The 284,154-nt window shown below is 41.7% G+C and overlaps 4 protein-coding genes across 7 annotated transcripts; 2 read left to right on the top strand and 2 right to left on the bottom strand.

Moving 5' to 3' along the window:
- Nucleotides 1–11,663: 11,663 nt before the first annotated feature.
- On the bottom strand, nucleotides 11,664–81,948 carry LOC140715396 (regulator of G-protein signaling 22-like). Its single transcript, XM_073027942.1, has 17 exons — nucleotides 81,656–81,948; nucleotides 66,849–66,877; nucleotides 64,457–64,519; nucleotides 60,621–60,842; nucleotides 58,864–58,949; nucleotides 58,174–58,309; nucleotides 52,279–52,414; nucleotides 42,065–42,752; nucleotides 33,312–33,473; nucleotides 31,136–31,292; nucleotides 25,898–26,025; nucleotides 22,115–22,226; nucleotides 19,150–19,275; nucleotides 18,408–18,509; nucleotides 14,014–14,208; nucleotides 11,803–11,889; nucleotides 11,664–11,687 (listed from the first exon to the last, which is right to left on the bottom strand). Exons 1-17 carry the CDS (start codon nucleotides 81,690–81,692, stop codon nucleotides 11,664–11,666), a joined length of 2,490 nt encoding a protein of 829 aa, XP_072884043.1. The 5' UTR covers nucleotides 81,693–81,948.
- Nucleotides 81,949–89,729: 7,781 nt separating this feature from the next.
- Nucleotides 89,730–113,009, bottom strand: fbxo43 (F-box protein 43). The gene is made up of 5 exons (XM_073055936.1): nucleotides 112,887–113,009; nucleotides 97,939–99,408; nucleotides 95,067–95,169; nucleotides 93,806–93,988; nucleotides 89,730–90,647 (listed from the first exon to the last, which is right to left on the bottom strand). The coding sequence occupies exons 2-5, from the start codon at nucleotides 99,369–99,371 to the stop codon at nucleotides 90,399–90,401; spliced, it is 1,968 nt and encodes a 655-aa protein (XP_072912037.1). The 5' UTR covers nucleotides 99,372–99,408; nucleotides 112,887–113,009; the 3' UTR covers nucleotides 89,730–90,398.
- Nucleotides 113,010–113,105: 96 nt separating this feature from the next.
- On the top strand, nucleotides 113,106–130,426 carry polr2k (RNA polymerase II, I and III subunit K). The gene is made up of 4 exons (XM_073051559.1): nucleotides 113,106–113,229; nucleotides 117,385–117,468; nucleotides 125,455–125,547; nucleotides 130,166–130,426. Exons 2-4 carry the CDS (start codon nucleotides 117,402–117,404, stop codon nucleotides 130,186–130,188), a joined length of 183 nt encoding a protein of 60 aa, XP_072907660.1. The 5' UTR covers nucleotides 113,106–113,229; nucleotides 117,385–117,401; the 3' UTR covers nucleotides 130,189–130,426.
- Nucleotides 130,427–130,577: 151 nt separating this feature from the next.
- Nucleotides 130,578–277,767, top strand: LOC140730713 (sperm-associated antigen 1-like). 4 transcript variants are annotated; one of them, XM_073051538.1, is made up of 20 exons: nucleotides 130,578–134,909; nucleotides 144,318–144,439; nucleotides 149,051–149,192; nucleotides 151,002–151,161; nucleotides 159,230–159,355; nucleotides 162,685–162,755; nucleotides 164,984–165,096; nucleotides 166,113–166,218; nucleotides 170,426–170,556; nucleotides 188,248–188,354; nucleotides 189,439–189,580; nucleotides 210,702–211,154; nucleotides 215,984–216,083; nucleotides 219,553–219,705; nucleotides 239,097–239,299; nucleotides 243,360–243,501; nucleotides 244,813–244,939; nucleotides 253,905–254,078; nucleotides 259,374–259,787; nucleotides 276,829–277,767. In XM_073051538.1, the coding sequence occupies exons 3-20, from the start codon at nucleotides 149,053–149,055 to the stop codon at nucleotides 276,955–276,957; spliced, it is 2,991 nt and encodes a 996-aa protein (XP_072907639.1). In that variant the 5' UTR covers nucleotides 130,578–134,909; nucleotides 144,318–144,439; nucleotides 149,051–149,052; the 3' UTR covers nucleotides 276,958–277,767. The 4 variants fall into 4 exon arrangements, with proteins under 4 accessions (XP_072907639.1, XP_072907628.1, XP_072907647.1 ...); XM_073051527.1 differs by lacking the exon at nucleotides 144,318–144,439; XM_073051518.1 differs by lacking the exons at nucleotides 130,578–134,909; nucleotides 144,318–144,439 and adding an exon at nucleotides 148,149–148,544.
- Nucleotides 277,768–284,154: the final 6,387 nt, after the last annotated feature.

Genomic DNA, 284,154 nt, shown 5'->3' with positions numbered 1-284,154 from the left:
TTTCTCTTTTTAGGACCTTGAGTAGCTGCCTTCAAGATCATTTCTTTATCTTGGTACCTTAAGCATTTTATCAAAATTGATCTTGGATTTTGATCTTGTTGAGGTTTTGGTCTTAAAGCTCTGTGTGCTCTTTCAATTTCAATTACTTGACTTCCTTCTTTCATTTCGAAAATTTTCGGAATCCATTCTTGAAAGAATTTTATTGGATTTTCTCCCTCTGTACCTTCCATAAGACCAACAATTTTGATATTATTTCGTCTACTAGAGTTTTCAAACGCATCCATTTTTTCCAACATCCGTTTTCTTTCTATTGTCCAGGCAAGATTATTGTCTTCTACCTTACCTATTCTTTCAGTGTTTTCTTCCACTTTTACTTCCATCTCTTTAACTTTATTATCCTTTCTTTCTCAATCTTTTTATTATTGTTATTAATATCAACAAAATAAAATTAAAATGAATACAAAGATAATGGGATTACAAACATACACCACTTCGACTAAACATGAAAGAATACATAAGCAATGATTACAGTATAAATGAGTATTCCCAAATCATGAACGATACAATATACAAATAAACAAGGCAAACCTAGGTATATCATAGTATATATTAAAAAAAAAACAGAAAAAAGAAAAAGAAAGAAAAATTATGCAAAAGAAAACTAATCTAATAACTAATAAAGAAAAAAAGAAAAAAGAGAAAAAGAAAAAATTGAAAAAAAGGGCTGTTTATAATATCTCACAAAAATACAAAATCATCAGTGTCGTCAACTCCGATCCTCTCAACATATATAAAAACGAAACTGGAAAAACAAATAGGCTTGGAACAGGGTCATATTACATCATATGAAAATATTGAATAAATGGTCTCCATACCTTTTCAAATTTAATAGAAGTATCAAATACAACACTTCAAATTTTTTCTAAATTTAGACATAACATAGTTTGAGAAAACCAATGAAATATGGTGGGAGGATTAATTACTTTCCAATTCAACAAAATAGATCTTCTAGCCATTAATGTAAGAAATGCAATCATTCGACAAGCGGAAGAAGATAAATGGAGTGAATCCATCATTGGTAAACCAAAAATTGCAGTAATAGGATGTGGTTGTAAATCAATGTTCAATACCACAGAAATAATATCAAAAATATCTTTCCAATATTTTTTCAAAAGTGGACACGAACAGAACATATGAGTTAAAGACGCTATCTCAGAATGACATCTGTCACAAATAGGATTTATATAGGAATAAAAACGAGCCAATTTATCCTTGGACATATGAGCCCTGTGCACAACTTTAAACTGTATTAATGAATGTTAGCACATATAGATGATGTATTAACTAATTGAAGAATTTTATCCCAATTCTCAATAGGGATAGTAAGGTTAAGTTCTCTTTCCCAATCATTTTTAGTCTTATAAAAGGGCTCTGAACGTATCTTCATAATTATATTGTAAAGTTTTGACATTAGCCCTTTCTGAAAAGGATTTAGTTCAAACAAATTCTCCAAAATACCTGAAGACACAAAATTTGGAAAAGTAGGAAGTACAGTATTTAAGAAATTCCTAATCTGTAAATATCTAAAAAAATGAAATCTAGGCAAATTATATTTATTAGATAATTGCTCAAAAGACATAAAACAATTATCCAAAAATAAATCGGAAAATCATAGTAATCCTTTAGTCTTCCAAGCTGAATAAGCTTGGTCTATAATAGCAGGATAAAAAAAAGCAATTGGATACAATAGGGATATTTAAAACAAACTGAGTCAACCCAAAAAATTTTCGAATACGTAAAGTATGTTTAACTATCGGGTTATCAATTCGTTTCGGCAATTTAGAAAGAGCAAAGGGAAGAGAAGTCCCTAAAATAGAACCCAATGCAGATCCTTGTACAGATTTAATTTCCAGGTTCACCCAATGAGGGCTAAAAGATATATCCCAATCCTTTAACCAACATATCAAATATCGGATATTAACTGCCCAATAATAAAATCTAATATTAGGCAATGCCAATCCACCTTCCTTCCTTGCCTTCTGTAAATAAATTTTACCTAACCTAGGATTTTTATTCTGCCATATATATGAGGAAATTTTTGAATCAACATTAGCAAAGAAAGATTTCGGAATAAAAATAGGTACCGCTTGAACTATATATAAAAACTTGGGTAAAATAACCATCTTAATAGCATTAATCCGACCTATCAGAGATAAAGATAGTGGTGACCACTTAGTAAACAAACATTTAATCTGATCGATTAAGGGTAAAAAATTAACCTTAAATAAGTCTTTATAGTTTTTTGTGATTTTAATCCCTAAATAAATAAGAGTCATTAACTAATTTAAAAGGTAAATTTCCATAAATTGGAACCTGTCCATTTAAAGGAAACAATTCACTCTTATTAAGATTTAATTTATACCCGGAAAAATCACTAAATTGAGCCAACATTGATAAAACTGCAGGAATAGATTTCTCAGGATCAGAAATAAATAATAATAAATCATCTGCATATAATGATAACTTATGTATATCTGTCCCACGATTAATGCCAAAAATGTTCTGTGATTCTCTGATAGCAATTGCCAAGGGTTCTAAAGCAATATCAAATAATAATGGACTAAGAGGACAGCCTTGTCTAGTACCTCGAAATAAACGAAAAAAGGGAGATCTTCGATTGTTAGTAAGCACTGAGGCTACTGGAGTATGATATATCAGTTTAATCCAGGAAATGAATGTCGGACTAAAATTAAACTTCTCAAGCACATTAAATAAGTATGGCCATTCAACTCTATCAAATGCTTTCTCCACATCTAATGAAATGACACATTCTGAAGTGCTATGTGAAAGAGTATAAACAATATTCAATAATCTCCTAACATTGAAAAAAGAATAGCGATTTTTAATAAAACCGGTTTGATCTTCCAAAATAATTTGGGGTAATACCTTCTCCAGCCTGGATGCCAGTAACTTGGAAAAGATCTTGGAATCTACATTCAATAAAGATATTGGTCTATAGGATGCACAGTCAGTAGGGTCTTTATCTTTCTTCAATATTAAAGAAATGGAAGCTCTATAAAAAGATTGTGGCAAATTGCCCAATCTAATTGCTTCTTCAAAAACCCTGCATAACCAAGGAGAAAGAGTAGCGGAAAAACATTTTAAAAATTCTACTGTATACCCATCTGGACCTGGTGCTTTCCCAGAATTCATAGAGGAAATAACCCCTTTAATTTTTGCATCCATAATAGGAGTTTCTAATATTGAAAGATCATCTGATGATAATTTTGGAAAATTCAATTTCCCAAGAAAATCACACATGGTATTATGATCATGAGAGAATTTGGAATGATACAGGGAGGTATAAAAATCTTGAAATGATTTATTTATCTCATCATGGTTAACTGTCAGATCCCCATTCTGCTGACGGATCTTAGTAATTTGACATTTAACCAAAGCATTCTTCAATTGACTAGCTAACAGTTTACCCGATTTATTACTATGTATAAAAAAATCAGATCTGGTTTTCATTAATTGATTTTCAATCGAAGATGTAAGTAATAAACTATGTTCCGTTTGAAGTTCAACCCTTTGTTTGTAAAGCTCCTTACTAGGAGTAATCGAATATTTCTTGTCAATCTCTTTAATTTTATCAACAAACAAAAGAGTTTCCTTCTTGATGCGTTTTCTCAGACCAACAGAGTAGGAGATAATCTGTCCACGTATATATGCTTTAAAGTGTCCCAAAGTGTTCCGCAAGAAATATCATCCGTGGAATTAGTTAAAAAGAAGAAATCGATCTGTTCCTTCATAAATTTAATAAAATCCTGATCTTGCAGTAAAGTAGAATCAAATCACCATTGTCTAGCACTAGAAGCTGTATCCGTAAATTTAATAGAAAGTTTTAATGGAGTATGGTCAGAGATGGCTATAATATCATAATTACAACCAATTACCGATGGAATAAAACAAGAGTCAATAAAAAAAAAATCAATTCTCGAGTAGGAATGATAAACATGTGAGAAAAATAAAAACTCTTTGTCCTTAGAATGCTGAAATCTCCAAATATCAAAAATTCCATTATCAGTCAAAAAAGAGCTAATACAAGTGGCCGACTTATTAGGTAAAGTCTGAGTAGATATAGATTTGTCCATCAAAGGATTTAAACAACAATTAAAGTCACCACCCATTATTAACTTATATTCATTTAGATTAGGTAGAGAAGTAAATAAGGACTTTAAAAAATCGGGACAATCCACATTTGGAGCATAAACATTAACCATAACAACCTTTTTGTTAAAAAGTAAGCCAGTAATTAACAAAAATCTACCATTCGGATCCGAAAAGATATCATGTTGGACAAATGCAATAGAGGAGTCAATAAAAATTGAAACTCCCTTTACTTTGGTATTCGAATTCGAATGATACTGTTGACCCCTCCAAAACCTAAAAAAGCGATAATTATCCTCTTTCCTCACATGAGTTTCTTGTGCAAAAATAATATGAGCATTAAGTCTTTGGAATACTTTGAAAATCTTTTTCCATTTGGTTTAAGCCATTAATATTCCAAGAGACAAAATTAATGGTCTGAGCCATAGTTCTGAAATCAACCCTTTGGTATATAAAGGGTTAACCAACTTATAAACTCATGCACCCGGAAGTGACGACATCGCGGATATTTTTGTAGTTTAAAATCAGCCCAAATGAGAAAAACTAAAAAAAACTGATAAAAGAAACATAAGAATTAGAAAGAGATCTCCCACCCCTCACCCAAGAGGAAAAAACAAGACTACCCCAGCAAGGGATAGGCTGGGAAAAAGAAAAGATGAAACTAAATCTACCCCCATATCAGCAGAAGACAACTCTGTATATAAAGGATAAAAAAAAGATCCACCCAAACTCTTAAGAAATAATAATCACTATACAAAAACCAAACCACTTAATATAATTGGTAGTAAAAAAAACCAAAAAGAGTATAATCACTAGTAACTTATAAATCGGGTTAAAACCCAAACAAACTAAAAAAAATTTAAACTATGATAAGAGACGCATTATAGGAAGAAGACGAGAGAAAATAAAATGGCGAAATCAAAAAAAAGCCAAAAATATTTTAGAGAAGAAACCGCCATCTTAGTAAAAAAAAATCACCTTCGAAGGATTAACAATAATGACCAAAGATAAAGTACAGTGGTTGAAGTAAGTAAAATAAAAAGATTAGCATGTCGAGAAAAAAAAACTTTAACTAGAGTATAAAATATAGAGTAAATCTACACCAATAGCCAGAAACAAAATCTGGTTTTGGAAATAAAAACCATCTTGCACGATCAAAATCACTCATTTATTTGGAATGAGTGTCCGTAGCAGTAGGGAAGTTCTCATCCAGAAAGTTTCTCGCATCAGATGTAGAAAGGAAAACTCACCTTGGTGCATTCGGAGGCGATATTCTGAACTTCGCTGGGTATAAGAGCGCAGGTTTTAGATTTTTCTCATAACATTCAGACATCAGAGGTTTAAAAAGAAGCTTTGCCTTCATTACTTCTGGACTAAAGTCTTCTACTAAACGAAAATTGTGATCTTGAAATTTGACCATCCCTACACGCCGAGCCAAGTTGCTCTTTAACATGCACATAGTGAAATCGGACAATTACTACCGGTGGTTTAGCTGAAGCACTTGATGATCGACGCATAATTCTGTGAGCACGATTGAGTAACGGAGGACTGTCTGGGAATACAGAAGGGAACGCATCCTTTAAAAGTTGAGCAAAATACTTCGAGGGGTCCCCTTGTTCAATACCTTCCGGGAGACCAAGTATGCGTAGTTTCTGTCTTCTGGACCGATTCTCAAAGTCGACACTCTTGGCTTTAAGTGTTTCCACCTGTTTAATCGTCGAAAGTAAGTTCTGCTCCAATTTTTCAATTATCAAATCTCGCTTCCGAGCGTCTTCTTGCAGAGTTGCGATTAGAACTTGCTGCTGGTTAACTACTGAATCCGTCTTATCCATATAATCTTGAAAAGCCTTTATATCTTGTTTAAAAATTTGTCGTTGTTCTTCAAATTTTTGATTTAAAACCTCCAATAACATTGCATAAGTCAATTCAGTGCCCTTAGGATCAGTAGGTCTTTTTCTTCCCGTTACCGTTAAAATCCTTCCCGTGTTCTCGCCCTTTAGATCTAAGAGCCATTTCTGTATTCCTTTCTTCAAAAATTCACAATAAACTCTTAAAGATAAGTTGAAAAAAGTAACAAGAATCTTTTGGTGTAGGTAAAATAAGTTAAATAAGGGTGATCATAGGTTAAAAAAAGTAAAGGTTATGGAGCGAATCTGAAACAGTGCCCACTCCATGAGCGTCTCCTACTGACCCCCTTAACTTTATTATCCATCTTCTTTTGTTTTTCCACCACATTATCGAGTGTATTCTGCATCCTTCTTATATCTATTCTTATAGCTTTTAATTCATTCGTCATATATATCAGGATATCTTTAATGTCTCCTTTAATCTCCTCCTTTTCCTCTTCTTCTTCCTCTGAATTTCCCAAAGAGTCTAATTCTACTTCCGATTCACTTCCAATTTCACTTCCAGCCGTAGTTGGGATTTGTAGTTTTGTTAATATCTGTTCATGCATACTTGTTTCTTCGCGCATGCGTTGTTCTTGCCGTTTCTTCTTAGAGACCGCCGACATTGCTGCAACTTCCTGTCCCGCATCATCAGAAGTACCATGCACTTCGCTGGGAGGAGATCCAACTTGAGTCCGAGGCTTCGCCGAGACGGTTAGGCCTTTTTCCCCGTCAATTTGCGCAGTCTTTGAAGTAGTAGCTTTCTTCTGTTTCAGTTTAGGAGCCATATCAAAAGATAATCCTGAGTTGCTTATAAATAGTTTCTAGTAGGTATTTGTTAACTCTTCTTCATTTAAACCCTATTTCATTACTTCTTACGAGGGAGCTGGATTCCCAACGTCTCGATCCTACGTCATCACGTGACGCCCCCCCCCCCCCCCCCCAGCCCTCTGTTTTTCTAAGCTCCATGTAGCCATCCAGGAGTCTCTTAAAAGACCCTATCGTTTCCACCTCCACCACCACTGCCGGCAGCCCATTCCATGCACTCACCACTCTCTGCATAAAAAACTTACCCCTGACATATCGTCTGTACCTACTTCCAAGCACCTTAAAACAGTGCCCTCTCATGCTAGATTTGATGGATTGAATGGCCTAATTCTGCTTCTAGGTCTTATGATCTTATGACAACTACTTATGAACAATCAGGAAGAATCCTACTATCCCCAAAGAGAAAATTATTATAACATTTTCTCTTTTAATTAAATATTTTTATATATTGAAGAAGTAAGTTGAAGGAGACAGTAGGGATATTGGAGGAGCCCGGTGTGTTGGAGGAGCTGGCTTTGGTTACTGAGGAGCTGACCTGGCTGCACACCATGTTGCTGTCTGCTACTCAGAAGCATCGAAGTTGGTGCAGTATAACCGTGGGAGATCGTCTCGGACATCGCAAGACTCCACTGGACAGTGATAATGTAAGTTGCCGCAGGTCTGTTACCCTTGTCAGATGGAGAGGACAGACGACATGGGAGCTGTCCTTGGTTATAGTGAGGACCAGGCCTCAAGCCTTGGGCTTGATTGCTGCTGCAGACCAGGTGAGAGACATGGAAGCGCTACAGCGTAGTGTCCGTGCTCAGCTGGATCCTGACCTCTCCCATAGGTGCTGCCCTCCCGTGTTCAAGTGGTGGAATGACAGGCTGGATTGCATGAATCTACACACAGCCAGGAGACTATCATCAATTGCCAGACATTGCTGCTCAGGGTCTTGGACTACTGTATATATATGATTTTTTTCCCAAGTGAACATGATTCTCTGCTTGCTATTTTGAATTATGTTACTCGCTATTTTGAAGTTTGCTTGCTATTTTGAATGCTTTGCACCTTGGCCCCGAGGGAACGCTGTCTCATTCAGCTGTATCTATGTATGGTTTGAATGATAATTAAACTTGATTTGATTTGATTTAGCTTCTGGCATTATATAGTTTAAAAACCTACACATTAGCATTTAAAATAGTGTTTTGTGTTAGAAACAACTCAAAGCATTCATTGCTAATAATATCCCAGCTTTAGATGACACAAAAACACACATTACTCACCAGAAACTATTTGGGATTGAAAGATAATTACTTCAATTGTTTTTTGCATCTGTTTAGAAATAAGGAGCAAATTGCTTTCGCAGAAATGGTATAAATGCAGAGAATATAGTATGAATGGTAAGACTCTTGGCAGTGTGGAGGATCAGAGGGATCTTGGAGTCTGAGTCCATAGGACACTCAAAGCTGCTGAGCAGGTTGACTCTATGGTTAAGAAGGCACACGGTACATTGGCCTTCATCAACCATGAGATTGAGTTCAAGTGTGGGGTGGCTCTGTTGGTGAGGAATGATATTCAGTCCCTTGCGAGGGGGGACATAGAATCAGGAGATGTAGAGTCAGTATGGATAGAGCTGAGAAATTCTAAGGGTAGAAAGACCCTAATGGGAGTTATCTACAGGCCCCCAAACAGCAGTCTGGATGTAGGGTGTAAGTTGAATGAAGAGTTTAAATTGGCATGTCGCAAAAGTAATGATACAGTTGTCATGAGGGATTTCAACATGCAGGTAGACTGGGAGAAACAGAATGATACTGGACCCCAAGAAAGGGAGTTTGTGGAGTGCCTCCGAGATAGATTCTTAGAACAGCTTGTACTGGAGCCTACCAGGGAGAAGGCAATTCTAGATTTAGTGTTGTGCAATGAACCGGATTTGATCAGGGACCTCAAGGTAAAGGAACCATTAGGAGGTAGTGACCATAATATGATATGTTTTAACCTACAATTTGAGAAGGAGAAGGGAAAATCAGATGTGTCAGTATTACAGTTGAACAAAGGGAACTATGGAGCTATGAGGGAGGAGCTGGCCAAAGTTCAATGGAACAATACCCTAGCAGGGAAGACAGTGGAACAACAATGGCAGGTATTTCTGGGAATAATGCAGAAGGTGCAGGATCAGTTCATTCCAAAGAGGAAGAAAGATCCTAAGGGGAGTAAGGGGCGGCCATGGCTGATGAGGGAAGTAAAGGGCAGTATAAAATAAAAGAGATGAAGTATAACATAGCAAAGATGAGTGGGAAACCAGAGGACTGGGAAGCTTTTAAAGAGCAACAGAAGATAACAAAAAAGGCAATACACCAAGAAAAAATGAGGTACGAAGGTAAACTAGCCAAGAATATACAGGAGGATAGTAAAAGCTTCTTTAGGTATGTGAATAGCAAAAAAAATTAAGACCAAAATTGGGCCATTGAAGACAGAAACAGGTGAATTTATTATGGGGAACAAGGAAATGGCAGACGAGTTGAACAGGTACTTTGGATCTGTCTTCACTAGGGAAGACACAAACAATCTCCCAGATGTAATAGTGACTAAAGGAACTAGGGTAAAGGATGAACTGAAGGAAATTTATATTAGGCAAGAAATGGTGTTGGATAGACTGTTGAGTCTGAAGGCTGATAAGTCCCTGGGACCTGATGGTCTGCATCACAGGGGACTTAAAGAGGTGGTTCTAGAAATCGTGGACGCATTGGTAAACATTTTCCAATGTTCTTTAGATTCAGGAACAGTTCCTGCTGATTGAAGGGTGGCTAATGTTGTCCCACTTTTCAAGAAAGGAGGGAGAGAGAAAACAGGGAATTATAGACCGGTTAGCCTGACGTCAGTGGTGGGAAAGATGCTGGAGTCAATTATAAAAGAGGAAATTACGACACATTTGGATAGCAGTAGAAGGATCAGTCCGAGTCAGCATGGATTTATGAAGGGAAAATCATGCTTGACTAATCTTCTGGAGTTTTTTGAGGATGTAACTATGAAAATGGACAAGGGACAGCCAGTGGATGTAGTGTACCTGGACTTCCAGAAAGCTTTTGATAAAGTCTCACATAGGAGATTAGTGGGCAAAATTAGGGCACATGGTATTGGGGGCAGAGTACCAACATGGACTGAAAATTGGCTGGCTGACAGGAAACAAAGAGTAGCGATTAACGGGTCCCTTTCAGAATGGCAGGCTGTGACCAGTGGGGTACCGCAAGGTTCGGTGCTGGGACTGCAGCTGTTTACAATATACATTAATGATTTAGATGAAGGGATTAAAAGTAACATTAGCAAATTTGCTGATGACACAGCTGGGTGGCAGTGTGAAATGTCAGGAGGATGTTATGAGAATGCAGGGTGACTTGGACAGGTTGGGTGAGTGGCCAAATGTATGGCAGATGCAGTTTAATGTGGATAAATGTGAGGTTATCCACTTTGGTGGCAAGAACAGGAAGGCAGATTACTATCTAAATGGAGTCAAGTTAGGAAAAGGGGAAGTACAACGAGATCTAGGTGTTCTTGTACATCAGTCAATGAAAGCAAGCATGCAGGTACAGCAGGCAGTGAAGAAAGCTAATGGCATGCTAATGGCTTTAGCATACTATTAGGTTCTTCTGCGGCTGTACAGGGCCCTGGTGAGACCCCACCTGGAGTACTGTGTACAGTTTTGGCCTCCAAATTTGAGGAAGGACATTCTTGCTATTGAGGGAGTGCAGCGTAGGTTCACAAGGTTAATTCCCGGAATGGTGGGACTGTCATATGTTGAAAGATTGGAGCGACTGGGCTTGTATACACTGGAATTTAGAAGGATGAGAGGGGATCTGATTGAAACATATAAGATTATTAAGGGATTGGACACGCTGGAGGGAGGAAGCATGTTCCCGCTGATGGGTGAGTCCAGAACTAGAGGCCACAGTTTAAGAATAAGGGGTAGGCCATTTAGAACAGAGATGCAGAAAAACTTTTTCACTCAGAGAGTGGTGGATATGTGGAATGCTCTGCCCCAGAAGGCAGTGGAGGCCAAGTCTCTGGATGCATTCAAGAGAGAGTTAGATAGAGCTCTTATAGATAGTGGGGTCAAGGGATATGGGGAGAGGGCAGGAACGGGGTACTGATTGTGTATGATCAGCCATGATCACAGTGAATGGCGGTGCTGGCTAGAAGGGCTGATTGGCCTACTCCTGCACCTACTGTCTATTGTCTATTGTCTAAGAGCTGAGAGGTAATGTTACAGCTGTATAGAACCCTGGTCAGACCCCACTTGGAGTACTGTGCTCAATTCTGGTCACCTGACTACAGGAAGGATGTGGAAACCATAGAAAGGGTGCAGAAGAGATTTACAAGGATATTGCCTGGATTGGACAGCATGCCTTACAGAAATAGGTTGAGTGAACTTGGCCTTTTCTCCTTGGAGCGACAGAGGATGAGAGGTGACCCTGACAGAGGTGTATAAGATGATGAGAGGCATTGTTCGTGTGGATAGTCAGAGGCTTTTTTTTCCCAGGGCTGAAATGGCTAACATGAGAGGGCACAGTATTAAGGTGCTTAGAAGCAGGTACAGAGGAGATGTCAGGGGTAAATTTTTTGGTGAGTGCATGGAATGGGCTGCCAATGACTATGATGGAGGCAGATACAAATGGGTCTTTTAAAAGGCTCCTGGATAGGTACTCGGAGCTTAGAAAAATAGAGGGCTATGGGAAACCCTAGGTAATTTCTAAAGAATTGTGGGCCAAAGGGCCTGTTTTGTGCTGTAGGTTGTCTGTGTTGCTATGCTTCTAGGTCAGGAAGTATCTGTGAAGAATGAAAAGTTTCAAGTCATTAACTTCCATTGGTGAATATATCCGGAACTTTCCATATTTACTTCAGAATTCTAGCACCTTCAGGGTTTTGCTTATGATTTAATTACCTTGTGGGGGAAATGTTTTCTTTGCAGGTCCCGAAGTTTTTTGCAATATTTTGAATCTAAATGCCGAGTCTCTCTTATTATGTCCACCTATAAGATAAAAGAGTTTCACTTAATATCAATGATTACTGAAACAGTAACAGCAGATCTATAGGATGAGGGAGTCAATAAGATCCTGGCTGCTCTGAACTTGATCTTGAGCTCACTTTTCTGCCTATTCTTGGGGACCCTGATTCCTCATTGGCCAAATTCATCCACTGCATGTTGGACCTCAATATATTCAGCTCTCCAGGATGGAAAATTCCAAACAGTTATAGCCATAAAAAGGGAGATTGTCCTTACCTCCACCTTAAATGACTGATTCCATGTTCTAAATAAGAGACTCAAAGAAAGAATCAGAATTAGGTTTATTATCTCTGACATACAGTATGTTTCACAGAAGGTTGTAAATTCAGTAAACTCCATTACGGGCACTAACTTCCCCACTGTCGAGGACATCTTCAAAAGGCGATCCCTCACGAAGGCAGCATCCATCGTTAAGGACCCCAGCACCCAGGACACGTCCCCTTCTCATTACTATCATCAGGGAGGAGGTACAGGAACCATACACTCAACACTTCACTGGTGCTGCAAAGCAACAGATTTCATGACATATGTCAGTGGTAATTTGATTCTGAAATGCGTGGCTTTCTGGCAGCAGTACAGTGCAATACATAATGTATGATTAGTGAGGGCATCAAAGGTTCAGGGGAGAAGGCTGCAGAATGGGGTTGAGAGGGATAATAAATCAGCCAGGATTGAATGTCGAAGTGGTGGTCAGAGAAAGGGCAGTGTTCTGACCCTTGCACACATAGCACGCAGACCCACCGGTGTGTGGACATGCCGTGGTGCTCACCAACTAGATTGCCAGCGATGGGTAAATAGCCCCAATGCCTTGTGGACAGCCTTGGGAGAGATGCAGGCTATGGGTGTAAATCCAGATAGCAAATCCAGAGTGGAGACCCGAATCAATGGCTGGATGTCATTGAACATCTTTCCTATTGTTGGGAAGATACTGGAGTCAATTGTTAAGGATGAGGTTATGGAGTATTTGGTGACACAGGACAAGATAGGACAAAGTCAGCATGGTCTCCTTAAAGGAAAATATTTTCTGACAAACCTGTTGGAATTCTTTGGGGAGATTACACATAGGATAGATAAAGGGGATGCAGTGTTTGTTGTATATTTGGACTTTCAGAAGGCCTTTGACAAGGTGCCACACATGAGGCTGCTTACCAAGTTAAGGGCCCATGGTATTACAGGAAAATTACTGACATGGTTAGAGCATCGGCTGACTGGTAGGAGGCAGCGAGCAGGATCTTTTTCTGGTTGGCTGACAGTGACTATTGGTGTTTCGCAGGGGTCGGTGTTGGGACCGCTGTTTTAAATGCTGTCTGTCAATGATTTAGATGATGGAATGGCTGGGTTTGTTGCCAAGTTTGCAGATGATACGAAGATTGGTGGAGGGGCAGGGAGTGTTGAGGAAACAGGAAAGCTGCAGAAAAACTTAGACAGATTAGGAGAATGGGCAAGATAATGGCAAATGAAATACAAAGTTGGAAAATGCATGGTCATGCATTTTGGTAGTAGAAATAAATGTGTGGACTATTTTCTAAATGGGGAGAAAATCCAAAAAAATCTGAGAAGCAAAGGGACTTGGGAGTCCTCGTGCAGATATTTTGTCCTTCCTGTTCCTTCTCCAAGACCTGGGCCTCAATACCCCCTTGTGCAACTGGATCCTAGATTTCCTCTCTTGTGGACCCCAGTCAGTTCGGACTGGCAAAAACATCTCCTCCACTATCTTCTTCAGCCCAGGGAGAGGTCAGAGGAGAATGGCCAGATTGATTCAAGCTGACAGGAGGGCAACAGTTACTCAAATAATGTCTCATTACAACAGCCGTGTGCAGAAGAGCATCTCTGAACGCACAACACATCAAACCTTCAAGTGGATGGGCTACAACATGAGAAGACCACAAACATACTCACAGTGGCTACTTTATCGGGCACTGGAGTATTCAGTGGCCACTTTACAGATACATAAAGTGTTTACTGAATGTATTCCTTATAGAGTAGGAACAAGAAGTACTAATATATCTAAATATCAATAGATTATGCATGACTTTATGTACCATTTTCTGCAGTTTAATTTAAAATGATGATAATGTATTGCTTTACCTTTTGATATTTTGAGGTGTCCGTTTCAAGCATTTTGAGCCAAGGTACCAGTAACAAGATGAGTATATGCTCCTCCAGCTGATCAAACAGCTCTTCAAAGGGTGGCTCCAGTTTATTGTAGATGCTTTTCTGATTCTCGATATCTAATTTGACATCTGCTGGGGCCCCTTCAACCGTGTAGGTGGCAAAAATGAACTGAAACAGGAGGGCGAATCATAAAAAAGATTAGCTTGTAGCTGGAGATGTCCAAACAGTCAGAGTTTCATGTACAAAGTGCTGGAGAAACTCAACAGGTCAGGCAGTATCTATAGTAAAAAACATCGAGGTTTTGGACCCAGACTCTTCATCAGGACTGGGTCTTGGCCCAAAATGTTGACTTGATATTCCTCTCCGTAAATTATGCCTGACCTGCAGAATTCCTTCAGCATTCTGTGCGTGTTAGTCAGGATTTCCAGCATATGGAGATCTCTTGTGCTTATCAGTTACAATTTCCACTATTTCCTAAAATTACAAACTTTCTTCCCATTATACTCCAGGACTGAAGAAGAATAAACCTCATAAAGCCTGGCAGTGCACTTGAGTAAAATCATTCAAAACATGGAAGACTTCTAAACTTCTAGGGACATGGATAAATGGATGGTGTGTCACAATCTAGGGATATGGATACTATGAATGTTGTGCCACAGTCTGGGAGACCTTTCACTCTAATTAGGATTGAGTGGACATCTAATTGGACACAGCAGTGATGAGCGATCTGATGGTTTCCATAGCAACCATCAGGCTGACCAGAGTCAAGAGTAGCCTTCAGCTCACTTCAGCAGTCCTGTTTTCTGTGCTAGTGCAGGGCAGCAGAGGTGCTGAGACCCAAAGGAGACTGGCCACAGGATGGACTCTTGGTGTGCATCCTGTTGAAGAAGGTTACTTGTCTTGTAAAACCTCAGAATGAGAGTCAGGTTTAACATCACAGGTATATGTTGTGAACTGTGTTTTGTGGCAGGAGTACATCGCAATACATAAAGAATCTATAAAGTACAATAAAAAAATTTACAGTGTGTGTGTATAGTAAATTAAATAAGTAGTACAAAAGAGGGCAAAATAGTGAAGTAGTGGTCATAGACCATTTGGAAATCTAATGGAGGAGGGGAAGAAGCTGTTGCTAAAATGTTGAATGTGTGTCTTCAGGCTCCTGCATTTCCTCACTGATGGAAGCACGGGGGGGGGGGGGGGGGGTCCTTAATGATGGAACTTTGAAGGACGCACTCTATAATGGCCAGCTGTCAAAGAACCCCAGGAAATAACTCATGAAAATCCTATGATGAAGGCACTGTGGAAGAAGTGGCACAGATATATGACAACAAGATAATCACCATATAACCATATAACAATTACAGCACGTAAACAGGCCATCTCGGCCCTTCTAGTCCATGCCGAACGCTTACTCTCACCTAGTCTCACCGACCTGCACTCAGCACATAACCCTCCATTTCTTTCCTATCCATATAGCTATCCAATTTTACTTCAAATGACAATACCGAACCTGCCTCTACCACTTCTACTGGAAGCTCGTTCAACACAGCTACCACTCTCTGAGTAAAGAAATTCCCCCTTGTGTTACCCCTAAACTTTTACCCCCTAACTCTCAACTCATGTCCTCTTGTTTGAATCTCCCTTACTCTCAATGGAAAAAGCCTATCCACGTCAACTCTATCTATCCCCCTCATAATTTTAAATACCTCTATCAAGTCCCCCCTCAACCTTCTACACTCCAAAGAATAAAGACCTAACTTGTTCAACCTTTCTCTGTAACTTAGGTGCTGAAACCCAGGTAACATTCTAGTAACACACACAAAACACAAAGGGTCTCGGCCCGAAACGTCAACAGTGCTTCTCCTTATAGATGCTGCCTGGCCTGCTGTGTTCCACCAGCATTTTGTGTGTGTTGTTTGAATTTCCAGCATCTGCAGATTTCCTCATGTTAACATTCTAGTAAATCTTCTCTGTATTCTCTCTATTTTGTTGACATCTTTCCTATAATTCGATGACCAGAACTGTACACAATACTCCAAATTTGGCCTTACCAATGCCTTGTACAATTTTAACATTACATCCCAACTCCTATACTCAATGCTCTGATTTATAAAGGCCAGCATACCAAAAGCTTTCTTCACCACCCTATCCACATGAGATTCCATCTTCAGGGAACTATGTACCATTATTCCTAGATCTCTCTGTTCTACTGCATTTTTCAATGCCCTACCATTTACCATGTATGTCCTATTTTGATTATTCCTACCTAAATGTAGCACCTCACACTTATTAGCATTAAACTCCATCTGCCATCTTTCAGCCCACTCTTCTAACTGGCCTAAATCTCTCTGCAAGCTTTGAAAACCTACTTCGTTATCCACAACGCCACCTACCTTAGTGTTATCATGATAACATAATGCATCGGTTCTCTAGTAATATTGACCCCGTGTGTTCCAGCTTTCTCCCACACCCTATTGACATACGGGCTAGTGGGTTAGTTGGTGACATGGTATAATTGGGTGGCATGGGCTCATTGGGCCAGAAGGGACTGTTACAGTGCTGTATCTCAAAATAAATAGACAAACAGCTAAACCAGACCAAACTAAACCAAGCCAAGAGCCTGTAGAGATCTGCCGTTTTGCTTCAGTCCCCTGTTTTGGTGTATATCCTCAGTTAACAGTTCATCCCAAACACTTTATGAAATTTATCTATAAATTAATATATCTTGCTCTGTATAAAGTTCTTGAGGTTTTAGTTTCCTCTCAAGATACAAGATTCAAAATTTTGTTAATCATGGGTACATTGAAACATACAGTGAAACGCTAACAACCAACACACCCAAGGATATGCTGGGGGCAAGTCAAGTCAACTTTTATTGTCATTTTGACCATAACTGCTGGTACAGTGCATAGTAAAAATGAGACAACGTTTTTCAGGACCATGGTTTACATGACACAGTACAAAAAACTAGATTGAACTACGTAATAAAAAAAACAGAAATCTATACTAGACTACAGACCTACACTGGACTGCATAAAGTGCACAAAAAACAGTGCAGGCATTACAATAAATAATAAACAGGACAGTAGGGCAAGGTGTCAGTCCAGGGTTTGGGTATTGAGGAGTCTGATAGCTTGGGGGAAGAAACTGTTATATAGTCTGGTCGTGAGAGCCCGAATGCTTCGGAGCCTTTTCCCAGATGGCAGGAGGGAGAAGAGTTTGTATGAGGAGTGTATGGGGTCCTTCATAATGCTGTCTGCTTTGCGGATGCAGCGTGTAGTGTAAATGTCCGTGATGGCGGGAAGAGAGACCCCGATGATCTTCATACATTCCAGTACCAACGTAGCATGCCTACAATGTTCAGCAGAATAACACAGAGCACAACTAGCACCAAAACAACTGCAAAACAAGCCCCATTCCTCCCTCCCTCCCACCCACAACATACACGGTCCTCTAACCCCAGGACATGATGTCATGTTCGGCCTCAAGCTGACGATTACGTTGTTGGTGGTGTGGTGTTTGAGCTTGTTGTTTCAGCCCCTGCCCCCGATGAGATCTACTGAGGCCCTCATTCTAGCCACAGGTCTCCATCATTTTCCATTAGCATCACAGAGTACGGATTCAATCCTGTCTGACCCATCCCTAGCTGTCGCTGATGAAATATGCATGGTTGTATTGAAATTCATCTTGCTACAAGCATCCAAACTGGAATTGATCATACAACATTGTTTACTGACCTAGCCAAGATAACAAAAGAAATCTTGTCAACCCTGCATAGGTATAACATGTCTTCAAAGGTCAGGAGGGTGGAGCTGGGGAGAGGGGGAGGGGCTGTCATTACGTGGAATGTGATTGGCTGGAGAGTAATCACATGGGGCAGGTGTTTGATTGTAGAACTGGGTGAGGAGATGTCCATGTGACTTACCTATAAGAAAGTTTTAATATCTCACCTGACTATGACTTTACTATAGACTCACTTTCAAGGACACTACAATTCATGTTCCTACTATTGTTTATTTACTTATTATTATCACTTTTTTGTATTTGCCCAGTTTGTCTTATTTTGCACATTGGTTGTCAGTCTTTGTCTAGTTTTTCTTTGATTCTATTGTATTTTTTCGTTCTACTGTGAATGCCTGCAAGGAATTGAATCTCAGGATAGTACATGGCGACTTTGATAATAAATTTACTTCGAACTTGGAACTGACTCAGAATGGCCCATTTTCCGGGAATTTCAAACTACATATCATATCAAGTCTACTTATGCTTCCATTTATGATTCTAAGATATTCCTCAACACAAGCTCAAGCATGCAGAACAGTAATTGCAACGCCAACTATTGAAACAACAGATATTTCAATGCTTGCCTGTGCTTGCCTCTTGAGCTTAAATGGTTGAAAGATCTCTGCATAAAACAGTCGCTGATATTCCTTCAGCTCAAACCACAAGTCCACACCATTACACCATAGCTGTAAGACAGGTAGAAGCCAAATTAGTTCACAATCACACAGCAGTAGCGAGCCCCTGGACTGTGAATTCATTTTGAATGAATTTAAGGAGAAAATTGGACAGATAAGTGAGTGTGTGTGCAGGAGAGAGCTGGGGCGTGTGGAGATGACCTGAAATTGGTAAATTGGAAAATTCAATGCTTGTACCATTGTTACCCCAAGAGAATATGAGATTGCTTTTTGGCTTCTCTGTGGCATGGAGAATAGACATATCGCTGTGGGAGTGGGAAGGGGAATTAAAATGATATGTAACTGGAAGCTCAAGATGGCTGACGCGGACAGAGTGCGTGTGCTGTGGAAAACATTTGCCTTGTAAAGACAATACGCTGCAGGAACTTATTCTGACTTCTTCCCCCATTCTGATGAAGGGTCTCAGACCGAAATGCCGGCTGTTGATTCCCCTCCATAGATGCTGCCTGGCCCGCCGAAATCCTCCAGCATTTTGAGTTTGCTGTTCTAGATTTCCGGCATCTGCAGAATCTCTTGCATTTGCTTGGTCTCATTGACGAGGAGGAGGTTATGTTATGAGGCTGGAAGAGGTGCGGGTGGATGGGCGTTTGAGGTGCCTAACCTATCCAAAAAAAAAGTTTATTTCACTTACCTCATTTCCTGTTTCCTTGCAAAAATTTGTGAAGAAGTATCCTGTTCTGCTTTCATTATGAAGGGCATGCAGCAGGTCATTAATTTTATAGTCACACAGTGGATCGTGATACTTTGTGTCATGCATCTAAAAAAAATACAATCAGAATTAATTAATTAGTTATGTATAAAGCTCTAAATCTGCATGGAACTCCGTGGCTCTTGTTTCTCCTGCCCGTATGGAACTCCAGTCCTGGAACCCACCAACAATTCACTGGGTGGGAGGGCACCAGCTGGCCTGTAGGCCCAACATCCAACCACATATGGTCTCTGACTTTTGAACATGGAGCGAAGGCTTAGACTCTGGCCCGATATCTAATTCCCCCACAGCCCTGTCCCTAAACCCTAACCTGACCCCTAATTCCTCCTCTCCTTTCTGATGAATCTGAAAAAAAGCTAGTGAACCCCTAGGTACGTGAAGCAGAGACACCAGAGTTCGAGGCCTCATGTTCGGGGCCCCATCATCGGCGGGCCTGGAGCTCATTGCCATCATCAGTGAGTCCTGGGGCCGATGGAAAGTTTGAAGCCCCAAGGTTGATCAGAAGTCTGGAAGTTGAGGTCCTCCGGTCAGAGCCCCAAGGCTGGGAATCTCTGCAAGCCTACCGGAGAAGCTGAAGGCCCAACGTCTGTGGCTCTGAGTTCGCCGCAGGCTGAAGAGGGCCTGCCCTGTGGTGGGTGGGTGTAAGAGAGGAAAGGAGCTTGCCTTGCTGGTGTTGTTTTGTTGCTTGTTGTTATCTGCTCTGCCATGATGGAATACTGGCACAGACTCAAAGGGCCGAATAGCCCAATTCTGCTCCTGTGTTTAATGGTTTTATGGTGTTCTGTTTTGTTGTGTTCTATGTTGTTCCGCCGAGCAATGTAAGCTCTGCTGGTGCAGGAATGCGTGGTGACACTTGCAGGCTGCCCCCTACCTGCACCGCGCATCCTTGGGTGTGTTGGTTGTTAAAACAAACAACATACTTCACCGTAGGTTTTGGGGTTTAGTCAAGAATTTCCTTCAATTCCACAGCCCCAGAGGTTAAACCATGATGTCCAGCTCCCATCTAAAACTCTCGACCTCTTGTCATTGCTGTTTTCCTGCAATTCCCTCAGAATAAGGCTGGTATACCCCACGGGTTCTTCTAATTCAAATTCAGAGTCAAAGTCAGCAGCAAAATAAATTTATTATCAAGGTACGTATAATATCATCAGGCTTCTTTTTTTGCAGGCACTTAGAGGAAAAAAAATGCAATAGAACTTGTGAAAACTTATACATAAACAAGGACTGACAAACAATCAAGCTGCAAAAGAGGACAAGTTGTGCAAATAACAAAATAAATAAATAAATAATGCCAAGAACATGAGTTGTAGAGTCCTTGAAAGTGAGTCTGTAGGTTGTGGAATCAGTTCAGAGTTGAGTTGAGTGAAGTTATCCACGCTGATTCAGGAGCCTGATAGTTGAGGGGTAATAACTGTTCCTGAACCTGATGGTGTGGTACCCAAGGCCCCTGCACCTCCTGCCCGATGCCAGCAGTAAGAAGAGAGCATGGTGTGGATGGCTGGGATCCTTAATGATGGATGTTGTTCTCTTGTGCTTCAAACAATACAATAGAATCTGCCAGATGAAAATGAGGATGGATGCTGCTTTCTTGTGGCAGAACTCATTGTAACTGTGCTCAGTGGTGGTGGTGGTGGTGGGGGGGGGGGGGGTGCTTTGCCTGTGATGGACTGAGCTTTAAACACCACATTCTGTAATCCTGTCCATTGGCATTTCCATACCAGGCCATGATGCAGTCAGTTAGGATACCCTTCACCGTGCATCTATAGAAGTTTGTCAAAGTTCTGATCTGAAAGTAACTGACACCACCTACTTGCACAATCACGTCATCATCCACCTTACTGAAATTCAGTTCCCTGCTCCTGGGGCTGATATACACACTGAAACATTTCTCATACACACACTTGAGCAGCCCAATACCACACTCGTTGTTGTTCCTCTCCACGCATTGTGAGCCATTGGGTGGCAACCTTGCCGTTTCTTCAGTGTTTTGTCTGTTTGAAGTGAGGCCGAGTTGCTAGCTCGACACTCAACCCAGCACAGATGGAAAGCTTGCAGGGAGTTGGCTGGATTCGAGCTGGGGACCACTTGCCTCGAAGTCATGTGTAGATGCCCCTACACCACCGGCCAATACCATTCTTGAGTGCCTCCAAAATTATAACTTTATAAATCTGACTTAATTCCACCCAAAACCTCCTGACAACTATCACTTTTAATAAGAATCTATTCAGCTGTCTTTCTGAAACAGGCGAGAAACAGCCGTTAATGCTCTCTATTGTCCGAAATTACTACCTTGGAATAAAGCTATTGTCTGTCTAGCCTTTCTGAACCTTGCATGATTTCTTGTAAACTTCTCAGACTCCAATGCTCAAGTGAAAACAATCCATGTTTGCCCAAATTTGTCTGATAGTTAATAATCTGGGCAGCATTCTGGTAAATCTCTTCTGCACCCCTTCCAAAGACTCCACGTCCTCCCTCCTCTCCAGGGAGAATAGAGGTGCAACCTAGTGAAAGTTTTATACAACTACAACATAACTTCCTCATCCTTATACTCAATGCCCCAACCGATGAAGAAAAGCAGACCGTGGTCCTTCTTTACCACTCAATCTTCTTGAGTTGCCACTTTCAAGGAGCTTTTGACTTGAATGTCTTTGTAAATCAATATATATTTAAAATTATTTTGTTGGTGTTCTGTGAAACGATTAGTATAGATAGAGTGGGAGCTTAAACATGATTTCAAGTTGTTTTTGATTTATAAGTTGATTTTGCTCAGAATAAGTACCAGAAACTTCAACTAACAGAACAGGATTGAGAAATATCTTAGCAAAGTAACATCTGCCTTTGACCAGTAGAATGAACTGTGAAATGTAGTTTCTGGCCAAGTACTTACTGATGTCTTTAAATTGCGGATTTCCTTTGCTTTCCGTAATGCCAACTCTTCAAAAGCTTGCATAGATTCTGAGATTTGTGTTGAAATATCACATTTTGAAGTGTTAATGTGTCTGAAAAGAAAATAAGAGACAATCTAGAAAAAAAAGTATTAAAAATTTCAAGGAATCTTTAACACAGGCAGAACCCATAACTAGTCTGATGTATCATGAACTACTGGCAGATCAATTTGCTTCATTAGGGCAATCTTTTAAGAAAAAGTGGACAGTTATGAGAATACATGGAATTCTGATAATCTGACAAATTTGGGATTTTAGATTAGCAGATTAGCAGGACATTTATTCTAACACATTTTTAATTCACCTTTGCCCATGTTTAGTTATGTGAATATAGCAGATATTAAGTCCAGGAAGAACCAGTCTTCCATTCTTATTATAAATTGTAAGCAGTAAATTAAAGTTAAAAGCAGAAGCTGGTCCACAGACTAAGAGATATTGATAACAAAATAGTGACCATTATATATCTGCATATGCATTAGCCAAATGTTAAGACACTGGGGCTGTGTTAATAAGTCTGCATCAAACCAGACATCTATGGATTTAAGTAATTTGCACCACTGTAAATTAAATAAACTCAGGAAGCTTGCAATTAGTTTGTCCCAGCAGGGTTTTTTAAAATTTCAGAGGTGTCTCCCACTGTACAGATAGAAATCAAAGTTCAAATAAATTTATTACAGGTTTCCCTCGCTATTCAAAGGTAGAGCGTTCCTATGAAACCGTTCGAAAGCCGAAATGGCGTAAAGCGAAGAAGCAATTAACATGAATTTATATGGGAAATATTTTTGAGCATTCCCAGACCCAAAAAATAACCTACCAAATCATACCAAATAACACACAGAACCTAAAATAAACTAACATATAGTAAAAGCAGGAATGATATGATAAATAAACACCCTAAATAAAGTAGAAATATTGTATTACGATGTAGTTTCACTTATCAAACTCAGGAAGACAGCGAGCCAAAATCAATTCAGAGAAGAAAAAAAATTGGCACTGACACGCATGTGCACGTACACACCTATGCACGTACACGCATGTGCAAACAAATGCCCGCAAAGGCTTCACGGTCATTGTAGTCTTTCCCGGGGTAAATACACGTAAAAAGCGGGCTTCTTTTTTTCGTAAAAGCGAAAATCCTCTTTGGTTAGCGAAAACAGGTAACTAAAGTAGGTCTTTCATAACAGCGAGTTGACGTTAATCGAACATTCGAAAAACGGGGGCCACCCATACATATATGTCACCATATGTCACCCTGAGATTCATTTGCTTGTGGGCAGACTCAATAAATCCATAATTAATAACCATAACAGAACCAATGAAAGACTACACCAACTTGGTTGTTCAACCAGTGCAAAAGACAACAAATTGTGCAAATGCAAAAAGGAAGAAGAAAGAATAATAATAAATATCAAGAACATGAGATGAAGGGTCCTTGAAAGTAAATCTTTAGGTTGTGGGAACATTTCAATGATGGGGCAGGTGAAGTAGAGTGAAGTTATCCCCTTTGGTTCAAGAGCCTGATGGTTGACAGTTAATAACTCTTCCTTAACCTGGTGCTGTGAGTCTTGAGGTCCCTGTACGTTCTTCCTGATGGCAGCAGTAAGAAGAGAGTATGTCCTGGGTGGAGGAGTCCCTGATAATGGATGCTGTTTTCCTGCAACAATGTTTTATGTAGATATGCTCAGTGGTGGGGAGGGCTTTGCCCATGATGGACTGGGTTGTATCCACTACTTTTGCAATTCAAAGGAAGCATTGTCAACCGAAAGAATTGAAGTATACAATGTATTTGTAAATATTGAATTGTACTGTTACCATTGATCTTAAGGGTATAAAATGTGATGTGCTTTGGAGTTTGGGAGTCTCCAGAAGAATGTTTGCTTGCTGCGATGAATAAACATCTACATCACCAACTTCAGTGTCTCTCTGGTGACTTCGATCACAGTTACAACAGTTGGGGGCTCAACTGGGATAAGTTCCTGACCCACTGTGTGGGCAGTGACTTAAGCAGTCAAAGGGGTGAGTATTCTTAAGAGTAGCACCCACACTTAGATCTATTCAGGCCTATGACCACGGGATCACAAAGTATCAAAGAACACAACAGTCAGTTGAGATGCTGGATATAAAAGAGGTGTGTGTGTTTGTGTAAGGGACCAGCTATCAGACAGTTTTGGGTAGCTTGGTGACCCAGGACCACAAGTTGTGAACACTCTGGACGTTCAGGACACTGTATATAGTGGTATACTTGTTTGTGAGTGTATTTGTGTGTTTTTTAAGAATAAGTTTGAAGCTTTGGAGTTTTATACAGAAGGAGTGGTATAGGCACCATGAGTTCAGTGGACAGAAGTGGAAGATTGCAGAGTACATACACTGTGGTTTGATCTAAGTTTGTACTGATTAGTTTTTATCCATCCCAATGTTTTGCTTAGAATGGAATTTAGGTGGAAGTATTTGAGTGAATGGATATACCCAGGTGTATCTATTGGGATGGCATCTATTGAGGTTAGACAATGTCTGGTTAAGAATCCTGACGATCCCAGCCAGCCCTTGACCCTGATCACCACCAGTCACAGACCCTTCACGCCCAGGGAGAAGCAGGGCATTTTATCTGAGCTGCCCTCACTTAAAGTTACTTGTGGGAATTCAGAATTCTGGTGCAAGCTTGAAGAAATGATTGAACCTCACCAGATGATATCTTCAAAAGATGTACATGTCTTGGTAAAAGTGAAATGCCCAAAGAATATGTGGGATAGTATGATAATATGTGGGAGTGTGGATGGTACTTGGGCAACTAACAAGGAGAAATATCGCTTTTTTAAGAGGGGAGTGAAGCAGTGGCTGGGGGGAGGTGAGAGTGATTGGGGAATGATAACACTGGAGGTTCAGAGAGTCGGTGAGACCACCATGGGTCATGCAGAGCATAACTATCAAGCAGATGATGAGTATTCAGGGTAGGACAATCCTGGTAGGGATGATCCAGTCTTCCTGACCGATCAGGAAGTTTTAGATTTGAGGATAACAGTGGGATTGACCTACTCAGTGATAGTAGACCAGAGGAGGGGGAAGCGAGGTTGTAAAGTGTCTGTAGCGAATGTAGCTGCTGTGATGTCACAAAGGACTTGTTTTATGTGCCAGCAACCGGAAAACCAAGCAAGGAACTTTGGGAGCAGACTGGGAAGGGTAAAGGAGATGATATATTACAGCTGTGGCCTATTGGGCCATGGTCGGAGGTGGTGTCCTAAAAAGAGAGGAAGGTGTGGTGGTCGAGACCGCACCTCCTTTCTTTCCGAATACCTCGGCCTGCTGAATCAGAAAAGCGGAGAACAAATTTTAAAATATTTTTTGTTACACGTGCCTCGTACAAAACTTTACACCTTCTAGCAAACCAATCACAGACAAGAGAAAATCTGCACATGCTGGAAATCCAAGAGACACACAAAAGTGCTGGAGGAACTCAGCAGGCCAGGCAGCCCAAAACGTTGACTGGTCTTTTTTCTATAGATGCTGCCTGGCCTGCTGAGTTCCTCCAGCATTTTGTGTGTGTCACCTTCTAGCAAGCCTTGTCACCATTCAGCTTTTGGCCTGGATTTTATCCTTTAAGTATCGCTTCTATCAATAAAAATCACCTTGAAAACTCATTATGGCTAAAAAGCTATTTTGACTAGTGCCTCATTGGGCTTAAGCTACTGATAAGGTGTTCTCCACTGGAATATGATGAAGTAACTCACTCTTTCCCTTCCGGGTTACTGAGAGGGGTGTCGGCTGTGTTCTGAGTGCCACACGTCTTTGGCGACTGTCCTTTTACAGAAACTTTTCTATGGAATTGTTGAAGCTTGTGGTTCTTTGGTGGGTATTTCTGTTAATGATAGAAATAGATGTTAATAGATATCTAATTCATGCCTGAAAATGGTTCTGCTGCACAACAGACATCTTTAAACTCTCCCAAATGTGTTGGCTTCATTAGATTTTCTTGAACTTCCATGAATTTCTTCATTACCCCCAGTGCACATTTTAATTAGAAAAGCAACATTATACATTGGCAGCGACACGAAAGTGTCCTCTCCATAAATGCTGCCTGACCTGCTGTAGATCCTTCAGCATTTTGTGTATGTTGCTTACGATTTCCAGCATCTGCAAAACGTCTTGTGTTTAGACATTGGCAGGAATAGTGTGGAAATATGTTACACAGGTTATTTTATATATTAATTGACACTACTTGTGCCTTAAAGTACCAGTGTATCTGCCTCGACCACCACCCCTGGCGGTGTATTGTGTTCCATGTATTCACCACTCACTGTGTAAAAACTTACCTCTGACATACCCCCCCCCACCCCATACCTTCCTCCAATCACCTTAGAATTATGTCCCTCATATTAGCTATTTCCACCCTGGGAAAAAGTACATGACTGTCCACTACCTACATTTCTAATCATCTTGTACACCTCTATCAAGACACCTCTCATCCCTCTTCGCTCCAGAGAGAAAAGCCCTTGGCTTACTCAACCTGTCTTCATAAGTCATACAAAAATCCAGCCAGCATCCCAGTAAATCTCCTCTACACCCTCTCTAAACATTCTGCATCCTTTCTAACCAGGGTTTCATACAGCTGCAACATTGCGGCTTTTGAACTCAATCTCGGACTCATGAAGGCCAACACATCAAACGCCTTCTTGACAACCCTATCACATGTGGGGCAACTTTGAGGTGTGGATCCCAAGATCCTTTTGTTCCTGCACAAAGCCAAGAATCATACCGTTAACCCCCGCATTCTGCCTTCAAATTCAACCTTACCAAATGAATTACTTCACATTTCTCTGGATTGAACTCCATCTGCAACTTGTCAGCCCCGCTCTGCATCCTGTCAATGACCCATAAGACCATAAGACAAAGGAGCAGAAGTCGGCCATTCGGCCCATCGAGTCTGCTCCGCCATTTCATCATGAGCTGATCCAATCTCCCTTTTAGTCCCATTCCCCCGCTTTCTCACCATAACCTTTGATGCCCTGACTAGTCAGATACCTATCAATCTCTGCCTTAAATACACCCGGTGACTTTGCCTCCACTGCCGCCCGTGACAACAAATTCCATAGATTCACCAGCATCTGGCTAAACAAATTTCTTTGCATCTCTGTTCTAAATGGGTGCCCTGCAATCCTCAAGTCATGTACTCTCGTACTAGACTCCCTCACCATGGGAAACAACTTAGCCACATCCACTCTGTCCATGCCTTTCAACATTTGATATGTTTCTATGAGGTCCCCCTCATTCTTCTAAACTCCAAGGAGTACAGTCCAAAGGCGGTCAAACGTTCCTCATATGTTAATCCTCTCATTCCCGGAATCATTCTAGTGAATCTTCTCTGAACCCTCTCCAATGTCAGCACATCCTTTCTTAAATAAGGAGCCAAAAACTGCACACAGTATTCCAAGTGAGGTCTTACCAGTGCCTTATAGAGCCTCAACATCACATCCCTGCTCCTATACTCTATTCTTCTAAAAATGAATGCCAACATTGCATTTGCCTTCTTCACCACTGACTCAACCTGGAGGTTAACCTTAAGGGTATCCTGCATGAGGACTCCCAAATCCCATTGCATCTCAGAACTTTGAATACTCTAAATAATAGTCTGCCCATTTATTTCTTCTACCAAACTGCATGACCGTACACTTTCCAACATTGTAATTCATTTGCCACTTCTTTGCCCATTCCCCCAATCTATCCAAGTCTCTCTGCAGACTCTCTGTTTCCTCAGCACTACCAGCCCCTCCACCTATCTTTGTATCATCAGCAATCTTAGCCACAAAGCCATCTATTCCATAATCCAAATCGTTGATATACAATGTAAAAAGAAGAGGCCCCAACACGGACCCCTGTGGAACACCACTGGTAACCGGCAGCCAACCAGAATGGGATTCCTTTATTCCCACTCTCTGTTTCCTGCCAATCAACCAATGCTCTATCCACGTATGTAACTTTCCTGTAATTTCATGGGCTCTTATCTTGTTTAGCAGCCTCATGTGCGGCACCTTGTCAAAGGCCTTCTGAAAATCCAAATACACAACATCTACTGCATCTCCCTTGTCTAGCCTACTTGTAATTTCCTCAAAAAATTGTACTAGGTTTGTCAGGCAGGATTTTCCTTTAAGGAAACCATGCTGAGTTCTGCCTATATTGTCATATGCCTCCAGGTACTCTGTAACCTCATCCTTGACAATCGACTCCAACAACTTCCCAACCACCGATGTCAAGCTAACAGGTCTATAATTTCCTTTTTGCTTCCTTGCCCCCTTCTTAAATAGCGGAGTGACATTTGCAATCTTCCAGTCCTCTGGAACCAGGCCAGAATCTATTGACTTTTGAAAGATCATTGCTAATGCCTCCACAATCTCCACTGCTACTTCCTTCAGAACACGAGGGTGCATTCCATCTGGTCCAGGAGATCTATCTACCCTTAGACTATTCAGCTTCCTGAGTACTTTCTCTGTCATAATTCTGACTGCGCATATTTCTCTTCCCTGACACCCTTTGATGTCTGGTATATTGCTGATGTCTTCCTTAGTGAAGACTGATGAACAGTACTCGTTCAGTTTCTCCGCCATCTCCTTATCTCCCATTACAATTTCTCCAGCATCATTTTCTATCTGTCCTATATCCAAGGGATCTAGGACCCAAGGGATATTTGCAAGGGACAAGAGGATAGGTTCACCTGAAGGCAAAAAAAATGGCTTGCCTGCAGCTGTCCCCAACCAACCCCACACACCAGCTGGGCTTGATTATTTCTTTAGAATAATAGCAATATTGTACTACTATATCTCGAGCTGACCCAGGGATATGGAACAGCTGTCACTCGTTGTGATGTTGGGATTGGAAGAGGCCTCCAAATCTTGAGGTGCCCATCTGGCCATGATGATTGGCTGCAGCAATCACTCGGGATTGAAGTGCTTTGCTGGAAAAACGTTTAACAACCTAACCAAAGATCCAAAGGTTCAAACACTCAGTGACCTAGAAAAGAAGACCAAGGCCCTGAAGGAGAAGGCATGAAGAAGCACTGCCAAGGATGAGGAAGCATCATTAAACACCAATGAGTTATAAATCCGTTGGCGGCTGGAGTCCAAAGAAAACGGGCCGGTCCTGGCATTAGAGGACTGTGTATGTGGGTGTGTATGGAGGAACGGGGCTTGCTTTGCTGTTGTTGCTTTGCTGCTTGGTACGTTCTGTTCTGTTGAGGTCCATGTTGTTCTGCCGAGTATTGTAGGCATACTATGTTGGTGCTGAAACGTGTGGCAAGACTTGTGGGCTGTCTCCTTGGCTTGTGCTGGTTGTTAATGGAAATGACGCTTTTGTTTGTACATTTCTGCGGAAGTTGCCGTAAGGCAAGGGTTAACATAATATCCAGACAGCCCAGGCAAAAAAGGTCTTTGAAAAGCATAGCTTCCCTTTGCATAGCAGATTCTCAGAGCCACTTTCCCTCTTAGAGATGAGGTAAGAATCTAAAGGAAGGGTGCAAAGCACAGACCAACTGAGGGCCAATTGCTTTGCTAACTTTAAAATAGTTTCTATTGACTTTTAACACTTGGATGGTGAATGGAGATTTATCTTGCAAGTTAGCGATCAAACATACATAGTTTACCGTGTGGTCAATATCCGTAACTGCTAGTTAATTCAGTATAGAAAGTGCTATTTCTCTGTTCAATCTTCAGTACAATGTGGTGACAGGGCCCGTGCTGTTCTGCTTGTGCACAGGCCCATGGGGTCTTAGTCTAAAATAAGGTATGTTGAATGAGTATCACAACCACGTGGGGGCATTGTAGACGATCTCAGAGATGGACGGTATGTTTCAAGGCTCTAGGCAGCATGGTAGTGCAGTGGTTAGCACAACGCTTTACAGTACCAGTGACCCAGGTTCAGTTCCTGCCGCTGCCTGTGAGGAGCTTGTGTGCTTGCCCCATGACCATGTGGGCTTCCTCCCAGTGTTCCGGTTTACTCCAAAGACATACCAGTAGGTAGGTTAACTGGTCATTGTAAATTGCCCGATGATTATGCTGGGATTGCTGAGTGGTGTGGCTTGTAGGGCTGGAAGGGTCTTTTCTGTGCTGTATCTCACACAGCAATCTGAAATGGGTGTGCCTCCGAGAAATACCCATGAGATACACCCCCCACCATTACGTCAAAGATGGAAAAGCTAAGATTTCCTTTCATGAGTTTTTTGAAAGAAAACCTGCAGGATTTCTTCATAGTCAGCCAGTTGAGGAAGAGTTTTCTAATAGCTTAACTTGATGGTGATGTTTAAGAGAATGAATTGACGTTAACAAGTCAATGATCTTAACCAGCTTGATAGGCCAGGCAGCTGATTTATACTTTTCTGTAGCGCTAATTCAAATGAACCATGCAACTCAACAAGAGAATAACACCACTTGCCCTGATCATGATGTACGCTCACACAATTGTGGTTAGGCTTGTTTGTGTTCCATTTTGATTGGAGCTTAGTTCAGTTCAAGAAGGCACCAAGCTGCAGTCTCCATCAAGGTCACAGCTTACACTTAGTAGATTTTTAGGTTTTTAACCAGCAAGTCCTTGAGCGCATTGGTTGTTAATGCAAATAACGTATTTCACTGTAGGTTTTGATGTAATAAATCTGAATCTTGTTATGTTGTTTAGAATCTCTGCAGTTCTCCATTTTTAGCTAACATCTCAGATTCTTGTAATATTAAAACTAAATCACTATTGTGCCAAATACCTCTCAAAATTTTAGACCCAAAGACTCCAGGAAAGAGAAATTACAAGAGATAAAAATACATTTTACAGCCTGCAATGGCAACGTGCCAACATTGATTTATATACACAGTTTAAGGTGCAATGATAGGTTGTTGTCCATGGGAAATTGTTTTGCTCATATGTATAATACAGATTTTGAAAGCTTGACTTCAAGAAATCACTGAATTCTGCAAATACAAAGTGACACTAACCTCCTTAGGAATGCAAACGATTTTTATCTGATCTAAGGGTGTGACAGAAAATGGGCCTACAACTGGTTTAGGCCTGAGCTGGCGGTCTTGCCAATCCTTCAGTACAACGCCAGCTTGTCTTATCGGGTATCCTTGGTTGATGCAATACCTTGGACCCCTGAAATAGAAACAAAAATGAATACGTGGGGATTCTAGTGGCCATGCAGGCATTGAAGGAATTGCTACTGTGAGTCTTCACTGGAGTTGGAGCTGCAATACAAGATCAATATTCCATTAACCTCAACAATGCATTTTCACCTCAATATTACTGAAGTCAATGTTCATTTGTTTTCAATGCAAGTGATTCTGCAGATGCTGGAAATCTGTAGAACTGATGGAGGGTCTCAGCCCAAAACATTGACTGTTTATTCCTTCCCACAGGTGTTGCCTGACCTGCTGAATCCCTCCAGTATTTAGTGTGTGCTCATTTATTTTTGATGATTAGTTTCGCTTTCTGTCTTCCTTGTCCAAATTGTTGGAATTCTAGTCCTTTCACTATTTCACAATTGGAGCATTGAGATCTGGGAATTCTGGCCCAGAAACCTGACTCCTGGTGGGCTTATTTTGAGAAACTGATAACTGTGTTCACGCCGTAGTAATTGATTTTGTGTTTGGTCCTGTATGTTGGTTGCTGATGCAAATAATGCATTTTACTGTCTGTTTTGAGGTTCTTGATAAATAAAGTTTAAAGTTCAAAGTAAATTTATTATCAAAGTACATGCATTTATGGCACCATATTCATTCCCTGAGATTAATTTTCTTGTGGGCATTCACTGTAGAACAAAGAAATAGGCTAAGGTCAGAATCAGAATCAGGTTTACTATCACCGGCACATGTTGTGAAATTTGTTACTTTGCAGCAGCAATACAGTGCAATACATCATAGTTTTAAAAAACTATAAATTATAATAAGAAATATATATGTAAAAATAAATAAGTAGCGCAAAAAGGGAGCAAAGAAAAAGTGAAAGAAGTGAGGTAGGGTTCATGGAACACACACAAATGCTGGAGGAGGTCAGCAGGCCAGGCAGTATCTATGGAAAAGAGTACTGTCAACGTTTCGGGCCGAGTCCCTTCATCAGGACCGGAAAAAAGAAGACGAGCAGTCAGAGTAAGAAGGTGGGGGGAGGGGATGATGAAACACAAGATGATAGGTGAAACCGGGAGGGGGAGAGGTGTGAAGTAAAGAGCTGGGCAGTTGATTGTGAAAGTGATAAAGGGCTGGAGAAGTGGGAATCTGATAGGAGAGGACAGAAGGCCATGGAAGAAAGGGAAGGGGGAGGAGCATCAGAGGGAGGTGACGGGCAGGTAAGGAGATCAGGTGAGAGAGGTAAACTGAAATGGGAATGGTGAAGGAGAGGGGCGGGGGACATTACCGGAAGTTTGAGAAATCAATCCTCGTGCCATCAGGTTGGAGCTACCCAGACAGCTACCCAGAAGGTAGAAGGAGATGAGTTACACAGCTCTCGTTACATGCACATGCAGGTCAACTCTTTGAGTGATGAGGCAGAAAGTTTGAAGTTAATAACTCATCTCCTTATACCTTAGGCCACAATCTTATCAATCACCCCTGAGGAGTTATTAACTTCAAACTTACTGCATAATCACTCAAAGAGTTGAACTGCATGTGCATGTAACGAGAGCTGTATAACTCATCTCCTTCTACCGTAGGCCACAAACTTATCAATCGCTCCCTGCTGTGGACACTTCCTAGAGGTCCAAGATCCGTCTGCTCCATGACCACTGGACTAAGAGTGTAAATGTAGGAGGGGACTATGTTGAAAATTAAATGTGCTAGGTTTTCTAAAATTAACTCCTTCTACCCTAGGCCATGAACTTATCAATCACCTCTCGTATTTATTTATATTTGCACTTGCAGAGTTTGTTGTCTTCTGCACTCTGGTTGATCTTTCATTCAGTTATAGTTACTATTCTATAGATTTGCTGAGTATTCCCACAGGAAAGTGAATCTGAGTGTTGTACATGGTGACATATGTACTTTGATAATAAAATTCACTTTGGACATTGGACTTCGGGTTTCCAGATTGTTTCTGAATCTCTGTGCTAATGTTGGAACATAATTCTGTTTAAATACACATTTTATTCAAGAAATTCCGTGGGATTGTGTCTGTACTCACCAGTAGAGAAGCAGGGGTGCCACTATGTCTGCCTGGATTTTGCATAAATTTTCTACAGTCCACTGTGAAATAATTGACAGAGCCAGCCTTTCCCGTATCTCCGCATTCATACAGTATTCACCACCGCTAAACAGGTAGCGACTCCGTATCTTGTTGAGATAGCTTTAAACAAAAGAAGGAAGACACATTCAAAACTGAGTGCAGTAGGAAGCAAATTATTTATTTTTATTTTAGTTTAGAGATACAGGCCCTTCTAGCCCAACGAGCTGCACTGCCCAGCAGCCCAGCTATTTAACCCTAGCCTAGTCACAGGACAATTTACAGTGACCAATTAACCTACTAACCGATATGTCTTGGGACTGTGGGAGAAGACCAGGGCACCCATGGGAGAATGTACAAACTCCTTAGAGACGGTGCCAGAATTGAACTCTGAACTCTAGAATGCCCCAAATGCCCAAAAAGATGTAACCTTATAGCAGCAGAGGAGAAATTACCAACTTTAAATGGAGCAGAGTGTGGCACAGTAGCGGAGTGAGTAGCGGAATCACTTTACAGCACCAGTGACTCGGGTTCAATTCCTGCCACTGTCTGTATGGAGTTCGTACGTCCTCCCCTTGACTACATGGGTTTCTTCCAAATGCTCTGGTTTCCTCCCACATTCCAAAGACGTACAGGTTAGTAGGTTAATTGGTTACAGGGATGTAACTGGGCAGTGTGGGTTTGTTGGACCAGAAGGGTCTGTTACCATCCTGTAACTCTAAATATATTACAAAAATAAATACATTTCTAGATATTTACTGGGTAGCACAACAGTTATTTACATTTGCAGTAGAAGTTAAAACTAAAACATAATTTTACTAAAACATTATTACTTGCTATAAGGGATGATAATGGCATGATTGAATGGCGGAGCAGACTCAATGGGCCGAATGGCCTACTTCTGCTCCTATATCGTATGGCTGTATAAACACAGTGTCAGAGTAATTAATAATGGATTCTAATCAAATCCACTTTGAATGTTTTTCATTGTTATACTTACCAGAATAATATCACCAGAGACACAAGAGGAAATGCAGATGCTAGGAGCTGCTCGAGCACCTTTGTTCCATCCAGGATTTTCTGGTGGTCTGTTTCCAAAGAAAAATGCACTGCAAAAAGCTTGGCAGATGTGTACTCCCTGCCTGCGGCAGTTGGTAAAATCCTATCTTTCCCAGAACACACTGGTGCAATTCCACACTGCCATCATGGAGAACATCGTCACATCAGCCATTACTGTCTGGTTTGGAGCAGGGTCCTCTCACAATGTATAAAACCTACAGTGAACAGTGAGAACAACAGAAAAGGACATTGTCTGCAGTCTACCATCACCGCAGGACTTGTATGTGTCCAGGACAAAGAACTGGGCAGGAAAAATCACCCACCCTGCAAACCACCTTTTCCAAAAGCTCCCTTCTAGAAAGCACTATCAGGCTTTTAAAAAAAGAACTTCACCCTATTCTTCCCCCAGGCAGTTAATCTGATCAACAATCCTACTCCCCTCTATCTATTACCTCAGTAACTGCACTGTAAACAGTCTAAATCAAAAAAGTAGGATTTGTAGGATTCTCCATTCAAATGCATTGGTGTTGTCATAACAGGCTGTGATGCAGCCAGTCTATCCACTTTCCACGACACATCTATGGAAGTCTGTCAAGGTTTTCAATGTCATGCTAAATCTTCGCAAACTCCTAAGAAAGTAAAGGCCTTCCTGTGTTTTCTTTGTAATTGTACTTATGTGCTGGGCCCAAGACAGGTCCTCTGAAATGATGACACCAAGGAATTTAATGTTGCTGATCCTCCAATCAGGACTGGCTCATGGACCTCTGGTTTCCTTCTGCTGAAGTCAATAATCAGCTCTTTGGTCTTGCTGACATTGAGTAAGAGGATGTTGTTGTGGCACCACTAGGCCAGATTTTCAATCTCCCTCCTATATGCTGATTCGTCACCACTTTTGATTCAGCCAGTGACAGGTGGTGTCGTCAGCAAACTTGAAAATGGCATTGAAGCTGTGCTTAGCCTCACAACCATAAGTGCAAAGCAAGTAGAGCAGGAGGCTAGGCACACAGCCTTGTGGTGCACCTATGCAGATGGAGATCCTGGAGGAGATGTTGCCAATCTGAACTGAATGGGGTCTGCAAGTGAGGAAATCAATGATCCAAGGAAGGATTGAGGCCAAGATCTAGGAACTTATTGATTAGTTTTAAAGGGATGATGGTATTGAATGCTGAGCTGTAATTGATAAAAAGCATCCTGATGTATTCATCTTTGCTGTCCAGATGTTTCAGGGTTGAGTGAAGAGCCAATGAGTTGGCATCTACTGTGGATCTATTTCTCTGGTGGGCAAATTGGAGCAGATCCAAGTCATTTCTCAGAAAATAATTGATATTTCATCACCAACCTCTCAAAACACTTTGTCACTGTAGATGTAAGTGCTATTGATGATAGTCATTAAGGCAGATCACCACGTTCCTATTGGGACCGGTATAATTAAAGCCTTCTTGAAGTAGGTGGGTTCCTCAGACTGCCAAAACGAGAGGTTAAAGATCTCAGTGTACACACCAGACATTTGAACGGCACAGGTTTTTAATACCTGGCCAAGTACCCCATCTAGGCCAGGTACTTTTCATGTGTTCACCCTCCTGAAGGCTACTTGCACATCAGCCTCAGAGACTGAAACCATAGGATCCTCGGAGTCTGTGGGAGTTCATGATGGTTCCTCCATGCTTTGACATCCAAAACGAGCATAAAAGGCAGTGTGCAAACAATTCAGTGACAGGGCAAGTGAAGTTAAGTAAAGTTATTCCCTCTGGTTCAAGAGCCTGATGGTTGAAGTGTAACCTGGTGGTTTGGGTCCTGAGGCTCCTGTACCCTATTTCTGATGGCAGCAGCAAGAAGAGAGCATGATCTGGATGGTGGGGTTCTGGATGATGGACGCTGCTTTCCTGTGACATCACTCCAAGTAGATGTACTCAATGGTGTGGAGGTCCTTACCTATGATGAAATGGACTGTATCCACTACTTCTTGTAGGCTTTTCCATTCAAGGGCATTGGTGTTTCCATTCCAGGCTGTAATGCAACCAGCCACTATACTCTCCGCACATCTATAGAAGTCTGTCAAAGTTTTAGATGAGATGCTGAATCTTTGCAACTTCTAAGAAAGTAGAAGCGCTGCCGTGCTTTCTTCGTAATGGCACTTACGCACTGGACACAAGACAGATCCCCTGAAACGATAACGCCAAGGTAAAGTCACTGACCCTCTCCACTTCTAATCATCTGATGAGGACTGGATCATGGACCTCCAGTTTCCTAGTCCTTAGTCTTGTTGATATTGAGTAAGAAGTTGTTGCTGTGGAACCACTCAGCCAGATTTTTGATCTCCCTCCTCTATGCTGATTCATCACCACCTTTGATTTGGCTAATGACAGTGGTTTCATCAGCAATCTTCAATATGTCATTGGAGCTTAGCCACAGTCATAAGTGCAAAATGAGTAGAGCAGGGGGCTAAGCACACAGCCTTGTGGTGGATCTGTGTTGATGGAGATGCTGTTGCCAATCTGATCTGACTAGGGTCTGCAAGTGAGGAAATCCAGGATCCAGTTGCACAAGGAGGTGTTGAGACCATGGTCTTGAAGATTTTTATAATGCTGTTTACATTGTAAATACATGCTGGTATTTATCTACTTATGCACATTTTTCCATATCTGTACTTCCAACTTTATTTTTATATAATTCTTTATTTATAATTGTTGCATGTCACAGCAATATACCCTTGCAATTCCAAATACATGTAAATGTATATGGCAAATAAAGTTAATCCTTGGTCCTGAATTCCACTTCCCATTCCCACACTGATGTGTCTGTCCATGACCTCCTCTACTGCCAAGGGGAGGAACAACACTTCATATTCTATCTTGGCAGTCTCTAAGCTGATGGCAACAACATTGATGGTAACCATTCTCCTTTGCACCCCACAAACCTTTTGTTTCCGCTATCCCTCTGGCCCCTTTACCCTTTCCCCTACCTTGCCTTCCTGACCTGCCCATCATCCACACCCTTTCTCTGGTTCCCCACCACCTTCGGTTCATTAAATGGTCCACTCTCTGCTCCCATCAGATTCCCATCATGTTCAGCTTTTTTTCCTCTCCCGCCTACCATCTGCCAGCTTCTCACATCAGTCCCACGTTCCCCCCTCCCATCTACCTACCTTTCCCCCCTGACCAGCATCTACCAATCACTTACCAGCTCGCACTCCTCCCCCTTCTCCCAATTCTTTTATCCTGGCTTCAGCTCTCTTTCTTTGTTTCCAGTCCTGATGAAGGGTCTCGACCAGATGCTGCCTGACCTGCTGAGTTCCTCCAGCATATTGTGTGTGTTGGTTGTAATAAGAACAATCAATTTCTCAGCAACTGATGACTTTGGAATACTGGAGGAACTCAGAAGGTCAAATAGCATCTATGGCGAGGAATAAACAGTCAACGTTTTGGACCGAGACCCTTCATAAGGACTGGAAAGGAAGGGGGAAGAAGCCAGAATAAGAAGGTAGAGGGAGGGGATAAAGTTCAAGCTGGGAGGTGATAGGTGAGACCAGGTGAAGGGAAAGGTAGCAGCTGACAGGTGATAGGTGAGACCAGGTGAAGGGGAAGGTAGCAGCTGGCAGGTGATAGGTGAGACCAGGTGAAGGGGAAGGTAGCAGCTGGCATGTGATAGGTGAGACCAGGTGAAGGGGAAGGTAGCAGCTGGCAGGTGATAGGTGAGACCAGGTGAAGGGGAAGGTAGCAGCTGGCAGGTGATAGGTGAGACCAGGTGAAGGGGAAGGTAGCAGCTGGCAGGTGATAGGTGAGACCAGGTGAAGGGGAAGGTAGCAGCTGGCAGGTGATAGGTGAGACCAGGTGAAGGGGAAGGTAGCAGCTGGCACGTGATAGGTGAGACCAGGTGAAGGGGAAGGTAGCAGCTGGCAGGTGATAGGTGAGACCAGGTGAAGGGGAAGGTAGCAGCTGGCAGGTGATAGGTGAGACCAGGTGAAGGGGAAGGTAGCAGCTGGCAGGTGATAGGTGAGACCAGGTGAAGGGGAAGGTAGCAGCTGGCAGGTGATAGGTGAGACCAGGTGAAGGGGAAGGTAGCAGCTGGCAGGTGATAGGTGAGACCAGGTGAAGGGGAAGGTAGCAGCTGGCACGTGATAGGTGAGACCAGGTGAAGGGGAAGGTAGCAGCTGGCAGGTGATAGGTGAGACCAGGTGAAGGGGAAGGTAGCAGCTGGCAGGTGATAGGTGAGACCAGGTGAAGGGGAAGGTAGCAGCTGGCAGGTGATAGGTGCAAGAGGTAAAGGACTTGAGAAGAAAGAATCTGATAGGAGAGGAGAGTGAACCATGGGAGAAAGGGAAGGAAGAAAGTGATCAAAAGGAGGAGATGGATCAGTGAGGATAAGAGAGGGGAAGAGGAGATAAAGACTTTCGGAGATTTGCACTGCTGTATATCCAATGAGATGATACTTCATTTGACACTATCGGCCTGTCAAAAGTACCTCATAGAAACATAGAAAACCTACAGCACAATATAGGCCCCTTGGCCCACTAAGCTGTGCCAAACATGTCCTTACCTGAGAAATTACCTAGGATTACCAATAGCCCTCTATTTTTCTGAGCTCCATATACCTGTCCAGGAGTCTCTTAAAAGACCCTATCACATCCACCTCTACCACCGTCACCGGCAGCCCATTCCATGCACTCACCACTCTCTGTGTGAAAATACTTACCCCTGACATCTCCTCTGTACCTACTTCCAAGCACCTTAAAACTGTTCCTCTTGTGCTAGCCATTTCAGACCTGGTAAAAGCTTCCGGCTAGCCACACGATCAAATCCTCTCATCATCGTATACACTTCTATCAGGTCACCTTTAATCCTCCGTCGCTCCAAGGAAAAAAGGCCGAGTTCACTCAACCTATTTTCATAAAGGCATGCTCCCCAATCCAAGCAACATCCTTGTAAATCTCCTCTGCGCCCTTTCTATGGTTTCCGCATCCTTCCTGTAGTGAGGCGACCAGAACTGAGCACAGTACTCCAAGTGCTGACCAGGGTCCTATATTGCTGCAACATTACCTCTCAGCTCTTAAACTCAATCCCATGATTGATGAAGGCCAATGCACCGTATGCTTCTTAACCACAGAGTCAACCTGTGTAGCACTCCAATCCTCCACACTGCCAAAAGTCTTACCATTAATACTATATTCTGCCATCATATTTGACCTACCAAAATGAACCACCTCACACATCTGGGTTGAACTCCATCTGCCACTTCTCAGCCCAGTTTTGTATCCTATCAATGTCCCGCTGTAACCTCTGACAGCCCTCCACACTGTCCACAACACCCCGAACCTTTGTGTCATCAGCAAATTTACTAACCCATCCCTCCACTTCCTCATCCAGATCATTTATAAAAAAGAGTAGGGGTCCCAGAACAGATCCCTGAGGCACATCACTGGTGACCGACCTCCATGCAGAATATGACCCGTCTACAAACACTCTCTGCCTTCTGTGGGCAAGCCAGTTCTGGATCCACAAAGCAATGTCTCCTTGGATCCCATGCCTCCTTACTTTCTCAATAAGCCTTGCGTGGGGTAACTTGGGATTTCAGAGCCTACTGGTTAAAACACTGCAGAGATTTTTCCAACTCCATGAGCAGGGATTTGCCAAAATTCCCCAGAACTTGTTCTGGGATTCAATACAAAATTTAACCTGATGTAGCTTAACTGGAGGAAAGTATTGGGGTGATGTTAGTTTTTTTTACACAGAGAGTGATGGGTGCGCAGAAGGTCCTGCTAGGGGTAATGGTAGAGGAAGATACATTAGGAGCATTTAAGAAACTCTTAGTTAGGCACGTGGATGATAGAAAAATGGAGAACTAGGTAGCAGGGAAGGATTGGATTGATCTTAAAGGAGGTTAAAAGGTCAGTACAACATTGTGGGGTGAAGGACCTATATTGTGCTGTAGCGTTCTATCTTCCATGTTCTATGATCTAGCCCATTGATTTGGATGCAGGTCGTAGGACAATGGGGATAAGTTATATTTTGTTTTATCATTTGAATTTTGTTTGACTGCTTTAATTCTTTATAATAATGTATTTTTATATTTTTTAAGTTATGCAATATTTATAAGATTGTTTTAATTTAAAAAAAGTGCAGTAGATTACCATAGCAGTTAACTTAATGCTTTAAAGCAAGCGTCCTACAAGATTGGGATTCGATTCTTGCCGCTGACCGCAAGGAGTTTATACATTCTCCTCGTGATTGCATGGGTTTATTCCGGATGCTCCAGTTTCCTCACAAAGACCTACAGGTTAGGGTTAGTGAGTTGTGGTTGAAATCTCTATATAAGTCCAAAAGGCTTTTATTATTATTAAAATGATACCAGTTCTAGTTGAATTGAATTACAGCTATACAGAATAGAATTGGATCAGAGATTCAACAAAGTTGATTCAAGCTGATAATTAAAACCTAAAGCACCTGCTAATCTAGTCAAAGTTAGTGCCTCACACAACATTTACAAGACATAATATTTAGGGTTGAAGAATCAGAGCTATAATCACTGATATACAGTATGTCATGAAATTTGTTGTTTTGCAGCAGCAGTACAGTACAAAAAAAAAGGTACACATTACATATATATATATAAAAATTGTCACTTCTACATTGTGCTGTTGCTTTTGTATTGATATTTATTGTGTTTTATTTTCTGCTGCATCGGATCTGGAGTAAGAATCATTTTTTTCTCCGTTACACTCACGTACTGAAGAATGACGATAAACAATCCTGAATCTTAATCTTTAAACAGATCAGAAAGAGGCTACAGCAATAATCAATGGTGGCTCAGAATAGAGGCTCTATATGGCTCTTTGCTGCTCTGCCTTCTTACAGCATCAGAGAATTAAAAGAAATATGCAGCTATAAGAAATATATTAAAAAAGAGAGCCAAAAGTGAGGTAGGGGTTATGGTCCATCCAGAATTACAACACATGCAATGTACACACATTAGATACTTTATTAGATACACCAGCCATTAATGCAAATATCTAATCAGCCAATCGCACAGCAGCAACTCAATGGATAAAAGCATGCAGACATGGGCAAGAGGTTCAGGTGTTGTTCAAATCAAACATCAGAATGGGAGAAAATGTGATCTAAGTGACCATGGAATGACTTGGTGTCAGATGGGGTGGTTTGAGTATCGCAGAAACTGCTTATCTCCTGGGATTTTCAGACACAACAGTCTCTGGAGTTTACAGAGAAAGGTGTGAGAAACAAAAATCGTCCAGTGAGTGACGGAACTAGGGGCAAAAGCAACATGTTAATCAGAGAGGGCAGAGGAGAATGGCCAGACTGGTTCAAGCTGACAGGAAGGTGACAGCAACTCAAATAACCTTGCATTATGACTGTGGTGTGCAGAAGAGCATCTTTGAAAGCACAACACTTCAACAGAAGCTCACACTGGGTTGCATTCCTGTGTCCACTTCATCAGGTACACTACAGTGGCCACTGAGCATATAAAAACAATGTCTAAGCTGTGCCAAAGGACCGCAAAAAGTGTTCATGGTCCATTCAGAATTAAATCATATGTAATGTTATTCAGAGTTTTCCAAAGTATACAGGAATAATGTTTGTCTCCACTTTCAAGCAAAAAAAACCAAACAATCTCAGTAGTGAACTGAATCACGGACAAACCTTTGCTTTCTTTTACCATCCCTGGTTATCTTCAGTCGTTCAATGTCCATCCAGAGCCACCAGAACTTCTCTCCAGCCGTTCCCTGGAGAAAGCTTTTGAATTTTTCAATGCCGCTTCTGCTCTTGAAATTATAATTGTGATGAGGGGTCACATAACAGAAACTTTTGATACCATTTTCTTCGTCTGAAGAATCAGACTCTGTACTTTCAGCCCCCGTGCCTTCAGTCAAACCATGAGACTTAATATTACTCAATGCAGGTGACTGTTCCACGTTGACTTGCTCAGGTTGAGAAACATTAGGCATTGGAGCTATTTGTGTACTCCCATCCAAATGTTGCTTTGCCTCATGGATCACAGAGGACAGAGTGGTCTCAGTTGTTTTGCCAGTCCTGACCTGTTCTTTATGATCTGTCATACTGAAACCGGCATCAACTTTTTCTTTGTTCTTCGCTATTATGTCTTGCATTCGTTTAATTTCACTCTCTGACTTATGTTCAAAGGAAACTACCTCTGCTGCATCCAAAGCATATTCAGGAATGAATTCAAATAGTGTGTCATCCACAATTCTGGGTTTAGTTAAGTTGCTAGTGCAGCTGTCTTGTTCTAATTTGACCTTTGTTCTTCCCGATTTATCCAGAATTTTCTGACTTTGCAGGCTGTGCATAACTTCATCCAATATCGAAATATCTAAAGTGATTCAATAAATCAAGGAATCATTAATGAATCGTATCAGATTGATCGCAAGGATGTGGTGAGTGTGCATGTGGCTGATCATGCAGTAAATTGAATGGGCCTTCTACACACAGAGCGCTCTCTCTTTTAGGCATGGGCTTTCGAGCGCACTTTTTTTGCCTTGGCACCTCTAATTAGTTGCTCCCGCACTGTACGCTGCCTAGCATGTACCGTTAGTAAATGACTCAGTAAAAGTTTTTAATCATACTACTCCCTTGTCATTCCAGCTCCACACACACGTAACAATTGAGAAATCTGCCATTTTATTAGGTACACACGCAAATCTAATCAGCCAATCATGTGGCAGCAACTCAATGCAGAAAAGCATACAGACATGATCAAGAGGTTCAGCTGCTGTTCAGACCAAACACCAGAATGGGGAAGGAAATCTAAGTGATTTTGACCATGGAATGATTGGCCGTGCCAGATGAGGTGGTTTGAGTATCTCAGAAACTGCTTATGTCCCAAGATTTTCCCACACAGCAGGGTCTAGAGTTTGCAAAGAATGGTGCGAAAAGCAAAAAAAAATACAGTGAGTGTCAGTTCTGTGGCTGAAAATGCCTTAATATTAATGAGACAAGTCAGAGACTGGTCAGAGATTGGACAGACTGGTTCAAGCTGACAGGAAGGCGACAGTAATTCAGATAAACATGCATTACAACAGTGACATGCAGAAGAGCATCTCTGAATTCACAACACGTCAAACCTTGACATGCATGGGCTACAACAGCAGAAGACCATGAACATACACTCAGTGGCCACATGGTTAAGTACCTCCTCTTCCTATAATGTGGCCACTGAGTGTAAATATCATTGTGTACTGAGATTAATGGAGGATCATTAGCCAAATTGCAATGCTTTTTCCCAGCAGGTCCTACCAGCTTTTACAGGTATTCACCCATTTCCCTGTTGAAACGCATTATTGAATCTGCTTTCACTGCGTGTTAGGCAATGGATTCCAAATCATTGTATATTTTAAAATGTTCTTCTCCTGACATCGATTAAGTTAAGCCTGAGTCCTGTGATAACCAACTCTTCTGTCAATGGAAATTACCTCTCCTTGTTTACTCCATTGAGATTTTGAACACTTCTGTCAAACAGATCCTCAATCTTCAATGCCCTTAAGATATAAACCGCTTCTCGAGTCATTTCAAGTTTCTATTGAAAGGGCAAAGGATCAGCAAAATGTCAGAACACCTTAACAAAAGAAGTGCTGGAAACCCCTGCAGGGATGGATTTGTGTTCCCCATAAAAAGTCCGTTATCTTCATTTTCTATAACTTGAAGCAACATCATCAGAACATATGTCCTTCAATGCAAGTTGAAAATAAAATAAAAATTGACACATAAATTCAATGAAAGTGGATTTTATACATCTCAGTCTCTTAGTACTGATTTGTAAATTCAGAAAGGGTGAATTTCTGCTACACAAACACTGTAACATAGGGGTTACCTATATCAGTAATAGTGTTTTTGAATGCAAAACACAGGATGAGGTAACAGGACAGGCCACTACATATCTGGTCTCTTTTACAAAATACACATGTCAGTGAGTGCCCATGTTCAGATTTATTTATGCATGTACATTGAAAAATACAGTGAAATGCATTGCTTACATTAACAGCCAACACACCCAGGGACGTGATGGGGGCAGCCTGCAAGTGTTGCCACGCATTCTGGTCCCACCATGGCATCCTAACCATGCCCAGAAGAACAGCGCAGACCACATCAAAACAGAACATGTCAAGCAACAAAGCAAGAACAGCAATCAAGCCCCATTCTTCTCTCCCTCCCACCCACCCATATTAATAGTCCTCTAACCCCAGGACAGGCCGTCTTTGGCTTACAGCAGACTTGTGGATTTGCAGAAATTGGACTTTTAACTTCTCCACCAGACTCAGGGCTCCAGCAATTAGTCCTTGACTCCTGGACTTCCGATTGACCTTTGGGCTTAGAAATGGATTTCCAATTGATCTTCAGGCTTCTATCTTTGGCATTGACTCAAACTCACCTATGATGGTGAATGAGAACCTGAAGTCCATGCCTCGAGTTCTGGACTTGCCATCAGCCCCTATCTTCACAGGTCTGACAGCCCATCATCCATGTTGTTGGTCTTCAAGTGAGGATTGGAGGCAGACTCTGGCAAATCCCCTAATTCCCCCGCAACCCTGTCCCTTAACTTTAACCAGGCACCCAACTCTGTCCCCAAAACTCTCTCTAATAAAACTAAAAAATCCCTTAAAAACCAAGGTCTGAATTGTGACCTTGATGGAGACTGCAGCTCAGGCACCATCTAATCTACTCTGCATCCGAAATTTGACTCCATTATCTACAAAGGAAACAAATTTCAGAAGCAGATTACAATGTGCAACCACATCTGTCAGCGACAGGAGAAGATAGGTTTCTCCCCAGGGAATGGTTTGGAGTCTGAGACTTGCTACCCAATAGCGCAGTAGAGGAGAAACCCTTATCTTATTAAAAAGCACGTGGATGTACACTTGAGGAGCAGCAACTTGTAGGGTTTGAAAAAATAAAAATTTCGGATGATGGAACTGGGATGGGTTCAGTAGTTCGAATGGTCTACATTGACCAGTTTCTATGATAAATTTTTTCCCCATAATGGCGCCAAGCTGCAGTCTCTGTCAAGGACACCGCACAGACAGTTGACTTTTTTTTTTAAGGGTCATGGGGATGGTTCTGGGGACAAGGAGGTGAGTTAGGGTTTAGGAACAGGGATGTGGAGGGAGTTTGAAGGTCAGGGATGGGAATGTGTTCAGATGTTAACAGACCAGTGCGGAACAAGGGCCGGTGAGCCCCTGGTATGTGGATTGCGAGAGTGGAGTTTAAAGCCCCGTATTCAGGATTCCATTATTATAGAGTCTGGAGATCAAGGCCTGGAGAACCGGCCCTCATCCAGGATCCTCATTCGCTGTCACAGGTGAGTCCTGGGTGGATACCAAAGATCAATGCCAAAAGTCGATCACCATCATAGTGATGGCATGGTAGCCTAGTGGTTAGCACAAGACTTTGCAGTACAGGCGACCGGGTTCAATTCCCACTACTGGCTGTAAGGAGTTTGTACATTCTCCCTGTGACCACATTGGTTTCCTCCAGGTGCTCCGGTTTTCTCCCACTGTCCAAAGATGTACCATTTGGTAGGTTAATTGGTCACTGTAAATTGTCCCCTGATTATGCTAGGGTTAAATACGGGGACTGCCGGGCAGTGTGACTCAAACGGCTGGAAGGGCCTATTCCGCACTGCGTCTCAATAAATAAATAACAAGTCCAGAGCGAAACCTAAAGGCCGGAGCCCTAAGTCTGCAAATCTTGGTGAGTTCTCTGGGGAGGATGAAGGTACAATGAGTCCATTGGAGGCTGAATACCTAAGGCAGCCTGTCTCCCGGGGTTAGGGATCTGTGATTGTGCATTGGAACGCGTGTTTGGAGGAATGGGGCTTGATTTGCTGTTGGTTTTTCACTTGCTATGTTCTGTCTCATTGTGTTCTGCTGAGCATAGTGGGCATGCTACGTCAGTGCTGGAATGTGTGGTGGCACTTGCAGGCTGCCCCCAGCATATCCTTGGGTGTGTTTAGTTGTTAACATAAGTGAAGCATTTCACTGTATGTTTCGATATATATATATATACAATAAATAAATGAATCCCAATCTGAATCTGCTGCCGTGCGTGGGAACTCCAGGTACTCGCCTGGTAGGAGGTGGCGTCATCTCGAGACGCAGGCCTCGGACAGCAGTCTGTCCACAATGCCGAGTGCTTGTGGGCAGCGTGGTCAGACTGGAACGAAAGTGAATGCGGGTAGCTACCAGAGAGAAAGACTGTATGGGCAGCTAAGGAGACCACTGCCTACACCGGCAATAATACTGAGAACACAAGTTCTAGAAACTAATTCCACAACCCTTGGACTCATATTCAAAGATTTGTGTTCTCATATTATTTATTGACTTATTTTATTTGCATGGTTTGTCCTTTTTTTGCACGTTGGTTGCCTGACACTAACAAGAGGAATTCTGCAGATGCCAGAAATCCAAAGCAACACACACAAAGTGCTGGAAGAACTCAGCAGGTGAGGGAGCATCCGTGGAAATGAACAATCGACGTTTTGGACCAGGACCCTTCCTTGGGATGGGAAAGACAACAGAATGAAAAGTTGGGGGAAGGGGAAGGAGGATAGCTGGAAGTTGATAGGTGAAGCCATTAGGGTGGGAAAGGTAAAGGGCTGGAGAGGAAGGAATCTGATAGGAGAGGAATGTGTCATGAGTCAGGTGTTGAATCAGGACCCAACTGCAGAACACAAACACTGGAGTCCCAAAACCAGGACGAGACAGAACCCAAGGACAGGACAGGATGTAGTCTAGGCAGGGGAAGCAGGACCAGGACAAGGGATTGGGAACAAGGAGCCTGGGGTGGACTCCAAGCCCCAGACTGGACAAGGACCTAGAACCTGGGTCTTGCCTCAGGCTCAGACCCCCAAACACAGGCAAGGACGTGACAAGGCTAGGCTAGGGACTTGGGGTCTTGAGGCTTGAGGCTGCAGGCTTGGGTCTTGGAGCTTGGATACGCGCGGCTGGAGCTAGGGGCAGACTAGGAACTGTACATCAACATGGAGCCAGGACTTATCTTTAACAAGGCACTGACATGAGACAGGACAGTACACAGGCATAGAGCCAGGACTTATCCACCAACAAGCTGGGACTCATCTATAATTCCACACCAAGGTGAGGCAGGACCATTCATCAGGTAACAGCAGAATAGCCTGACCTACCCAACAGAGGCAAAGGCAAGACAAGACAGATTCCCCACACAGGGCAACAGCAGAACAGCCAGACTTACCCCACAGGGGCAAGGACAAGAGACAAACACCAAAGAACAACAAACAGTTCCATCTCTGCCTCAGGGTAGCTCCAAGTAGCCATTACAGCTGGCAGCCTTGGCTGGCTACAGAAGCAACCAGATCCCTAACTAGCTCAGAGTGGCTGACAGCCACCCAGCTGGCCCAGGAAACAACTGAATCCATACCACAATGACCACTCTGACTACCAGCAAGGCTCCCAGAAGCCATGGGTCTCCAACACAGCCCCAAGGATGGCAAGCATCCATTCTAGCCATCCATGACTTAACAACTCCCCCTCCCTCCAACCACACTCAATACCAGGGCCGCTTATATTCCCAGTTCCAATATGAGCCTCAGGTGTTTCTGGTTAAGTCCAACCACAGTAAGGGACCACTGGAAAACACGGAGTCCGCGGACCGGACCACGGACTTCGGACTGAACCACCACAGAATGTGAACCAAAGGGAAGGAGGAGGGGATCCAGGAGGTGGTAACAGGCAGGTGAGAAGATGTAAGAGGCCAGTGTGGGGAATACAAGAAGAGGGTAAGGGGAGGGAATAATTTTTTTACCAGAAGGAGCCCTTTCTCCACCATTGATGCTGCCCTCATCCACATCTCCTCCATTTCCTGAACATCTGTGCTCATCCAATCTTCTTCCCGCCTTAACGGTGTTAGTTCCTGGACCTTACCTTCTGCCTCATGAGCCACCAACACATCACTCTTCGCAATGTCCACCACCTCTAAAGGAACCCTATCACCAAACATATCTTTACCTCCCACTCTCTGCTTTCTCCAAGGATCATTCCACCCCCTCCCCCCGTGATTCCCTTGTCCACTCATCCCTCCCCACTAATCTCCCTCCCGGCAGTTATCCCTGTAGGTGGCCATAGAGCTACAGCTGCCCATTCCCCTCCTTCCTCACCTCCACTCAGGGCCACAAACAGTCCTTCCGGGTGAACACTTCACCTGCGAATCTTCTGGGGTAGTCTACTATCTCCATTGCACCCAATATGGCCTCCCCTACATTGCTGAAACTCGTCGTAAATTTGGGTACCACTTTGTTGAGCACCTCCATTCCATCTGCCAAAGCCAAAGGTTCTCAGCGGCCAAGCACTCTAAGTCCGACTCCCATTCCCATTCCAACATATTGGTCCATGGCCTCTTCTTGTGCCAAGATGAGGCCACCCTCAGGGTGGAGAAGCAATACCTTACATTCCACCTGGGTAACCTCCAACATGATGGCATGAATATTGACTTCCCCTTCTGGTAAAAAATATTTCTTTCCACCTCCCCTCTTCTATTCCCCACTCAGTCCCCTTCTTACCAGCCTATCACCTCCCCTTGGGTACCACCCTCCTTTCACTTTTCCTAGGGTCCACTCTCCTCTCCTATCAAATTCCTTCTTCTCCAGCCCTTTACTTTTCTCACCAACCTACCTTCACCTAGCACCTTCCAGCTGGCCTCCTTCCCCCCACCACCTTTTTATTCTGACACCTCCTTTCCAGTCCTGAGAAAGGATCTCAGCCTGAAACATCGACTGTTTATTCATTTCCATGGATGCTGCCTGGCCTGCTGAGTTCCTCCAGCATTTTGTGTGGTTGTTTGTCAGTGTTTGTTTTTGAGTAGCTTTTCATTGCTTCTATTGCATTTCTCTGCTCTACTGTGAATGCCTGCAAGAAAATGAATATCGAAGTAGTACATGGTGACGTATACGTATTATACTAACAAATTTACTTTGAACTTTGAGGCATATCCAACCATTATTGGGCTCTGCATACTAATGAGGGGGGAAGGGACTTCTTTGGGGAGTGTAACCATAGGCAAGTCTATAGTTGGTTCATAAGAGCAGGCAGGGAGAAGTTTCAGGGATTTTATGGTGAGGATGGCAGGCTACTGATCCTAATGTTACAGATGTAATTCCACAACAGGGAGTTGTTTGTCTGCTCTCGGCTCTATAGACCAGCAGAGAGCAGAGGTTCATGCCAGCCGGCAGCATGTAACAGTGTATACAGGAACTATGGGACAAAGAATACACCCGTGAATCAGAGCTCTGTGCAATGATGCTAAACAAAGCACCAAGTAGCCTCATTTCTTTCCTCAATTTCTTTAATCAATATTGCTAAGTCAATTTTAGCCTATTTTCTCTCTGAAGTAGGTAACTCTGGAATTAGGTACTCAGTGACAGTCAGAAATATCATTTTTCCTTATCTCTCAGTCTCTTTCACTCAGATGCCCTGTTCACTGTACTGGACATTAGATATCCACTATCAAGCAAATGAAATAATTATAGAACATAGAACATTACAGCACAATGCAGGCCCTTTGGCTCACCATGTTGTGCCAACCTTTTAACTATCCTAAGGTCAGTCTACCCTTCCCTGCCACATAGCCCTCTATTTTTCTACCACCTATGTGCCTATCTCAGAGTTTCTTAGAAGGCTCTGATGTACCTGCCTCTACCATCATCCCTGGCAGGGGATTCCATACACTCACTATTCTGTGGAAAACTTAACCTCTGACATCCTGCCCACGTTTCTCCAATCACCTTAAAATTATGCCCTTTGGTACTAGTTACTTCCACTCTGGGAAAATATCCACTGAATCTATGCCTCTTCAGATCTCTATCTTATAAACAACTCTATCAAGTCACCCCTCACCTTCCTTGACTCCAAAGAGAAAAGCCCTAGCTCACTCAACCTCTCCTCAAAAGATGTGCTCTCCAATCCAGGCAGCATCCAGGTAATTCTCCTCTACACCTTCTCTTAAGTTTCAACATCCTTCCTATAATGAGGTGACCAGAACTGAACACGATATTCCAGGTTTTTCCTGACCAAGGTTTTATAGATCAGCAACATTACCTCACACCTCTTGGACTCAATTTCCTGACTATTGAAGGCCAACACACCATACTCCTTCATAACAACTTTATCAACTTGCGTGCCAACTTTGAGGGATCTATTGAAGTGGACCTCAAAATCCCTCTGGTCCTCCACATGTCTAAGAATCCAACCATTAAACTTGTATTTTCCCTTGAAATTCAATCTTCCAAAATGAATCACGTCCCACTTTTCGGGATTGAAGTCCATCAGCTTCATCTCAACCCGGCTCTGTATCCTATCAATGTCCCGTTGAAACCTATGACAACCTTCTACATTATCCACAACACCATCAACTTTCATGTCATCTGCAAACTTACTAACCCACCCTTCCACTCCTTCATCCAAGTCATTTATAAAAATCACAAAGAGCATGGGTCTCAGAACAGATCCCTGTAAAACACCACTGGACCCAACCTCCAGGCAGAATCCATAACCATCCTCAGCCTCCTATAAGCAAGCCATTTCTGCATCCACACAACCAGGTCTCTATGACTCAGATGCCCCGTTCACTAAACTTGCATTTAGATTTGTACGGTCAAGCATAAATGGATGCTGCTATTCTACATTGAACAGCCAATGAAAATCAACCAGACCAGCTTCAGATTGTTACAAAAACTTCTCTTGTTCTCAGCATCAAGGGGCTTAGTTACACAAATCTCAACAAAACTGTTTTTGAACAATGACAAAATGTAATGGATGCATGAGTGACAAATTGAACTAATTCTGAACGCATGAGGAAAATCACTTGCAAGGTAAAATGGTTTAGTAAAATGCTGTTGACTGTTTGAACACTTTGCCATACAACACTGTTACCACTGGCAACTGCTTTTGTTTGGGTAAAGTAGTGTTTGGTCCATTTATAGTAACACACACAAAATGTTGGAGGAACTCAGCAGGTTAGACAGCATCTATGGAGAGGAATAAACTGTCAATGTTTTGGGCTGAGACCCCTCATCAGGACTGAAAAGGAAGGGGGTTAGAAGCCAGAATAAAAACGTGGGATGGGGGGGGGGAGAACAAGCTGGAAGGTAATAGGTGCAGCTGATTGAAGGGGAAGGTAGGTGAGTGGGAGAGGGAGGGGTGAAGTGAGAAGCTGAGAGATGATGGCAAGTGAAAGAGGCAAAGGGCTGAAGAAGAATGAATCTGTTAGGATTGGAGAGTAGAATCTGGTAGGAGAGTGAAACATGGGATTGGAGAATGGAACATGGGATTGGAGAGTGAGATCTGTTAGGATTGGAGAGTAGAATCTGGTAGGAGAGTGAAACATGGGATTGGAGAATGGAACATGGGATTGGAGAGTGAGATCTGTTAGGATTGGAGAGTAGAATCTGGTAGGAGAGTGAAACATGGGATTGGAGAATGGAACATGGGATTGGAGAGTTAGATCTGTTAGGATTGGAGAGTAGAATGTGGGATTGGAGAGTAGAATCTGGTAGGAGAGCGGAACATGGGATTGGAGAGTGGGATCTGGGAGGAGAGTGGAACATGGGAAGTGGGAAGGAGGTGGGGAACCCCAGAGGGGTAAGAAGGAACGTTTATGTTTTGAACACATCTGGAAGTACTTAGCTGGACTGCAGAATTTCTGCTTTCTAAATTGTGATTTTGTTGCTTAAGTTTTTACAACAACCTAAGCATAAAAATAAATTTGTGTTTTTCCTCTAGTTACGTCAGCCAGAATTCTGAACAATATTCAGTAACTCTGTGGTTCAATTCATTTTCATCAAAAGTAGAGAAGTTCACTCCATCATGTCTTACCAGAAGTCCCTCTCTCTGCAGGCCTCACTGTGGGACGTTGAGTCCCTGCAATAATTTTGCTGATAGTCTTGGTGCTACGCATTGGAAACTCATCCTCTTCTCCTGTGACCAACACCTCAGACAGGTCGCTGGAGGCCTACACAGACAAGTGATCATTTTAATCATTCCACTCTATTGCATGTTTATCAGCAGAGACACAAGTGACTGTAGATGCTGAAGTCTGGAGCCATACTCAAGATTATGGAAGAAGTCAGCCGGTCAGGCAGCATCTGTGGAGGAAGGCAAACAGTTGGTGCAGCTTTTGTGGAGGGAAGCAGAGAGTCCTCTGGACTGATGGATAGAGGAATGATGGTCAGTACAAAAAGGTGGTGGGAAGGGGTGGAGCGAGGGTTGGCAGAAAAATACAGTGGATTCCGGTTAATCGGGGAAGCCACTTGTTTGGGACAGGAGATCAAAAACAAATTGAGAAAATAGCCGAGATTGCCTTTGTTTATTTGGGACACTCTTCCACTTACTTGGGCCAGGAGGTGGTCAGTCATGTGCGTTTTTGTGACTGTTAGACACTACACCGTGCTTAGGGACAACAGTTGTTTCAGTTGCGTGTTATGATATCCATTTGGGCCAGTAGAAGCTGATTCAAAAAGCAGTGATTTCCGAATTTTTTAAAATTTGACTTTAAAAATTTTTTCCGCCCCTTGCCATGAAAAGATTTAACACCAGCCAAAATAATTACCCTTCTGGACCAAATTAAAAGCCATCTGCCTAGCACACCCATTGTCAGCTGGCAGAGATTACTGGAGTGCCAAAATCTACAACTGCGCGCTTGATAAATCAGCAAGATAAACTGCGAAAAGACTGGGAGTAGCACAAGGGACAACAGGGAACATCCCAAAAACAAAAGACTGAAGGTAAGGATCCAGATGTTGAAGAGGATTTCCATTGTAACTGGACAAGGTGTGATTGTGTGAGTGGACCAATGTTAAAAAAAAAAGTCAGAGGAGCTAGCTAAGAAGCTGAGTCATAAGATTTTAAAGCACCTGATGGTAGGTTGTCTCGATGGAAATGTAAGCACCACGTTAAGCTGAAGAAAGCACCCGGCGAGAAAGGTAGTGCTGATGCTGTAAGTGCAGATGAAAGCAGTCTTTCGTTATTATACCACACGAGGCATTTCCCTTTGCTACAAACACGCAGCACCACCAGGTTCAAAGAGAGCACTGGATCACAGGACTGTTCAAAAATGCCAGGAATTGATCAAAAGAAGTTGTTGGTTATTGATGCTTTAAGGGGCTAAGAATAGATAGTCCATCAGTCGAGTACTATGCCAGCATACACTGGATGAGCTCCTCCATCGGTAACCATTATGAACTAATACATAGTTTTACAGTAATGTAGTAATATTGGTAATGTTCTCATTTGTTCTGTATTTCATTTAAATGCATTTTTTGTTACTCAGTAAAATGGTAGTTTGTCTTTTTTAACAAAAAACACAAAAACTCAGCAGGCCAGGCAGCATCTATGGAAAAGATTTCAACATTTCAGGCCGAGACCCTTCATCAGAACTGAACTGAGTTATTTTCCACAGATACTGCCCGGCCTGCCGAGTTCCTCCAGCATTTTGTGTGTTGCTTGGATTTCCAGCATCTGCAGATTTTCTCTTGTTTGTGGTTTGTCTTTTTTATACCTTTTTTAATATTTCCATGAAACTTTGGATAATTAGGGCAGCTCTTTAATTGGGCCAAAACATATCGGTCCCAATTTGTCCCAATTAATGGGCAACCACACCTGTTGCATCTAAATGAGGAGGGGTAGTAGGTTCATGGGGGAGTTAGAAGCTGGGATGTGATAAGTGGAAATGTTAAAGGACTGAAGATGATGGAATTTGATTGTAGAAGAAGGTGGAGCGTGGTCTCAAGGGAGGGAGGAAGGAGAGGTGGCACAGCTGGAGGGAATAATACGGGAGAGGTAGGAGTGTGTGAGTGACAGGAAGATGGAGGGGATGGTTGCATGTTTAGTGCATGGAAAATACTCATTTTAGGACTATAGCAGGAAATCAGTGGAGCATTAAACAACACAATTATATTGTGAAGATCTGTATCTTTACTTTCTGCATGTGAATAATACACTCTGAAATCTGACCTTTACGTCAGTTGTCAGGCATCTCTTTACTTCCCTTCTCCCCTTTTATCTGTCAACATACTGTACATTCAAAGTCAAAGTCAAAGCAAATATATTATCAAAGTACATATATGTCATCATACACAAAGTTGAGATTCATTTTCTTGCAGGCATTTATAGGAAAATAAAGAAATACAATAGAATTTATGAAAAACCATACATAAACAAAGACTGACAACCAAAGTGTAAAAGAAGACAAAATGTACAAAAAAAATTAATAGTGAGCACATGAGTTGAAGAGTCCTTGAAAGTGAGTCTATAGCTTGTGAAATCAGTACAGAGTTGTGGTGAGTGAAGTTATCCACGTTGATTCAAGAGCCTGATGGTTAAAGGGTGATTAACTGTTCCTGAACCTGGTGGTTTGGAACTAAGGCTCCTGTACCTCCTGACCCATGGTGGTAGCGAGAAGAGAGCCTGGCCTGGAAAGTTGTTGGGGGGGGGGGGTCTGCTTCTTGAGGCACCCTTTGTAAATGTGTTCAAAGGTGGGGAGGGATTTGCCCGTGATGGAGTGCACTCATTCTACCACTTCCTGTAGACAATTCCATTCCTGGGCATTGGTGTTTCCATACCAGGCTGTGTGCAGCTGGTTAGGACATGCTCCACTATGCACCCGTAGAAGTTTGTCAAAGTTTTAGTGACATGCTAAATCTTTGCAAACTTCTAAGAAAGTGGAGGTGTTGTCCTGCCTGCTTTGTGATGGCACTTCTGTAATGGTCCCAGGACAGATTCTCCAATATGATAACACCAAGGAATTTAAAGTTACTGACCCTCTCCACCCCCAGTCCCCCATTGTGGACTGGCTCATGGACCTCCAGTTTTTTCTGCCTGAAGTTGATGATCGGCTCTTTGGTTTGGCTGACATTCAGTGAGAGATTGTTGTTGTGGCATCATTCAACCAGATTTTCAATCTCCCTCCTATATGCCGATTTGTCACCACCTTTGATTCGGCCAACAACAATGGTGCCATCAGCAAAGTTAAATATGGCGTTGGAGCTGTACTTAGCCACATAATCAAATGAATAAAATGAATAGAGCAGGGGACTAAGCAAACAGCCTTGTGGTGCACCTGTGCTGAGGGTGATTGTGGAGGAGATGTTGTTGCCAACTCGAACTGACCGGTGTCTGCACATGAGGAAATTGAGTATCCAGTTGCAAAGCTCTCTTTTTCAGCATCTGGAACATCTGCTTTTAGTTGGTGGGATAGGGCATTTGAGGGATCGTTTCTATACCATTACACTGGGCCAGATATGAATTGCGTTTTGCAGTAACAATGCTTTAATGTAACACTTTTCTCATTACTACCATCGAGGATGAGATACAGGAGTCTGAAGATGTACACTCAACATTTTAGGAACAGCTTCTTCCCTCTGCCATCAGGTTTCTGAAAGATCAATGAACCAATAAACCACTAACCTCACACTGCACTACTTACTTAATTATTTTACATATTTTTACTGTAACTTATCATACGTTTTTATGTATTCCACTGTACTGCTGTGCGAAACATCAAGTTTCACGACGTATGTCAGTGATAATAAACCCAATTCTGATTTGAATTCTGATTCTGAACTATACAGGAGATCTCAGCTCTTTGGCCAAAATTCCATAGTTTGATAGTGAGATTCTGTCACCAACATCCATGAAGGACTCAAATTTGCAACAACAATGGTGTTCAGGGTGTCTTTCTTGAGAAGAGGGTATGGCAATGGTTTGTTAAAAGAAGGGCACGGTGCCCAAGTAGAATAACTCAGCTAGCATGGAGGCCAGGAAGGTCATCAGAGTGATAAACAATTTAGAAGCAAAGGATCAATTGCACAGGAAGCAGTTCTTATGGATGACATAAGTTGGATGAGACCAGAACTGGAGATCACGGGTTAAGGATGAAAGGTGAAATATTTAAGGAGGATAAGAGGGTGGTGAGAGTGTGGAACGATGCTGCCAGTGGAAGTGGTGGGCGTGGGCCCATAGAGTATTAGAGCACAGAAATAGACCGCTTGTTCCATCTAGTTCATGCTGAACTATTACCCTGTCTAACCCATTGACCTACCCCTCTGAGCCATGCACCTATCCAAATTTCTCTTAAATGTCAAAATCTGGTTTGATCTCAACATTTAAGAAAAATTTGGGTAAGTACATTGCTCGGAGAGGTATGTAAGGCTACGGTCTAGGTGCAGATTGATGTAACTAAGCAGAGTAACCTTTCAGCATGTACTAGATGGGCTGAAGGGCCTGGTTCTGTGCTATGTTGCTCTATGACTCAAAGACTGAAAAGAAACTAGAGAAAGAAAGAGATTTGGAAGAAGCAAAAGAGTTCCAAAATGAGACTCATTTGGTGTTAAGCTGGAGGCGAGGTTTATTCAAGTACCAGGTGAGGGTACTTTGTACATATTTTTAGGGGATGTGAGTAGAAGTTGCAGAGAAGAGGAATTTAGAAAAATGGTTGGCACTGGAGGGAAAAATAACAGGGTTATATTTATCTTCCAGGATAATCCTGGAGAAGTGGGTTGTTTTGACAAAGATTGACTTCATTCACCATATATATTTCCATGTATATAGGAATTTACTGTGGGTGTGTTTATTAGAGCACAATGTGTAAAAAAAAACCAATATTCAACAATCATAAAGAATATAGAATTATATAAACATAAAGTTAGGTAAAATAATGAATATGGAATAAAATGTGCATAAATACAAAAATATCAACATGTATTAATGATGTAAGTAGCATTATAAAAAGAGGTTTACACTGCATGCAGTTACAAGGGTAACAGAGGGGGTGGGGGAGGCTAACTAGAATGGTTGATCAGATTAGTGCCTGGGGAGGAAACTTTTTAGATGGCGTAAAGATTTTGTTATAATAGCCCTATAGTGCTTTCCAGAAGGGAGCTTATCAAAAAGGCAGTTTGCTGGGTGGGTAGTGTCCGCAGTGATTACTCTTTGTCCAGGACACGTACAAACCCTGCAGTGATGGTAGACTGCAGACAGTTAACCTTTTTTGCTGACCTGACAGTTTGCTGTAATTTTTATATATTGTGGGAGGGTGCTGCACCAAACCAGACAGTAATGTCCGATGTGAGGATGCTCTCTATGATGACAGTGTAGAATTGCACCAGTGTGTTCTGGAGAAGATGGAAAGCAGGTGGTATCATTCAACTCATTTGGGTGATGAATTAGTAAAACAATTTTAGGTCATGGACCCAATTTCAGTGAGGCAATAATTTGCTTCTGTCTTACTCCAGTTCAATATTGGGGATGCTTCTTCTTAAAGTAAAAATTGGGTAAAATTCCAGCTGCCCATTCCACAATATTAACTGAGGAACAATATGGATGAATTCCTTTTACCAGAATTTTTCATTCTGAAAGTAAATCACTTGGTCATGGACCTAATATCTATTAGCAGAATTGTGTGGTGTACACATTAGCTATACTGTTTGCTGATCACAGAGCATAAGTATTATATAACTGCAACATCACTGAGGTTGATACATACAAGATGGTTTTTGTGCCTCGATCAAACAGTTTTCCAGTGTGATCTTTAGTTCCCTAGACAGAGTGTTCACAAGGTATATCAGTGCTAGTTGTTGCCAATTCAAATCCTAATCGTCATCATAAAATCTAACTGGTATGACAATTGTCAAAAAGGATTAGAGCTATTGAGCTATCATTAGATCTAGGAAAAGTTTAATAAAAGAGTAAGGGATAGATCACTGGCAAACATACTTCTTGGTGCAATGGTATCAGGTCTACAGCCAGGCTTTTCTCTTCCACCTCCATAGCCCAGGGGCGATACGTAGAATCTATATGTGGCATGCCAGATCTAGAGCTGCATTCTAGTTGAGACAGTAGTTTTGCAATCCTGTAAATGGCAACAGAAACAAAACCATAATACTTACAAGACAGAGACATTATTTTTTCCCCTTTTTGTTCAAAGTTCAAAACAAATATACTTATCAAAATATGTACAGTATATGTCACCATATACTACTCTGAGATTCATTTTCTTGCAGGCATCCATGGTAAAACAAAGAAATACAATTGAATTGCAATAGAAACCAGACACAAAGACTGACAAGCAAGCAATCTGCAAAAGATGACAAACCGTGCAAACACCAAACAATATTGACTATATAAAGGAGATGTTTATAAATCAGAGCCTAATTCATCACATTTCTAACAGTTTGACAGAGGCACTCCAGGGAGCTTTATTTGATGGAGCTCAACACGTTGGACATTGACGCTGTGATAAGCAATCAAGCATTGCAATCATGATCCTCATAGCTCTCGTGCCCACAGCAGGACCTAACAAAGGGTCTCGGCCCAAAGCGTCCACTCTTTATTCCTCTCCACAGATGCTGATTGATCTGAAGCTTACAGCCTTCGGCAAACACCGCTTTCATTCAGAACATTTACCTGTACTCAAAGTAACAGTCACTCCGAAGGAACGCTGGAAGCCTCTCAGATTTCATCCAAGCCATACCTTGCTCGTGATCGAGGCACTAAAATTAACAACAAAATCTATCAATCTGATGTCCTTTGAAAAGAGACAAATAACGAGGTCTGAAAGAATTATTAATTATTGTCCTGTATCAAGTCCCGGTCCTTCCGAGTATTATCAAATTTTTAAATTTCATCTTTTGGTTTAAATCCATTTAAGACCATACCACTGTCTACATCCGAAGCTTCCTTCAATATTAGAATACTCCTTCAACGTGGTGTTCTGAATCATCTCTTATGCATTGTAATAAGAGTCGTAGAGCAAAAAATAGGCCCTTTGACCCATGCTGAACTATTATTCTGCCTGTTCCTGTTGATCTGTAGCCTGAACCATAGCCCTCCAGATCCCTCCCATCAGTGAACTTCTCATTGTGCTCTTAATCACTTAGATCATTTAGGACATTGTTATTTTACTTAAGGACCCTAAAACCTTTTTCAAAATATACTTTCTGTATCTCATGTTAACATAAAATTTCCTGTAATCCTATATTTTGCTGGTGATGCCTAGCAGATTTTCTGGACTCTACTGGATGTTATTTCTAATAATATTCCAACACCCTTTTAATTCACTTCTTTTTAGTATTATAATAATTTTTCCAGTGGACAGAGTTGAAAGGGAGTGCAAGAACCAGGCCCCAGTCAGTGGGAAGGAGTGCAGGACTGAAGCCCTAGTTCAAAGATTCACAGTACATTTATTATCAAAGTACTTATGCCGTATGTAACTCTGAGATTCGTCTTCCCGCAGACAGCCATGAAACAAAGAAAACCATGGAACCCATTCAAAGAAAACATCAAACACCCAACATGCAAAAAAGAGAACAAATAGCATGAATGGATGACCCTTTAGAACAGAGGTAAGGAGGATTTTTCTTAGCCAGAGAGTAGTAAATGTGTGGAATGCTCTGCCACAGACTGCAGTAGAAGCCAAGTCCATGCATATATTTAAAGCAGAAGTTGTTCATTCCCTGATTGCTCGGGGCATCAAAAGATATGGCAAGAAGGCAGGTGTATGGGGTTGAGTGGGATCTGGGAGCTGCCATGATGGAATGACAGAGCAGACTCGATATGCTGAATGGTCTAATTCTGCTCCTATATCATATGGCAAAAAAATGAGTGGAAACCCCACATAATATAAAACATCAAACCATAGAGTCATTGAAGCAATCTAGAAATGTTCTGCTTAGTGCAGTTCAATTTGGTGCTGTGTCGTTCATTGACTGCAGACTGCACAGCCAGTCTGCCCTGATCACCATTGCACAAAATAGCAATTTTAAAAAAGTAACCAGAAACACGTACAACGTATTGACTGACTTACCTGATCCACAACATGTTTTTTCCCCAGTCACTTTGATGGAAGGGAAACTCCATGGTACTAACAATAAATGGCCAATGAGCTCTTCCTAGCTTTAAGCTTTCACAGACACCAAGTTTGATTGTATATAACTGCAAACTGATTCCAATTTCCAGTGAAGGGTTCACCCAAGATGTGTGCCTTTTTTTCTTTAAAAAGTCACATTTACAGCAATTTCAAATTTCACATGGAAATTTTTGATATATGTTATCTTATTTATATATTTGATATTATTTTTCTTAATCTTAATTATATTAATTAATCTCAATTCACGAAATTGAACATACAATAAATGTAATGAAACTATTCATTATATACCTACCATTACAATGTATGTATCATCAAATTTGACATCCAGATTGGTGACACTTTGTTTGGGCTGAGAATATTTTCTTTTAGACTTGATCGTCACATTATAGATGGAGTCCACAGGCGAAAGGGCTTGCACCAGACTTTTTAAATGTTTCCGAAGGTTTTTCTTGGCATTGTCAACAATCTCAAATGTCCCGGTAGCCTTATTAAACCAAATTGGCATTGGAAAATTCTGTGAAGCAAGTAAGTGGTTTCAGGTTTTATGCACAGGAAGAAATTATTTTTCGCCAGCAGGCTTGCCAACTCAGCAGAATCTAGAAATTAACAATGTTTCACTTCAACGTTCAAAGTTTAAAGTAGATTTATTATCAATGTAGGTATACGTCACCATATACTACCTTGAGATTCATTTGCTTGCAGGCATTCACAGTAGAACAAAAAAATAGAATAAAATCACTGCAAAAATACACACAATCAAACACAACTAATGTGTAAAGGACGAACTGCAAATAATATAAATAAATACATAAATATATAAATAAATATAAATAAATAGATAGACAGACAATGCTGAGAACATAAGTTGAGAGGTCTTTGAAAGCCAGCCCATAGGTTGTGGAATCAGTTCAGAGTTGAGGTGAGTGAAGTCATATATGCTGTATTGGATAATTTCACTTACTTCAAATTCTAGATTCCATCTCATGCTGGATTTTCTTCTGGACACACTTCAGGCCTTGGAGATCAACACTGGTTAGCAGAGAAAGTGGTGCTGGGGCAAAATATCCATTATTTAAAGGTCCAGCAGACTTAAGGGGCTGAATGGCCTACTCTTGCTTCTACTTCTTATGCATTTGCCATGCCATCTTTTTGCTTAAGACAACTGCACTGCTCCAAAGAGCGCTATATGAGGTCTTTCTTACCCTCAGCCATGAGTCTTTATAATGAGTCAACCTTTGGCTGGGGAAGTGATGACCACCCCCCTCCTGTTAGACTGTTTGAGGTAACTTATTTTTTATTCTTTCTTACTTCTCTTCTAATATTTCTATATCTGTGCACTTGTAATGCTACTGTGACACGGTAATTTCCTTTGGGATCAATAAAGTATCGATCGATATATCTACATATCTTTTCTATGAACAGATTTAGGGAATTAAAGCTTCCATACCAGCCTACGATGCAACCAGTCAAAATCCTGTTCATCGTACCTCTACAGAAATTTGCAGAAGGCTTTTTGGTGACATACCAAATCTCCTCAAACTCCTTTTCCCCGGGTGGAAATAGCTAGTAAAAGAGGGCGTAATTTCGAAGTGTTTGGAAGGACATATAGGGGGACGTCAAAGATAGTTTTGTTTTACACAGAGAGTGATGGGTCTGTGGAATGAACATACGTTGGGGATATTTAAGAAAAGAATGAGGAGAACCCAGTGAAATGAATAGGCCTCCTACTGGCAGAGGGCTCTCTCTGTTTTGAGTGTGCAAGTTTTAGTCTTGACGGGCCTGCTTTGTAACTCCCACACTGTAAGCTGCTGAGCATGCACCATTACTAACGTGACTCAGTAAAAACATTTAATAATATTACTCTGTTGTCATTCTTGCACTGGGCATATCTAACAGGCACATGGCTGAAAGAAAAATGGAGGACTATGTAGGAGAGAAGGGTTAGAATGATCTTGAAGTAGATTAAAAAGTTAGCACAACATTGTGGGCCAAAGGGCCTGCACTGTTCTATGAAACTTAAACTATACCAAGTGTAATTAAAATACCAAATTCATCTAACTTCTATTTCTACAGTTTACATCACAAAGGTCAGCCTTTCAGGGAATAGTTTTTATCCCCACAGTAGATATACAATAGAATTGGAATCCTTCTAATTGAGGAAAAGAACTTATAGTGAAATTAAATGATATTCTGTAGTACTGTTGTCACCACAATGTGCCACTTATGTAAACTTGTTGACTAGTAATTACACTCTGTGACCACTTTATTAGGTAGTGACACACCTGCTCGTTAATGCAAATAATCTAATCAGCCAATCATCTGGCAGCTACTCAATGCACAAAAGCATGCAGACATGGTCAAGAGGTTCAGTTGTTGTTCAGACCAAACATCAGAATGGGGAAGAAATGTGATCTAAGTGACTTTGACCATGGAATGATTGTTGGTGCCAGATGGGGTGGTTTGAGTTTCTCCAGGGATTTTCATACACAGAAGTCTCTAGAGTTTACAGAGAATGGTGCAATAAACGGAAAACATCTAGGGAACAGTGTTCCTATGAGCAAGAACGCTCTGTAATGAGAAGTCATTGAAGAATTGCCAGACAGGTTCAAGCTGACAGGAAAGCAACAGAAGCTCAGATAATCATGTGTTACAATATGGTGGGAAGAAGAGCCTCTCTGAATGCACAACACTTCAAACCTTGCAGTGAATGGGCTGCAGCAGCAAAAGACCACTCCTGTATCTAATAAAGTGGCCACTGAGTGCATCAAATAACCGTAAGATAATATACTTTTTGACTGATGGTGCTGAAGAAAAAGGAACCAGCTGTGCAAACTTCAATGTTGTCTGTGATCATGCCTGTGATGTTCTCAGCTGTGTCACTATTTTTTGTAGGCTTTTTTGTTCTTGAACATCAATGCCCAGGCATGGAAGAGCCTACAAAAAGTGATGGACACAGCTCAGTCCATCACATGAAAAGCTTTCTCCACCAGTGAGCTCATCTGCACATCTACAAGGAGAGCTGGCACAGGAAAACAGCAGCCATTACCAAGGACCCACACCATTCATGCCATGCTCTCTTCTCACTTCTACCACTGGGCAGGAGGTACAGGAGCCACAGGTAACACAGCACCAGGTTTAGGAAGTTAGTACCCTACAAACATCGGGCTCCTGAACCAGCACCAATAACTTCAACTCTGAACTGATTCTACGACCTATGGACTCACTTTCAAGGACTCTACAGCTTATGTTCTTAATATTATTTATTGATTTATTTGCACAGATTGCCTCTTTCGCACATTGGTTGCTTGCCCTTTGTTGTGTGTAGTTCTTAAAAAAAAACTTTTTTTTTACAGTGAATGCCAGGAAGAAAGTGAATCTCAAGGTTGTATATGGTGACATATATGTGCTTTGATAATAAATTTTATTTTAAACTTTCATCTTTGAATGTCACAATAAAAGCAGCACTTTAAAAGTACTTTGCAGCAACCTGGCAGGAATGTGGAAGATGGTAGCCGTCTATATGCGCCCAGTGTTACCTGGTGTGGTTGACTTTTGGTTGTCATTTGAAGTGGTCCAACAAGCCAATTGTAACAAATCGATTCCAGTGGAAAGGACTAGAAAATTAACACTGACCTCATCGGCAATGATTCATATCCCTAAGCTAAATTTGAAAAGTTATTCTTATTTTAGGTATTTAAATCTATTTGAATATTTATTTTCAGGTTTCTGATAAATTCTGAAGCGTTTCACGTCAAGGTACCTCAGGTAGAGTTTCAGTGATAGACCAACGGGGGCTTAAACCAACCACTTATATACCTTGCTGGAGCATCTCAGGTGCAGAGAGTCAGTTTGCTTGCTTCTCCACATTCGGAAAAGGCAGGTGAATACCATGGATACATGGGCAATAGCAAGCCATCCACATTGGACAAAAACTACTTCACTCCAAGGACAGAGATGCTCATTTTCAGTCCTATATTCACTATAAGCACTCGGCAAAGAGCTCCTCTTCTACAAATCTCTTTCCAAGCCTGCTATTAATTTGAAGACCTTTTTGTGTTTATTTGTGGAATGCCACTCGCCATAGTTTCAGAATGCCCGTAGTGCTGTTATAATTAATAAACCACTTACCAGCAAATCAAGAAATATATTGAAATAATCCACGAGTAGGTCATCAGTTAGTAAAAAGTCTTCCTGAAAGAAGAAAGGAAACAGGAATAGTAAACACAAAAGATTCTGCAGATGTTGGAGATCTTAAGCAACACATGCTGAAGGAACTCAGTAGGTCAGGCAGCATCTATGGAGACGAATAAACAGTCAGAGTTTTTTTTTTAACTCTCTTCATCTCCTTTCCTGTTTTCTTTAGTTATGGGAAATAGTGGTTTTGCAGCTTAAAAAGCACATCTATCTCATGCTAAATGTTCCTAACCCAAATTCAAAAAAACTGGGTCAATGTGCCATTTTCATTGACAATTCTGCACATCTCATTACCATCATAAATCAGGGCAATATTCAAAATTAAATGTAAATCTTTTCTGGAAGATACATTGTTTTTAATCAGTGACATTTCTTTGGATATAAAGCAAGCATATGATCATAGATTCTTATTAAACACAGAAGACACCAATTTAGTTCACTGTGCTATACCAGCTCCTTTAATTACCTATTCAATTAGTTCCACATTCCCAATTTTAACCAATTGCTCTGCAAACATGTTTTTTACTTTTAGAATTTCAGCTAATGAATGTTAGATTGCTTTAATATGTAACGTAGGGGCCATTGAAGGATCCTATCCCGGAACATCCTTTCTTGTCTCTTTACCCCTCATATCCTGCCTATCCTCTAGAATCAACATCCTATGCAGCCCAAACTCTCTACCTACCTCTCCTTCTTTAAGGCCAACATGATTTTTTCCATCATCCATGTGCATATCTAAGAGTATCTTAAATAATGTAGATACCTCACCCCCACCCCAGGCAGAATGTTTTATGCACTCACCATTCTCTGTGTAAAATACTTTCATCTGACATCCACCCCTTCCCCCTTATATCTTCCTCCAATCACCGTAAATTATGGCCCCTCATATCAGCCATTTCCATCCTGGGAAAGTCTCTGGCTGTCTACTCAATCTATGGCTCTTATCATCTTGTACATGTTGGCATGGTGGCGTAGTGGTTAGCACAGCACTATACAGTTCAGGCCACCCGGGTACAGATTACGTTGCTGCCTGTAAGGAGTTTGTATGTTTTTCCCATGACCTCCAGGTGTTCCAGTTTCCTCCCACAGTCCAAAGACCAGTTGGTAGGTTAATTGGTCATTGTAAATTGATTAGGCTAGGGTTAAATCAGGGGTTAGCTGGGCACCGTGGCTCGAAGTGCCACAAGAGCCTATTCAGTGCTGTATCTCAATTTTTAAAAAAGTCACCTCTTTTTGTCCTTTTTGCTAAACATCATTTGCCTTGGGCGGCCTATTTATTTTTTCACTGCACTTCTACAATGTTTGGAATGCTCCATAAATCTAAGAAAGCAACTTCCAAACAGATTGAACCATTTACCCTGTATATCTCCATCTTTGTCTTGACAAGCATTTTCATGCCGTGTAGTTTTATTTTACACTGAATAGTATAAAACTTCCACAAAGTACTTAACAAGAAAGGAATGAGTTTTACAATGAAAGTATTTTGCTACAGTAACTCTAGTGGAAAGAAACAAATTATTTTGATGGTCTCTTTATAGGTCCAGGGGTCCTTCTAGGGCAGGGGTTCCCAACCTGGGGTCCAAGGCATAAGAAAGGTTGGGAACCCCAGCCCTAGGGACAAATTCAAAGGATGTACAATTCTATACTGCCATCATATTAGTTTAATACATTAGTATTATTTTAATATAGTAGTTTTGCGATTATGTTAGTTTCTTTGTGTGGGGGGAGATTGGGGATTTGGGGTCTGATGTTCTTGTTGGTGTTTTTCTGGGTGGGCGATCAGTTAGTTTTTTTGTGTGTAAGAGAGGGGGCTGGAGGTTTGATGTCATTGTCGCTGTTTTTTCTCCTTGTGGGCTATATGTTAGATTTTATTGTGAGGAAGGGGGTTGGGGGTTTGAAGTTTGATTTTCTGGCTGCCATCTTCATACCATCTTAAAAGTTTTTGGCTGCAGATAGTTAATCTGATTAACCATTCTAGTTAGCCCCCCCACCCCCTCTATTATCCCCATCACTAAATTTCACTGTAAACACCTTAAATCACTTATTTATAATGCTGTTTACATTGTAAATACATGTTGTTGTTTATGTACTTATGCACATTTTATTCCACATCTGTACTTCTGCTTCTAGATATATTTTCAAATAATTCTTTATAATTGTTGAATGTACTTTTTTTTGTTACATGTCAAAATACCACAGAAAATTCCTATGACATATAAATCTGTATGGTGAATAATGGTGATTCTTGATCCTTGCTTGGAGACATTCCTTCAAAGGAAAAAAAAAACACCCTTACACATAATTCACCGCTTTTTGATATACTTACAAAGTCATCCAGTGTTATATTAGGAGGCTCTGAAAAACAAAACATTCCAAAGTTAGGGGAGCATAAACCAACTAGATCATTTCAAATCAACCAGATTAAATTTAATTTATAAACTTCTGATAGAACAGGGGACAAGGAGTTGACAGATGATCTAAATGAGTATTTTGCATCAATCTTCACTGTGGAAGACACGAGCAGTATGCCTGATGTTGTAGTGAATGAAGGAAGAGAAGTGGGTACGGTTACTGTTACAAAGGAGTAGGTGCCCAAACAGCTGAAAGAACTAAAGGTACACAAGTCACCTGGGCCAGATGAACTGCACCCTAGGGTTCTGAAAGAGGTAGCAGTAGAGATTGTGGAGGTGTTAGTAATGATCTTCAAAAATTATTGGACTCTGGCAAGGTGCCAGAGGACTGGAAAACTGCAAATTCACTCCACTCTTTAAGAAAGGAGGAACGCAGCAGAAAAGAAATTATCAACCAGTTAGCCTGACCTCAGTGGTTGGGAAGGTGTTGGCGTCAATTGTTAAGGATGAGATTATGGAGAATTTTGTGTAACAGGACAAGATAGGACAAAGTCAGCATGGTTTCCTTCAGGGAAAATCTTGCCTGACAAACTTGTTGGAATTCTTTGAGGAGATTACAAGAATAGACAAAAGGGATGCAGTGGATGTTGTATATTTGGATTTTCAGAAGGCCTTTGTCAAGGTGCCACACATGAGGCTGCTTACCAGGTTAAGAGCCCATGGTATTACAGGAAAGTTACTAACATGGTTAGAGCATTGGCTGATTGGTAGGAGGCAGCGAGTAGGCATAAAAGGATTCTTTTCTGGTTGGCTGACAGTGACTAGTGGTGTTCCGCAGGGGTCAGTGTTGGGACCGCTTCTTTTATGCTGTATATCAATAATTAGGTGATGGAATAGATGGCTTTGTTGCCAAGTTTTCAGATGATACAAAGACTGGAGGAGGGGCAGGTAGTGTTGAAGAAACAGAAAGGTTGCAGAAGGGCATAGACAGATTAGGAGAATGAGCAAGAAAGTGGCAAATGAAATACAATGTTGGAAAATGCATGGTCATGCACTTTGGTAGAAGAAATAAATGTGCAGATTATTTTCTAAACGGGAGAAAATCTAAAAGTCTGAGATGCAAAGGGACTTGGGAGTCCTTGTGCAGAACACTTTAAAGGTTAATTTGCAGGTTGAGTCAGTGGTGAGGAAGACAAATGCAATGTTAGCATTCATTTCAAGAGGTCTAGAATATAAGAGCAGGGATGTGATGCTGAGGCTTTATAAGGCACTGGTAAGGCCTCACCTCAAGTATGTGAAAAATTTTGGGCTCCTATCTAAGAAAAGATGTTCTGACATTGGAGAGGGTTCAGAGGAGGTTCACAAGGATAATTCCAGGAATGAAAGTGTTTTCATGCGAGGAACGTTTGATGGCTCTGGGTCTGTACTCACCGGAATTTAGGAGTGGGGGAGGGGTTGTGTCTCATTGAAACCTTTCAAATGTTGAAAGACCTAGACAGAGTAGATGTGGAAAGTATGTTTCCCATGGAGGTGGAATCTAGGACAAAAGGGCATAGACTCAGGATAGAGGGGCATCCATTTAAAACAGAGATACACAGAAATTTCTTTAGCCAGAGATAGTTTGTCTGGGAGACCACTGGTCTTGTCCAGAGGGTGGTGAATTAGTGGAATTTATTACCCTAGGCAGCTGTGGAGGCCAGGTCATTGGGTGTATTTAATGCAGAGCTTGATAGGTTCTTGATTGGACATGGCATCAAAGGTTACAGGGAGAAGGCCAGGGAGTGGGGTTGAGGAGGGGAAAAAAGGATCAGCCATGATTGAATGGTGGATCAGACTCAATGGACCAACTGACCTTATTCTGCTCCTGTGTCGTATGGTCTTATGGTCTATACAGGGGAATTTTTCACTTTGGTACCAGGACACCAGCACATGCAGGTATATTTTAATCTAACTGAAATGATGGCGCCTCAATGGTGCTTCAATGAGACAGTTATTTACTCAACGTCTTGGGAGACATCTAAGCAGAAATGAGTTTAAACCAGTCAAAAATCGAAGGAAGGGAGGGCTATTGGGATTAATGGGAGCAAGTTCTGCCTCAGGGGTAGCCACGGTTAATACCTCAGATACATAGTAGAATTAGCAAAACAGATACAGTCCCTTCAGCAAAAACATGTAGGCTATTACTGGAGAAAATGATCATGATCAGATACAGATTAATCAAATTGGTCAGTGTGCATCTAGGCAACTCTGGATGCGCTTAAATTTCTGAAGCCCTTTAAAGATGCAATGAATCTGATAGCATGGACCTCACAAAGAAACACATAAGAGAGAGAGATCTGTGCTACATATGCTAGTTAGATGCTTGCCATGATTGGCACAAATTCATTACAACTTAATGCACATCAAGTACCAATCTGGGTATCAAACCAGTTTGATACTTGATGAAAGAATGGGTTGGAGAAAAGGGACCCTCGTGTCACTTTCAAAGTCTTACTCTAACCAATAGATTATGGGTACCTGCGATGATGGTAAATGAAGGTCTTATATTGGTGCAGTTAACCTACCCTTTGAAAAGGATTCACAATGTGGACAAATATCATGAGAAGACTTTGATATCCTTCAGTAACCCACCAACACTTTCTATTGTTATGAATGGTACTGGGAAAGGGATCGACCTTTATCCAGAGGTAGTCTCTCTGGGAGACCACTAGCATCAAAGTTTACAGGGAGTCATCGAGGGGGAGACCACTGGTCTTGTCCAAAAGAAATAACAAGTTACGAATTGTGGTTTCAGTACTTAAGAAAATTATTTCATTCTCTATTTTGCAAGTGAATAATCAATCAGTCTTTCATGCAATATGCACTGGTGGGTTAGATATATTATATAGCAACAGTAGCTACAAGTTATACCAAGAGATGGAAACCGTGTCCTTTGGAAAGTTATAATGTCACCATTGGGAGTGTGACTTTAAATCGGACTATTGGAGGACAAACGTTGCCTCAGTTAACAGTGGACATGGTAACAAAGGAGAACCTCACAATCCAACAGTGATATGGATCAATATGTTGTTACCGATTTACCACTGGTTCCTCACTTGACTGAAGACTGGACATGAGTTGTAGAGGAGGCAAGGGAGATAATCCATCAATGGACTAGACGTACACAAGTTATTAAGACATATACTGATAAGGAAAATGAAGTATTGAGTGACACAGACTCTTAGGATTCAAAGTAGTTACTGGTTTGGTAACTGATTTAGAACAAAGAGCCATAAATTACCAGTTATTACTTGGAGAAGAGAGTAATAAATGGGTGCTGGATTGGCCCAGAGCCAATAGGAAGGTGACACAGGTCAGATGACCTTGAGCCATCAAGACTGAAATGCACCATTTGAACTGATAAGGAAAGGAGAGGCTTTGAATGTGAGGCAGGTACAACTCTCCAGAGATCAACGATCGCGGATACGGAGGACTCCACATTGGAGCATTGACCCCTTTCCCGGGTATAACCTTTTCTATTCTTTGACTGTTCATGGAAGGTCAGGGAAACTTACAAGGTGTGCACAGATTTAGTTGTGTAACTTCATGCAGTTTCTTGTTGAGATAATAAGGGTATTTCTCAGTGAATACAGATTCTCTCTGTGCCTAACTGATCATTATCACGAAGGAGTAATCCTTGTAATGCCAGAGAACTGGAAAATTGCAAATGTTACTCCACTCATTAAGAAGTGGGGAATGCAGAAGAAGGGAAATTATAGGCCAGTTAGCCTGACTTCAGTGATTGGGAAGATGTTGGTGTCCGTTATTAAGGGTGAGGTTTCGGGGTACTCGGAGGCACATGATAAAGTAGGCCTTAAGGGGAAATCTTGCCTGACAAATCTGTTGGAATTATTTGAGAAAATAACAGGCATAATAGACAAAGTCTATAACAGTCAGTAGATGTTGTTTACTTTGATTTTTAAAAAGCCTTTGACAAGGTGCCCCACATGAGGCTGCTTAACAAGATAGGAACCCATGGTATTACAGGAGAAATACTAGCATGGAGAGAAGGTTGGCTGATCGGCAGGACACAGAGAGTCAGAATAAAGGGGGCCTATTCTGGTTGGCTGCTGGTGACAATTGGTGATTTGCAGGGGTTGGTATTGGGACCACTTATTTTCACGTTGTATGTCAACTATTTGGTTGATGGAACTGATGGCTTTGTAGCTAAGTTTGCAAACAATATGAAGATAGGTGGAGGGGCAGGTAGTGTTGAGGAAACAGGGAGACTGCAGAAGGACTTGGATGAATTGGGAAAATGGGCAAAGAAGTGGCAGATGGAATATTATGTAGGGAAGTGTATGGTCATGCATTTTGGTAGAAAGAGTAATGGTGTAGACTATTTTCTAAATGGGGAGAAATATCAAAAATCAGAGGTGCAAAGAGACTTGGGAGTGCATGTGCAGGATTCCCTAAAGGTTAACGAAGGTTGAGTCCATTTCCAGAGGACTAGAATATAAGAGCAAGGATGTGATGCTGAGGCTTTATAATCATTGGTCAGACTGTGAGTAGTTTTAGGCCCCTTAATGAAGAAAAGAATTGCTGACGTTAGAGATGGTCCTGAGCAGCTTCACGAGATTGACTCCCAGAATAAATGGGTTAATGTATAAGAAACACACACAGCAGGCCAGGCAGCATCTATGCAAAAGAGTACTGTTGATTTTTCAGGCCAAGACCCTTTGGCAGAAAGGTCTTGGCCTGAAACGTTGACTTTACTCTTTTCCATAGATGCTGCCTGGCCTGCTGAGTTCCTCCAGCATTTTGTGTGTGTTGCTTGGATTTCCAGCATCTACAGATTTTGTCTTGTAACGAACTAATTCTAGAATATTAACATTGATTGATAAAATCAAAGCAATTGATAAGATTTATTCAGTGACCCCCAGCAAAGACCTTTATAAAGAAAGAGTGGAACTTCAAATGGACCATAGTTTGTTATTATCCTCTTCGATTGAAAATCAGTTAATTAAATCTAGAACCCAGTTTTATGTACATAGAGATAAGTCTGGCAAATTATTGGCTAATCAATTGAAAACTGCTTCGGTTAAACAACAGATTACTAGGATTCATAAACAAGATGGCACTCTGACGATCGACCATAAAGAGATAAATAAAGATTTTCCAGATTTTTATAATTCTTTATATCAATCAGAATTTGTTGAGGATTCTTCTATAATAGATGAATTTTTAAGAAAATTGAATATCCCAAAATTAACAGTAGAGGATAGTGTATTCCTAGATACACCTATTATGGAAACTGAAATAAAAAAGGCTATTTTTTCAATGAATTCCGGTAAAGCTCCTGGTTCGGATGGTTATACTGGAGAATTTTTAAAATCCTTTTCCTCTATACTTTCTCCTTGGCTTTGTAAAATTTTTAAAGATGCGTTAACTATAGGTAAATTGCCACAATCTTTTTATGAAGCCTCTATTTCTTTAATTCTTAAAAAAGATAAAGACCCTACTGAATGTGCATCCTATCGGCCTATATCCTTGCTGAGTACGGATTTTAAGATTTTTAGTAAAATTTTGGCCACTAGATTAGAAAATATATTACCTCGAATTATTTCTGAAGATCAGGCTGGATTTATTAAAAACCGCTACTCATCTTTTAACATTAGAAAATTAATTAATATTATTTATACTCCTTCACCCAAAATACCAGAATGTGTCATTTCCTTAGATGCTGAAAAAGCATTTGATAGAGTTGAATGGCCATATTTATTTAATACATTGCAGCATTTTAATTTTAGTTCAAAATTTATATCATGGATTAAATTAATATACTATAAACTCTTGGCCTCTGTCTTTACCAATAATCAAAGATCTCCTTTTTTTCAGTTATTCCGTGGTACAAGGCAAGGCTGTCCGTTAAGTCCTTTACTATTTGACATTGTTTTGGAACCTTTAGCTATAGCTATTTGTGAATCACCTAATATTTTGAGTATTACTCGTGGGGAAGGGACGTATAAGTTATCATTATATGTTGATGATTTGTTACTATACATATCCGACCCTGAGAGATCTATTCCTGCTATTTCGTCCTTGCTTGCTCAGTTTAGTAACTTTTCTGGTTATAAATTGAATTTTAATAAGAGCGAATTATTTCCATTAAATATGCAAGTTCCAATTTATAAACATTTACCATTTAAAGTTGTCACAGATTATTTTACTTATTTGGGTATTAAAATTACCAAAAAACATAAAGATTTATTTAAAGTTAATTTCTTACCTTTAATTGACCAAATTAAGCAACTTGTTACCAGGTGGTCTCCATAACCTCTGTCATTGGTTGGTCGAATTAATGCTATTAAGATGATGGTATTACCCAAATTCTTAAATTTATTTCAAGCATTACCAATTTTTATTCCTAAATCTTTTTTGGATATCATTGACTCCAAAATATCTTCCTATCTGTGGCAGAATAAAAATCCTAGACTAAGCAAAAAATATTTACAGAAGCCTAAGAAGGAGGGTGGTTTGGCTTTGCCAAACTTGAGATTTTACTATTGGGCAGTTAATATATGATATTTAATATTTTGAACGCAAGAATCGACTATAGCAGCTTGCCCACAATGGGTAAATTTGGAATGTAAATCTGTACAAGACTTTTCATTGTTTTCAATTTTAGGATTTTCACTTCCTTTTTCTTTATCTAAATTGAATAAACAAATAACTAATCCTATAGTTAAACATACATTGCGAATTTGGTTTCAATTTCATAAATTTTTTGGCTTGAATAAGTTCATCTTATCAAGCCCCATAATATCTAACTTTCTTTTTCAGCCCTCTTTTATGGATCAAGCCTTTGTTTTATGGAAAACAAAAGGTATAACATGTTTTCGTGATCTATTTTTAGATGATAGCTTTATGTCCTTTGAACAGTTATCTAATAATATAATTTACCTAAAACTCATTTTTTTAGATATTTGCAAGTTAAAAATTTTTTGAATAATGAGTTACAGTCTTTTCCGAAATTATGTCCATCGGACATTACGGAAATTTTTTTAGCTCTGAATCCTTGTCAGAAGGGTTTAGTAGCTGTCATTTATAATATGATCATGAAAATACAGCCAGAAGTATCAGAAAAAATTAAGAAGGAATGGGAAAAAGAACTTCATTGTCTTATACCCGCTGAGCAGTGGGAGAAAATTTTACAATTAGTCAATTCTTCTTCTATTTGTGCTAAACATGCCCTAATACAATTTAAGGTTGTACATAGAGCTCATATGTCTAAGGATAAACTTGCTCGATTTTACTCTCATGTTAATCCAACCTGTGACAGATGTCATTCTGATGTTGCTTCATTGACCCATATGTTTTGGTCTTGCCCTTGTTTGCAAAATAAGGGCAAGACCAAAACATATGGGTTATTTTCCAACCGCATCCTATTACTGCAATTTTCGGTTTACCAATGGTGGATAATAGTTGTTTATCCCCCTCATCTCGACGGATGATTACATTTGTTACATTAATGGCTAGAAGATCTATTTTATTGAATTGGAAAGAAATTAATCCTCCAACTATATTTCAGTGGTTTTCTCAAACTATCTCTTGTTCAAGCTTAGAAAAAATTAGAAGTGTTGTCTTTGATCCTTCAGTTAAATTTGAAGAAACTTGAAGACCATTTATTCAACATTTTCATATGAGTTAAATTGTCTTTTCCTAAACCTCACTTCTATTATCCTTAATTATTTGGATGGAGGTTCGGAGTTATTGGCACTACTGTATATATTTGACATTATGCAATGGCCCATGTTGGTTGGTGTTTTTTTCCCTCTTTTTTGGGTTTTTTTTTTTACTTCTTTTGTTCATAAATACCATGAGTTTGGGAGGTTATTATATATTGATTATCATCTATTTGAATGTTTATTTAAACTATTAACTATGTACTCTCAAACTCTCTGTATTCATGTTTCATTTATGTTTGCTTAAAAATTAATAAAAAGATTTAAAAAGAAAGAAAGATTTTGTCTTGTTTGTGATTGGGTTAACATATGAGGAGTGTTTGATCGTTCTGGTACTGTACTCATTGGCGTTTAGAAGAATTGGGGGGGGGGAATCTCATTAAAACCTCTTGAATATCAAAAGGCATAGATAGAGTGGATGTGGAGAGGATGTTTCCTATAGTCGGTGAGTCTAAGACCCGAGGGCACAGCCTCAGAATAGAGGGACATGCATTTAGAACAGAGGTGAGGAAGAATTTCTTTAGCCAGACGGTGGTGAATCTGTGGAATTCATTGCCACGGACAGCTGTGGAAGCCATGTCATTCAGTATATTTAAAGCAGAGGTTAATACGATTTTGGTTAGTTAGGGCGTTAAAGGGATTGAGAGGGATAATAAATCAGCCATGGTGGAGTGGCAGAGCAGGCACATTGGGTCAAGTGGCCAAATTTTGCTCCTATGTCTTTTGGTCTTATTCAACCTTTCCGTGTAACTCGGTTCCTCAAGTCCTACCAATATCTTGCACATTTTCTCTGTATTCTTTCAATCTTATTGATATCTTTCCCGTAGATAGATGACCAGAATAACAACGTAACATCCCAATTCCTGTACTCAATACATTGATTTATGAAGGCCAATGTGCCAAAAGCTTTCTTTATGACCCTATCTACCTGTGATGCCACTTTCAAGGTATTCTCAGATCCCTCTGTCCCACCACACCACCAGCAACTCCAGATTTAAACTTACCCTAGTCACAGAACAATTTAAAATGACCAATTAACCCATTAGCTGGTGTGTCTTTGGACTGTGGGAGGAAATCAGAGCACCTGGATAAAACACACACATTCTTAGGGGAAGACATACAGCCTCCTAACAGATGATGTCAGGATTGTAGCCCAAATTCCAACACCCTGAGCTGTAATAGCATCATTCTAACTGCTACCGCCCCAAAGAGCCAAACTTAAAAGCATAAATTTAAAGTCACTTGAAGTTGATATTTGAACTTGAAATCATAGTCATGCAAAGTATTGGTGACTTTGGACTCGATGAAATGTGTAGTGAGCCATGACAGTCAACAATTAGAGCTACTGATGGGCAGAGTTGATTTATTTTGAGTTGGCAGGAGTCAATACTGATAAGACTTTATCTATGAAATTCATTTGTTCATCTGAACGTGGATGGCGATAACAGTTCTCACTTCTGTGTTGAGGGCTTTATGAAATACAATATTTAGCACACATTTAGTTTATCACAGAGATCAGTGAGACTTGTCAAAGCACTGAAGAAAGGAATATTGCAAAAGTGTTCAAGACTATGTTATGAATGTGAAGCAACTCTGAGGGGCCGAAGGGTACAAAGTCGCCCCCTCCTTTTTGAGAATCGCAAGATCGCTATTAATTCGGGTCTGGGACCCAGGAAATGAGAGAGAGACACACAGAATACACAACCAGGTGGAATGTGTCCTTACCTCAGCGGAACGAAACCACTGATTACTGCCATTGTCTCGTGGAGAAGGAATTGTGTATTGAGTACTGTACTATTCATTGAAACCCCTCAGGGGACAACCAGAGTGGTCTGGTTGAGGGATTGCATCATCCCAACCTGATTGACATCTGAGACCCCGTGAGTAAGGATAAAAGAGGGTCTGGGGAACACCCCTTTAGACGCACCAGGAGAAACGCTAGAAATCCAGTGACAGCGTTTTATAGCAAAAGCCGGTGGGGGCCCGTGTGCGTCCTCCCTTGCCAGGGTGGCGAGCTCACCACGGAAGAACGGTTTAGCTAAAGGAGAGGTCACAAGTGAACGGCCACGACAACGCGACTCCTGACGAATCGAAATCATCAAGGAAAGCCGACAAGTTTTTCTCCAAATCTCTCTCTCTCTCCAACAATTGCAACACAGCGGTCCCCAACGGCTGCAGCCTGCATGAACTGAGTGAACTTTATATTTCCATCGGACAATACATTATCCCCTAGACAACGATAGAGCTTATTTCTTATTGATTATTATTATACCCGCACTTTTAGATTTAGTATTGACGACGTATATTATCTGTATATTTGCATTGATATTATTTTTGTGTAATTTTACTAATAAATACTGTTAAAAATAGTATCATCAGACTTCAACGGACCTCTCTATCTTTGCTGGAAAGTGACCCAGTTACGGGGTTCGTAACAACTAACACAAAGAAATCAAATCATAAACACAAGAGATCCTGCAGATGCTGGAAATGTAGAGTAACACACACAAAATGTCGGAGGAACTTAACAATGTATCCAGACGATCGCTGGTGATTCACCCACTCTAAAACTTTTTCTTCCAGTTCTGGCCACTGGTATGTTTTCTCTAGGTTTGCACATTTTGTCTTTGGCATTTCCCTCGGTGTGTCCTCTGTCTTTCTCCACTCTATCACACTCTCTCGTTTACACTGAACTTCTTAGCAGCTGCAGAATTATTCGTTCCTTTAGCAAAATCAACAACCTTCAGCTTGAAGCCAGCATCATATCGCATTTGTTTTAATCTTTTGTACATGGTGGTCACAAACTCAATACTGAGTACACATGCTGATCCCGCCATCCCGTGTTATGTTTTAACGAGATTATGATGGGTGCTAAATGGTTTCCCGGGGGTTACATTTCAGAGGATTCTTTTCCATTGGAAACCTAATCCAAAATCTCCTTCCCTGATTTATTTATTAAGAATTCGACTATAATGCTCTACAATGTGTAGGCCTGTTTTCTTAGCAAGTACTGGTTCACAGAATTTCCAGGGTCCCGATATGGCAAAGCTGAGTACCGGCATGAGAGATCTTGTGATCTTTTCTGGTTAAATCAAAAACCTCTACAAAAGGGGTCGGCTTATACAAAGGTAACATGAAAAAGTCACTTTTTTAACCCTGAAAATGGGGGGGGGGGGGGGGGAAATCGGCTTATACTCCAGAATATACGGCAATTTAGAGACAGGCCAATTTTGATGATATCAGAAAGGATCTGGCAAGTGTGGATTGGGACAGGTTGTTTTCTGGCAAAGGTGTACTTGGTAAGGGGGAGGCCCTTAAAAGTGACAGCTTGAGAGTACAGATTGTGTATGTTCAGAATAAAAAGCAAGGATAACATGGAACCTTAGCTTTTGAGAAATATTGAGGCTCTGCTTAAGAAAAAGAAAGGAGGTACTTTGCTGGTATAGGCAGGCAGGAACAAATGAGGTACATGAGAAATATAAGAAATGCAAGAGAACACTTAAGAAAGAAATCAAAAGGGCTGAAAGAAAATAACAAGCTTGCTCTAGCAGACAAGGTGAAGGAGAATCCTAAGGGCTTCTACAGATATAGTAAGAGCAAAAGGATAGCAAGGGACAAAATTGGTCCTCTGGAAGATCAGACTGGTAACATATGCTGAGAGCCGAAGAGATGGGGGAGATTTTAAATGGAATGTTTGCATCCGTGTTTACTCAGGAGGCGGACACAGAATCTAAAGATGTGACATCATGATCTTATACAGATTACAGTGAAGGAGGTGTTTGTTGTCTTGCAGGCAAACTAAGGCGGATAATTCCCAGGGCCTGACAAGGTGTTCGCTCGAACCCTGAGGGAGGCAAGTGCAGAAATTGCAGGGGCCTTAGCAGAAATATTTAAAGCATCCTTAGCTACAGGTGAGGTGCTGAAGGATAAGAGAATAGATAATGGTGTTCCATTGTTTAAGAAAGGCTCCATTAATAAGCCAGGAAATTACAGGCCGGTAAGCCTGACATGAGTAGTGGGAAAGCTATTGGAAGGTATTCTAAGGAACCAGATACAGTATATAAGTGTTTGAACAGACAGAGACTGATTAGGGACAGTCAACATGGCTTTCTGCGTGGTAACTCATGTTTAGCCTGTCTTATACTGCTTGTCGAGGAAGTTATCAAGAAAGTTGATGAAGGTAAGGCAGTAGATGTTGCCTACATAGACTTTCACAAGGCCTTTAACAAGGCCCCACATGGGAGGTTGGTCAAGAAAGTTCAATTGCTTGGCATTCACAGTGAGGTAGTAAATTGGATTAGACATTGGCTTCGAGGAAGAAGCCAGAGAGAGGTTGTAGATGGTCGCTTCTCTGACTGGAGGCCTGTGACTAGTGGAGAGTCGCAGAGATTGGTGCTGGGTCTGTTGTTTGTCATCTCTATCAACAATCTAGATGATAATGTAGTAAATTGGATCAGCTAATTTGCGGATGACACCAAGATTGAGGGTGTAGTTGACAGCAAAGAAGATTAGCAAAGCTTGCAGCAGGAAATGGACTAGCTGGAAAAATGGGCTGAAAAATGGCAGATGGAATTTAATTCAGACAAGTGTGAGGTGTTACACTTTGGGAAGACCAAGCAGGGTAGGTCGCTCGGTATGTGAACAGTACGGCACTCAGGAGTGCAATAGAGCAGAGGGATCTGGAAATACAGACCCATAATTCCTCGAAAATGGTGTCACAGGTAGATAGGGTCATAAAGGAAGCTTTTGGCAGATTGGCCTTCATAAGTCAATGTATTGAGTACAGGAGTTGGAATATTGTACAAGACATTGATGATGTCTAAGTATAGTGTGCCGTTTTGGTCACCTACGTAGAGGAAAGATATAAATAAGATTGAAAGAGTGCAGAGAATATCTACAAGGATGTTGCCAGGACTTGATGACCTGAGTTATGGGGAAAGGTTGAATAGGTTAGTACTTTATTCCCTAGATCATAGGGGACTGAGGGGAGATTTGATGAGGTAAACAAATCATGAGGGGTATAGATAAGGTGACTAGAGTACAAGCAGGCTTTTGGGCAAGACTACAAATGGAGGTCATGGGTTAAGGGTGAAAGGTGAAAAGTTTGAGGGGAACATGAGGGGGTTCTTCTTCACTCAAAGTGACGAATGTAAAACAAGCTGCCAACAGAAATGGTAGATGTGGAGTTGATTTCAAAATGTAAGAGAAATTTAGATATGTTCATGGATGAAAGGGTATGGGGCCACTATGGTCCAGGTACAGGTCGATAGAACTAGGCAGATTAAATGTTTGACACAGACTAGATGGACCGTAGGGCCTGTTTCTGTGCTGCTGTGTTCTATGACTCTACCCATGCAAAGAATGATAAAGCAAAATAAACAAGAAAATAGAATATGGCTTTAAACTGGAAAATAATAAATAGTAGCGAGAAATACGTGGTAAAAGTTGTTTCTACAGTTCTATAGAAAGGAGGAGTTCAAAGTTCAGAGCAAATTTATCATCGAAGTACATATACGTCACCAAATACTACCCTGAGATTCATTTTCTTGTGGACATCCACAGTAAAACAAAAAAATACAATAGAATCAATGGAAAACGACAAAGGCTGACAAATAACCAATATGCAAAAGAAGACAAAGTGTGCAAATACAAAAAAAATTAAATAAGTAGTACCTAGAACATGAGTTATAGAGTCCTTGAAAGTGAGCCCATAGGTTGTGGAGTTTAATTGAATGTTCAGTTGAGTGAAGTTATCCACTCTGGTTCAGGAGCCTGATGGTCATAGGGCTGTAGGCTTCCTGAACCTGGTGGTGTGGGACCTAAAATGCCTGTACCCCTTGCCTGGTGGTGGATGAGAGAAGAGAGCATGGCCTGGATTATGGGGGTCCTTGATGATGGATACTGCTTTCTTGTAGCAGCATTCCTTGTAAATGTGCTCATTGATGGGGAGGGCTTTGCTTGTGACGGACTGGGGCATATCCACCACTATTTTTTTTAAGACATACAATACAATGTTGTAAGGATTAATGGCAGGCAAGCAATATTTGGAATATTTTTTAGAAACAGGCAAAGAATGGTGAAGAAAACAGAATATGGCTATGAACTAGCAAAGAATAAAAAGTAGCAAATAATACAAAATAATTTATGGTAAAAGTTTCTAAAGTTCCATTGAAAGGGAGAGAGTAGCTAAATTCATTGCTCGTCACTTAGAGGGTGGGATTGGGAAATCAGTAATTGGAAATAATTAAATTACAGTGATTCTAAATATATTGTCAAATCTTTGACTTTCTTAAAATGTATCAAATGAATAAAAGAGCTTGTGATAAATTGCAAACAGCTTTAAAAAAACACGCCATTGAAATTAATGATATTTCCCATCTTAAAGTTACACATCAGTAATTACGCTCAGTGGCCACTTCACTAGATACAGCTGTACAACTGCTTTTAAATGTAAATATCTAACCAGCCAATCATGTGGCAGCAACTCATTGCATAAAAGCATGTAGACATAGTCAAGAGGTTCAGATGTTTTTTCAGACCAAATATCAGAATGGGGATGAAAGTGATTTTAACTTTGTTGGTGCCTGACAGGTGGTTTGAGTAGGGTAGAAATCTCCTGGGATTTTCAAGCACAACAGTCTCTAGAGTTTAGAGAATGGTGAGAAAAACAAAATAAAAATCCAGTGACTGGCAGTTCTGTGGGCGAAAACACCTTGTTAATGAGAGGTCAGAGGAGAATGGCCCGATTGGTTCAAGCTGACTGGAAGGAACAGTAACTCAAATAACCGGGCATTACAATAGTGGTGTGGAAAATACGTAGCATCTCTGAACGTTCAGCACGTCGAACCTCGAAGTGGATGGACTACAGCAGCAGAAAATCACGAACACATGCTCAATGGCCACTTCAGGTACCAGAGGCCACTGAGTGGAAACGTGCTGAACATTCATTTGGCACATCAGACTCTTCGCCGAAGTTCAAGTGAAAAGGGACAGGTGATCAAACGGTGGGACTGAGAAAACTAATTCCTTAGGAGTGTTGTTCCCTGCCATCACCTTACCTGCGCTCAATTTGCCTGAGACGTTTTCTTGCTCCATCGGCAACGTCTGGGTTCCGTGTAAACTCGATTACCGCGATCTCGGCACCGATTGTTAATGTTCCCGAGGGAGGAGAACGCAATTAGAAGAGGAAGAATTTCAGCTTTCAAATCTGCTTGAGGAGTACCGCACGTTGCAATTAATTTCTTTTGTAATTTTCAGCAGGAAATGGGCAAATGGGTGATGTTGAGCCCGCCCAATGAGAGCAGCAGTTTTGTGCCGATTTGTGTTGCTATGGAGGTAGACAGAGAAACTTTAATCGCGCCCTAAACAAACAAATGCTCTCGCAATCTTCGTTCTTTAACTGGGATACCAAAATTCTCTAACCTGTCTGCTCGGTTGACGATCTTAACATCTATATGACCAGGCAAATTTCAATGTCTGCGACCGCCAGCGAGATCTGTGTCTGCCCCGTAACCTAAACTGTAGCCCAGCCCTGCTAAACATCTGTTGCTGCCTTGGCCCTCACCGCTGATCTTTCCAACACTGCTTTCGCTTTATTTGAGAACACCAGCAAGTAATCAAACGTCACAAAGCAGCAAATCACAACCCCAATTCGTGAGCTAAGGAAGGCCGTTGCAGTTTAAAGAGTGAGGGGAAAGGGAAAGAAAATTTATATCATCTACATAATCATCACCGAATCTGATTTATACCGGATACATCTTGTTTTAGCAGTAACGCTATCATCCATTCCTTAATTAATCCTCACTGAATCAAATTTAGACTCGATACATCTTGTTTTAGAAGTAACTTTATCAATTTCCTTAATTAATTCTGAAACATTAATACAACTTTGACATAAAAGCAGAATTAGGCTATTCAGCCCATCGAGGGTGCTCCACCATCCCATCATAGTTGGTTTATTATCCCTCTCAACCCCATTCTCTTTCCTTCTCCCCATAAGCCAATTCCTAGAGGCAATCTACAACTTCATTTCATCTGCCTTACCTGTCAAGCTATGTGCATTGAAATAGATGTAAATTTAAGGCAGAGGCCCTGTCAGATCCTCTGTTGTAAACATGGCTATCCTGATTGCTAGATCTACACACTTTGGATGCTGTATGTAGCCATGTCTTCTCAGTGACTTCACCTGAGTGACACTGCTCTAATATAAACCCTCCTTAGTGTTGTCTATTTAATACTTCAGCAGTATTTGAATAGCATTGTAAATGTATTGTTTGATTAAGCATTCATTTGTTTAAATAATTCATTACAAGTTTTTTGTAAAAATAAGTGAATTGCATGTCACGATGCTACCACGTGATATCTGTACACCTCGCTTAAAGCATATTTGAAGTTAGATATATGCTGCCTCTTGCATGCACGCTGAGCTCGTCAACTTCATTAACTTTGCCTCCAACTTTCACCCTGCCCTCAAATTTACCTGGTCCATTTCCGACACCTCCCTCCCCTTTCTTGATCTTTCTGTCTCCATCTCTGGAGACGGCCTATCTACTGATATCTACTATAAGCCTACAGACTCTCACAGCTACCTGGACTATTCCTCTTCCCACCCTGTCTCTTGCAAAAAGGCTATCTCCTTCTCACAATTCCTCTGTCTCAGCCGCATCTGCTCTCAGGATGAGGCTTTTCATTCCAGGATGAAGGTGATGTCTTCCAGTTTTAAACAAATGGGCTTCCCTTCGTCCACCATCAACTCTGCTCTCAAACGCATCTCTCCCATTTCCCGCACATCTGCCCTCATCCCATCTACCCGCCACCCCACTCGGGATAGGGTTCTCCTTGTCCTTACCTACCACCCCATCAGCCTCCAGGTCCAACGTATAATTCTCTGTAACTTCCGCCACCTCCAACGGGATCCCACTACCAAACACATTTCCCCCCCCCTTTCTGCTTTTCGCAAGGATCGCTCCCTACACGACTCCCTTGTCCACTCGTTTCCCCCCCACCCCCCCATCCCTTCCCACCAATCTCCCTCCTGGCGCTTGTCCTTGTAAACAGAACAAGTGCTACACCTGCCCTTACACTTCCTCCCTCACCACCATTCAGGGCCCCAGACAGTCCTTCCAGGTGAGGCGACACTTCATCTGTGAGTCGGCTGGTGTGGTATACTGCGTCCGGTGCTCCCAGTGTGGCCTTTTATATATTGGTGAGACCCGACGCAGACTGGGAGACCGTTTTGCTGAACACCTACGCTCTGTCCACCAGAGAAAGCAGGATCTCCCAGTGGCCACACATTTTAATTCCATGTCCCATTCCCATTCTGATATGTCTATTCATGGCCTCCTCTACTGTCAAGATGAAGCCACACTCAGGTTGGAGGAACAACACCTTATATACCGGCTGGGTAGCCTCCAACCTGATGGCATGAACATTGACTTCTCTAACTTCCATTAATGCCCCTCCTCCCCTTCTTACCCCATCCCTGACATATTTAGTTGTTTGCCTGTTCTCCATCTCCCTCTGGTGCCCCCCCCCGCCGTCTTTCTCCCTAGGCCTCCCGTCCCATGATCCTTTCCCTTCTCCAGCTCTGTATCACTTTTGCCAATCACCTTTCCAGCTCTTAGCTTCATTCCACCCCCTCCAGTCTTCTATCATTTCGCATTTCCCACTCCCCCCACTACTTTCAAATCTCTTACTATCTTTCCTTTCGGTTAGTCCTGATGAAGGCTCTCGGCCCCAAAACGTCGACAGCGCTTCTCCCTATAGATGCTGCCTGGCCTGCTGTGTTCCACCAGCATTTTGTGTGTGTTGTTTGAATTTCCAGCATCTGCAGATTTCCTCGTGTTTGCTCTTAGATATATTATTCCTGACTCCCTTGTTTTTACTTCAATTAGTTTTTTATGTTTTGGAGTTACAAAACTCCAGTAGTGGCGCGGTATTTTTAAAAATGAACCTGAGACATCTGCCTACTTGTTGAAGTTCAGCTAAACATTTGAGTTAAAGAAAAGCTCAGTGAGAAATGGTAGGGTTTTTTAAAAAGCACAGCACTTTTTTTTTCTTCAGAGCAGCACGTTTTCTTTGCAAAAGGAAAGACAATTGAGTTCTCAAAAAGGCAGAAAACGGTAGAACTGACAGGTTCCTAAACAGTGAGTACCGGATGATAATAATAATAAACAAAAACAAACAGAAATGGTCAGCTACATTGGAAAGATTGACACATTCCATTGCACAATAGATATCTGGTTCATGTATTCTGAGCATATTGAGCAGTATCTTTGAAGCAAATGAAATAGCTAATGAGAATCGAGTGCCAATTTTGCTGAGTGCATTGCATTTAAAAGCATACAGTTTGATTAGGTGTTTGACTGTCACAACCAAACCAGCTAAAAATGAGCTTTGCTGATATTGTGAAAATAATGCTGGAACATTTAGAACCAAAACCATTGTTGATCGCAGAGGACTTTAGCGGAACCAAAAGGGGAATCCATTTCAGTATACATGGCTGAATTGAAGGTGTCTGAGTATTGTCAGTTCAGTGATGGGCTTGATGATGCACTGGGAGATTGTTTCATTTGTGGAATCTTACAAGAAAGTATTGAAAAATAGCTCCTAACTGAAGCACAAATTTCATTTAAAAGAGCAGCTGCAATAGCTGTATCAATGGAAATAGCAGACAGAGAAGCAATTGAGTTGCAGCCAGGAATGAAAGTATTGCAATGTCTAAACAGAAAATGGCTTAGTTGAACAAATTGTGTTACTGCTGTGGCAGGGCCTCACATACACCAGATCAATGCAGACTTAAAGGCAAAACTTGCTGAAAGTGCCGTCAATTAGGACACATGCAAAGAGCACATGACAGAAGTAAATGGACTGCATAGGGAAGAGGAAAAGGGAAAAAGTCAAGTTTCAGTTTCAAAAAGAACACTACTCTGCAGTGCTGTTGGTGTAAAATCTGATAATGAGGAGAATGACACAGGGTTGGATAGCCTTGAGATATATAAAGTGAAAATTAACAGGAGACAACAATATGGCTTTCACCAGAAGTGAACAGCAATTAAAAATGAAATTGCACACTGGCTCGGCTTTTTTAAGCCATTTCACAAAATAAGTTTGAACGGCGTTTCAAAGATACTGAACTGAAGCTTGCAGATATCCAAGTAAGAACTTATACTGGAGAAATGTTAACTCCTGTGGGAATGACATCCCTAGCAGTAAAATGCAACAATGAACAAAAACCACATTGGACTTGAATATGGTAAAAACAGGAGGACCAGCATTGTGGGACCATGAGTGGCATTTTCATGCCATGTCCCCTGTGATAGAGCCAACTAAAAGTGAATTAAGAAAGGTACTGGATGATACAACTCTCTCCATGCTGAACACCATGAGCCGTTGCCCAACAGAGGGCAAACAGGTGTTGGTGCCATCCTCTGTGCCTCTGGTTGGAAAGCATATTGAACCAAGGAAGGGCCATGCTGCTCAGAGAAAACATGAACGTGACAAAAGCAGGGATTCGACTACAACAGTTTTTGTAACCAACGTACCTGAGAAAGCTTCTGATATGTTAATCAGGCAGTTAGTTTTAAAATGTAGCTTGGTTTTAAGCTGGAGGAGAGTTCAAGGAGCTTCAGGAATGTTGCAAGCATGCGTTTTTTGTGAGTATAAAGAATCAGAATCTACTCCTCGTGCATTAAGGTTATTGTAGAACTCCATGTGGAAATACAAAAGCAGAGGATTCATCAGATGATGTTGTAGATGAGGAAACCAAGAGCAGAGATCAGATTGTAAAGGGAGTAATAGAAGGATTAATAAGAGAATACTCCAGTAAACCAAATGCTCCTTCCCAAGTTCAAGATGCACAAACTAGAAAGAAAAAACTAAAGGTGTGCGGAGCTGTCAGAACTACTTCCCACAGTCAGCTCCTACAACCACCACAGAGGCCCCAGTACATGAGATTCTTTCACAGCCACAAGTCTCACCTGCCAAGCAATGATCCCCCTAGTCCGGAAAGATGTTATCCCATGCCTTTTCCCCTTTACATTTTTATTAACAAGAACCTATCAACCTCTGCTTTAAATGTAGCCAATGACTTGGCCTCCACAATCATCTGTGGCAATGAATTCATAGATTCACTACCCTCTGGCTAAAATAATTCCTCATCTGTTCTAAAAGGACTTCCTTATATTCTGAAGTGTGTCCTTGGTTCTAGACTGCCCCACGAGAGGAAACAAAATCCTCTCCATGTCTACCTTATCTAGGCCTTTCAATAGTCGATAGGTTTCAACCAAGTTCAAGTTTAATTATCATTCCACCATACATGAATACAGCCAGATGTAACAGTGTTCCTCTGGGGCCAAGGTGCAAAACACATTACCAACAGCACAGTGGACATAGCACAAATGGTTACACAAGCAGAAAAACATACAGTCACAAAGAAAATCAAATACTGTATTGCCCAAGTCTGAGTGGCATGGCCTATAGATCGATGGTAAGTTGTTCTGGTCCAGCTTGTTTTTCCAGCAAGCAGACACCAGAGGGAGCACCGATGAAGGGGGCTGCCAGCCTGCAGCTCAGTACAGATTCCAGCATGCCCACAGGCCTCTGTTGTCTCACACATCTGTTCTGGCATCTTCTCCCAGGGCAGCAGAAAGATGCGACCCCCACAGTTTGAGGGCCTAGACCCTGCCACCACTGAGGCAACACAACTCCCCCGCCATTGGTCTTTCCAATGAACCGGTCTTGCAGTACACATTACTAATATTCAGTGTGTTGTGAGCACAATAAAAACATCCAAGACAATCACTCACACTGTATTGGCACAGCAACAGTATGCAATAAGTCCGAGCAACAAACACAACAATGGTGCACAATAGGTCCAGCTCCATTGCTATTGAGCAACTTGCTGATGGCATAGTTTTACAGTACTTGATGTTCTTAGTGGCCAGCAGTGTCTTGTGATCATTAAAAAAAGACATGAAGCTGAACAATTACAGCTTTGATTGGACCTGGAGTGGCCGTTGCATCGAAATGTGTTGCCATCTTACCAGCAGAATGACATCACCCCTCATTCTTCTAAACATCAATGCTGTAAATAGTTTTAGTTTCACATCGTAGGTGTTGGTTGTTAACGCACATAATGCATGTCACTGTATGTTTTGATGGACATGCAATAAATAAATCTAGATCAAGCTCAGAGAACAAATGATGCCAAGAAAAAGACAACAATGGGGAAAAGCCACAAGACTAAAGAAAATTGCATTCCAAATTGTATTGGTACTTTGATGGCATTTCAAGTTTATTGCACGTGCGTGTCCTAAATGTATTTGGCTTAGTGTGCAGCCTCAGCCCCAGGCTCAATTCTCAAAGCTTTCTCACAGTTATACATACACACAGTATACATAACATACAACAGTTCATCTCTTGTGCAACAGGAGAACATTCATCATAGTACAATAGTCTGTTTTATTATTTCACAACTTATTGTACAGTATTGCACATTGCTATTCTATACTTTATATTCATTATTATTGCCTCGTGTTTTTAAATGTTTCTGTAATGAAATAATTTCCCCACTCAGGATTAATACAATACTTATTATCTTTAAACCATTTGACAAGTGCTTAATAGTCCTCTAAATAAATGCCAAAATGTGCCATGCAATCTCAGTCCAGAAATTTGAGAGTAATCAAAGATTTCAAAAAAGAAACCTGAATGAAATCACAGGAATAATAATAGAATGTTAATAGAGTACTTGGAGTTTCAAAGGGCTTTCACCACATTATGGTGATATCTTAATTAAGGTCAGAACAGACAGGTTTTTTTTGGGAAAAAAGAGTAATCAGAATTGGAATGAGGTTTATTATCACTCACACATCACGCAATTTCTTTTGAGACAGCAGTATAGCACAATAGATACAATATATTACAATAAGAACTATACTATAGTATACAAGTAGTGCAATAAGAGCGAGAATATGGAGGTAGTATTTATGAAATCTGATGGCAGAGGGAAAGCTTTTCCTAAAACGTTGAGCAAACACGACGAAATCTGCAAATGCTGGAAATTCAAGCAACACACACAAAATGCTGGTGGAACGCAGCAGGCTGGTCAGCATCTATAGGGAGAAGCACTGTCGACGTTTCGGGCCAAGACCCTTCGTCAGGACTAACTGAAAGGAAAGATATTAAGAGATTACTATTTTTCCATCTCTTACTGTCTTCCCTTTCAGTTAGTCCTGACAAAGGGTCTCGGCCCGAAACGTCGACAGTGCTTCTCCTTATATATGCTGCCTGGCCTGCTGTGTTCCACCAGCATTTTGTTTGTGTTCCTAAAATGTTGAGTGTGCCTTCAGGCTCCTGTATCTCCTCCTTGATTGTAATGAGAAGAGGGCATATCCTGGGTGGTGGGGGTCTTAATGATGGATGCCACCTTTTAGAGGCATTGTCTTTTGAAGATGAAATCTACGCCCATGATTGCAGCTGGCTGAGTTTACAATCCTTTGCAGCTTTTTCTGATCCTGTGTATGGCTCCTCCACACTAGAGAGTGATGCAACAGTAAGAATGTTCTCCATGGTACAACTGTAGAAATTTGGTAGTCTTTGGAGACATAACAAATCTCCCCAGCCTCCTAATACAATACAACTGCTGGCTATATGGCTAAATATGTTATTATATGATGACTGACTGGGGTCAGCAAGTGCAGAAATCAAGGACCCAATTGCACAAGGAGGCATCGAGGCTTAGGCCCCAAGCTGTGGACGGACACAGACACAACTTCTGAGAATGAAAGTGTCACAGCAAACTTGCACGGGGAACTGGAGTAGCAGCATGTAGTGAGGATGGCTGCCCAAGGATACAGATTAGCTGGCTTGAAAATACTATGGAGATGGAGGATGTAGATTGCTTACTTTCACAAACAGAAGTATTGAGAATGAGCTGGGACATCATGTTACATTTGTATAAGATATTGATTAGGCCATACTTCAACTTCAAATTTATGAGTCACATTTAAGAACATTTAGTTTTGCCAAAGAATTAAAGTCACATCTGCAATGATGCAAAATGCCTGTGCATGCATTTGAAAGTTGGCAGAAAGTTCTTTTACAGCCAAAAAATTAAGAAAATGCATTCACTCTATTTCATGAAAACTTTTATTAAGCATGTAACATTAAAATTCACTTAAAAATGTCCACTGGCTTAACATGTACAAAACTATATACAAAATGTCTTAAGAATCTTGACACATTCCTGCTGCCTTGATTTTGCGCAGTCAACATTTCAGAAATTACAAAGGAGAGATGAATTTAAAGCAGTGAAGAAATTCATGGAGCCAATGCCTTTGAAAACATTAAGGGAGCTCAGAATAAGAGTATAGGTACAGTTTGCACATTTTGTACACCTAGAGTTTCTAATTCATCCATTACTAATCACTACAATGCAGTTTGTTTTAACTGTGCCCTTCAGAAACCTGAAAAACTGCAGTGATTTTGAAGCAGGCTTGCTGTCACGACAGCATTACTTATGATTATTCTGAAGACCCAACCCCCCCCCCAAAAAATTGTTTGCTAAAATCAGATGTATAAATTAGAGCAAATAAAATCAGAAAACTTGTAATCTTGGATATACATTTTCCCCCACTCTAACTGAAAAATGATTTGTACAAATTGAAAATAGTTTAAAAAGTCTTCAAAATGTTTATACATATGCACACAACTAAGAAACCTTGTTAGTATAGTGTTAGAAGGGATTAGGGAGTCTGCATGGTTCTATTTACATGTACAAGTTTACATTTTCCTTAAAGTTTATAATCTTCGCAAGTTCCTCTTGCTTTGAGCACTTCCTGGTGTTCCACCTTTGTTGCCAAAGTGTTTGACAGACTTACTGCTGCATTCCCTGGATCCATGGAAAACACAGAAGCATTGTGTACAAAAGTCAAAGGCGCAATCTTCTCGACTGCAGAGACCTCTTTTCTTCATTGGATTGTACCTGGCAGGTGACTGGCACTGTGGGCACGGCTTTAAAGCCTCATCATTAAACAACGTCTTGGCAACCTGGTAGCAACAATTTACAGTTTAGGTTCCAAATTTTCACCCTTTAATGTTACCAAATACATTTTGTTGGGGGAAGAGGGAGAAAAATAATCATAATTCTATCTATGAATAAGCATTGCAAAATATTGTGGTTAAAGCCAAAGCCAAGGACAAAACTAATTTCTAGCTAAAGGCTAACAAATCAAGCAATTAGAAATGTAAACAAGAGATTCTGTAGATGCTGGAAGTCTAGATTAACACATAAAATGCTGGAGGAACTCAGCAGGTTAGGCAGCATCTATTGAGGGGAATAAATAGTCAAAGTTTTAGGCTGAGTTTTGAAGGTTCTCAGCCCAAAATATCGACTGTTTATTCCTCTTCACTAATGCTGCCTGATCTGCTGAGTTCCTCCAGTATTTGCATTGTAATTAGGAACAAGCAAGTGATCGCAAATTTAACTGAACACCAAGTTCTAGGGATTGATCAAGTACTCATTTGGGAAGAAATTGACTCAGTTTACATTCAATTTACACAGTAAATACTACTTTTCAGCACACCCCCCTTTTACCCTTACCAATGTTTAATTCATACATCATAGAAAACATCCCATTGTGGTATACTACAGCTTATTATGGCAACCGCTCCCTCCATGACGAAAAGCAGATGCAGAGTGTTGTGGACACAGTTCAGCACATCACTGAAGCCAGTCCGCTCTCCATGAACTCTGTCCACATTTCTCACTGCTTCGGTAAAGCAACTAACACAATAACAGACCCAAACCACTGCGGACATTGTCATGTGGGAAAAGATATGGGGCAGAACATTAAGAAATCCTGATAGCACACAACCCAAGGGTCAATGATAGTTTTAGTACTGTTATAAAACTACTAAACAGTTCCCTAGCATGACAAGATTCACTCAACTTCATAACTTACCTTACACCTTTTGTCTCTGCACTACACTCTGTAGCTATAGCACTTACTGGAGGAACTCAGCAGGCCAGGCAGCGTCAATGGGGAAAAAGTACAGTCAGCGTTGAGCCAAAGAATCAGAAACTGATTGGAAAGCTGAGCCTACTGGGCCTGAACACCTCCCTCTGCAACTGGATCCTAGACTTCCTGACTGGGAGATCTCAGTCAGTCCGGATCGGGAGCAGCATCTCCAACACCATCACACTGAGCACGGGGGCCCCCAGGGTTGTGTGCTCAGTCCACTGCTGTTCACTCTGCTGACCTACGACTGTGCTGCAACACACAGCTCGAACCACATCATCAAGTTCGCCAATGACACGACCGTGGTGGATCTCATCAGCAAGAACGACGAGTCAGCTTACAGAGAGGAGGTGCAGCAGCTAATGGACTGGTGCAGAGCCAACAACCTGTCTCTTAATGTGAAGAAAACAAAAGAGATGGTTGTTGACTTAAGGAGGGCACGAAGCGACCACTCCCCGCTGAACATCAACGGCTCCTCGGTAGAGACCGTTAAGAGCACCAAATTTCTTGGTGTTCAACTGACGTAGAATCTCACCTGGTCCCTCAACACCAGCTCCGTAGCAAAGAAAGCCCAGCAGCATCTCTACTTTCTGAGAAGGCTGAGGAAAGTCCATCTCCCACCCCCCATCCTCATCACATTTTACAGCGGTTGTATTGAGAGCATCCTGAGCAGCTGCATCACTGCCTGGTTCGGAAATTGCACCATCTCAGATTGCAAGACCCTGCAGCGGATAGTGAGGTCAGCTGAGAAGATCTTCGGGGTCTCTCTTCCCACCATCACAGACATTTACACTACACGCTGCATCCACAAAGGAAATAGCATTGTGAAGGACCCCACGCACCCCCATACAAACTCTTCTCCCTCCTGCCGTCTGGGAAAAGGTACCAAAGCATTTGGGCTCTCACGACCAGACTATGTAACAGTTTCTTCCCCCAAGCTATCAGACTCCTCAATACCCGAAGCCTGGACTGACACCTCGCCCTACTGTCCTGTTTATTATTTATTGTAATGCCTGCACTGTTTTTGTGCACTTTATGCAGTCCAGTGCAGGTCTGTAGTCTAGTGTAGCTTTCTCTGTTTTTTTTTAACGTAGTAGAGTCTAATTTTTGTACTGTGTCATGTAACACCATAGTCCTGGAAAATGTCTCATTTTTACTATATACTGTACCAGCAGTTATAGTCGAAATGACAATAAAAAGTGACTTGACTTGAAAGCAATGGATGGGCAAGGAGACAACACGAAGGAGGTACAAGGGGATGGGAAATGGTGATGGGGTGTGGGTGGAGGCATTACTGGAAGTTTGAGAAATCAATGTTCATGTCATCAGGTTGGAGGCTACCCAAACAGAATACAAGGTGTTGCTCCTCCAACCCAAGTGTGGCCTTGGGAGACCGCTTCACAGAGCATCTATGCTCCGTCCGTCAGAACAAGCAGGATCTCCTAATGGCCATCCATTTTATTTCCACTTCCAATACGACCATCCATGGCCTCTTCCATGCCGGGATAAGGCCACACTTTGGGTGGAGGAACAGCACCTTATATTCCATTTGGATAGCCTCCAAACTGATGGCATGAACATGGATTTCTCAAATTTCCAGTAATGCCTCCCCCCCCCTCCAAAATCACTATTTCCCATCCCTTTATCCCTTTCTCATATTCTCTCCTTGCCCAGCCATTGCCTCCCTCTGGCGCATTCCCACCCCCCCCCCCCACTTCTTCCATGGCCTTCTGTCTCTTTCACCAATGAATTTCCTAGCTCTTTGCTTCATCCCTCACCCTCCAAGTTTCACCTATTGCTTGGTGTTTCTCTCACCTTGCCCCCACCTTTCAAAGCTATTCCTTCAGCATTTTTTCCCTCCAATCCTGCTGAAGGGTTTCGGCCCGAAACGTCAACTGTACTTTTTTCCATAGATGCTGTCTGGCCTAGTGAGTTCCTCCAGCATTTTGCATGTGTTGCATCTGTAGACTTTCTTTTGTTTGTGCACCAATATTTGTAGGCCAGATGGAAATACTGATGTGCAAACTGTTCGCATGTTTTGCTAATTCCATACCAGCTATACAAATACTACTAAAAGTATCTCTCAAAGAGACAAATCTAAATGAAAACAGTTTCTATCAAACCAGCTAACTCAGCAAATTTCAAATGTTGTCTATGAAAAACTCCAATAGGTTTTCTTACATTTACCTGTAAGAATTCTTCTCGCTTACTAATTGACTTGGAAGCACTACTGTATCCAGTAGTGGTTAGCTCATGTCGAGTAGAGAGAGTTGGTGTGAAGACCCTTGTCTGTGCCTGAACAGATTTCAAAGCAGGGCGATCTAGGTGATTACGTCTGTTTTCAACATCTGTGGCCCAAAATTGGTTATGCTGGTGAAAAAAAAAATATTTTCAGGTCTTATATTCCCAATTGGAGATATTAAAATTTGAACAAGCAATTTATCAGTTAACAAATCTAAAAATCAAACATTTCAAAACACTTACAGATAACTTTCTCCTGTAGAAACATCACAAATTAAATAACAAATTGATGCAGTAATAGAAAGAATTCATTTCTTGATATTCTCCCACATTGAATGCAGACAAGCTTGCCAAGTGACCTGGTGTCCGTTTACAAATTTAAAATCTTCAGCTATTCAGTCCAAGACTAGCTATGTCCGGAATAAGCATTTAGCTGGTCATTTCAATAAACCTCTGCCATTCCCTTTGCCCATTATACCCATGATTAAAAGTCCATTAGAGAACCCTCTTGTGCAAAACACATTCAAAAATTCACATCACCTTGAAACATTATTGGCTCAAAGCTTGTTTATCAGATTGTTGCATTATGTTTTAAACAGAACCTACATGCCCCTCCCATCAAATCAGTTCCAAGGATTGCCCCACAACACTGTTCAGAGACCTGTGAATTTCAACTAGTCATCAATATCTAATCCAATTGATTGAAATTAATTTATCATATGTTCAGATGCACTTTAACTTCCTGTGGAACAAAATAGCTTATTTTACAACTTGATATATCAGATTTCTGCAGATAGTTAATTGGATTCTTGAATAGTGGCAGCCTAATTTCATTTGTCATAATTATTGCTGTTACACTTCCCTTCCACCCTGAATGAACCATATATCAAGAATGTGATGGGAACATGCAGCCAACAATGTGGAAAGAGACTCAGTTAACGTTTCAGGCCAAAGACTGCTTCCGGCCAAAATCTCTTTCTACATGTTGCCTGACTAGCTGAGCATATCCAGAATTTTCAGTTTTCATTTTGGATTCGATATTTGTATGGAAATGCTCCCCCTGCTGGGAAGAATACAAGTTCACCACTCACTGCTTCACATCAAGGACAAAAGTGACACATTTACGGCAAATAGCTCATTGATTTTCTAAACTAAAAGAGATGATTTATCTACAAAGAATCTTTAAAGATTATATAAAGAAACATACCATTCTGTGATTTTGAACTTCATTCAGATACTGCTTTCTTCTGAGACACAGCATTTGGTCTTGCTTGATGACTTTCTTCCAGACTTTGCTCACTTTCCATACTCTTATTTGAAGGCAAGAATTTAATTTGCAAAATAAAGACAAAAACTTGTGCATTTAGTGGGTAACCTGCACTACTGCCGGATGATATTTAAAGTGAAAGGTCTACAGGGAAATGAAAGTGACAAAACAAGTTTCTGTGCACAAGTCATGCAAAGTATTGATGATTTTGGACCTGATGTAATGCTCAGTGAACCACATCAATCAACAATAACTGCAGATGGGCAGAGCAGATTTATTTTATCACTTATTGAGTTGGCAGGAGTCACTCTGACCATTGATGAAATATGAAGTGCATTTGTTCATCTGAACATGGATGGCAATTACAGTCCCCACTTTTGTTTGAGGACTTGATGAAATAAAATATTAAGCCTACTTTTAGTTTATTACATCAACCTGTTGTGTGAGAGATCAGGGAGACCTAAAGCACTGAAGAACCGAGTATTGCAAGAGTGCTCAAGATTAACAAAAAGATATCAAATCAAATACAATAAATTCTGCCAGACACACCAGGTCACACAACCTCAATGGAGATGAATAAACAGTCAACATTTCAGGGCGAGACCTTTCATCAGGACACATTGTATTAGTCCAGAGCAACAAGAACAACAGCCAGTTTGCTGGATCTGATTTAAACAAGTGTATAACATTGATTTGTTTTTAAGCATTTTAAAAAGTGCGCATTATTGTTATTAAAAAACTGTCCCCGTTTCCAACTTTATAGACACCCACAAGATGATTTTGTATGCAACTCAGAAAATACACAAAATTGTAGCCATACCTTCACAGTATTGGTATGAAAAGGTATCAAGCACACAAGACTGAACAATGACTAAAACAGAAGGGAGAGGAAGTAACAATGTTGGAGGAACTCAGCAGGCCAGGCAGCATCTGTGGAAAAGATTACATTCGATGTTTCGGACCGAGACGCTTTGGCAGGGAGAGAGAAAACTAGTTCTGCCATTTCCAGAGATGAATGTATCCAAGTTCAGCTTTACAATTTAAAATGTGAATGTATTAATATGTAGGGTGGCCATAACCCAGAGGTGACCTATACACTCAGCGACCACTTCACTAGGTGGAGTTTCACACCTGCTTGTTACTGCAAAAATCTAATCAGCCAATCACGCAGCAATAACTCAATGCATTAAACCATGCAGACATGATCAAAAGGTCCCGTTACCATTCTAACCAAATATCATAATGGGAAAGAAATGTAATCTAAGTGACTTTGATTGTAGAATGATTGTTGGAGCTAGATGGGGTGGCTTCAGTATCCCGACACGGCCGATTTCCTGAGATTTTCACACAGCAGTCTAGAGTTTACGGAGAATGCTGTGAAAAACAAAAAATATCCGGTGAACAGCAGTTTGGGTGAAAATGCCTTATTAATGAGAGAGGTCAGGGGTATGGTCAGACTGGTTCAAGATGACATGAAGAAAACAGCAACTCAATAATGCTTTACAACAGTGGTGTGCAGACGAGCACTGCTGAGTGCACATGTCTCCTGTACCTATTAAAGTGGCCACTGAGTGAATTTTCTTACCACTTCTGTCTAGTTAGGAAAAACAATATTTAGAATAGGCTATGATAATCACCTCCATTTAAGATGTCAAAGGCTTAAGGTTCATGCTGATGTACGCAACTTGTAAAATCTTTTCTAGTCATTAGTTATATCTTCCTTTAAAAAAAGCCTCTATTCCATGTCTCCAAAATTTTGCAGCAGTGTAATGACAAGTACAGTTAACTAAATGTTGAAGTTGGAAGCTAGAGAGGGTAGTAGATGGGGAATTAGGAAGATAGGAAGCAGCCCTAAGTACAAAAAGTTCTTATAAAAAGGTACCTAATGTACTAGGGGTGATTGATAAGTTCGTGGCCCAAGGTAGGAGTCAATTTTAGAAAACCTAGCACTTTTATTTTTCAACATAGTCCCCTCCTACATTTACACACTTAGTCCAGCGGTTGTGGAGCATACAGATCTTGGACCTCCAGAAAGTGTCCACAGATGGGTGATTGATAAGTTCATGGAAAGATAGGAGATTGTTATACAGCTCTCATTACATGCACATGCAGTTCAACTCTGAGTGATTATGCAGAAAGTTTGAAGTTAATAACTCCTCAGGAGTGATTGATAAGTTTGTGGCCGAAGGTATAAGGAGATGAGCTATTAACTTCAAACTTTCTGCCTCATCACTCAAAGAGTTGACCTGCATGTGCATGTAATGAGAGCTGTGTAACTCATCTCCTTCTACCTTAGGCCACAAACTTATCAATCACCCATCCCTGGACACTTTCTGGAGGTCCAAGATCCGTATGCTCCATGACCGCTGGACTAAGTGTGTAAATGTAGGAGGGGACTATGTTGAAAAATAAATGTGCTAGGTTTTCTAAAATTGACTCCTTCTACCTTAGGCCACGAACTTATCAATCACCCCTCGTAGATAGTGAGATTAAAACTTAAGGTATGAAAGATCATATACATTCCTTTTATTACTTCAAGAGTCTGAATATTTGCAATTTACGAGGAGAAGGCTGGAAAATGGGATTGAGGAATAAAAAAATCCGCCATGATTAAATGGCGGAACAGATTCGATGGGCCAAATGGCCGGATTCTGCTCCTATGTCTTATGGTCTTATGATATTAAGTTTACATCCAAGCTCAAAGTATTAAAATGCTTTGAAGGACTTCTTACGAAGGGGTGCAGGCGCAGGAAAGCAAAGAGGAAATAGACTAAAGACTTGGAGAAACCAATTTGCATTCCTCCAATCTTACCTGCAGATATCTTCTATAGTGAAGCAATACAAAATTATATTGAGAACATGCGTCAAGTTCCTGTTCAATAGTTCTTTCAGAATATCCACTTTTTCTAAGCCCATTTTTCGGCCAATTAGTCCACGCAGTGAAGGCATAGATTCACCTAGTGCCTTTTCCTCAAACCCATTCTCATCCTTACTGGTGATATTTTTTGACCTTTTTTTCCTCATGCACAATTCCTGTATTAACTGCAACGCAGGAGTATGAGACAAATTCCCAAGTTTTAGAGAGTCCTCCCAAATATTTTCTTCAAAGACCAACACATCATCTTTACTAGGAGATTTTAGTTTGTAATTTGACCCCTTTGGAAGAATTCCTTTGTGTTCATCTTCAGTCTCAGATTGGGAGCCACGCTCACTGAGAGTGGACAGACGCTTAGTTCTTTCCAATTGTCTAACAGACCTCTTAGAATCTTGCATCTTAGGTTTTTTTTGATTTTTCATCAATTCTTGAAAGGAATTCTCATTTGAGAAGGAATCAGATGATTTTTCCAAACCAACCGAATTATACCCACTGTCTTCTGTTGAGGTATCCAATTTATCCTGTGACAGAGTTCTTTGTAACATTTTTCCTGTTGACAGATTTACATTGAAATTTACTGGAGTAACAAACTGGTCACCTCCAGATGTGACCAGATTGAATTTTCCCTGTCTAGCTGGTGTTACAAAGGATTCAGACAGGGTGCATTCACCACAATCTTCGGAGCAAGAGAAACTGCTGAGGTCAAGTTTACTGAATGAAGTGCATTGATCAGAAGATGCATTTTCATAAATTAACCAATTTTTACACTTTAGATCATCTATTGTGGAGGTTCGCTGTTGTGCAAACAAATACCTTTTAGTTCTACATGAAGCACCACTTTCATCACTTGGAGCACTGGTTGATAAACCTTCAAATTTCAAGTCTCCAGGAGAATTTAATGAGCTATCTGAAAAGGACAATTTATCACATGGTCTGGTGTAAGGCCATTCTTCTGTAACAGCCACAGAGGATTGAACAGTTTTGTGCAACTGCACTTTTTCACTTGAGAGGTGGGACTCAAGAAGTCTCCGCCGCAACGTGATTGTCTTGCCAGTTCTCCTAGGAGTTTCAAATGAAATTGGTGAAAGAGAGTTGGTTCTTTTCCCATCGAGCCTTCTTTCAATAGAAAAGGCCTTTGCACTACAGGACTGTCTTTCCTTTCCCACTACTGGAGATACAGCAACAGTATGGGAACCAAGCTCCTGTATGGCTCCATTGAAATATTTAAGTGAGTGTACTTCACTTTTTCCTTCATTATAGCCACCCTCCCTGAATGGTTCTTCATCAGAGGATTTTAACTTTTCAGGATTAGCTCCTTGGAGGTCAGAGATGGTCAGCAGATCATATGAGTAGTTCAGTAACTTCAACATCTCGACACAACAGGCTACACGATGTCACCAGAAGTCCCTAGAAACAAACACACACATTTTAAAAAGGTTTGCATCATTCCATAAGTTAGTTTTATGAATTTGCATTATTAGAACAGCAATGATCTGACAGCACAGCAGCCTAGAGATTACCGCAATTGCTTTGCAGTGCTAGTGCTCACCGATCAGGGTTTGATTCCTGCCATCGTCTGTACGGGGTTTGTACGTATTCTGTGACCGTGTGGCCTTCCTCCGGTTTCCTCATTATGTTCCAAGGACATGACCAATGTTCGGATTAGTAGGTTGTGGGCATTCTAAGTTGGCATCAGAAGCACAGAGATACTTGCGGGCAACCACAGCACAATCCGTGCAGATTTGACTCAAACAACGCACTTCACTGCATGTTTTGAAGTAAGTGTGAAAAATAAAGCTAATTTTTCTATCTTTATCCAAAACGTAAATTCTTGTTAATAACTGTGGTACATTGGGTAGATATGAATTTTGTTGCTCTTAATAATTTCCTTATTAAATTATATGGTTTTATTCCACCAATTGTTCTTTAAAAATAATGAAATTTTTAAAAGTCCAAATATTTTTGCTGGTTCATAGAAGAGTACAGCACAGGAACAGGCCCTTCATCTAACAACATTGTACTGAACCAGCTAAAAAGTAAATCAAGAAATCCCCAAAAAACAATTCCTCCTACCTACACAACGCCCACTTTCCTCCATCTTTCTCATATTCATGGGCCTATCTAAATGTCTCAAAAGCCACTGATAGATTAGCCCCTGCCACCATATCAGGCAGCTATTCCAGGCATCCATCACTGAGTAAAAAAAAACTTTCATACCCCCTTGAACCGCAGCATTGAAAGGAACTCAAAGAACTATTACCATGTAGTTCCTTTCCCAAACAATTACATACCGTGCCTATAATCACCCCCCTTGGAAGTTTTCATGTTTTATTGTTTTACATTATCACGTTATGTTATATGGTTCAGAATATTGGACAATATCTAGTAATATGAGGAAATGAATTGAAGCAGCAGAGATGTGGTTTTTGAGAATGCAAAGAATATCATGGATGAAACAAATATCTAATGAGGATATCATGAACAGAGCAAGCACAAAAAGAGAAATAATGTATGAGATCATGAAAAGGCAACATAGCTTCATTGGACATGTGATTAGGAAAGAGGAGTTAGAATGCACGGTAATTATGGGAAGGATTGAAGGGAAGAAAGCAAGAGGAAGCCAAAGACAAATGATGATGAGACAGCAGCCACAGAACTGGAAATGAATACCAATGAATTGATTCACTTGACCTGAAACAGGAGTGTGGGAGCCTTGGCATGATGATGATTTTACAACATTGAAGTTGGCGCGTGGCCAAGTGGTTAAGGCGCTCGTCTAGATAGCTGAAGGTCACTAGTTCGAGCCTTGGCTGAGGCTGTGTGTGCAACCTTGAGCAAGGCACTTAACCACACATTGCTCTGTGATGACACTGGTACCAAGCTGTATGGGTCCTAATGCCCTTCCCTTGGACAACATTGGTGGCGTGGAGAGGAGAGACTTGCAGCTTGGGCAACTGCCAGTATTCCATAAAAACAACCTTGCCCAGGCTTGCACCCTGGAATCTTTCAAAGGTGCAAATCCATGGTCTATCGAGACTAACGGAGGCCTACCTACAACATTGAATCACAGACTATTTAATTTGGCTTTTTTGACACTGATAATCAGAAAAGACTTCCATGTCAAACTGAATGCAGATCTCTACAAAGTGATCTAAACTACAAATACAAAACAAAATAATTGTTTGCATAAGTAGTTACCCTTTTAATACGACACAACAAATTATCACTGGTGCTACCAATTGGTTTTAGAAGTCGTGAAATTGAGATCTGTGTGCAGTCAAAGTATTTCAATTGACTGTAGTTAAAACACACCTGTGTGTAGAAGGTGCTGATGAGTCAGGATCCTGGCAAAAACTACACTATGAAGACAAAGGAACACTCCAAGCAATGGTGTGAATAGCTTATTGAAAAGCCCAAATCAGGAGAGGGATACAAGAAAATTTCCAAGTCACTGAACATCTCTTGGAGTACAGCCAAGTCAATCATCAAGAAATTAAAAGAATATGGCACAGCTGTAAATCTGTCTAGACCAGGCCATCCTCAAACTGAATGACCGTGCATGAAGGGGACTAGTGAGAGACCATCGAGAATCCTCAACCTGGCAGTGTGGGTCCTGAGGCTCTCATACTCCTGAGAGAGCACATCCTGGATGATAGGGGTGCTTGATAATGGATGCTGCTTTCCTAATGACATTTTGTGTAGATGTACTCAACAGTGAGGAAGCTTTACCAGTGTGACAACTCTGGGGGAGTTATAAGCTTCAGTGGCTGAGATGGGAGAGACTGCACATACAACTGTTGCTAGGGTGCTTCACCAGTCACAGCTTTATGGAAGAGTGGGAAAGAGAAAGCCATTGTTGAAAAATACTCACATGAAATCTGGGCTTCAGTTTGCCAGAAGGTATGTGGGAGTCACCCCTGAAGAAAGCTGGAATAAGCTTCTATAGTTTAAATGAAAACAAAATTGAACTTTTTGTCATTAGACTAAATGCTATGTTTGGGGTAAGCCAAACATCGCACATCAAAAACATGCTATCCCTACCATGAAGCATGGTGGTGGTTGCATCATGCTATGGGGATGCTTCACTGCAGCAGGCCCTGAAAGCCTTGTGGAAGTAGAGAGTAAACAATGCAGGGAAAATACAGGAAAATACAGGACAAAAACATGATGCAGTTTGCAAGAGAACTGCAACTTGTGAGAAGATTGTTTTTCAGCGAGACAATGACCAAGTATAAAGCCAAATTTACATACAAATGGCTTAAAAACAACTAAACATGTCCTAGAGTGGCCTAGATGGAGACCGGACCTCAATGCAATTGAGAATTTGTGGCTGGACTTGAAAAAGGCTGTTCACATATAATCCCCACACAATCTGAGAGAGCTTGAACAATTTTGTAAAGAAGAATGGGGAAAATTAGTGTCCAGATGTGCCATGCTGATAGAGACCAATCTACACAGACTCAAGGCAATCATTACTGCCAAAGGTGCATCTAATAAATACTGACTTGAAGGGGGTAATAATTATGCAATCAATTATTGTTCAACAATTATAATAAATTTAGACCAATTTGTAGAAATTTGTTTTCACTTTGACACAGTACTTTCTGTTGATCAGTGTCAAAAAGCCATATTAAATCTACTGTGATTCAATGTTGTAAAACAAAACATGAAAACTTCCAAGTGGGGACTGTAACTATTTCTGCTTTGAGACATTGCTTTACAAAACTTGCTGTGTACAAAATGCTTCAACTGCCCTTCAATTTAAGATTACTGGTTCACACAACAATGTTTGTGGGCTCAATCCTTCTGCATGGGGTGAGGGGCTCTAGAGAACATGAAATACATTATTGACAGTGACAAGAGGATGAAGATTAAATAGTTTGAACCATTAAGATTTACTTCTTAAAAAAGGTGTCTAGCTACCTGGAATGGGAATGTTGCAAACGTGTCCATATACAGGCATGAAGTGCTAAAGTGCAAAGGTAATTGAGGCTATGTCCACACTACACTGGATAAATCCGTAACCGAAGCTTTTCAGAAACGCTTTCTAGGGTGTGTAATTTTGAAAACGCTGCTTGGGCAGATCAGTGTGGACAGGGTAACTGGAGACTTTTGAAAACGCTGTCAGATGGCTGCGCGCCATTTCATTGTTTTCTTGAACGCAACCTAACAATTTCAGAACAGACGGCAACGAGACTGAAGCCAGAAGAGTTAGAAATCTACTCACCAATTACTTTGACCCATAACTTAATAAATAAGTATACTCACTTTGCCCTGTTTTCTGTCCTTGCTTGTATGAAGGTGGTTTACCTATTTATGCAAGTACTTCTCTGACAATAGATGTCTAACAGCCTAATGTAACATTGTATGGAAATACAAGATAATACTGATGCAGACATGTTTTACACATTTAACAAGGTGCTTTATTAATGCAACAGAGTCAGTTTTTCAATGTTCGTCGTCAACTGGGTTAATCTGTCCGTGAACTCCTTGTCTGTTGCCTCCATACACTTCAGTATTTGTTTCGTTTTACTTTTAAGTTCTCCTGCTCGAGAGCCAACAGCTGCCCATCATTTAAGTTTTTCTAGTCTGTAACTGAAAAAACTCGCACCGTCTTTCACGGTGAGATTCGACACCAAACATGTTGCTTGTTTTCGGTAGATGTGTCCTGCGCATGCGCAGTAGGAGGAGATTTGCCGATATCTCTGTTTCAATGTGGATTGAGATATTTTAAAAAATGGATAGTGTGGATGCCTATCATTTTTACCTGAAACCGGCATTTTCAAAATTATCCTGTCTAGTGTGGATGTAGCCTGAGATGGCCACAAACATACTGAACTAATTGAATGAAACACACCAAGTGGTCATTTCTTGCCCTGATGCAATTATGTGCAAGACTACTTTTAAAACTAACCAAATATACCAAGCTACAAGTTAAATCTGCCCTTTCCTTTCTTCTGGTTACCACAAAAGACAAAATCTTCTAAATTTGTGCTCATTAGGGTACCAGATAGTAAATAAAGCCTAGTGAGGGAAAATAAAATCTACCTTGAATCAACAGTAGATGCTATACATTTACTAATATTAAGATCTAGTTTCAAACTACTGAGATATAGTACAAGTTTTCATTGATGATTAAAAATATGACAACTCCTCGATTGGAAAGCAAGAATTGAATGAGCATAATGCAATAAAATGTTCCCAGTGAACTGATGCTAGTTTGTGTAAGTTACATCACTCATGTTAATCAAGGGGGAGAGTCCACCACTTACATCAAGTTAACATTTGTTGCCCAGTTTCAACTGCATGCTGATGTTATATTTGAGATATGGCATTAATTTTCAAAACACAAGCAAAGAGCAATCCAACTTGTGTCTATCCTACACTCACTGATCTTACAACATGCACCTACTCTTCAATTCCCTTCCTCTTTGGAAAGTTACTCTTGAACCTTCTCTCTGAAACATGCAGACTAATCACAGACCCATCTCTGGACCACCTCCAAACATGCTATATTATTTGCACAAACCACCCAAGAGACTTTTAGTCATTAACTCCTGATAGCACTGTAACAATAGTTTGCAATCAGCTATGCAGGGCAGATGGGGCGAACAGCTTTCCTTAGTCTATATTGATAACCCGAGGGTGGAGAAATAATCTGCTAATAAACTTACTGGTGCAGGAGTAAGTCATATGTGAAAAAGTTTGAATTTATCCCAATACAAACAATGAAACTGAGCAGGGGTAAAGGGGATACTAATGGACTTTTTTTTTTAAAATAAAAATAAACCATTCATAATTTAAAATATTTACAATAATACTGTTCATTTCCTTTTCATTCTTACATTCACAGTTAATGCTCCAAGTCGTGTTATAATACATTTCTTGAAACCAATAGGGCGGTTGCTACTCATGTGGCCCCCTGGGGTGGGTACATTTCTACAATAATTGTACATTTCTACAACAATCCTCACCCCACCCGGCCTCTGCCTCTTCAGTAGCGGAAGGAGAACAGTTCAGGGTTCTTCTCCACCTAGCCCTTGAGGTGGCTGCAGAGAGCTTCAGTACGTCCCTTTAACATGAATTCCAACATCCTGGAATGTAGCAGTCGGAGGGCGTGTAGGTTGATTTCTAGAAAATTTAACCATTACTTTTGAGAAAGTTCGCGAGTATAGAATATTACCACCGTTTTTCCCGATTGGAGTGCAATACCCCTTTAAAATAGGATGAAGATATTGAAGTGGGCACTACAAAAGGGAAAATAAACCGAAAACACACTGGCACATTTTTAACCCAAGTATAGCTGATTTTTTTCTAAATGACAAATTCCAAAGGAAAGTCACCTTTCAGAATGAATCGCTCCGATTACTGCTTTGAGCAGCTAGCGCGCACACAGTGAGCTGTCGCGTAGAGTGACACGGTTAATTGTAACTGGTGAGGAACACTGCGTTGATTTGTAACACCGGGAGCCTCGAGCAAGGGTGGGTAGAGAGAGAACTGGTGCTGCAAATGGGCAATTTGTGATGGTAACGAGCCCAGAACGCGCTCGGCCGCTCCAACCCCCGCCCATCGTCTTGGGAACCAGATGCTGTCTCCACGCGAAGCTTTTTTTCCGCAGGTTCCCTCGTTTGGATTTGAATTTTGCGCCACTCCAATGCAAGCCAGCTGTTTGCATTTGCCCGCTAAACGAGGTTTAAATGACCGCCAAACAAAAAAGCAACTGTCAACAAACACCCTGCTCTTTAAACCATCGCATAGAGATTAGTAATTCATTAAAAACTGCCCATTTCGTCACGTAAGCAATTACTCTGTACAAAACGATTAAAATTGTCCGTTTCTAGCAGACAAAAGCCCAAGTAATCGCTTCCAAAGTACTGACAAGTTCTAAAGAAACTCCGCTCTTTACCTCAAGTAGGTACTGTACTGTACTCTGAAGCGACGCTCCTTTCAAAAGAAAAACGAGAACTACATATGCCGGCAGAAAGACAAACGGGTACTTCTACTAACCGAGTACCTGGAGGCCAAATATTTAATGTGTGGATGATTTGGCAGCAGGGATCATATATAACATTTCTGAAGACAAAGTAGTCGAGAATCCGGGTAGTGACAAGGATGTAAAGAGGATTCTGGAAGTATTGGACGAGCAGAGGGTGTGGGCAACGACATGGAGCTGCTAAACAAGACAAGCTAAGAGCCCATGATATTACAGTAAAGATATTGGCATGGATATATGGCTGACTGGCAGCAGGCAGTGTGGGAACAAAGGGGGGCCTTTCTTGGTTGGCTGCTGGTAACTAGTGATGTTCCACAGGGTTTGGTGTTGGACCCACTTCTTTTCACATTATATTCAATGATCTGGATGATGGAACTGATGGCTTGGGGGGGGGGGGGAAGTTTGGAGACACTGCAAAGATAGGTGGATACCCAGAAGGTGATGAGGAAACAGGGAGCCTGCAGAAAGGCTTGGACAGATTAGGAGAATGGACAAAGTGGTAGTTGGAGTATAATGTAGGGACATGTATAATCATGCACTTTGTCAGAAAAAACCAAGGTGTTTCTAAGGAGGGAACAAATTCAGAAATCATAAGTCCAAAGGGACTTGGTAATCCTAGTACAGGATTCCCTAAAGGTTAACTTGCAGGCTGAGTCAATATAAGGAAGGCAAACACAATGTTAGCATTCATTTCAAGAGGACCTTAACCGTGTCATTGGGTTTAGAGACTTGGTTGTAGTTTGGGCTTTATTCTTTGGCTCTTGGTAGCATCAAAGAATAGAGGCCACTGGTCCTCCAAGTTCAAGGGTTCAGCTCAAGGCTAACAACTCTGACTGGTAAAATAAAATTGTTATGGAAACAACAATGAAGAATCCTTCTCCATCTGAGTGCAATGGTATTCCTGAGTCTCCACCCGGGACATGCATGATTGCCAGTAGTGAAAACAGAGAAAGCTAAGGCATGATGAAGCAAGCCCTGAATACTGCCTGAGATGGAGGACCTCCATTACTGCCCTAAACACCAGTGGCATAATGGGCAGTAAGAACACAGTATAAAAGGATTTAATGCAGAGACTTCATAAAGCATTGGAGGAAGTCCAGAGGAGGCTCACATGAATGACCCTAGGAATGTTTGAAGGCTTGGGGTTTGGGGGGGGGGGGGCGGAAGGAATCTTATTAAAACAGATCGAATATTCAAAGGCCTAGATAGAGTGGATGTGGAAAAGAGGTTTCCTACAGGGGAAGAGTCCAAGATCAGAGGGCACAGACTCAGAATACAAGCATGTCCCTTTAGAGCAGAGATGAGGAGAAATTTCTTTAGCCATTGACTGGTGAATTGTGGAAGTCATTGCCACATTCAATTGTGGAGCCCAAGTCATTGGGTATATTTAAAGCAGAGGATAAAAGGTTCTTGAATAGCAAGGGCATCAAAGACTGTGGGGAGAAGGTAGACTTGATGAGCCAAGTGGCCTAAATCTGCACCTATGCCTTATAGGTGAACAAAGTTAAGAAATGAGGTACTACTGCTTTGTCTGTTTTTGTAAATGGTGAAAGAACAAGAAATGTGGATGGATGAAGAGAGATGACTGTTGTACACAAGTTACTGAAAGCTAATGTGTAGGAATAGTGAGCAATTAGGAAGGCAAATGGCAAGTTGGCTTTCAGAATTCTGATCACCAAGTACTCATCTGCACCAGTCCCATTTACCAGTTCTTAAATTGTAGGTTTCTATGCCTTGGCAATTCAAGTGATCATTATTAAATGAACAAGTACACATTTCCATCAGCCATCAGGCCATAACATTCCAGATTCCAAACATTATGGAAAAGAAAAATTCATCCTCTATCTATGTTCACTGGTATTTGACAGTAATGGGGGAAACATTTTCTCCTGTCAATGTTAATCAATTTAGTATAATTCTATCATATCTCCACCCTTACACCACCATGTTGTTTTCCTCAATAAATATAGATCAGAAGGTCACATCAGTACATATGCCACCATCACTTTGGGGGATTAAGATGTACTTGCTCATTTCTTGGTTACCCTCTTTCTCCTAATGTTCTTGGATTTATCAGTGATATGGACATGGGAAAAGACATCCAGAGTCTAGGTCTATGCTCCACATTCAAAGGCCAGCAATGTGGACATGCGTCAAAGGACATCTGTGGCTCTTGGGGCGTCCCAGGTTGGTGGGTACTGGGATCGGAGGCATGAGGACCAGTGAGTCGATAAGCCCCGAGTTCGTTTCCTGTCATCGGCCAAAGTTCGAAGCCCAAAGATTGATCAGAAATCTGGAAGTTGAAGCCAGATGGCCAGAGGCTGGAGGACTAAAAGCCAGTCCATGTGTGGGTGGGGGAGGGAGGGAAGGGGCTTGTTTTGTTTTGTTGTTTTGTTGCTATGTTAGCACCAGAATCAGAGGCAACATTCGTGGGCTGGCCCAGCACATTCTTGGGTGTTGGTTAACACAAATGATGCATTTCACTCTATGTACATGTGAGAAATAAATCTGAATCTGAGTCACTGGCACACAAGACTACGGGTACTTTGTGGGGCCTTTTTAACCCTCCCAATTTCCTGATTAAACACTCTCCTACAAAGCAATTAGACACTTGACTGTCACAAGGGCAGGATTTGCTGCATGATATTCTGGGGTTAGGTGTTTTAAAAGAGACAGAAGGTAAAGGATGGGGCGGGGGGGGTGACCGTAATTCAGTGATGGTATCACAGATGCAGAAAGGGAGGATATTGAGGAGGGATTTTCTACTGAGTCAGTGTGGGTGGAAGTCAGAAACAGGAAGGGAGCAATAACATGATTGGGAGTAATCGATAGACACCACACACACACACACAATAGCAACAGAAACACTGAGGAGCAGATTAGTAGGCAGATTCTGTTTTGGAAAAGTGTAAAATTAAGTTATTGTCACAGGTAACTTCAACTTCCCCAATATTGATTGGCATCTCCTTGGTACTGAAGGTTTAGATTTAAAAATGGTTAGGACCCCTACCATTAACTGAGGAGTCAGTGGACCCCAGGTTAGAAACCCTTGGTTTAGTTAGAACAGAATTTGTTTAATGCATACAGGAAAGATTCCTGACACAGTATGTGGACAGGAAGCCTAGTGAAGAGGCCATACTGCATCTAACATGAGGCGATGAACCTAGTCTGGCGACAGACCTCTGTGGGCGAGCATTTTGGAGATAGTAACCATAACTCCATGATCTTTTGGATAGCTATGGTTAAGGATAGCAGCAGATAAATTAGAAAGTTGGTGAGATTTGATTGGAGGAGGGTTAATTATAATGGTATTAGGCAGGAAATGGGGAGCATAATGTGGTAAACTACATATACCTGTCTGGACACGCCCCCCCCCCCCCCCCCCCCCCCCCCGCTGACTGCTCCTGTGGCTCCTCCCACATACCCCGGTATAAAGGCGATTGTAGGCACAGACCGTTCCTCAGTCTCCAGGATGTTGTGTGGTAGTCACTTGCTGCTTGTGCTTTCTTCCAGCCTATAAAAGCCTACCTTAACCCATGTCTCAGAGTTATTGATGGTGCATCACATAAATTGGAAACAGAGGTACTCAGGTGCAACCTGAACACGACCGGTGGTGGTGGCAGAGGCTGAGGCAACAGTGATATTTTAAAGACTGTTAGATAAGCTCATGGATTTGAGAGAAGTGGAGGATTATGGACTGTGTAGGAGGGAAAGGTTAGACCAATCATGAAGTAGATTATTGGTTAACACAATATTGTTGGCTATAGGGCCCATACTGTTCCATGTCCGACACTCTATATTCCAAAAGGTACACTTTTTTCAGTTGCCTATGCTATACATCACCAAACACTGAACGTAGATGCATTGTAGAGAGTATCCTGTCGGATTGCATCGTGGCCTGGCATGGGAACACCAATGCCCATGGATGGAATAGTCTATTGGAAGTGGTGGACACAGCACTGTCCATCACAGAAAAACACTCCCCACCATTGAGCACACTTGCATGGAGCCCTGTCACAAGAACACAACAGCTATCATCATGGCCATGCTCTTTTCTCACTGCTGCTTTCAGGAAGGAAGAAAAGGAGCTTTAGGACCCACACCACCAGATTCAGGAAAAGTTGTTATCTTACTGAACAAGTGTGAATAACTTTCTTCACCACTGCTAAGAACTGATTCCACAACCTACAGACTCACTTTCAAGAACATTCTACAACTTACTTTCACAGTATTAATTTTATTATCAGTTTGTCTTTTGCACATTGGTTGCTTGTCAATCTTTATCTGTTATGTATAGACATTTATAAAATGTTATTGCAATTCTTTGTTCCTGTAAATGCTAAATATTGCGAGCAAACATCTCAAAATAGTATATGGTAAGCTTGAACTTTAATCCATACCTTTCATATACTTCTGTTTCACCCCACCCCTTCAACATTGCTTATTATTCAAGGTTCCCAATCATGCCATCTTTATCTTACAATCTCATGGGAAACAGTTGGCCTTGAACTCTCACCATCTCCCTTTTGAAAAGAGTGCTAGATGTTGTTTTACCCACAAATTTAATTTACCTTAATCAACTGGCTCTTCTTAAACTGACTCTCCCCCTGCTTAGGACCCCTACTTGAAGGACATCCTCACCTTTCACCTGAACTACTTTGAAATTTACATAATTATTCCCAAAAATGCTTCTCCACTGACACTTGCCCAGTTTCACTTTTCAAGATTAGGTCTAGGGCAGTTCTTTCTCAGGAATGATCACCTTGGCATTGGCTCCAAAACACTGTACAAATTTAGACCCATCTCAGCCCCTCACAATAAGAAACCACCAGTCAATACAGGGGAAGTTAAAATTCCTCACAGCTATGTGTCATAATTTGCAGTAACCAATCCTCCTCCTTCACTGTCCTGTGGCAGTGTTTTGTGTGTTGTCAGAAAATCTTTGTGCCAGGGATGCTGCTACAAGTTTTTCACTGTACCTGTACCTCACTGTACTTGTGCACAGAGTAAACTGGATTATAACTTAATTGTTCTTGTGCCTTCCTTCATTTTGTCTCCCACTGACTGTTATTGGGGTTATAGTACAAGGCTCCAAGTAAATGCTTCTTCCTTACTTCTAACTTCTACCAATATGGTCTTATTAGAGAACATGTCTGAACAGGTTCCTCTAATCAATATTGCAATGTCCCCTCTTCTTACCTCTCCAGCATCCACAAAACATGCCCAACACAAGGCTACCTTGGACTTTTGGTGTCTCCAAAGTAGCTAGAACATTCATGATCAGAATAATATCATATTTCTATGGGTGATGCTCCTTACCTCAAAAGGTTGAAATTTAACCCATCTTTTTTCACATGCCCTCATCTATTTTCCCTACTCAATAATACAGCATAGAAATATGCCATTTGGCACAAATCATCATGTCAACCTATAGACACCCATCACCTAGCACTTGGTTCATTATACTCTGCGCCTAAGTGTTTGAAGAGATCATCCATGTACTACTTAAGAGCTGTCGTCAAACCAGTTTCAACCATTCTCTCAGGCATTCCAGATACTAATCACCATCTGCATGAAGCTGCCCCTCCTATCTCCTCCTAAAAGGAACCCCCTTACATTAAGGCAAGCCCTCTTGTTTTATCCATCTGTGATTAGAGGGGTGGAGAGAGTTCTCCTTTAGTTTATCCTATCTCAGTATATGCTTCAATCATGTCCCATCTTAACCTCCTCTACTCCAAGGAAAAGAGGCATAGATAACTTCTCCAGTCTCCCCTCCCAGATATTTAATCTGATCAAGAACAGGTGATTAGGCAAGGATTTTGCTTTAGTGACACAGGTTAGGACCAGGAGCGAGCTCTGAGTCACAGAAGGACTGTTCGATGTTATGAGATTTCTGTGCTTTATATTGGTGTCCTTCAGTTCTTTTGATATTTTCTTTCTTGTGGCCAATTGGCAGGTGAGTGATTTTGGGGGGGGGGGGTGTGGTTTGCAGATTTTTGATGCTACTGTTGCTGGGTTTTTTTGAGAGTGAGGGGTTCAGGGATTGTTATTGTCGCTGTTTTATCTGCGGGGGAAGGGTTGGGGATGTGTTGCTATTGTCGCTGTCTTTTTTCTGCAAGTAAGGGGTTCAGGGATTGTTATTGTCGCTGTTTTATCTGCGGGGGAAGGGTTGGGGATGTGTTGCTATTGTCGCTGTCTTTTTTCTGCAAGTAAGGGGTTCAGGGATTGTTATTGTCGCTGTTTTATCTGCGGGGGAAGGGTTGGGGATGTGTTGCTATTGTCGCTGTCTTTTTTCTGCAAGTGAGGGGTTCAGGGATTGCACTGTCACTAGAACTAGTGCTCAGAATTATCACTTTTCCTTTGCCACAGACACAAAAATTCAAACCTCAAGACAATGTAACACACAAAATACTGGAGGAACTCAGCAGGCTTTGCAGCATCTATGAAAAAGAGTAAACAGTCGACGCTTCGGACCGAAACCTTGTAGCAGTACTTTGATTTCCAGCATCCGCAGATTTTCTCGTGTTTGTGATTCAACCACAACACAGGCGGGTTTCACCAAAACCACGAACCAACTCGTACACACGCGAAAAAGGAAACCAACAGACAGCTCTTCCATCCTACTTAATATAAGACAAAGGAGCAGAATCAGGCCATTCGGCCCATCGAGTCTATTCAATCACGGCTGAATTATTATCCCTCTCAAACCCTTCTTCCCACAACGTTTGACGCCCTTCTGATCAAGAATCGCTTTAAGTACGCTCAGTGACTCGGTCTCCACAGCCGTCTGTGGTAACAAGATCCACAGGTAAGAGTCGCGGACCACAGAAAATAACACGGAATCCACCCGGTGCTCGGGTTCACCAAGTCATTAAAAGCCAAAGATACTCACACACAATAAATAGCAAAGTGAAACGACCCCGTCTCCCCCGGAACGACCACTGGTTAAACCGAGGCGGCTTCGGCTGTGAACCTCCGGCCACCCATTGACGCCGTGACCAACAGAAGCGTCCCGCCACCGACCGACAGCAAACTCTGCGTTCGAATTTCGTGTCCAAGTTCCTCATTTGTCGGCGCAGGGGACCAATCACCGGCCGTCTTGCTGCCGATCACCCGGAAGTTACGCGCCTGCCCCCTCCCCCAGGAGCTTATTCGGAGACCGGTTGTCGGCCTCATGTGAGGGCTTTGCGGATTTGATCGTTTTTGTGTGGAAATAAGCCCCTGGCAGTAGCTTGGTGAGGAAAACATTTCTTAAAATAGTGGTGGGCTGAGATGGTTCTGCGGTTTGTGTCAGTTCAGAAGCCTCTGTGGGGCTGGGGATTGCGGACTCTTCACCGGGGTGCCTTAGTGACATGAGGCTTTGATAATGATGTTAGCTGTAGAGTAATACCGCACTGAAATATGTACTTCGGCTCATGATGCCCCTGCCTAATCCCTAGCATTTTGTGTGTGATGCTCCGGATCTCCGGTATCTGCAGAGTCTCTTGTGTCCAAATTATAACCATTAGTGATTGAAAAATATCCTATCTTGATTCTCCAAATCTTGTAACTCTTTTCTTAAATATATCCTTTTCTGTGATTGGTATCTCTGCTAAAGGGAAACTTTTTCCATAATCTACCCAATTTATGCTTCTCATAGTTTTGCATAGTTCCGTTTGGATCTCCTTCAGGCTTTGCTGTTCAAAGGAAAACAAGCCTAGATTATCCGATGTCTCCTCATAGCCCATCGCAACATTCTGGTGAACTGGTGTAATTGCATCTTTTCCCATAGTGTGGTGATGAGAATTGCACGTGTATTCAGCTGTGGGTTAACTAATATAAAGATTTTTTTTACCATCATCCCTCCCTGCTTACATTCTGTGTCTCAGATAATGGGGACAAGAAGATGTCCACCATATCTGCTTGCTGCTTACTTCGTGGATTCTTGGATTTGTACATCAAAATCCCTTTGTTCCTTGTTACATTTTAGAGTCCCAACATTCATTGTGTGTATCCTGACTTTATTGGTCCTCTGAAACAGCATTGCCTTGAAGTATTTTGGGACTAAATTATCATAATCATAGCTACTTTGTCACAATATAAAAAAAACTGCATTTGGTGGTAAACTTAGTAAATATATTTGCTAATTTCTGAAATTTAGTAGTCACACCTCCTGCATTTACATCCAACCAGTTAAATAATTAATTTGGAGATACAGCAAGATAACAGGACCTTCTGGCCCAACTAGCCCTTGCTGACCAATTAGTCTACTACCTTGGAATGTGGGAGGAAACCAATGCAGTCATGGGGAGTATGTATAAAGAACAGCGATAGGAATTGAACCCGGGTCACTGGCCTGTGATAGCATTATGCTAACTGTTACGCCTCCCATATAACAAACTGGGGGTTTCCACTATTGACCTCTATGTTAAGTATATACTGCATTAGCTTTATTTGTCACTTGTACAATGAAATGCGTTGTTTTGCGTCAGCAACCAGCGCAGTTGAATGATTGTGCTGGGGGCAGCCCGCAAGTGTTGCCATGCTTCTGGTGCCAACGTTGCATGCTAACAACTCACTAACCCTCGCTGTCCATCTTTGGAATGTGGAAGAAAACCGGAGCACCTGGTGCAAACCCACACATTCACAGAAAGAACGTGCACACTCCTTACAGACATCGGTGGGAATCGACGCCCAATCAGTTATCGATGGTGCTGTAAAGTGATTGTGCCAACCATTGCGTTACTGTACCGCCACTGCACAATTGATCACAGGTTACCAATCGTAAAAAAAAAAAACTTTCAACCGTTATGCTCCCAGCACCAAGCCAATTTTAACAAATTGTTACAGGACTGCTGTCCCATTTGGCCTTGGTTATATTAGCCAGTTTTAGTTTTCCAATGTAGACAAGGGCAGATGGAGCTAGGTTACTATTACTGGCCTGCCCTTCCTGATATTGGGTACCAATTGGACATTAGTAAACATTACACTGCTCTCTAATATTAAGCTAAGTTAATTATAAGTTAAACCGAAGTAATCTCACTTTAATTCCAAATGTATGTTATATTTTGAAAGGCTGCTAGTTTCAGATTTTGAATTTGAAAGAAGGCAAGTGAAGTTTCTCCTAGTATTCTTGCCAAATTTAGTTCTGTAATTAACTCTTAAATGGATCATTTAGTTATTTAACCCATTGATGTTTACAGGAGATTTTTGGTAAAATTTGGCTGCAATTCTTCCATCATTTTTATACTTTAAAAAAATTTAAATATAAATATAACGGAATATACATTGTTGCTTTGGGGTATCTATCTTAGGAATGGGGACTTCCATTCCAATTTATCGGTGCTTTAATGAATATGGTTCAATTGATTTTTTTAAATTAGCTGCTTGCAACTGATACTTGATTTCAGTTACGAATTTTTAATGGTTGCATCAACAACTCTAAGTATTGAATTGACATTATTTCTTACATCCTTCACATACATGAGTAAAAATCTCTGTCTAAATGTGCAATTCATAGTAATTTGTAATAAATATGTACAACAGGACAGTCAATATAGCATAGAAATACAATTATATCAGTCTGATGGCCTAGTGGAAGAAGCTGTCCTGGAGCCTGTTGGTCCTGGCTTTAATGCTGTGGTACAGTTTCCTAGATGATAGCAGCTGGGAGTTTGTGGTTGGGGTGACTCGGGTCCCCAGTGGTCCTTCGGGCCCTTTTTACGCACCTGTCTCTGTGAATGTCCTGAACTGTGGGAAATTCACATCTACTGATGCGCTGGGCTGTCCGCACCACTCTCTGTGGGGTCCTGCAATTGAGGGAATTACAGTTTCTGTACCAGGCAGTGATGCAGCCAGTCAGGATGTTCTCAATTGTGCCCCTGTAGAAAGTCCTTAGGATTTGGGGACTCGTGCCAAATTTCTTCAACCATCTGAGGTGAAAGAGATGCTTTTGTGCTTTTTTCACCACAGACCACGTAAGATCCTCGGTAATGTGTATGCCAAGGAACCTAAAACTGTTCACCCTCTCATTGATCATTGATCCATTGATGTCAATGGTGTTTAGCCTGTTTGCATTCCTCCTGTAGTCCACAGCCAGCTCCTTTGTTTTTGTGACGTTGGGGGACAGGTTATTATCCTGGCACCACTGTGTCAGGGTGATGACTTCCTCTCTGTCGGCTGCCTCATTGTTATTTGAGATTAGGCCAATCAGTGTAGGGTCATCAGCAAATTTAATTAGCACATTGGAGCTGTGGGTGGCAACAGAGAGAGTAAAGGAGGGGGCTTAGTACACAGACCTGAGGGGCTTCTGTATTGAGGGGTAGAAGTGAGGAGGTCCACTCTTACCACCTGTCGGTGATTTGACAGGAAGTCTGGGATCCAGCTACACAAGGCAGGGTGAAGTCCAAGGTCTCTGAGCTTCTTGTCAAGCCTGGAGGGAATTATGGTGTTGAATGCTGAACAGTTGTCCAAGAACAGCATTCTCACATAGGCATCCTTCTCCAGATGTGTAAGGACAATGTGTAGAGCTGTGGCTATTGCATCATCTGTCGATCAGTTATACCTGTAAGTGAATTGTAGGGGGTCCAGTGTGGGTGATAGCATGCTGCAGATGTAGTCCTTGATCAGCCTCTCAAAGCATTTGCTTATTATTGAGGTGAGTGTGACAGGACGCCGGTCATTCAGACATGTTACCTTGGTCTTTTTAGGTACAGGAACAATTTTAATACCTCATGTAAATCTCACAGAATTTTCAAATCTTTAGTTTTGAATAGAATCTGAATATTTTTATCGTTGATTCCAATAAACTGGATAAGTTAACAACCCCAACATAGATCATTACTGGTTTTGTTCTAATGTATTTATCATGCACCAGTCAACATTCTACTTTAAACCAAGAAAATTATTGGGTTTTTTAGATGCAATAAATTGTACAGTTACTGGATACTTTGAGCAACATGTACAAAATGCTGGAGGAACTCAGCAAGTCAGGCTGTATCAGTGGAGGGGAATAAACAGTCGACAGTTCAGGCTGAGACCCTTCATCAAGAGTCTGAGTTCTTAGAAGCAGCTTTGGAAGATACAGAGTTTTATCTTTCTCCCATCATTAATTTTTTTTATACTTTTCTATTAGTTATATAATGTTGATACCAGTGGAATTTCTTTTTCCACTGATATCATTTGGAGCCATTGTTTTCAAGTTCTTATCTACGTTGATATCTTGATGTTGTATTTACCTTCGTGATGATTGCTCCAGTTAAACTGTGAGATCCTGTGAGTAAAGGAACACTTTCCTTCCATTGGTATTGATTAATTTCACAATGATCTCTTTCCTAAGAGTGACAGTTCTACCTGTGTTATGCCACCTCAGAGATGTTTAATACTGCTTAATTTGGGTGCTTGATTTCCAGCTTAAACCAAACAGCATATGAAAATGGATATCCAGAAGGACTTGCAGCCTCCAAAGCAACAGCCTATGGTCTACATTTGTGGAGGTAATCATTTTGATATCCCTTGATCACAATTGATGAACTGAATATCAACATTTTTATTTTACCCCAATGAAGATTATAGTGAGATGAAGCTGGTGTTTTATGTACTTAATTTACCTTTAAAATTCTTACTAAATCAAGAAGCTTCAAGTGGTTTAAAGGATAAATGTAAGATGTCATATCTGTCACATTAAATGCACCTGATTCAAAATGACAGGATTTGGATATCTAGATCTCACTCTTAATATGTAATACCTTTTACTGATACAACTCTCTTTTCCTCTTTCTTCAAATGGATTAAGCGTTGTCTGAAATGTTTTTAAGTCGTTAAGTTAGTTTTTATTTTGAGCTATTTAGTGCAACTACAGGCATAATGCAATAACTGTCGATTGGTGACTTTAAATCAGCGGTTCCTAACCTGGGGTCCACAGACCCCTCTTAATGGTGAGAGTCCATGGCATAAAAAAGGTTCGGAATCCCTGGTAGTATTCAGCACCAATATCCGGAGAACTCTCAAAGATGCACGTCATCACTTGGCATTACCTAACGTCTTGCAAAGTTCAGCATGCTGTGTGTTTTTCTTAAAGTTGCACATTCTGCATTCTTATCCATTAGATTTCCTGTTTTTGATTTATCATACCAAAATTTTGAGATCATGGCTGATCATCTACTATCAATACCCGGTTCCTGCTTTGTCCCCATATCCCTTGATACCCCTATCCATAAGATACCTTTCTAGCTCCTCCTTGAAAGCATCCAGAGAATTGGCCTCCACTGCCTTCTGAGGCAGTACATTCCACACCCCCACAACTCTCTGGGAGAGGAAGTTTTTCCTTAACTCTGTCCTAAATGACCTACCCCTTATTCTCAAACCATGCCCTCTGGTACTGGACTCTCCCAGCATCTGGAACATATTTCCTGCCTCTATCTTGTCCAATCCCTTAATAATCTTATATGTTTCAATCAGATCCCCTCTCAATCTCCTTAATTCCAGTGTGTACAAGCCCAGTCTCTCTAACCTCTCTGCGTAAGACAGTCCAGACATCCCAGGAATTAACCTTGTGAATCTACGCTGCACTTCCTCTACAGCCAGGATGTCCTTCCTTAACCCTGGAGACCAAAACTGTACACAATACTCCAGGTGTGGTCTCACCAGGGCTCTGTACAAATGCAAGAGGATTTCCTTGCTCTTGTACTCAATTCCCTTTGTAATAAAGGCCAATATTCCATTAGCCTTCTTCACTTGCTCATTCACCTTCAGTGACTGATGAACAAGGACTCCTAGATCTCTTTGTATTTCTCCCTTAACTAACTCTACACCATTCAGATAATAACCTGCCTTCCTGTTCTTACTCCCAAAGTGGATAACCTCACACTTATTCACATTAAACGTCATCTGCCAAGTATCTGCCCACTCACTCAGCCTATCCAAGTCACCCTGAATTCTCCTAACATCCTCATCACATGTCACACTGCCACCCAGCTTAGTATCATCAGCAAATTTGCTGATGTTATTCTCAATGCCTTCATCTAAATCGTTGACGTAAATCGTAAACAGCTGTGGTCCCAATACCGAGCCCTGTGGCACCCCACTAGTCACCACCTGCCATTCCGAGAAACACCCATTCACCGCTGCCCTTTGCTTTCTATCTGCCAACCAGTTTTCTATCCATGTCAATGTCTTCCCCCCCCCCCGATGCCACGAGCTTTGATTTTACCCACCAATCTCCTATGTGAGACCTTATCAAATGCCTTCTGAAAATCGAGGTACACTACATCCACTGGATCTCCCCCGTCTAACTTCCTGGTTACATCCTCGAAAAACTCCCAACAGATTAGTCAAGCATGATTTACCCTTGGTAAATCCATGCAAGCTCGGCCCAATCCTATCATTGCTATCTAGATATGCCACTATTTCATCTTTAATAATGAACTCTAGCATCTTCCCCACCACTGATGTCAAGCTGACAGGTTGATAGTTCTCTGTTTTCTCCCTCCCTCCTTTCTTAAAAAGTGGGATAACATTAGCCATTCTCCAAACCTCAGGAACTGATGCTGAATCTAAGGAACATTGGAAAATGATTACCAATGCATCCACAATTTCCAGGGCCACCTCCTTTAGTACCCTAGGATGCAGACCATCTGGACCTAGGGATTTGTCAGCCTTCAGTCCCATCAGTCTACTCATCACCGTTTTCTTTCTAATGTCAATCTGTTTCATTTCCTCTGTTACCCTATGTCCTTGGCCCATCCATACATCTGGGAGATTGCTTGTGTCTTCCTTAGTGAAAACAGATCTAAAGTACTTATTAAATTCTTCTGCCATTTCCTGTTTCCCATAACAATTTCACCCAATTCATTCTTCAAGGGCCCAACATTGTTCTTAACTATCTTCTTTCTCTTCACATACCTAAAAAAGCTTTTGCTATCCTCCTTTATATTCCTGGCTTGCTTGCATTCGTACCTCATTTTTTCTCCCCGTATTGCCTTTTTAGTTAAGTTCTGTTGTTCCTTAAAAATTTCCCAATCATCTGTCCTCCCACTCACCTTAGCTCTGTCATACTTCCTTTTTTTTAATGCTATGCAATCTCTGATTTCCTTTGTCAACCACTGTGGCTCCTTTCCCACCTTTGAATCCTTCCTTCTCTGGGGGATGAACTGATTTTGCACCTTGTGCATTATTCCCAAGAATACCTGCCATTGCTGTTCCACTGTCTTTTCTGCTAGGATATCCATCCAGTTAACTTTGGCCAGCTCCTCCCTCATGGCTCCATAGTTTCCCCTGTTCAACTGCAAGACTGACACCTCCGAGCTGCTCTTATCCTTCTCAAATTGCAGATAAAAGCTTATCATATTGTGATCACTACCTCCTAATGGCTCCTTTACTTCAAGATCACTTATCAAATCCTGTTCATTACATAACACTAAATCCAGAATAGCCTTGTCCCTGGTCGGCTCTCGTACAAGCTGTTCCAAGAATGCATCCCGTAGGCACTCTACAAACTCCCTATTCTGTGGTCCAGCACCAACCTGATTCTCCCAGTTCACCTGCATGTTGAAATCCCCCATAACTACTGCGACATTACCTTTGCCACATGCCAATGTTAAGTCCCTATTCAACTTGCACCCAATATCCATGCTACTGTTTGGTGGCCTTGTAGACAACACCCATTAGGGTCCTTTTGCCCTTACTGTTCCTCAGTTCTATCCACACAGACTCTCCTTCTCCTGATCCTATGTCCCCCCCTTGCAAAGGACTGAATCTCATTCCTCACCAACAGGGCCACCCCACCCCTTCTGCCCACATTTCTGTCCCTACGATAGCACGTATACCCTTGTACATTCATTTCCCAGATCTGATCTCCCTGCAGCCATGTCTCCGTTATCCCAACAACATCATAGTTACCCATTCGCACCTGAGCTTCAAGCTCATCCGCCTTATTTCTGACACTTTGTGCATTCAGATATAGAATTTTTAGCCCATTTCTCCTCTGTGTTTGAATCTCTGCCTATTGTGCTTAACCCAGCTCCCCGAACTCCCATCGGGCTATACGCCCCTAAAATTTTGTTGTCCTTCCTAAATTTATTTATTCTTTCTGCACATTTAACTCCATGTTCCGTCAGACCATCCCTCTGTACATGTGTCCTCCTTATCACTTGTTTCGCCTCACCTTTCTCTACTACACACTTAATATTCCGGAACCGTGTAGTCCCCACCTGTCCTTTGTTCTTCATCTCGCTATCCTCTCTCACATTCTGGATCCCTGCCCCCTGCAAATTTAGTTTAAACCCCCCCCCCAAGAAGCACTAGCAAACTCCCCTGCAAGAATGTTAGTACCGCTGCAGTTCAGGTGTAAACCGTCCCTTCGGAACAGATCCCACCTTCCCTGGAACAAAGCCCAATTATCTAAAAACCTGAAGCCCTCCCTCCTGCACCATCCTCTCAGCCACGTATTAATCTGTATAATCTTTCTATTCCTTGCCTCACTTGCACGTGGCACAGGTGGCAATCCTGAGATTGTTACCCTGGAGGTCCTGCTCTTCAGCTTCGCACCTAACTCCCTGAACTCCCTATGCAGGACCCCCTCTCTCATCCTACCCACGTCATTGGTCCTTACATGGACCACAACATCTGGATTCTTGCCCTCCCTCTCGAGAATAACCTGCACCCGATCTGAGATGTCTCGGACCCCGGCACCAAGGAAGCAACATACCATCCGAGACTCCCGATCTTCCCCACAAAATCTCCTATCCGCCCCCCGACTATAGAATCCCCTATCACTACCGCTTTCTTCTCTTCCCTTCCCTCCTCCCCTTCCTAGTCAAGGGTCCAACCTCAGTGCCAGAGACAGGACCACTGCAACTTGTTCCTGGTAGGTCATCCCCACCATCAGTATCCAAAACGGTATACTTATTGTTGATGGGAACGGCCACAGGGGTGCTCTGCTCTCTCTGTCTGCTCCCCCGCCTCTCTTGGCTGTCACCCATTTGCCTACCTCCTGTCTTTTCGGTGTGACTACCTCCCGATAACTCTTATCTATCTCTGCCTCTGCCTCCCGAATGATCCATAGTTCATCCAGCTCCTGCTCCAATTCCCTAACTCGGTCTGATAGGAGCTGCAGCTGGATGCACCTATTGCAGGTGTGGTCATCAGGGACAACTGTGTTGACCCTGACCTCCCACATACTGCATACGGAGCACACCACTGCTCTAACTGTCTCCCCCATTACCTGATCCTAGATTAGTCAGAATAAATGAAAAAAGAACCTACTGACCTTACCTTTTTACCTCAGCAAGCACGTACTCAGGCTCACTGATTTCCACTCACCAAAGTCCTCTTGCGCTGAGCCAAAGCCCAGCATTCTGCTCCTGTGCACTCCACTGCCCGCTCTTGAAAGTGGGCCTCTTTTTAAACCCCGCGCTCGCCGCTGACGTCACCCGCGCCTGCGCAGTTTTACCTTCCTCCTCAGGTACTCTCCAGGTAGGTCCGACGGTCTCGGCCTACCTACAACGGCTGATCCTCCGATCTCCAGTTGTCTGTCGACCTCAAGCACTCCTTACTTCCGCTCCGCTGCCCACACCGACTATTCTGGAATAGAAGACAGGAACTTGCAACTCTAAGTTGCCAGTCTCAACTAAAGGTTTTGGGCTAATACTGACCAGTAAAGGGATATGGGAATGGTGTGTTTGCAAAGAAGTGACATTTGATTAAGTTAAATGACTGGCTTAATGATGGTAACTAGAGATGTACTGTAGTGCAGTGAAAAGTAGGAATGCAAAGTGGCAGAGAAAATTCATGATTTTATATATATCATGAATGGCTATTTCATTTTAAGTTTCCAAAATCATAACATCAACAAGAAAAGTGTGAACTCTTGTCTTTGGTTTCAGTGGAAATGCCCCACTGAAACCATGTTTGCTACTCAGTATTGTGGTTGATGACGTCTTGAAATGTGGCAGGGTTGTTAATAAAATGAGGTGATACTGCTGCGGTTGGTAGGTGCTACAGAAACTACTTATGGAAATGGAGCCCTTGAGGATTATAAGGAAGCTAGAAAATAACTCGAACATTAGGAGAGCTGGGGGTGAGGGGGGGGGGGGGGAGGATGAAAAGGAGAGTCAGATTGAAAAGGATCTTATATTATTCTGTACATGCATCCTTCCAAATTGTTACTATATACCAGGTACAGTTGCAGGCCCAGCATCAACCCACTGTTGACTTCCCACTGACTGCCAATCATCAAAACGTCCATTTATCCTAACTATTGAATTAACCAATCTTCTATCCATGCTAATATATTACTCCCAATCCATGCATCCTTATCTTATGGACAAGACCTTTTTTGCACCAGGTATTACCAGGATGTCGCCTAGATTACAGGATATGTTCTATAGGGAGAGCTCGGATATACTTGGGATTGTTTTATCTGGAGCCATGAGAGATCAGGGAGACCTGATGAAGGTTTATAAGATTGAAGAGTGGAGTCAAATTCTGTTTCTTGGGTTCAAAATGTCTAATAGAGATGTGCATTTAACATGGTGTGGGGGGGGGGGGGGGGTAGTTCAAAGGTGATGTGTGGACAACTTTCTTTTACCAGAACATGGTGGGTGCCTGGAATGTGCTGCCTGAGGTCGTGGTGCATGCAACTATGATAAAGACATTTAAGAGGTTATTAGATACAGACACTCTCTTGCATAGAGAATGGAGGGACATGGACATTGTGTAGGCCGAAGGGATTTGTTTATTAGGCATTTGATCTCTAGCTTAATTGGGTACAAAATCATGGGCTGAAGGGCCTCTTCCTGTGCAGGACTGTTCCATATTCAAAAGATTACCAAAAAGATGAGGGGAGTGTAAAATTAAAAGAAAATACAAAGACTGGTGCAGGTCCTGACAACAGTTAAATGGGGGGAAACATTGATAGAGCAACAATTGGGTGAAATGTAAAGGAAACGTTAAAGGGATATCAAGAATATCACATATCCTTTCCAATTACATTATAAAAATAATAGTGATCAGGACCAAAATGCTCCATTAAATGATATTGTAGCAAAAAGTAAATGAATTTTACTTTGGTATTTACAGTAAAGAAAGGAGTTTAGGTGTACTGGTGACAGCCAATTCCCAATAATATCAGGAAATTAAGACTGAATCAATGCTTCTATAAAAATAGTGATGCAAAAAATCCAATTAAATAACGTGCTAAATGATCAGATGATTTCCAGACTTTAAAAGGAATTGAGTGACTGAATCTCCTAGACTATGTTGATTCAGAAACTGTTCCTGCAGATTTGGAAAATGGCATGTGAAGGAGGGAAATTACAGGCCATTTAGCCAAACATGTTGAGAAATTGCTGGATCTGGTGATAGTTTAGGACATCAAATACTTAGAAAATATTCAGTTGATTAAGAATCACAAAAAAAGGAAAGGAATGGTTGAAAAATCTTTTTTTCCCAGTGGGTACTAAAATTGTGGACAGATGGACATTGTAAGGATTACTGGAAGGTATTTGACAAAAGTTGAGGTTAATTTGGAGCACTCTTTGCCTGCCAAGGGGAATTAATACTTTTGCTACAATTTTAGGTTCAGTGTTAACAGAAGCAAAGTTGTTATGGGAGATAGAGTTGGATCAGCCATGATGTCCTTTAGTTAAAGTACTAAGTAGTTCTTGCATTCCCGTGTTCCACTGGGATCTACTTCAACAAGCTCCTACTCGGTCACTGACTTTTATAGATCTACTGGATCTAACAATTAGAACCGTAGAATGTTTTCAAAGCTGCATAATCCTGTCCTGAAAAAACCAAACACTCAGTGTCTGATGATAGTTTTCCAAACAACTTTTGCTAGATAATTGGTGAAATCCAAGCTTAAGATTCTGGTCATTAGTCCCACTATACATCCAGTAAAAGAAACCTGAATAGATTCTCCTGCACATAAATTTTATTTCCTTCACTAATTTTCTTGTAGCAGTAACTATTATGCAAGGGATTTAAAACCATAACTTATTTAGACGCTTGTGACTGGAGTTTAATAAATTCTAATACTTTTATACAAATAGCAATCTGTTTTGCCTTTACTATAATATCCACAATAATATTCATTTCATAAAGCCAATCAATTCTGAAGTCCTTAGCAATGCTGGACTGCTTAATGCTTTGTCACGAGGGTTCATAAAACAAACTTTTCTGGATTTTTTATTTTTGCAAATTGTAAAGAAGCTTTAGAACACTTTGTTTATAGCAAATATTTCTACTTAATACCAGGGTTTAAAATGGACACCAATATCAATGACAAAAATTGTGCCAGTGTTGACTGGCAGTAATTCTCCAGCAAATTTCCAAGTCATTCCTCCAGCTACATAACCTTTATCAAAAAGTCAATGTTTCTCTCTTTATCAGATAAATATACACAAATGGTTAATTAGGTAATGTTGACACAAATGTAATTTAGTGGTGTTAAACAATGAGATGTTGTTTACTTATTTCAGAGTGTCACACTGAAAATGAAATTAAAGCAAGAGATCCGATCCGATGCCGAGAATGTGGTTACAGAATAATGTACAAGAAGAGAACAAAACGATGTATCCTTAAGCGTGTGGTATACAATATAATTTTAACAATGCTTAAGTGTTCTGCTCAATTTACAAAGTTAGTGTGTTATTCATGATGATGCAAGCTGAACCTTTATTGTTAGAATCACTTTTGTCCTGCAGAAGATTGTACTAACATCTAAACCCAGGAATATCCAGCATCCATTCCTGCCCTTGTGACTGCCAAGTCTCAGTAATGACCACAATGTTGTAGTTCCACATACTGACCCATGCTCTAAGTTCATCACCCGTATTTCTGATGCTTTTCACGTTAAAATAGACATATTTCAACCCAACTCACTGACTGCTATTTTACCCTAGCAACTGTGATCCTTTCTCACAGTCTCCCTACATATTACACCAATTGCTCCATCTTCCGACTTGTCACTCTGGTTACCATCTAGACAGACCTTCCTCAGAAGAGATCCTAGTGATCCATAAATCTGAAGCCCTGCCCCTTACACTGGTTGCACCAATTGTTCATCCATGCAATCATCTGTCAAATCATTCACTGGAATGTGGCAATCCAGAGATGACCAACCCTAATGTTCTGCTTTGCAGCTTCCTACTTGGCTCACTATATTCTCCCTTCAGGGCCTCATCCCTTTTGCTACCTATGTTATTGGTATCAATATGTACCACAACTTCTGACTGTTTGCCTTCCCCCTAAAGAATGTTGTGGACCTCATCTGAGATGCCTCTGGCCCTGGAACCTAGGAGGCAAATACCATGTTTTTACATCTAAAGACTCTCCTGTCGGATCCCTGAATAATTGAAACCCCTATCACCATTGTTCTCCTAATCTTCCCCCATTCCTTCTAAGCCACAGAGCTAGGCTCAGTCCTGGACCTGGTTGCTGTGGCATTTCCCTGGTAGGTTATCCATTCCAACAGTATCCAAAGCGGTATACTTATTATTGAGGGGAATAGGCACAGGGATACTCTTCACTAACTGCCTATAACCTTTCCCTCCTGATGTTCACCCAGCTAACTGTCTCCTACTTGGGGGTGTCTAACACTCTGCAGCTCCTATCAACTCTTCATCCTCCTGAATGAGCCAAAATTCATTTAGCTCCAGTTCCCTAGCACAGTCTGTAAGGAGCTACACCTAGATGCACTTCTTGCAGATGTAGTAATCAAGGAGATTGGAGTTCTTCCAGATCTCCCACAACTTGCATAAGAAGCACACCGCTGTCCAGTGATCTATTCTTACTGTTCTGGATCAGCACTAATAAGGAAAGGGACAAAACTCAGCCTAGCCTCTGCCTCTCCTTGCTGAAGCCTTCTTGCTCTAACATTGGCCCACTCCCACAATAGCCACTCCTTGTAAACCTAACTTTTTATTAGCTCTTGCCAGGTGCCTATTAACCTGAATGATCTCAATCCTCACAGAAAGTCCTGACAGATCCTAGTCGCTTTTTAAATCTGATGTTTTAAGTATACCACCCATTTGTCACATTCATCATCACCCCCCCCCCCACCTGATGCAACCTGCCAGTTTACTTTTTAAATGCTGCCTTCCTCTGTCAATCCATCAGTTTGATCTCCTGTCTCACTACTCCCCTTCTCTTTGTTCTGGCCATCTCACATCTCCAATCAATCGTAATTCAAAACATTGACAATCTTGCCTTGTACAGATGCTGCTCGACCTGCTGAATTCCTCCAGCAGATTGCAGTACTTTTGTGTTTCTCTTGTCTTCTGCTCTTCTGACCAGAGTTGATCATTTCCCTCCATTGATGATGCCTGACTGGCTGAGTTTCACCAGAATTTTGTGTTGCTCTGTAGGCCATTTAGCCCAGTGATTTTTGGTCCACCTTTCCATCATGGCTGATCCATTATCCCTCTCAATCCAATTCTCCTGCCTTCTTCCTGTAACCTTAGACACTCTGGCTAATCAAGAACCTACCAATTTCCGCTTTAAATAGGCTCAATGACTTGGCCTCTACAGCTGTCTGTGGCAATGAATTCCACAGATTCACCACCCTCTGGCTAAATAAATTGCTCCTCTTGTCTAAATAGACATCCCTCTGTTCTGAAGCTGTGCCCTCTGGTCCTAGACCCTGATCTAGGCCTTCCAGCATTCAATAGCTTTCAATAAGATGCTCTCTCATTCCTCTAAACAGTAAGTACAGACCCAGAGCCATGAAACACTCCTTGTATGTTAACCCTTTCATTTCTGGAATAATAGAACATAGAACAGTACACCAGAGGAACAGGCCCTTTGGCTTGTTATGCCAAACCAATTAAATTAGTAATTAAATGACTAACTAAATTATTAATCACTTCTGCCTACACGAATGCCTGTAACTTTCTATTTTCTGACATTCATGTGCCTATCTAAACGTCTTTTAAAAGTCTCTAATGATTCTGCCACTATCACCACCCAGCACCACACCCAGCTGTGTAAAATAACTTGCTCCTCACATCTCCCTGGAAATTACCCCCTGTTGCCTTAAATGTGTAGACATTTCAACACTTTTGGGGGGAGGGGACAAAGATGTTGGCTGTCTGTATACCTATGCCTCACAAACTTGTAATCCTTTTAGATTTCCCTTCGGCCTCTGCTGCTCTGGAGAAAATAACCAAATTTTGTCAAACCTCTTGAAAATGAATCTCAGGGTTGTGTATGGTGACATGTATGTACTTTGATAAATTTAATTTTGCTTTATCTTTACTTGTAGCCCATGCCCTCTAATCCAGGCAACATCCTGGTAAACTTCTTCAGCAACCTCTCCAAAGTCCCTCTGCTCAACACAGTTCAGTATCTTGCCCTTAACAGTGTACTCTGTCTTTGCATTTGACCTACCAAGTTGCAACATTTACATTTGGTGGGCTTAAGCTCCATCTGCCATTTTTCCGTCCATATCTGCAACTAATCTATATCCCCTTGTATTCTTTGCCAGTCATCCACACTATCCACAACACCACTAATCTTCATATCATCTGCAAACTTACTAACTCGCCCATCTACATTTTCAACAAGGTCATTTATGTACATCACAAACAGCAGAGGTCCCAGTACAGATCCCCGCATAACATCACTGATGACAGCTAGAATAAGTCCTTTCGACCACTACCCTCAGTTTTCTACGGGCAAGCCATTTCTCAATCCAAACAGCTAATTTACCATGGATCCTTTGCATCTTAGTCTTCTGAATGAGTTTACCATGAGGGACCTTACTAAACGCCTTATTAAAATCCACGAAGACAACATCCACAGCTGTACCTTCATCAATCACCTTTGTCACTTCGTCAAAACCTTGTAGGTAAAACACAACTTGCTTTGCACAATTATACTGATTTTCCCTAATTAGGCCATGGTTTTACAAATGCTCATAAATTGTATCCCTAAGAATTCTTTCAGTAACTTCCCTATCACTGATGTGAGACTCACTGGTCTATAGTTTTCAAGATTAATCCCTTGTTCCTTTCTTGAATAATGGAGTAATATTAATTATGCACCAGATCTTTGGGACCTCACCTATGGCTATAGAGCACACAAAGATACTGATGAAGTCCCCAGGAATTTCTTCTCTTGCCTCTGTAACCTGAGGTATATCTCATCAGGCCCCGGGGTCTTATCCACCTTAATACTCTTTAAGAGACCCAATACTACCTCCTCCTTTACCTTGAAATACTCTAGCATATCAATGCTAGTATGAAGATGCAAGTAAACAGCATCCACTGACTCTCAGACTTTTGTCCATACTGCCTGTTGTTTTCAAAAGATTTGTCAGGCAAGATTTCCCCTTAAGGAAACCATGCTGACTTTGGCTTATTTTATCATATGCCTCCAAGTACCCGAAGCCTCAACCTCAATAATGGAGTCCAACATCTTCCCAACCACTGAAGTTAGCCTAAGTGGCCTATAATATCCTTTCTTCTGCCTCCCTCCTTTCTTAAAGAGTGGAGTGACATTTGCACTTCTTTTAGTCCTCTGGAACCATACCAGAATCTCGTGATTCTTGAAAGGTAATTTACTCATGACTCCATAATCTCTTCAACTATCACTTTTAGAACTTTGGGTTGTAGTCCATCTGGTTCTGGTGACCTGTCTACCTTCTGATCTTTCAGCTTCCCAAACACCTTCTCCTTAGTAATAGCAACTGCACTCTCTTCTGCCCAACTTTCTCAAATTTCTAGCATACTGCTGATGTCTTCCACAGTGAAGATTGATGCACACTATTTATTAATTTCATCTGCCATTTCTTCACCTCTGACTACTACCTCTCCAATGTCAGTTTTCAGCGGACCGATAACCACGCTCCTCTTTTACTCTTTATATCTGAAAGAACAACTGGGTATCCTCTTTCATGTTACACCTAGCTTACCTTTTGTATTTTTTTTTCCCTTATGGCTTTTTTAGTTACCTTCTGTTGGTTTTTAAGGCTACCACTTTTTTTTGTATTATATGCTCTCTCTTTTCCTATTATGTTGTAAGTTTTCCCAAATGAAAGTTCAGCTTTACCATATTGGAATTGGATTCTCCACTTGTGGAACACTGGTGACTCTTACAGGTGATGAGTGTTAGAAAAGAAACTCATTACTTTTTTTTAAATGATGGCTTCATTATTTATGCTTTTTATTTCCTTAACCTGAATATTCACAGTGGTTGTTTTTGATGCCCGATGAACTTTTTCTCCAAAGCATTTACTGCTAATTCTTGTTTCTTTCAAAATCTAACTTCTAAATTTCAGGAGAGAAGCCTTTTTAGTTTACTACTTTAGAATTAAACATTTATTGTATTTCTTGAATGTTTCAAATTGTATGGTATAAAAGTGATGTTGGAACAATCACTGAATAATCAACTACACTGTACTTTTCCATTCAAGATTAAAGATTAATTTTATTTGTCCCATGTACATAGAAACAGATAGTGAAATGTGTCATTTGCTTTAACAACCAACATAGTCCATAGAGTTGCTGAGGACAGCCTGCAAGTATTGCCACACTTCAGGCACCAACATACATGGCATACCCACAACTTACTGACCCTAACTCCTATATCTTTGGGATGTGGGAGGAAACCCATGCAGTCGTAGCCGGGACAAGAACTGAACACTGATCTTAAAGCTGCTGCTAACAGCTATGCTTCCATGCCACCCTTAAGTATTTCAGCATAAAAATATTGCCCTTGTGTTTAATCTGAACAATGTGCTGATGGAAATATGTATAACCTTACAACGCACTACCGGGATAAGTTCAAGTCTGACTGAGCAGCTCCAGTTGGCATCCATGAGGTGAAAAGCTGCAACAATGTCCTCCATGACGCTGTCACTGTGTGGCCTGACCACTGTCACCCAGTATGGGGAGCAACCTTGCTTAAACTAATCCATGCTGGCCAAGGTGAACAGTCCCAAAAGCAATAGATCAGGTCAATGCTCTACAGTCCTGTTCTATCCAATCACCAATAATGGTTGGCGAATGCATAACTAATTGCCATCATCAAGGATCCCCACCATCCAAGTACTGCACTCTTCTCACTACTATCATCAGGTAGGAATTAGAAGAATCTTCGGTCCCTCATCAGAAGATTCAGGAACAGCAACTGCCCTACAACCATCAGGCTCCTGAATCAGCATGAATAACCACAGTCTTATTTTTCTTTCAACACTATTCTTCTGCCTTCTCCCCATCGTACTTTACTCCCTTACCAACCAAAAACCTTGTTGATATCTGCCCACAGATTCACTGCCCTTTGGTTGAATCACCGTTCTCAGCTCACTTTTAAAGGTACATCCCTTTATTCTGAGGCTGTGTCCTTAAATCCTAGGCTCTCCTAATAGATTCAAGATTATTTAAAGTCATTTCCAGTTCATAAGTGTAAAGGAGAATGATTAATTGTTACTCTGGATCTGATGCAGCAGGAAAAAAAAAACATAACACAATCATAAAAAATATAATAAACATGTAAGATAACTTATATACAATTAATCTGTATTTCCATAAAGTGATGCTATTCCATCTACCCACCTCCCAATCTGCCCAAGTCTTTCTGCAGACCTTCTGACTCCATGGCACAACCTATCCCCCACCTATTGTCTGCAAACTTGGCCATAATGCCATCAGTCCCTTATCCAGATTACTACAGTAATGTATAAAGAGAAGTTAGTGGAAATCTGCGAGTCACTCGTAACCATTTTGAAACTTTGCGGCATTCTTCAATTAATTTCTTTTTTGGATAACATGCTTTTTAAGAACTTTGTGACCTTAAAAGCAAAGCCAGAATGAACTCCTCTGTAAGTTCAGATAAATCAATCACTCAATGAACAGTATAAAATCAACCTGAAAATATAGTGACACCAAAAATTCTTCAACCATGTAATACACAATGCTGCTTTTGGTTTTTGTCAACGTGTGCCAAAATTGCAGCTTTCAATGATTTCTGAGATTCTTGGGTGAAGATGACTACACAACATTTCCCCAACTTTGATGAGTGAGACATTATTATACTATAAGTTACAAATAAATCAGAGTAATGCCATCATTCAACCCTCTTGACCATGAGGATGAGAAAACATCTCCATCTGTACTAAAAACTTTCATCATCTTGCATAGGCTTTGATTCTTCCAAAATGCATGCTGTAATTTATCTATTCTGCATTTTTATTCCATTTCTGTTCTTTAACCTCTAACTTTTTTTTATATACAATGGATTCAAGTTAATTTGGCCAACAGTTAATCAGGCAGCTGCTCATTTGTGACCACTCTTAGAAAAACATGCTAACAAAAACAAATCGAGAAAACAGCCAAGTTCGCTGATGACACGGCCATAGTGGGGTGTGTCAGGAATGGACAGGAGGAGGAGTATAGGAAACTGATACAGGACTTTGTGATATGGTGCAACTCAAACTACCTGCGTCTCAATATCACCAAGACCAAGGAGATGGTGGTGGACTTTAGGAGATCTAGGCCCCATATGGAGCCAGTGATCATTAATGGAGAACGTGTGGAGCAGGTTAAGACCTACAAGTATCTGGGAGTACAGTTAGACGAGAAGCTTGACTGGACTGCCAACACAGATGCCTTGTGCAGGAAGGCACAGAGTCGACTGTACTTCCTTAGAAGGTTGGCGTCATTCAATGTCTGTAGTGAGATGCTGAAGATGTTCTATAGGTCAGTTGTGGAGAGCGCCCTCTTCTTTGTGGTGGCGTGTTGGGGAGGAAGCATTAAGAAGAGGGACGCCTCACGTCTTAATAAGCTGGTAAGGAAGGCGGGCTCTGTCGTGGGCAAAGTACTGGAGAGTTTAACATCGGTAGCTGAGCGAAGGGCGCTGAGTAGGCTACGGTCAATTATGGATAACTCTGAACATCCTCTACATAGCACCATCCAGAGACAGAGAAGCAGTTTCAGCGACAGGTTACTATCGATGCAATGCTCCTCAGACAGGATGAAGAGGTCAATACTCCCCAATGCCATTAGGCTTTACAATTCTACCGCCAGGACTTAAGAACTTTTTAAAAGCTATTATTAATGCTTTTTGAGATAGTGATTTAGATGCATATCATATTTTTTTTTACTGAGTTAAGTATTGTATGTAATTAGTTTTGCTACAACAAGTGTATGGGACATTGGGGAAAAAAAAAGTTGAATTTCCCCATGGGGATGAATAAAGTATCTATCTATCTATCTATTTATTTGGGAGACTGCAGTTTAATTGGGGCAGGTGACAGTTGCTGAACCTGTTCTAACAAGTGTCAGTTGTATGCATGTTGTGTGACTATTTGACACTACACTGCTTAGAGCGAACAGTTTTCAAATAGCATCACTCGTGTGTGTTCAAAAATCAGTGATTTTTGTCACTGATAGTTGGCTATTAATAAACAAAAGCAATTCAGAAATGTTTTGCCTGTTGCCATTTCAAGCATTCAGGCTCAGATGCCAGGAACGAAAGCAAAATGATTTCACTGCTTTAACAAGTTACGAACTATGAAGAATTTGGAGGTGTTGACAATCATCTTGACTGCTAGAATTAAAATGAAGATTTGGAGAATGCAATCATTGAAAGCTTTGTTTGAAGGCGGCCCGCTATCTGTACCAGGTCTCTGCATAAATTTTGTTCATTTACATCCAATCAAAAGAATATCTCAGTGAACACTGAATTCCTCCATCAATAACTATTAAGAATTATTACACAGTTTTATAGTACTGTAGTAGTTTTTGTAGTGTTCTACTTTATTCTGTATTTCATTTAAATACATAATTTGTAACTCAGTTAATTGGTAGTTTGTCTTTTTTTTTAAGTACCTTTTTTAACTATTTCCATGAATCTTCAGCTAATTGGGGCAACCAGTTAATTGTCCCAAATTGTACCAGTCCTAATTAATCGGAAACCATTGTATTTATTTATTCTTTATAATTGTTGAATGCCATTTTATCATGCATGTTGCACTCTGAATAACATGTGACTACAAATTCCTAATACATGTGAATGTAGATAGTGAATAAAATTGCTCTTTGATATCTAGACAGATCATTTTTCACAAGGTCCACCAGAATTTCCCATTCTGTTAAGCTCTAAGTATCATTCTTTGGACAGCCCACTTTTTTGTGTGTGGTTCACGCAATCTCATCTATACTCTGAACCTCATTGCCTGTGTAGTATGTATTCTTTTATTTTTCATGTGAAATATGCAAACTAACCAGGTGGCAGGAACTGCAACAACTGCATATATTCAACTTATGTATCCAATCTAACTTTGAAAGCTATCACAGAGTCTTGCATTCAAAAAACTAAGCGGCTGATACAGTATTTAAGAGTGTTATGTTTTGTAACTCCAAAACCAATGAGACAAGATTAGAGTACAGATATTGGAGAGCTGCAGGGCAAGAGGAGATTGCAAAGGTAGTACAGGGTGACGCTGCGGAGGGATTTGAAAGGAATACTACTACTTTTGAGACTATTGTTTTGGGAGGGACAAAGTCGACATAAATTTTGGTTGACCACAATTTTATCTCCGTTGGAGAAAATGAGGCTGAGTATTGAAAAAGTGAAGTGCAGGAGAGATTTGAGTGACCATTTTGGATGTATCATATTGACCCAGCTGAAAGGTACACACATTCTTGGTGCTGGCATTCTAGGAACAGGGTTGCAAAAGGTTTCAGCCAGAGGTAAGAGGTAATATTGGATTAAATCTCTGCCCGAAAGAGAATAACATACATCGCTGAAACAATCAATGTTTGGAGTATTGGACGTACTTTCACGTAGGAGAAATGCTGCATTTCTGAGTTTCAAATTTCGCGCCGGTGACGTACTGAGATTCTCTCCGTTTCCGCCGCGTAGGTTTCTGGGTAGAAAGGAATTAAAAGACTTTGGATTTTCCTTTGGGAGATATCGTTGTGTGAATGTGCAGGTACAAACTTTTAGATAGTTGTTCATTAACTTACGTACTGTAGGTATATCCTGAAGAAAGACGTGTATTTTAAATTAAAAATAATAACTTGTTCATTTCTATCGGCGTTGGGCTTTGCGTTTCCATGGAAACGCGCCACGCAGAGTAACGCTTTTATTTTCTCTTAAAAATTTCGGCTTGTTTTTAATTACTGGAAGACAGATCATGATAGAGTGTCGGAAATTAAACTACAAACTTTAAAGTATGGGGATTGCTGTTTCAAAAAGTCACAAATTACGATGTTTACAAAATGGCAGCTAAAAAAAACTCCGCCTAATACACGCATGGCGTATTAAAACTGTATTTATAATATAGAATAATTCCAGCATAGGAGTTCCCTGTCACCACGTTGAATTTGCGCTGTTTTATTTGGAAAAAGTAGACCGGTTAAAATAGGAAAGCCCATACGGGATCTCTATCTCGCGTCTTTCGATGCAGTAAGGTCGGGACTAATCAGTTATGTTATCACCACATCTGTATTAAACCCATAACGCTTTATTCACCTAATATGTAAAAATCTATTGGTCTTTGTCTTAAATATTCTGTCAAGCTTTGATATATGTTCTAAACACTGTCAGTTACTTTTTATTATTTAGGTATTTCATTCCCTTCAGTTAATATGTAAACGTCTATTGATCTCTGTCAAATTAAACTTACTTATTCTGTCAATCTTTGATATATGTTCTAAGCATTATTATTTTGGAATATATCTCATTCCCTTTTGAAAGCTAAAATTGAGTCTGTTTTCAGGTCAAACTGAATTCCAGATCATCGGTGTACATTGAATGTAAAGCTTCTCTTTGTGTCCTTTGTTTTTTGCTAATCACCTTAAACATGTGTCCTTCAGCTCTCGGTTTTTCTTCCATTATTTACTGTATTCAAACACTTCATGATGTCCTATTTGTTACTCTCTCTGTCATATTTCTTTACTAGGACAACCTAGGTCAGTACCTGACCAGCTGAATTCCTCCAGCATTTTGTATGTTTGTCAGTGCTCTATCACAAATGTTCTCTTTCCACCGCATCCCCTGCTCACCACTTTAAGAACGTTTTTCTTAGTGTTTTTCTGTTTTGCTGAACGGTTACTGATTTGAACCATTGACTTGAACCATTTTCTCTCTCCATGGAAGCAGTCTGACATGCTGAATGTCTCCAGCACTTATTTTTTGGTTTTTGCTTAGGATTTCTGTGTGTCCCTTTTTTTGGATGTAATTTTGTGGTTACCTCAGTTGGTTGTTCACCATTTGCAAGCTCAAGTAGAAAATTGATAAACTCCATTTGTTGAAAAGCAATTGAACAAAAATACATGTGCTATTCTGGATCTTACCGCTTGTGTCTTCTTGACTTTAAACTCTTCAGCACCGACAGCTGCTCGGTGGTACATGGAATGAAATGGATTGACAAAAGAGCTAAAAGTGACATGCAAAAAAAGCAGTGAGTTAATATATGGAATATGTTGTAGTAGTGGAAGTTCCTTAAGGTTGTCATAGCCGGTGGAGGTGAGGGGGGATGGTGGTTAGTGGGGATAAACTCCCACTATCTGCAGGTACAGCAGGCAGTGAAGAAAGCTAATGGCATGTTTGCCTTCATAACAAGGGGAGCTGAGTATAGGAGCAAAGAGGTCCTTCTGCAGTTGTACAGGGCCCTGGTAAGACCACACTTGGAGTATTGTGTGCAGTTTTGGTCTCCAAATTTGAGTAAGGACATTCTTGCTATTGAGGGAGTGCAGCATAGGCTCATGAGGTTAATTCCTGGGATGGTGGGTCTGTCATATGTTGAAAGATTGGAGCGACTGGGCTTGTATACACTGGAATTTAGAAGGATGAGAGGGGATCTGATTGAAACATATAAGATTGTTAAGGGATTGGACACACTGGAGGCAGGAAGCATGTTCCTGATTTTGGGGGAGTCCAGAACCAGATGCCACAATTTAAGAATAAGGGTAGTCCATTTAGGACGGAGTTGAGGAAAAACTTTTTCACCCATAGAGTTGTGGATCTGTGGAATGCTCTGCCTCAGAAGGCAGTGGAGGCCAATTCTCTGGATGCTTTCAAGGAAGAGTTAGATAGAGCTCTTAAAGATAGTGGAGTCAAGGGATATGGGGAGAAGGCAGGAACGGGGTACTGATTGTGGATAATCAGCCATGATCACATTGAATGGCAGTGCTGGCTCGAAGGGCCGAATGGCCTACTCCTGCAACTATTGTCTGTTGTCTAAATGCTCCCAATGCTGTGTGTTTCAAATAGCCCATGACAATCAAGTCCAGCTCTTTGCCTTCATGCTTCATGTGTGGCTTGGCAACTAAGCCTGGTAGGACCATTTCTACTGGCAGGAGATGGGCAAAGGCGGGTTACCAGTGCCTTAAAATTAGTCGCTTTGGGCAGATGGGGCTTGTCAGCTGTTGTTGACAGCTCATCTAGGAGAAGGAGAACTCTGATAAATCGGTGCTGCCTTGCAGCTATATCCACTCGTAGGGAAGGCTTCAGGAGTAAACCTGGGGGAAAATCTGGAGCTGGAGTCACTAAGGCAGCCCTACATTGAGATCAATGCTGACTGACAACTTGTGAAATGCAGCTGGTGCCAAACAGTATTGGTCTCTGCCATTCCCTTGGATTCATCAGCTGCATGGAGAGGGGGAATCTGCTGCATGGGCAACAGCTTGCTCTCCATATCGTACTAGCCTAGCTTGTGTATTGGCTTGAGTACCGACTTGACCTTGCAACAACAACAATATTCAGGAGAGGACACCCCCACTTCGCCTCATGGCATTAACACAACATGAGAAGCAGCAGTTACCAGTTATGGCCCACTATGTTCAATTGACGCAGTGTGTGGGTGGTGCTAGGGGTTGCTTCCGACGGTGGGGGAGATGCTTGGATCTCACTGGACAGCTACTGCCTGCCTTAAGCCGGGCAGCCCCCAGTCAAAAAGGTGCTGTACCACCATGGTCTGCTTTCCTCATTGGGTGAGTGGGGATTAGGTATTATCTGAACTGCAGACTGAATGTGCTGCACTGTGCAAGACAACACAATGAAAGAGACCAGCTCTAAAATTGGAATGTTAGATTGTTTGGATAATCATAACTGGCCTCTCTGATACCCTCCAATCCATTTGTAATGTCAGGAAGACAGGTGTAATAAACAAGGAGCTCAAAAGACTTCATGTGGACATAACCAAACTCCAGGAGGTGCATCTGGCTGACTCAGGCACACTAAAGGAGAAAGATTACACCTTTTTTCTGGCAAGGCAAGGGCCCTGATGAGCCCAGAGAGCATGGAGTAGACTTTGCAGTGAGGAACACCTTGTTGAAGATGGTGAAACCAGGCAGCATTGAATCTGAGTAACTCCTTACTCTTCACCTCAACATCACCAAACATCCAATTACACTCTCACCAGTGTGTATGTTTCCACACTGGGCTCCACATGTTAGGCAAAGAGTATGTTTTATGAGAACCTTGCAACCACCGTAAGGAATACCCCGAGCTAAGAACATTTTGTTCTCCTTGGTGTGTTCAGTGCCAGAGGTGGTGCAGATCATGACTCATGGACCTCCTGCCTAGGTCACGATGTAGGCAAGATGAGTGAGAGCGGACACCAATTGCTAGACATGAGAAAATCTGCAGATGCTGGAAATTCAAGCAACACACACAAAATGCTGGTGGAACGCAGCAGGCCAGGCAGCATCTATAGGGAGAAGTACAGTCGACGTTTCAGGCCGAGACCCTTCGCCAATTGCTAGATTTCTCCACCTACCATACTTGAGTATTACCAACACAAGGTTTCCTGGAGACACCCTTGCTCCAGACACTGGCAGCAGCTAGACTTGATCCTAGTTAGGTGCTCCTTCAGCAGCATAGAACATAGAATAGTACAGCATCAGACCGCAGTCAAAGAAATTCCATCATACTAAACGAGAAGGAAACCCTTGCACTGATGTCAGCAAGATGTCTGGAGTAGTTTGCTAAGTCCTTCAAGAAAGAACTGAGTGCCCAGCAGCTTGAAAACTCTTTCACAGAGAAATGGAAGTTTCTGTGGAATGCCATCTATAGCACTGCCTTAGCTACCTGTGGAAAGAAGACCTCAAAAACACATGACTGGTTCAAAGCCACATCCAACAAGATGTCCCCCATCATTGAAGCCAAACGTGCTGCCCCAGCTGAGTATAAGCATTCACCAGCTGAAAGGAAGGATGCTAAAAGTTCAGCAGACTGCCAGGTGCTGTGCCAGTAAGTACTAGATGGAGTTCAGTGAAGACATCCGGACTGTAACACCAACAAGCAATATCAGGGGTATGTATTAAGAAAGTATTTAAGAAAGTAGTATTAAGAAAGCCCTCGGCCCATCTCAGAGCAGGATGGGTCCCCTCAAATTCATCAATGGGGAAATAATTACAGTCAGGGGCAAACAGATGGAGAAATGGATAGAACATTACTCTGACCTCAACTCCAGAGTGAACACTGTCACCATCTCAGCCCTGGACTCCTGAGTGCCTGCTGACAATGGAAGAACTGGATACATAGACAACCCCAGAGGAGCTCAGCAAGGCCATCGTCATGACGCTTGGCCTCAGGTAAGGCACCAAGTGATGATGGGAGTCCCCCAGGCCAGATTAAACACTGTGATATGTATGATGATGTGGGCATCACTGGTATGTGGCTGAAAGAAGATTATAGCTGAGAGCTTAACATCCAAGAATAAGCATTGTATCAAAAGGACAGGCAGGTAGACAGAGGGAGTGGCATGGTTCTGTTGGTGAAAAATGAAATCAAATCATTAGAAAGAGGTGAGATAGGGTTGGAAGGTGTTGAATTATTGTGGGTAGAGCTAAGGAACTGCAAGGGTAAGAAGACTCTGATGGAAGTTATATACAGACTCCCAAACAGTAGTAAGGATGTGATCTACAAACTACAATGGGAGGTAGAAAATGCATGCCAAAGAGGACAATGTTACAATAGTCATGGGGAATTTCAATATGCAGGTAGATTAGGAAAATCAGGTTGGTGCTGGATTCCAGGAGGGGGATTTTCTAGAATGCCTATGAGATGGCATTTTAGAACAGCTCATGGATGAGCCCACTAGGAGATCAGCTGTTCTGGATTGAGTATTGTGCAATGAACCAGAATTGATTAGAGAGCTTAAGGTAAAGGAACCCTTAGAGGAAAGTGATCATAACATGATTGATTTCACCCTGAAATTTGAGAAAAGCTAAAGTCAGATGTATCAGTATTACAGTGGAGTAAAGGGAATTATAGAAGCAGGAGAGAGGAGCTGGCCAAATTGATTGGAAAAGGACTGGCAGAGATGACGGCAGAGCAGCAATGGCTGGTATTTCTGGAAGCAATTTGGAAGGCACAGGATATATACATCCCAAAGAGGAGGAAGTATTCTATAGGCAAGATGACTCAACTGTGACTAACATGAGAAGTCAAAGTCAGCATAAAAGCCAAAGAGAGGGCTATAATAGAGCAAAAGTTAGAGAATTGGGAAGTTTTGAAAATCAATGAAAGTCATCTAAAAAGTCCATTAAAAAGAAAAGATGGAATATGAAAGTAAGCTAGCCAGTAATATTAAAGAGAATACCAAAATCATCTTCAGAGACATAAAATACGAAAGGGAGGTGAGAGTGGATGTTGGACCACTGGAAAACGTTGCTGGAGATTTAGTAATTGGGTACAAGGAAATTGCGAACAAACAATAAATATTTTGCAAGAGACTTCACTGTGGAAGACACTAGCAGTATGGTGGAAGTTCCAGAGTGTAAGGGGCAAAAGTGTGTGAAGTTGCTGTTACTACGGAGAAAGTTCTTGAAACTGAAAGGTCTGAAAGTAGGTAAGCCAGCTGGACCAGATGGTGTACATCTGGGGTTCTGAAAGAGGTGGCTGAAGAGACTGGATACATTAATAATGATGTTTCATGAATCACTAGATTCTGGAATGGTTTCGGAAGACTGGAAAATCACGAATGTCACTCCACTCTTCAAGAAGGGAGAGAGGCAGAAAAAAGGAAGTTATAGGCCAGTTGGTCTGACCTCAGTGGTTGGGAAGATGTTGGAGTCGATTGCTAAGGATCTGGTTTTAGGCTATTTGGAAGCACATGATAAAATAGGTTGTAATCAGCATGGTTTCCTCAAGGAAAAATCTTGCCTGACTATTGGAATTATTTGAAGAAATAACAAGCAGGATAGACAAAGGAGAATTGGTGGATGTTGTGTACTTGAATTTTCAGAAGGCCTTTGACAAGGTGCTACGCATGAGGCTGCTTAACAAGTTACGAGCCCATTTATTACAGGAAAGATACTAAGATGGATAGAAGATTGGCTGATTGGCAGGAGACAAAGAATGGGAATAAAGGGAGCCTTTTCTGGTTGGCTGCCAGTGACTAGTGGTGTTCCATAGGGGTCTATGTTGGGACCAATTCTTTTTATGTTATATGTCACTGACTTGGATGATGGAATTGATGGTTTTGTTGCAAAGTTTGCAGATTATATGAAGATAAGTGGAAGGTCAGGTAGTTTTGAGGAAGTAGAGATGCTACTAAAGAATTTAGACAGATTAGGAGAATGGGCAAAAAAGTGGTAGATGGGATAGTGTCGGGAAGTGTATAGTCATGCACTTTGATAGAAGAAATAAAAAGGTAGGCTCTTTTCTAAATGGAAAGAAAATTCAAAAATCAGTTGCAAAGTGATTTGGGAGTCCTTGTGTAGGATTCTCTAAAGGTTAGTTTGCAGATTGAGTCAGTGGTGAGGAAGGCAAATGCAATGTTAGCATTCAGTTCAAGAGGACTAGAGAGTCTAGGACCAGAGGACACAGACTCAGAATACAGGTACGTCCCTTTAGAATGCAGATGAGAAGGAATTTCTTCCGCCAGAGAGCAGTGAATCTGTGGAATTCATTGCCACAGGCAGCTGTGGAGGTCAATTCTTTAGGTACACTTAAGGCAGAGGTTGATAGATTTTTGACTAGACAGGGCACGAAAGAATACAGGGAGAAGACAGGAGGTAAGTGGATCAGCCATGATGAAATGGTGGTCAGATTTGAGGGCCCAAATGACCTAATTCTGCTCCTATATCTTATGGATTACCCTACTGCATGTAGTCCTCTGTTACTGCTGGCAGGAGGGAGCTGTAGCACAGGATAAGAAGGATGCCAAGGTTATTACCATCTACAAAAACAAAGGTGGGAGAATTGACTGTAACAACTACAAGGGCATCTCCCTCTTGAACGTTGTTGGCAAAGAAGTTGGCTGAACCTGTCTACCTGGAATCACAGAGTGGCTTCTGTGTTGGAAGGTCAACTATAGATTTTCTCTCCACTAGCTCCAGAATTGTGGAGAACAAAAACAGTTGCTCTACATTGTGTTTATTGATCAAGGCATTTGACTTGATCAGCAGAGATGGGCTCTTTCAGATCCTCTCTAAGTTAAGCTGCCCACTAAGACTACAGACCATGATCAAATCCTTCCACAACAATGTGAAAGGGACTGTGCAGTTTAGTGGCAACCCTTTGGAGCCCTTTGACATAATTAGTAGTGTTAAGCAAGGCTGTGTTCTTGCCCCATGCTCTTCAGGGTCTTCTTTGCCCTTCTGAGGCATGCATTTGGCACTGCAGAAGAGGGGATTTACCTCCGCACTAGATCAGATGGCTGGCTTTTTAACCTTGCTTGCCTAAGATCCAAACCAAAGTGCTCGAGGTTATGATCAGAGACATGCTGTTTGCTGATGATGCAACAGTTGCAACCCATTCTCCACAACACCCCCGGCTTCTCCCAGGCCGGCAAGCGATTTGGGCTGACTATCATCCTGAAAAAGACAAACAGTTTGGGAAAAGACATCAGTCATTACCAGTCATAAATTCAAACATGGTGTTGTTCATTAGTTGACATACTTGGGGTCCATAATTACTGATAACCTCTCCTTCAATGCAGAATTTGACAGGCGTATTGGAAAGGCTGCATGAACACTTCCCTGCCTCACCAGGAGACTTGGAGAACTCCAAACTCAGTTAAGCAAAGATAGCAATTTACAACACTTGTGTCACCAGCACACTGCTGTACAGCAGTGAGGCCTGGACATCATATGCTAAACAGGAGAAAAGGCTTGGCACTTTTTAAGGGGACTTTGTCGTATCTTGGGCAACTGGAGGGACAAAAGTACCCAATGCTGAGGTTCTCTCATGCTGGCCTCCCTAACGTGTACATTCTGCTCACACAGTGTAAGCTGCACTGGCTGGGTCATGTCTGCTGAATGCAGGATGGCCCCATTCCAAAAGATATCCGCTGTGGTGAGCAGGCTTTCAGGTAACGTAACCACTGGCCACCCGCAACTGTGCTATAAGGATGTCTGCAAGGGGAACATGAGGTGCTGGATATCAACATTGAGTCCTGGGAAGAACTTGCAGCTGACTGCACTAGATGCAGAAGCACCCTGAAACGACACCTTAAGTCAGGTGGACAAATTCATGAAAGCAGCAGAAGACAAACAAGCGCATAGAAAGGAATGCTGCATCTCCAGCAGGCTGAGACTACTTATGGATGTGAGCTTTGCAACAGAGACTGCCGCTCTCACATTGATCTCGTCAGTACTGACAGCGCTGCGCCAATAACATAGATAGCTGGGACGTAACATCTGTGGTTGACCTCAGCCAGCATAAGTCGAGGAAGATTTAATTTTAGCATTCTGTAGGGAGTTGAATAAATAAACATCTTTTGAGAAATAATTTGCAGTGCTATGGAAAGAGAGAGAGACCAGCTCAATTATTCTCCTGTGGAGCTATTACAGACTCAACAGGCTGCATGGACACCTGCATTTGCTGTAACTGTTTTAGATGGAGAACAATACATGGATGTGATCAGAAGTTCTTTATCTGTGATTACTGTTAGCAGGAGAAACGATATATGAGATGACAGACAAAGGGTGACTGAGAATATCGGTCTGGAATTTTATACCAAGGAAGAAGAGATCATTGAAGAATGGAAGATGAATTAACTCGCAAATGCTTTTCATATTGTTGGAATCTTTTACTGTATTTTATTTTCCATGATTCAGTTCTTGGTTATCATTTCCTGAATAATAAAATCCTCTCAATCCTTGCGATAACTAGAAGACACAAGGGATTTCAGATGCTAGAATCTGGAGCAAAAAAAAAAAAATGCTGGAAGAACTCAGAGGGTTGAGCAGTATCTGTGGGATTGAGAGAGAGGAGAAGTGCCAATGTTCTGAGTCTCAACAATCTTTAATTACTTTTCCCTTACGGATTGCTTTTCCCTTGGCATTTTTATTTCTTTAAAATGTATATTTCTAGATGATTTATAAGTTATTAATTCTTATTTACTGCCCTATGGAGAATTTCACCTTTGCTTTCTGTGTCCCAGATAATTTTTGGTCTTCTGAAGAAAAAAGATACTTGAAGATCAAGATCTGCTGTTGTCTTCTGGGCAGTAGTAATCCTTTTTGTATGCTTCTAACACATAGACCACATTCTTAGCACCTCAAGGTACAGTAGAGATGCCACAACCTACAGGCTTACTTTCAAGGACTCTACAACTCACGCTCTCAGTATTTATTTCTTCTATGTGTAATTTGTCTTATTTTTCATGCAGGTTGTTTGTCAGTCTTTGTGTATAGTTTTTTCATAAATTCTATTGTATTTCTTTATTTTCCTGTAGATGCATACAAGAATCTCAAGGTAGTATATGGTAACATATACAGTTGTCACTTTGTTAGGTATGTCTTTGCCCATCTACTTCAACACTTGACATTTTGTGTATTCAGAGACACTCTTCTACACACCACTGCTGTAACCCATGGTTATCTGAGTTACTGTTGCCTTACTGTTAGCGTGAATCAGTCTGGTCATCCTCCTCTGACCTCTCTCATTAATAAGACGTTTTTGCTCACAGAGCCACTGTTTTTTTGCACCATCCTCTGTAAAATCTGGAGACTGTCATGTATGGAAATCTCAGAAGATCAGCAGTTTCTGAGATACTCAAATCTCCCTGACTGGCACCAACAATCATTCCACAGTCAAAGACAATTAGATCACATTTCTTCCCCATGCTGATGCTTGGTCTGAAAAACAAGTAAATGTCTTGACTATGTCTGCATGCTTTTATGCACTGAGTTGCTGGCACATGATTGGCTGACTACATATTTGCATTAAAGGTGTACTAATAAAGTAGCCAGTGAATGTATATTTACTTTGACTTTAAATTTGAATTCTAGTTGTGCAAAATCTTCCAAATTCAGTGGCAGGTAGATTGAATCAATATTTATTTCTTCTTGCAGGCAACGCTCCTTCACTGTGGCCCTATTAACAGCTGAATGGCTCCTGTAGGCAGTCATTTACCTGACACCAGATTCCATAGATTTATTCCAGACCCTGTCTCGCCAGTTAAGTTTTCTAAGCTTCTTTGAAAACAGTGTAATATCCCCAAAGACTCATGGAAATATCTTGTCCAAGAGTATTCAAAATTATAAGGAATTTTTTGTGTTGACATTATTAATCTCATCTCTATGTGTTGGGAGGACACACAAAACAGCTTTAATGCTGGAAATGCATGTTTTCTCACTGATACACCCTACTGAGCACCTGCTCCACTGGTGGCAGGGACTGAATATTTCAAATTGTCCTCATGATCTCCTTTAGAATGCACAGACATTGAGTAGAAACAAGTTATCCATGATTCCCAAGGGAATATTTAAGAAGACTTTATTTATATCTATCCTACTCTAACTTCACCTCCAAAGTGTCTGAAGAAAACTTTGACAGGCTAAGCATACAAAGGCAATTAAAAGCCCTGGAGAAGACTTGGTCTCTATTAGTTGGAAAATCTGGGATCCTAGGGCACAACCCCAGAGTAAAGGAATATCCCTTCATAACTGACATGAGGAGGAATTTCTTCAGCCAGATGGTAATAAATCTGTGGAATTGGTTGTATCAAAGAGCATTGGAGGCCAAGTCATCATGTGTGTTTAAAGCAGAGATTGATGGGTTCTTGATTAATAAGGAGGGGTTAAGGATTATGCTGAGTAGAGGGAGAATGAAGTTGAAAAGAATCAGCTGTAATTGGTAAAATGGAGCTGATGAGCTAAATGGGCAAATTCTGCTCCTATATCTTATTGCCAAAGATTTCAATTACTTTTAGCCAACTAATCTCTTGTACTGATATAGTTCCCCTTGTTTGAATTAAGACTTCTTTTGGACTGATCAAAATAATTGACAAGCTCTATGTATAAGCTCTATAATTTAGTATATTTGATTTGCAAAGGCCTACTTACTATTGCTCTCTGCTGACTGAGTTTTGTCATATATAGTGTGTAGCTCAAGCTCTCTCCTGTGGTGTTGGGTGAATCCTATTTGCCTTGAGAAGGTTACATCTGATTTCCTGTTGGCATGTAGTGAAATATGAATAAGCAGTATGCAACCAGATTTAGAGTTTGGATTGAGAACAGCAGGGGTTGGGAACATGGTTTTGTCTCCAGCTGAAGCTGTGGTTCCAGAGTGCTTGACAAGCTGAACATGTAGGCAGGATGGAAGTTAGGGCAGTGGAACGCTCCTCTTGCAAGATATGGGAAGTCGAGGAACCTCATGATATCAATGATAACTACATCTGTGGACCCAGCTGCAGCTTTTGACAAGCTGGGTCAAGGAACTGGGGCTGGATATAGATGATCTCCACCATCCAGGCCGTGCAGTCTTCTTGCTCCTTTGATACATAAGGGAGTAGCAGCAATGCTTAGAGACAACATTGTTGGAGGATTGTTTAGTGAGGCCATGTGGATAGAAATCAGAAACAAGAAAAGGAGGAGTACTTTGGCTAGTGACCATAATTCTATTATTTTAAGATGGTGATGGAAAAGAATAGGCCAGGTCCACACACAAACAGGAGAAAATCTACAGATGCTGGAAATCCAAGCAACACACACAAAATGCTGGAGGAACTCAGCAGGCCAGGCAGCATCAATGGAAAAGAGTAGAGTTGATGTTTGGGGCCGGGACCTTTCAGCAGGACTGGAGAAAACAAAAGATGAGGAGACAGAGCTAGAAGGTGGGGGAAGGGGAGGAAGGAGCACAAGGTGATAGATGAAACTGGGAGGGGGTGGGGTGAAGTAAAGAGCTGGGAAGTTGATTGGTGAAAGAGATACAGGGCTGGAGAAGGGAGAATCTAATAGGAAAGGGCAGAAGGCCATGGAAAAGAGGGAGGCAATGGGCAAGCAAGGAGATAAGGTGAGAGGGAAAAGTGGGGTGGGGGACGTTACCGGAATTTCGAGAGATCGGTGTTCATGCCATCAGGTTGGAGGCTACCCGGACGGAATATAAGGTGTTGCTCCTCCAACCTGAGTGTGACCTCGTCACAACAGTAGAGGAGGCCATGGATGGACATGTTGGAATAGGAATGGGGAGTGGAATTAAAATGGGTGGCCACTGGGAGGTCCCACTTTTTCTGGCGGGTGAAGCGTAGGTGCTCAGCGGTATCCCAGTCTATGTCAGGTCTCACTGATAGACAGGAGGCCACACCAAGAGCACTGGATGCAACATAAAACCCTAACAGACTCACAGGTGAAGGGTTGCCTCATCTGAAACAACTGTTTGGGACTCTGAATGGTAGTGAGGGAGGTGGTGTAGGGACAGGTGTAGCATTTGTTCCACTTGCAAGGGTAAGTGCCAGGAGGGGGATCAGTGGGGAGGGACGAATGGACAAGGGATTCACGTTGAGAGCAATCCCTGTGGAAATCAACTTCCTAGCTCTTTACTTCACCCCTCCCAATTTTTCCTAGCAACTTGTGTTTCTTCCTCCCCTCCCCCACCTTCTAGCTCTGATTCCTTATCTTTTGTTTCTACAGTCCTGTTCAAGGATCTTGGCCTCAAACTTTGACTCTACTCTTTTCCATAGATGCTGCCTGGCCTGCTGAGTTCCTCCAGCATTTTGTGTGTGAGGCCAGGTCCATAGGTTAGTTTCCTAAATTGGAACAAACCTAATTTTGGGCAAGTTTAAGAAACTGATGGATGAGAGTTATTGATGCTTGTAACAAATAAAGCTAATCTTATGGTCAAGAAAACAAAGGAAGCATACATTTGGTTTAGAAGGTTGGGAACCGTAGATCAGCTTTATTTGATGACTATAAAAAGATGAAGAATAAGTTACCAACCCTGGGTGTTACTCTGAATTAGTAACACCCAGGGATTGAAAGTTGTGAAACCTGTCCACCTCTGATCCTCTGAGGACTGGCTCATGGACCTCTGGTTTCCCTCTTCTAAAGTCTATAAGTTAGTTCCTTGCTTTTCATTAGCCACTGCTTAAGTTCCTGAAGACTGGAAGGTATGACTTTGCCTCTCACGAAGCTATTCTGACTATCCCTAATCAGTCTATGCTTCTTCAAATGCTTCTAAGTCATGACTCTAAGAATCCTCTCCAATAGCTTGCCCACCACCAATATAAGACTTTCTGCTCTATATAATTCACAGGATTATCCCGGTTACCTTTTTTTGAACAAAAGAATAATATCTGTCATTCTTCACTCTTCTGATACTACTCCTGTGGTCAATGAAGGTGCGAAGATCATCACCAAAGGCACTGCAATCTCTTCCCTCACTTCCGGTAGTATCATGGGGTATATCCTGTCCGGCCTCAAAGACTTATCTGTCCTGATATTTTTCAAAAGTCCCATACAACCTCTTAACATCAATATATTCCAGCACATTTGTAAGTAGCTGTCCTCGCATTCGTCAATGTCTCTGTCACTGGTGAATACTGAAGCAAAGCAAAATTGGAGAGAAGCAAGAATGGCTAGATGAAATTAAAAGAAGGCATAAATCTTGGTGTAAAAAGATTTAAAACATGAAATCCTTAGAAGTTTCTCAGTATTATTATCATGGAACCTAAAAGCTGAATGTCCTATTCATTTGTTTTAATGTTTAACAATAAATCTGAGAAAGTGTTAAGCAAAGGTACTTTAAGTATGTTTCCTTTCTATTGGTTCGAAGAAATAGTCTGTTCATCTTTTTGTTTCTTGTACTTATTTTCCTAGTGTGAATTGCCACTTATGTGCACAAAGAACATTCTTGTTTTTCTTGTATTCAAACATTTCTTTGTATTCTTTCCAGCCATGAGCTCTGAATCAGTTAGCTCCCTAATGTACCAAGGAACCACCAAAAGATATAACTTACCGGTTGAACACCTGGATTACAGCTATATAGAAAAATGCACCGATGTGAAGTATCTGGAAAAGATTTTGATAGTGTTAAGGTACACACTCATGACAGCTTTCCTATTTTGAAATATTTGTACAGAAATGAAGATCAATGTTGATTCTTTTGAATATCTACAAATATTTCTGTAGATTTGTAAATATGGATATTATTAATCAAATTTCCTGAACTCAAAATATAATTGTTCATTTATATTATATGTTGTATTGCAGAAAGGTAATTGTAATGCTCAATAATTTAATCAAGATTACTACATTTTTAAAGCCAAAGAAAACTAGAAGTGCTAGAAATCTGAACAGTATCATAGAAACACTCAGGTAGCATCTGTGGAAAGAAGAAGAGTTAAAGTTTCAGATTGAATACCTTTCAGAACAACAAAGTTCTTCAACTTGAAATATTAACTGTTTCTCTTTCCACGGATGCTTCTGAGCTATTGAGTGTTTCCAGAATTCTCTGTTTTTTAAAGCATTCCTATAGGTCAGAATCTGGTTTATTATCACTGACATTGGTCATGAAATTTGTTATTTAGTAGCAGCAGTACAATGCGGGCGTAACAAATTACTATAAGTTAACAACAAAAACAACTAGTGCAAAAGCGGAAAAAGGTAGTGCTCATGGACTGTTCAGAAATCCGATGGCAGAGGGGGAGAAGTGATTTCTAAGTATTAAGTGTGGGTCTTCATTCTCCTCCCTGTACCTTCACTCTGTTGGTAGTTATGAGTAGAGGGTATGCCATGAATGAGGGTCCTTAATGATGGATGGCACCTTCTTGAAGCATCTCCTTTGGGTGTGTAGGGATGCTTGTGTCCATGATGGAGTTGTCTGAGTGTATAACCCTCTGAACTCTCTTACATTCCATACCAGACGGTGATGCAACCAGTCAGAATGCTTGCAGCGGTCAGTCTGTAGAAATTTAGTAAAATCTTTGGTGAAAGCTGTGATACTTCCCTGAGTTTTGTTGGTATTAGTTAAAATGATAGCGCAAAATCCAATATGCTGTTTTTATTGTCTAATGTATCTTCAATTAATGAAATTGGACTGCCATTAGCCAATTTTTTTTTCATTTGCTCAACCCACTTGTATCCTGTTACAGGTCAAAAGATCCTCATCATACCATGCCATCTCACCATAGTTGTGTCATTAGAACGAGTATTAGTGCCTAAGGACAATTACAATGCTTAGTTTTGTAGAACTTGTTGGAAAGTTGTGATGAATTAATTTTCAGCCTTAATATAATGTCAACTGTTTACCAAATTTATCACCAAATTACATATATGGCACAATTAACTACCATGAGTTTCATTTTCTTGCGGGCATTCACTGTAGAACAAAGAAATACAATAGAATCAATGAGAAACTACACATAAAAACTGACAGACAACTAATGTGCAAAAGAAGAGAAATTGTGCAAATACAAAAAGAAACAAATAATAATATTAATAAATAAATAGGAAATAAATAATGCTGAGAACATGAGTTGTAGAGTCCTTTAAAGTGAGTGCATAGGTTGTGGAATCAGTTCACAGTTGAAATGAGTGACATTATCCATGCTGGTTCAGAATAATATATGTTCCTAATCCTTGTGATGTGAGACTTAAGACTCCTGTACCTCTTGCCCAAAGGCAGCAGCGAGTAGTGAGCATGACCTGGTTGCTTTCTTGTGGTAGCACTCCTTATAAATGTGTTCAGTTGTGGAGAGGGTTTTTCCTGTGATGGACTGGGCTGTATCCAGTACTTGTTGGCTTTTTCATTCCCATTTTCCTGCCTTTTATTCTTATGTGTTAAAGCAATTTTTGTAGCAGTTAATTTTTCATTCAGGACCTCAATTTCTTGCTCTCTGTTCAAGGTCGGGTGACGAGGGGTATTATCCTGATCTGACAGCATTTTGTGAAAAAAGAGTTCAAGAGATGGATCCCAGAAGTCGAGCCCTTCGTAAAAGCAATTTACCGGCATCTGCTGCAGACTTCAATAAAGAAGAGTGGCAGGAAATTACCACAGATTTTAAGGTATAAACTTTCTTTAAATAAGTAACAAATAAGCATTTAACTGAGATTGAATGCAGCTAAAGACATAGTAAATTTAACTGTAGAGTTTACTGTGATTACTTGCCTAGCAAAATCAATTGATTAGTGTGATTGCTTTAGAAAGTTCTTGCTAATTTTGTAAATGAGATTTTAAAGTACAGTTAGAGCAACTATTTGAGCTGTGCTGTGTTCCGACTCAATTCCGTTTAGTTTGCAAATTAGTTATTGTTAGAGTACAATGTAACTATTTATATTCTGGTACTTCTGATAGTTGAAGAAACAAGATTTTAATAATTTTAAGTAACTATCATTTTATATTCCCATGTAATTACTTATTAAAAGTTGAGTAAAATATTTACCATGTATTTGGTTGTTGGATCCCTTGAGAAAAGTAGCTAACCTTTAGTTTGGGTGTTGACTAAGCTGTTGTGGGAATTACAAGCCTTTTCAGGGTTCACTTCAAATGATTGAGAAAAGAACTGATTCAGGAAATCACAGTAGTCATGATCATCAGTGATAGCTGGAAACTGAATGTCCTTCTAGCCAAGAGGATAACAAAGGATTCAGAGACAATTGTGGTGAATAATGTGAGATATAAGAGATCAACAGAAAAAAAATACAGTCTTAATTATCACTTTGATAGGTTTTATTAATGATGGATTATGAGGTTTTTTTTCCAAGCATTGCAAAGTGCCAATGTTGTTGACAAGGAGCTGATTAAGAACAGGGGCTTCACTAGAGGTTTAATAATATTCATACATTTCGACGGTACAGAGTCCTAGAGCACTACAGCATAGAATTAGGCCATTTGGCCCGTCAGGTCTGCTTTGCCATTCCATCACATTATTTATTATCCCACTCAACCCCATTCTCCTGCCTTCACCCCATAACCTTTGATGCCCTGACTAATCAATAACCTATCATCTCCACTTTAACTGTGCTCAGTAACTTGGCCTCCATAACCATCTGTGGCAATAAATTCCACCGATTTGCAACACCCTAGCTGAAGAAATTCCTCCTTATCTCTGTTTTAAGTGGACACCCATCTACTCTGAGTCTGTGCCTTCTGGTCCTAGACTCCCCCACCTGTGGAAACATGCACTCTATCTAGGCCTTTTAATATTCTATAGGTTTCAATGCGATGCCGTCTTTTTTCTAAACTCCAGCGAGTACAGGCCCAGAGCCATCAAACACTCCTTATAACCCTTTCATTCCCAGGATCATTCTTGAGTTCCTTCTCCGGACCCTCTCCATCCTTTCTTAGATAGGCCCAAAACTGCTTACAATATGCCAAGTGCATTCTGACCCATTCCTTATAAAGCTTCAGCATCACATCCTTGCTCATATATTCTAGTCCTCTCGAAATAAATGCTAATATTGCATTTGCCTTCCTTACCAACTCAGCATGGTTTCCTTAAGGGGAAATCTTGCCTGATGAATCTTTAGGAATTCTTTAATGACATAACTGGCAGGATAGACAAAGGAGAGTCAGTGGATGTTATTTACTTTGATTTTCAGAAGGACTTTGACAAGGCACTGTACATGAGGCTGCTTACCAAGATAAGAGCCAAGGTAAAAAGTAGGAGTAAATGGGGCCTTTTCTGGATGGCTGCTGATTAGTGATGTTCTGCAGGGGTCGGTATTGGGACTGCTTCTTTTCACACTATACTGTGTGTCAACAATTTGGATAATGGAATTGATGGCTTTGTGGCCAGGTTTGCAGACAATACGACAATAGATAGAGTGGCATGTAGTGTTGAGGAGGCAGGGAGTCTGCAGGACTACTTAGCTTATGAAAATGGGCAAAGAAGTGAGAGATGGAATATAGTGTAGAGAACACTATATATAGTGCACACTATATTCCATCTCCCACTTCTTTACCCTTTTTCCAATCTAAGTACTTCTGAAGACTACTAAAAGGAGCTTCTGCACTTTAGTAGAAGGAATAAAGGTGTAGACTATTTTTTAAATGGAGAAATTTCAGAAATCAGTGATGCAGAAAGACTTGGGCAGGATTCCCTTAGTCAGTAGTAAGAAAGGCAAATGCAATATATTAGTATTCATTTTGAGAGGGCTAGAATTTAAGATCAAGGACATGAGTGGGGATCACATTGAAGCCTATTGAATCTTGAAAGACCTAGATAGCGTAGAAGTTTTCTATAGTGGGTGAGTCCAGGACCAGCAGTCACAGCCTCAATAGAGGGAATATTCATTTAGAACAGAGTTAAGGGAGGATTTTTTTAGCCAGAAGGTGATGAATCTGTTAAATACATTGCCACAGACAGCTATGGAGGCCAAGTCATTGGGTACATTGAAAGCGGAGTTTGATCGGTTCTTAATTTGTCAGGGATTGAATGATTAAGGGGAGAAGGCAGAAGAATGGGGTCGAGTGGGATAATAAATCAGCCATGATGAAAGAATGGAGCAAATTCAATGGGCCAGAAGGCTTAATTCTGCTCTTATATCTTATAAGTAAACCACAAATAGCTATAGTTCATGTAGTCTCACTTTATGAGTCTGAAAGGTTAACTCTGTTTCTCTTTTTGCAGATACTACCTGAACTTCTGAGTATTTCCAGCATTTACTGTTGTATTATTGTATTTTTAGGTTTGCTTCTTTTCATAATACATAAAACATTTAAATTGTCCTAAATGTAACTTGCCTCTTACTTTAATAAAGCATTTGAGAGTGTATTGGTAGAACTTTTAATAAAAGTTTCACAAGAGTAACAGCTACCTGTTTCTGCAGTTACTTGTGAAATTCTAAATACATGTTGAAAATGTATTTCATGTTGGCATTCTAAAAATATAAAGTTGAACTGTGGAAACTCTAGTATTTCAGAAAATTTAAACATTATCACACATAAATAAAATGGGATAATTTCATACTATCCATCATGTATTCATAAACAAGGTCCCCCAAAAAAAGAAAGGGAAATTGAGGGGTTTTCATATCAAGCGACTCTTTATTTTTTTTGGCTAGCTGTACAGCAGAATTGCCAGAAGGCTTGGAAGAAAGTTCTAATGCACAGCTTTAACTACTAGAGGGATAACAATCTAGAAAATGGAAAATAACAGAATTCTTTGGGAGGAAATTGCTAAAATTTAATTACTAAATTAAAAAAATAGTAAAACTCTGATAATCGACTATCTGTTATATCCTGATGGTTCCACATCTCTCTCCCTTTGACATAACACCCTCCTTTTAAACTTACTGAATTCATAGAAAATTTCTGAGAAACACCTTTTACAGGATGTTGATATTATGACTGTAGCAACTGCACCTCAGTGATGCAGGGACCAAGATCCTCATAGGGTGTTTGCTGTTGCTATGGATGAAGGTATTTAAATCACTTTGGTAGGTGCAATGAAAGGGAGAAAAATGGTATATTAATGATTACAAGAAATAGCACTACAGTTTACTTAAGACCAGACCAAGAGAGAGTGCAAAAGGAAATTTAGCTTCCAACATAAAGCATTTCAAAGAATATTGGAGAACTGCATTTGCAGGATTGTGATGTTTTGACAATAATGGTGGCTTGCCTAACAAAAAAGACATGAAATGGGATATGAAATAACTTGCTATAAAGAGCTTGGGAAAGATTAGGGAAAGGAAAGAAAGTTTGTGGACAATATTGATTGAAAATATTGTAGGTCTGGTGGAGAGCAAACTTTTGAGGAAATTATCACAGATGTACAAAAGTCATAAAGGAATTACAGGGGATTTTAATGATCCTTTTAAGGACCGGAATAGTAACAATATAAGGGACACAATTCAGTAAGAATTTTGAATCCTTTTGAACATTACTTCTCTGACCTGTCAAGGAAAGAGCCGTTGCTTCAGTTCTATCTGCAGAATGAAATGGGCTGAGAAAATGTCAGTGGGAAACATTTAGGACCAGTGATTATTATAATTATTAGAATTGCTGTGGAAAAGGATACGGAACACTGGGATTTAAAAAAAATGTAAAACCAGCTTGTATCACCTTTGGTTCTTTTATTGATTAATTTTATGGCACATATTCTAGTATGGGAATGATTTCTCTCTATTGACTCCATAGAGTTCATGATTTAAATACCTCCATCAGACCCTTATGTTATATCCTATGTTCCAGTAATAATTGTTGCTTCTCTGATCCATTTATGTAACAGAAGTCTTTCATCCTGGAATCATTCTAGTAAATCTCTTTCCTAAAACATCCTGTCGTAAAGTGTGGTGCCCAAAACTACACCCAAATTCCAGTCTTGGATGAACCAGATTGTTATAAAAGCTCATCTTGTCTTGCTATACAAAAAGAAACAAGTACCATGTTTCTGAAATGAAAGCAAGAATGTCTATCTATCTATTTATTTATTTATTGAGGTACAGCATGGAATAGGCCTTTCTGGCCCTTTGAGTCACACCACTCAGCAATCCCCCGACTTAATCATGGGACAATTTATAATGACCAATTAACCTACCATCTGGTACATCTTTGGACTGTGAGAGACAACCAGAGCATCCGGAGGAAGCCCACATGGTCACGGGGATAATGTAGAAACTCCTCTGAATTTATCCTCTCATACTCAATAACCTATGCATATATCTCTCCAGATCTGGAGCACTGAATACAAGAACAGGGAGGTTATGCTTCAACCTTGTGAAATATTGGCCAGATCTCATCTGAAGTACTCTTATGTTGTTCTCATCACCATTCTCTAGGAAAGATGTGAGGGTGCAGAGGAGATTCACTAAAAGACTGCCTGGGATGAAGACAGACTGGAGAGCCTAGTTCTGTTTTGCCTTTAACAGAAGAGGGTAGGAGTGCAAATGATTGAGGTATATAAAATGCTGAAGGGTATAGATTTAGAGGAAGGGGTTGGAGATTTAGAGGGGATCTGAAGGGGACTTCAGAGTGATGGAAGTGAGATGCTGACAGTACACAAGAAGTATTTAATCACCTAAGCATAAGCCAAGTGCTGGAGGATGGGACTAATACAGCTAGCACCCACTGCTCAGCCTGCTTCCATGCTGTATGACTCCATGACTCTCTCTTTTAAGTATTGTTTTCAGAAGTGTGTCTATTAATTGATACAGTCTCTCTTTATTTTTCCTATCTTAACATAGTGCCTACCTATATTCTCTTGAATCCTAATAGGAGCTCCTCATAATTCACCTCACTTCCAGATTTCATATCATCTTTAAATCTAAATCAGCTATATTTAAAAAAAAAAGGAAAGGATTCTGAACAAATCCTTTTGGTTAGGAAAAAATGTTCACTAAAACACTTCTTGTTCTGTCTTTTGGCTGTTTTTTTAATCTAGTCTGCTACCTCCCCTTTTATGCTTTTAGATTCAGTCTTACACCTGTTAAAATGCCTTTTGATAGATCGTACACATAATAACCACATTTCCCTCTTTAGTCTTTTTTGATTACTTCAAAAAATGTTTATGAAGTTAATTGAACATGTTTTGTCTTTAATAAATTCATGCTGGCCTTCACTAAACAATCCAGATTTTTCTAAATGAATGTTACATTTGCCCCTGATTTTCATTTCTAAATCTTCTTATTACTAAGGCCGAACTGATTGGGGTATAGTTTCGGTTTTCCTTGTTCCCATTCTTCAAACAAAATAAAAGTCTAGTTCTGAGGCACCATCCTGCGTCTGCAGAGGTTTGAAAAATGATGGTCAATTCCTCTGCAATGTCTTCACTCAACAGTCTGGAATGCATCCCATTTCGAACGGATGATCCATCCATTTTATGCAGAGTTAGTCCTTCTTTGTCACTTAACACACCCATTATCTCAATTGTGTCTTCCTTTGCTGAGAACCCAAAAGCATTATCTTGTTAAAGACTGATGGTAAGTACAAATTAGTACCTCTGCATCCAGATAATCTCCTTTATGATCCATGATTTACAACCACCTTCTGCTCCTCCTATTCTTTTACTATTTCAATACATTTAGATCATTTCTGGTCTCATTTAATGTGTCCCTTCTACCTTTTCACATCTTGCTACTTGTTTCTCTAATTCATTTTATTTGAATTCCTCCAGAATCTACTATAATCAGCCTGATTCTCACTGTCGTCTGACATCCATTGTATACTTTTCATTACATTTTCCTCTGTACCTTTGGACAACCAAGGAGCTTTGGTGCTGCCTTTCACCATGGTCGAAATGTGCCAACACTATAATTGACTAATCTTGACTAATCTATTGGAGTTTTTCGAGGATGTAACCAGGAAGTTAGACAAGGGAGATCCGGTGGATGTAGTGTACCTCGATTTTCAGAAGGCATTTGATAAGGTCCCACATGGGAGATTGGTGGGTAAAATCAGAGCTCATGGCATTGGGGGGAAGATATTGACATGGATAGGAAACTGGTTGGCAGATAGAAAGCAAAGGGTAGCGGTGAATGGGTGTTTCTCGGAATGGCAGGTGGTGACTAGTGGGGTGCCACAGGTCTTGGTATTGGGACCACAGCTGTTTACGATTTACATCAACGATTTAGATGAAGGCATTGAGAATAACATCAGCAAGTTTGCTGATGATACTAAGCTGGGTGGCAGTGTGATGTGATGAGGATGTAAGGAGAATTCAGGGTGACTTGGATAGGCTGAGTGAGTGGGCAGATACTTGGCAGATGACGTTTAATGTGAATAAGTGTGAGGTTATCCACTTTGGGAGTAAGAACAGGAAGGCAGATTATTATCTGAACGGTGTAGAGTTAGGTAAGGGAGAAATACAAAGAGATCTAGGAGTCCTTGTTCATCAGTCACTGAAGGTGAATGAGAAAGTGCAGCAGGCAGTGAAGAAGGCTAATGGAATGTTGGCCTTTATTACAAAGAGAATTGAGTACAAGAGCAAGGAAATCCTTTTGCATTTGTACAGGGCCCTGGTGAGACCACACCTGGAGTATTGTGTACAGTTTTGGTCTCCAGGGTTAAGGAAGGACATCCTGGCTGTAGAGGAAGTGCAGCGTAGATTCACAAGGTTAATTCCTGGGATGTCCGGACTGTCTTACGCAGAGACGTTAGAGAGACTGGGCTTGTACACGCTGGAATTAAGGAGATTGAGAGGGGATCTGATTGCAACATATAAGATTATTAAGGAATTGGACAAGATAGAGGCAGGAAATATGTTCCAGATGCTGGGAGAGTCCAGTACCAGAGGGCATGGTTTGAGAATAAGGGGTAGGTCATTTAGGACAGAGTTAAGGAAAAAATTCGTCTCCCAGAGAGTTGTGGGGGTGTGGAATGCACTGCCTCGGAAGGCAGTGGAGGCCAATTCTCTGGATGCTTTCAAGAAGGAGCTAGATAGGTATCTTATGGATAGGGGAATCAAGGGATATGGGGACAAGGCAGGAACCGAGTATTGATAGTAGATGATCAGCCATGATCTCAGAATGGCGGTGCAGGCTCGAAGGGCCGAATGGTCCACTTCTGCACCTATTGTCTATTGAGGCATTCCTTACTTAACAACTGCTATTCAAGTATATTTGACAATCCTTGATTCCAGTTTACATTGGTGAGATCTTCAGCTGTGCCATGAAATGTGTTTAGGATCTGGGATGTAGAGCTGGTAGAGTACCAGCATATGTAACAAAAGGAGATAGTTGTAGCATTTGACAGGCATCTAGATAAGTATTTGAACTGAAAAGGTTTGCAGGATCTTAGGACTGAATATTTTAAAATGGAAATCACAGAACAGGGAAGAAAGCTATTCGACCGTTTGTGTCTATGCCAGAGTAGAACTAATTGGATTATTCTTGTGTTGAACTGTCATAGACTCAATAGGCTGAATGGTCTCCTTGCCTGTGATAACCTTTCTGTGTTTGTATTATTTCCATTATTTTTTTCTGTTACGTTACAGTTCTGTTTGTTTGAAGTTTGTATTTAATATGAATGAACTATGGAACAATGTATAGTATAACAACAAAGCGTTTAATCGCAGTGTGTCTTCAGGTATTTTACCATTGCAAGATTATACCAGCCAAGTTTTATTCTAACCTCTTCCCCCAAGACTGATCAAGAACCAATATTGTTTATGTATCCCTTATATTTTGCTAGAATTGGACAGACAAAATGAAGAAAAATGAAAATGAAGAGAAATACCAAAAAACAGCAGCTGGAGGTTTTATTTCAGAAAACTACGTTCCTGTTCGTGGGATCAATGCTTCACTTCTTTCCCACCAGGTAGAAATGGACGTTTTAATACTTTCGCTTCTCTTATTGTGATTTTTATTCAAATTTTCTGCTTGAAAGGTTATTTTCTAGGATTTTTGGTTCCAGTCAATGGAGATGTAAATAACAACCATGTCAAGATTTGAGTTCTTTGATTTTTTTTTATATAATTAAAGTATTGGGTATGAGAATCTCCAAAAGTGACAACAAAACAGTTTTGTCCTTCTTGGTGAGGTGAACGTTGATGAAATCCTGAAAGCAAGCCATACATCTTGCCTCATTGATAGGTAAATAACCTGTTACACAGAGTACTTAAAATATAACCTTAAAGTGATAAACAGTATCCTCCAAGTTCAGTGATAGGATAAGTTAATCAAAGTAAGTGTGCTGTCCTGTGAGCTTTGAGGCCCTGGTCATAATCATGAGTAGGCACTTAATTTCTTTGTTTGATATTGGACTCCTGAAGTAGTTCTGTCTCAGGAAGTAATGATCAATTCAAGGATGTGCTTAAAGTCTCCTTTGAGAAACTATAACATCTCCATTGACTCTTGGGAATCCCTGGCTTACGACTGTTCAAGATGAAGAAGGAGCATTTGGGATGGCATTGGGATAACACAAAAGTCCAGTGGAAATAGCAGGAAGACAATGCCACACTCTGCCCCATCAGGCATCATCTAGCCCCATCCTAGATTGTGTAGGTTAGCTTTAGTTGTCACAGGTGCATCAAAATGTCGGAACATACAGTGACGTACATCATTTGTGTCGAATCAAATCAGCGATTTGCAGATGCTGTAAATCCAGAGCAACACACACAAGATGCTGAATGAACTCAGCAGGTCTGGCAGCATTTATGAAAATAAATAAACAATCGATGTTTTGGGTCAGGACCCTTCATCAAGGGTGGAAAGGAAAGGGGAAGGCATCAGAATAAAAAGGTGGAGGGAGGGGAAGAAAGACAAGCTAAAAGGTGATAGGTTAAGCCAGGTGGGTGGGAAAGGTAAAGGCCTGAACAAGCAGGTATTTGATAGGAATGGAGAGTTTACTGTGGGAGAAAGGGAGGAAGGATTATGCTGACCTCACTTCCTGCGCCAATGTAGCGTGCCCCCCAACTCACTACCCCTAACCCTATGTCTTTGGAATGTGGGGGGGAACTGGAATGACCAGAGGAAATCCATGTGGTCACAGGAACAATGTACAAACTCTTTCCAGGCAATGGTGGGAATTGAACCCCAATCGGTGATTGCTGGTGCTGTAAAATGATGCACAACTGTGCCACCCACTGAGTATGATTCCACATTATACTTATCAGGCACTTTAAAGACTACAGAACAGGAGTGGAAGTAGGACAGTTTTGTGAAATTCACTTTTGTTACACTAACAACCTATTTTCATTAATTCACTGAATTCATTAATTCAATAAAGTTAAACATCCCATAGCACTTAAAAAGGAACTATTATTAAGCAACATTTGATATTAGGATAAAATGGTATTCTGCTAAAATTTGGGCAAGGTAAGAATTTGATTGGATATTTCAGAGGTAATAAAATAGTTTGATGTATTGCTGGAGTCTACTCCATATATTGAAATGCAGTATGGTTTGATTTAATCAATTCAAACATTTTGTAAAATATATGGTCAAACTAAATTCATATTTTATACTAATTATATTGTTTGGAAAAAATACAAAGTAAAAATGTATTCTAGGCATATGTAACTAAAAGAAGTTGAAATTCTTAAATTGACAAGATATTATCAGTATGCTTGTGAGGATAATAAGGTTCCATGAGCTTTGTTATATAGTTTTGATAGGGCTGGGTAGATAGAGTTCTGGTATCATGGGTTGGGAATAGTCTTGGGTTGTGGGAAAGGTGAAGAGGTATCACAGGGGAATTATATTCAGCATATGAAAAAAAGTCAGATTTAAACAGAAGGATTATTCTACATTTGAAGATTAAAAGGTGGCAAATAGAGAAAAATATCCTCAATTAGAAATATAATTTAGAACTTGAAATGTTCTTATGAAAAGCTTGAAAATTGCACAAAGCTTCTCTGATGGTTCACTTAAGTGAACACACCATGCAAAATTGCACAGAGGCATAGAAGTGTAGAGAATGTTCCAGATTCAGTCCTCCGACAACATCTTTAGTCGATGTAGATTAGAACCATGAGACTGTAGTTAGTTTCAGCATCCTAGGCTAAAGAGAAACCTCTCAAGACTTCCAATCCCATCTCTTCATTATATTCCATGCACGAGGTTCCTCAGAATAGGATGATGGGATGCATCTCAGGGGTCGGTGTAGGGACTTTTGTCTTTTCTGCCATTTATATAAATGATTTGGACATGAATGCTCAGGACTTGATGAGCAAGTTTGCAGATGACATGAAATTATGATGTGGTGTTCTAGCAAAGAAGGTTATTGTAGATTACAAGGGGATATTGATCTGTTGGGAAAGTGGTGCATGAAGTGATAAATGGATACAGGTAAGTGTGAGGTGATGTATTTTGGAAAGTCAAACCAGTATGGGATTTGCTTTGTGAAGGGTAGGACACTGGGGAGTGTAATGGAACGAGGGACCTAGGAGCTCAGGAGTATTATTGTTGAAAGTGGCGTTACAGGAAGACACTGCTGAAAAAGGCATTTAGCACGCTGGCCTTCATCAGGCAGGGCAATGAGTGCAGGAGCTGAGATATTATGTTGCAGTTGTATATGTCTTTGGTGAGATTGCATTTGGAGTACTGTGTTTCGTTTTGCTCATCTTGAATAGGAAAGTCATGGTTTATCTTGAAAGAGTGCAGAAAAGATTTACAAAGGGCTAGAAGGTCAGGCTAGGTCTTTATTTCCTGGAACATGGGGAATGAGGGCCATAGATTAGGTGTATAGTTAGCAGTCTTCTCTGGGCAAGGAGAATCTAAAACAAGAGGGCATATATATAGGGTGAGTGAAGAAAGTTTTAAAACAGACCTGAGGGGCAATTTTTTCACACAGAGGGTGGTAAGTGTTTGGAGTGAGCTGCCGGAGGAACTGTTGAAGAAGGTTCAATGGTATCAATTAAGAATCATCTGGAAAGATGCCTGCAGAGGGTGTGGCCTAGAGAGATTTGAGTTGAATGCTGGAAATTAGCACTGGCTGGGTGGGCTTGTGGTCGGCATGTACTTTTTGTGCCGAAGGGTCTGTATTCATGCTGTATAGCTCTGACTTCTGATGCTGTGAGAAAGTGCATGTATCCCAGCATTGATTCATTTGGTTATAGTTCCCCAAGTATGTCTCTGTGTGATGCAGTTTGACATGAGTGAAACTGATACTTTTGGTCATGTGTTTGATAATTGTTTATTTTACAGAATGGCTTTGGGGAAAAGAAATCAACAATAAAGAAAAGGATGGCTCCCAGGGATTACAGTGAATGGGACAAGTATGTTACTTATTGTGTAAATCGGATAGCTACCGGTAATACAGTTGAGCAAAGGATAATAATTTGGAGGATTTGAAGATACTCAACAAGTCATCAATTAAAATTAATTGTCAAGTTGTCATTATATATACACAATATACAAACTAGTTGCAGGAAAACATAGACACAAGAGATTCTGCAGAGGCTGGAAATTCAGAGCAGTACACACAAAATGCTGGAGGAATTCAGCAGGTCAGGCAACATCTATGGCATTTTGTGTGAAGATCACGGCTGATCTGATAGCAACCTCAAATCCTCATTCCCACCTATCTCTCGTAACCTTTCAGTCCCTTCCTTTCCAAGAATAAAGCCAACTTTGTTTTAAAAGTACATATTCAGAGATTTATGAGGAAAAATTCCAAAGACTGCCTATTCTATTAAAGAAATTTCACTTAATCTGTTTTAAATAGAAGTTGCCTTATTTTTAAATGGTGATTTATAGTTCTAGATTCTTCTACAATGAAAAATTCCCTGCATATTCATCCTGCAGAATCTTGTACATGGGCTTTAATTGGGTTGCCTTTCACTCTTCTAGACTCCAGTGGATACAAGCTTAGCCTGTGCAATACTTCCTCACAATATGACCCACTATTACAAGTATCGGCCTTGTAAATCTCAGAACTTTTCCCAGTATTTAAATCTACCCTTAAGTGAGAAGACCATCACTGTATACAGTACACCAGATGTGGGCTCACCAGTGCCCTGTATTACTGAGACATGACCTCACTGTCCTAACAGTAAACACTAACACCCTAAATGATTGCAGGACTTGCGTAATGGCCTTTTGTTAATCAAGCACATTTTTTTGCCATATAAAGGGGTGTGAGGGGCAACGCTTTGAGAAAGAGGATGGTGGGTGTGTGGAATAAGCTGACAGAGAAAGTGGTAGCGGCAGATAATTATAACATTTAAAAGACATTTAGATGGGTATGTAGATAGGAAAGATTTTGAAGGCTGTGGGTTAAATGCAGGCAATGGGACTAGCTCACATAGACATTGAGTTAACTCAAAAGGCCTGTTTCCATATTGTCTAACTCGATAACTTTGTCTAGATCTTTTGTAGCTTCCTTATGTACTTTTCACAACTTCCTTTCAAATTTAACCAACATTACCTTTGCTGCAATTATTCAAGTAATTTATATAATTTATCAAGTAATTTATTCAAGTAATCAAGTAATTTATACCTTCTGTGGCACACTACCTGATATTTCTTATCAAGCATAAGAAGGTCACTATGACTTCCATCTCCTTTTAGCCAGCCAGTTATCTATGTCTGTGTAATACATCCTCTGCCGTGAGCTTTTATTTTCTGCAATAATATTTGGTGTGGCACTTTATTAGATGCTTTCTGGAAGTATAATAAAACTCTAATAGTCCTGTTTCCTCAGCAATTTGGGGTTTAAGACTAACAAGACCTGAGTATTGATATATTGATACTACTCCTATTAATACACTAACATACATTAAATTTGCCTTTTTTCAGATGTTATACAATGTTGTAATGAATTTTCCAGTAAACCAGCATAGGAATAGAGCCCCAATGAGTTTAAAGGGAGCACTGGAATGGGGTCCAGCTGTGATTAAAAGAGTATGGGAAAGATAGTGTGGATCCCTATACACTGGGATTTCTGAACAATAGGAAAGCAGATTATCAAAACTTTACTGTATATTGGTTTCCTTTATCCATTGCAAAGGTTACTTCTCTCAGAAAACATCCTTGAACAGTGCAGGTGAATGGGACTAGGGAGGATAATAGTTTGGTACTGTTTGTGCTAAAGTTTGGACTAGATGGGTCAAAGGGCCTGTTTCTGTGCTGTAATGCTTTACGACTCTAAATACAGATGTGATGTATTCTTTTAAGTCTATAACCTGTGCCTCCACACTAGATGGCCACATTGATCCTTGAGGTACTCCATTCTCTCCCTATTTACCCTTTATTATCAATACTAATAGGATCTCTCAGTATTCTTTATTTTACCTTATTTGCCAAAGCTAATGTCCTACTGATGTTCTTCTTGTGTACTTGATTTCATTCTTAAGCATACCAAAAGTGTTATTGATTCAAACTTAATTGTGTGTGTGTATGTATGTATGTGTGTGTGTATATGTATATATATATTTTTTTGCTTTATGAAGGATTAATATTACTATTCTCAAGCTCATATGATTGTTCTAAATTTTGATCCCAGATTTGATGTGGAGAAAGAATGTGCCAAAATTGATGAAGGCAAGGAAGAAAGTAAATCTAAAACTATCTTCAATGATTCAATTTCTGGAATAGAGAAGAGCATTGATACAACAGGTAATTATTGTTGAATCAGAGAAAATCATGTACATACTACTTAGATGAACATTGTACGTCTCATTTTTTGCTCTTATCTTCAAATTGTTCTGGAATAGTAACTACCGCTCAGCCATCAGGCTCTTAAACCAGTGGGGACAACTTCATTTCCCCATCATTGAAATGTTTCCACTTCCTATGGACTCAATTTCAAGGGTTCTTCATCTCATGTTCTTGATATTTATTGCTTGCTTGCTTATTTATTTATTAATTATTCTTTTTCTCTTTTGTATTTGCAGTTTGTTGTCTTTTGCATGTTGATTACTTGTCCACCCAGTTGGGTTTGTTCTTTCATTGATTTTATTATGGTCCTTGAATTTACTGAGTGTGCCTGCAAGAAAACAAATCTCAGGGTTGGGTATGGTGACATATCTGTACAGTACTTAGATAAATTTACTTTGAACTTGAAAACAGTATGAAAAACAATGCAGTATTAGAAGCTAAGCTACAAGGATTTCTATCTACACCTTAGGACTGAAGGAGCATCGGAACCACTTTACATTATCATAGTTTCCTTATTACAAATATTGCCATAAGCATCTTGTAAAATAAATGCTGTAAAAGCATGACTCAAATTCATGAATTAAAGACTGGTTGTAGTATGTATGATCTTTCAAAAGGCATAAAGGGCTGCTTAATAAGTGTAATATTAATATTACTTTATTGCGTGCTTTCGTTCACATGATAACCTCAAACTAGATAACTACTTAAGACATCTTCATCTCATGTTCTCAATATTTATTGCTTATTTATTATTAATTTTTTTTTGTATTTGCACATTGTTTGTTGTACTTTGCACATTGACTGTCCACCCTGTTGGTGTTGTCTTTTATTGACTCTGTTTTGGTTATTGGATTTATTGAGTATGCTCACAAAAAAAAATCTCAGGGTTGTATATGGTGATATATATGTACTTTGATAATGAATGTACTTTGAACTCATACTTTTACATGTTTGGATATGATTTCATTCCTCAGGCTTGACTGACCAAGAAAAAGTGGTTTTAGCTGATCGGGAAAAAGACAAGGGGAATGAAGCTTTCCGAGCTGGGGACTACAAAGAAGCTATGCTTTACTACACTAGGTACCTTCACATATGCTTGATCTGTGAAAATTGAAAATAAAACTCATGTGTACATCCTGAATCTCTCAAGAATGTTTCTAACAAGTTTGTGTCTAATAACCTACTTTGAAATGAATTTAATGTCTTTGCACAAGGAATTGCAGAATCACTTTGGTACACAGAAGGATCAGAAGCATAATTGGAATGCTCTGTTGACAACTAGATAAACAAATATATTTAATTTAACAGGGAATATGAGGGCAAGTTTTTCTATACAGAACATAGTGTGTATATGGAAAAAGCTGCCAGGCAGCATGGTGATGTATAATTGGAATGCTTGAAAATTGAAAACCCCATTGCTATCTGTAGTGAGTTTGCAGGTTCTCCCTGTGACTGTGTGGTTTTCGTCCAGGTAACCTGGTTTCCTCCCCCATTCCAAAGAGGTAGGTTAGGGGTAGTGAAATGTAGGCATGCTTTTTTGGTGCCGGAAGCATTGTTAATGCCCAAACGACAAAGACACGTTTTTCTTTTGTTTAAACAACTTTACTTTCTACGTCTCAGTTCAATGCATAAGGACTGTCACCTTTTCATCCCACAATTCCCCCTTTTCCCCTGATGCGCACTTGCATAACAGGGAAAGTATGCATGCCTACTAAATAACTAGATAGTCCAAATGAACAGAATTCAACAGCATGGCGAGGCGACACTTTTGGGCTGCCCAGCACAATCCTCACTGATTTGATGTGACACAAATGAAGCATTTCAAAGCTAATTGTCATCTTTAATCTTGTTTACAATTGCAGTGTTTAAAAGATATTTGGACAGGTACATGGATAGGAAATGTTTAAGGGGATTAAGTGCACAAATGGAAGCAATTGGTACCGGCTCAGGTCAGCACATTGGTCTGCATCGGCAAATTAGGCTGAAAAGGCTATTTCCATGCTCTACTGTTTATAAAGTTGTGAGAGTCTGAGAAGTGCTGCTAACCAGAGAGCCCTGGGTGCTGTTGTACATAAATCATTAAAGGTTAATGTGTAAATGCAGTCAGCTTTTAGCAAAAATACTGTTTTAAAGGCACCTTAACACACTATGTTCTATTAAGACTACAGCTATATTATTGTGTAGACATCTGGTTTCCCATATAAAGAAGAGTACAACAGAAGTTCACAGAATTGATTTCCAAAGTGAAGGGTTTAGCCTATAAGGAGGGATTAAGTATGCTGGGTGTATGGTAAACTCTTTGGACTTTAGAAGAATGTCAGATGATTTAATTAGAACATACAAAGTTCCTTTGGGTTGAGAGACTAATGCAGGAATGATATACCCCTGACACTGGAGTGTCTGGAACATCACTGTGGACTGAAATAAGAAGTTTCCTTGCTTAGTGAATTTCACGACTGAAGATGGCTGTACAAGGCTCAGTTGCTCACTCCATTCAAGATGGAGATTAATAAATTTGTGAATATTAAGGGAATTGGTATATTAGTTTTTTATAGTTGTTCACTGAGGTACAAGAAAAACTTTGCTTTGCATGCCATTCATACAGATCATTTCAAAACTTCAGTATATTGAGGTAGTACAAGGGAAAAGCAATAACAAAATAAATTGCTCCAGTTACGGGAAAAAGTGCAGTGCAGGCAGACAGTCAAGGCCATGATGAGGTAGATTCTGGGGTTAAAAGTCCATCTTATCATACAGGAGGCCCATTCAATCTTATAGGATAGCTCTCCTTTCAGGCTTCTGGACCTTCTTCCCAGTGGGAGGGGGGGAGAAGAGAGAATGTTTGGAATGGGAGAGGTCCTTGATTATGTTAAATACTAAGGCAGTGAGGGTGTAGACAGATGCTATGGAAGGCAGGCTGGTGTTCCCGATACAGTGAGCTGTGTACACTTCTCTCTGGAGTTTCATGCTGTCACTAGCAGGGCAGTAGCCATACCAGGCCATGATTCATCTGGATAGGATGCTTTCTGTGGTGCATCTATAAAAAATGGTGGAGTCAACAGGGACGTGCCAATTTTCTTTAGTCTCCTGTGGAAGTAGAGGTGCTGAGGCACTTTCTTTGACATAGTGTTCCCATGGTTGAAGCAGGACAGGCAATTGGTGATATTAACTGTGAGGAACTCTAAACACTTTCGAACTCAGCATCATTGATGTAAACAAGAACATGTGCATTGCCCCTTTTCCTGATTCAACAAACATTCCTTTTGCTGATATTGAGAAAAGGTTGTTGTTAGAACACCATGTCACTAGAATCTTTATCTCCTTTCTGTACTCAGACTCATTGACTATGGTGGTGTCATCTGAAAACTTGTAGATGGATTTAGAGCAGGATCTGGCATCACGGTCATGAGTGTATCAGGGTTAAAGTTGGCAGCTGAGGAAACAGTCTTGTGAGGCACCAGTACCAAGGATGCATAGAACAGTACCTCAGTGGGCATACTTTGTTACCTCCCGAAAAAAGTCGATCAAGTTTGTAAAGCATTGCCTGCCCTTCACAAATCTTGGGAGTTTGTGTACTTTGCAGATGTAGATGTGGGTCAAGGATGGCGTGTTGACTCCTTGGTGATGTATGATTTGGTATATTCCTCAGGGCATCAAAGGTTACGGAGAGAAGGCAGGAGAATGGGGTTGAGAGAAATAATAAATCAACCATGACTGATGGTGAAGAAGACTCAGTGGGCCAAATGGCCTTTATTTTGCTCCTGTGTTTTAATATCATGGTTTTATGATAAATGTAAATAAAGAGCTGTGGCTACTTCTGAGAGGCTGACCAGTGAATTGAAAGATATGGGGTTAGCATAGAAAATGGCACTAAAGTAAATAGCATCTGTGGTCATATTGAATGGCAAAGCAGGCTTCTGTTTCTTATCTTCCTGTGACCCAAGAATCATCATTTGTCCTTCTATCACAGTCTAGTTCCAGACACATAGAGGCTTGCTACTGATAACTTACTTCAGAGCGATGCAGCTCAGTCATCTTTCTTCTGCATTCAAGTATAGTGCATTCTCAGACAGATGACAACAACTGTCACGCTAAAACTGAAAACTCTTTGTTTTGATGGGATTTAGGTAAACTGTTTTGGGATGTAGCCTGCATACTGATATCTCTATCCTATGGTTAAAAATTTTTTAAAAAGAAGTGAAGTTTCTCCATAGCTATGGCCTTGTATATGCATTAAATTGGAAATAAGAATCCTCAGGTTTTATAATAAAAGATGTAGACAAAAGGATTACATTCGAGAATCTAATTTGATTCCTTTATTTGTTTAAATTAAATTATTTAACCATAACCATATTATTTTAATGAAATTATCTTGCATTTTATGTCTAATTATCTCCATGAGATTATTATTAAATAATAATAAAATGTGAACGTTGATGTAGAACCATCTAATTTATTTAAACAATGACCTGAAATGGTTTAGGCATACCGTATGTGAAAATGTGATATAATTGCATTTTGTTATGGATGATTATACTATGGTGCTTTGGAATTTAAGTGTAGCAGCAGGCTGTTGTACCTGCTCAATTGAACAGATAAGGAACACAAAACCTTTCATGATACGGAATTTAGTAGGTCAGAGAGGTCTTTTTGCAGAAGTACAGTGGATGTGGGTCATGGATGGTGTGTTGTAGGATGAAGGATATAATTGAAGAGCTGTAGAAAACTCTGATTGGAGAAGGTGACCAGTCAATGATCGTGATCCATATTGATACCACTGGCATAGAAAGATGTGATATGAACAAATACAAAAAAAAATCTACTGCATCCCATTTATAAGTGCAATCTCTGTATTGACTCACTTCAATAAAGGCTTAAAAGCATTTGTCAAATATGTGCCTGTTCCCAATACCCCTTAATTCCTTGTTTTTTCAAATGCTTGTCTATCTCCACCTTAAATATATCTAATGATCCCATATCCACCGCCCTCAGAGACAGAGTTGCAGAGATTCACCAGCCTCTGAGGAGGTGTAATTATGCTGCTGACAGCACAGAAAATATTTGCAAGGATGTTGTCTGAATTTGAGGGCTTAAGTAATGAGGAGAGAAGTTACAGTAGGATTTGTAAGTAAATAAGGGTGTCATTAGCTTTGTTATTATTTTGGCACCAAGTTACTGCCCCATTGTAGTATTTCTAATTCTAAACTAGAGCTATTTTCCCTTCCCTATAAATAGTATCGGTACTCATTCATTATTTTATTTCTCTTTCTCCCTTGTCTCAATCCAGAAGCATATCAGTGATGCCAAATGTAACCGCATTTAACAATCGAGCTCAAGCTGAAATTAAGCTTCAGGAATGGAAGAAGGCTCTTGATGATGCTGAAAAGGTATTAGAATTAGATCCTGGCAATTTAAAAGGTGAGTAACACAACCCCAATGCCTGCTACAAAGTCTTTAATAATAGCTGCAAACAAATGTTTACCTAACTGGTGGTTTCTTGTTCTTTGGTTTTCTACTTTTATTCAATACATGAGTTACATTTGCTCTTTTTCAATCAAATAGAATTTTGAAAATTAGAACAATATTAGGCACCCATAAGAACCCAGAATGACACCTATTACCACGCAAAAACTTAGCAGCCCTCAGTTCCAATAATTTGTTCAATATCTCCTCTGGTGGTTGCCATTTTCATCCCTTCCAGTTTCTGCATGACAGCTTTTTAGAATGTTATTTGTGTCCTTTTTCAATTTCTTATAAAATCTTGACTTTTTTAATGTTTCTGGCTATCTTAATCTTATACTGTATTTTTTCTTTCCTGATGAATCACGTAATTATTTATTGCTTTTCTTATACATTCTGTCCATTTTTCAGACCTGCTACCTGCTTTGCCCAATTATTTGCTTTGTTCTTTAAGCTTGATACAATCTTTAAACTCTTGTTTTACTTGACTGTGTGTGATTCATCTTTCCCTTAGATTATTTCATTCTCGTTAGAATATATTCTGAGAGATCCCTTTAAATGTCTGTCATTGAATCTTGACTGATTCTTAAGCCCAGTTGGCAATTTGCTTTACCTAGCTCTGTTTCAATATCATCATAGTGTGGCGACCCACATCCTAGCGCACTCGAACCGGCTCACAAATAGCCAGCGCGCCGGCACAAAGGCCAGTCCCAAAAGGGCGCCAGGTCTGCTTCACCAACAAAGGGAAAAGCCTGCGGGGGATTGTGAGTACGTGCCCCCTACAGCATCCGCGCCCGGGAAGGGCTGGATGAGCGAGGCTTTAAAGCAAGGCTGTGAAGTTCGAATAAAATCTTCTTTAACTGCAGTTTACCGACTCCGTGTCGTTATTTCAGCGCTGCGTGTAGCACACCGCTACAAACGATTTTTGGACCGGAGATGACCGACGCCGCATCTGTTCATGCGGTTTCGTTGAAACTGCCAAGTTTCTGGACGCTGCGACCTCACCTCTGGTTCCAGCAAGCAGAAGCCCAATTCCACGTTCGGCAGATAACCTCAGAGGACACACGTTACTACTACGTGGTGAGCTCCCTCGACCAGGACACAGCGGCCCAGGTTGCGGAGTTCGTACAGTCTCCCCCAGCGGACGGCAAGTACACAGAATTCAAAGCCCTGCTCATAAGGACTTTCGGACTCTCACGGCGCGAGCGGGCTGCCCGTTTACTGCACCTGGATGGCTTGGGAGACAGACCTCCATCGGCTTTAATGAATGAGATGTTGTCTCTGGCCGGCGGACACAAACCCTGCCTCATGTTTGAGCAGGCATTCCTGGAGCAGCTGCCCGAGGACATACGCCTGCTGCTGTCCAACGCGGATTTCAGCGACCCCCGGAAGGTGGCAGCCCGGACGGACTTGCTGTGGAACACCAAGAAGGTGAGTGGGGCGTCCATCGCACAGATCACCAGGCCACACTCCCAGCAGCAAACCAGACCAGGCCCAGCTACAGAGCTCGCTAACCCCAGAGGCAGGGGTGGGGAGCCCAACGAACAATGATGTTTCTACCACCAGCGGTGGGGCGCAGAAGCCCGCCGCTGTAGCCCGCCCTGCAAGTTCCCGGGAAACGCCAGGGCCAGCTGCCGCTGTTGGATACGGTGGCTGGCCATCAGGATAGCCTCCTGTATGTGTGGGACAAGAGGTCAGGATACCGTTTTTTGGTCAACACTGGTGCCGAGATCAGCGTCTTACCTCCGACGAGTTACAACACCCGCAACAGGGCACCGGGTCCCCCCCGAGGGCTGTGAACAGCAGCACGGTAAGGACCTTTGGCACCGGTACGGTGCAGCTAAAGTTCGGCTCCAGCCAGTTCATGTGGGACTTCACACTGGCCGCCGTAGCCCAACCGCTTCTGGGTGCGGATTTTTTGCGGGCTCACAGCCTGCTGGTCGACCTGCCAAGGCAGAGGCTGGTCCACGCCGAGACCTTTCAGACGTTCTCCCTGGGAGAAGCCCAGTTGCCAGCCCCACACCTCGACTCCATCACGCTGTCCGACAACGACTTCACCAGAGTCCTGGCGGATTTCCCATCGGTTCTGGCAACGCAGTTCACGGCAGCCATGCCCCGACACGGCGTACAGCACCACATCCCGACCCAGGGACCACCCCTCCACGCCCGTGCTCGGCGGCTTCCCCCGGACAAGCTCCGACTGGCGAAGGAGGAGTTCAAGAGGATGGAGGAATTGGGGATCATCCGGCGGTCCGACAGCCCATGGGCCTCCCCCCTGCACATGGTGCCCAAAGCGACAGGGGGCTGGAGACCATGTGGTGACTACTGCAGGCTGAACGAGGCTACCACACCGGACCGCTACCCTGTGCCGCACATTCAGGACTTAGCAGCAAACCTGCACGGCACACAGATCTTCTCCAAGGTAGACCTCGTCCGGGGATACCATCAAATCCCGATGCATCCGGACGATGTCCCCAAAATGACTCTCATCACCCCGTTCGGCCTTTTCGAGTTCCTCCGCATGCCGTTCAGCCTGAAGAATGCCGCACAGACGTTCCAGCGGTTAATGGACGCGGTGGGACGTGACCTAGACTTCGCATTCATCTATTTGGACGACATCCTCATAGCCAGCAGCAGTCGTCAGGAGCATCTGTCCCACCTCCGTCAACTCTACGCCCGACTGAGTGAGTACGGTCTAACAATCAACCCGGCCAAATGCCAGTTCGGGCTCGACACCATTGACTTCCTGGGCCACAGGATTACTAAAGACGGGGCAACCCCTCTGCCCGCTAAGGTAGACGCGGTCCGCCATTTCCCCTGACCCACCACAATCAAAGGCCTTCAGGAATTTGTAGGTATGGTCAATTTCTACCACCGTTTTCTCCCTTCAGCTGCCCGAATCATGCGCCCCCTGTTCGCCCTGCTGTCGGGTCCGGGCAAGGACATTACCTGGGACGAGGAGTCCGCCGCCGCTTTCATTAAAATGAAAGAAGCCTTGGCGAACGCCGCGATGCTAGTGCACCCCAGAATGGACGTCCCTACCGCCCTCACAGTGGACGCATCTAACACGGCAGTCGGTGGGGTACTGGAGCAGCTCATCGCGGGTCACTGGCAACCCCTGGCGTTTTTCAGAAAACACCTGCGGCCACCCGAGCTCAAATACAGTGCTTTCAACCGGGAACTGTTGGCGCTATACCTGGCAATCCGGCATTTCAGGTACTTCTAAGAAGGTAGGCCCTTCACCGCGTTCACGGACCACAAGCCGCTTACCTTTACGTTCACGAAGGTGTCCAATTCCTGGTCGTCCCGCTAGCAGTGCCATCTGTCCTACATCTCTGAATATACGACGGATGTCCGGCACGTCTCGGGTAAGGACAATGTCATGGTGGACGCGCTCTCTCGCCCTATCATTCATGCCCTTTCCCAAGGGGTAGACTTTGAGGTGCTGGCAGAGGCGCAGCAGGCAGACGAGGAGATCCCAAGTTACAGAACCGTAGTCTCCGGTTTGCAGCTCCAGGACCTCCCCGTAGGCCCAGGTGAGAGGACCCTACTCTGTGACGTCGCCACTGGCCAGCCCCGTCCCGTCGTCCCGGCACCTTGGCGGCGACGTGTTTTCGACTCCATTCATAACTTGGCGCACCCCTCCATCCGGACTACCGTCTGGATGGTCTCCAGCAGGTTTGTTTGGCACGGACTCCGCAAGCAGGTCCGTGACTGGGCCAGAACGTGCCTACACTGCCAGACGGCCAAGGTGCAGCGACACACCAAAGCTCTGCCGCAGCAGTTCCTCCCCACCCACCGGCGTTTCGACCACATTCATGTGGATATTGTGGGCCCCCTGCCAGTGTCGCGTGGAGCGCGGCACCTCCTGACTATCGTGGACCGGTTCACCAGATGGCCAGAGGTGATCCCGCTCACCGACACCACCTCCGAATCTTGCACCCGGGCACTGATCGCCACCTGGGTGTCCCGCTTTGGTGTACCGGCCCACATTACCTCTGACAGAGGCGCCCAGTTCACCTCCGGCCTGTGGTCAGCTATGGCCAGCCTTTTGGGGACACAGCTGCACCACACCACTGCCTACCACCCACAGTCGAACGGCCTGGTGGAGCGTTTCCACCGTCACCTAAAGTCGGCTCTCATGGCCCGCCTGAGAGGAGCTAACTGGGTGGACGAGCTTCCCTGGGTCCTACTCGGCAACTGCACGGCGCCCAAAGACGATCTGCACGCCTTGTCGGCCGAGTTGGTGTACGGCGCACCGCTGGTCATTCCCGGGGAGTTCATACCAGCCCCAAGGGGGCAAGAGGAAGAACCCGCAGCAGTCCTGGGCAGACTACGCGAGAGGCTCGGCAACCTGGCCCCCATACCCACTTCGCAGCATGGGCAGAACCCGACCTGCGTACCCAAAGAGCTGCTAAACTGTAAGTTTGTGTTTGTACGAAGGGGCGGGCATCGGCCACCGCTGCAACGGCTCTACGAGGGGCCGTTCACGGTGCTCAGGAACAATGGGTCCACGTTCGTGCTGGACGTTGGGGGGAGAGAGGAGGTTTTCATGGTGGACCGACTCAAACCGGCCCATGTGGACCTGGCGCAACCGGTCGAGTTTCCGGCACCGCGGCGCAGAGGCCGACCTCCCAAACAGGGTCCGGCCCAGACTATGGACATTGGGGGGGGGTGTATCGCCGGTTCTGGGGGGGGGGGGGGGTTATGTGGCAACCCACTTCCTAGCGCACTCGAACCAGCTCACAAATAGCCAGCGCGCCGGCACAAAGGCCAGTCCCAAAAGAGCGCCGTCTGCTTCATCAGCAAGGGGAAAAGCCTGCGGGGGATTGTGAGTACGTGCCCCTTACAGCATCCGTGCCCGGGGAGGGCGGGATGAGGGAGGCTATAAAGCAAGGCTGTGAAGTTCGAATAAAATCTTCTTTAACTGCAGTTTACCGACTCCGTGTCATTATTTTAGCGCTGCGTGTAGCACACCGCTACAACAGTTTACCTTATTAGCCTTGGACTCATTCATTTTTCTTCAAGCTGAATGTAAAATATAGTCTTATTGTGGTTGCTTTTCTGTGGGTGCCTTCATGAAGAGGGCATGCAGGATGAAAGGCCTCAACCCAAACTGTTAACTGTTTATCTCTCTCCATAGATACTGCCTTATCTGCTGAGTTCCTTCAACATTTTGTGTGTGTTACTCAAGATTTCCAGCGTCTACAGAATCTCTTTTGTTTGTGTATCTAGGTTGTCTTTACCCACTGTATACTTCTTTTTTAACTTTTCTTCCTTAATACTTTTCCCTCCAAGATGATTAATTTTGAGGGCCTGTACATTGTTCCCTAAAATAAATTTTTGCCTTTATTATTTCTTTTCTTTACTTAAACTGTTTTTACATTATAGTTTGCTGAACTTACATAATCTCTCTGTGCTACTAAGATGCTCATTAATTAACAAAGCCATTATTCCACCTTTTCCAATGTTTCTCTAGCCTATCATTAAAATTTTGATTCCATGCCCCATAGTTATTTTACAGTCCTCTCTACACCTCTAGCATGTGGTTCACTATAACACTGGCCCCGGCCCCCCACTGGTATCACTCCTGATTTGCCCAATATAGTGCCAGTGCTCTGTGACCAAAAACCATTTCTGCTTTTTCAGGGGTCAACTTTATTCACCATTTACGTTTACATGTACAGGTCAATCACCTCGAATCCAGCAGTCAGTACTGTGGTTCCACTGCTGGTTGAGACATAACTTTCGCCAGCCTAATTTCAAATTTCCTACGTTGTTGCACCAACCCGTCGTCATTGTTTTGGTGGCACCATTAGCAAAATAAGCAGTTTATAACACTTTAAAAGAAGCAAGTCATTCCTCTGTGCTATTTTGCCTTTATTTTTATAACCTGCACTTGTCTAGCTCTAGTCATGTCTTCATTGATTCATTAAAAGAAGTGCTTCTTGTGATGTAAAGCGCAAACACCATGCGTTATCTATACAAGATAAGATGGAAGTTCTGAAAAAACGCAACAGTGGTGTGTCTGTGAAAAGCATATGAGATGTATAACATTGGCTCTTCCACAGTTCGATATAAAGAACCAAAACAAAAGCTGCTCCAGTTCTTTGGAACAAGTGACATTATTTCATTGATAAACTAGGACTGAATTATGAGTGTGATTACGGTGAAGGGTGACTTCAGTGTTTCAAGCAGTGACATTGTATAAAATTTCATGCAGTGTGTTGTGAAAAACGGTCAGCAAACAAGGAAGCAGTTGCTGAGTTTGTTGATGAGGTTGCCAAGTTAGTTTCTGATGAAAATTTCAGTCCCAAGCAGGTCTACAATGCGGACGAGACCGCTTTGTACTCCAAGACAAACACTGACTCAAGAGGATGTAGAGTTGCCAACAGGTTATAAAGCAACAAAAGATGATGTCACTGTGTTGCTGCTCTAATGCTGCAGGAACCCATGGGTGTAAGTTGTTAGTCATCAGTAAAAGTTTACTTCCCAGAGCTTTCAAAGGTACGAAGCAGTTTCCAGTAATTTACTATGCCAACAAGAAAGGATGGATTACAACTGACATTACATTGGAATGGTCTTTGTTCCAGAAGCAAGAGCTCACTGTGATTCTTGGTCTGGACAAAACTTGTAAGATAATGCTGATTTTAGATAACTGTGTAGGTTTTCACAAATAAAATGAAGTGAGGTGTTTTATGTTTAAGAACAAACCGAAATACATTTTATTGAACTCCTAAATCTGAACACAAAGTGCGTTAAAAATCCTTTACATAAATATGTAATCATGTCAGACCTGCCTCTTAAAATGAACCCCAACTCAACGTTGGTGGTTGTGAATTATGTATGTATCCACCAATTACACTGCTGTGGGCATCCAAAAGCAGAACTCTTGTAAAGAATAATGTTTATGGTATTTACCTGCTACCTGACTGTATGCCATTAATTCAACCCCCAGACCATTGCATACTATGCTCTTTGAAGGCTAAATATCGCTCCCTGTTTATGCAGCGGCAGTTGACTCTGTCAGACCAGTATCAGAATTTGTGAAAGAATTGCTTTTCATTTAACCACAACAATATAACAATTACAGCAAGGCCATCTCAGCCCTTCTAGTCCGTGCCGAATGCTTACTCTCACCTAGTCCCACTGACCTGCACTCAGCCCATAAACCTCCATTCCTTTCCTGTCCATATACCTATCCAATTTTTTTTTAAATGACAATATTGAACCTACCACTTCTACTGGAAGCTCATTCCATGCAGCTACCACTCTCTGAGTAAAGAAATTCCCCCTCGTGTTACCCCTAAACTTTTGCCCCCTAACTCTCAAGTCATGTCCTCTTGTTTGAATTTCCCCTACTCTCAATGGAAAAAGCCTATCCACGTCAACTCTATCTATCCCCCTCATAATTTTAAATACCTCTATCAAGTCCCCCCTCAACCTTTTACACTCTAAAGAATAAAGACCTAACTTGTTCAACCTTTCTCTGTAACTTAGGTACTGAAACCCAGGTAACATTCTAATAAATCTTCTCTGTACTCTCTCTATTTTGTTGACATCTTTCCTATAATTCGTTTGGCGTTTCTTTTTTCTGAGGGTGAGGTAGTCATCAAGTTGGTTAGAGGTTTTAAGTTCATAAATTCGGCAAAATCACTAATACGGCACTGCACAGACCCCATTCATTCCGGATTTGTGGTTGTCAATCTGTATTAGGAATTTGCTGTGCTGTGTTGGTCAGAGCGCAACAAGTAACAAACAACAACTTTCAACAATTCTGACATAAAAATTAAATTAGTGGTTACAGTACAGATATGCAATAAAATGTGCATAAATATCATCATGCAGTTTCAATGTAGGCAGCATTATAAAAGGTGGTTTAAAGTGTGGTGATGGGAGTAATAGATAGAGAGAGGGTGGGGAAGGCCATCTAGAATGGTTGATCAGATTATGTTCCTGGGGGGAAGAAACTTTTAAGGTGGTATGAAGTTTTCGTTTTAATAGCCCTATAGCACTTTACAGAAGGCAGCTTATGGAAAAGGCAGATTGCAGGGTGGGTAGGGTCAATAATTATTTTTCATGCTCACTTCTTTGTCCTGGACACACAAATCCTGCAGTGATGGTAGACTACAACTAATGGCATTTTCTTTGAGCGATGGATTAGTTTTACCAAATTTATTTGACCTTTGCGAATTTGCACGTGTCTCAGAAAACAATGCACAGCTATTATCTTGGAGATTCTGCTGCTTAATTTGAGCCTTACCTCTTCAAAAAGACTGTAGAGAACTATAAGATGCTTGGAAGTAGGTACAGAGGAGATGCTGGGGTAAGCTTTTACGCAGAGAGTGGTGAGTGCATGGAATGGGTTGCCGGCGGCAGTGGTGGAGGCGGAAATGACAGGTTCTTTTAAGAGCCTCCTGGATGGATACATGGAGCTTAGAAAAATAGAGGGCTATGGGTAAGCCTAGGTAGTTCTAAGGTAAGGTCCTGTTCGGCACAGCTTTGTTGGCCGAAGGGCCTGTCTTGCATAATAGGACAATTGTCTTGAGGCAGGACATGTTGAAGGTGGGTATGATCCTGAGGGATGGTGGGAGCTGGAGATGGTAAGTGACTGGACTGATTCAGTGGGCAATCTTGAAGGGACCAATGAACAGGGGCAAGAGCTGCCAGGAGTCGGTACACAAGGGCAGATCTTGGGTGGACAGCCAGACAAGGTTCCCAGGCCAGTGTAGTTTGGCTGGGTACTGATGGTGGTTAGCCTGGCAGCAATAGGCACAGTTGGCAGCTAGGATATCCCTTTGTGCCCTCTTCCAAGCATTCTGACAGCAGCAAACCAGGGCCAAGGTGGACAAGACCTCCACCATTGGCTTCACCATGGAGATCGACAGGGGTTGGTAGCCTTGAATCATGCCAATGGGTGACATACCCATGGCAGAGGAGGTGTGCAGGTTGTGGCACCGCTCAGCATAGAGCAGAAATTTATTCTATTCAAAGGGTTAGAGGCTGCAAAGCATTTCAGAAACTTTTTTGCAGACTGACTCCTTTTGACTGTCCATTGGTCTGCATACGTTAGAGAGATGACAAACTCACTAAGGTGCAGAGGAGGAAGCAGAAGGCTGGCTAGAAGTGGGAGATGAATTGTGGGCCCCTGTCTGACATGTTCTCCGAGAGGAAACTGGAGGCGAACTACATGTTGAAGAACCAGGTCCGCTGTCTCAGTGGCTGACTGAAGTCTTGAGAGAGCAATGAGATGGGCCACCACTATTATGATCACCATAGCCCCACTGGAAGGTGACAAACCTGTGAGGAAGTTCATGGTGATGTGAGACCACCAGCATTGAGGAACTAGCAGGGGCTGCAGGAGATCAGCGGACCTCTGGTTGGAGGAATTGAACTGGGCACATTGAGGGCAGGAGCTGATGAACTGAAGTACATCTACGACCATGGTGGGTCACTGGAATCAGCATTGCAGAAAATCCAGAGTCTCATGGGCCTGGATGGCTGGAGAGTGGTGAGGAATGGGCCCCACTGGTGTGCCTCAGGTCACATGGCTGCCAGCACGTACATGTTGGTATGTCAGCCTATTCAGGCTTGTGCTGCAGAGCCTGGTAGATCTGGTTCTCAAGATGATCACAGCGAGGATCTATCTTGTTTTCAGCTGGGTCAAACTGTTGTGACATGGTGTCCGTCTTTAGTGTTTTTGGAGCCTGATCGGAAGGAAAAGGTGAAGTTGAATTGCTCGAAAGGGCCCAGCAAGCCTGACGTGGGCTGAGTTGGCAGGTCTGTTGAATGGATATGTGGTTCTGGTGGTGAGTCCAGATCTGGAAGGGCAAGGTGTTTCCCATCTGCCAGTGTCTCCATTCCTCCAAGACCTATTTGATGGTGAGTAGCTCCCTGTTTCCTATTCCATGACAGTGCTGTGTAGAGTTGAACTTGAGTGAGAAAGTGGCATAAGGATGTGTCTTCCTGTGCAATCCTCATTGGGAACGGGATGGCCCAGGACCCATGTCCATAAGACATAGGAACAGAATTAGGCCATTCAGCCCATCGAGTCTGCTCCGCCATTCCATCACGGCTGATCCCGGATCCCACTCAACCCTATACACCTGTTTTCTCGCCATATCCTTTGACAGCCTAACCAATCAGGAAATGATCAACTTCTGCCTTAAATATACACACGGACTTGGCCTCCATCGCAGTCTGTGGCAGAGCATTCACAGATTTACTTCTGTCTGGCTAAAAAACTACCTCCTTATCTCTGTTCTAAGGGGTTGTCCCTCAGTTTTGAGGCTGTGTCCTCTAGTTCTGGATACCCCTACTATAGGAAACATCCTCTCCACATCCACCCTACCTAGTCCTTTCAACTTTTGGTAGGTTTCAATGAGATCCCCATGCATTTTTCTAAATTCCAGAGAATACAAGCCCAGAGCTGTGAAACCTTCCTCATATGCTAACCCTTTCATTCCCAGAATCATCATCATGAACCTCCTCTGGATTCTCTCCAATGACAACACATCCTTTGTGAGATAAGGGGCCCAAACCTATTGACAAAACTGCAAGTGCTGCCTGACCAATGTCTTATAAAGCCGTTCCCCTGAAATAAATGCCAACGTAGCCTTTATGTTCTTTACCACAGACTCAACCTGTGAATTAACCTTCTGAGAGTATTGCTCGAGCACTCCCAAGTTCTTCTGCACCTCTGATGTTTGAACCTTCTCCCCATTTAGATAATAGTCTACATTATTGTTCCTTTTACCAAAATGCATTATCATACATTTCCCAACTCTGCATTCCATCTGCCACAATTGTGCCCATTCTTCTAATTTGTCTAAGTCCTTCAGCAATTGCATTGCTTCCTCAGCACTACCTACCCCTCCACCTTTCATTGTATCATCCGCCAACTTTGCCACAAAGACATCAATTCCATTATCTAAATCATTGACAAACAATGTGAAAAGCAGCAGTCCCAATACTGACCCCTGAGGAACACCACTAGTCACTGGCAGCCAACCACAAAAGGCCCCCTTTATTCCCACTTGCTGCCTCTTGCCTGTCAGCCATTCCTCTTTCCATGCCAGTATCTTTCCTGTAACATTATAGGATTTTATCTTGTTAAGCAGTCTCATGTGTATCACCTTCTGAAAATCCAAGAAAATGACATCCACTGCCTCTCCTTTGTCCACCTGCTTGTTACGAACTCAAACAGATTTGTCAGGCAAGATTTCCCTTTCCAAAAACCATGCTGACTGACTCATTTTATCATTAGTCTCCAAGTACCTCGAAACCTCATCTTTAATAATAGATTTCAACACTTTCCCAGCCACTGAGGTTAGGCTAACTGGCCTATAATTTCCTTTCTTTTGCCTTCCTCCCTTCTTAAAGCGTGGAATGACATTTGGAATTTTCCAGTTCTCACGGAGCATGCCAGAATCAAGTGATTCTTGAAAGATCCTGACTAATGCATCCATTATCTCTTTAGCAACCACTCTCAGGGCTCTGGGATGTAGTCTATCTGGTCCAGCTGACTTATCCACCTTACGACTTTTGAGTTTGCCTAGCACTTTTTCCTTTGTAATAGCATTGGCACTTACTCCTGCTCCCCGACACTCACAGACCTCTGGCACAGTGCTAAGGTTTTCCAGAGTGAAGACAGATGCTAAGTATCCATTAAGTTCATCTGGCATTTCTTTGACCCCCATTACTACCTCACCAGCATCATTTCCCAGTGGTCCAAAATCAACTCTCACCTCCCTTTTACTCATTATACAACTGAAAAAGCTTTTGGTATCCTGCTTCATATTATTGGCTAGTCTGCCCTCATATTTCATCTTTTCCCTTCTTATAGCTTTTTTAGTTGCCTATGTTAGATTTAAAAAACTTCCACTCACTTTTGCTACCTTGTGTGCCCTTTCGATTTACATGGCTTTTATGCAGTCCCTAATTTCCTTTGTCAGCCACAGTTAGCTACCCCTGCCATTTGAGAACTTCTTTCTCTGCGGAACATATCTATCCTGTCCCTTGTGAACTATTCCCGGAAACTTCAGCCATCTCTGCTCTGCCGTCATCCCCGTCAGTATCCTCCTCCAATCCACCTGGGCAAGCTCCTCTCTCATGCCTCTTAATTCCCTTTATTCCATTGCGATACTGATCCATGCGAGTTATGCGTCACCTTCTTAAATTGCAGTACAAATTCAAACACATGATCTCTGTCTCCTCAAGGTTCCTTTACATTAAGCTCCCTAATAAGATCTGGGTTATTACACAACACCCAATCTACGATAGCCTTTCCCCAAGGAGGCTCGGGCACAGGCTGCTCTAAAAAGCCATCTCGTAGGCATTCAACAAACTCCCCCTCTTGCAATCTGACACCAACCTGATTTTCCCAGTTCCCTTGCATATTGAAATCCTCCATTACAATTGTGTCATTACCACTATTACATGCCTTTTCCAGCTCCCTTTGCAATCTTAACCCCACATCTTGACTACTATTTAGGTGTCTATATATGATTCCCATGATGTTTTTTTTACCTTTGCACTTTTTTAACTCTTCCCACAAAAATTCCATATTCTCTGACCCCATGTCACTTCTTCCTAAAGATCAAATTCCATTACTTACCAACAGACCCACACCACTGCCCATGCTTTCCTGCCTGTCCTTTCAATACAAAGTATATCCTTTGATGTTATGCTCCCAACTATGACCTTTCATCCATGACTCAGTGATGCCCACAATTTCATACCAACCAATCTCTAATTGCACCACGAGTTCGTCCACCGTATTCCGAATGCTTCGCGTATTTAAATACAGCACCTTCAGTCCTGCATTCTTTGCCCTTTTGAATTTTCCCTCTCTGGTACAGTTTTACTCTTTACCATATAACCATATAACAATCACAGCACGGAAACAGGCCATTCCGGCCCTCCTAGTCCGTGCCGAACTCTTAATCTCACCTAGTCCCACCTACCCACACTCAGCCCATAACCCTCCACTCCTTTCCTGTCCATATACCTATCCAATTTTACCTTAAATGACACAACTGAACTGGCATCTACTACTTCTACAGGAAGCTCATTCCACACAGCTATCACTCTCTGAGTAAAGAAATACCCCCTCGTGTTTCCCTTAAACTTTTGCCCCCTAACTCTCAAATCATGTCCTCTCGTTTGAATCTCCCCTACTCTCAATGGAAACAGCCTATTCATGTCAACTCTATCTATCCCTCTCAAAATTTTAAATACCTCGATCAAATCCCCCCTCAACCTTCTACGCTCCAATGAATAGAGACCTAACTTGTTCAACCTTTCTCTGTAACTTAAGTGCTGAAGCCCAGGTAACATCCTAGTAAATCGTCTCTGCACTCTCTCTAATTTATTGATATCTTTCCTATAATTTGGTGACCAGAACTATACACAATATTCCAAATTTGGCCTTACCAATGCCTTGTACAATTTTAACATTACATCCCAACTTCTGTACTCAATGCTCTGATTTATAAAGGCCAGCGTTCCAAAAGCCTTCTTCACCACCCTATCTACATGAGACTCCACCTTCAGGGAACGATGCACTGTTATTCCTAGATCTCTCTGTTCCACTGCATTCCTCAATGCCATACCATTTACCCTGTATGTTCTATTTGGATTATTCCTGCCAAAATGTAGAACCTCACACTTCTCAGCATTAAACTCCATCTGCCAACGTTCAGCCCATTCTTCTAACCGGCATAAATCTCCCTGCAAGCTTTGAAAACTCACCTCATTATCCACAACACCTCCTACCTTAGTATCATCGGCATACTTACGAATCCAATTTACCACCCCATCATCCAGATCATTTATGTATATTACAAACAACATTGGGCCCAAAACAGATCCCTGAGGCACCCCGCTAGTCACCGGCCTCCATCCCGATAAACAATTATCCACCACTACTCTCTGGCATCTCCCATCTAGCCACTGTTGAATCCATTTTATTACTCCAGCATTAATACCTAACGACTGAACCTTCTTAACTAACCTTCCATGTGGAACTTTGTCAAAGGCCTTGCTGAAGTCCATATACACTACATCCACTGCCTTACCCTCGTCAACATTCCTCGTAACTTCTTCAAAAAATTCAATAAGGTTTGTCAAACCTTTGCTCTGTCTGCATTTGGACTCAATCATTGGCTTGTCTTTTCTTACATTCATGTTACACCTATCATCTACTTGTAAACCTGCGGGCTCATCCTCAGCTCTATCATCCTGGCTCCCATCTCCCTGCCATATTAGTTTAAACCACTCCCAACAGCTCTAGTAAATCTACCTGCAAGAATATTTGTCCTCCTTGGATTCAAGTGCAACCTATCCCTTTTGTACAGGTCCCATCTGCCCCAGAAGAGGTCCCAGTTATCCAGAAATCTGAATCCCTGTCTCCTGCTTCATTTCTTCAGCCACACATTTATCTGCCACCTCATTCTATTCCTATCTTCACTGTCGCATGGCACAGGCGGTAATCCCAAGATTACTACCTTTAATGTCCTGCTTCTCAGTTTCCTTCCTAATTCCCTATATTCTCTTTTCAGGACCTCCTCCCTTTTTCTTCCTATGTCATTGATACCAATATGTACCACGACTTCTGGCTGCTCATCCTCCCTTTTCAGGATATCGTGCACACATCCAGAAACATCTTGACTTGGTGAGGGAGGTGAGAGGAGTGGTGAATTGGCTGCAGTTTCTGATGAAACAGCAAAAGAAGTTGGAGAAGCCCAAGAGGTGTTGTAGGTGTTTGAGGGGGCACGGTTGGAGCTATTCAACGATGGTGCCCACTTTCTGTAGGACTATGGTTATGCCTTGGGGTGAAGGAATGTAACCAAGGAAGGAAATGACCAGGACATGGAATTACTTGTAGTATGGTCGGTTTTCGAGGAGACGCTGAATAACTGATCAGGTATCAAATATGATAGATGTGGACTTGGGGATCCCTGGAGAAGATGAGGATGTCATCAGTGTAGACAAACACAGACCTGAGTAGCATGTCTCAGAGGATCTCGTTGATGAAGGCTTAGAATATGGTTGGACTGTTGGAATGTCTGAAAGACATCACCATGTACTTGTAGTCGCCAGTGAATGCTACGAATGCAGTCTTCCGTTCATCCTCCTGCCAGATGCAGATCAGATTGTATGCATTCTGTAGATCCAGTTTGCTGAAGATCTGGAGTGTTTTGAGTGAGCTATCCATCAAGGGAAGCGGTTAGCGGTTCTTAATGGTGATTTTGTTGAGTCCATACAGTTAATGCAGAGATGAAGTGCTCCATCTTTCTTCTTGACAAAGAAGAATCCTGAATTGGCTTGGGACTGGGATGGTCAAATGAGGCTGTGCTGTAGCGCTTTTGTAGCTTTATGGCTTGGGTCTCAGGAGGGGAGAGGAGAATAGATGACATCGGGGAGGGGTGGCGCCCGGAAGAAGTGATGTGGTCTGTGAGACGGCAGGGTGCTGGCTTCCCTTTTCACTGAAGGAGATGGTTAAGTTGTGGCATTCCTGTGGGAGTTTGGTGAGGTCAAGACTTTTCTGTCTCCACAGATTTATGGGGTGAGGTCAGCTGAGGGTGCAGGCAAGTGGTCCAGCAGGTAGGCCCCCAACTCAGCAGTGAACCGGTTGACCAGGCGATATGAGGGTTGTGAGTGGAGAGCCAGGGGTAACCTAAGATGAGAGGAGTGTTGGGTAAGTCGACCAGGAGGAGTTGGATGGACTCCCGGTGCTCTCTGATGTTCATATGCACAGGCTGCATGTGCACTCTGACCATTCCAGACCCCCAAGGGACATCCGTCAATTGCCTTGAAACAAGCAGTGAGAGATGGGTTCAATAGGGAGTTCAAGCTGCACACAGACTCTGGTCCAGAAAGTTGTCTGCTGCACCAGAATCCATCAGAGCCTTATGTGTACAGAGCACCATCAGGGTGTGGAGGAGGACTGAGAGTGAATCGGGTTAAGGTGCTGGAATGAGGGGCCAGGGTACCTTACCAATAGAAGGCCCTTCGTCTGTACCTGGTTGCAGTGGGAATTTGATGCACGGGTGGTCAGTGCTCTGCAGTAAGTGCGCGTTGTTTCTCCGCTGCTACTTATGCTCTTTGGAGGTGAAGGGAGCTCTCCCTGCCTGCATGGGATCTGGGGGTGTTGATGATGAGGATCCTGCAGCCTGAAATGGTTCAAGAACAAAACTAGGGTTCTACCTGATGATCTAGAAGGTCATTCCATAAAAGTCTTGCCATTTCAGAGGGCCAGACTGCATCCCAGTTGCCCTCCACCACAAGGGTCTAAAATTCCACAGTGTAATCCAGCACCGAGCATGAGCCTTGACACAGGTGAAGTATCCAATCTGCTGTTACCCTTTCATTTCCAGATGGTAAAAAGCTTGGTGCATCCCAGCCGTGAATTCCTCATATTGATTGCAAATGTGGATTTTATTGACCCAGTTAGCGGCAGCCCAGTTCAGAGCTTACCCAGTCGAGAGAAATGATGAAGGCAATTTTGACTCAGTCCCATAATATTAAAAGAGATGGCTGGAGCTCAAAGTGCAAGACATATTGGGGTAGAAAGTTGTAGCATCCTGTTGGGGGACCATCAAAGCATTTGAACTCCGGTTTCCAGGACTCTGAGGGAGGAAGCTGGCTGGTGTAGGGTTGCTTTATCAAGACAGAGAGCTGGTTGAGAATGGTGAGCAGATGGTCAATGGTTTCCTGCCTCTTCTGGATCATGTACATGCATTGGCGGGCAGCTTCCTTCAGACAAGCAGACTGCTCAGTCAATCACAGATTCACACAGGCTGTCAGGAAGTGAAGAGGAGGCTTGATACAAATGCAGAGCAACAGAGATGATTCAGTGGTGAGCAATGAATTTAATAATAAACTGCAAAATAACAAGCTACATGGGGCCACAACTAAGAGAACAGACATTGAACTTGACAAGGCAACAGTTAACTGAAGGCTAGGAGCAACTGGATGAGGCTGGCTGGGTCAGTTGGTGAACAAGGATTGTAGATGAAAGCTGTGTTTGGCAATTGACGGATGTCCCTTGGGTGAAGAAGAGAAAGGATCTTGTTGTACTGTTGTATAGTTATTTGCTATTGTTTTGTGATTATTGTTGTATATGCTGTTCTTCTGAACTTTGTGTGCATGCTATGTTGACGCTGGAATGTAAGGCGCCATTTCTAGGCTACCCCTAACACATTCTTGGGTGTGTTGTTAACATAAATGAATCATTTCACTCTGTGGTTCAGTGGGCGTATGATAAATCTAAATCTGAAATAGTTCAATAGATTAAACATGAATTTATTTAGCAAGTGTCAATAAATGTAGTGATGTTTGCTTTAAAAATTATTAATTTTCTGGGATCTGGTCATTGTTGGTAAAATCAGCATTTATTGCCCTTGAGAAAGTGGTGGGGAGCTGCCTTCTTTAGCAGCTATTGTCCTCTTTAAAGTTCTTCCACTGTGCTGTTTGATAAAGGGTCCCATTATTTAGACCCATTGACAATGAAGGACTAATTGCTGGTGAGATATCCTTCTTAATGTAATGGAAGCACGATGTTGTCTAAATTATAATCTGAATCATTTTATTGGGGTTTTAATAGTGGATATTGTGCTGTTTACTTTTCTCTTGCATTGTTTACAGCATATCTGCGTCGTGCCACTGTTCACAAACATTTGGGCAACCATCAAGAAGCAATAGATGATTTAAAGAAAGTGTTGCAAGCAGAACCAGACAATTCCATAGCCAAGGTAAGAACAAGGGAACTTTTAGTATGAAACAAGATTGGAACTTAACCATCCGTGTTAACTAATTAGAGATATGTGAGCCAGCATACTTGAAGGAATTTAATATAAAATAGATGGAAATTATAAAGTATAAATTAGGTAGAAGAATACCTTTTATTTTGTTAAACTAAATTTTTCTTTACTATGTTATACTTGGTACCATCAGTAGTTTAAAAATTTGTTCTTTACATATGACATTCCGAAATTTAGGAAGGTGCAAGAAATCTTCCAATTGATCAAGGGAGAACACATCTGAATGTTAACTCTTCAGCAGGTATTGGATTACAGAATATGTAGTATTGCTACTTCAATCTGAGAAAGACCCCTTTTACATTGTGTTCTAGTGAAACATACATTTCTCTGTTTGATTGGACAATGTAAACTCTTTTTTAATAAAGAGGAAGATAAGCTTTATTAGTCACATGTACATTGAAGCATACAGTGAAATGCATCATTTGCATCAAATCATTGGGGATCGTGCTGAGAACCCTGCAAGTGTCGCCATGACTCTGGCACCAACCTGGCACGCCCACAGCTCACTGATCCTGCTCTTCCGCCTTTGGAATGTGGGAGGAAACCTGCGTAGTCATAGGGAAAACGTACAAATTCCTAGCGGAGGACTTCCACTCTCAAGGACTCTGCAACCCACGTTCTTGGCATTGTTTGTTTATTTATTTTGTATTTTCACATTTGTCATCTTCTGCACGTTGGTTGTTTATCAGTCTTTGTAATTTTTCATTGATTCAATTATATTTTGTTCTGTGTGTATGCCCACAAGAAGTTGAATCTCAGAGTAGTACAAAGTATATGGTGACATAGATGTATTTTGATAATAAATTTACTTTGAACAGAGAGTAGCGGGAATTGAACCCCGATCTTACAGCTGGGGTGTAAAGCATTTGCATTAATTGCTGCGCTTCTATGCCATCCTTAATAGTTTAAGTAAAATATAAATGATTTGCAGCATGTGGGATTCCTTTATCATTTACTAAATTAAAAACAGTGTAGTTCAAAGTGATTCACTCGTCTCCTACTTGTTCACTTTCAGAATTTGCTTCAGGAACTTGAGCGGAATCTGAAAGACTTGCAACCTCCCATGAAAACACAGAGGAAGGGGAAAAAGATGCATATTAAAACAATAGAAGACTCTGATGAGGAAGAGCAAAGAGAATGTGCAGACAAAAATAAAGGTGAGAATAGCTGTCAGATTTATCTGTACCCAGTTTTGTTTTCCTTCATCATTTTCTTGACATATCCCCTACACAAATACAAAGTAATCTAAGATGGCATTGTTTTTCTCTTAACCAAAATCTGAACTATTGAAGAATAGATTGAAATGGTCTAAAACACTTGGAATTGTTAGTTTCTTTGTTTCTTTCATGTCTTCACATGCGGCCTTGGAAAATTGTTTGAAGTAATAGAATTTTTTCAAGTTTAAAAAAATACACAGCAGAAACAATTCAACGATGGCTGCTAGTATAGTAGTATAGTATATTACTGCTGTAAAACAAAAAGACCATATATGGACTCCAAAATTAATATGTTTGAGGAGATGAGTGGAAGGGAAGGAGCAATAGCTGGATGTCACCTCTCTGGGTACCCATTTTCAACCCAAAGACTCTCTCTTAAATGGCTTTCTACAATCATTGCAGTTAATATTATTTTATACAAATATTTTATCATATAAAACATATATACACAGTACTGTGCAAAAGTCTTAGGCACATATACATTGCTAGGATCCCTATGACTTTTGCATGCAAAATAAAAACACAGATTTCATGACATATGTAAGTGATGATTAACCTGATTCTGATATGGGTCTCTATTGTGGGCTGATAGTGTGAAGGGAGCAGGGAGAGGGCAATCATGGTAGGGAAAAGGGGAAGGGAGAGGGAAGGGAGCAGGAAACTCCAAAGAGACATTCTGTAATGATCAATAAACCAGTTGTTTGGATTCAGATGACCTTACCTTGTGTCTCAGCCTTGCGTGTGTCTGCACTCATGTCACCCGCACCTCTGGCAGTCCTTCACTGCTACCTGTTACGCACCACTCCCATATCACTTTGTCATTGCATTCCCAACATCCTTTCTCCCTGCCAGATTACAAACTCGCTCTCTACTCCCTTACAGTATTGTGAAAAGTCTTCACTGTCATGTTCTTTTCATTGACTAAAAGAACAAAATCAGTGTAGACACCTAGTGCAGATAATGGACAGACTTAAACAATGCTTTTGACAATTGCATCCTCTGAGCACGGTGTAGTGTCTAATAAGCAATTAAGTGCACACATCTAATGTTAGTTAGAAGCTGTTTGGCAAAAGTCTCCTGTCCTAATTATAATAGTGACATAGTGCCCCAAATCCTGGCAATTTTCTCGATTAGTTTTTGTTCTTAAAGAGTTGTCCCAAAAAAGCAGCTGCCTGATTAACCGGAATCCACTCTATATGATATACTGTATACATGATATGTACACTTTTTAATTAATAATTCAATATAGTTGAAAAGGGAGCATTTCCAGCCTATTATAAAGAGTAACCAGATGATAAAGAATTACTCCACAATTTGTAGACTTTCTTTCAAGGACTGTACAGCTCATGTTCTCAGTATTATGTATTTACTTATTTCATTATTTGCATGATTTGCTTCTTTTGCATATTGGTTGTATGTTAGTGTAGTTATTTATAGTTTTTCATAAATTCTAATGTATTTTTTATTTTCCTGTAAATGCCTGCAAGAAAATGAATTTCAAGGTTATATGTAGCGACATATATGTACTTGGGTAATATATTTTGACCCCTCCTCAGATGATATCTGACCCAACTGAATATCAGCTTCTATTTAATTCATCTCCACGGGGTGGCACTGTTACTGCTAAAAGCACATTGCAGAAACCACTATTTGTCTCTCTGTTGGTGTCATAACCTTTTACAGCTGTTTATTCAAGGAAAGCTTGGACAAGAAAACCACTTTCTCTATCCAATAAATGAAATTAAACAATTGGCAATGAAATATTTCAAAAATTAAGTTTAAGATACAGTTTATTGTATCCTAAAGTCAATTTGTACTGTATATTTGTTTTGGATGATCTTGATATTATATCTCTATCATAAACAGCTTTATTTGTCATATGTTACATTAAAATATCCGAACATACAGTGAAGTGTGTAGTTTATGTTAGTGAACAACAATGTGCTGGGAGCAGCTTGCAAATTTTGCCAGGTTTCCGGTGCCACCATAGCACGCCCACAGTTCACTGACCCTAACCATAAGTATTTAGAATGTGGTGCACCCAGAGAAAACCCATGCAGTCATGACAAGAATGTACATACTCTTTATGGACAATGGTGGGGACCTGTATCACAGCTTGCTCATTTTCAGATCCGTTCCTTATGAATGTAATCATTAGCTTTGGTTCAGTAGAACCATTTAATACTCAAATAGAAGTTGGGAGTTCAAGCATAACACTAGTGTTTCAATATCTGGGATACTATAGCACTGAAGGAGAGACTAGAAGGGCAACCTATATGTAGAACTGGGGGATATGAGCAAGAACCTAAATTAATGTTTCTCTTTGGAATTCATTAAGGAAAGGACACTGAAGCTGGGGGTTAGGGAGGGGTACATTAATTTTCTGTATCTGGAAGGAGGAAGTGGTAGAAATATTGGAGTACATTAGGGTGAATAAATTCCAGGACTTGATGAGATATGAATGAGTTTAAACTAATATGGCAGAGGGACGGGAATCAGTATGATAGAGCAGAGGATGAGCCAACAGACTTACAAATAGATGAACAAAAAAGCTGGATGAACTCAGCAGGTTGGGCAGCATCTTTGTGTTTACAAATAGATGATGAGTGTAACGTGAATGCAAGGAAGGACAAGCCAATGATTGGGTACAATGCAGACAGAGCCAAGAGTTAAATTCTACCACAAAGGTAAAATTCAAAAGCGTAAAGAATGCAGGACTGAAGGTGCTGTATTCAAATAGGTGTAGCATTCGGAATAAGGTGGATGAACTCACGGTGCAATTAGAAATTGGTGGGTATGATGTTGTGGTCATCAGAGCCATGGCTGAAAGAAGGCCATCGTTAGGAGCTTAATGTTAAAGGATATACTTTGTATCGAAAGGACAGGCAAGAAGGCATAGGCTGTGGTGCGGCCCTATCAGTAAAAGATGGAATTACATCTTTAGAAAGAGGTAACATAGGGTCAGAGAATGTTGAATCTTTGTGAGTGGAGTTAAGAAATTTCAGGGGTAAAAAAAAATTATGGAAATTATATATAGGCCTCCAAGTAGTAGCCAAGATGTGGGGTTAATATTGCAAAGAGAGCTGGAAAAGGCATGTCACAAGAGAGGGGATGTGTTGAATGTCCATGAGATGGCATTTTAGAGCAGCTTGTGCTTGAGCCCTCTCTGGGAAAGGCTATCTTAGATTGGGTGTTGTGTAATAACTCAGATCTTATTAGGGACCTTAACGTAAAGGAAGCCTGAGGAAGCAGTGATCATACTATGATTGAAGACATAACTGCAATTTGAGAAGAAGCATAACTCGCATGTATCGGTATCGCAATGGAATAAAGGCATGAAAGAAGAGCTTGCCCAGGTGGATTGGCAAGGAGGACAGCAGAACAGAGTTGGCTGAAGTTTCTGGGAATCATTCACAAGGGACAGGATAGATATGTCTCACGGAGGAAGAAATTATCAATGGCAGGGCTAGGCAACCGTGGCTGACAAAGGAAGTTGAGGACTGCGTACAAGCCAAGGAAAGGGCATATAAGGTACCAAAAGTGAGTGGGAAGTTGGATGATTGGGAAGTTTTAAAAATCCAACAAAAAGCAACTTAAAAAGCTATAAGAAGGGAAAAGATGAAATATGAGGGCAGACTAGCCAATAATACAAAGCAGCATACTATAACTTTTTCAGTTATATAATGAGTAAAAGCAAGGTGAGAGTTGATGTTGGACCACTGGAAAATGATGCTGGCGAGGTAGTAATGGCGGTCAAAGAAATGCTAGATAAACTTAATGGATACTTTGCACTGTCTTCACTCTGGAAAACACTAGCAATGTGCCAGAGGTCTGTGAGTATCAGGGAGCAGGAGTGAGTGCCATTGCTATTAAAAGGAAAAAGTGCTAGTGTTATGACCTCAGCCCCCTCCTTTGTGAGAATCGCAAGAGAGAGAGAGAGAGCCTTACGGTTTGGAATGTGGGCTGGTCGCTCAACAAGACAAAAGCCTTGGACATAGCCATTGTCTTGGGAGACACCTTTGTGGAATAAGGAACTGGCCTACGTGCAGACCCTCAGGGCAAGGTGAGATGGGTGATGGGGGAAAGATTGCCTCGCCCCCCCCCCCCCCCACCCTGATGGACATCGACAACCCTGCCAGTCCAGATAAAAGGTGGGCTGCCGAGGCGGGGCCTCAGACGCACCAAGGAGACACCCGAAGAAGACACGATAGTGCTTCCCGTTGGAGCGGGAAGCCATTTTGAAGGAAGCCACGTGCGTTAGATTCTGGATCGGGAGTTTGTGGCTGGAACCAAAGGACAAACCATTTTAACTAACAACAGGGATTTGCTTCGCAAAGCCGACGGGCAAGTGTTCCTTCTCTCTCTATCCAACACGTGAAATGTCAGCGGTTCCCGAAACAGGGAAGCCTGCAGACTTTGAGTGACTCTTATACCCAATTGGACTCAGTATGCCCTAGACAACGATAGAGCTCATTTTTGATTGATTATTACTACACCTGTGCTTTAGATTGAGTTTTGACGATGTATATGATCTGAATGTTTTGTGGTAACCATACGTTTGTGCCCCTTTATAAATAAAAACATTTGAAAATAGTAGCACCAGGCTTCAGCGGACCTATCTATCTTTGCTGGTAAGTCACCCGGTTACTGGGGAACGTAACAAGTGGGGTGCTCGTCCCAGATTTGAAACCAAAGGGGAGGGTCAGTGAATCGGGCTGTAAGTCCAAACTTAAATCTGGTTACGCAGGTAGCCAGACAGGAAACCAGCAAAGATGGATGTGGGTGAATTTATGAGAAACCCGACTGTAGAGGCGCTAGGCACAGCTACCAAATCAGACTTGGTAAATCTTGCAAAGGGGTTAGACCTCACAGAGGTGAGGTCATCAATGAAAAAGCAGGAAGTGCGAAGGGTCATAAATCAGTATTACATTGGGAAGGAGGTGTTTGCAGCTGAGGATTTGGAAAATATCCCCGAAAAGAGATTAGCGAGTGGGACAGACCAGGTAGAGTTGGAGAAAGTAAGGTTGGAACATGATCTTAAAGTAAAGCAGCTAGAAGCAGCTGCAAAGGAAAAGGAAAAGGAAAGGGAGCAGGTGTTCAAACTAAAGGAATTAGAGATGAAACGGGGTCATGAGCTCCAGCTAAAGCAGCTAGAAGCAGAAGAGAAAGAGAAACAAAGGAGCCATGAATTGGAGCTGGACAGGCAAAAGCAAGAGCAAAGAGCTCAAGGGCAAGAGAGAGAGGAGGGGTTTGATGTTAGTCGGGCATTGAGGTTGGTCCCCCCCTTCGAGGAGACGGATGTTGATAGTTATTTCTTGCTTTTTGAAAAGGTGGCAGTGAATCAGAAGTGGCCCAGAGAGCAGTGGGTGGCGTTGTTACAAAGTGTGTTACGAGGGAAAGCACAGCGGGCATATGCTGCGTTGCCCCCAGAAGGGGAAGGGAATTATGACCAAGTAAAGGAGGCCATTCTCCGAGGTTACGAGTTAGTACCTGAGGCGTATAGACAAAGGTTCCGAAATTTAAGGAAAGGGTGGAATCAAACGTATACCGAGCTAGCCCATGAGAAGGGTGTGCTCTTGGACCATTGGTGCACCGCGGAAAAGGTGGCCGAGAATTATGGGCGTCTCAGGGAGTTATTTTTGATTGAGGAATTTAAAGGTTGTGTTCCGGAAGAGATCCGAATGTATTTAAATGAGAGGATGAATCAGTCCATCTCAGAAATTGCTAGGTTCGCAGATGAATATGCCCTAACCCACAAGACAAAGTTTTCCTCGCCAAAAAGTTACCCGAGAGACCGTCGGAATGGTAGGGAAAGCCCGCCGGCTGAGGCGGAGATCCCGCCGGGAGCTAGCAGAAAAAGTGAGGATAACAGGCAGGAAACCTGGAGATTTCCTGGTTTAACCTGTTTTAATTATGGAAAGGTGGGTCATATTGCATCTAAATGCTTTGCTCCGAGAAAGGAGCCAGAGAGAGAGAGAGAGAGCAGCGATCCCTATCGGGCGTGCGGTGGTAATCAGAAAATCGGCAAGAGGGTCCCAGGGGAGCAGAGAGCGCGAGGGGTCAGAGATTTATCTGTCACCCGGAACCGTGTCTGTGAGGAAGGGGGACCCGCCTATCCCCGTACGGATTTGGAGAGACACGGGGGCGGAGCTATCATTAATTAGCCGTAACGTATTACCATTCGGACCTCCGACGGGCGAGGTAACCCTGAGGCATAGGAAACTGGACCGAGGTAGTGCCTTTGCATAGGGTCCTTCTAGATTGTGAGTTGGTGTCGGGACCAGTGGAACTGGGGGTCCTACCGGAGTTGTCAGGGGAAGGCGTGGATGTCCTTCTGGGTAATGACCTAGCGGGTGGGAAGATTGGAGCAGCCGTGAAGCTGAAAACCCAGCCCGTGAGAGTTGAGGCCCCGCCCATAGAGTCCCCGCGCTATCCCGCATGCGCGGACACTCGCAGCCTGTCGAGAGCGGCAGCTGAGAAAGCGAGCAGTTTAAAATTGGCCCAGACGTCTTTACCGACCCTGTGCCACGAGGGTTTCGAGGGTGGTAAAACGAGGAATAGTAACGTAAAAGGGGATAAAGGAGAGAAAGGAGAGAAGGTAGATCCTCCCTTAGCGAAGAAAAAGGTCCTAGAGGTAGGAAATAAAGATGAGAAACAGATAAAGCTGTTAAAAGGTCCAGGGTTGGACCTGGATGAGGTGTTCACGATAATGAAATGAGGGCAGTCCTCAATGAAAAGGATGCCATTACCTTGAAGAAGTCTGCTGGATTGGTAGATGAGGTTGTTCCAGCCCAAGGGGTTGAGTTTACTTTGGAAGTGAGTTGCCCAGAGAGTAACTGGGAGGATCAGAGGAAGTTAGAATTTGAAAAGGGTATGGGTATTGAAAGCCTGGAAGAGGCCAATGCCCCGTTTGAGTGTGTCCAAGATGGGGATGCCCATGGTCCTAAACACGGAGCTCAGAAAAAGTCTGAGGTATTTGACTCGGCTGGACGAGACGGCCGTCCTTTTGGATCAGATAGACTTGGTTCGGGGAAGAAGGTGTCTGTGCTGAAGGGGGTGTTCAGAGTTAAGGTGGAGTTTACGAATGGGGAGATAACTGTTGTTGTGGAGGAGAATGGTAAATCTGTAGTTCCCAAATCGAAGGAAAAAAAGTTGAAGTCTAGATTGATGCCTGCGCATCGATTACAGGTTGATTTGGAATGTAAAGGGGCCTCACACGCTATTGTTATTCAAGAAAGCACTGTGAGGAAGCTGAAATTTAAAAGGTTCAAACTAAAACACATCAGCCTGTATGGTCTTGACAAAAGGGTTAACTACCTGTGTAGCATTAAAGAATTGGGCGGAAATTCCCATGATGGACTAGGTTGGGGATATGGAGTTAAGAGAATAACCTTCGTGGAAAGGAAAGGCGGGAGAGTACCTTGCCAAATTACTCAAGTTTCCCAAGGGGGGACTCCCCGGGAAAGAGGCGATGGTCAATAGAAGTTGTCATTTTTAAACAGCGACGCCGGTTGTACGGGTTTGCGCCCAAAGCCTGTGCATAATAAAGACAACCCCTTTGGAGACCTGCCGGTGAAATAACACGACCGAAACGATTAGTATTTGTATAAACTTTTGTAGATGCACCTAAGCTAAGATCACACCTCCTTAGTTGTGTTGCTGAAGAAAATAAATAAAAATAGGTGGTTATTGAGCTGAAGTTTGATGCTACCAGACTTTAGTACGGTACGTGAGGTTAAGATATTAAAGAAAGGGGCACTGTAATTGTTACCTGTTTAGATACTGACTGGAATGTATAACGGTAGTACTCTGTGAAGAGAAAAGCTTGTGTAGTATGTTAGAGTCCAGAAAAAAATCCTGTATTAACTTGTTTTTAACCGCTGGTAAAAAACTTTTAAGAGGGGAGGTGTTATGACCTCAGCCCCCTCCTTTGTGAGAATCGCAAGAGAGAGAGAGAGAGAGAGAGAGAGAGCCTTACGGTTTGGAATGTGGGCTGGTCGCTCAACAAGACAAAAGCCTTGGACATAGCCATTGTCTTGGGAGACACCTTTGTGGAATAAGGAACTGGCCTACGTGCAGACCCTCAGGGCAAGGTGAGATGGGTGATGGGGGAAAGATTGCCTCGCCCCCCCCCCACCCTGATGGACATCGACAACCCTGCCAGTCCAGATAAAAGGTGGGCTGCCGAGGTGGGGCCTCAGACGCACCAAGGAGACACCCGAAGGAGACACGATAGTGCTTCCCGTTGTAGCGGGAAGCCATTTTGAAGGAAGCCACGTGCATTAGATTCCGGATTGGGAGTCTGTGGCTGGAACCAAAGGACAAACCGTTTTAACTAACAACAGGGATTTGCTTCGCAAAGACGACGGGCAAGTGTTCCTTCTCTCTCTATCCAACACGTGAAATGTCAGCGGTTCCCGAAACGGGGAAGCCTGCAGACTTTGAGTGACTCTTATACCCAATTGGACTCAGTATCCCCTAGACAACGATAGAGCTAATTTTTGATTGATTATTACTACACCTGTGCTTTAGATTGAGTTTTGACGATGTATATGATCTGAATGTTTTGTAGTAACCATACGTTTGTGCCCTTTATAAATAAAAACGTTTGAAAATAGTAGCATCAGGCTTCAGCGGACCTATCTATCTTTGCTGGTAAGTCACCCGGTTACTGGGGAACGTAACACTAGGCAAACTCAAAAGTCTTTAGGTGGATAAGTGACCTGGACCAGATGGACTACATCCAGGTGTCCTGAGAGGGGTTGCTAAAGAGATAACGGATGCATTAGTCATAACCTTTCAAGAATCACTTGATTCTGGCATGGTCCCAGAGTACTGGAAGATTGCAAATGTCACTCCACTCTTTAAGAAGGGAGGAAGGCAAAATAAAGGAAATTACAGGCTCTTTCTCCTTCCCCACATTTTGAATGTACTCCTCATCTTTTTTTTTGTTCAGTCCTGCTGAAGGGCCTCGGCCCAAAATGTCAACTGTACTTTTTTCCATAGGTGCTACCTGGCCTGCTAAGTTCCTCCAATATTTTTTGTGCGTTATTTGGAATTCCAGCATCTGCAAATGTTCTCTTGTTTGAAATTATGGGCCGGTTAGTACAACCTCAGTGATTGGGAAAGTGTTGGATTCTATTATTAAGGATGAGGTTTCGTGGTACTTGGAGACTAATGATAAAATAAGTCAAAGTCAGCATGTTTTCTGGAAAGGGAAATCTTGCCTGACAAATCTGTTCGAGTTCTTGGAGGAAGTAACAAGCAGAGTGGACAAAGGAGAGGCAGTGGATGTCATTTACTTGGATTTTCAGAAGGCAGTTGATAAGGTGCCACACATGAGGCTGCTTAACAAGATAAAATCCTGTGGCATTACAGGAAAGATACCTGCATGGATAGAGGAATGGCTGACAGGCAGGAGGCAGTGAGTGGGAATAAAAGGGGTCTTTTCTGGTTGACTGCCAGTGACTAGTCGTGTTCCTCAGGGGAACTGCCAAAAATGCCACAGGATTGTTCAATTTTTGTCTCAGCTGTCCACAGAACATTGTCCCATAAGGATTGTAGAATATCCAGGTGGTCTTTTGCAAACTTGAGACGTGCAGTAAGTTTTTTTTTTGTAGAATAGTGGTTTCATCCACAGTGTCCTTCCATGAACACCATTCTTGTTCAGTATTTTTCTTATAGTGGACAGAGACTTTAGCACATTCTAGAGATTTCTGCAGCTTTTGCTGTTACCCTTGGTTTCTTTTTCATCTCCTTCAGCACTGCACATTGTGCGCTTGGTGTGATCTTTGCAGGATGCCCACTCCTAGGGAAAGTAGCAACAGTACTGGGTTTTCTCCATTTGTAGATAATTTCTCTTACTGTGGACTGATGAACACTCAGGTCTTTAGAAATGCTTTGTAGCCTTTTCCAGCTTCATGCATCTTTACAATTCTTCTTCTAAGGTACTCTGAAAGTTGTTTTGATCAAAGCATAGCGCAGATAAACAGATCTTTCTTGAGAAGAGCAGGCTCTGTTAGTAACCTGACTTTGTGTGTCCTTTTTATAGGGTAAGGCACCTCTGCAACCCAACCTCCAATCTCATCTCATTGATTGGAGTACCTGACTTGATATAATGTTTGTAGGAGGCATTACCCAAGAGGTTCATGTACTTTTGCCTACAAATACATGTAACATTGGATCATTTTTCTCAATAACTAAATGAACAAGTATAATGCTTTTGTATTATTTATTTAATTGATTTCTCTTTTTCTTGTGTGAAGATCTGATCAAATTTTGGGTAATATTTATGCAGAAATAAAGAAAATTCTACAGGGTTCACGAACTTTCTAGCACCACTGTAATTTGAATGTGGGAAATCATGCCTCACAAATCTGATTGATTCTTTTAAGGGAGTACATACTAGGAAGATTGATGAAGGCAGAATGACAGATGTGGTTTGTGTAGATTTAAAATGTTGTACATGGTAGGATTGTCCAGAATGTTAAGGCACAAAGGATCTGAAGCATGCTGATAAACCGGACCTGAAATTGGCTTGGTGATAAGAGGGTAGTGGTGGATGGGTGTCTTCTGATTGGACATCTGTAACAGGTGGTGCCCTACTGGGATTGATGCTAGGATCTTTGTTGTTTGTAATATATGTATATAAATGACAGGGATGACAATGTAGATAAATTGACAGACAACAACAGAAATTAATGGAGTTGTAGATGGTGAAGAAGATTGTCTCGGGACACAGCAGGACACTCAGTGGCCACTTGTACATCTGTACACCTACTCATTAATGCAGATGTCTAATCTGCCCATCATGTGGCAGCAACTCATGTATAAAAGCATGCAGACATGATCAGGAGGTTCAGTTGTTGTTCAGTCCAGATGTCTGAATTAGGAAAAAATGTGATCTAAGTAGCAGTTCTGTGGGCAAAAATGCCCTGTAATGAGAGCGATTAGAGGAGAATGGCCAGACTAATTCAACAGTAAGTCAAATAACCATGTGTTACATCAGTAGATGCAGAAGAGCATCTCTAGTCATACAACACATCAAAACTTGAAGTGGATGGGCCACAGCAGCAGAAGACTACAAACATATACTCAGTAGCCAAGGTACCTCCTTGTGGCCATGAGTGTAATTACAATGATTAAAGGGATTTTGGACAGGTAACTGGGTAGGAAAGGTGTAGCGGGATACAGGCCTAATGCAGTCAAACTAGATTACCACAGATGAGCATCATGGTTGTCAAGGATGTGGTGGGCTGAAAGGATCCATTTCTGTGCTGGACATTTCAAAACAGCAATGTCAAATTACCATGTAGCCCTGCATTACAGGGGGGTTGTATTCCCAGAAAAAAACATCAGTGCTGTGATTTCTTTTCCCCGCTGAATGCTCTGTAATACAGTACTATGCAAAAATCTTAGTGAGTCTGTAAATCTGGCAGGAGCAAAGGATGTTGGGAATGGCGAGGGTGGAGTGCTGCTGGATGGGTGTGGGACAGGTGACAGAGAAGGAACGCTGGGGTGGGAATTAGTGCGGGTGCAGACACACCCAGCCCTGAGACACCAGGCAAGGTAATTTGATTCCGAACAATTGGTTTATTGATCATTACAGAATGTCTCCTCTCACTGCCTCCTTCCCACTCTCAGCCCACAATACAGATCCATATCAGAATTCGGTTTATCTTCACTTACGTATGTCATGAAATTTGTTTTACTTGTGGCAGCAGTACGGTGTAATTCATAAAATTACTATGGTACTGTGCAAAAGCCTTAGGCACTCTAGCTCTATTTGTGTGCTTTTAATACTGTAAGTGGAGGTAAGTGGAGGTGCATCCCCAAGACAGATTTTTCTTTAATAATAAAATCCCCATGGGTTTGCTGTCTGTTGACAAGTTAATTCTGATTTTTTTCATAAGGAGAAGAGGAAATGATTATTGTTTTAATTAACTAGCAATGACTATACTGTTTTCCATTAATGCTGCCTGGCTAGCTGAGAGCCTCTAGCATTTTGTGTGTTGCTTGGATTTCCAGCATCTGCAGATTTTCACTTGTTTGTGAATGAATATCACATTGTTTGATAAAGTATCATTCCACGAGTATCAATAGAAAGGATTGTCTTGTCAGCTTTAAAGCAAATCTCTCAAATAGCTTCCTGCTGTGAGCCAACAGACTGTAATCATAATCCACGCTAATCTAATTCAGTTCTCTCCATGCATGTATTAATTGAATTCCATAAGAGCAAGTTTTAATATCATATCTTAAATATTTTAGCTGGTGATTTGTGAATTCAGTGAGGGTAAGTAATTTGGTATTGTCTGCTATAATGTAGGGGTAGACTGTAATAAGTTTTCAGTGACAAGTAATGGAGGCCCAGTGGCCAGTTTTGCTTATTTAGCCAGAATTCATCCCTAAAACCGCATAATCAAAATCAGGATGTTTCCTCGTTTGGTTTATTCACTAAACACTGAGTTTTTGACAGCAATAATTAGCCTACGGCGATTTGTGAGTACTAATGAGGGGAAAGAGCCTTCCATAAACAGCCTTCCCTCCCCTCTAACCCCTCCTCAGTCCTCTTCAACCCTTCCTCTGTGCTATCTGGCCTGCCTGACCCATTCTCACTCAGAACTGATCTTTCTTTCTCTCTCCAATACTTTGTCCCTTTCTATATCTAATATTCAAAGTAAATGTATTGTCAAATTACATATATGCCGCCAAATACGTACTTCAGGATTCATTTTCTTGTAGGCATTTACAGGAAATTAAAGAAGTACAATGGAACTTATAAAATCATTAGGTAACGAAGACGAACAAACAACCAATGTGCAAAGAAGACAAATCATGCAAATAATAAAATATAGTAAATAAATAATACTGAACCCAAGGAAGGATAGGAGTGTAACAAATGTTCACTGGGTTGGTTCCTGGAAAGCTGATAGAGGGAATGAGATGTAATCTTTTTCAATTGTCAGAGAGCTGTGCAGCACAGAATTGGGCCTTTTGGCCCACCATGTCTATGCAAACCATCATGTTTCTCTATATTAATTCTACTTGCCCTAGATAAGACTATATATGTCCATGTCTTGCTCATTCAGGTACCTGTCCAGATGTCTCTTAAGTATTTCTACTGTTTCAGATTCAGATTTATTTATACATCTAAACATACAGTGAAATGCGTCATTTGCATTAACGTCCAAGACACCTAGGGATGTGCTGGGTGCAGCCCACAAATGTTGCCATGCATTCCAGTGCCAGCATAGTGTGCCTACACTTGCTCGGTAGAACAACACAGGTCACAACAAAATAGACACAGCAAGCAATAAAACAACAATTGCACCCACACACACGGACAATCCTCCAAATCCATTAGGCTTCAACTTGCGGACTTCTGATCAATCTGTATCTGCCTTCACATCTTCTTTAGCAACTTACTCTAGATACCAACTACTTTTTGTGTGGAAAAATTTACTGCTTGGATCCCCTTGAAAATTTGTCTTTCTCTCCTTAAAGCTCTGCCCTCTAATTTTAGACAACTGGCTATGGGAGCAGACTTGGGGCCATCTTCACTGTCTTTTGTCCTTTCATTATGTGCTGTGTCATATGACATAGGCAATCGTGATTTTTCATGACCATGATTGTTCATAGCAAATTTTTCTACAGAGGTTGTTTGCCATTGCCTTCTTCTGGGTAGTGTCTTTACAAGACAGGTAACCCCTGCCATCATAGGGATTGTCTACCTGGCATCAGAGGTTACATAACCAGAACTAGTGATATGCACCAGTTGTTCATACGACCATCCACCACCTACTACCATGGCCCTGATCCGGGGGTGGGATGGGGTGGGGGCAGCTAACACCTTGCCGAAGGTTGACCTGCAGGCTAGCTGAGGGAAGGAGCACCGTGCACTGCAATTACACTGCCTTTGGTAGAGATGTAGCTCCACCCTGCTATCCCTGCTATCTATATCTCACATAATTTTGCTCACCTCTATCATGTTCCTTCGCTCTGGGGAAAACAGATCTAACCTGTCCAATTTCTCCTTATAATCAAACCATCTAATCCAGACAAAATCCATGTAAAATTTTTCTGCACCCTCTAGCCTAATCACATTTTCTGCAGGGTGGCAATCAGAACTACTCCAAGGTTGGCCTAACCACGTTCATTTACAAGTGTAACATGACATATTCATTTCTTCAGCCATTGAAGGCAACCATGTCATATGCCTTCACCACCCTGTCTAGCCGTGTTGCTACTTTCAGAGAATCTGCAGAAGTTTTTGATTCGGAACAAGAAGACAGCGGGAGAGCACCTAAGGATTTCCAGCGGGAAGACATTTTGAGTTCTTGGGGGAAGAGAGAGGCCAGACTGCGCAGGCATGTGACGTGAGCCAGTTAAGCGCGAACAGTTTAAAAAGAATGCAGCCATATCCAGCGGGCAGTGGAGTGAGAGGCAGTGAAGTGAAAGGGCTTTGGCTCAACGGGCTTCGGTGGTAACGGGATGAGGTGTGGCAGTTGTTGATTGCAAAAGGAGGTCGTATGTGTGTGAAGCCAGTTTCTGTGGTCGGTGTCAGATGTGGAAGGTCCTGGAGTCTCCTGGTGTCCCGGATGGCCACATCTGCACCCAGTGCATCAAGATGGAACTCCTAAGGGACCATGTTAGGGAACTGGAGCTGCAGCTCGATGACCTTCGTCTGGTCAGGGAGAGTGAGGAGGTAATAGAGAGGAGTTACAGACAGGTGGTCACTCCGGGGCCATGGGGGACAGAGAAATGGGTCACAGTCAGGAGAGGGAAGGGGAAGAGTCAGGTACTAGAGAGTACCCCTGTGGCTGTGTCCCTTGACAATAAGTACTCCTGTTTGAGTATTATCGGGTAGGGAACAGCCTACCTGGGGGAAGCGACAGTGGCCGTGCCTCTAGCACAGTGTCTGGCCCGGTGGCTCAGAAGGGTAGGCAAAGGAAGAAGAAGGCAGTAGTGATAGGGGACTCTATAGTCAGGGGTTCAGACAGGTGATTCTGTGGACACAGGAAAGAAACTCTGATGGTTGTTTGCCTCCCAGGTGCCAGGATCCAGGATGTTTCTGATTGCATCCAAGATATCCTGCGGTGGGAGGGAGAATAGCTAGAGGTCATGGTACATATTGCTACTAATGACATAGGTAGGAAAAGGGAAGAGTTCGTGAAAGAAAATACAGGCAGTTATGAAGGAAGTTGAAAAGCAGGACCTCAAAGGTAGTAATCTCGGGATTATTGCCTGTGCCACGCGACAGTGAGAATAGGAATAGAATGAGGTGGAGGATAAATGCGTGGCTGAGGGATTGGAGCAGGGGGCAGGGATTCAGATTTCTGGATTATTGGGACCCCTTTTGGGGTGGGTGTAACCTGTACAAAAAGGACGGGTTGCACTTGAATCCCAGGGGGACCAATATCCTGGCGGGTAGGTTTGATAGAGCTGTTGGGGAGGGTTTAAGCTAGTTTGGCAGGAGGGTGGGAATCAGAATGTGAGTGCAGGGATTAAGGTAGAAGGACAAGGGCTTGATGCTAAGAGTTCGGAGTTGATGAGGAAGGACAGGCAGGGGACAGAACATAATTGTAGCCAGTTAAAGGGGTTGGAATGTGTCTATTTCAATGCTAGGAGTATTAGGAACAAGGAGGATGAACTTAGAGCATGGATTAGTACGTGGAACTATGATGTTGTGGCCGTTACTGAAACTTCATTGGAGGAAGGGCAGGATTGGATGATGCAGGTCCTGGGGTTCAGGTGTTTTGAAAGGAATAGGATGGGAGGTAGAAAAGGTGGGGGGAGTGGCATTGCTGGTCAGGGATCGTATCACGGCTATAGAAAGGGAGGACTCTGCAGAAGGAGTGTCCACGGAGTCAATCTGGGTGGAAGTCAGAAATAGGAAGGGATCAATCCCGAAATAGCCTTCGGGACACCAAGGAGCAGATAAGCAGGCAGATTTTAGAATGGTGCAGGAAATCCAGGGTAGTAGTTATGGGAGATTTCAACTTCCCTCATATTGACTGGCACCTCCTGAATGCAAGGGGGATAGATGGGGCTGAATTTGTCAGGTGTGTTCAAGAGGGATTCCTGACACAGTATGTGGACCGGCCGATGAGAGGAGAGGCTATACTGGATCTAGTTCTGGGTAATGAACCTGGTCAGGTGACAGACCTCTTGGTGGGGGAGCATTTTGGTGAGAGTGACCACAACTCCCTTAGCTTCAGCATAGCTATGGAAAGGGATAAAGTCAGACGAAATGGTAAAGTGCTTAACTGGGGAAGGGCTAACTTTGAAGGGATGAGGCAGGATCTAGCGAGAGTAAATTGGAAACAGATGTTCAAAGGGGAAAGCACAGAAGTAATGTGGGAGAAGTTTAGGAACCACTTGAGCTGGATTCAGGATAGGTTTGTCCCACTGAAGCAAGGAAAAAATGGTAAGAAAAGGGAACCGTGGCTGACGAAACATATGAGGCAGCTCGTCAAGAGGAAAAAGGAAGCATATGTTAGATATAAGAAGCAGGAAGTAGGAGGGGCTTATGAGAAATATAGGGTAGCCAGGAAGGAGTGAAAGAAAGGACTTAGAGCTTGAAGGGGGCATGAGAAGGCCTTGGCATGTAGGATTAAGGAGAACCCCAAGGCGTTCTATGCATATGTGAAGAATAGGAGGATGACGAGAACGAAGGTGGGACCGCTAAAGGATAAAGAGGGCAACATGTGCCTGGAAGTGGAAGAGGTTGGGGAGGTCCTAAATGAATACTTTGCTTCAGTATTCACAAGTGAAAAGGATCTTGATCAGGATGAGGTCGAAGTAGAGCGGGCTTGTGTACTGGACAATGTGGAGATTAAGGAAGAAGTGCTGGATCTTCTTAAAAACATTAAGACTGATAAATCCCCAGGGCAGGATGTGATACACCTCAGGTTGTTGTGGGAATTGAGAGAAGGGATCGCTGGAGCATTAGCTATGATCTTTGAATCCTCTTTGGCTGCAGGGGAAGTGCCGGAGGACTGGAGAATGGCAAATGTAGTTCCCTTGTTTAAAAAAGGTAATAGAGAGAAACCTGGGAACTATAGACCGGTGAGTCTTATGTCGGTGGCATGCAAACTACTGGAAAGGATTCTTAAGGATAGGATCTATGAGCATTTGGAGAAGTACAGTCTACTCATGGATAGTCAACATGACTTTGTGAAGGGGAGACCGTGCCTCACGAGCCTGATTGAGTTTTTTGAAGAGGTAACAAAAGAAATTGATGAGGGTAGGGCAGTGGATGTGGTCTACGTGGACTTTAGCAAAGTATTTGACAAGGTCCCTCATGAGAGACTCATCCAGAAAGTCATGAGGCATGGGATAAGTGGAACCTTGGCTGTTTGGATAAAAAATTGGCTTAAAGGAAGAAAGCAAAGAGTAGTTGTGGAAGGAAAGTATTCTACCTAGAGGTCGTTGACTAGTGGAGTGCCACAGGGATCTGTCCTGGGACCCCTGCCATTGCTGATTTTTATAAATGACCTGAATGTAGAGGCGGAAGGATGGGTGAGTAAGTTTGCGGATGACACGAAGATTGGAGGAGTTGTGGATGGAATTGTAGGTTGTCAAAGGTTACAAGAGAATATAGACAAGCTGCAGAGTTGGGCAGAAAAATGGCAGATGGAGTTGAATCCGGACAAGTGTGAGGTGATGCATTTTGGAAGGACAAACCAAAAGACTGAGTACAGGATTAATGGTTAGTTATTTAAGAGTGTGGATGAACAAAGGGACCTTGGGGTTCAAATCCATACATCCCTCAAGGTCGCTGCGCAGGTTGATAGGGTGGTTAAGAAGGCCTATGGGATGCTAGGCTTCATAAACGGGGATTGAGTTCAAGAGTAGAGAGGTCATGTTGCAACTCTACAAATCTCTGGTGAGACCGCACTTAGAGTATTGTGTTCAATTCTGGTCACCTCATTATAGAAAGGATGTGGAAGCTGTGCAGAGGGTGCAGAGGAGATTTACCAGGATGTTGCCTGGTTTGGAGAACAAGTTATATGAAGCAAGGTTAGCAGAGCTGGAACTTTTCTGTTTGGAGTGTAGAAGAATGAGAGGGGACTTGATAAAGGTCTACAAGATTATGAGAGGTATAGATAGGGTGGATAGTCAGTAACTGTTTCCCAGGGTACTTTTTTTTTAAGGATTATATGGGTTGGCACAACATGGAGGGCTGAAGGGCCTGTACTGTGCTGTAGTGTTCTATGGTTCTAATTAATTGGAGTCATAGAATAGCTCAAAAACATGCTCTTCAGCCCATCTTGTCCAAGCTGATCAAGTTGCTTACCTGAGCTAGTTTCATTTGCTTAAAAGGGTCCCTTTCCCTCTAACCTTTCCTATCCATGTACCTGTCCAAATGTCTTTTAAACTTTGTAATTGTATCCATGTTTTGGTAACTTGTTCCAAATAACCACCACACTTTGTGTGGAAAGTCTTGCCTTCAGGTCCTTTTTAAATCTCTCCCCTCTCATATTAAATCTCACACACACACACTCACACTCATTCACACACACACACTCACACACTCACACACACACACACACACACACACACACACACACACACACTCACACACTCACACACACACACTCACACACACACACTCACACACTCACACACACACACTCACACACACACTCACACACACACACACACACACACTCACACACTCACACACACACTCACACACACACACTCACACACTCACACACACACACACACACACACACACTCACACACACACACTCACACACTCACACACTCACACACACACACTCACTCACACACACACACACACTCACACACACACACACACACACACACACACACACACACACACACACACACACTTTGGATGGCCCCCTACGTGGGAAGAAGTCTGTGATCATTCACCTTGTCTCTGCTGCTCGTAATTTTACATATATACATCTGCTCGCCTCCCAGGAGGGAAAAAAGCCCCAGCCTATTCAGTCTTTCCTGGTATCTCGTGCCCTCAAGTCTTAGTAACATCCTTGTGACTATTTTATCTACCTTTTGCAGCTTAATCACAACTTTCCTATAGCTAGGTGACTGGAACTACATACAATACTCCAGATGTGGTCTCACCAGCATCTTGTACAGTTGTAACACGACATCGCAGCTCTTGTACTCAATACTCTGACCAATGAAGCACCACCTTCACCACCCGTGTTCACCTATTTCATGGGACTGTGCATTTGTAGCCCTATGTGTCTCTATTCTGTAACATTCTCCAGGACCCTGTTTAAGTCCTGCCCTGGATTAACTTCTCAAAATCAGCACTTGCACTTGCCTGAGTTAAATTCCATTTGCCATTCCTTGGCCCATTTTATGAGTTGATCTACATCCTATTGTAATATGAGATAACCTTCTTTGCTGAACAAGATGATAAGAAGCATCGATTGAATGGATAGCTAGACTTTTCCCAGGGCAGAAATGGCCTCCTCCTTTTCTCTGTTTCCTGTGTTCTAGTTGCTGCAGCCTGCACTATAATGGTGGCTGAATATGGGACAAATGAGTGAGGAAAGAAAGAAGTGGAACAAGGTGACTGAGGATTAGGTGTTCAAGGACAGAATGTCCTATCAGCAGAGGAAGGGAGTCCAGGGAGAGGGGAGAATGTGCCCAAGGAGCGGGGAGAGATGTCCTGTGAGGTGGGAAGAGTGTTAAAGGGCACTTGAGGAGAGAATGAGAGGAAGAGCAAGAGCCTGCGGTCCAGGGAAGTGGGGAGCAGGATGAGGGAGAGGGTAGGGAAAGGGGTTATCCACGCAGCATTGATATAGTGGAGGAGTTCACTTGTGGTTGGGGATAGAGTGGCCAGGGATGAGGAAAGAACTGGTGATGGCCACAATTACGGTATTTAAATTCAGGCAAAATTGATCTTGCATAATATTGTGCTGTAAAAGTCACTGTTCTGTGCATTAGTTCCTAAGAACTATTAATATTAGTTCGACAGAGGAACTTATCCACTGCAGTGTTCTTTTGATTGACTGTAAATGAACAAAATCAGTGCAGACGCCTGGTGTAGACAATGGACTGCCTTCGTACAATGTTATTGATGATTGCATCCTCCAAATCTTCAGCTTCATTGTAGCATTCAAGATGATTGTCAATACCTCCAAATTCTTCATCGTTCCTAACTTGCTGAAGTAGTGAAATCATTTCATTTTTACTTCCAGCCATGTTTGGCATCTTCAAGCCTGGCTGCTTTAAACCACAGTGAGCAAAACAGTTCTGAAATATCTCGCCAACTATCAGTGACAAAATCACTGCCTTTTGAATACAAGCGCATGCACCTGAAGCTACCGTACTTAAAATCCATTCGTTCTAAGCAGAGTGTAGTGTCTAATGGCCATACAAATGCACGCAGCTGAAGTTGGTTGGAAACTCCAGCTCCAATTCAGTGCCATAGTGTCCCAAATAAACAGAGCGAATCCTAGCTAATTTCCCAATTAGTTTCTGTTCCTTAAGATTTGTCCCAAGCAAGTGTCTGCCCTGATTAACTGATGGTCTAATGAACTGGAATCCACTGTATTCATGCTTTTTGTAAGTATTACTCAGCGCCATTTCTATACTCCTATTTATAACCTGCATTCAAACAAAACTGAAAATACTTCTTACAGAAAATAAAGTTTTTAAAAAAAATCAGTTTAATAAATAATACATTGGCTTAAGATCATGCAGCGTTTGCCAAAACACTTAATTTCTTGGTTGGGTTGATTGGTATTTTTTTCACAGTAAGTTTAGTTGACTCACTGGTTATAAAGCAAACAGTTCTCTGCCTATGCTCAATAAAGAGGGAAGTACTGCTTTTACATTTCATGAAAATTAAGTGTATTCTTAACATGCTTTTTCCAATTAGCTGACTGTGAACTTTGCTGAAGGTCTCTTACCTTGGACATCGTTTTCAATCTGAGTGCCACACTGTTACCCTATTAAACTTGTGTTGCAGTTTCTTTACCTTCCCCTTCTTAAAGACTGCAATAGTTCTTTCCACTGATGCAATCTGACTTGTAATATATGAACTTCCTTCTAGATCCTAATACACCGGTGGGCAGAGAAACATCAAAGGTAAATGCTGTCATGGGGAATGTTCAGAAAAAATGTTCACCCACTCGAGAAAGGCAGACTAAAGAGAAGAAAAGTGCTGCAGTATTGCCACAGAAAAACAATAAAGATTCTGATGGTAATTTAACAGGATTAAGGGAAACAGAACAAAGTAGACACAAACATGAAACAAAAAGTGAAAATGTCAAGAATATTTCAGTTTCAGTGCTAAGAGAAGGCCAAGAATCTCCGAGAACTGACTCCAACCAGATTCTTCCCCCTGGGTCAAGTTCACAGACAGAGAAAGAAGCAAACAGCCTAGGGGCTCTGCCTTCTGCTGCATCAAAGCTTAAGTGTGAAGGAAATGAACTGTTCAAAACTGGACAATTTGGAGATGCAGTGATGAAATACAGTAAAGCTATTACAGAGCTTTCTGAATCAGGTATGATAGCAGCCTTTTAATATATTGATTAAAACACATTGCGTACACATATGCATTCATCCTAATCATATGCACAAAATTTTGGAGGTAAAATGTTTCCATGTTTGAGTTTAACACATGAATTTGATTTTAAATACTGTTTTTCATAGATGGTTTAAATACATAAATGTTTTCCACTGGTTAGATGTGATTAATATTGCTATTCATAAGGCTACTTTTAATTTACTTATGGAGAATTTGTATCCCCTGAATGCCCATTATGTTCTTTGTACGTATTGTAAAAGCAACATATAGCTAAGAGGAAGTATAATAAAATATGGTTACTGTAAGACAGTCAGGCCTTTTGTTTTGGGTGTTCAGATATACGTTTGTTAACATTTTTTTCTCAAACCATCTATTATCAAAAATCCATATGTAGTACACCAAGTCTATTTTAAAAATAAAAATGAAGCAATAACATGCTGTAAGACCATAAGACATAGGAGCAGAATTAGTCCATTCGGCCTATTGAGTCTGCTTTGCTATTCTATCATGGCTGATTTATTACCTCTCTCAACCTGATTCTCCTGCCTTCTCCCAATAACCTTTGATGCCTTGATTAATCAAGAACCTACGAACTTCTGCTTTAAATATAAATGACTTGGCCTCCACAGCCATCTGTGGTCATGAATTTCATAGATTCACCACCCTCCCTAAAGAAATTCCTCCTCATCTGTTTTAAAGGGACATCCTTCCATTCCGAGGCTGTGCCCTCTAGTCCTAGACTCCATCAATATAGGAAACAACTTCTCCACGTCCACTCCGTCTAAGCCATTCAACATTTGATAGTTTTCAATGAGATCCTCCTTCATTCTTCTAAACTCCAGCGAGTAAAGGCCAAAACCATCAATTATTCCTCGTACATTTAATTTTTCATTCCAGGGATCATTCGTGTGAACCTCTTCTGCACCTTCTCCAATGGCAGCACATCCTTTCTTAGACAAGGGACCCAAAAAAAGATGTCCTTTTTTAAACAAAGGGGCTTCCCTTCTTCCACCATCAACTCTGCTCTCAAACGCATCTCTCCCATTTCCCGTACATCTGCCCTCACCCCATCCGCCCACCGCCCCACTCGGGATAGGGTTCCCCTTGTCCTCACCTACCACCCCTCCAGCCTCCAGGTCCAACATAGAATTCTCCATAACTTCCACCACCTCCAACGGGATCCCACTACCAAGCACATCTTTCCCTCCCCCCCCCCTTCTGCTTTCCGCAGTGATCGCTCCCTATGTGACTCCCTTGTCCATTCATCCCCCCCATCCCTTCCCACCGATCTCCCTCCTGGCACTTATCCTTGCAAGCGGAACAAGTGCTACACCTGCCCTTACACATCCTCCCTCACCGCCATTCAGGGCCCCAGACAGTCCTTCCAGGTGAGGCGACACTTAACCTGTGAGTCAACTGGTGTGGTATACTGTGTCCGGTGCTCCCGGTGTGGCCTTTTATATATTGGTGAGACCTGATGCAGAGTGGGAGACCATTTCACTGAACACCTATGCTCTGTCCGCCAGAGAAAGCAGGATCTCCCAGTGGCCACACATTTTAATTCCACGTCCCATTCCCATTCTGATATGTCTGTCCATGGCCTCCTCTACTATCAAGATGAAGCCACATTCAGGTTGGAGGAACAACACCTTATATACTGGCTGCGTAACCTCCAACCCGAAGGCATGAACATTGACTTCTCTAACTTCCGTTTCTGCCCCTCCTCCCCTTCTTACCCCATCCCTGATATATTTAGCTTTTTTCCCCTCTTTTGTTTTTCTCTCTCTTTCTGCCCATCACTCTGCCTGTTCTCCATCTCCCTCTGGTGCTCCCCTCCCCCTTTCTTTCTCCCTAGGCCTCCTGTCCCATGATCCTTTCCCTTCTCCAGCTCTGTATCCCTTTTGCCAATCACCTTTCCAGCTCTTAGCTTCACCCCACCCCCTCCAGTCTACTCCTATCATTTCGCATTTTCCCCTCCCCCTCCTACTTTAAAATCTCTTAGTATCTTTCCTTTCAGTTAGTCCTGACGAAGGGTCTTGGCCCGAAATGTTGACAGCGCTTCTCCCTATAGATGCTGCCTGGACTGCTGTGTTCCACCAGCACTTTGTGTGTGTTGCTTGAATTTCCAGCGTCTGCAGATTTCCTCATGTTCACAATGTTCCAAATGTGGTCTATCCAAAGCCTTATAAAGCCTCAGCATTTCATCTTTACTTTTATATTCTGTTAGCTCTGAGTCTAATCTACGTAGTGGTAGAACACAAAGTCGCCGTGACTTCTCCAGACCTAAAGTGGAAAGATTAGGTAAGATTTGCTGCTCAGATTGTTCACCAGTGACCTTCTTGCCCGTCAGACTGTGCGTAGAAACTTAACGAAGATAGGTTAGATTTAGATGGTGCTCATTTTACCGACCCCCACCATGGAGGGGCAACAAATGAGTACTGTACTCAGTATATTGAAGTGGCACCATATAGGTTGGAAGTCTGCTGGTCCTTTTGGGATCTAATCTCACCATAAGTCAGCAGCTTCAAGGAAAAGAAAGAAAATCGTGAGTGGATGGTGAACTTGAAACTATGCTTGCCCAAGGTTTACCATTTGCAATCGAGGTCGAGATGAATAAAGTTCTGATATTATCCTTACCGTAAGCCAGCAAATTACTTGTTTGTGCTAAAAAGTTATAAATCTGTGTGGTTGGGTGGCTCATTTGTACAGCACATTGACTTATTAATTTGCTTTGTCACGCATTGTATTTACATTTATTTTAAAAGCCAACTGAAGTTTGGAGTAGAATGGAAAGAAGTTTAAAAGGGCAGTCACCTTTAATGCACAGTGTCTTGCATCCATCTGCTGCATTGCCGGTCATCTTTCTCATAGGTGCAAGGTGCCCCTAAAGGAGAGCCAAATGTGCTTTTATCTTGCTCATCTTCCTTTTGAAGCTGGCCATCATGAGTTGTATTTCCTTACCCCTGAGTTCCCAAATGACCCGGTAGTATAAATTGTCATACAGAAGTAATGATGGGGTACAGAGAAATAGCAGGCGAATTCAGTAAGTGTGTTGCATCAGTTTTTGCTGTGGAAGATACTTAGCAGTATGCCAGAAATTCAAGAGTGACGGGGTCAGAAGTGAGTGTAGTTGCTATTACTAAGGAGAAGGTACTTGGGAAGCTGAAAGGTCTGATGGTAAATAAGTCACCTGGGCCAGATGGACTACACCCCAGGATTCTGAAAGAGACAGATGAGGAGATTGTAGAGGCATTCATTGTGATCTTTCAATAATCTGAAAGAGTTCAGGAGGATTGGAAAATTGCAAATATCACTCCACACTTTAAGAAGGAGGGATGCAAAAGATGAAATTATAGGCCAGTTAGCTGATTTCAGTGGTTGGGAAAAGGTTGGAGTCCATTAGCAAGGATGAGATTTTAGGGTACTTCAAGGCATGTGATAAAATAGGTGGAAGTCAGCAGGGATACCTTGAGGGGAAATTGTCCCTGACATATCTGTGGGAATTATTTGGGGAGATAACAAGCAGGATTGTCAAAGGAGAGGCAATGGATGTTGTTTAGAAGGCTTTTGAGAAGGTGCTGCACATGAGGCTACTAAACTAGATAAGAGCCCATGATATTACAAGAAAGATGCTAGCATGGATAGAAAATTGGCAGGAGGAAAAGATTGGAAATAAAGGGGACCATTTCTAGTTGGCTGTCATTGACTAGTGATGCTCCCTAGGGGTCAGTGTTGGGACCACTTATTTTCATGTCAATGATGTGGATGGCAGAATTGATGGCTTTGTGGCCAAGCTTGCAAATGATACAAAGATGGGTTGAGGGGCAGGTAGTGGGCAGCACAGCGAGTCTGCAGAAGGACTTAGATTAGGAGAATGGGCAAAGAAGAGGCTAATGAAATACAGTGAAGGGAAGTGTATAATCATGCACTTTGGTAGAAGGAATAAAAGTGTAGACTATTTTCTAAATGTAGATCAAATCCAGAAACCAGAAATACAAAGGGACTTCAGAGTTCTTGTGCAGAATTCCTTAAAAATTAACTTGCAGGTTAAGTTTGTGGTAAAGAAGGCACAAGCAATGTTAGCATTCATTTCGAGAGGGCTAGATTATAAGAACAAAGAGGTAATGCTGAAGCTTTATATAGAATTGGTCAGACCACACAGAATATTGTGATCAGTTTTGAGCTTCCTATCTAAGAAAGGATGTGCTGCCATTGGAGAGGGTCCAGAAGGAGGTTCACAAGAATGATCCCAGGAATGAAAGGGTTAAGGTATGAGGAGCACTTGATGACTCAAGGGCCCATACTCACTGGAATTTAGAAGAATGAGAGGTGATTTCATTGAAACCTATCAAATATTGAAAGGCCTAGATGGTCTAGGACCAGAGGGTACAGCCTCAGTACAAGCATGTTCCTTTAGAACAGAGATAAGGAGGAATTTCTTTAGCCAGAGGATGGTGAATCTGTGGAATTCATTGCCATAGATGGCTGTGGAGGCCAAGACATTGGATGTATTTAAAGCAGAGATTGTTTAGTAAGAGCATCAAAGGTTACAGGGATAAGGTAGGAGAATGGAATTGAGAGGGATAATAATTCAGCCATGGTAGGATGGTAGAGCTGACTCAATGGGCTAAATGATCTAATTCTACTTCTTTGTCTTATGGTCTTATTAGAAATTGGGTGAAATCAGAACCTATGATTGTTTCCACTGTCAAAAGAGCTCATTGGTATTAAAGTGTAACTTGCCAATACTTTAACGAAAAGCAAAACATATGGAAAAATGCTGCTTTTTGTGCTCATTTCATAAGGGGTGGATTGCCCAGCAGAATTAAGCATCTTGCTATCAAACCGAGCGGCGTGCTACTTGAAAGATGGAAATTGCAATGAGTGCATAAAGGATTGTACAAGGTAAGTGTGATGCTATTGATGACAAGGTCATGAAAAATAAGATTAAAGAGCATTCTGTACATTCAGTAAGAGCAAAAGGGTAAGTAGGGAGCAGGTAGGATCTCTCAAGGATAAAGGTGAAATACCAAGCCTCCTCAAACTACTGATAAAATATAGCTACTGCTGTGCCTTCTTTGTAATTGCATCAATACGCTGGGCATAGGATAGATCTTTCTGACACCCAGAAACTTGAAACTACTCACCCTTTTCACTGCTGATCCCTCGATGAAAGCTGGTGTGTGTTCCCTTGACTTCCCTTTCCTGCAATCCACAATCAACTCCTTGGTCTTACTGATATTAAGTGCAAGGTTGCTGTTACTACGCCACTCAACAAACTGATCTGTCTCACTCCTGTATGCCTCCTCATCATCATCAGAAACTCTGCCAACAATAATTGTATCGGCAGCAAATTTATAGATGGCATTTGATCTTTACCTAGCCATGTAGTTGTGGGTATAGGGGGAGTAGAGCAGTGGGCTAAGTACGCATCATTGAGGTGCGTCTGTTTTGATTGTTAGTGAGGAGGAGATGTTGTTTCCAATCCGCACTGTCTGTGTGGCCTCTCAGTGATGAAGTCAAGGATCCAATTGCAGAGGGAGGTACAGTGGCCCAGGTTTTGAAGCTTGTTGGTTAGAACTGAAGTTATGATGGTGTTGAACGCTCAGTTGTAATCAATGAACAGCACCCTGGCATTGGTACTACTATTGTCCAAGTAATCCAAGGCCAAGTGGATAGCCGATGAGATTGCATGCACTGTAGACCTATTGTGGCAAAAGGCAAATTGCATCAGGTCCAGGTTGTTGCTTAGGCAGGAGTTGATTCTAGCCATGTCCAACCTCTGAGAAGCACTTCATCACAGTAGATGTGAGTGCCACTGGGTGATAGTCATTGAGGCAGCTCACCCTGCTCTTGGGTACTGGTATGATTATTGCCCTTTGGAAGCAGGTGGGAACCTCCAACTGCAGCAGTTAGAGATTGAAGATGTCCTTGAACACTCCTGCCAGCTGGTTGACATAGATTCTTAGCAGACTATGACTCTCCTGGTTCATCCATGACTTTTGGTTTGGGTATGTCCAGTAGTTCCTCAAAGACACACACTCATTCACACACCTCCTACTGTCTGGGAAAAGGCTCCAAAGCATTTGGGCTCTTACGACCAGACTGTATAACAGTTTCTTCCCCCAAGCTATCAGACTCCTCAATACCCGAAGCCTGGACTGACACCTTGCCCTACTGTCCTGTTTATTATTTATTGTAATGCCGGTACTGTTTTTGTGCACTTTATGCAGTCCAGTTTAGGTCTGTAGTCTAGTATAGCTTTCTCTGTTTTTTTTTATTACGTAGTTCAGTCTAGTTTTTGTACTGTGCCATGTAAACCATGGTCCTGAAAAACGTTGTCTCATTTTTACTATGCACTGTACCAGCAGTTATGGTCGAAATGACAATAAAAGTTGACTTGACTTGACTTAATGAAGTCAGTTACAACTGTGGCATACTGATTCAAGATTTGAAGATGAATCTCTAGCTATTGTTCAGTCCACCAACTAAAATAATTTTAAGCATTCTTCTGCTCCCTTGACCAGCCTTCCTGGTCCTTACTACTGGTGCTGTGGTCGTTCGTCTCTGCTTGTATGCTGGGAGTAGATGTACAGCCAGGTGAACGGACTTTCCAAAGTATATGCGTGGGATGGCATAGCAGGTTCTCTTGATAGTGGTATAACAGTGGTCAAGTATGTTGACACCTCTACCTCTCCAGGTGATGTGTTGATGGTGCTGTTCAGAGACTTCTTCAACCTGGCCTAGTTGAAATCACTTGAAATGATAGAGAAGGCATCAGGATATGCTGTTTGTGCCTGCTGATTATGGTGCACAGCTCCTCCAGTGCCAGCATTAGGTGGAATATACATCACTACCAGGATGATGGTGGAAAACTCCCTAAGATAAAATGGACGGCATTTGACCACTAGATGTTCCAGGTCGGGAGAACAGGACTGAGACAGAATCTATGCACCACGATGAGTTAGTCATGAAGCATACTTCACTTCCTGTACCTTTAAAAGACCGAGATATCCTGTCTTTGTGGAGAATGGTGAAGCCATCAGGCTGCAACACTGCATCAGAAATGGTAGGGGACAGCCATGTTTCCATGCAGCAAAATACACATCAGTCCTTGATGTCCCTCTGGTAAAGCAATCTTACTCTGAGGTCTTCAATTTTATTTTGCAGAAACTGTATATTCGCCAGCTGGATAGTCAGGAGTGGGGGGGAGGGGGGGTCTAAGGCCTCAGCATTTTGATCTTACTTGTAGTCCAGCATGCCATCCCTGCTTCCATATTCTTAAAGGGGAACTGCACTCACAGTCTGAGCCTGCGGTCCAGGATCCATTAATTTTACATATTGATAGATTTTTTTAAATGTTTCACTACGATGCTGTTTACCGAAGTACCCATGGCTGTAAATGTGGATTTCAGCTATGGTCATCCTAAACAGGAATATTTGATAATTCTCAGCAGATAGTCACCACTTATCGACACTATCTTATTTTTGCTGGCTTTGGACAAATTTTAATTACCATTAAGCTGCAAGTTTTGAAAAGATGTTACAGTTTTCATTTTACTAAGGCAGGAAGTGACAAAAGGTCACCTCATTATAGGGAGGATGTGGAAGCTTTAGAGAGGGTACAGAGGAGATTTACCAGGATGCTGCCTGGATTAGAGAATGTGTCTTATGAAGATAAGTTGAGCGAGCTAGGCTTTTCTCTCTGGAGTGAAGAAGGATGAGGGGTGACTTGCTAGAGCTGTACAAGATGATAAGTGACGTGGATCGATTGGGCAACCAGAGACTTTTTCCTAAGGCAGAAATGGCAAATAACCAGGGGGCATAATGTTAAGGTAATTGGAGGAAAGTATAGGGAGGGGGTCTCAGAGGTAAGTTTATTACACAGAGAGTGGTGGGTACGTGAAGTGCTCTGCCAGGGTGGTGGTAGAGTCTGATACATTAGAAGTATTTTAAGAAACTCTTAGATAGGCACGTGGATGATAAAAAGAATGGAGAGTATGTAGGAGAGAAGGGTTAGTTGATCATAAAGTAGGTTAAAAGATTGGTACAACTTTGTGGACTGAAGGGATGTAATGTTCTACGTTTTATATCTGTGTAGTTAGTATAAATAAATGTGGAGAAAATCTTAATGATCGATGAATAGTTATAGAGAGATTCATTTGGAAATTCTGCTTGTGATTGGACAGGGGATGCATGTTGATGAAAGGTAATGTGAGGGGAAGGCCATATTTTGGTGAGACAAATATATGAAGGAGAAAGTAACAGATGCATTTATAACGTTAAGTGAAGGGTATAAGGATGACAGTATGAATATCTTGGCTTATTTCTATCCTGAGAGTATCATGTAATTTTCTTTTTTTCACTTCTGTAGGGCATTGGAGCTGCAGCCATTTTCTATAAAGCCCCTTTTGCGACGAGCTATGGCCTACGATTCCATAGAGCGATATCGACAAGCCTACGTGGATTATAAAACGGTCCTTCTCATAGATAATAGGATCCAGGTTGCAAATGACAGTGTCAACAGGTAAGAACTATTGCATTAAATAAATATAAATATTTTTGGCAATTATTTTTATTGTACCTATAGGCAACAATAAAGTAAATACCCTAAGACTATAACACATAGAAGCAGAATTGGGACATTTAGCCTGTTGAATCTGCTCTGCAAATCCATAATGGAAGATTTATTATCCTTCTCAACCCCATTCTCCCCATAACCTTCGGCACCTTTACTAATCAAAAACCTATCGACCACTGCCTTAAATATATTCCAGATACTCAAGCTCCACAGCCCGCTGTGGCAATGAATTCCACAGATTTACCACCATCTGGCTAAAGAAATTCCTCCCTGAAAGGAAGTTCTTGTATCCTCTCAACATCCACTCTATCTTTGCCTTTCAATATTTTTTTAGGTTTCAGTGAGACCTAAATATTTTTAAATTTTTTTTAGGTTTCATCCCCACCATTCTTTGTAATACCTTTTGGCCTAGGAATTCCTTTGCACAAAGAACACCACCTCATATTCTGCTTGTGTAGCCTACACTCCAAAGGTACGAGCATTGAATTTTCCAGTTTCTAGTAACCCACACCCTCTTTCTATTCCCACCAGTCCACCCAGGTTCTCTCTCCTTTTCTTCACCTTTGTTCAATCCATTCCCTTTGCGGGCTCCATCTGCTCATCATTCCCTTCCTCATCATGTTCCAATTATCACCTCCCAGCTCCAATCCCACCTTTCTGTACCTCCTGTACCTAATGAAGTGGTCACTGAGTGTATGTTTATGGTCATCTGCTACTGTAACCCATTCACTTAAAGGTTCAACGTGTTGAGCATTTAGAGATGTTTTCCTGCACACCACTGTAACGTGTGATTAATTACTATTGCCTTCCTGTCAGCTTGAATCAGTCTGCCCATTCTCCTCTGACCTCTCTCATTAACACAGCATTTTCACCACAGAACAGCCACTCACTGGATTTTTTTTTCTCTAGAGACTATTGTGCATGAATACCTCAGAAGGTCAACAGTTATAGAGGTCCTCAAACCAACCCATTCGGAACAACACTCACTCTACAGTCAAAGTCACTTCTATCACATTTCTTCCCCATTCTGATGTTTGGTCTGAACAACAACTGAATCTGTTGACCATAACTGCATCCTTTTACGCATTGAGTTGTAGCCATATGATTGGCTGATTATATATTTGAATTCTTGAGCAGCTGTACAAGTGTGCCTACTAAAGTCAACACTGACTATAAACCAGCCATCTTTTCCCTCTCCCCTTTCCCCGGCACCCAATCCTCATGTAGGGCCTCAACCCGAAGCATCAACATATTCCTTTTGCTCCCACAGATGCTGTTTGACCCAGTAAGTTCTTCCAGTAGTATGCTGCAGACTCCAGCATCTGAAATCTCTTGTTGCTCCAATACAAAACAGTGTTGTGCCATTGGAAATCCAGTTAACTTAGAGTACAGCAATGTAGCAATGCTCTCTGTAACTCAACACACATTGGAAAGTTCAGCACCTGACACTTTGTTTGCGGGAATTGCATCTTTCAAAAAAACATTTTACCCTTAGAACAGTAATGAGGAGGAATTTCGTTAGCTTCGATGGTGAATCTGTGAAACTCATTGCCACAGATGTCTGTTGAGGCCAATGCATTGGGTATATTTAAAGTCGAGGTCAATAGCTTCTTGATTAGTAAGGGTGGCAAAGGTTATGGGGAGAAGGCAGGAGAATGGAACTGAGAGATATGATAAATCAGAGATTATAGAATGGTGGAACAGACTCGATGGGCCAAATGGCCTAATTCTGCTCCTGTGTCTCCTGGTCATTTCCGGTGTAAAACACCCTCAAGGTTCATCAGCAGTAATGTAATATGGAACATTTCCATTGCAATTTTTAACCTCGTTGGCTTTTTTAAAAAAAGTTCTTCACAAAATAGCTAAGTTTCACTAACCCCACTTCATCTAAAACTGTACCACTTGCATTCAACTTGCGATCCTTTTCATCACTTAGATACCTATCCACCCAAAACTTCATTTATAATCTTGAGCATGCCCTGACTGCTTGTTCCCACAGAAGTCAAAATCAGTCGCATTCTTTTCTAGCTCAGGATTTTATTCCAGTGGGCTACTGCTGATACATGCAATATCTTATAGTTTGCTGATTACAGCTGTATTAGATGGGTCACCTAGACTGCAGTCTCATGCAGAACAGACTTTATTTGCTTTTTTTTCAGTCCACATGACACAGGGATTTGCCTGCATTGCAGACTTCCCCACAATTAAGGTTTTGCGAGATTGCAGTCTTAGATCTCCTTGGTAACCTCATCCCAAGTAGAGGGAAGTATATGGTCATGTACTTTGGTAGAAGGAATAAAGGCATAGACTATTTTCTAGCTGGGGAGCTAATTCAGAAATGGGAGGTGCAAAGGGATTTGAGAGTCCTAGTGCAGAGTTCCCTAAAGGTTAACTTGCAGGTTGAGTCGGTGGTAAGGAAGGCAAATCCAATGTTAGCATTTATTTTGAGAGGGCTAGAATATAAGAGTAAAGACGTAATGCTAAGGCTTTATAATGCATTGGTCAGACCACATTTGGAGTATTGTGAGTAGTTTTGGGCTCCTTATCTAAGAAAGGATGTGCTGGCATTGAGGAGGGTCTGGAGGAGGTTGATGAGAATGAACCCAGGAATGAAAGATTGAACATATGAGGAGTGTTTGATGATTCTGGGCCTTTATTCACTGGAATTTAGAAGAACAAGGTGGAAATCTCCTATTGAATTGTGAAAGACAGAGATAGAATGGACATGTGGAGGACATTTCAAATAGGGCACTGCCTCAGAATGCAAGCACACCCTTTAGAGCAGATATTAGGAGGAATTTCTTTAGCTAGAGGGTGGTGAATCTGTGGAATTCATTTGCACAGATGACTGTGGAGGCCAAGGCATTGGGTATACTTAAAGTGGAGGTTGATAGGTTTTTCATTAGTAAGGACATCGGAGATTCTGAGGAAAAGGCAGGAGAATGAGATTGAGAGGGATAATAAGTCAGCCATGTTGGAATGGCGGAGCAGACCCTGTGGGCTGAATGGCTTAATTCTGCTCTTATATCTTATGTTCTGAGAACTCCTTCCTTTGAGGGACTCCATGGTCCAGCTATAGGTCCTGTTCTTACCACTGAGAGCATTCTCACAATTCTTTCCAGTCATTGCAGTATAGAGTGAATTAAGAGCAAAAATTGCCTGTAGCTAGAAGGACAATGCTTTATTGCGGTAAGAGCTGGCTGCAGAAATCACATCTATGAGACTAAATGATGACAGTCAATAAGAACAAAGTTAAAACTGACGTAGTATAGTGTTACACAATGTAAGCTGATAACTTCCCAATGACTACAACAAATAAAGATGTCAGCATTTTTGCAACTTCTACAAATAGCATTAAGGGGCCCACAATGCAGTTTTAATTCCATTGAAGTTTGGTAATGTAATTTGTAGACTTTCACGTAGTTGTAGGCTTGAGTCACCCAGCCCATTGTGGAGGGTGGTCATTAATGACGTGGTGAAGAACAACTTGCACCGGGGTGCACCTCGCCCAGGAACTCTTTAAATGGGAGCAATTGTTGTGGAAGTTTAGTTTTGATTTTTATTCATTTTAATTATTCTTTAAATACAATTTTAAGAGATTCGGTTACATTTTTAGTTTTTGACAGGTTTTGTAATCAGCTAAGCCAGAGAGCATGACTTAGGCACATTGATTTTTTTTCCATTTGTTTTGTGGTTGGGGCTTTGTCTGGGATTGTTTGCTTCTACACAGGCTTGTGTGACTAAGCATGGGGCCAGTGCTTAGCTTTGCAGATTCCCTACTGTCAACTTACTGACACATTTTCTCTGTACATCAAACAAATTATCAGCAGAAGATTCTGGCTATGAATACTCTTCTGGGGAGTCAATAAGAACACCTACAGGAAACTGAGAGATGGTGGGAGGAGGGGAGTTAACAGTCAGATCCAGACAGCTGTTTTACACAAATGCTTGTGTAATAAAGCTGAAAATGTCAATATACTTGTATTTGCTGGACTTTAGAGGAATGGGGGTGGGGGGGGTTCTCATTTGAAACCTAGCGAATATTGAAAGACCTAGATATAGTGGATGTGGAGAGGATGTCTCCTATAGTGGGGGAATGTGGGACTAGATAGCACAGCCTCAGAATACAAGGATGTCCCTTTAGAACAGAAATGATTAGGAATTTTGTCAGTCAAAGGGTAGCGAATCTGTTGAATTCGGATGGCTGTGAAGGCCAAATCATTGGGCATATTTAAAGCGTTGGTTGATAGGTTCTTGATTGGTTCAGACCAAGTGAGGCGAAGGGTCTTGGCCCAAAGCATAGACTGTTTATTCCTCTCCATAGATGCTGCCTGAGGTTCTCCAGCACTTTATAAAAGAGGGAAGATGTGTGCCACTAGTAGATCCCTGATGCAGGGTCTCGACCCAGAATATCACCATTCCTTTGCCTCCACAGATGCTGCTTGACCTGCTGACTTCCTCTAGCAGTTCAAATGTCGCTCCAGATTCCCAGATCCATGAATTTTATTTTATTGATATACAGCACAAACCAGGCCCTTCCTGCATTTCGAGCCACGCCGCCCAACAAACCCCCAATTTAATCCTAGCCTAATCACGGGACAATTTACAAAGACCAATTAACCTAACAACTGGTACATCATTGAACTGTAGGAAGAAACCCATGCGGTCACAGGAAAAATATGCAAACTCCTTACAGGCAGTGGCAGGAAGAAAAGTATTATTTAAAAGAGAATAGACTGCAGACCTCTGTAGTGCAGAGGAATTTGGAATAACTGGTGCATGATTTGCATGAGTCTTTCTTGGAGGTCCAGCAAGTATTGGGAAAAATCTATTGTCTAATAATGTTAAAGTTCAAAGTAAGTTCATTTTCAACATACATGTATGTCACCATTTACAACACCGAGGTTCATTTTCTTGTGGGCATTCATGGTAAATAACTACAAGAAACAGGATAGAATCAATCAAAGCCCACACCCAATGGGATGGACAAACAGTCAATGTGCAAAAGACAACAAACTGCAAACACAGAAAGAAAGATTTAAAAAAGCAATAAATATTGAGAACATGATGTGCAGGGTACTTAAAAGTGAATCCATAAGTTGTGGGAACAGTTCAGTGATGGGGTGAGTGAAGTTATTCCCTCTGGTTCAAGAGTTGAAGGGTAATAACTATGGTGTGAGTCCTGAGGCACCTGTGCCTTCTCCAATGGCAGCAGTGAGAAAAGAGCATGACCTTTGTAGGAACAAACTGAAAAATCACAGTTTTTGAAATAATGAGCGGTTTATTAAAAAGTGGAGCATACCAGTAGATCAGTCAAAGCTGATCTACCTGAGCATGAAGTTGGTAGAGGTTTTACATTCTCAGTTGTTGAGATTACCAGTAAGACTATATTTTGATAACAGAATGGTGGCTACAGGAAGACTTAATTAAATAATGGACTAGGTCCTGATTACAGAGTAAAATGATTATCCATGGGTCTAACAGTAAATCCAGTTTTCTATTACAACAATGGGTGCACACTATAACATAATTAACAAAACTCATGAATCTTGGACGTCATCACTGCTGCATTCAACTCTCTACTTCAAGGCTTTGTCTGTGGTTCCCTGTTACCACATTAGCACAATCCATATCCCTATTTTCTCATTCCTCGCCCTCACTATTCTTCCCTATACAACAGTCCCCATTCTTAGCCCATGGCCTAGAATGGCTAATAAGGCCTAAAGCTTAGATCCCTAACAGATTAGATCCCATAGTTTAGCCTACTAGATATCAATCCCCCTAACACCAACGCTTTACCTGCTGTCACAGTACAAACACTAAAATAATAATGGTCCTAAACAATCAGCGAGCTGTATAACATCGATAATATGAGAGATGAGTCGAATCCAGAAGTGGGTTTGTGCATTCAAGGCCCAATTCCAAATATTGTACCAAAATGAGGGGTTCTCTAGAGCTACCTTGGGTCTGTTCTCATGATCTGTTATCCTTATCGACAGTGCATCCCATTTCTTAATGGCTTCCTTATCCTGTCAGATGATCTTTTCCCATTCAGCAATGTAGAATGGGCGGTAGTTCTTGGCTATGTGCTTGTGCAATCCTTGTCTGTGTTACTACCATAAATGGTAAGCTGCAGCTCCAGCATCCCTTCTGCAGCTGGCTTAGGCAAATTCTGCCCCACAATCATTAATTCAGTTGAGACATTACTGATTGCCACTTTATAGCCAGTCAGATTGCATTGTAACTGCCCCTTGTAATATGCTCTTGCTGATATTGCGGTATAGTAGATGTTGTTCACCAAAGCATACTTCAAGTTTTGTTATTAACTGGCAATGTGGACATGGAACAGTCATCGTATGTCGTCGTTCCTTTTTGCGCCTTGTAGCGCATCGGTTATCATTTTTGACTTTTTTTATGAGGCCGAGTTGCTAGCTCAACACTCAGCCCAGCACAGATGGAAAGTGTTGAAGGACCCAGCTGGATTCAAAGCTCCGGACAATTCACCTTGACGTCCAGGGCTGATACCGCTACATCACCAGCCAGCATAGTTATAAATAGCAAAACCATATTCCTTCAGGCTTCTTCATACACTCTCCTCTGGACATGCCCCATTTGGTGACATTGTATCAAGCTCATCCCACCACTCCCCCCCCCCCCCCCGCCCCACCAGACCAGTGTAACTCGATTGTGTAAGCCGGCAGGTAGCTTAGAGATATCCAAGTTCCTTCATCGTATTTTACAACATTGTGCACTCTCATATGAGAGTGTGTGTAATTGTCACTGTGTTGGGGAATGTGGAGGACTGCAGCAACATACAGTGGATCCCTCTCATTTTTGAGCCTCCCATGACATCATTAGAGTGAGATCTCAATGTCACACACTGGGGCAGCTTCACCCACCCATTCTTTCAGCTAGTTGTCTGATATCCGATCCACGACTCGGTGGCCTTCCAACTGCAGACTGTTTGTCCCAACTACAGACAAAAGCCAGGCAGCACATGTTGTACAGAATGTATGTTTTGTTATAGCATCAGGTGTCATTGTTCACTCTATCAACAACTTTGTTAGTATATCCTTTGATGACTACAATAACTGGAGAGTTTCCAACTACTTCCATCCCAAGTAATTTTGATTTGTAATCCCCTTTAACTTCCGCTGGAGGGAACTGATTTGCATATTTACTTCTGCTATATCTAAAGTATTGACTGTGGAAACCCTCATTGAATATCCTGCTCCTAACACTCTATCAAGCCCCTTGTCCTTCTCCATCTTTCTGTCCTAAACTCACCATGAGTATCTTATCCATAGAGTAAATGTTGGTAAAGGCAATTCGTTCTGTCCTCGCAAAAGCTAGGGAATATAAAGCAGCCAGGTTAAAGACTACCTGCACATGGCTGTAGCCTGGTACTAGAGTAATCCTTTCGCCTCTATTTTCCAATACTAACCCTATAGCCGCTATGTCTCTGCCCTCAATACACTGTAGTGCTCTTGTGGTAACTGAAGGTCCCACAGTGACTGATTTCCAAATGGAGCAGCCCTGTTGCTTTACCATACCGGCGATTCATTGTGAATGGTTCATTAGTCCCGTGTCTTGGCATGACAGATACAAACATGGGATCCCTCTCTTGCACACCAGATTTCCCCCAAGTGCTGTGCAGTTTTCATATGTCCATTTCACAGCACTAGATGCTATCATGTTGTCCCTGTTGAATTGCATCCCATTTGTATGCCCCGCAGTCATTCTTTGTTATTCACTCAGTTTAGAGTCTGCATTGTACTTGCTCTTCAGAGATGTCTCAAATGATTAACACATTCAATTATCCAAATTCTTCTGAGTGTAGTTTGTCAGATTCCATGTTTTCTGTTCCTGTAGAAATATGTTTGCATGGTTAAATCATTCCTGCCCGAGGTATCTTTTCGGGTAGGACCAGTGTTTCCAATTTGGCCCTTTTTTAGTTTACATGAGGGCACACATTTCTCCAGTCAGGATTATTATAAATAGTCCCATCCATCTGGGTTGTAGTCCCAAGTTTTGCTGGTACAACTATAGCCATTACCTTACCTCCCGCTTCTGGCAGGTTGCCCTTCACCTGGGCATACTTGTCTGTCAATGAGTTACCCATTTAGATAAGACCATGACACCATAAGACATAGGAGCTGAATCAGGCCATTCAACCCATTGAGTCTGCTCCACTATTTCATCACGGCTGATCCCGGATCTCATTCAACCCCATACACCTGTCTTCTCACCATATCCCTTGACACTTCAACAAATCAGGAATCTATTAACTTCGGCTTTAAATATACCCATGGACTTGGCTTCCACCGCAGTCTGTGGTGGAGCATTCCACAGATTAATCACCCTTTGGCAAAAAAAATTACTCCTTATATGTGTTATAAAAGGTCACCCCTCAATTTTGAGGCTGTGTCCTCTAGTTCTGGATACCCCTACCACAGGGAACATGCTCTCCACATCCACTCTATCTAGGCCTTTCAACATTCGGTAGGTTTACATGAAATCCCCATGTATTCTTCTAAATTCCAGTGGGTAGAGGCCCAAAGCTGCCAAATGCTTGTGTGTTAACCCCTCAAATCCCAGAATCATCCTCATGAACCTCCTCTGGACTCTCCAATGACAACACATCCTTTCTGAGATAAGGTGCCCAAAACTGTTGACATTGCTCCAAGTGCAGCCTGACTAGTATCTTATAAAGCTTCAGCATTATCTCCTTGTTTTTATATTCTATTCCCCTTGAAATAAGAGCCAATATTGCATTTGCCTTCTTTACCATAGACTCAACCTGCGAATTAACTTTCTGGGAGTTTTGCACGAGGACTCCCAAGTCCCTTTGCACCTCCAATGTTTGAATTTTCTCTCCATTTAGATAATTGTCTGCTCTATTGGTCCTTTTACCAAAATACATCATCATAACATTTCCCAATACTGTATTCCATCTGCCTTTTTTTTCCCCATTCTTCCAATTTGTTTAAAGGCTAATCTATACTTCTGCGTAGGCTGTACACCGTAGCCTACGTAAGTGGCCTACGCCATTGTGAGCGTTTATACTTGTGCGTTGGTGTGTCTACATCACTCTGCAATTCACCGCCAAAACGCTAATTGGCGGTGGGGTTTCTCTGCTATTGTGTTGAGTTTCTTTGTGTACTTCAAACAATGGCGACTGAAACTGAGCACAGAAACTGCCGACATGGTTTGGAAAGTTCCATAGTCGCCAAAAATCAGCTGCAATAGCTTCCCATTGGGTGACTGAAGGGCAGGGAAGGAACTCTTGGCTGCAATGCTTTCCATAAAGCTTTACAGACCTCTGAAATTATGGAGGACACTGTACTTGACGCCAGTTTGTACCTAGCTGCTAGAGCCTGTTGACTTCCACCTGAGGCTAAAACTCGAAATGCATAGGAGGAAGCGTGATGATACCAAGCGGACCAATCACAGTTGTTGCGGTCTGCGTTGCCGCGACACGTAGTTACATTCTTGGGGAGGTGCGCATCAGGCTATGCATAGATTTGATGCAGAAGTATAAATTGGCCTTAAGTCCTGCTGCAATTGCATTGTTTCCTCAGCACTACCTACCACTCCACCTATCTTTATATCATTCGCAAACTTGGCCACAAAGCCATTAATTCCATTATCTAAATCATTGACAAACAACGCGAAAAATAGCGGTCCCAATACTGACCCCTGAGGAACATCAATAGTCACTGGCAGCCAACCAGAAAAGGCCCCCTTTATTCCCACTCACTGCCTCCTGCCTGTCAGCCATTCCTCTATCCATGCCAGTATATTTCCTGTAACATCATAGGATTTTATCTTGTTAAGCAGGCTCTTGTGAGGCACCTTATCAAATGCCTTCTGTAAATCTAAGTAAATGACATTCGTTGCCTCTCCTTTGTCCACTCTGCTTGTTACTTCCTCAAAGAACTCTAACAGTTTGTCAGGCAAGATTTCCCTTTCCAAAAATCCTGCTGATTTTGACTTATTTTATCATTGGTCTCCAAATACCCCGAAACATCGTCCTTAATAATGGATTCCAACACTTTCCCAACCACTGAGGTTAGGCTAACTGGCCTATAATTTCCTTTCTTTTGTCTTCCTCCCTTCTTAAAGAGTGGAGTGATATATGCAGTTTTCTAGTCCTCCTGGACCATGCCAGTGATTCTTGAAAGATCCTGACTAATGCTTCCATTATCTCTTTCAGGACTCTGGATGTAGTCCATCTGGTCCAGGTGACTTATCCACCTTAAGACCTTTAAGTTTGCCTAGCACTTTTTCCTTTATAATAGCAATGGCACTCTCTCCTGCTCCCTGACACTCATTGACCACTGGCATGCAGATGAACAGCTAACTCCTGTACAGGCTGGGTAATCCAGTCCTTACCATTGCAGCTCTTTGGTCCTCCCATGATCATATCCTCTGGTAGTTGCATAGCCCATCCTGTCATTAATTCAAAAGCAGTAAATCTCGTCCCACGAGCAGTGATCACTCATTGTTTCATCAGCACTGTTAGTAATACCCTAGACCAACTAGCCCCCGTCTCCATTGAAGCCTTTATTAGGCTCCCTTTTAAGGTGCTTTTCATTCTCTCAGCCATGCCAGAGTTCTGAGGTCAGTATGGAATGTGCAGCATCTGTTTCTCTGTTAGTGTAAAAAGTTCTTCCACCCTGGACTCTGTAGCGCTATTCCCTACTGTCTTCTAAGGTACCCGCTGCTGTCTCATTACAGGGGGAGATTGTGAATCTTTATTACAAGTCCCATACTCATCAGCTGCATCAGCTGAATCGTCCCAATCTACAACATGTTCTGGGGATACGTGTCTTACATTACCTATCATCCGCCTTGAAATTGGGGAGATCTGAGCTTGTTTGGCAATCACTATTCTGTGGTAATTGCTCATTAATGCTGTTACTATTACTACAGCCTTTTCATATTTGCCCTTCTCTGGTCCCTTCTACCAAGTAATTTGTTCAGGGATTGTTCCATTCAGATTATAACCCTTTACCATATTTTGTATCAACTTACAATTATGGACACTACTGTCTGTCTGGGGGATCCTTCTGATTCCTACACTACTTTCTCAGTTTTCTCCAGCTTCCTTTTTTTCTCCCCTGGCCATATGTTTGTGTCATTTCCAGCTCCCACGTCTGTATCTCAAATAGCTGGTTAGTCAATCGATATCGCAAATCAATTGCAACCTATAACTGCCTGGACCCCATCTGCTAGTCACTAACCTTACAGTGTCTGGACATCTTACAGTGTGCACTTCCCACAGATATAGTCAACTGGGACACCATGGGTGTCTCTGTCTTCCCACATCTTGCAGGAGGAGCATTCTTCTGCTCTGACTGCCATTTCATCTACACATCGAAAGGTCATGATTAACAGGAAAATAAAAACTCAGTCCTGATTCTGACCTGCTATCACCTGTGCCTCTTCACCCAAGGCTCTCCAGCCAAAGCCTCACTACCTCAGCACTGACCCACTTCACAATAGCCACTCCACATGACCCTACCACCTTTTTATTGGCAAAACACATGGCAACTCAGCCAGTCTGAAATCCACTGCTGTACGGGATACTGCAATTGGAGAACAAGCTGTCAATAGCAAAGAATGTTTTAAAAACTGCTGGCTCCTCCCCTCTGTTGCTCCAGCTGCTGAACTGGAGAAAAACAAGATCAATTTTAATCTTTTCCATGAATTTAAACTGTTGCTTTCTTTTTGTCTAAATGACAGTCTGTTTCAAAAACTATTACCTTTTTGACACAGGCAGATCTCTGGCCCTAGCTGTGCCCTCTGTCTATGTCCATTTATTGAATTCTGGAAAAGGAGCCTTTGTAGTGTATAGCCTAAGACCCTGCTACACTTGGTTATTCCAGGATCCGAAGGTCCAGCTGTATGCCCAATGTGGCATACAGCAGTGAGGCAGTCAGTCAGTGTTAATTGTCGGCTGGATTATGCCGAACCTGGCCTGCCGTGCATGTTGTCCCATTTACTAATATAATGCCAGAATCGGGTTAATTATCACTGACATATGTCATGAAATTTGTTGTTTTGTGGCAGTAGTACATAAAATATACTATAAATTATAATTTTAAAATGTATACATATAAATAGCACAAAAAGAAAGCAAAAATAGTGAGGTGGTGCTCATAGGTTCATTGTTCAGAAATCCAATGACAAAATGGTAACAAGCTGTTCACAAAACTTTGAATGTGTGTCTTCAGGCTCCTGTACCTCCTCTCTGATGTGTAGTAATGAGAAGAGGGCATGACTGAGATGTTTGGGGGGGGGGGGTTTCTTAATGACGGATGCCACCATTTTGTAGCATCACCTTTTGAAGATCTCCTTGATGGCTAGTCCTCATGATGAAGCTGGTTGAGTCTACAATCCACAGCAGCTTTTTCAGATCCTGTGCAGTGGCCCCTTCATACCAGATGGTTAAAATGCTGTCCATGGTACATTTGTAGAAACGTACTAGTCTTTGGTAACATACTAAATCTCTTCCAACTCCTAATGAAATATAGCGCTGGTGTGCCCTCTGCATAATTGTGTCAATATGTTGGGCCCAGGATAGATCTTGAGAAATTATCCACTCCTGTCTTCTCGATGACAACTGGTGTGTGTTCCCACGAATTCCGCTTCATGAAGTCCACAGTCAGATATTGAGTGCAAGGTTGTTATTGTGTCAGTACTCAACTAGCTGATCGATCTCACTCCAATGCACTAATCATAATAAATTTAAAGCTTTTATATCTTTCATGTTTATGTAGCAAAGAATTTTCCTGTAATGAAGTGAGTTCAGTGCTGGCAACTGGCTCAGCTAGTCTATGCACAGCAAGATCCCATAAGAATGTGATTATGGTCTAGCTAATGGTTGAGTTAATACTTTGTTTCTTTGTTTTTTCTCTTTGTGCCCATATGTTTTCATATTCATTCATCATCTCTCTGTTTAAAATTGCTGTAGATCAGGGGTTCCCAACCTGGGGCCCATGGAGCCCTTTCTTAATAGTGTTAGCCCATGGCATAAAAAAGGTTGGGAACATTCATTTTATATGTACCTTCATTCCACTGGGGTTTGCATGTGATTTGTTGCAATCCCTCTGACTGCAAACTCATTCAGGTGTATTCTTAATATGCACCTTGTGTTTGCAGGCTAATTTCTGCCTTGTGTGCAATTCCTTCCTTTCATATGCTGTTATTTCTCTCTCCCGTGCTCATGAAAACACATACTATTCATGATTTTTCTCCACGAATTTTGCCAAGTACAGATTAGATTAGCTTTGTACGACAGACATCCATCAAAACATAACGGTGAACTATGTTGTTTGTGTCAACGATCAAAGGTGTGAGGATGTACTATCACCATGCTTCTGGGACCAACTTACTAACCCGTATGTCTTTGAAATATGGGAGGAAGCTGGAGCGTACAAATTCCTTACAAACAGTGAACCCCATCACTGGTGCTGTAAAGCATTATGCTTACCACTACGCAACTGTGCTGCAAATAAGCAGTTACTTTGGTACTGTATTCTTTTTCACACAAAATAGTGAACTAATGTTGAGAAAACCTAGCATCTTACCCTATTTAAAAATATGGCATATTCCTACCATCCCACTTTCAAGAACTTCTGAGTTATTGAATGACAAGAAAGAATGTAAAAAATTCAATGTGGTTAATTTAATGCATATTTTAAGTCTGAGTTGAAAAATACAGCTACCAAGAAATATTTGTTGATCTCTTAGAGATTTTGTCAGATATAACTGGGAGGGAATGTGCAAATAGTACAAAATTTGATAAAATCAGTGAGTATTAATAGGCTAGTAAACTTTTCCTGGGTAAGTATAGTTTAGAACAAATATTAATTCCCCTATCTGCTGAACCACAACACACTTCCCTAAAATCACCAACTGTTCTTTACTCACGACTTGCACTGATAGGTCTCCACGCCTGTGTGATTGGATATTTTTCTGCCCCTCAGTAATTAACGGGTTGCTCAAAATACCTAAACAGCTCACCGGCATTCTGAAAATAGATAAAAGATGCTTGCTATAGCCATTGGACAAAAGCAACTGATGTACCATTCTTTTTTTTCAGAATCAGATTCATTTACTTATCACATGTGCATCCAAACAAACAGTGAATTGTATTGTTTGTGTTAACAGCCAACACAACCTAACGAAGTGCTGGAGGGCAGCCTGTCAGTATCATCACACATTCCAGCTCCAACATTGCATGCCCATGATGTTCAGTAAAATTTGAAAATTAACACCAATAATTTGATTTTAAAATGCTTTGAAGTAAAACATCTGAGGAGAAACGGGAAACCAGTCCTACAGAATGGCAGATATTTCAAGTGTACAAGTAGTTTATACATTGTATACAGTACTTAAAGCCCGATATACTAAATCTCTCACCTTTAGAAATGGAAGATTTTCATAGTGTAAATGTGATGTTCCAGTTATCTTACTCTATAAGTAATGCATACAAGTGCCAGGCCATGACATCTTCTAACAAGCCAGTCCTGCCACCTAACCTTGATGTTCAATGACTCGCCATTGCTGAATACTCCTCTGTCCTAGAAATTACCATTCATTAGAAATTCAACTGAAGCAGCTATACGTGTACATTGTTTGAGTAGTTAAAACTGCCCAAAGCATCCCTGGCACCAGCCTACCTGTCATTAAGGACATATATACAGAAAGATCAGTAACTTGATGTAGGATCCCATCCACCCTTCTTATGGACTGTTTATCCCACTCCCATTAGGGAAGGGGCTACGCAACATGCATACCAGGGCCACCAGACTGAAGAACAGTTACTTACAACATGTTAGCTGTCAGGCTGTTCAACACCACTACATGTACGTCACCTAGCATCACTTTACAATCAGTCCGTGTATATAACAGTTACTTATACATTGTGTTTTAAAGGATTGCTTTTTTTACATATTCCGTTCTTTATGCTTACTGTGTTTGTTCTTTTATGCTGCATCAGATCTGAAGTAACAATCATTTTGTTATCCTTTACATTCCTGTACTGAGGAGTCACAATAAACTGTCTTGAATCTTTATCTTGACAAAGGTGGTATTTGAGTCATCAAAGAGCCTTTCCAGCATCCTCAATATACAAAGCAGGAGTATAATGAAATGTTCTCCATCCGTTTGGATCAGTGCAATTCAATATCATTTTGTTTAGAGATGCAGCACAGAAAAGGCCCTTCTGGCCCAATGAGCCACACCGCTCAGCAACCTATCTATTAACACTAGCCTACATATGGACAATTTAACAATGACCACTTAGCCTACTAACCGTTATGTCTATGGACTATGGGAGGAAACCAGAGCACCCGGAGGAAATCCACGTGCACACAGAAAGGTCATACAAAATGGTTACAGAGGACGCTGGAATTGAACTCCGAACTTTGATGCCCCATTTTATTGGTATTTTATCCACCACCTTAAGCATTAACTTCCTCCACCATTGTAGCTATAGCATATGTCATTTCCAAAACGTAGTGCAGTTGGGTTACTGCCATAGTACCTCCCAAGCCTGTGACATTTATCACCACAAAGATCAAGTGCACCAGGTGCAAATTTCCTTCAAGTCACGTATCATCCTTTGAACTGTGGACCAACCCATAGGTCTATAGGTATACCAACCTATAGACTCACTTTCAAAGTTCAGAGGTATGTTGCTCTCCGTCAGCATAGCTGGATCGGAATTCTGCCAGAAATATTTATATCTTTGCACTTTCAGTACTGAGAAAATATGGCACTACCTATAAAACTGGCCCATTTCTTCTCCTATGTCTTATGGTCTTATACTTTTATGAAAGAAATGCCTGCTTGTAGTAAAAGAATACTGAAGCAGAACAACAACGCCCTGAAGAGCCTGCCCCTTCTCAAATTCTCAAACCATACCATTCAACAAACAGCATCTCTTTCATAAGAAATGCAGCCACAGCATCCTATTAATATCTTTACTGTGCCCTTCACAAATATGCCTTGTATTTTGCACGTTAACTCAGAAATGCTGTGACACCCAAGCATTCCTTGCGCATATTTGAAATTCTGTGGAAATTAGTTAATAATAAACAAACATCAAGTATCTAGGTTTTGTTTCTTAAATGATCCACTTTGATGATGTTGTAATGAATAATGCTTTAAAACTAGCTGGCTGCTATATATAGGTTTTAACTCAACAGGGAGCATATGAACTAACTAGTTGATTGATAAGCAAGAGTTAAGACCACTTTGTCGCAACAGCTGTACCTGGATAAATCTGTCGCCATTTGCGGGCATTGCAAGTCTATGTGTTTTCAACAGCTTATAGGAAGCTCACATGGGGCTCAGTATGAGGGTGCTGGAATCCTGCGAAATAGCATCATCAACTGTATTCATTTTGTAGTTTAGAAGTACTGACTTCCTGAGAAATAACATCATCTTCTATGTTCCTCTCTGGCATGCCTCTGTAACAGGAAGCCGCCTCTAAAGTCAACATGACGGCAGATTTAATTACATACAAGTAGAACATTTGATCTAACCACTCCATACTGCTGTTAAGTTTTACTCAGGCTGCTTCAGTTCTTCATCAGCATAGCCCTCCATACTATCGGAGCATAAGACATAGGAGCAGAATTAGGCTGTTTGGCCCTTCGAGTCTGCTCTGCCACTCTATCATGACTGATTTCTTATCCCTCTCAATCCCATTCTCCTGTCTTCTCAGGAAGAATCGTGGGTTATGGGGAACTGACACAGAGGAGGAGTTGTAGCCTGCATAGATAAACCATGATCATATTGAATTGTGAGGTAGACTTGAAGATCAAGTAGCTTACTTCTGTGTTTTTGTGTGCTTGAAAAGTATATGATAAACAATTATATAATGTTGATAGAACATGCCAGTAGTGGTAGAAAAGTTTATGGTTACACCACAATAGCATCTAATCAGTGCAAGGCAATTATTGGTAAAGAAAATTAAATACTGAGCTATACCTGGACAACATTGGATTACATATTTCAGAATATTATACTTTGTTGTACAGATGATTAATGTGGTGGACAAGTCTGACTGTCGTATGTCCTGATGAATGTTCTCAACCTGAAACGTCAACTGTTAATTCTAATCTGACCTGCTCCAGCATTTTGTGTGTGTTGCTAGGGATTTCAATACATTAGAATAGGTTTAGAGAAGTCTTAAAGGGTGATATTAAGTGCAAAAGGACAAGCAATTAATGAAAATTCAATGGTTAAGCCTTCTGTTAAAAAAGAAATAAGTTGACGTGGGGTGTGTGTGTGTGTGTGTGTAAACCCATTACCCCAAAGTTAACAAATCATATAATAACCATATAATTAATATAATAAATGAGACTGATAGACATTTAGTCAAGTCTGATTCTTTGTGACCTCATGGATCATATGGTTTTCATGGCAAGATATGGAAGTAGGTTGCTAGACCTTTCTTCCACGCAGATACTGCTGCTGCCCAGGTTGGGACCTGGGTGGGTTTGAACTCAGGACCATCTGCCTTAAAGTTCAGTGCTGATGTCACTACGCCACCAGCTGACCCAAGTGTGATGGTAGAAATATAGAATTAGCATGTCCTCTGCAAGAGACTGAACAAATGCATTTCCAGATAATACAGATAATTTTGAGCCATTTGTTACTCTTGAAAGAATTATATCAATGTTCAGATCCAGATTCATTTATTTGTCAAATATAAATGTATTGTTTCCATAAACAACCAACACAACTTAAAGATATGCTGGGAGCAGCCCCCAAATGCCACCACACATTCCAGTGCCAACATTGCATGCCCGCTGAACAACACAAGCAACAACAACAGAACAATGATAATAAAATAATATTCTTCGTTCATGACTCAGGGCCTTGCAGACAATGGGCAGAGACTTTCCCAGTAGACTTGCAGATCCAGGGCTTCAGCCAACGAAACTCAACTTAATGTTCAATAATTAGAATTAAGAATTGCACAATAACGTAGCTTGATTTCTTTTGAGGCATAAGATTTTGGTTAATTTTAAATGTATGAGAGAAGAGGGAGATGGATTATAAATTTGATGCTAACCAGCCTTCATCTTCCACTTTAAGATATGGACAAATAATCAACTCTCTAGATCTGGTTCATTATTTAAATATTTTAATTAGACTGCATGCTCCAAACTTAACCATAATTTGACTTTCAAAGCATAAAGGCCGAGTTACACAAGGCTCAGGTGAAGGTAAGCCTGAATGCAGTTGGATTTACAGCTCTGTTTCTGAGTAAGAGAGACTTCTTTCCTGCTCAACTCACCTAAGCAAACCCCACTCCCCTCCATGCCACATGCTTCCTCTATACAACTAGACACTCCTTGTGCTCTACCAACATTAACTCCCAGCTCGCCATCAAATTTCTCATTTGCCTTTGGTCTGTTGTTGACAATCTTAAGCAACAAACACAAAATACTGGAGGAACTCAACAGATCAGGCAGCATCAATGGAAGGGAATGAACAGTTGACAGCTTAGGCCAAGACCCTTCATTTGGACTGGAAGGGAAGGAAGAAGAAGCCAGTATAAGAAGGTGAGCTGTAGGGGAAGGAGTATAAGTTGGAGGGTGATAGCTGAAGCCTGGTGAGGGGGAAGGGGCCATCTTAACTCACTTCCATATTATATCTCTAGCTCTACACCTTGGAGTATCAGGACCAGATCTACACTTTTCTGCAGGAATCTTCATCTCGCACATCTGACAAAGAGTATTTTCATATCATAGCCCAGTATGCCTTGAAGGGTCTTGACCCGAAATGTCGACTGTTTATTCCTCTCCATAGATGCTGCCTGACCTGATGACTTCCTCCTACATTCCGTGTGTTGCTGTGGATTTCCAGCAGCTGCAGAAACTCTTGCGTTTACAGTCATCTGTAGCTACTGACCTCCATATGATCCTCCCTCTATCCTTTCTTCTGTCTTTCCTTTTGACCGCACAAGGTACATGGTAGAATAACATACATGAAATGGTGGAGGAATTCAGCAGGTCAAGCAGCGTCTATGAAGAGGAATAAACACTCGATGATTCAGGCCGAGACCCTTTATCAGGAATGCAAGATAGAATATTGCTGTCCCACAAATCTGGCCTGATTCCCTGCACAGCACATTTTCAGGCATTTTACAATTTCTAAAACTCTGTCGTTCTTTAACTTAAGACATCCATGGCTGATGCTGAAAATTTGGTTAGCACATTTAGAAAATCTTGTATTAAAGAGTGTGTTTTCTAAAATTGTTCCCTTAACTTGTTAAAACTATATCCAGTGACCGTGGGATTGCCTTTTAGGATAACTAAAGCATTAATAGAAGAAGATGGATCAGAGTGGAGAGAAAAGTTGTCAGCAATCCCAGTGGTCCCTGTTTCTGCACAGATCCATAGAGGGGAAGGCAATTCTATAACCACTGTAATTGGAAACAAGTCTCAAATTGCCAGTGGAAGCGAAGATCAAGTTCAAGGCTGCAGCAACGGTACAACACATCCAGACTTGGGTAAGAAAATGGCTATTTAATATACAAAAATATTTGATTTTTGATTTTTCAAACATTCCATATCTTAGCTTGCCTACAGAGCTACATTAAGCATTACTCAGGGGACAAAAGCTGTTGCATTTGCATATGGTGACCTTCAGTTAATGACTATTAGTCAAACTGTTAACCTTGGAGGGACATTGGATTTGTAGCAGTGAATCCCACTGCAGGAACTGAGCATCTAGGTCGGGTTGATCTATAGTAGCAGTAACTATAGATCAGTAACTGCCGGCTGGTGGCGCAGTGGCATCAGCGCTGGACTCCAGAGTGAAGGCTCCCAAGTTCGAATCCAGCGGTTCCCCCACCGTGCAGGGTTGAGCGTTGAGCTAGCCACTTGGCCTTGTAAAAAAAAGAGTCAAGTCAGGAACATTCGTATTGTGACCCAGTTAATCCGAAAGACAAAACACGCCAGACAAGAACAGCTGACTGTCTGGTGTGACACAATCACTTGAATGGAGTGTGATGCTCTCCTCGGGGGATGTCTATTAGTGGGCTTTCAGATGTCTGTAGAATCAATCTTGGATCCCCATATTCTAGTGCAGCATTGGCAAAAGTAACCACTCATTTGTAAACTCAACATCACGGATCCTGGGCTCATTCAGACCTCATAGTCCTGTTCTCCTTCATCGCTGTTGACAGCCATGGGACCTTATCCAGGATGGTTGGGCGGATTTCCTTACTGTGAAAGCCTGTTGAGTAACTGTGACATGGGGGAGGGGGATGCATGGGCAAACGCCACATTGTCCATGACAGATCGAGGTCAGCGTCCAACTGCAAGGAATGCAATAAGATTGGGGACCCTTCAGTTGTGCATCTCCTCCACCTTCACTGACACTGATGATCTGTCATTATCTTCTGCCAGCACCACCTTGAAGACTTGTCTTTGACCTCCCCCTTGACTTTACCCCCATTGGTGACCCTATCAGGAGCTAAGCACCAGGTGGTGTCACTCTCAGGAACTCAGGCATTCACAAACCTCTCCATCATAACAAGTTGGCAATCCTCAGAGATGGTTTGATCTGTAATGTGCTACTGCAGAAGGAATATGTTATCAGAAATGGCAACTTTGATTTCAATTGGACTGTCCGTTCAGATAAGGATAACATTCTTGCAGTAACTGTGTTCAACAAGACATGAGTAAGGAATGATTCATTTTGGCTTCTTCCTAAGAAGATTGTAGGAGAAATCCTGTCCTGCTTATTTCTGCTTAGGCATTCTACTCCCATTCAATGGAAGGTGTCATCAACAGTGCCATCAAGCAACATTTACTCACCAAAAACAAGCGAACCATTTTGGGTTTCAAGGAACAAGGATCAACTTTATGTCCCATATACATTTATATGGATTAGGAATTTGCTGTGGTGTATTGGTGCAACATGCAACAAAAATCAACATTCCACAATTATAAAGAATAAAAATGAGTTTAAAAAATAAAGTTAGAGGTTAAAGTATGGATTTGGAATAAAATGTGCATAAATACGTAGGAGGCTTACGCGACTCCCTTGTCCATTCATCCCCCCCATCCCTCCCCACCGACCACCCTCCAGTCACTTATCCCTGCAAACGAAAGAAGTGCTATACCTGCCCCCACACTTCTTCCCTCACCACCATCCCAGGCCCCAGATAGTCCTTTCAGGTGAGGCACCACTTCACCTGTGAGTCAACTGGGGTGATATACTGTATCCGGTGCTCCCGACGTGGCCATTGGGGAGATCCGCCGCAGACTGGGAGACTGTTTCGCCGAACACCGGCACTCAATCCTCCAGCAGTGGCAGGATCTCCCTGTGGCCACACACTTCAATTCCACAGACCACTCCCACTCCGATATGTCTGTCCATGGCCTCCTCTACCATCAAGATGAGGCCACACGCAGGTCGATGGAGCAATACCTTATCTCCCGCCTAGGTAGCCTCCTTCCTGCCAGCATGAACATTCAACTCACAGACCTCCGTTGATACCCCTGTCCCCCCCACCCCTTATCCCATCCCTATCTATAATTTTAGTTTGGTTCTCTTTTTCTCTCTTTTTCCCCCCCTCACTATAATCTCCCCCCCAGCCCTACCTTTCTTTCTCTTTTATTTCCCATAATTCTCCACCTTCCCCCCCAGCCCATTTCCCTTCAGCCTATCACTTCCCAGCTCTCTACTTTATCCCTCCCCCCACTTCTTATCCCCCCTCGACCATCCCATATTACTTCTCTTCTGATGAAGGATTTCGGCCCGAAACATTGTCACTACCTCCTCCCATAGATTCTGTCTGGCCTGCTGAGTTCTGCCAGCATTTTGTGTTTTTATTTATTTCCAGCACCTGCAGATTCACTTGTGTTGCATAAATACCAGCATGTATTTACAATGTAAGTAGCATTATGAAAAGTGGTTTATGGAACTCTAGGCCTCAGCACTGTCCTGGTTGAAAAATGAATCATAGAGGTTAATTTCCAGATGGGAGGGTCTGCCCTTAACATTTGACTCCATTTAACTCAGTACAGATCATGCATTGAATGCTGGTGAAACTAAAGTTCAATATTAAGAAGAAATATTCCAGTGGTCTGACATACTTTGTTCAAAGGAAGATGTTCACGATGCTTTGCTGAATGTGGTTTCTTAGGCCCAACCAGCTAGCTTCTTCACCTTCCTTCTATTATAAGATCTGAAATGGGATGTTCATCTTTGATTGCAATTATGTCAGTTATGTCAATATTTCAGAATATGAAATAGTCCATGCCTTTGTATAGAAGATATGGACAACTTAAAGGCACAGACTGAGAAGTGACCAATAACATTTGCACCACAAAAATGCCAGGCATTGACCTTCACCAACAACAGAAATAACAGCACCTATACATGACGTTCAATGCCATTACCAGTGCTGTCACTTAAAAAAAAACAGATTTAACTGATACAATCATATAAAAACTATAGCTACACAACCAGGTCAGTGGCTCAAATGACTCTCAAAAGCCTTTTATCTTCAAGTCACAAGAATAGATTCAATTACCTTTATTTGTCACGTGTACATTGAAAGATATGGTGGAAACTGTCATTTGCGTCAAATCAAATCAGTGAAAATAGTGCTGGGGGCAGCCCACAAGTGTCACCGCACTTCTGGCGCCAACATAGCAGGGCCTCAACTCACAAACTCAAACCCGTACATCTTTGTAACGTGGGAGGAAACCCAAGCGGTCACAGGGAGAACATACAATTCCTTACAGACAGTGGCGGGGAATGAATGCTGATCGGTGATCGCTGCCACTATAATAGCGTACACTAAATACCACGCAAATGTGCCGTCTTTAATTCAAATGGGGTGGATTTGCCAGCATGAATGCTACTTCAATTACATTCATGGAACTTGGTACCATTTAGGATTAAGTAATCTGCTTAATCAACACCCAATCCACTACTCTACACTCTGGCTATTTATTTGGTATAAGAGGTACCTAATAAAATGGCCACTGAGTGTATGTTTGTAGTCTTCTGCTGCTGTAGCCCATCCACTTCAAATTTTGATGTGTTGTGCATTCAGAGATGCTCTTCCGCACACTTATTTAAGTTACTGTCATTTCCTATAACATCTAAGTTTCCTATCTGGCCATTGTCCTTTGATGTCTCTCATTAATAGGGCATTTTTGCCCACAGAACTGCTGCTCACTGGATGTATTTTGTTTTTCACCCCATCCTCTATAAATTCTAGAGACTGTTGTTCTTGAAAATCCCAGGAGATCAGCAATTTCTGAGATGCTGAAAACGCCTTATCTGGCACCAACAATCATTCCATGGTCAAAGTCACATAGATCACATTTCTTCCCCATTCTGATGTTTGGTCTGAACAACAACTAAACCTCTTGACCAAGTCTGCATGCTTTTCTGCATTGAGTTGCTGCACTTGATTGGCTGATTAGATATTTGCATCAACATACAGGTGTACCTAATACAGTGACCAGTATATATATCATACTTCTCAAATATTTGTCAATAAAGATTTATTTTACAAGTTCATTTTTTGTATAAACTTCTTCTAGGTAAAGATGTAGAAGAACGTTTTATGTCCTTAAAGCAGCAAGGGAACAGTTTTGTGAAAATGACGCAGTACAAGGAAGCCATCACAAAGTATAGTGAATGCCTAGAGCTGAAATCCAATGAATGTTCAATTTACACAAACAGGTAAGGAGCATGGCTACAAGGATTTGTTTAAACACAACTTGTGTGTATTCTTTTTTTTTGTAAAGAGCATTCCTGTAGGAGCTGACTCATAAGAATAGCATGAAAACTTAGTTTAACACACCCAACTGTTTGAAATCTGTCCAGCCCTGGGGATTTTTAGGTGGATTAGAAAATGAGTTTGAGGTTAGTCAGCTGGGATTCTGGTGATTACTCCTTTTCATACAAGCCATTTTTTCCCTTGAATATTTAGATGTCAAGATGTGATTTCAATTTTGAGGCAGTTAATGGAGGTACTGAGTCTTCTATTCAGTTACATTTAGTGTATATAAGATCAGGAATGCAGCAATATCAGGCTGGGTAACTGCTTCTAGCTAACTGTTAGACTTCTTAACACCCTGCTGCCATCCAGCACACATATACATTCTGTCTAAATGCCCTGCCATCCCCACTTCCCCACCCACACACCCAACTCACAGACACACTCTCATCTTGCACTGGTCACTTTTCATTTTTATGCTGCTATTTCACATATTTATTGGACTGCTTGCTTCCTTATAATAGTCCTGGTAACATTATACTCTTTTACGTAAACATGCATCCCGTAACTTATATCAACCCATCAATCTTCAGGCCATGGCACTGAGGGACTTGTGTTAGTATTATTGTGTGATTTCTTCTGCTGGATCATAACTATATGTGCAGTGTGTGACTATACGTACTGTGTTTTGTACCTTGGTCCCAGAGGAACAATGTTTAATTTAGCTATATACATGTGTATGTTTGAATAATGAATAACTTGAATTTGATCTAAAAGGACTATTCCTAATGATTATCTGTTCCATTGCATTTGGAAAGGCCTCTATTCCTTCTCCTACTTAGCAATGTTTAAATGCTCTAGTTAGGCATGCATATAATATAAAAATTGTTCTTTAATTTATACTGTCTTAGAGCAACCGTTTGGTTTCAGTGGTGTTAATGCCAAAGCTAAATGATATGTGATGTAATGGTGTGTGAGAACGAAAGATGGGGATAATGGTCTGTTGTAGCATGCCTGCATTCTGGAATGAAAGCAAGCCATCCTTGATAACAAAGGCCTGCAATATAAAAGAAAGACAAAGGGGTTCTTATAAAGGTGTTTGCAAAAATACAAATTCACTGTTTAAAACATGAGTTTTAAAGGTCCTTTTGAATATGCAAACTCAATGCTTAAAACATTAATATTAGCTAAAAATTTCTTTAAAATCTTTCAAGCCGTACTACAGAAGAGTAATGTTAAATAAAGACTAATCTATTCTTCTTTATTCTTCCTAGAGCATTATGTTATCTGAAACTTAGTCAATACAAGGAGGCTGAAGACGATTGTAACACAGCTCTGCAGGTGGAACCCACCAATATAAAAGCATTGTATCGAAGGGCTCTGGCTTATAGAGGATTGAAAGTAAGGCACATCAAATAAATACTGGAATTTTATCCACTACTAACATTAATAGTTTTGCTGCTATCTGGAGATCTTAGAGGCAGAAATAGATCATCACTATCCTCTTACTCAACTATTGACGTTTATGGCCCAATTAAGTAGTCTTGCTCCTTAACTCAAGGTCAATCTGATCTAAAAAAAAAATCTGCAAGCATGAATCGTGCTGGAAGTAGGCACTTTCACAAAAATAGACATTAGGAAACTTGAACAGGTAATGCTAGTGTCTGAAGAGTGAAAAATGGTGACTTTGAGGGATGAGGGAGCAAGATGCAGACTTTCAAATTAAAGAATATACCAAAGAGATTGTAATTGAGTTGAGACTCCTTTTTGGCAGGGTGAGCAATATACATTACTCAGATGCTGCAACTACATTAAGAAGAAGTCCCAGTTTACCAGTAGGTTCAGAGGGTCTTGATCAGGTATGCCTACCTGTGGTCCAAGAACAGTTATTCCTGTACATACAGGTACCTGCACTTACACTGACATTCACCTTCTTGACAGATGGTTGACAATTGGTCTTAGACCTTGCCTACTGTTTACCTATCTCCCAGTCAGCTGAGCAAATTCTCTGCCATTTTATTGAACCCAGTGTCAGAGCAGGATCTTCAACCCGTGATCAGAATTTGAGGGAAAACAGCAAGATAAATGGAGATTAACTTTGTCACTTGGCTCTTAGTTCACCTAGATTAGCTTTTGCTTCTCATAATATCAAAGTGCCTGTTTCAGTCCACACCCATATAATCAATGAATTCTACAGGAAAAACCTGTTTGTTCATCTTGACACTCTAAGCTCTAGGTGGACAAGTATTTTTGTCTCTCTTTTGATGCTATCCCTTTTCAGATATTTAGATACATCCTTTCCTGAGGTTCATCATCTTGTGGAGGAGAAACTTGTGAATTCTTGAGATCCCAAGTGCATTGCCATCTGATGCTTAACTCCTGGTAGGGTCACCTGTGGTGTTAAGGTCAAGGGGGAGGTTTCAGACAAAGGGCAATACAACAGTGGAGCTGGCGGGAGATGATGACTCATCACAATGGCAGTGAAGGTGGAGGAAGGCTGCAGCAGTGAATGTTGTCCAGTCATCTTGCATTCCATGCCACTGGACCCTGATGTGAATCTGTCAAGGATCATGTGGCAGCTGCCTGTGAATCAGCTGTCCCACATTAAACAAAGACACGCACAGGCTTTCTCCATTAAGAGAATCGACTCTAACATCCCAGTTATGTGGATCCCTGATCGGCCTCCGAAGCCACCCGAGGACCCAACAATAGGCAACCTCTTAGGAAAATATCATACCCGATTTGAGTGATCACACTACTATTGAGATGCTTTGCACCAAAGGAATTTACTGAAACCTTTCTAAACTGAACTTTATGGCTCTGCTTACTTCACCAGAATTATTTAACTGTGTGCTGCTATTGTAAATATGTTTCTAGGTGTCTTTTTGTAGGAGGAGAAATGTGTTCAAAGGAAACATACCAGAGTATTTGCACCTGAGTCACTTGACAATTTAAGATATAGGGCGTCACGGTAGCATAGCAGTAACGCTATCACATCATTGGTGACCTGGATTCAATTCTCGTCGCTGTCTGTATGGAGTTGTGTTGCTTCTGGATGCTCCGGTTCCTTCTGTATCCCAGAGACCTTCAGTTCATTGGTCACATGGTATAACTGGGTGGTGCAGGTTTGCGGACTGGAAAGGCCTGTTACTGTGCTGTATCTCTAAATATTTCACCTGCATGTAGCGACAGGAAAATGCAAGCTACAGTTCCTAAAGTAGTTATCGTCAAATATATCTAATCTTGCAACTAAATTGGAAAACCAGTTCAACAATACCTTCAACACACACAAAATGCTGGTGGAACGCAGCAGGCCAGGCAGCATCTATAAGGAGAAGCACTGTCGACTTTTCAGGCGTCAGGACGAAGGGTCTTGGCCCGAAACGTCGACAGTGCTTCTCCTTATAGATGCTGCCTGGCCTGCTGTGTTCCACCAGCACTTTGTGTGTTTTGCTTGAATTTCCAGCATCTGCAGATTTCCTCGTGTTTGTCAATAATACCTTTATGGGTAGAGTTAAGTGCAAGAGTTGAGGTCCCTTTAATCAATTTCATTAAGATACTTCCACTTAACAAATTTTAAACACAAGACATTCTGCATATGCTGGAAATCAAGAGTAGCACACATCTCATTCCCCATTCTGCCTCCTAGCTTTCACTTTATCCCACCTTCCTCCCCTACCCATCTTCTCTTTACCTAGCCTCACCTATCACCTTCTTCTAGCCTGTAATCCTTTCCCTTCCTGCCCCACCTTCTTATTCCAGCTTCTTCCCCCTTCCTTTTCAAATCGTCAACTCTTCATCCCTCTCCATAGATGCTGCTGGGGATGCCAGATGGGGCTGGTCAGGTATGGTTGGCAGCTCATCCAGGAGAAGGAAGTCTCTGATCAAGCCTCCGCTGCCTTGTGACTATACCCAGTCATGGGGAAGACTTCAGGAATAAACCCTGAGGGAAAAACCCGGAGCTGGAGTCCCTAAGGCAGTCCTACATTGAGTTCAATGGTGACTGTCAACTCCTCCTACAACGTTGCTAGTGCCAAACTGTATCAGTTTCTGCCGTTCCTTTTGGTTCATCAGATGCGTGGACAGGGGGAGCTTGTTACATGGGCAACAGCTTGCTCTCCATAATGTACTGCCCAGTCTTGCATATCTAGAAAGCGAGAATGTAATATCCATGGTCAACTCGGACCAACGGAGACCTCACCTCACCTCAGATGCTGCCTGACCTGTTGAGTTCCTGCAGAATTTAGTGTGTGTTACAATGAACAAATGCATTCTGTAGATCAGAGAACGATAACTCTGGTGTTTCCTTTGTAATTCAAAGCATGGAAACATCTCTAAAATGTCACTGTATCTGGGTAGACTTTGGCAACCTGGAGTCTAGGAAAAGGAATCATTCAAAAACAGGGACGAGGCCAGACATTTATGATCAGTAATGTCCTGCTTTGCACAGGGCCTCAACAAATAGTTGGGTATCCTGTCCCACATGGAGAATCTTTTCCATAGCACACTGGGGGAAAAAAAATCTGCTCTAAAGGGTGTGCAGCCTTTGGAATATATAAAGATGATCTTTAATGCCTTTATTTGACATATGTGCATCAAAACTTACAGTAAAGTGTGTTGTTCTGTCTCAACAACCAACGAAGTCTGTGCTGGGGCAGCTAACAAGTGTCACCGTGCTTCCAGTGCCAACATAACGTGCCAACAAGTCACTAATCTTAACAGTATGGAATGTGAGAGTAAACCGGAGCACCTAGAGGAAACTCACACAGTCATAGGGAGAATATTTAAACTCCTTACAGACAGCGACAGGAATTGAACCCACATCAGTGATTGTTGGTGCTGTAAAGCAGTTGAACTGACCACTATGCTACTGTGCATCCCTTTGAACTCCCCTAATGAGCAATAAACATTTGATATAATGATGCTAATGATTCCATTCTCTCCTCACGAAACTCTGCCTTGATGAGCACAAAGTGCCACACAGCACATTATTGACCTCTTATTTGACAGAATAGTTCCACATTAAGTTGATTTTATTATATGTTCATTTCTGGAATTTCAGCAACATCAAAAGCAATATCTTTTCATCAGCAATATTGTAGAAAAACCACCTACTATTTTTAACGTCAACACAATGAACTGTCTGATATCCAGATATCCATATAATAGAACTACTTGCTTCAATTCATGTTTTAACTTTGGTTGTTAGTGTTCCTGGATCAATAATTTGAAATTAAAATTAAAAACATTTATCATGCAAATCCTAGCAAACTTTCATCTCTGTACAAAACAACACACAATTGAGCTCACCTTTCAGTTCCTACTCCTTTGTCCATTTTGAGTTCCACTCCTACCTTCTCACCTTCAATGTCACATAGGAGCTTGAGACATTCGGGCTTCTTTGCTCACATTTTGTTGTAAAGATATATTTTTTTCAATTTTACATCATAATCTGCTATTTAAATTTCTTTGCCATTCTGGTGTGAGTTTTCAAAGACTATTTTGTGTTTCAAAGATTACAATAAATGTAGAACTACCCCATGCATTTAACATCCCCTTTCTCAAATCATCTTACTTTGGCTTTTAAACTTCATCAGCTCCCTATTCTGCAGACATTTACCTCCACATTCCACACCTTTTAAAGGGGAAAGGACTATAGAAACACAAATTGTACTTGTTAAACATAATTTTCTTTCACTTTAATTGATTAGCCATATAAACCTCAATGGAGCAATGATTTAACCTTGTCTTTTTATTATTTTATGAATTTGTGTGTGGTTCCAGCAATAGAGGCAGTAGCTACTTGGATATGTGCTACTGGCATAAAGATTAATTGAATGCTGTGCTATTTCATGGATTACAATAATTTTCAAAACAGTAGAGAGTGATTAGGTAATGGAAACTAAGGATACACAAATAATTTGAAGTACAGTGTACTAGAATTATGACATAAGACCATAAGACACAGGAGCAGAATTAGGTCATTTGACCCATCAAGTCTGCTCTGCCATTCAATCATCGCTAATTCTTTCTCCCCCTCCTCAGCCTCACTCCCCAGGCTTCTCCCTGTGACCTTTGATGCCGTGTCCATTCAAGAACCTATCAAGCTCTGCCTGGCCTAGCCTCCGCAGCTGCCTGTGGTAATAACTTCCACAAATTCTCCACCCTCTAGCTGAAGAAATTTCTCTGCATCTTTGTTTTAAATACATATGCCCCTCTAAACCTGAGGGTGTGTTCTCTTGTCCTAGACACCCCCACCATGGGAAACACCCTTCCCACATGTACTCTGTCTGGGCCTTTCAACATTCAAAGGATTTCAATGAGATCCCCTCTGGCCCCCATCCTTCTAAATTCCAGCGAGTACAGACCCAGAGCTATCAAACATTTCTTGTATGATAACCCTTTCATTCCCGGAATCATCCTTGTGAACCTCCTCTGAGCCCTCTCCAATGCCAGCACATCTTTTCTTCACAATACTCAAGATGAGGCCTCACCAGTGCCTTATGAAGCCTCAGCATCACATCCCTGCTGTTGTATTCTAGACATCTTGAACTGACTTCTGACATTGCTTTTGCTTTCCTCACAACCAACTCTACCTACAAGTTAACCTTTAGGGTGTTCGGCACAAGGACTCCCAAATCCCTTTGTTTCTCAGATTTTTTGTATTTTCTCCCCATTTAGAAGATAGTCTGCACATTTATTTCTACTGCCAAAGTGCATGACCATGCATTTTCCAACATTGTATTTCATTTGCCACTTTCTTGCCCATTCTCCTAATCTATCTAAGTCCTTCTGCAGCCTTCCTGTTTCCTCAACATTACCTGCCCCTCCACCAATCTTCGTATCATCTGCAAACTTGGCAACAAAGCCATCTATTCCATCACCTAATCATTGATATACAGCATCATAAGGAACAGTGCCAACACCAACCCCTGCAGAACACCACTAGTCACTGGCAGCCAACCACTGGCTGCCTTCTACCAGTCAGCCAATGCTCTAACCATGCCTGTAACTTTCCTGTAATACCACGGGCTCTTAACTTGGTAAGCAGCCTCATGTGTGGCACTTTGTCAAAGGCCTTCTGAAAGTCCATATATACAACATTTACTGCATCCCCTTTATCTATCCTACTTGTAATCTCCTTAAAGAATTCCAACAGGTTTGTCAGGCAATATTTTCCCTTAAGGAGACCATGCTGACTTTGTCCTATCTTGTCCTGTGGCACCAAGTGCTTCATAGCCTCATCCTTAATAATTGACTCCATCATCTTCCCAGCTACTGAGGTCAGGCTAACTGGCCTTTAACTTCCTTTCTGCTGCCTTCCTCCTTTCTTAAAGAGTGGAGTGACATATGCAACTTTCCAGAACTCTGGCACCATGCCACAGTCTAATGATTTTTGAAAGATCATTACTAATGCCTCCATAATATGGAGATAATGCCTCCATAAAAGCACTATCTCTTTTAGGACCCTAGGGTGCAGTTCATCTGGTCTGGGTGACTTATGTACACTAAGGTCTTTCCTAAGCACCTTCTCCCTTGTAATAGTAACTGTACTCATTTTTCTTCCCTTACACCCTTCAACATCTGACACCATGCTAGCGCCTTCCACAGTGAAGACTGATGCAAAATACTCATTTAGTTCATCTGCAATCTCCTTGTCTCCATCATTATATTTCTGCCCTCATTTTCTAGTAGTCTTATATCCATTCTCTTCTCTTTTTTATTTTTTACCTACTTGAAAAAGCTTTTACTATCCACGTTGATATTGTTTGCTAGCTTGCTTTCATATTTCGTCTTTTCCCTCCTAATGATTCTTTAGGATTCTCTGTAGGGTTTTACAAGATGCAGGGAGGATACGTACAAATATGAGCTCTCAGTGAGGCAGAAAGCAAAATCAGTGTAGCCAAAATGAGGGATTTTAGATGTTGTTTATACTCGGAGGGAGCAGAATAGATCAAGCATTAGTAACTACAAGTTTTTAAGGTGCATTTGTGATTGATTTCTGAAACATTATGCTTTAGAACCACAAGGAGATAAGTAGACTGGATTTAATGGTAAGTGACAAAGCAGAATGAGTTAACAATCTGACAGTGAGCAAGTATCTTGCAAATAATTATAGTAGCAGACTTAATGCAATCAATATTACACCTGAGAAACAGTAACAATCTTCCCCCGTTCTGCTCTGTGATTACCTAACTTTGTATATTCATTGTTCAATCTTTAATATTGATTCCTCTTTCTTTACTCGGTTGTCCATGATTGAATTTGATATTCAGTATAAACAGGGGTCAGCAAGTAGAGTCATAAACAGACACAGTACAGAACGGGTCCTTCAGCCTACTGAGTCCGTGCGGGCCATCAACCGGCCTACGCTGATTCTGTTTTCAATTCTCCCCATGTTGCCAGCAAATCCTTTCCGGATTCTACAACTCACCAACACACTAGGGGTAATTAACTGTGAGCAATTGAACTCTCAGCTGCATGTTCTTTGTATGTGGGAAGAAACAAGGGCAGCCAGAGAAACATAGGTGGTCACAGGGAAAACATGTACAGTCGGCCCTCCTTATCCGCGGATTCAACCAACCGCGGATCAGGAAAACCCGGAAGTTCTCTCTCCAGCGCTCGTTTGAGCATGTACAGACTATTTTTTCTTGTAATTATTCCCTAAACAATACAGTATACCAACTATTTACAAAGCATTTACATTGTATTAGGTATTATAAGTAATCTAGAGATGATTTAAAAGTACAGGCAGTCCCCGGGTTATGAAGGAGTTCCGTTCTTGAGTCCGTCTTTAAGTCGGATTTGAAGTTGGAACAGGTACATCCGGTATTATTTAGCGTCAGTTAGTCAAATGTTTGTCTTAGTATATAGTATATATTTTACCTTTATATGCATATAAAACACTTAAGAAACATGTATTTCAATAATCAAACCACTGCGTTGCTTAGTAATAATTGTAGCTTTCATCGGGGCAAGGCCTTTCACATTATCCATTAGAATTGTTCTGATCATTGACCGACTGTAGCCTAACGTTTTTCCAATGACCGATGGCATTTCACCTCTTTCTGATCACTTTATTACTTCCACCTTATTTTCAATCACAATCGTGATTATTTTTGTGAACAGAAACACTGCGGATTCAGAGCTGCACCAGGTCCTAATGTCCGCCACACTGAGACAGGTTAAATAAGGGACTTGAGCATCTGCATTTTTTGGTATCCGCGGTGGGGGGGGGTCCCGGAACCAATCCCCCACAGATACAGAGGGCCGACTGTACATAATAGTTCAGCACAGATTAGCTGGGCCGGAGGGTCTGTTTCTGTAGTGCTTTATGACTCTATGATTGAAACTAGGAGGTTGTCACTGTTCTATCTATTCCATGTTGTTTACAGAATATAAACTATCCACAGGGCTTGTTTTCCTGTATTTTCCTCCAAACCTAACCAAACGTACCATGTGGCTGCTGAGAAGGAGTGGAAATTAGATGGGGTACCATAGCCAGGGTTACATAGAAATGAGTGCTGTTAGTACTTCTGAGGCAGGAGGAAGAGGCTGTGCAGATGAAAACTTGTGACAAGATTTTCTTAAAAAGCTTAGAGTAATACTTCTGTGTTTATAGTCCTGAAGGGAACCTAAAACAAAAATTAAGCCTTATCTTCCTGGGCATCTTCCAACCTACATCCTAGTTGAAAATGGTTTTGGCTGTCAGGGAGGCTGTCTCAGCTCCTGCTAAAGTGTGCAGATCAAACTATAATCTGCATGGTTAAACATAACCCTGCAGTTTTCCAGGTGATTTATTTACCTGATTTTTAATATTGGGACGTAACAGGGTTAAAGGCAGTAAGCAGTTGGCATCATTTAACTCCCACCTTGTCATTCCCCTCGCTTCTACTTGTATGTCTTTCACCAATCAAAGTTAAATTTTGTGCTTCAAATTCAATTCTTCCAGAAAGCTAACTAACATACACAAGTTTCCTAGAATCTAAAATAAAACATAGAACTTTACAGCACAGTGCAGGCCCTTTGGCCCATGATGTTGTGGTGACCTTATACCCTGCTGTAACCCTTCACTCCAATTTTCTATCATCCACGTCTTATCTAAGGGATTTTAAATGTCCTGAATGTATCTGCCTCTACCACCACCCCTGGCAGGGTGCATCATGCACCCACCATTCTCCATGTTAAAAAAAACTTACCTCTGACATTCACCCAATACTTTCCTCCTTAAAATTATGCCCCCTGTTATTAGCTATTTCTGCCCAAAATTGAGATTCCTGTGGCAAGCCCAAAGCAAAATTTCTATTTAATATGCAACTATGCTCGCTACAATTTCTGTTCTGTAAAAAGATTTTCTTTTCTTCAGAACTACACCGCCAGTATCAAAGATCTCAATAAATTACTGGAGCTTGACTCAAATGTTACTGAAGCACAGAAAGAATTGCTGGAGGTGTCTGAAATTCTGGAAAAATTAGGAAGTGGAGCCTTCTCCAAGACCAGCAGTCAAGAAAAGCAGAGAAAAAATATCCAGATACAGGAGGTATGTGTTTTATTCTAAACCACCTTATAACTCAGCTTTGGCATGGTATTGTAGCAATGAGCACCAATTAGACAATGGACAATAGATGCAGAAGTAGACCATTCGGCCCTTCGAGCCTGCACCACCATTTTGAGATCATGGCTGATCATCTACTATGAATACCCGGTTCCTGCCTTGTCCCCATATCCCTTGATTCCCCCATCCATAAGATACCTATCTATCTCCTTCTTGAAAGCATCCAGAGAATTGGCCTCCTTAACTCTGTCCTAAATGACCTACCCCTTATTCTCAAACCATGCCCTCTGGTACTGGACTCTCCCAGCATCTGGAACATATTTCAGTGCTAGTGACCAGGATTCAATTCTGTAAGGAGTTTGTACATTCCCCCTGTGACCATGTGAGTTTCGTCCAGGTGCTCCGGTTTCATCCCACAGTCCGAAGATGTATGAGTTGGGATTAGTGAGCATGTTATGTTGGCACCAGAAGCATGGGAACACTTGTGGGCTGTCTCAGACTGTGAGATAAAGTTACCACTCTATCTATTCCCTCCCTCCATGCAGTGGCCTCAAGGTACACCACCTACAGAATGCCCTTAACATACCCACTTCGGGTATGATAACACAACTTCCCAAGCCCATGATTTGTACCACCAAGAAGGACAAAGTCCGAAGGTGTGGGTGCAGTTTCCTCTTCTAGTATATTTAAAGTGGGCGTTGATAAGTTCTTGATTATTAAACTCCTGACAAATTCAACACTTTGAGTGCCATTAGCAGTAGGATGTAGCAGTCTAAAGTGCAGTTGACCATTATCTTCTAGTGAGCATTTAGCAACAATGTCCTGTAAGTAAATAAAAATTAAACATGGTCTGTAAGTTGTAGTGTAATTACAATTTTATAATCTCAATGAATTGAAGAAAATTGTAAAGTTAAAATAGGAACGTAAAAAGTCTGTCAATTAGGGTGAAATTGCCTGATCCCAGTTAACAAGATCCAAACTTTTCAGTTTTCAGTATTGAAGAACCAGGCAGTTTATGCACCTTTTATAATGGTTGTAGCTGTATTGCTGGAATTCCTCTGACAAAGTAGCGCTATTTTATTCTGTATTTCTTATTAATGCTTTAACTTTATTTTTACTTTATTTTTATATAATTCTTTACTATTTATAATTGTTGAAGATTGTTTTTTGTTTTCAACATTAGCAAATTACTAATGCCATGTAAATGTGTATGGTAAATAAAGTTGATCCTGGATCCATGAATTGGGTGGACGAAGAAGGGCTGAGGTGCATTACTGCTTCAGAAATAAGCTTGCCAGATTGATAACTAAGAAGATCCATTCTAGATAGCATAAAAGGGTTCAGAAATGTGAAATAAGGCAAAGAGGCTGACAGCTCTCTGCATAATGGAAGTGTTAATCAAGCTGATTGGAGTCAGGAGAGAGGATGACAATTTCTGTTACAGATCGAGTTTAAAGGAATTGATTGACTGTGATCACAAGTACCTGGCACAAAGGTTCAAAGTACAGATTGAGCTGACTTAAAATATAGACCCCCAATGTGGTGCCTTTCTTCATTTCAGATTCAAAATAATGATATAATTGGGAATTTAAAAATTAACCATCCATGTTTTTTTCCTAATCTCTCCAATAGCTCTCAACTGGACTGAATGATGTCCTGCAAGTGAACACAATGTTATTTAACAATGAACACTGAGACAGTGCTTAAAATCTTTTTTTTAAACATTCACTCTCAAAAGTTGTTTACTTGAAGTACTAAATTCAATTTCAACCACCAATCTTTTAAAACTGCAAATGAATGCCATGTGTTAGTCTGATAAACAAAGCTAGGCCCAGTGTTTAGGATAAAGAAGCATAACAATCAGGAAGAAAGATCAAAACTATACAAGAGGCACAAAATCCTAACTTTTACCAAATAAAATTAACTTAAAGTGCACTATTTTATCAGTGTTTATACTTAGCTTTAATTAAGTAAAAGCAAGAAGTAGTTCACAATTTTCTTTGGATGATTTGCTGCATGTCACTTTGTTTAGCTGAATATTTCCCACTCAAGATGAACTCCAATTTTGAAGAATAGACCTATTTTAAAACGATTGAAGTTATAATACCTTGCCAGGCATCTAACTTTAGTCAAAGTGACGAATCATATTCTCATTTGATGTAATCCAAGTTGAGTGCTCCTAGGTTTTTTTTTTGCTGCCTTTCCTGAAAGTGGATGCATTTCTGCTTTTGGAAGTCTATGGAATCTCAGCCAAATAAACATACTTATAGCGTGAGTCTGGCTTCTGAGAAATGGCAGGGTACTAAACTTCAACAATGTTCAACTTATCGTAACTTGACTAAAACTGTTCCAATTTAACACAGACCTTCCTGATTCATTTCTGTGGTTCAGTGTATTACCCAGACCATCAAATTATTTCCCTATTAACATCTTAAATTTGAAGAACTATGCACTATTAGACCACAAGTCATTTGGACCATCGAGTCTACTCTGACATTCCATCATAGCTGATTTATTATACCTCTCATCCCTTTCTCCTGCATTCTCCCCATAACCTTTGATGCCCTTACTAATCAAGAACCCATCAACCTCCACTTTAAATATACCCAATGAGTTGGCTTCCACGACCATCTGTGGCAATGAATTCCACAGATTCACCACCCTCTGGATAAAGAAATTCTTCTTCATTTCTGTTCTACACGGACACACTTCTATTTTGAGATTATGCCCTCTGGTACTAGACTCCCCCACTATTGGAAACAACCTCAGAATATCCACTCTATCTAGGTCTTTCAGTATTCAGTAGATTTCAATGAGATCCACCCCTATTCTAAACTCCAGTGTGTACAGGCCCAGAGCCATCAAACACTCCTGGTATGTTAACTCTTTCATAAATAAGCTCTGGATAAGTTGCAACATGCAAAACAAAACTTTAAATTGCTGGAAAATTGAAATAAAAATAAAATGCTGAAGATGCTCATGTTATCAGCCAGCATCTATCTAGGAGAAGTCCACTTATGATGGTATTAAAATCTCACTGTTTGCCTGTACACTACAATATAAGCATTCACCTATCCAAAATCCTTTGGTGCTTACCCAGTAGAAAACAATCATATGTTGTTGGTATGTATCTCAAATCAGTATGGGATCATATTTCTTTCGTCGAGAAACCTGTGCCAGCAGAAATATTAGAAGCTTCTCATTTATGTTTTATTGCCTCCAGTGAAAACAGTGCTGGTATCATGGGGCAAGAGTGATAGGGAGCCCGAATTTTTAATGGACTGCCCATTTTTAGCTTAAGCTAAAATTAAGCTTAATTTTCTGTATTTCTGCAACGCCTCATCAGAAAGGAAGTACAGGAGCCCAAAGACACACACTCACATTTTAAGAAACTGATTCTTCCTCTCTGCCATCAGATTTCAAAATGGTTCTCACTATTTTTGCTCTCCTTTTGCAATGCTGATTTAATTTATATATAACATATACTTTACACCTTATGCAGATAATGGATTGGCTTCAGACAATGCTTTCAACGACTGCATCCCCCAAATCTTTATTTTCATTGTAACATTCAAGATGATTGTTGATTGCTGAAATCGTTCCATTTTCACTCACTGTTTATGGCATTCTCAAGCTTGAAATCTCGAAACCGCAGTGAGCAAAGTCTGAATTGTCTTGCTGCTTTTTTCTCGCCAGCTATCAGTGACAAAAGCACTGCTTTCTGAACACAAACGCATGCAACTGAAGCTATTTAATAAACGTTCGCTCTAAGCATGGTGTAGCGTCTAATGGCCATGTGACTGACGCTAGTTAGAACCTGTTCAGCAACAGTTTCCTGCCCCAATTAAGTAGCATATTGTCTCAAATAAACAAAGGCAATCCCGGCAATTTTCTCACTTAGGTTTTGTTCTTTAAGAGTTGTCCCAAATAAATGGCTGCCCCGATTAATCGATGGCCCAATTAACCAGAATCATTAACAAATTAACACATTTCACGACAGTGATAGCAAACAATAGACAACAGACAATAGGTGCAGAAGTAGACCATTCGGCCCTTTGAGCCTGCACCGCCATTTTGAGATCATGGCTGATCAACTACTATCAATACCCGGTTCCTGCCTTGTCCCTTAGAGAATTGGCCTCCACTGCCTTCCAAGGCAGTGCATTCCACACCCCCACAACTCTCTGGGAGAAGAAGTTTTTCCTTAACTATGTTCTAAATGACCTACCCCTTATTCTCAAACCATGCCCTCTGGTACTGGACTCTCCCAGCATCTGGAACATATCTCCTGCCTCTATCTTGTCCAATCCCTTAATAATCTTATATGTTTCAATCAGATCCCCTTTCAATCTCCTTAATTCCAGCGCGTACAAGCCCAGTCTCTCTAACCTCTGCGTAAGACAGTCCAGACATCCCAGGAATTAACCTCGTGAATCTACGCTGCACTTCATCTACAGCCAGGATGTCCTTCCTTAACCCTGGAGACCAAAACTGTACACAATACTCCAGGTGTGGTCTCACCAGGGCTCTGTACAAATGCAAGAGGATTTCCTTGCTCTTGTACTCAATTCCCTTTGTAATAAAGGCCAACATTCCATTAGCCTTCTTCACTGCCTGCTGCACTTGCTCATTCACCTTCAGTGACTGATGAACAAGGACTCCTAGATCTCTTTGTATTTCTCCCTTACCTAACTCTACACCGTTCAGATAATAATCTGCCTTCCTGTTCTTACTCCCAAAGTGGATAACCTCACACTTATTCACATTAAACGTCATCTGCCAAGTATCTGCCCACTCACTCAGCCTATCCAAGTCACCCTGAATTCTCCTAACATCCTCATCACATGTCACCCTGCCACCCAGCTTAGTATCATCAGCAAATTTGCTGATGTTATTTTCAATGCCTTCATCCAAATCGTTGACGTAAATGGTAAACAGCTGTGGTCCCAATACCGAGCCCTGTGGCACCCCACTAGTCACCACCTGCCATTCTGAGAAACACCCATTCACTGCTACCCTTTGCTTTCTATCTGCCAACCAGTTTTCTATCCATGTCAATATCTTCCCCCCGATGCTCTGAGCTTTGATTTTACCCACCAATCTCCTATGTGGGACCTTATCAAATGCCTTCTGAAAACCTTATTCTGATTCTGACTGCCCTCAAATCCAATATCCTAGCTTCAAAAAAAAATTACAAAATTATTGTTTACAGCTTTTCTCTTTGTTTGGCGTTGATGTGTAGTGTTGCTGCCGAGTTATTCCCATCCTTATCTCTTCAAGGTTGCTGACAGTGATGAAGAGGAGAATGAAGGCAAAACTTCTGCTGATCATGAGAGTGTACGCAGTCTCAATGTTGGACAAGTGGATCCCATGGTAACTGAACGTCCTTCAAATGGACAAGAGGGTTGTGGAAGTTCCCATTCACCTTCAGAAAAAAATATTCATTTCAAGCCTACAAATGCATATGAATTTGGCCAAGCCCTGAATGCGGTGCAGGCTAAGGTAGATCTTGCTGGATGCGCAGAACTGCTAAGGAATGTAGAACCTGAAGATCTACCATCCATGATGAGCAATAAACTGGAAGCTGATGTGTTCATTATGATTATTCAGGCTATGAAGGAGCACCTTTTAGTACAGTATCCCGGCCTTGTGTATCGGCATCTTGTTCATCTATGTAAAGCAGAAAGATTTAAGGTATGTGTTGCTTAAAACATTGCTACTTTAAAAATTGTATAAAATGTTTAATTTTTTTTAATAGTTTTTAATGCTTCATACCAGTTTCCTCAGTTCACCTAATAATGTTCTGCTATTCATTTTGCCTTCAACACCCCCTTTCACACCAAAGTTCTTCCTAAATTCTATATTGCATTTATTTGTGTGACCACAAGTAGATGGTCTTCATATCTACCCTGTCAAATCTATTGTCAATGTTTAAGATGTTTTAACGGATCACCTTTCAACTTTTTAGGAAAAGAATCATAATGCTATTCAATCTTTCATGGTAGGTATTTCCTTTTAGTTATAGAATCAATCATCTAAATCCTTCATGTATTTTCTCTGGAATTTTCATGTAATTATAAGGCTAAGATAGAATGAAGTAATCCAGAAGTTGGTCGCGCCAATGATCAGTATAAATTTAAGTTGCATTCTTTTCATCTAGAAAGGAATAAAGTGCTAACATCCAGTGGCTACTTTATTAGGTACCTCCTATACCTAATAATGTAGCCACTGAGTGTACGTTCATGGTCTTCTGCTGCTGTAGCCCATCCACTTCAAGGTTTGACATGTTGGGAGTTCAGAAATGCTTTTCTGCACACCACTGTTATAATGCATAGTTATTTGTGTTCCTGTCAGCTTGAACCAGTCTGGCTGTTCTCCTCTGACCTCCCTCATAAACAAGGCTCACTAGATGTTTTTTGTTTCTTGCACCATTCTCTGTAAACTCTAGAGCAGGGTTTCCCAACCTCGTTTATGCCATGGCTCCTTATCATTAACCAAGGGGTCCATAGTCCCCAGGTTGGGAACCCCCACTGTAGAGATTGTTGTGCGTGAAATCCCAGGAGATCAGCAGTTTCTGAGATATGCAAACCACCCTGTCTGGCACCAACAATCATTTCACAGTCAAAGTCATTTAGATCACATTTCTTGCCTGTTCCGATGTTTGGTCCGAACAACAACTGAACAGCTTGTCTGTGTTTGCATGCTTTCATGCATTGAGTTGCTGATTAGGTATTTACATTTAATGAGCAGGTATGCCTAATAAAATGGCCACTGAGTGTGTACATCACAATTTTGATTTTTGGATGGTTTTCCATTACATCTTTGAGCAATGTATCATCTTCATTAATTAAGATGACTGGTATGTAGTTCACTGGTGTACTGTTCTGTTTTTACATTAATAAATATCAACTGCCAGCAGGGAAACAGGCTGACATGACCATGACCGAGGCTTTAAGTAAAGCTTAAAAATGAGTAGGTGCCTGCTGGAATAGTGAACATTTTTTGACAGTAATAGTTAAGGAAGAAGGAGAGAAAGTGTGCAAAAAGAGGTCCTGATGATGGGTCATGGCCCAAAACATCAACTGTGTTTCCCTCTCCTAGCTACTGCCTGACTTGCTGAATTCCTCTAGAAGTTTGTGTGTGTTACACCACAAGAAGGGAACTGTTGAGTTTAAATGTCAGCAAAAACAGCTGGTAACGAAGTTGACTGTTCTTTTGGGAGTTAAACATAGAATATTAAACATTACAGCACAGTACAGGCCCTTCAACCTATGATGTTGTGCTGGCATTTTAATATACTCTAAGATCCCTTCCCTCCTACATAGCCCTACTTTTTTCTATCATCCATGTGCCCATCTAAGAGTTCCTTAAATGTCCCTAAAATATCTGCCTCTACGACAACCCCTGGTAGAGTGTTTCACACACCCATCACTTTCTGTGTAAAAAAAAAACAAAAAAAAAACTCACCTCTGACATCTCCCCTATACTTTCCTCTATTCACCTTAAAAATATGCCTCCTCATATTTCCGCCCTGGGAAAAAGTTTCTGGCTGTCCACTTGATCTGTGCTTCTTGTCATCATGTACATTTGTATCACACCACCTCCCATCCTCTTTCACTCCAAAGAGAGAAACCTCGCTTCCAACAATGAAGTTTGAAACTGATTAAAAAGGTCTTCAATGTAGCTGAAAAGCAAGTTCAAAATACATTTATTATCAAAGTATGTAGACCATATACAACTTCGTGATTCATCTTCTTGCAGACAGCTACAAAACAAAGAAACACGATAGAATTCATGAAAAACCCAACAGCACAGTCATATATCCAATTTGCAAAAAAAAGATCAAATCATGCAAACAATAAAAAATAGGAAACAAACAAATGAGAACAAGAGCAGAAGAGTCTCCGAAAGTAAGTCCATAGCCACGTAGCCAGTTCAGCATGGCAGCTGGCCCAGAAATCTGATGGCTACAGGCCACAGCCATGGAGCCAGGTTCAGCATTGAAGCGAGTCCCAATGGCTGCAGAGGCAGTTCCCTAAAGTGAGTAAAGCCTCTCAGAGTCCTTTTTTGTCCTCTGCCCTCAGCCTTGTCTCCTTAATCTTTTTAAACTAGCTCCGTGCTTAAATTGACTAAACCTCGGATCATAATCTGCTGTCAGGCCTGGGCCCCACCACTTCAGTTCAGTCTAGCCCCAAGGCTACAGGCTTCAGATTGCAGTGATCGTGGTCCCAAGGAAGTAGAATTGTGAGTAGTTTTGCTTGCTGCCTGCAAAGCATTGCCAGGGTCTCGTCAGTGCCATCTTTGCTTGCTTGTGTGAAAACTTGAGGTTAGGCCAGATATTTCCACTCTGGGATAAACACTGACCATCTACCTTAATTTCCCCAGTATTAACTGGGATTGGGAAAAGCCTAGAAGGGCAGAATTTTTGTTGTTCATCTGGGGGCAGTTTTTGAATTCAGTATGTAAATAAACATGCAAGGAAAAAGCTTTACCAAATCTTACCTTGGAGAATGTAGCTAGTTTGGGTGGAGGGAGTATGGATGATGGATTAATTTGGAGATGGTTTTTAATAAAATAAGATAGTTCTAAATTGGGGATAGTTTTTCAAAAGTACTGTTGTATTTTTTTATTTTCCGGTAAATCCCTTCAAGAAAATGTATCTGAAGGTAGCATATAGTGACATTTTGATAATAAATTTACTTTGATTTGGACTTTGGTCACCGTAGACTAAGGATGTAAAAGTGCTGGAAGGGGTGCAGAGGAGATTCACTAGCATATTGCCTGCAATGGAGCAGTTCGATTATATAAGGAGAGACTGGAGAAGATACGTAGGTCTGCTCTCCATGGACACAGGATGTTAAGGGGGTCATGACTGGAGTATATAAAATTACAAGAGTATAGATAGGGTAGACTGCAATAAACTCTTCCCCATATACAAATAGTGGTAGATAACACTTGAGGGCATGGATTTACAGTAAATGGGAAGAGTTCTAGAGGGGATATGAGGGGCACCTCACCCAAAGAGCAGCAAGTACATGGAATACCCTGTCTGAGAGTTGATGCTGGGTTGCTGACACCCTCCGTATCTCTCCCATCCATGTACTTCTGCAAATATCTCTCAAATGTTGAAATTAAACCCACATTTTGTATATTTTGAACATCACCTTTCTATCATTCATCATTTTGAACATCACCTTTCCCACTTATCTACACATTCACATGATGTGGTCAGTGTCAGAAGGGACCTACTGGAGCCACTGCCTGTCTAAACACAGAGCAAGGCCATAGTCAGGAAATTGCTCCCATGTGTTGTTAAGTATAGCAATTGATTCATATGGTGCTGATTATGGATTATATATATCAAATGGATACATTTCTATAGATCTGTTTTACAAAGAGATTTCATTTTATTTGAAGATACAGCATAAGTAACAGGCTCTTCCGGTCCAGCAAGTCAGTGCCACCGAATTACACCCACGTGACCAATTACTCTACTAACTTATACATCTTTAGAGTGTGGCAGGAAGCCAGAGCACCAACTGAGTTATGGGGGAGAACATACAAACTCTTTACAACCAGTGGCAGGAATTGAACTCATGTTTCTAGTGTTGTAATAGCTTAACGTTAACCGCTACACTACCGTACCAGTCCTTACTCAGCAGTGCTTTTACAGGGCAGAGGATTACGAATGGGCGCTGGGCAAGAGGGGTAAGCACGAGTGTGACGGGGTCATGGGGAGATGAAAGCAAATTTCCCAAGGAGTTGTTTGCAAAGAGAAAGGGAAAGCGTGCCAAATGTGCTGTGAGGTGATTGGAGAGTACAGGGTTAGGAATTCTAGGAATGGCCTTTAGTAGTGTAGCTGACTGAATAAGAACAATATTTAAAGATGTTAGCAACGCATGGAGGGAAATAAACAGTCACCATTTCAGACCGAAACCCTTCATCAGGACTGAAAAGAAAGGCAGCCCGCAACCAAGGAAGACCCCAGTTTGTAACATTGAGGTTGAGACAATGGAACTGCCCCAATTGAATGGCTTTTCCACTTTAAAAACTCTTCCACGCAGATTTCCTGTCGTCGTTAGACACAATGGACAGCCACCATATTCCCCTCTATAGATGCTGCTCGACCTGCTGAGCTCCTCTAGAATTTTGTGCTTGTTGCTCTGGATTTCCAGCATCTGTAGAATATTTAGTGTTTATATCTAAAGATGTGTTTGAAGGAGATAACAGCAATTGGCAATCACAGAAGAACTTGTTGACAAGACGCTTGATATCAGTTGTCTGAAGCATAGTGAAGCCTCATCAGGATAGTATGTACAGAAATGGTGGCAGACGCAGACTGGATGGTTTCTGATTTGTAGAATTTGAAATCCCAAAGACCAATAGGATGGATATCTCGACAGATCCACAGTGATAAAAGCATATATCAAGAGCCTGTTGAGAGGCTCAATAATGGTTTGAAGATGAACTAACAGCCATGTGTTATTTTTTTCCCTTATACTTTTTTGGTGCAGGCAAAAAATTAATTGTTTGCACTTGATAAGCCTCACACAGTAAAAGCATTTAATCTGCAAAGTCCCACAAAGTTTGCCTGATCTTGACCAAGACTTTAATATGAAAAGGATGACAACTTTGGAACCAAATATTAACCTGAGTCCTTGGCTGTAAAAGATCCCATGTGGGTACTTACAGAAAAGCTGGACGTTCTCCCAATATCATGATCTCCATGATATATAAAACAAATCAACCAATTGTTTACTGGGTAGCTGTACTTTACCAAGTACCCGAAAGTTTTGGGTATATTTAAAGCAGAGATGAATGGGTTGTTGATCAGTAAGGGCATCATAAGTTACAGGGAGAAGGCAGGAGAATGGAGTTGAGAGGGATGATAAATCAGTAATGATGGAATGGCAGAACAGGCTTGATGGACCGAATGGCCTTATCTCATTTGGTCTTATGGTCTGTTGTGAAGGTGAAATCAGTGCATGTAAAATAAAAACATTTTTTGCCCCCCCCCCCCCCAATATATATTGGTCAAAAGTAGCTGCGTCAGTTCACTACATGTACTTTTTAGGGCAAGTTATGTGAGTTTGTTCCACTTATCCAAAAAATTTGGATATAATTTTAAACACAAGTATTTAACTGCCAAATTGTTTCGTACTGGAATCAAGGCAATGGACCAAGCAAATATTTGAAAAATCTCCATCTTTCAAGTCTTCAGGAACCTGATATTCAACTTCTCAATTAAAAAAAAATCACTTCTGCTTTTCCCACGGGCTTTTAGACTTCATACTGGTTGAGTCCATCCATGCAGATGGGCGTCACCAAGTTAACAGTGTACATACTTTATCTTGGTTTTCCAAAGGAAACACTGAAGTTTGTGTTAAACCACAACAGATGAAAACTACTGGATAAAAGAACTACTTCTGTTAAAAAAAGTGAAACTAAAGCTTGTGACTAGAGCTTTACATTTAGTTTGCAACGTAACTACGTACAGTGGTTATATGAAGCATGTGCATAAAGCATCTCCTGAATATCATGGATAGGGACCCAAATCCCATTTGTTAATACAAGTACAGCACAAGATGCTGGAAATCTGAAACAAAATACTGGAGGAACTCAGCAAGTTGGGCAGTATCTATGGAGGGAAATGAGCAGTCAACATTTTCCACCAAGACTCTCCATCAAGACTAAAAAGGAAGGGGGCAGAAGCTAGAATAAAAATGTGGGAGAGGAGGAGGAGCACAAGCTGGCAGGTAGTTGGCGAAACCAGGTGAGGACTGGAGAAAGGGTGATGCTAGGGAATAATGTGGGAAGCAGGGAGGTGATAAGTGGAAGAGGCAAAGGGCCTCCTTGATCGTGTGGAATTGGTTCTTACATTCAGCAACTTCTCTTTTGAGTCCTTGCACTTTATTCAAACGCAACATGAACATTATAACAAAACTGAAGAAACCACGTGGGCACTTGCATGGTCCCCAGCTATGCCTGCCTTTTCATTGGCTTTATGGAACAGTTCATGTACCAGACCTATACTGGGAACACTCCCAATTCTTTCTGCATAACGTTGTCAACTGCTTTGGTGCTGCTTCCTGCTCCCATGTTAAGCTCTTCAAATTTATCAACTTTACCTCCAGTTTCCACCCTGTCCTCAAATTTACTTGGTCCAATTCTGACACCTCTTTCCCCATTCTTGATGCCTGTCTCTGGAGATAGATTATCTATCGACTTATTTGACAAGACCACAGACCTGCACAGTCACTTTCTGCAAACAATTCCCATCCTGTCAGTTGTGAGAATGCTATTCCCTTCTCTCATTTCCTCTACCTCCACCTTACCTGTTCTCAGAACACTCCAGGAGAATGGAGATATCCTTCTTTATTCAGAAAATGGGGGTTTCCCTACATTGCTATCAATGCTGCCCTCAGCCATATCTCTTCCATTTCCCAGTTATCTATCCTCACTCCATCCCACTCTGACAGAATAGGGGATAGGGTTCTCTTTGTCCTTACCTACCAACCCATGAGCTTCTGTATCCAGCACATCAATCTCCACAACTTTTGCCATCTCCAGCAGGTCTGTCCATGGCCTCCTCTACTACCACGATAAGGCCAGATAGGTTGAAGGAGTAACATCTCATATTCCATCTTGGTACCTCTAACTTGACACCATCATTACGGATTTCTCTGACTTCAGGTAACCAACTCTCCTCTGTTTTTCTTGCCCATTTGCTTTTCCTCATTCTGGTGGCCCTCTCACCCCTTTTTCCCCTGTTCCACCCCTATAGAAGCCCATCACCTCCTGGTTACCCACCTTTTTCACTTTATTCCATGATCCATACTCTTCTCCTATCAGATCCCTTCTTCTTCAACCCTTTGCCTCTTCCACCTACCATCTCCCAGCTTCTAGCATCATTCTCTTTCAACCCCTTCCTCCACCCACCAACCTTCCACGTCTCATCTGGTCTCACTTATTACCTGCTAACTTCTGCTCTGCCCCATTCCCTGCTTGTTTATTCTGGCATCTGCCCCCTTTCCTTCCACTCCTGATGAAGGGTCTTGGCCCAAAAGGTCAACTGTTTATTTCCTGCGAAGGTGCTGCCTGACCTGCTGAGTTCCTCCAGCTTTTTGTGTGTGTTGTCACAGCAGAATTGCAGGTTGATGATTCCACCATTCCACGTCTCATCACACTGTAACCAAATTGCTAACAATAATCCACTTACAGTGACTCTAATGACCTGACTTCTGAAAGGTGAAATGTTTAAGGGGAACATGAGGGGAAACTTCTTCACTCAGAGGGCGGTGAGAGTGTGGAATGAGCTGCCAGCGGAAGAGGTGGATGAGCATTCGATTTCAGCATTTAAGAACTGTTCTGTTAACTACATGGATGGGAGGGATAGGGAGGGGTATGGTCCAGGGGCAGGTCGATGGCACTGGGCAGAATAATAGTTTGACACAGACTAGATGGACTGAAGGGCCTGTTTCTGTGCTGTAGTGTTCTCCAACTCTATGACTCTTTTGGCATTTTATATTTGAAAGATGGATCTCAGAGACGGGGCAACTATGTTAAAGAGTATTAGAGTCAGTCCATGCAATCCCATGACAGGATACTGACTGGGGGCCTAGAGAGGGGTTCAAAGTCATGCACACTGTATGAGAAGGGAATTCCATACTTCTCATATCCTGGACAAGCATAGGTGCTGAAAGGGTCATCACCTGAAGGAGCTCAAGCCTGGGTTTTAAAGGTCAGTTATGTTCCACCTGAGAGACCAAGCCTTTGGCTGGGTTGTCACCTTGCAGCTTAGAAGAGTGCAGGCAGGAAACAACTGGGTGACTAGTAGGTAGCCAACAAACAATACAGATAGGTAGGTATTTCAGGATTGAAGAAGATGAGTTTTTTTTGTCACGTGTAGCGAAATGTGTCATGTGCATCAAATCAAATCAGCAAGGATTGGGCTGGAGGCAACCCACAAATGTTGCCACACTTCCAGTGCCAACATAGTATACCCACAGCTCAATAACCCACACCATAGGTCAAATATGATGGCAGAATATAGTATTAATGGTAAGTCTCTTGGCAGTGTGGAGGATCAGAGGGATCTTGGGATCTGAGTTCATAGGACACTCAAAGCAGCTGCGCAGGTTGACTCTGTGGGTAAGAAGGCATACAGTGTATTGGCCTTCATTAATCGTGCAATTGAGTTTAGGAGCCGAGAGGTAATGTTGCAGCTAAATAGGATCCTGGTCAATCCCCACTTGGAGTACTGTGCTCAGTTCTGGTCGCCTCACTACAGGAAGGAATGTGGAAGCCATAGAAAGGGTGCAGAGGAGACTTAGAAGGATGTTGCCTGGATTGGGGACCATGCCTTATGAGATTAGGTTGAGTGAATTCGGCCTTTTCTCCTTGGAGCGAAGGAGGATGAGAGGTGACCTGACAGAGGTACATAAGATGATGAGAGGCATTGATTGTGTGGATAGTGTTACGTACCCCGTAACTGGGTGTCTGACCAGCAGAGAAAGAAGAATCAGTTGGAGTCTGGTGGTACCAAACTAAAGGTGGTTTATTAGTAAACTACACAATACAGTATCAAAAATGCAAATATACATATAAAACAAGTTAGCAGTAATAAACCTAAAAGTGTAGGAATAATAATAATCAATAATAAACAAGCTCTATCGATGTCTAGGGCTAAATGAATTGTCATAGGAAAGTATAGAGTTTAGTTCAGTTCATAAATGCTGAAGTAGTTATGGTTGTATTGAAATCGTTGGAGAGAGAGAGAGCGAGATGTAACAGCAACAGCTGCGGCAGGCAAACCTTTTGTGGCTTTCTTAATCCGTCGTATCGTTGTGGCCATTCAGTTATGACCCCTCTGGTCTTCAGCTAGACCGTTCTTCTGTGGTGGACTCGTCACTCTGGCATGAGTGGACACACACACAAGTCCCCACCGGCCCTACCGTAACACTGTAAGCTTTACTGACCGATCTCCTGGTTCGGTCTCCGAAACCCCCACCTTTCTGTGGGTTCCCAGCACTCAGTCAGTGTCCACTGGTGTATCTGAAGGTTGTCTCTCCAGACCTGTTTTTTATCCCCACTCACGGGGTCTCAGCTATCCATCAACTCTGAATGACCGTGTCCATCAAATCAGGCCACTCCTGCTATCTCCTGAGGAATGTTAACAAGCAAAGTACAGTCCTTGTAGTGGAAGGTAAATAATCCAGGAAGAGACATAATACAGTAAATCAACAGTCTCTCTTCCCCTCTTATCTGTAGCAAATGTTCTTGCCTGGGCGTTATCTCTCTCTCTCATGAGCAGCATAGCAACAGCAATAGTTCGTAGTTCTGATGAGGGGGGTTGGGAATAGTTAACTCTGCACCCCCTTGACCATCAGGTCTGTCCATCACTCATAACAATAGTCAGAGGCTTTTTCCCAAGGCTGAAATGATTGCCACAAGAGGACACAGGTTTAAGGTGCTGGGGAGTAGATACAGAGGAGATGTCAGGGGTAAGTTTTTTACTCAGAGAGTAGTGAGTGCATGGAATGGGCTGCTGGCAGCGGTGGTGGAGGCGGATACGATAGGGTCCTTTAAGAGACTTTTGGATAGGTACATGGAGCTTAGAAAAATAGAGGGGTATGGGTAAGCCTGGTAATTTCTACGGTAGGGACATGTTCGGCACAGCTTTGTGGGCCGAAGGGCCTGTATTGTGCTGTAGGTTTTCTATGTTTGGATTCTGGGAGACAACCAGAGCATGTGGAGAAAAGCACACGAGGTCACGGGGAGAATGTGAAAGCACCTTGCAGACAGCAGTGGGAATTGAACCCCTACCTTGCAGCTGGCAGCTGTAAAGTGTTGCCATAACCACTACACTACTGAGACACATGCAGTTATCTTACCCTAACCAGGTCTGAGTGTTTGTAGGGGAAGAGGGCTCTCTGTGAAAAGCATTAAGCCAAGGCCAAAGCACCATGGCTGGCTTGGCTCCCCAGTGTAGGATGAGAATGCTCAAGGAAGTGGTATTTTTAGGGGAGTCCATAGATACGTGTGCAAGCAGACTACTCAGTGATCCTAAGTCGCTATAGTGCCAGCATCATGGGTCTCCTGTCACAGCTGCAGAAATTCTGTCAACATAAGATCCAACAACATCTTACACAGAGAGTGGTGGGTGCAGGGAACACCCTGCCAGTGGTGGTGGTGGAGGCAGATAAATTAGGGACATTTCAGAGACTCTTAGGTGGTTGAAAGAAAAATAATGGGCTATGTAGGAGGGAAGGATTAGAATGATCTTAGAGTAGGTAAAAGGGTTGGCACAATATTGTGGGCCAAAGGGCCTTTGCTGTTCTATAGTATGTTCTATGTTAATATTTTAAAATAGGACTATTTTTTGAAAGTGTATTTTGATTTGGAAAAGATAATCTTTGAACTACTCTCAGTGCAACAAGTGCTGTAATTGGAAGATATTGTATCTGGGTGAGTAACTGGAAAGAGGGTGCAAGAATCAGTGATTTAAGTTCCTACAACATTGGGACCAGCTGTTGTTGAGAAGTTGGGATGGATACTCTGCAGGACTGGGGTAACAACCTTGCAATTTATTTGTGCTCTTGGGAAGGGTTGAATCTATTGTGGCAGGTTATTATAAAGGAAATCAGAAACAGAAGAGATTCTGCAGATGTTGGAAATCCAGAGCAACACCCACAAAATGCTAGAAAAACTCACAGGGTAGGTAGTCGCCTCTGGAAGTCAATAAGCAGTTGATGTTTCAGGCCTAGATCCTTCATCAGGACTGCGAAGTAAGGGGAAGAAAGCCAGAATAAGGAGGTAGGCGAGGGAAAGGATACAAGCTGGAAGATGATGGGTTAAGTCAGATGAGGAGGTCGGTAGGTGGGTGGGGGAGGGGTATGAAGTAAGAAGCTGGGAGGTGATAGGTTGAAAAGTGTTGGAGAAGAAAGAATCTGATAGGAGACGAGAATAAACCATGGGAGAAAAGGATGGGGAGGGGTACATGGCGGTGGTAATAAGCTGGTCAGAAGAAGAGGAGAGGTGAGAGGGGAGCCAGAGTAGGGGATGAAAGAAGACGGAAGGGAAGGGGGAATAATTACTGGAAGTTAGATAAACCAATGTCTATGCCATCAGGTTGGAGGCTACCAAGATGGAATAGACAATAGGTGCAGAAGTGGACCATTTGGCCCTTCGAGCCTGCACCGCCATTTTGAGATCATGGCTGATCATCTACTATCAATACCCGGTTCCTGCCTTGTCCCCATATCCCTTGATTCCCCTATCCATAGGATACCTATCTAGCTCCTTCTTGAAAGCATCCAGAGAATTGGCCTCCACTACCTTCCGAGGCAGTGCATTCCAGACCCCCACAACTCTCTGGGAGAAGAAGTTTTTCCTTAACTCTGCCCTAAATGACCTACCCCTTATTCTCAAACCATGCCTTCTGGTACTGGACTCTCTGAGCATCTGGAACATATTTCCTGCCTCTATCTTGTCCAATCCCTTAATAATCTTATATGTTTCAATCAGATCCCCTCTCAATCTCCTTAATTCCAGCGTGTACAAGCCCAGTCTCTCTAACCTCTCTACGTAAGACAGTCCAGACATCCCAGGAATTAACCTCGTGAATCTACGCTGCACTTCCTCTACAGCCAGGATGTCCTTCCTTAACCCTGGAGACCAAAAGTGTACACCTCCGAGCTACCCTTATCCTTCTCAAATTGCAGATAAAAACATCATATTATGATCACTACCTCCTAATGGCTCCTTTACTGCAAGATCGCTTATCAAATCCTGTTCATTACATAACACTAAATCCAGAATAGTCTTGTCCCTGGTCGGCTCTCGTACAAGCTGTTACAAGAATGCATCCCGTAGGCACTCTACAAACTCCCTATCCTGTGGTCCAGCACCAACCTGATTCTCCTAGTTCACCTGCATGTTGAAATCCCCCATAACTACTGCGACATTACCTTTGCCACATGCCAATGTTAACTCCCTATTCAACTTGCACCCAATATCCATGCTACTGTTTGGTGGCCTGTAGACAACACCCATTTGGGTCCTTTTGCCCTTACTGTTCCTCAGTTCTATCCACACAGACTCTACTTCTCCTGACCCTATGTCCCCCCTTGCAAAGGACTGAATCTCATTCCTCACCAACAGGGCCACCCCACCCCCTCTGCCCACATTTCTGTCCCTACGATAGCACGTATATCCTTGTACATTCATTTCCCAGGTCTGATCTCCCTGCAGCCATGTCTCCGTTATCCCAACAACATCATAGTTACCCATTCGCACCTGGGCTTCAAGCTCATCCACCTTATTTCTGACACTTTGTGCATTCAGATATAGAATTGTTAGCCCATTTCTCCTCTCTCTGTTTGAATCGCTGCCTATTGTGCTTAACCCAGCTCCCCAAACTCCCATCGGGCTATATGGCCCTAGAAATTTGTTGTCCTTCCTAAATTTACTTATTCTTTCAACACATTTAACTCCATGTTCCGTCAGACCATCCCTCTGTACATGTGTCCCCCTTATCACTTGTTCCGCCTCACCTTTCTCTACTACACACTTAATATTCCGGAACCGTGTAGTCCCCACCTGTCCTTTATTCTTCCTCTCGCATTCTGGATCCCCGCCCCCTGCAAATTTAGTTTAAACCCCCCCCCCCCCCCCCAAGAAGCACTAGCAAACTTCCCTGCAAGAATGTTAGTACCGCTCCAGTTCAGGTGTAAACCGTCCCTTCGGAACAGATCCCACCTTCCCTGGAACAAAGCCCAATTATCTACAAACCTGAAGCCCTCCCTCCTGCACCATCCTCTCAGCCATGTATTAATCTTTATAATCTTTCTGTTCCTTGCCTCACTCGCACGTGGCACAGGTAGCAATCCTGAGATTGTTACCCTGGAGGTCCTGCTCTTCAGCTTCGCACCTAACTCCCTGAATTCCCTACGCAGGACCCCATCACTCATCCTACCCACGTCATTGGTCCCTACATGGACCACAACATCTGGATTCTTGCCCTCCCTCTCGAGAATAACCTGCACCCGATCTGAGATGTCTCGGACCCCGGCACCAGGGAAGCAACATACCATCCGAGACTCCTGATCTTCCCCACAAAATCTCCTATCCGCCCCCCTGACTATAGAATCCCCTATCAATACCGCTCTCTTCTCTTCCCTCCTCCCCTTCCTAGTCGAGGGTCCAACCTCAGTGCCAGAGACAGGACCACTGCAGCTTGTTCCTGGTAGGTCATCCCCACCAACAGTATCCAAAACAGTATACTTATTTTTGATGGGAACGGCCACAGGGGTGCTCTTCTCTCTCTGTCTGCTCCCCCTGCCTCTTTTGACTGTCACCCATTTGCCTACCTCCTGTCTTTTCAGTGTGACTACCTCCCGATAACTCTTATCTATCTCTGCCTCTGCCTCCCGAATGATCCGTAGTTCATTCAGCTCCTGCTCCAATTCCCTAACTCGGTCTGATAGGAGCTGCAGCTGGATGCACCTATTGCAGGTGTGGTCATCAGGAACAACTGTGTTGACCCTGACCTCCCACATACTGCATACGGAGCACACCACTGCTCTAACCGTCTCCCCCATTACCTGATCCCAGATTAGTCAGAATAAATGAAAAGCAGGCTTCTTGCTGAAGTCCTCTTGCTCCGAAGCCCACTGAGCCAAAGCCCAGCACTCTGCTCCTGTGCACTCCGCTGCCCGCTCCTGAAAGTGGGTCGCTTTTTAAAGCCCGCGCTCGCCGCTGACGTCACCCGTGCTTGCGCAGCTTTACCTTCCTCCTCAGGTACTCTCCAGGTAGGTCCAAGGGTCTCGGCCTACCTACAACGGCCGATCCTCCGAACTCCAGTGTGGGGTGTTGCTCTTCAAAACTGGCAGTAGAGGCGGCCACGGACCTACACGTTAGACTGGGAATGGGGATTGGAATTCATTCGGAGGGAGAAGCGGCAGGACAGGCAGTCTATCGATTACGAGTACCCGGGATCCTTGGTGGGTCCAAACTGGGAGGCCCAAAAACAGAGCTGGAAATCATATGGAACAAAATGGGGCAAAGACAAATGCCCAGGAAGGGCATGTGGCTGTGGTATCAAGTCTGGGTGAGCACACGGTCGAAGAGTCAGAGTGCAGCAGATAGCACCGAGTGGGAGCAATCAGAGATGGTCTCACTAAACTCTCATCAAAGAGAAGATTTAAGCTTTTTCAGGGTAGGCATACATCAAAGAGACTTTCACAGTAGGAGTAGCAAATTAGAAATACAAGAGTTTCTGCAGATGCAGGAAATCCAGAGCAACACACACAAAATACTGGAGGAATTCAGCAGGTCAGGCAGCATCTTATGGAGAGGAATAAACAGTTGTTTCAGCCCTGATGATGGGTCTTGGTCCAAAACATTGACTCTTTATTCCTCTGCATAGATGTTGCCTGACCTGCTGAGTTCCTTGATTTCAGGAGAACTTTTCTAGGCTGTGTTAGTGAGTCCAATCAGGTGGAGAGGAATGAAGCTGAGCTGGTGGAAGACATATCAATGGTAGAACAAATCTGGGGTAGTTAGAGTCAGTGTAGTTTATTGAAAAGGACACATTTGGAGGAATGATTATCATCTGTGTTAAATCAAATTTTACCAGACCAATAAGTATTTTAGCAAAGATAGATTGTAAGTAGTAACCTGAAGATAAATAAGCAACTATCAATGAGGATTCATGGAGTTCATGGTAAACAAAGGAAAAGGTCATAAAACATAAGAGCAGAATTAGACCATTCAGTCCATCGAGTCTGCTCTGCCATTCCATCTCTCAACCCCATTCTCCTGCCTTCTCCCTGAAACCTTTGACTCCTTACTAATAAAGAACCTATCAACCTCCACTTTAATTATAGCCAATGATATGGCCTGCACAGCCATCTCTGACAATAAGTTCCAGATTCACAACTTTTAAGGCTGGTATTTGCAAATTTAGAGTCCCTGGATCTTGAGTTACATAGAGGGTAAAATAAATCAAAACAAAAGGCATAAGACACAGAGAGCTATTGAGAGAAGAAACCCCATAATAGAATAGAAAGAATAATAATAAGATTAGCATCTGCGGAAGTGGATAATCAGAAGGTCTGGATAAAATACTGTATACCCCAGGGACACTGAAATCTATTACAGAAACGTTCTCAGAAACACTAACACTGTACGGCTGTTAAGTCATAATCTGAGTTACTACTAGCCAGTTAGTTTAGCTAGGAGGCAGATTATTAGAATCCATTCCAAAGTACACTACAGAATTCTGTGGCCCCTTTATTAAGAAACCCCTGCACTTAACAAAGTAGAACCAGCACTTTGTCATTCCTTGTCAGACTCACCTTATGTACTGATAATCTTATATGCTGCGTCACTTTATGTACAATCAGTCTATGTAGACAAGCTAATCTTATATATTTATTGTGTTCTTTATGCTTATTTTTTATGCTGCATTGAATCCAGGGGAATAATCTTTACATAAAATCATAGAACAAAGTAGAATGGCATAGCAGTGAGTGCTATGCTATTACACCTCGGGGCATTCCGGAGTTCAGAGTTCAATTCCACGAGTCTGTACGTCCTCCCAGTGGAACTTGTCAGTTTTCCCAGGTGCTCCGGTTTCCTCTCATAGTCCAAAGTTTAGGTTAATTGGTCATTGTAAATTGTCCCTTGATTAGGTTAATTGGGTTTGTTGGAAGTTACAAGTCGTGGCTTGGGCTGGAAGGGCCTACACTGTGCTGTATAACTAAGAAAGATAAAATAAACGCTACAGTACAGAAACCAGCCCTCAGCCCATCTAGTCCTTGCCAAACCATTATTCTGCCGAGTGCCATTGACCTGAACCTAGACCATAACCTTCCATACTCCTCCATCTATGTGGTTGACCAAACTCCTTAAATGTTAAAATCAAACCCGCATCCACTTCTGCTGCAGCTTGTTCCACACTCACCACCGAGTGAAGTTCTCCTTTCACCCTCAACCCATGATTCTAATCTCACCCAATCTCAGTGGGAAAAGCCTGCTTGCATTTACCTTATTTATACCCCTCATAATTTTGTATGCGCCTATCAAATCTCTCCTCATTCTCCTACACTCCAGGGAATATCGTCCTAATGTGTTCAATTTTTCCCTATAACTCAGGACTTCAAGTCCCAGCAACATCCTTGTAAACTTTCTCTGTCCTCTTCCAGTCTTAATGATATTATTCCTGCCAAAAAGTGACCAGAACTACACAATACTCTAAATTAGGCCTCACCAACATCTTCAATATACTATCCCAGCTCCTGTACAATACTCAGTATTTTGATTTATGAAGGCCACTGCACCTTCAAAGTCACACCTGCTTCACCCCTGCCAATGTAATGTTTTCTTTGCACGTGAAATAGCAGATCCAAACTATACAATTTGACACAAGAAAATCAGTCTTGAAAGATTAATAAACTGGATGATCAATTGAATTAGTTCATTTGTTTTGGAGATAGTGAGTCTAATATTAGAGGGTAAGGAACATCATCCATCATAGTAACAAGATGAACTCGTACACAAAACTGAATATGATTTTACAAAACATTCAAATATTTTTAAAGCAAAGTTACTTTATGCTTTATAAAATTCACTTATAAAATTAGATTGCAATGGATAGATGGTGCTAACAGCTTGTATTTAAATTGCTCATGTAATTTATGGCTGATCTTAATTTCATATGATTTTTGTGCAGATTGCATCAGTGATTGCAGGTAAAGAAAGAAATCAAGTGGAAGAACTCTTTAGCAGTTTGCTACAGATGAAGAGCACCGAGTTTACCTCTGAAGATGTACAAAATCTAGCAAGAAACTATGATATATAGTACTTTTTTAGGAGTCATGATATTATATATTAAAATGCAACTCAGGTAGCTAGAAACTATGGAACTCTTATCACTTGCAGCCTCATCACTTTTAATCTGTTAATTCTTTATTGAATCAAAAGAAATTACCTAAATGTCTCTCAGCCAAGTACCTCACTATACCCCATTCAAGTAGGTTTCATTCATCCACAGGAATGAGTTGTTGATTATTTACTTAAAGGAACATAGCCATTTTCTAAGTTGTGGCCTCATTTCTTGAATGAACTAGCACAATGTATCTATTCCTCCTGTTGAACAGTTTCAGATCCCCATTGTCAAACAAAGAATAAAGAACAATTACCTTGTTGTTTATCAACGCTGTTCTACCTTTCAGTGATTTAAGTTTTTACAGAGCCCAAGTTTCAGAATAGTTTTATTAAAAGAGATTTTTCCTTTGCTTGGTTCTTTATTAGAATGAATGGTTTATGGTTGTGGATTGCCTGGTGAAGGCTACTAATTTATTCATACTCATTGGAATTAAGCATACTTGCTATGATAAAACCTTGAATACTGAATGTAGACTGCAGTAAATCTGTAGTTATGTACAGGTGTAGTACAAGCTATTGCCAGTCTGTGATAAAACTTACTGCACTACGATGCACTCTTTCAGTTAAGATCAAAGACCTGTAAAAAAATATTTCAGCTTGTTATGTTATTGCACTGTGGAAATAAACTATACTTGTATTGATAACTCTTCTTGCCAAAAAAAAATTCTCAATAATTTTGCAAGATGTTTGCAGAACCTTGACTAAAAATATACAATGATGCTGACTTGTGTAATCTCTTCATTTCTTAATGTCAGATCTGATTTCAGTTTCATTATTACTGTCTTTAAGCACTTATCAGTGGGAGTGTATTCTGTCATCTTCGCTAGTCCTTAGAGCTGTACAAAACCCTTCATAATGAATGTGAAATGAAGAACATTTGGTTTGGATGTTAGACCCCAAGACATATGAGCAGAATTCGATCATTGGGTTCATCCAGTCTGCTCTGCTATTGAATCATGGCTGATTGATTATCCCTCTCAATCACATTCTCCTGCCTTCTCCCTTCCTTACTAATCAAGAACCTATCAATCTCCACTTTAAATATACCCAATGACTTGGCCTCCACAGATTCACCACCCTTTGATTAAAGAAATTCCTCCCCATCTCTGTTCTAAAGAGATGTTCCTCTATTCTGAGGCTCTGCCCTCTGGTCCTAGACTCCTCCACTATGGAAAACAACCTCTCCACATTCACTCTTTATAGACCTTTCACTATTCGACAGGTTTCAGTGAGATTCCCCCCCAATTCTCCTAAACTCAAGCATATACAGGCCTCGAGCCATCAAAAAACTCCTTATATGTTAACCCTTCCATTCTCAGAATCATTCTCATGAACCTCCTGGGACCTTCTCCATTTCCAGCACATTCTTGTCTTGCTTGGATAAGGGGCCCAAAGCTGCTCACAACACTCCAAGTACATGTTAACCAAAAGTTTAGTTATTTCCCAGTAGTACAACTGGTACAATTATTACAACATGCATCTGAAAGGCTAACACTACAATCAGGAAACAACCGTAATTTACAAGCACAGTTAAGCTGCCCTGCTGATACACATGAACCATGACCCAAAAGTAGTCAGAAGGTAAAGACATGGTTCCTTCCATCCAAGGTGAGTAGTTAGAAATGAACACAGCCAAATTAGTTATAATACAATTAAATAGTTCTGGGTAACTTTTAGATAGATAAAAGTAACATTGCCTTATGGGAACAGAACAGAGTCAAAAGTGATACTGCAAGGCTTTTAATAACGTAATAAATTGGCTTCAAAGTTTTGTCATCCACTTCCCATTGTAAAATATTTTGTCAGCCTATTAATTGGAAAGCTACACTGATGATGGAAAAAATAAAGTGCATACATTTCAAAAAGTGTAGAATTGGATTTTGGAAATCCATTTTAAAAGGTTAATGTGAAATTTTTGGAATTTGAGCGAATGTTGCCAATTGCAGATAAGCTCTCGTGTCTTGTATTTTCAGAATCAAGTTTTATTATTACTGCTTCATGTGACACAAAAGTTGTCATTTTGCAGTAGCAGACCATGCCAAGACAAAATTACTATAATCTTTTAGACACCGCACTCCCATCAGTGAATGAGACTGAATCTTCTGTAGTCATGTGAACAGCATAGACACAGCTGATAACCTGTACTGGGAAGTATCCCATTTTATAGATGGCCATGACCCTCCCTCTATATTGAGCAAAAACAGGAATGACGCCTTAGCTATCCAATTATATGATTCTTCCTAGCCCCATCAGTTAATTCTCTTAACTATTCGCTATAATCATAAGCTTTCATACTCTCTTTGTTAACAGTGACTAGAATCACTGCCTTTTGGATTTCCAGTTTTGCACCTAACATGAAGTCTGCAACTGCTCCTGGAATAACGTCCAAGTTAACTCTCTCCCTCACTGATGCATTATAATGTCTTCATCTCATCCCACATCAATATTTTCAAGTGGCTGCTTTTGAAAATGTTTTCTCTTTGGTGTCTTTACTGACCTCCCTCACAGAGCCATAGAAAAGTACAGCACAGAAACAGGCCCTTCAGCCCATCTAATGCATCCAGAGCTATTTAAATTGTCTATTGCAATTGACCTGCACTGGGTCTGTACCCCTACCATCCACGTACCTACCCAAACTTGCCTGAAATGTTGCATTCAATCTCACATGCACCACTTGCACTGGCAACTAGTTCCACACTTTCATGACCCTCTGAATGAATAAGTTTCATCATATTCCTCAAACTTTTCACCCTTCATCCTTAACCCATGATCTCTAGTTGTAGTCCTACTCAAACTGTGAAAAAAGCCTGCTTGCATTTACCCTATCTGTGCAACTCAATTTTGTATACCTCTTTCAAATCTCCTACATTCCACGGGATAGAGTCCTAACCTATTCAATCTTTCAACATAACTCAGGTCCTCCAAACCCAGCAACAACCTTCTCTGTACTCTTTCAACCTTAGTTACATCTTTCCTGTAGGTAGGTGACCAAAACTGCACACGATACTCCACATTAGGCCACACCAACGTTTTATACAGCTTCAACATAACACCCATTCTCCTGTACTTAATACTTTGATTTACGAATGCCAATGTGTCAAAAGCTTTCTTTATGACACTATCTACCGATAATGCCACTTTCAATGAATTATGGACCTGTATTCCCAGGTCTCTTTGTCATACGGCACTCCATCCCCTATCATTCACTGTGTAAGACCTACCCTGGTTGGTCCTCCGAAGTGCAACATCTGACACTTCTCTGCATTAAATTCCGTCTGCCATGTTTCAGTCCATTTTTCCAGCTGGTCCAGATCTCACTGCAAGCTATGATAGTCTTCCTCGCTGTTTACACCACCTCCAATCTTCATGGCATCCACAAATTAGCTGATCCAGTTAACCATGTTATCCAGATCATTGATATAGATGACAATCAACAATCCAGCACCAATCATGGGCCTCCAGTCAGAGGCAACCATCTACTACCACTCTCTGGCTTCACCTACAAAGCCAGTGTCTAATCCAATTAACTACCTTATCTTGAATACTGGGCAACTGAAACTTCTTCTCTGACCTCTCATGCAAGACCTTGTCAAATACCTTGCTAAAGTCCATGCAGACAACTTCCTCCTGCCTTCATCAACTTTCCTGATAACTTCCTTGGAAAAAGTCTATAAAGATTGGTTAAACATGACATACCATTCAGGAAGCCATGCTAACTATCCCTAATCAATCTATGTGTATCCAAGTACTTATACATGCAGTCTCTTAGAATACTGTCCAGTAACTTCCCCACTACTGATCTCAGGCTCACTGACCTGTAATTTCCTGGTTTATGTTTAGAACCTTTCTTAAACAGTGGAACAACATTGGCTATCCTCCAATCATATGGCACCTCACCAGTTGCTAAGGTTGATTTAAATATCTCTCTAGGCCTCCGGTAAATTATGCTCTTGCCTTCCACAGGGTTTGAGGGAACACCTTGTCAGACCCTGGGTAGTTATCAACCCTAATTTGTCTCAAAACAGCAAACACCTCCTCTGTGATCTCTATAGAGTTCATGAAGCTGATGCCGTTTTGCCTCACTTCTATAGACTGTCTCCTGAGGAACTACAGATGCAAAAACAAATGCATTTAACATTTCCTCCACCTCTTTTGGCTCCACGCATGAATTACCATTTTGATCTTCCAGGGGACCAATTTTGTTTCTTGTAATCCTTTTGCTCTTAACATATCTGTAGAATCCCTTAGGATTCTCTTTCACCTTGTTTGCTAGGGCAATCTCATGCCTTCTTTTAGCCCTCCTGACTTTTTTTAGTGTTCACTTGCATTTCTTATACTCCATAAACACCTCATTTGTTCCTAGCTGCAAATGCATCTTTCTCTCCCCCCAACCCACCACCCCCCCCCCCCACTCTTTAGCCAGGGCCTCAATATCTCTTGAAAATCAAGGGTCCCTACATCTGTTATCTTTACCTTTTATTCTGACAGGCACATACAAGCTTTAAGACCATATGACATAAGAGTAGAATTAGACCATTTGGCCCATCAAGTCTGCTCCACCATTTAATCATGGCTGATCCTTTTCCCCTTCCTCGGCCTCACTCCCCAGCCTTCTCCCCATAACCTTTAATGCCACGTCCAATCAAGAACCTATCAAACTCTGCCTAAAATACACCCAACGACCTGGTCTATAAATCTGAGTATAAATTCCCCAAATTCACCACCCTCTGGCTAAAGAAATTTCCTGCATCTGTTTTAAATAGATGCCCTTCTATCCTGAGGCTGTGCTCTCTTGTCCTAGACTTCCCCACCATGAGAAACATTCTTTTAGCATCCACTCTGTCTGGACCTTTCAACATTCAATAGGTTTCAATAAGATCCCCTCTCATCCTTCTAAATTCCAGCAAGTACAGGCCCAGGTATTTCTTATATGATAACCTTTTCATTCCCAGAATCACCCTTGTGAACCTCCTCTGAACCCTTCTCCAATGCCAGCACATCTTTTCTTAAATGGAACCAGAACTTTTCACAATATTTTAGGCGAGGCCTCACCACTGCCTTATAAAGCCTCCAGCATCACATCCCTGCTCTTGTATTCTAGACCTCTTGAAATGAATGCTAACATTGCATTTGCCTTCCTCACAACCGGCTCTACCAGCAAGCTAACCTTTAGGGTGTTCGACACAAGGACTTCCAGGTCCCCTTTGCACCTCAGATGTTTGGGATTTTCTCCCCTTTTAGAAAACAGTCTGCACATTTATTTATTCTACCAAAGTGCATGACCATGCATTTTCCAACTTTGTATTTCATTTGCCACTTTCTTACTCATTCTCCTCATCTGCAGCCTGTTTCCTCAATACCACCTGCCCCTCCAGCAATTTTCTTATCTCCAAACTTGACAACAAAGCCATCATCTAAATCATTTATATACAGCATAAAAAGAAGCGGTCCCAACACCGACCCCTGTGAAACACCACTAGTCACTGTCAGCCAACCAGAAAAGAATCCTTTTATTCCCACTGGTTGCCTCCTACCAATAAGCCAATGATCTAACTATGCCAGTAACTTTCCTGTAATACCATGGGCTTTTAACTCGGTAAGCAGTCTCACGTGTGGACTCCTGTACTTTCAGAATTTCACCTTTGAAGTCCTCCCGCTTATCAAGTACACCTTTGACAGAAAGCAGCCACACTTGCCTGATACTATTCTATGATAATATATATACACCTTTCTGATACCATCAAAATCGGCCTTTCTCCAATTTAGAATCTCAAACCGCTGACAAGACCTGTCCTTTTGCATAGTTTGCATCTAGTAATCACAATGCTATTAGTTTCAAAGTGTTCACTCATAAACTTCTGTCACCTGCCCTGTCTCATACCCTACTATCAGATCAAGTATCACACTCTCCCCCTTGTTGGAACTTCTACATACTGATTAAGGAAACTTTCCTGAACAAACTCTATCCCATCTAGTCTTTTTACAGTATGGGAGTTCCAGTCAATGTGGAAAGTTAAAAATCACCCACTGTAAGAACCTTGTTCTTTCAACAGTCTGCAATCTCTCTACAAAGTCCCTCAGACTGTTGGGTGGTCCGTAATATAGTCCCAGTAATGTAGTCATACCTTTCTTATTTCTCAGTTCCAGCCGTAACGCCTCACTAAACGAGTTTTCCAGTCCGCCCTGACTGAGCATTGCCTTGATATTTTCCCTGACTAGTAATGCCACCCTTCCTCCTTTAATCCCTCGTTTCATCGCATTTTGAACAACGGAACCCAGAAATATTGAGTTGTCAGTCTTGTCTCTCCTGCAAGCAAGTTTCACTAATTGCAGCTGATGACGTTGCAGCTACAACACAATAACCAGATATGGTATTGATAGCCTCTGTCCTTAGACCACAAGTAAACAAGAAGTGAGCTTAGGTAACGAACTGCTGCCACTGCCCACCTCCACTGTTGCAGGGCTGGGGGTAAGGGGTTTACACCTTTGTTTTATTCTACCACTGTCTGTAGGGAGTTTGTACATTCTCCCTGTGTACTTCCTCCCCACATCCCAATGACAATAGGGATTCATAGGTTAATTGGTCACACGGCTGTGAATGGTCAGCGCTGGTTCGCTGGGCCAGAAGGGCCTGTTACCCATGTTGTATCTCGAAATAAAAAAATAAACTTTGCTAGAGCAATTCCTGACTTTGAAGCTACATAGTTTAAGCCGTGCAATCATTCTAACTTGTTCATCAAATTACAGTGAGTAATTTGAGGAGAAAAGTCAGTTCTTACCCTAATCAGACTTTTAGAGTTATATTCCTGCCAGGAGTGTTAAAATAATCAAGGCAGTAACCCTGATAGAGTTTCCTTTCTAACCCAGTCATTGACACCTGAAAGTTGTCTTTGTTCAGCCAAAAGTACCCTGGCATTTTCCCAGTCTGTATGGCAGAGGTGCATAACCAAGTCAGCAAGAAGGAACAGACAGTTACAATTACTTTTAGATTAGCTATAGTCATAGAACACTACAGCACAGAAACAGGCCCTTCAGCCCATCTAGTCCATGCTGAAATATTAATCTGCCTAGTCCCATCGACCTGCACCTAGACAATGGCCTCTGTATCTCT

Source organism: Hemitrygon akajei, chromosome 1 (assembly GCF_048418815.1).
Source record: "Hemitrygon akajei chromosome 1, sHemAka1.3, whole genome shotgun sequence".
In the NCBI taxonomy this organism is placed as follows: Eukaryota; Metazoa; Chordata; class Chondrichthyes; order Myliobatiformes; family Dasyatidae; genus Hemitrygon; species Hemitrygon akajei.
This window is presented reverse-complemented; position numbering and strand designations above follow the sequence as displayed.

Bases quoted from the DNA above. Each gene is read 5' to 3' on its own strand.
- LOC140730713 (XM_073051518.1), top strand. From the start codon at position 148,340: ATGACTCTAAGAATCCTCTCCAATAGCTTGCCCACCACCAATATAAGA. The intron at 149,193-151,001 runs GTACACACTCAT...TCTCTGTTCAAG, and splicing joins AAGATTTTGATAGTGTTAAG to GTCGGGTGACGAGGGGTATT. The intron at 189,581-210,701 runs GTGAGAATAGCT...ACTTCCTTCTAG, and splicing joins ATGTGCAGACAAAAATAAAG to ATCCTAATACACCGGTGGGC.
- fbxo43 (XM_073055936.1), bottom strand. From the start codon at position 99,371: ATGTTGAAGTTACTGAACTACTCATATGATCTGCTGACCATCTCTGAC. The intron at 93,989-95,066 runs GTATGTTTCTTT...TTTTTTCACCAG, and splicing joins AAGTTCAAAATCACAGAATG to CATAACCAATTTTGGGCCAC. The intron at 90,648-93,805 runs GTAAATGTAAGA...TGTTGCTACCAG, and splicing joins AGCGAGAAGAATTCTTACAG to GTTGCCAAGACGTTGTTTAA.
- LOC140715396 (XM_073027942.1), bottom strand. From the start codon at position 81,692: ATGGAGCAAGAAAACGTCTCAGGCAAATTGAGCGCAG. The intron at 64,520-66,848 runs GTAAGTATATCA...TTCTTCTTTCAG, and splicing joins ATATAACACTGGATGACTTT to GAAGACTTTTTACTAACTGA. The intron at 42,753-52,278 runs GTAAGACATGAT...GAATCACTTTAG, and splicing joins TGCAGAGAGAGGGACTTCTG to ATATTTCGATATTGGATGAA.
- polr2k (XM_073051559.1), top strand. From the start codon at position 117,402: ATGAAAATGGATATCCAGAAGGACTTGCAGCCTCCAAAGCAACAGCCT. The intron at 117,469-125,454 runs GTAATCATTTTG...TACTTATTTCAG, and splicing joins TATGGTCTACATTTGTGGAG to AGTGTCACACTGAAAATGAA. The intron at 125,548-130,165 runs GTATCCTTAAGC...GAATATTCACAG, and splicing joins CAAGAAGAGAACAAAACGAT to TGGTTGTTTTTGATGCCCGA.